General features: G+C 44.9%; 2 protein-coding genes across 5 annotated transcripts; both read left to right on the top strand.

Annotated features, from left to right (window-relative positions):
- Positions 1-22,894: 22,894 nt before the first annotated feature.
- On the top strand, positions 22,895-156,755 carry reck (reversion-inducing-cysteine-rich protein with kazal motifs). 3 transcript variants are annotated; one of them, XM_078398740.1, is made up of 26 exons: positions 22,895-22,945; positions 29,395-29,538; positions 40,429-40,508; positions 41,799-41,903; positions 50,585-50,656; positions 51,959-52,044; positions 59,993-60,051; positions 75,552-75,626; positions 75,854-75,890; positions 84,932-85,017; positions 89,011-89,055; positions 91,629-91,662; positions 93,919-94,116; positions 99,654-99,921; positions 105,412-105,591; positions 113,230-113,439; positions 115,427-115,566; positions 118,713-118,853; positions 124,876-125,064; positions 129,770-129,892; positions 135,536-135,707; positions 137,529-137,724; positions 139,047-139,254; positions 139,963-140,036; positions 142,701-142,856; positions 155,783-156,755. In XM_078398740.1, exons 6-26 carry the CDS (start codon positions 51,972-51,974, stop codon positions 155,987-155,989), a joined length of 2,871 nt encoding a protein of 956 aa, XP_078254866.1. In that variant the 5' UTR covers positions 22,895-22,945; positions 29,395-29,538; positions 40,429-40,508; positions 41,799-41,903; positions 50,585-50,656; positions 51,959-51,971; the 3' UTR covers positions 155,990-156,755. The 3 variants fall into 3 exon arrangements, with proteins under 3 accessions (XP_078254866.1, XP_078254864.1, XP_078254867.1); XM_078398738.1 differs by lacking the exon at positions 29,395-29,538 and having other exon boundaries at positions 22,912-22,945; XM_078398741.1 differs by lacking the exons at positions 22,895-22,945; positions 29,395-29,538; positions 40,429-40,508; ... (1 more) ...; positions 50,585-50,656; positions 51,959-52,044 and adding an exon at positions 90,941-90,980 and having other exon boundaries at positions 60,018-60,051.
- Positions 156,756-166,395: 9,640 nt separating this feature from the next.
- Positions 166,396-211,871, top strand: LOC144592960 (activin receptor type-1-like). Of its 2 annotated transcripts, none has more exons than XM_078398337.1 (10): positions 166,396-166,624; positions 178,147-178,226; positions 180,297-180,551; positions 188,888-189,099; positions 195,170-195,269; positions 197,670-197,816; positions 201,647-201,922; positions 202,008-202,205; positions 204,975-205,105; positions 209,666-211,871. In XM_078398337.1, the coding sequence occupies exons 2-10, from the start codon at positions 178,160-178,162 to the stop codon at positions 209,798-209,800; spliced, it is 1,521 nt and encodes a 506-aa protein (XP_078254463.1). In that variant the 5' UTR covers positions 166,396-166,624; positions 178,147-178,159; the 3' UTR covers positions 209,801-211,871. The 2 variants fall into 2 exon arrangements, with proteins under 2 accessions (XP_078254463.1, XP_078254464.1); XM_078398338.1 differs by having other exon boundaries at positions 166,396-166,630.
- The last annotated feature ends 25,471 nt before the right edge of the window (positions 211,872-237,342 follow it).

Raw genomic sequence — 237,342 nt, 5'->3', positions numbered from 1 at the left:
TCTAAACTCGTCCTGTCCTATCCATATATCTGTCTAACTATTTCTTCAACATTGAGATAGTCCCGGCCTCAACTACCTCCTCTGGCAGCTTGTTCCATACACCCACCACCCTTTGTGTGAAAAAGTTACCCCTCAGATTCCTATTAAATCTTTTCCCCTTCACTTTAAATCTCTGTCCTCTGGTCCTCGATGCTCTTACTCTGGGTATGAGACTCTGTGCATCTCTACCTGATCTATTCCTCTCATGATTGTATACACCTCTATAAGATCATCCCTCATCCTCCTGCGCTCCAAGGAATAGAGTCCCTCTTGCTATAGTTTAGACCCTCTAGTTCTGGCAACATCCTCCTAAATCCCCTTTGTACCCTTTCCAGCTTGACAACATCTTTCCTATAACCTGGTGCCCAGAACTGAACACAATATTGTAAATGTGACGTCACCAACATCTTGTACAACTGCAGCATCACGTCCCAACTTCTACACTCAATCCTCTGACTGATGAAGGCCAATGTGCCGAAAGCCTTCTTGACCACCCGATCTACCTGCGACTTCACCTTCCAGGCACCTGCACTCCTAGATCCAAAACCTAGGTACATGTGACAATGTCAATAATTTTAATCTACCAAATATTACAACAGGATCCCCGGGACCACTTGCTTTCCATTTACCACAATCAACCCAATTCTGGAGAAGGGTCCTGACCTGAAACGTCACCTCTCCATGTTCTCCAGAGATGCTGCCTGACCCGCTGAGTTACTCCAGCACTCTGTGAAACGTCACCTATCCATGTTCTCCACAGATGCTGCCTGACCCGCTCTGAGTTACTCCAGCACTCTGTGCCTCCGCATCCGAATTCCACCAAACATGAAGACTATGATAACCTGAAGCATAGAAGGCCATCACATCACATCCCTCTTAAACTCCCCCAATCCAACTACCTCCCATCCCCCTTACTCCCCCAAGCTGGCTGCCTCCCACCCCCCTTACTCCCTCAAGCTAGCTCCTCCCATCCCTTACTCCCCCAAGCAAGCTACCTCCCACCCCCCTTACTCCCCCAAGCTGGCTACTTCCCATCCCTTACTCCCCCAAGAAAGCTACCTCCCACCCCCCTTACTCCCTCAAGCTAGCTCCTCCCACCCCCCTTACTCCCGCAAGCTAGCTAACTCCCATCCCTTACTCTCGACCAAGCTAGCTACCTCCCCTTCCCCCTTACTCCCCCAAGCTAGCTACCTCCCATCCCCCTTACTCCCCCAAGCTAGCTACCCCCCATCCCCCTTACTCCCCCAAGCTAGCTACCCCCCATCCCTTACTCCCCCATGCTGGCTACTTCCTATCCTTTACTCCCCCAAGCTAGATACCTCCCATCCCTTACTCCCCCATGCTAGCTACTTCCTATCCCTTACTCCCCCAAGCTAGCTACCCCCCCATCCCCCTTACTCCCCCAATCTGGATACCTCCCATCCCTTACTCCCCCAAGCTAGCTACCTCCCATCCCTTACTCCCCCAAGCTAGCTACCTCCCATCCCTTACTCCCCCAAGCTAGCTACCCCCTATCCCTTACTCCCCCAAGCTAGCAACCTCCCATCCCTTACTCCCCCAAGCTAGATACACTCCCATCCCCCTTACTCCCCCAAGCTAGCTACCTCCCATCCCTTACTCCCCCAAGCTAGCTACCTCCCATCCCCCTTACTCCCCCAAGCTAGATACCTCCCATCCCCCTTACTCCCCCAAGCTAGATACACTCCCATCCCCCTTACTCCTCCAAGCTAGCTACCTCCCATCCCTTACTCCCCCAAGCTAGCCACCCCCCATCCCTTACTCCCCCAAGCTAGCCACCCCCCATCCCTTACTCCCCCAAGCTAGCTACCTCCCATCCCTTACTCCCCCAAGCTAGCTACCTCCCATCCCCCTTGCTCCCCACAAGCTGGCTACCTCGATGTGGGGGGAGTCCAGAACCAGGGGTCACAGTTTAAGAATAAGGGGTTGGCCATTTAGGACTGAGATGAAGAAAAAAAATTTCACCCATAGAGTTGAGAATCTGCGGAATTCTCCACCACAGAAGGCAGTGGAGGCCAATTCACTGAATGTTTTCAAGAGAGAGTTAGATTTAGCTCTTAGGGCTAACGGAATCAAGGGATATAGGGAGAAAGCTGGAACTGGGTACTGATTTTAGTTGATCAGCCATGATCATTTTGAATGGCGGTGCTGGCTTGAGGGGCAGAATGGCCTACTCCTGCACCTATTTTCTATGTTTCTATCACAGTTTGCTTTGGGAAATATTGCCTATCCACGATCCCCTGGGATGCTGCCTGACCCGCTGAGTTATTCCGGCAATTTTAGATTAGTTTAGAGATACAGCGCGGAAACAGGCCCTTCGGCCCACCGGGTCCGTGCCGACCAGCGATCCCCGCACATTAACACTATTCTACACACACTAGGAACAATTTTTACATTTACCAAGCCAATTAACCTACATACCTGCACGTCTTTGGATTGTGGGAGGAAACCAAAGATCTCGGAGAACGTACAAACTCCGTACAGACGGCACCCGTAGGTCTCCGGCGCTGCATTCGCTGTAAGGCAGCAACTCTACCGCTGCGCCACCATAGCGGAGTCAGGGGGTATGGGGAGAGGACAGGAACGGGGTACTGATTGTGGATGACCAGCCGTGATCACATTGAATGGCGGTGCTGGCTCGAAGGGCCGAATGGCCTCCTCCTGCACCTATTGTCTATTGACTGCTTGGGAAATCAAATTCCTTGTATGTTGCAAAACATACTTGGCTAATGAAGTATAATAATAATAATAATAATAATACATTTTATTTATATAGCGCTTTTCATATACTCAAAGACGCTTTACAGAGATTTTGAGAACATAGGGAAATGAATAAATAGATAAATAAGTAAATAAATAAATGAACAGAGAAAGGAGACAGAAGTATGAGTGTGTCACTGTTCTTTTGTGTTATTGCTTGCAAATTGTGCAAGACTCTACTTACACAAAGAGTAATATCATCAACAGCTGCTCAGCTATTTAAGTCTGAAGAAGGGTCTCGACCCGAAACGGCACCCATTCCTTTTCTCCAGAGTTATTGTCTGACCCGCTGAGTTGCTCCAGCTTTTTGCGTCTTACATATTCTGCTCTCCTGCAGCAAGTAAGACTTTCATTGTCCTATCAGGGACACATGACCATGAAACACTCTTGACTCTTGACTCCACGCAAGCTGTTTAATAAGGCAGCTCACCAGCACCATCTTGTGGACCATGAAGATAAGACACAGAGTGCTGGAGTAATTCAGCGGGTCAGGCAGCATCTCAAATGCGCTTTATTTGTCACACATACAACTGCACAGTGCCATTCGTTAGTGTATATATTACACATGCAAGCGCCACCATTTTGGGCACCATGCGTCAACCAATCTGCTCTCCCGGTGGCTGAGCACTTCAACTCCCCCTCCCACTCCCAGTCTGACCTTTCTGTCATGGGCCTCCTCCAGTGCCATAGTGAGGCCCACCGGAAATTGGAGGAACTGCATCTCATATTTCGCTTGGGCAGTTTGCAGCCCAGCGGTATGAACATCGACTTCTCCAACTTTAGATAGTCCCTCTGTCCCTCTCTTCCCCCTCCCCCTTCCCAGTTCCCCCTCTATCTTCCTGTCTCCACCTATATCCTTCCTTTGTCCCGCCCCCCTGACATCAGTCTGAAGAAGGGTCTCGACCCGAAACGTCACCCATTCCTTCTCTCCTGAGATGCTGCCTGACCTGCTGAGTTACTCCAGCATTTTGTGAAATAAATTATTCAAAGTCCGATCGGCCCGCATACTCCATGTACTGGAGCAGTTCCCGTGACCTGACGTCCCTCTCAAGTCAAGTTTATTTGTCACATGCACATACACAATGTGCAGTGAAATGAAAGTGGCAATGCCTGCGGGTTGTGCAAAAAAAATAATTACAGTTACAGCATATAAATAAAGTTAATAAGTTACTATAGTGTAGACAAAAATTTAGTCTCTAGAGTTATAAAAGTTGACAGTCCTGATGGCCTGTGGGAAGAAACTCCGTCTCATCCTCTCTGTTTTCACAGCGTGACAGCGGAGGCGTTTGCCTGACCGTAGCAGCTGGAACAGTCCGTTACTGGGGTGGCAGGGGTCCCCCATAATCTTGCTTGCTCTGGATCTGCACCTCCTGATGTATAGGTCCTGCAGGGGGACGAGTGTAGTTCCCATGGTGCGTTCTGCCGAACGCACTACTCTCTGCAGGGCCATCCTGTCCTGGGCAGAGCTGTTCCCAAACCAGACTGTGATGTTGCCGGACAGGATGCTCTCTACAGCCCCAGAGTAGAAGCAATGAAGGATCCTCAGAGACACTCTGAATTTCCTCAGCTGTCTAAGGTGGTAAAGGCGCTGCTTTGCCTTACCCACCAGTGCGGCAATGTGTGTTGCCCATGTCAGATCCTCTGTGATGTGCACTCCCAAGTATTTAAAACTGCTCACCCTATCCACAGTAGACCCATTTATCTCCAGTGGCGTGTACGTCCTTGGATGTTTAGCCCTTCTAAAGTCCACAATCAGCTCCTTTGTTTTAGTGACATTCAAGAGGAGGCTATTGTCCTGACACCAGAGTGCCAAATCAGCCACCTCCTCCCGGTATGCCTTCTCATCGTTGTTGGAGATCCGGCCCACCACCACAGTGTCATCAGCAAACTTGATGATGGAGTTTGAGCTGAACCTGGCCCCACAGTCATGTGTGTACAGGGAGTACAGTAGGGGGCTAAGGACGCAGCCCTGGGGGATCCTATGTTCAGGGTGAGGGAGCTAGATGTGTGTTCCCCCATCCTGACCACTTGGGGCCTGGCGGTGAGAAAGTCCAGGACCCAGGCACACAGAGGGGTGCTAAGCCCCAGTTCCAGCATCTTCTCAACCAGTCTGCTGGAGACTATTGTGTTGAATGCTGAACTCCTTGCCCGGCCACCAAAAGGCACTGAATGCACTACCCCGGTTCACCCTCCTAGAGAAAAGAAATAGGTAACATTTCGGGGTCAGAACTCTTCTTCAGACTGAACAGGGTGTGGTTTGGGGTCATTAAGGACATTTGCATTAGGTCTGCCGGCATCTGAACGCTGTGAGTGGAGGCCAAGTGAGTGGAGATTTTAAAGGTGGAGATAGATTCTTGATTAATACGGGTAGGGGTGGCCAACTATCACACTCCCAAACACGGGACAAGGTGACGTCACTGCCCCGCGCCTCACCCAGCCAGCGCCCACGTGCCCCCGCTCCACCAATGGCGGCCGCCTGGGCCGGGAGGTGGGTTTGCTACGCAACCTCCGTTAGGCGAACACACTCGGCCCCACTCCCCGAACACATTCCATTAGCCTACACCAGTGGTTCCCAACCTGTGGGTCGCGACCCCAAACGGGGTCGCGACACCAATGCCATGGGGTCGTTAAATGATTTTGAGCTGATATGAATATTATATAAAACACGGTGAAATGCATATTAAGATAGTTATATAAATTCATACTATGAAACTAAATGTAACAGTTCCCTAAGTCACTCAACACAACATGTTGTCACTCAAGCCAGTATTGAACATGTTTGGTTTCTGTTTTGTCTTGGTCGCGCCACCGCTGTCGCTCCTCCCACTTACCTAGTGTTGTACGCGCGCTTGCAGTGACACGTAGTTAGTTTTGTTCGAGTGATTCTTAACCCTTTAAAAATGAGTGTAAGAAAGAGAAAGTACAGTGATGATTTCTTGAAATGGGGATTCACTGACATAGTTAATGCAGGTGTGGAAAGACCACAGTGTGTAGTATGTTTGGAAGTTCTTGCTCATGAGTCTATGAAACCAGCTAAACTTCAAAGACATCTCGAAACTAAGCACCCTGATTTGAAAGATAAAAGTATTGACTTTTTTAAAGCAAAAGTTGTTGGTGTCAAAAGCCGCCGGCTTGATAGCAGTGGATTATTTCAAAACAAAAATGTAGCCGCCATTGAAGCTTCATACACGGTTGCATTAAGAATAGCACGTGCTAAAAAGCCACACACAATAGCTGAGAATCTTATTTTTCCATGCACCAAAGATATTGTACGTCTCATGATCGGTCCTGAAGCGGTAAATAAATTATCGCTTCTATCCGTGTCAAACAATACGGTAAAACGAAGGATAACAGATATGTCCGAGGATATTTTATGCCAAATTATTCAAGAATTAAAAGAAACTCCAACTGGGCTGTTCAGCATACAGCTTGATGAAACTACTGATGTGACAAACTTTGCACAACTTCTTGTGTATGTTCGTTATTATAAAAATGAAAAAATTAAAGAAGAATTCTTGTGTTGTAAGCCTCTGCAAACTTCAACTACTGCTGCTGATATTTTTGATTTAATTGATGATTTCTTTAATGAACATTCAATTGAATGGAAGAAATTATGCGGAGTTTGTACTGACGGGGCACCTGCAATGCTCGGCTGTAAGTCTGGCTTCCAATCGTTGGTTAAAAAAGTGACTCCAGAAGTAATTGGGACTCACTGCATGATTCATCGACAAGTATTAGCTACCAAGACGTTACCTGAACCATTGAAAGAAGTGCTTAACCGAGTGATTAAAGCAGTAAATGTCGTTAAATCAAGGCCACTTGCAACACGGCTCTTCAAAGTTTTATGTGAGGATTTGGGATCAACGCATGAAGCACTATTGTTTCACACAGAGGTAAGATGGCTCTCGAAAGGAAAGGCGTTGAAGAGATTTTTTGAATTAAGAGGAGAGCTTCAAATATTTCTCGATTCTCAAAATGCAAGCGAATATGAATCATTGTTGACGGATGAATTTACGTTGTGCAAATTGGCATACCTGGTCGACATTTTTGAGATATTTAATAGTGTTAATACAGGATTACAGGGTAAGGAAAGTACGATAATATCTTTGTCTGAAAACATATCGTCTTTCAAAATGAAATTGGAACTCTGGATCACCAAAATTAACCATAAGAAATTATACATGTTCCCAACACTTGTCCAATTTGTTGAAGAAGCGGCAAATGAAATTAACATCGATGACTTATATAGCTTGATACAAGAGCATTTGGAAATTCTTACTGTTCGATTAAGAAGTTATTTTCCTGATGAATGTTGCAAATCTTTCTCCCTTACAATCAACCCATTCAATGCCAATGTATCTAATATCCCTGAAGCAGCAGAAGAAGAGTTCATCGACTTAAAAAACAATTTTGAAGCTAAATCATGGTTTGGTGAATTGCAACTACAAGAATTTTGGGCAAAAAGTTTCCAAAAATTCCCAGTAATATCAGAAATCGCGATAAGGAATTTATTGCCCTTCCCAACAACTTACTTATGTGAAGCAGCATTCTCCCAACTTCTCATCCTTAAAAACAAATACCGAAATAAATTAAATCTGGAAGACGACTTGAGGTGTGCCATATCGACAACGGAGCCCAGGATAGAATTGCTAGCTAAAAAACTGCAATACCAGCCGTCTCATTAAAGTCAGTTCATAAACATATTTTACATAACGGTGGAAATTTGTGTGTTCGAACAATTTTGAATTGATTTGCAATTAATTAATGTTTGTAGGAGCTTTGGAATTTTTTATGAATAAATAATCTATAATTCAATAATCGCAATATATGGCAGTTTGTTGTACAAAAACCGAATGTATATATAAGATATTTTAAGGGTTGGGGTCGCTTCATGATTGCTTGTTCTAAAATGGGTCGCTATATTTGAAAGGTTGGGAACCACTGGCCTACACTGTCCCAGCCGACAGCAGCCCGCGGGCCTAATACGGGACAAGGGCGGTCCCGTACGGGACAAACAAATTTAGCCCAAAATACGGGATGTCCCGGCTAATACGGGACAGTTGGCAACCCTAAGGACAGGTGTCGGGGGTTATGGGGAGAAGGCATGAGAATGGGGTTAGGCGGGAGAGATAGATTAGACATGATTGAATGGCGGAGTAGACTTGATGGGCCGAATGGCCTAATTCTACTCCTATCCCTTGTGATCAGGTCAGAGCACATGGTCCCTGGTGGGGTGGGGGGGTGAACGGAGCTTCCGGGTTGAGTTCCTTCCTACACACGTGAGAGTAATATGTGTTTTTACCTCACAGGTGAGATGAGGAGTGAGGTGTGAAGTGAGTACCTGCCCTGCAATGACGATGACAGTCCGACTGTTTCCCCGGTGTATCCGGCACCTCAGTGCATCTCTGCTCACCCTGCCAGCTCTGCCAGCGCGGTGTCCCAATAGACAATAGTTGCAGGAGGAGGTCAATCGGCCCTTCGAGCCAGCACCACCATTCAATGTGATCATGGCTGATCATTCTCAATCAGTACCCCGTTCCTGCCTTCTCCCCATACCCCCTGACTCCGCCATCCTTAAGAGCTCTATCTAGCTCTCTCTTGAATGCATTCAGAGAATTGGCCTCCACTGCCTTCTGAGGCAGAGAATTCCACAGATTCACAACTCTCTGACTGAAAACGTTTTTCCTCAACTCCGTTCTAAATCGCCTACCCCTTATTCTTAAACTGTGGCCCCTGGTTCTGGACTCCCCCAACATTGGGTATGGGTAGAAGGCAGGAACGGGGTACTGATTGAGAATGATCAGCCATGATCACATTGAATGGTGGTGCTGGCTCGAAGGGCCGAATGGCCTCCTCCTGCACCTATTGTCTATTGAATGAGGATTCTTGACCTACTACGTTGAAGGCGATGGTTCAATATAGCAGCAAGACTGCGCCACCCAATGGAGGTGGGAAGCATTGCAGCATGTTCCCAAGGATTTCTGAGCATTGCACTCATGGTTGGGTGACTTTTTAGTTTAGTTTAGTTTAGAGATACAGCACAGAAACAGGCCCTTCGGCCCACCGGGTCCGCACCAACCAGCGATCCCTGCACACTAACACTATCCTACACCCACTAGGGACAGTTTTTACATTTACCCAGCCAATTAACCTACAAACCTGTACGTCTTTGGAGTGTGGGAGGAAACCGATGATCTCGGAGAAAACCCCACGCAGGTCATGGGGAGAACGTACAAACTCCGTACAGACAGCACCAGTAGTCGGACCCGGGTCTCCAGCGCTGCATTCGCTGTAAGGCAGCAACTCTACCGCTGCACCACCGTGACTGCCCTACAAGGCAATGGACCAAGACCTGGGAAGAGGAATGACCTCAAGATCATTTTGGACCAGCATGAAGTCTCCTTTCTCTATTTCCACACCTGTAAGACAAGGCAAGTATTTTGGGAACTTAATGTCTCAGTTAAAAGAGAGCAACTCTTACTATGCTCAGTATACTGCATGGATTACTTGACCACGGCTCCGGGGCTTTGGAGATGGTGGTAGCAAAAACGTAGCAAAAACTTACAGCCTCTGAGTCACGCAAATCGAGAGAAAAAGGCTTTCCGATGCATACCATCTTGTCATCGCTGAACCGGAAGGCAGTAAATCAAAACAGTAAAAGTAACCGCAGGGCAGATTATCTGAAAGTAATTGTCAGGAAAATGCTGGGGTCCATTATTGAGGAAGTGGCAACCGAGCTGTAAAGATCATTATGTAATTAGACACGTTCAACATAAGAAACAAAATCTTGTTTGACAGATCTAATCGTTTTTGGACTGAGGCAAAACTGGCAGGAGATAATGCAGAGCTATTTGATGCAAAACATCTGGTTGTCCAAGCAGCAACTGATAAGGTGGCACTGGATAGTTAGTTATAAAATAGGATTCACAGAATTAGGGAGCATTATACTAGCATGGGTTAGAGAGCAGAGGACAGTAAGCATGCAAATAAATGTGTTGTTGGCAGGCAGTCAGGATGTTACTTATGAAAAGCTGCTTATCCTGGGGCTTAGCTATCTACAAATTAGTTCTTGATAAATATACAGTGCATTCAGAAAGTATTCAGACCCCTTCACTTTTTCCACATTTTGTTACGTTACAGCCTTATTTTAAAATGGATTTAATTTTTTTTTTATCATCAATCGACCTACAATACCCTATAGTAAAAAAAGCGAAAACAGGTGGTTAGAAATATTTGCAAAGTAATTAAAAAGAAATAACTGAAATATCACATTTATATAAGTATTCAGACCCTTTACAGTGCTTTGTTGAGGCACCTTTGGCAGCGATTGCAGCCTCAAGTCTTCTTGGGTATGACGCTACAAGCTTGGCACACCTGTGTTTGGGTAGTTTCTCCCATTCTTCTCTGCAGATCCTCTCAAGCCTTGTCAGGTTGGATGGGGAGCGTCGACTCACAGCTATTTTCAGGTCCCTCCAGAGATGTTCGATCGGGTTCAAGTCCGGGCTCTGCCTGGGCCACTCAAGGACATTCACAGACTTGTCATGAAGCCACTCTTGCTTTGTCTTGGCTGTGTGCTTAGGGTTGTTGTCCTAGACAATAGACAATAGACAGTAGGTACAGGAGTAGGCCATTCAGCCCTTCGAGCCAGCACCGCCATTCAATGCGATCATGGCTGATCACTCTCAATCAGTACCCCGTTCCTGCCTTCTCCCCATACCCCCTCACTCCGCTATCCTTAAGAGCTCTATCCAGCTCTCTCTTGAAAGCATCCAACGAACTGGCCTCCACTGCCTTCTGAGGCAGAGAATTCCACACCTTCACCACTCTCTGACTGAAAAAGTACTTCCTCATTTATTCACAAAATGCTGGAGTAACTCAGCAGGTCAGGCAGCATCTCGGGAGTGAAGGAATGGGTGACGTTTCGGGTCGAGACCATTTCCGTTCTAAATGGAGGTCCTGTTGGAAGGTGAACCTCCGCCCCAGTCTGAGGTCCAGAATGCTCTGGAGCAGGTTTTCACCAAGGATCTCTCTGTACTCTCATTCATCTTTCCCCCAATCCTGACTTGTCTCCCAGTTCCTGCTGCTGAAAAACATCCCCACAGCATGATGCTGCCACCACCATGCTTCACCGTAGGTCTGGTATTGGCCGGGTGATGAGCGGTGCCTGGTTTCCTCCAGACGTGACGCTTGGCATTCAGGCCAAAGAGTTCAATCTTGGTTTCATCAGACCAGAGAGTCTTGTTTCTCATGGTCTAAGAGTCCTTTAGGGTGCCTTTTGGCGAACTCCATACTGAGGAGTGGCTTCCGTCTGGCCACTCTACCATAAAGGCCTAATCAAAGTCAAAGTCAAAGTCAAAGTCAACTTTATTGTCAATTTCCAGTTAGTTTACACAGACAGAAAATCGAAATACCGTTTCCCACAATCCCGAGGAATAAAGTGCATTAAATTAAGTTAAAATTAAAAAGGCACAGCAAACAACAATCAATATAAAATATAGTCACTTCAATGAAAAAAAGATGAAGATGAATATATTACAATAAAAAAATAATGAACAGTAGTGCAAAGCCTGTCCATAGCAGCGTTAAAAATAGGTGGAGTGCTGCAGATATGGCTTTTCGCCAACCTGCTACGACTATGACAGTCGCCTAAAAATCGGCTAAGTGGGACAGGCCCTTAAGCTACCCAAGTGGAACATGAGGAGCTGTTCCTCCAGTTTACATTTGGCTTCATTCTGGCAATGGAGGGGGTCTAGGACAGATCAGCCAGAATGGGAATAGGAAAGGGAGTTAGAATGGTCAGCAATTGGGAGATCCAGCAGGCCTTGGTGGACCAAGTGCAAGTGTTCAACAACACCATCGCCGAGTCAATGCTGAGTTTTGTCAATGCCAAATTCAGAGCACCAAGTGCAATAAATGAGGTCAGAGAAGGTGCATGTGAATCTCTGTGTCACCTGGAAGGCTGATAGAGTCTCTGGATCGATGTGAAGGAGGATGTGTTGGGGCAGGTGTTAAATCTCCTGTGGTTGCTGGGGAAAGTATTTGAGAGGTGGCGGTTTTGGGTAGGAAAGGATGTGTGAACCAAGGAGTTCCAGAGGGAGCGACTCAGCATAAAGTGGAAGATGTGACAGGCGGTAAAATCACGTTGAAGGTGGCAGAAATGTTGGAAAATCACGTTGAAGCTGGCGGGGTGAGAGGTAAGGACCAAGGGAACTCTATCATTTGTTCCATCTGGGGGGGGGGGGGGGGGGAGGGGGAAGGGCTGAACTATCAGATATAGAGGAGACGTGGGTGAGGGATCCATCTGTATCAGTATGAGGGAAACCTCATTTACTCAAGAAAGAGGACATCTTTGAAGCCTCATCTTGGGAGCAGATGTGGTGGGGACGGAGAAAATTAAGAAGAGGGGACGGCTTCTTTGTAAGCAGATGGCTGGGAGGAGATCAAGTCAAGTCAATTTTAATTGTATAGCACATTTAAAAACAACCCACGTTGACCAAAGTGCTGTACATCAGTTCAGGTACTAAGAAACGAACATACAATGGCACACAAACATAACAGCACATACATCAACAGTTCACAGCGCCCCCTCAGAGGGCCTCAAACGCTAGGGAGTAGAAATAGGTTTTGAGCCTGGACTTAAAGGAGTCGATGGAGGGGGCAGTTCTGATGGGGAGAGGGATGCTGTTCCACAGTCTCGGAGTTGCAACCGCAAAAGCGCGGTCACCCCTAAGCTTAAGCCTAGACCGCGGGATAGTTAGTAGCCCCAAGTCGGCCGACCTGAGGGACCTGGAGATAGAGTGGTGGGTTAGAAGATTTTTGATATAGAGGGGGGGCAAGCCCATTTAGGGCTTTGTATGTCAAGGTGCAGTCAAGATAACTGTGGGAATCAGTAAGTTTATAGTAGATGTTGGTTGACAGTCTGTCTCCGTTGATGGAGACAAAGAGATCAAGACAGGAGAGAGGTGTTGGATTAAAGTCCAAGTAAAAATGGGGGCTGGGTGGAAGTTAGTGGTAAAGTTCATGAAATCAATGGGTTCTCCACAATTGCAGGTGGCATCCCCAATGCAGTTGTCAATGTAGTAGAGAAACGGTTGGGGATGGTGCCCCATCTGAATGCGCACCCATTTCGCCATTTCCACTTTGCTCTGTTTCTTTCCACCTATATTGTTTCCTCTGGCTTCACATTTCATGCCTCCTCACTCCTTATCTCACTACTTTTTGTTTTTTTCTTCTCTTGGCTTTGTTCAACCATTTGCAAATCATAACACCCATGATCTGTCACTTGCCAGACTTCGACCCGCCCTGACCTCTCTTCCAGTTTTCTAGTACAATCAATCCCAAAGTACAATCAGTCTGGTGCAATCCACTTTCTCCAGAAATGTTGCCTGACCTGCTGAGTTACTCTGGCACTGTGTGCCTGTTTTTCCTTGTGTTTCCATCTTACATTTGCTTCATGACCGAATGTGATCCATGATGCAAACTATTGTATGCACCAAAGAGTCAATGTTAGTAAGACCAGAGTCAAGCATCACTGTGTCATTGCTTTGTCAATATTTTTCAGTCTTTCTGCACAATGCCTCCATTGCTCAGAAGGCTGAGGAAAATTGTCATGTTTTCAATGACTGTCACCAATTTCCATAGATGCACCATAGAAAGCTTCCTATCTGGATGCATCAAGCTTATAATAATAATAATAATAATAATAATAATAAACATTTATTTTATATAGCGCTTTTCCAAGTGCTCAAAGACGCTTTACAAAACAGTCATGACATAAAAACAAACAGACGAACTGTCCTGACGGAGAAGCGGTGAACAAACAGCGCCAGCGTCCTCTCACGTCAGGGTCCGGCAGTAGACAATAAAGACACAAGACACACAATTACAATTTTAACACAAACAGCCATCACAGTGATTGCTCCAGGCACACCCTCACTGTGATGCAAGGCAAAGAAAAGTCTTATCTCCTCCTCATTCTTCTCCTGTGGTGCCACGAGGCGATCGAGGCTCCCGACTTTTGAAGCCCCCACCGGGCGATGGAAAGTCCCAGGGCCGAGCCGAGCCGAGCCGAGCAGGCCGATGAAGGTCCTGAGCCCCCACCGGGCGATGGAAGGTGCCGCGGCCAGGCCACGCAGGGCGATGAAGGGCCTGTGAGCGGGTCGATCAAACCTCGCGCTCCGGAGCGGTCGAAGCTGCAACGGCTGGAGCTCCCGAAAGCCGGTCGCCAGCCAGGGACCTGCGAACTCCAGATGTTGCGGTCTGCAGGGCCCACGGCCGAAGCCTCCGAGATGGTAAGTCCAGGCCCTGCGACCGGAGTCTTCAAGGTCGATCCCAGCTGGAGGCCGCCGACTCCACGGTGTTAGGCCGTAGCGCAAACGGAGATACGACACAGTAAAGGTCACATCTCCGTTGAGGAGGAGATTGGAAAAAAAGGTTTCCACCACCCCCCACATAAACAGAGTTAAAAATAGATCAAAACGTACATTTAACGATGACAATAGACAACAAAAAAAAAAAGACAGAGAGACTGCCGGTGAGCCGCAGCTGCAGAACGCAGCCACGCCCCCAACTTTGGTAACTGCACTGTTCAAAACCACAAGAAATCGTGAATGCATGTGAGTGCTTGTAAAACTTGCAGAACAATGTTTATCACTGTATCTCGGTACACATGACATTAATAAATCCAACTATGTTTCTTTACTTATTGATACAACCCTCGGCACTCATGCGCATTCAGTTAATGTTTAACTAAACCTTGTCGTCGTTCGAGAGCACACCAGTTAATCTCCAATTCCTTCGATCTCCAGACTCCCACACGAGCCCCCCACCCCCTCCTGGGTCGGCCCAGATCACGTGAGAGTTCGAGCTCGACAATCGAAGGTTCGAGAGACCAGTGGCCTGGCCCAAGATGGCTCCACACATTGTACATATAAACTGAACGGTAGACTACTTGCACATATGGACACAAACGTGAGGTATACAAGATTCTCCGAGAACAGAGTAGGATGTTCTTCTGCGCTTAGGTTTCAAGAGCTAAGGGTACTGTCACAACATAAAAGGTAGTCCATTTAAGACTGAAATGAGGAGAAATTCCTAAACTTAATGCAATCCACCGGGTGGCGCCACTAGCACTGGCTGCCTCGCCAACAGTCTGTCTGTCCTTTCTACTGTCTTTATTATTTTAAGTATGTGTTAAAAGTACACAGTTTAAAAATAAGGGGTAGGCCATTTAGAACGGAGATGAGGAAAAACTTTTTCAGTCAGAGAATTGTGAATCTGTGGAATTCTCTGCCTCAGAAGACAGTGGAGGCCAATTCTCTGAATGCATTCAAGAGAGAGCTAGACAATAGACAATAGACAATAGGTGCAGGAGTAGGCCATTCAGCCCTTCGAGCCAGCACCGCCATTCAATGCGATCATGGCTGATCACTCTCAATCAGTACCCTGTTCCTGCCTTCTCCCCATACCCCCTCACTCCGCTATCCTTAAGAGCTCTATCCAGCTCTCTCTTGAAAGCATCCAACGAACTGGCCTCCACTGCCTTCTGAGGCAGAGAATTCCACACCTTCACCACTCTCTGACTGAAAAAGTTCTTCCTCATCTCCGATGAGCTCTTAAGGATAGCGGAGTCAGGGGGTATGGGGAGAAGGCAGGAACGGGGTGCTGATTGAGAATGATCAGCCATGATCACTCTGAATGGTGTGCTGGCTAGAAGGGCCGAAGGGCCTCCTCCTGCACCTATTGTCTATAAATCTTGGTGAATCATTGGAATTCTATACAATGGAAGTCTGTGAATACTTAGTTACTGACTGCATTTAAAACAGAGATCAATAGATTTCCGAATACAATATTAAATGACTCAAAGAGTATAAGGATAGGGCGGGAGGATGGTGTTTGAGGGAAAACATCCATGATCCTGTTCAAAGATACATTTCCACCGACTCTCATCCAGGAGAGAGAGAACTCCGACTCGCTGCTGCACCGTATACTGATGAGCGAACTGTAAACCGACATCACCTGGTCCTTCTGACCTTTTGCTCCATGGGCCACTCCTGCTCCTACTTCCTATGCCCTTGGACTTAAGTTAAGTTTGATGTCTATTATTGTCACGTGTACCGAGATACAGTGAAAAGCTATGTTTTACATGCTATCTAAACCGTTCAGATAATACTATACAATCAGGTCAAACTCAAGTAAAACAGGTAGAGCAATGGGAAAGGGACAAGGTGCAGAATATAGTTCTTAGCATTGCAGCACACCAGTTCCATACACATGGTGTATGATTATGTTCCGAGGCAATGGTGGGGACTCTGGACTGCGTGATGGACTGGTCTACATCTACAACTCTCTGCAAATTCTTGCAGTCTTGGGCAAAGCTGTTCCCAAACCAAGCTGTGATGCAACCTGACAGTATGCTTTCTATGGTTAATCTGTAGAAGTTTGTTAGAATGATGGGAAATATGGTCAATTTCCTCAATATCTAAAGGATGTAATGCCGTTGGTGTGCCTTCTTGGTTGTAGTGTCAAGGTGCTTGGTCCACCGCAGTTCGTTGGTAATAATAGCACCAAGGAACTTGAAGAACAACCATTTCCACAGGCACATACATCAGTTATTTGGACGAACGGTGGCGCAGCGGTAGAGTTGCTGCCTTACCATGCCAGAGACCCCTGCTCGATCCTGATTATGGCTGCTCGCTATACGGTTTTCTCCGGGTGCTCCGATTTCCTCCTACACTCCAAAGACAGACAGGTTTGTAGGTTAATTGGCTTTGGTAAAATTGTAGATAGTCCCTAGTGTGTGTAGTATAGTTTTAATGTGCGGGGATCGCTGGTCAGCACAGACTCGGTGGGCCGAAGGAACTGTTTCCGCTGTATCTCGAAACTAAAAATTGTAGAAGTGTGGCAAGGAACTGCAGATGTTGGTTTAAACCGAAGATAAACACAAAATGCTGGAGTAACTCAGCGGGACAGGCAGCATCTCTAGAGAGAAGGAATGGGTGACGTTTCGGGTCGAGACTGAAGTCTGAAGGGTCTCGACTCTTCACCCATTCCTTCTCTCCAGAGCTGCTGCCTGTCCTGCTGTGTTACTCCAGCATTTTGTGTTTATCTAAAAGTTATAGATAGTCAATGAGTCTTAGGTTGCATATTTTATCCTGAATTCGTCCGTGGTGAGAGCCCCCCCAACTGTACCTTATGCCTCAAAAGTCGGTTGCTCCGAGATCCTGAGCAAGACTCTTTGGAGCCGGAATGCAGGACTCACCCTAGAGAGAGGGAAATAAATAAAATGGTCGCAGAGAGAGGGCGACGGCCCAATAATCACGTGAGCGAGCGATTGGCAGACGTTTTTTTGCTTGGCATAGGCCAAGAGAACCACCTCCATCCCCAGTCCTAGCAAAGCCAGGCATGTCAACCGTCTCCGAAGAAGACCCAGGAATGGCTCCACACAGACCAAATACAACTGACCAGACATGGGACATCCCTGGCCTACCCCCCTCCCGAAGTGAATGAGTGCTGCCAACGAACCGTTCGCCTTTACGAGACACTCTGCTGTGGCGTAGAAAAGTTGGAACCTGGCCACAAAATGCAGTCCAAATCCAAAAAAAAAGGCAGTGCCCTGAAAAGGTAGTCATGATCTACCCTGTCAAATGCCTTCTCCTGATTAAGGGATAGAAAAGCAACTGACTGACCAGCCCCCTGGGACAGATGGATAAGGTCCCTAACCAGGTAGGCCGAAGGAACTGTTTCCGCTGTTGTTGGAATGTTGTTGGTGCATGTTATCTTGAATAGACCGGCCCGGGACTGTGTTGGACTGGTCCGGGTGCATCAATTGGGACAGCACGGAACCCAGGCGATTTGCCATTCCCCGTGAAAAGACTTTATACTCTTTGCTGAGGAGACCAGGCGCCAGTTCTCCAGAGTGGCAGATGTTTTGTTTTAGTATTTGAAAAAACATTAAAAAATTTATTACAGTATTACTATGACACACATAGAAGCAAACCTGTGCAAGATCTGATTCTCAACACAAATTAGGGACCATAAATTTGGTTTGTGTTTCTCTTTTTCTGCTTTTCTGCTTTCTACTGCACAACCGCCAACAGCTGGGCTATCTGGTGCAGGTTTCGCTCGCGTGGGTACTGGTTGCAAAAGAGTTATTTAGATTTTAATGTGGGCAAGTTTGGTGAGATGATCCATGTCCAAGTGTTGAGCTGTGACTTGAAGAGTGACAAGGTTGGTGCACATCTGGTAATTACCACCAAGAGCCAACAACAACCTTCTTAGTTATTTAAAATAACAAATTGGAGGAACAGCATCTCATATTTTGCTTGGGCAGCTTACAGCCCAGTGGTATGAATATTGATTTCCCTCACTTCCGGTACCCCCGGCATTCCCTTTTTCTCTATCCCTCCCCCACCACCAGCTCTCGTTTTCACCCAACTGGTTGCAAGAAGGTTATTTAGATTTTTATGTGGGCAAGTTTGGTGAGATGATCCATGTCCAAGTTGTCGAGCTGTGACTTGAAGAGTGACAAGGTTGGTGCACATCTGGTGGTGTTGGGAAGGATGTTCCACTCTCTGGGATAGTCCATGGATATCGTGACTGTAAAAAATCTAAATCTAAAAAAAAAAATTCCCTTCATCCCTAACCAGTCTGACGAAGGGTCTCGACCCGAAACGTCGCCCGCTCCTTCTCTCCAGAGATGCTGCCGACCCGTTGAGTAACCCCGGCTTTTTTTGTGTCTGTCTTCGTTCGGTTTAAACCGGCATCCGCAGTTCCATCCTGCACATTACTTTATGACCATCTTCTGCAGGAAAGTTGGCTGAAATACCGAGTAGTTGCTCTGGCCTTCCATCACAGTGAGGAGGTGACTGGAGGAGATTCACTGTGATGGATGTTTCTTTTTTTTGTTTTGTGTTGGTTTGTGATTGTGTGTGTTATTGTTTATTTTTAGTGCTCTATTGCTGGACTGTGGGTGACCTTTCATTTCACTGCACATCTTGTACATGTCGTGGTACATATAGGTACCAACAATATAGGTTGGATAAGGGAAGAGGTCCTGAAAGGAGAATTTAGGGGGCTAGGAAGAGAGTTTAAAAAAAAGGACTTCCAAAGCAATAATCTCAGGCTTACTGCCTGTGCCACGCGATAGTGAGAATAGGAATGGAGTGAGGTGGAGGATAAATACATGGCTGAGGAACTGGTGCAGGGAGCAGGGTTTCAAGTTTCTGGATCATTGGGACCTTTTCTGAGGGAAGTATGACCTGTACAAAAAGGACGGGTTGCATCTGAACCTGAGGGGAACCAATATCCTGGCGGGGAGATTTGCTAAAATAATTGCGGAGACTTTAAACTAGTACGGTTGGGGGGAGGGACTCAAACACAGATAGCTAACAGGCAGTGTGTGAGGCAGAAGGCAGAAAAGGGAAACACTCAGACCCAATATGTAGGAGAGAAAGAAGGGAAAAGAAATAAACTGAGAATAAGAAATGATGGGTCCCTTAAATGTGTATATTTTAATGCTAGGAGCATTGTAAGAAAGGTGGATGAGCTTAGAGCCTGGATTGACATCTGGAAGTATGATGTTGTGGCGATCAGTGAAACATGGTTGCAGGAGGGTTGCGATTGGCAATTAAATATTCCAGGATTTCATTGTTTCAGATGTGATAGAATCGGAGGGGCAAGAGGTGGGGGTGTTGCATTGCTTGTCAGGGAGGATATCACAGCAGTGCTTTGGCAGGACAGACTAGAAGGCTCGATTAGGGAGGCTGTTTGGGTGGAACTCAGAAATGAGAAAGGTTTAGCAACACGGCACGGTAGCGCAGCGGTAGAGTTGCTGCTTTACAGCGAATGCAGCGCCGGAGACTCAGGTTCGATCCTGACTACGGGTGTTGCACTGTAAGGAGTTTGTACGTTCTCCCCGTGACCTGCGTGGGTTTTCTCCGAGATCTTCGGTTTCCTCCCACACTCCAAAGACGTACAGGTATCATATCATCATATCATATATATACAGCCGGAAACAGGCCTTTTCGGCCCTCCAAGTCCGTGCCGCCCAGTGATCCCCGTACATTAACACTATCCTACACCCACTAGGGACAATTTTTACATTTACCCAGTCAATTAACCTACATACCTGTACTGTACGTCTTTGGAGTGTGGGAGGAAACCGAAGATCTCGGAGAAAACCCACGCAGGTCACGGGGTTAATTGGCTGGGTAAATGTAAAAATTGTCCCTAGTGGGTGTAGGATAGTGTTAATGTACGGGGATCGCTGGGCGGCACGGACTTGGTGGGCCGAAAAGGCCTGTTTCCGGCTGTATATATATGATATGATATGATGATAACACTTATAGGGGTGTATTATAGACCGCCAAATAGGGAACGAGAATTGGAAGAGCAAATATGTAAGGAGATAGCAGATATTAGTAGTAAGCACAGAGTAGTGATTGTGGGTGATTTCAATTTTCCGTATATAGACTGGGAATCACATTCTGTTAAAGGGCTGGATGGTTTGGAGTTTGTAAAATGTGTGCAGGATAGTTTTTTGCAGCAATACGTAGAGGTGCCTACCAGAGAAGGGGCAGTGTTGGACCTCCTGTTAGGAAATGAGATGGGTCAGGTGACGGAGGTATGTGTTGAGGAGCACTTTGGGTCTAGTGATCACAATGCCATTAGTTTCAATATCATTATGGAGAAGGTCAAATCTGGACCAAGGGTTGAGATTTTGGATTGGAGAAAGGCTAATTTTGAGGAGATGAGAAAGGATTTAAAAGGAGTGAAATGGAAATTTTTGTTTTATGAAAAGGATATAATAGAGAAATGGTGGATATTTAAAGGTGAAATTTTGAGAGTACAGTCTTTATGTCCCTGTTCGGTGGAAAGGAAAGAATAATAATTTGAAAGAGCCGTGGTTTTCCAGGGAAATTGGACACTTGGTTCGGAAAAAGAGGGATCTGTGTTGGGTCCACTGTTGTTTGTCATTTACATTAATGATCTGGATGATGGTGTGGCAAATTGGATTAGTAAATATGCAGATGATACTAAGATAGGTGGTGTAGTTGATAGTGAGGTAGATTTTCAAAGTCTACAGAGAGACTTGGGCCTTTTGGAAGGGTGGGCTGAAAGATGGCAGATGGAGTTTAATGCTGATAAGTGTGAGGTGCTGCATTTTGGTAGGACAAATCAAAATAGGACGTACAGGGTAAATGGTAGGGAATTGAGGAATGCAGTGGAACAGAGGGATCTGGGAATAACTGTGCATTGTTCCCTGAAGGTGGAATCTCATGTGGATAGGGTAGTGAAGAAGGCGTTTGGTATGCTTGCCTTTATAAATCAGAGCATCGAGTATAGAAGTTGGGATGTAATGTTAAAATTGTACAGGGCATTGGTGAGGCCAAATCTGGAGTATGGTGTGCAGTTCTGGTCGCCAAATTATAGGAAGGATGTCGACAAAATGGAGAGGGTACAGAGGAGATTTACTAGAATGTTGCCTGGGTTTCAGCACTTAAGCTACAGAGAGAGGTTGAACAGGTTGGGTCTTTATTCTTTGGAGCGTAGAAGGTTGAGGGGGGACTTGATAGAGGTTTTTAAAATTTTGAGAGGGACGGACAGAGTTGACGTGGGTAGGCTTTTCCCTTTGAGAGTGGGGAAGATTCCAACAAGGGGACATAGCTACCGAATTGAGGGACAAAAGTTTAGGGGTAACATGAGGGGGAACCTCTTTACTCAGAGGGTTGTGGCTGTATGGAATGGGCTTCCGGTGGAAGTGGTGGAGGCTGGCTCGATTTTATTATTTAAGAGTAAATTGGATAGGTATATGGATGGGAGGGGATTAGAGGGTTATGGTCTGAGTGCAGGTAGATGAGACTAGGTCAGGGAGAGTGGTCGGCGTGGACTGGTAGGGCCGGACAGGCCTGTTTCCGTGCTGTAGTAGTTATATGGTTATATGTATGTGTATGTGACAAATAAACTTGACTTGGCATTTGCAGCGGCGCGCGTCGTGCGTGTTCTTCGCTCGCTTGCGCGCGCGCGCGAGTGAGTGAGTGGTTGCGGACCAAAGATACTAGAGGAACAAGAGGAACCACTCCGTTGAAATCGCCCACACTGAAAAGCGTAACGTCCGCCATTTTAGTAGGCAAGTTCTGCAAGTTTCTGCCTACTAAAATGGCGCCGTGACATACTACGGTTTTTTAGGGTCGAGTGGTCTATCTTGTTCCTCTAGTATCTTTGCTGCGGACGTTCGCTATGCCTCTCGCAAGTGTAATCAGTGTTTTGTGGAAACAGTAAGCGCGATGAGACCATACGAAAATACAGAATTATATCATCCATCAATTCACAGATTTTGTGTTATTTTTCGTTTTAAAAAAAGAATCTGCAAGTTTCTGCCTACTAAAATGGCGCCGTGACGTACCGCGGTTTTTTTGAGGGTCGAGTGGTCTATCTTGTTCCTCTAGTATCTTTGTTGCGGACGTTGGTCGCGCGCGTGAACGGGCGGCGGGCGTTGGTCGCGCGCGTGAACGGGCGGACGTTGGTCGCGCGCACGTTGGTCGCGCGCACGTTGGTCGCGCGCACGTTGGTCGCGCGCACGTTGGTCGCGCGCACGTTGGTCGCGCGCACGTTGGTCGCGCGCACGTTGGTCGCGCGCACGTTGGTCGCGCGCGCGTGAACGGGCGGACGTTGGTCGCGCGCGTGAACGGGCGGACGTTGGTCGCGCGCGTGAACGGGCGGACGTTGGTCGCGCGCGTGAACGGGCGGACGTTGGTCGCGCGCGTGAACAGGCGGCGGGCGTTGGTCGCGCGCGTGAACAGGCGGCGGGCGTTGGTCGCGCGCGTGAACAGGCGGCGGGCGTTGGTCGCGCGCGTGAACAGGCGGCGGGCGTTGGTCGCGCGCGTGAACGGGCGGACGTTGGTCGCGCGTGTGAACGTGCGGCGGGCGTGCGCGTGAACGGGCGGTCGTTGGTCGCGCGCGTGAACGGGCGAGTAGCGGACAGACGTTGGTCGCGCGCGCGGACTTTGCTCGCCGCCCACAGTTTGTGCTGGAGCCGGAGAGCAGGAGAAGGAGGGGGTGGGGGGGGGGGGGAACAATCTATATCCGCTGTGGGGAACGGAGCGGAGCGGAGCGGCTGGCGGCACCGGTAAGGGCAGCGGGGCAGCCAGCGGCAACACACTCACTGTCCGCCCTTCACTCAGTCTCAGGGAAACTGCCGGGACAGCCCCGGGACCGGAGTTGAGCTCCGCGGGGAGGCGAGAGAGTGGAGAAGATCCTGCCTCTCTTCCCCTCCTCCCGGCCTCTCCTCACCTCTGTGGGGGAAGCTGCCCCCACCCCCACTCTACCCCCGGTGTGTGTGTGTGTGTGTGTGTCCTCTACCCCCGGTGTGTCTTCCCCCACTACCCCTTGTGCGTCCTCCACCCCTCTAGCCCCGGTGTCCCCCCCTCTACCCCTGGTGTGTCTCCCCCCCCCACTACCCCTTGTGTGTGTCCCCCCCCACTACCCCTTGTGTGTGTCCCCCCCCACTACCCCTTGTGTGTCCCCCCCCCTCTACCCCCGGTATGTCTTATCCCCCCGGTGTGTCTCCCCCCCCCCCCACCACCGGTGTGTCCTCTCCCCCCCCCCCCCACTACCCCTTGCCCTGTGTGTCCTCCACCCCCTCAACCCCTGGTGTGTCTTCCCCTACCCTACCCCAGTGTGTTCACCCCCGGTTTGTCCACCCCCTCTCCTCTACCCCCGGTGTGTTTTCCCCCCACCCCGGTGTGTCTCTCTCCCCCACCCCCGGTGTGTCTCTCTCCCCCACCCCAGTGTGTCTCTCTCCTCTACCCCTGGTGTGTCTGTCCCTGCCCTCTACTCCTGGTGTGTGTCCCCCCACCCAGTTACCCCGGTGCATGATCGGTAGAACTGCTGCCGCCAGAGTTCCGGGTTTGATCCTGACTTTAGGTGCTGTCTATGTAATGTTTGCACCATCTCCCTGTGACTGCGTGGGTTTCCTTAGGGAGCTCCGGTTTCCTCTCGCATCCCAAAGATGTGTGCGTTTATAGGTAAATGTTTCTCGGTAAATTACCCCTTGTGTGTAAGGAGTAGATGCGAAAGTGGGATAACATTGAATCGGCTTGAATGTGTGATGGATGGTTGGTGTGGTCTCGGTGGGCTGAAGAGCTTGTTTTCATGTACTATCTCTAAAAGAAGCTAGTTCGCTTCACATCCGTCGGAGGGAAATTGTTGCAATCCATTATTAAAAGATGAAAATGGGAATTTTGAAAAAAAATGAAGGTAATTAGACAAAGTTGACATGAGTTGTGAAAGGAAAATCATGTTTGACCAATTTATTGGAGTTCTTTGAAGAAGTGACATTTGCATGAAGAAAGGGAGTCCAATGGACATACACTACTTGGATCTATAGAGAACATGGAACAGTACAGCACAGGAAGGTGGTGATTAAAGTTAAATCACTAACAGCCAACAGCAAACAGTTGTCATAAACTGATATATTTTTTGTTGGCCTTAATTTTTACGATGTATACACAGATGCTAAGTTTTCTGATAGCAAGTTGGAAAGTAAGATGTGAAGGGGGTTGAATCCTGATGTGATAATAGGGATATCGATAGGTGAGTGAAAAAACAAGTATATTATTTGCAGAAGATTGTTATACAGATAAAGCAAGTAATGTGAAGCATCAACAGAATGGTCTCTTGCTGAGTGAATTGAAAACTGAAGTAGAGAGATTATGCTTCATTTGGAAAGGACATTGATAAGAACATATCTTCCACGTGCAGCAGCAGTCTCAATTAAGAAAGCATGTTAATGTTTTGAAAGTTCAGAAATGTTTACTGAATTAATAGAAGACACAGGAGACTGCATATGCTGAAATCATGATGTAGGTGCTGGAAGAACTCAGCGGGTCAGGCAGCATCTGTGGAAGAAAATGGGTTGGTGACATTTCGGGTCAGGAACCTTCTTAGACTGAAACTGCTGAGTTCCTCTAGAACTTTTATTTTACTGTGTTGATATCTGGAACAGCTGTGTTGTCACATGAGAAAAAGGTTGAAAAAGCTAAATTTGAATGTATGTGAGTTTGGCAGAGTGATTTAAACACATGCCCTGATGAATTTTGATGGGATTGATGTGAGTTGGATGCTTCTTCTGACAGGGTAATCCAGAACTAGAGGTCACTGTTTAAAAATGGGGATTGGCGTTTAAGACAGAGATGAGGCAGTATTATTTTAGTGTCATGAGCTTTTGAAAGTCCATAAAGGGCAGTATGATGTGAAATCTGCTTATTTTTCAGGCAGAACTCTGTATGTTCTTGTTTAGTAAACTGGTGAAAGATTTTGGTGGCAGGTATATGGAGTTGAAATTATAGTCAGATCAACTAAGATGTTTGTGTTCCCCGGAAAGCAATACAGCATGGAAACAGGGTATCAACCACCATCTACACCAATCCTACATTAATCACATTCTCCCGACATTCTCTCAACTTCCCTATTAGATTCTACCATTCACCTACACCGGGGGCAATTTGCAATGGGCTATTAACTTACTGACCTGCACATCTTTGGGATGTTGGAAGAAACCCATGCAGTTCCAAGAAGAATGTACAAACTCCACATGGTAGTGCCCAAGGTCAGGGTTGAACCTGGGTCTCCAGCAGTGTGAGGCAGCAGCTCGACTAGCTGTGATACTGTGCTGCCTTGTTATTGCATGGCAAAACAGGCTTGAAGGGCTGAGTGGCCAATTCCTGATGACAAGTTGTATGCTTGTTTCAGTAATCACACATTGTGTTTAAAGCATTTTAAGCTGGAAGCTGGAAGCTGAATAAAGAAAAACTGTATAGGAACTGTATGCGGTCCTACAAAGTAAATAATTTTGTAATGAGTTGCTCCGACTTGGTGTTTGTATTCCTTTTATGAAGAGGTTCACTGAAAGTTTTTGTAAAGCTATTGGCTCTAAGTGCTTATAGGTTTTGATGCAAATAAAAATAATTCTCTCATGATGTAAGATTGGCTAGGGATGAGACAGTTTTATTTTTGAAGTATTCAAGTTGATTATTGTTTGCCAAGTGTCCTCTTATCTGAGTTGATAATGCTTTCATGATTTTGCCTGATCATAGCCAGAATCTGTTTATTCACCCTGAATGTGGGAATGGTTAGAAACAGATTTGACATGAAATATTTGTGCTGCAATTTGCATTTGCCAGAGGACGCAAAGCCAACCAGAGTAAAGTGATTAGCTAGTACTTCGTGATCTGAACACTTGCAACGTACGTTTTTTAAGCTTTAAAGTCCCCCAATGTGCTGCAACAAAAATAGTTGATACTAAGGTAAAGATGGAGGATTGGCCCGGCATTTACCCAAGGAATGTCTTCGTAGTCTTTCTGGCCGTTCAGTCTATGGATTTGCATATTATGGTTTTGAAATATGCAATATTTGAAATCCCTTTTGCACTGAGGTATTGTGTTTCGTAGACCCTCTTCAGAACGGAGATGAGGAAGAACTTTTTCAGTCAGAGAGTGGTGAAGGTGTGGAATTCTCTGTCTCAGAAGGCAGTGGAGGCCAGTTCGTTGGATGCTTTCAAGAGAGAGCTGGATAGAGCTCTTAAGGATAGCGGAGTGAGGGGGTATGGGGAGAAGGCAGGAACGGGGTACTGATTGAGAGTGATCAGCCATGATCGTGCTGGCTCGAAGGGCTGAATGGCCTACTCCTGCACCTATTGTCTATTGTCTATTGTCTTCAAGGCTTGTCTGATTTATGTAGATTAGTGTGCTTAGAGTTTAAATATGAGATCTGGCAGAAGTTATTGCATGAATTGATGCAACGCCTCTAATATCCCTGAACATTTCAGAGGTACTTGTGCCTACAAGACCATGCCCACAGAACTCTTGGGTGGCTGGTAGACCCTGTTCCTAGGTTCCCAGTCTGTCAAAGCTGTCAAGGATTTCCATTGCTCCTGAATATTTGGCATTCAGAAAGATCCCAATTATTGATTTAAAGAGTAATTTTAAAATTATAGGAACAATTAATTAAAACACTTCTAGATGTTTTAAAATAATTAAGAACATTATAAAACACTACAGTAAAAGTAATGTAACCTGCCCAAAGTCTTGCAGTTCAATTAATCACAATTGAAACTGATGGGGATTACTGGCTCATGCAATCTGTCCTCATAATTTAACTCTGAGCCCTGGTAAATTTGTTCTGTTCCTCCGCTGAGGCTAATATTTTGTTTATTGGGTTTAATGCCCAAGGCAAAATGAAATAGTCCAGAAGTCTCTGTACTACTGAAGTGTACGTCCTCTTGTCTATTATTGAGTCCTCATGAGATGGCGGTTAACCTTCCAGTCACATTTTGTCTGCTGTGCATTGATGTAGAAATTTGTGGAATTGGCATTTTCCTTTTTTCTACTTGTCCCTGTTTTCTTCACACTATTAAGCACCGTGGTTTGAACTTTCTTGGTTAATTACTCATTCACTATTCCAAATGACAGTTGATTAATTGATTGCTCTCTCATATAGATATAGATATTTTTGTAGTTAGGAATGGGAAGAATTTAGCAGTTATTCGTTATTGTTTATTTTAAGGTGGAAAATTGGCGGGGGAACAAAATAACTGCTCCAGTTTAATCCTTAATAAATCTTGGGATTTTGAATGGGTGCTTTGTTTGGATTCTGAATGTCTGCTCAAGTTATCTGTTTAATTCCTGTTGTGGGCTTGAAAGTGTAGTCTTCTGGCTCAAATCTGAGATAGTTATGGCTGAACTAAGCTAGTTTAATCACATTTTTCCCTCTCTTTGGTAAAGCAGGGTCCTTGTGGAAAGCCCATGGCAATTAAGACAAATGATAGTCCGAGTTCTTTACATTCAGTCTGAATAATCACACGTAATACTGGATGAGCACATCAGATTTATTCCACAGTGGGGTTCTTCCCGTGAGGATCTCCAGACACAATACTAATGTCTGAAAAGATCTCAACTCAGGAGAGGGGAAGAACAACTTTTCCACGATTGTTTACTTTTTTATACAGAAAGGAAAAAGGGGCGTAACAGATAAAATTAAGTACCAATTACAATTCTAATACAATTTCCATGGTTACAGAGAAAACAAAATCATTAATACAGGTCACATGCTCAGAAACCAAACCATTAATATAAGTCACATGCTTTCGGGGAAACGCATCAATTTACCTAGAGTGGATTCGAAACTTTTCCTACTTTCACATGCACCCATATAAGGAGTTGTTATTAAGAAATAAACTTTCTTTATCTCTATACACGAGCAATCTCGCAGCTGCATGACCTTGCTTTACTGTTTTAATGCACAGCACTCACACAGTCAGACAGAGGAGTGGGGGAGTAAGAACAAGAGCCCCTACACTTCTGTATAAGAAGATAACTGCAGATGCTGATACAAATCGAAGGTTTTTATTCACAAAATGCTGGAGTAACTCAGCAGGTCAGGCAGCATCTCGGGAGAGAAGGAATGGCCCCTACACTTCTGTATACTCCTAAAGGGACAAACACATTCCATTCCCAAGGATAACATTTCTGCCACAAGCATCCATCTTACTGCTTTCCACTGAAAATAAGCATTCATTTTATATTAGCTAAAACAACAAAAGAAACCATCTCAACTACAACAAAATATCAATATCTCTAATTGACTATATCAGCTAATAGCATAGATTCTCAATATCAGCCATTAAAAATGATCTTTTGAGTTCAACAATGTTGCAAATCAGGACAATTACCCAAATCACAGAGCCTCTAATGTCAAGCTGGTGATGCAAGTTTATCTTTTCATCTGAGCACCACCTTTGGAAAATGAAGAAATCTCTTGGTGGATCTTGCAGCCCATTGATGCTATCAATGATTGTGAGGGAGAGACTTGGGACACTGGAACAGAGATATGCAGTTTGTCACATGGTGCCATGCAGGCGTTAAACAAGTGCAGATTACCTGGTGACACTCTCCACCCTCCCGCCACAGTCCTGCAAGTTTCTAAGTTTTTAGAATAAGTACTTATTTTGTTGCTCTTAGATGACCAGGTTTGACCAACTGAATTTTGGCAGAGCTTTCCAAATCCAAACTACCTCGTGTGTTAATAAGTTTTCCCCCTCGTATTGGATTTTTTTCTAGATAGTTTCTCCGACAACTATTTTTATCGGAGGTCGGAAAAATCTGATAATGTGCATAGAACAGTACAGGTTTTAAACGGTTTACTAAATCATGACCAAACAGCACCGTTGCAACAACATAAATGCATGCATTGCAAATTATATTATAAACAGTGTTGCCTGAAATTACTGAAGGTTTAATATAAAATGTTGCAAACTCTTGTTCTCTAATAGTATCACAATGCTGTATATTGCATGATTAAATCATCCTCGCTCACCCTACAGCTGGTCAATTAATCTTGTTAGCAGTTTCGCTTGCAAGTTACCCTTTTAACTCTAAAGATTAGTATAGAGATACATCGTGGAAGCAGACCCTCAGCCCACCGAGTTCGCACCGACCAACAACCCCTGCACACTAACGCTATCCTACACATACTAGGGACAATTTGCAAATTAACCTCCAAACCTGTGCGCCTTTCCAGTGTGGGAGGAAACAGGAGATCGCAGAGAAAACCCACGCCAGTCACGGGTAGAATGTACAAACAGCACCTAAAGTCAGGATGGAACCCGGGCCTTCGACGCTGTAAGGCAGCAACTCTACCCCTGCGCCAACATGCCGCCACTAGGTAGGTGCCAAATAAAGTTCCCATTAACATGGAAAATCAGAACCTTTAAAGCCGTGTTGATGGTGGGCAGTAATTACCAAAAGTAAAAAATTAGGCTAATTGCCTTCAGGAAGTTGTTTTCTGCTTCTTGTGGGGAAAAATGAAAGAAGACTTGAATTTATTCTGCTTTTATTGACTTTCATGGGCTCAAAATACCTTGTAACCAATGATGTGTAGCCACAGTTCTGTCGTTAGACTTTACACTTTAGAAATATAGCGCGGAAACAGGCCCTTCGGCCCACTGGGCCCAGCCGACCCCAGCAATCACACCGTACAGTAGCACTATCCGACACACTAGGGACAATTCACAATTGTATCACAGCCAATTGTCCTACAAGCCTGAATGCCTTTGGAGTGTGGGAGGAAACCGGAGCACCTGGAGAGGGACCCGCACGATCACGAAGAACATGGGGCTCCGTACAGACAGCACCCGTCACCTGGATTGAACCTGGGTCTCTGGCAGTGTTGGGCAGCAGATCCAACACTGAAAACACAGTGGCCATGTGCACATAACAAGCTTTTGCAAACAGTAATCTAATACTGACAATATATACCAAGTCTTCAGTTAAGTGGGAAATGTTTAAAGGCCATTAGGAAACTTTCTTCCTGTGGATGATGTTGCAGTATCTTTTACCTCCACCTGAGTACGTAGGCAAGACTTTGGCTTACGTCATCCATAGTGCTCACTGCTGACAATGCAGCAATCACACAATGATGCACAGAAATGTCCAGTTGAATTATCTACTCTAACCTTAAGCAAAAGTGACTAACACTGAGCCCAGCTGAAAGTAAATTATATGTTTTCTATACATTGCTTATTTTCTAACTCTGGAAGTCTTTAAATAGAAGTGGCGTGCCAACCACTCCACCTCTTATTCTACCTTGAATTGAATGGAATGTTTTATTGTCACATGTGACAAGCCACAGTGAAATTCTTTTGCTTGCATACCTTGCCAAGGTATGCAAATAGTCCCCCATAAAGGGCGCTTACAGAGTTACAAATTCCACCCCCCCCCAACCCCTGTGCCGGTTCCCCCTTTGGTCCCCATTGTCCATTCTTCCTCCCCTCCCCCACCCCCGCCCCCCTCACGGCGGTCCCCCCTGGCCAGGTCCCCGCTGCTCTTCCCCCTCCCTCACGGCGGTCCCCCCATGCCGGGTCCTCCTTTGTTTCTTCCCTCCCTTAGCAGTGGCGTCCTCACTTCCACGTGGTCTGTCCTCGTCGGTCTGTCGGCACCCCCACACTACCACACCGACCACTCCACTGTCGCTACTGTGTCCTCTCTGGTTGCCTCCGTGGGCTCTGTCGACAATAGACAATAGGTGCAGGAGGAGGCCATTCGGCCCTTCGAGCCAGCACCGCCATTCAATGTGATCCTGGCTGATCATTCTCAATCAGTACCCCATTCCTGCCTTCTCCCCATACCCCCTGACTCCGCTATAATAGACAACTCGCGGTGCGCGTGCTCTGACCTAGGTCGTGGTCTCTGCCGGCCGCAGGCTCCGACCCGTGGAGACTCCGACCTCCGCCGGCCGCATGGGCTCCGGCCTTGCCGACCCACGGGGAGTCTGGTCTCGCTGCCTTCGTCAGCCGCGTGGGCTACAGCCTCGGCTACTTCGCGGCCCGCCAGGCGACGTCTGATTCGTAGCAATATGTCTCTTACAACACTTTAACCCATAACTCCAACCACTTTGTCCTCTCTGAGCAATTTTATAATCCAGTTATAAAAATCACAAATTGTTTACTTTTGAGTCAGCAGTCCAAAACTTGCTAATGTTTCCATTTATTATGGGGGCTAGTGGAATCAAGGGATGTGGGGAGAAGTTGGGCACAGGTTACTGATTGTGGATGATCAGCCATGATCACAATGAATGGCGGTGCTGGCTCGAAGAGCCGAATGGCCTCCTCCTGCACCTATTTTCTATGTTTCCATTATAACATATGCAAACTCCTCATGTACAGAGCACAACATTGAGTCATTTTTGTTATTTTGCCATGGCTTGTTGCTTTGATGACATTGTCACTCATCACAGGTCTCGACCGAAAGTTTGGCTTTTAAATAAACAATTTAGGATTTCTTTCCAATTTATAGTCTCCTTTAAAGGGTTAGCTCTAACACACGTGCCCACGTCGCCTTGGAGTGAAAATTTCAGTCAACCTTTTAGTCAGCTTTTTGGTTCGCAGTGGGTTATATTCTTGCTGCAGACTTCTGACTACCCCTCCATTCTTCGTCCTCTGCTTTTGACCCTTCAGCCAATTTGAACAGTTTTTCCATTTGCTCCTTACAAATCATTCATGATCAAATCTCTCGATCTTGTGTTTCACACAGAACTATTCCATCTTCTGTTTCTTCAGATAGAAAGTCTTTCATCTCTGTAATCAATGGTTTCATATCTATCAACGCTTGTTTGAAGATCTTTGAAGATAAGTCATATGCTTTCTGCCTTCTTGAGTCCTGTCACAAATGCATCAGAAATAGGAGCTGTGATGTGACCCCATATGCTTGCGTCTTCATTCGGTAAGCTCATGGCTGATTTTTACTTCAATGCCTCTTTTCCACAAGAATCTCACATCACTTGATATTTTAACATCTTAAAAATACCTTCTTGAATATACTCTGACTGAGCTTCAGCGCTCTTGTGTGGAGAATTTTAAAGACTCTGAGTGAAGAAACCTGATTATTTCAGTCCTGAATGTCTGACCTTAATTTGATTCTCTGATCCCTAGTTCTAAAAACCCAGCCAGGGAAAATATTATCCCTGCATCTATCCTGTTGAACTTAAATGAATTTTGCATGTTTCAATTAGACTATTTTCATTTTCGTGAGCCTGCTTGATCTCTGTAAGGAAGACCATTGTTTGTGGAATCATCTCGCAGTTGCTTCATTGCCTCCATTGCAAATATGTTGTTCTTCAGGCTGGGATAGTCCAGATGATTTTTGCTAAGGATCTTTATAATTGGGCTGAGGCATCTCTACTCGTAGTTGTAGCTTCTTGTCAGGTACCTTCTTCGTTCATTAATGTTCATTTTCATTGATTAGTGTGCATGGACACCCAGATCACACTGAGCATCAATATTTTTCATTGACTTGCTGTTTAAAGCAGATGATACATCTCTTCTTTCAATCATTTTCCCATGTTAAATTCCATTGGCCAGGTTCTTATTCATCTAACCTTTTCATGTCCCTCTGAAACCTCTCAGCATTTGTCTCTTAGCCTAAGTAGCCTTGTGTTGTATTAACAATAGGTTTTGATACATCACGCTTGAACACCTCTTCCAATTATAGATTTATAGAGTCATACAGTGTGGAAACAGGCCCTTCGGCTCAACTTGCCCAGACAGACCAACATGTCCCATCTACACTAGTCCCACTTGCCTGTATTTGGCCTAAACCTGTCCTATCCATGTACCTGTCTAGTTGTTTTTCTTAAACGTTGCGATAGTCCCCGCTGCAACAACCTCCTCCGGTAGCTTGTTCCATATACCTACTAACCTTTGTGTGAAAAAGTCACCCCTCGGATTCCTATAATTTTTTTCCCCTTTCTCCTTAAGCCTATGCCCTCTGGTTCTATATTTCCTCTACTCTGGGCAAGAGACTCTGTGCGTTTACCTGATCTATCCCTCTCATGATTTAATGCACCTCTAAGATCACCCCTCATCCTCCTGCGCTCCAGGGAATAGAGTCCCAGCCTGCTCAACCTCTCCCTATAACACAGACCCTCGAGTCCCGGCAACATCCTTGTAAATCTTTTCTGCACACTTTCCAACTTGATATCGTCTTTCCAATAACGTGGTGCCCAGAACAGAACACAATACTCTAAATGCGGCCTCACCAATGTCTTGTATAACTGCAACATGACCTCCTAACTTCTGCACTCAATACTCGAGTGATGGTCAATGAGCCAAAAGCCTTTTTGACCATTTATATGTGACGCCACCTTCAACAAACTACCTACCTGCATTCCTAGATCCCTCTGCTATACAACCCTTTCCAGACCCCTGCCGTTCACTGTGTGCGTCCTACCCACTTTAGACTTTTCGCACTTCACATTTGTCTGCATTACACTCCATGACCCATTCCACAGGCCACCTGGCCAATCGATCAAGGTCCAGCTGCAATTTTTGACAACCATCTTCACTTATCTGCAATACCACCCACTTTTGTAACATCAACAAACTTGCTAATCTTGCCATGTACGTTCTCATCCAAATCCCAAATTATTGATCTAGATTCTTTGATGTGATTGAACAGCTGGAGCCCTAATATAGATCCTAGTGACATCTCAACAAGTTGCAGAAGCAGTGGAGCTTGGAAGTTGGCAGTCAGTGCATTCACTGCATCTGGTGCTGACACTTGCACAACTCTAGAATGTGGATCATCATGTCCTGGGATGTCTGGCAATTCGGTCCCATTATTTTCTCCAGAATGACTAATTTATGACCCTCATTATTTTATGGTCTACAAATAATTTCTCCTGTTTGTTTGTAAGGATTGAAATTAATTAGATAATTATTTTTACATATCTTTAAAAGCTTTTGTAGTGTTTTTATTCCTCGCTAGACTTCCTTCATATTCTATTTATCAGTGTCAGAACTTTCCAATAAATTTTGGAATGCCCCCAATCCTTAGGCCTACTGCTTTTTTGGCAACATTATAATTATTTTCCTTTGATCTAATATTGTCTTTATCTTGATAAGCAAAGTTGAACCATTTTCCTGCTGTTCTTTTGCCTTAAAGAAATTTATTTTCCTTGTACTACTTCAAAAATGCTAGCCGTTGTTTATTGTCATGCCATTTAGTTATGTTTTGCAAAGTACCATAGCCAATTCATGGCTCATGCTTTGATTTTGTTTTGCTTAATTCAGATATGTCTTTGGTTTCAGGTTGTGCTGAATCATTGTCTTTTGCTATAAAGTTCTATAATATTATGATCACTTTTTCCTCAAGTACCTCCATTTGCAACTAACTTTAAATAGACTTTCCCCTTTGGTCCCTGTACAAATTATTTTAGAAGACCAGAAGGTAGACACAAAATGCTGGAGTAACTCAGCGGGTCAGGCAGTATCTCCGGAGAGAAGGAATGGGTGACGTTTCGGGTCGAGGCCCATCTTCAGACTTTTTTTCCTACACATTTTAGAAGACCATCTCAGATATCATTCGGCAATTTATCCCCCAACTGTAATTTATCCCCCAATTTATTACTGCCGGTTTGCTAGTTTAAGATTTAAGCCTACGATGTTTACTATACTGCCCTTGTATTTGTGGATACCTTTCCTTTCTTGATCTACCATGACAATTTGCTAATCCATACCAGCAGCATTTCTGCCTCTTGTTGATTTATTTAAAAGCTTTTCCCAGGATGATTCTACTTACTTTTCTGGTCTAAGATTCTTCTGTTGTTTGATATCAGGGCAATCCTTGCCCCCTTTTCCATTTATTTCTTCTAAAAGATAAGTATCCCAAGATATTTAATTTTCAAGTTCCTCTGCAGAAGCAAAGTGACGACCTTGGTCTTGGCACCAGCAGACGACAGAACCTTGGATACGCATTCTACTGTCTGCATGGGATGGCATCCACCCCCCTAACTTTACTGTCCTCTACTTCCAGTCCAAGCCATTTCACTCCTTAACTAGAGTAGTTACTCATACCATGATACTATGGTCAATTTGGTCAACCACCTTTTGGTCACTGTTCCCACTCACACAGGTTATAAAAACCTTGTGCCTGTGAACCAGAACCAGGGGACACAGTCTTAGAATAAAGGGGAGGCCATTTAAAACTGAGGTGAGAAGAAACATTTTCACCCAGAGAGTTGTGAATTTGTGGAATTCTCTGCCACAGAGGGCAGTGGAGGTCAATTCGCTGGATGAATTTAAAAGCGAGTTAGATAGAGCACTACGTACGGGCTAGTGGAATCAAGGGATATGGGGAGAAGGCAGGCACAGGTTACTGATTGTAGATGATCAGCCATGATCACAATGAATGGCGGTGCTGGCTCGAAGGGCCAAATGGCCTCCTCCTGCACCTATTTTCTATGTTTCTAAGTGCTAAGGCTTCTGTAGGACTTTCTTAATCTCCATTCCTTTCTCAGTCATTGTCATTAATGCCTCTCTTGATTAACCCTTTCTACAATATTTAAAGTAAGGTGTGTTGCTACCTCCTGTAATAAAGTATAGAGGTATTACTGGTACATCTCAGCTCAAGGGCTTAAATCAAAGTTCCATGTGCTGAAGCTACTTGTATGTTGTGGTTACCACTGGACCCCAATGCCTTTCATCAACTCCCACATACTGCCAATCTTGAAATTGAAGACTAACCTTTCTTCCCTTTTTGGTATCATAATTAATTTTAAAAAATCAAATCGAAACAAAAACCCTCTTTTCCGCCCTCCCAACTGCAAAATGCTATTTAAACAAGGTATTTTACTGTCACGTGTACCAGTTCAGGTACAGTGATATTCGTATTACCATTCAGCCATACTAAAAAAAAAACAACAAGACTCACAACCACATAAAGGTCAACATGACCATCCACCACAGTGGATTCCACATGCCTTACTGTGATGGAAGGCAATAAAGTCTAATTTTCTTCCCTCGTTTTTCTTCCGCGGTCGGGGCAGTCGAACCATCCGTTGGGGCGATCGAAGCTCCCGCGTTAGGGTGGTCATTTATCCTTTTTTTTCATTTAGAGATACAGCGCGGAAACAGGCCCTTCGGCCCACCGAGTCCACGCCGCCCAGCGATCCCCGCACATTAACACTATCCTACACACACTAGGGACAATTTTTACATTTACCCAGTCAATTAACCTACATACCTGTACGTCTTTGGTCGAAGCTGCTGCAGCTTGGTGCTCCCAAAGTCGGCCTCTAACCAGAGACCGTGAGCTCCATGATCTCCTGCGGTTGGAGCAAAGGGATCGCCAGCTCCACGATGTTAAAGTCCCGCAGGCTCCCTCGGTTGGAGCAACCGAAATCGGTCTCCAGCAGAGGCCTCCAGCTCCTCGATGTTAGGCCACAGTGCGGACGAAGATACGATACGGAAAAAAATCGCATCTCCGTCGGGGTAAGAGATTTTAAAAAAGTTTCCCGCCAACTTCCCCCCCCCCACCATCCCCTACATAAAACAAGCTAAAGAACACTAAAAACACACATCAGTCTGAAGACGGGTCTCGACCCGAAACGTCACCCATTCCCTCCTAGATGCTGCCTGACCTGCTGAGTTACTCCAGCATTTTGTGATACCTTCGATTTGTACCAGCATTTGCAGTTATTTTCCTACATTAAAAACATACCAAAGAATCACCACAGAAGGAAGGGACAGACAGACTGTTGGCGAGGCAGCCATTGCTGGCACCACCCGGGACAATTTGCATTCATACCAAGCCTATTCAGCCATGATCGCATTGAATGGCGGTGCTGGCTCGAAGGGCTGAATGGCCTACTCCTGCACCTATTGTCTATTGTCTATTAACCCACAAACCTGTACATCTTTGGAGAGTGGGAGGAAACCGAAGATCTTAGCGAAAACCCACGCAATTATGATCTATGAGAAAACACACTGGCCAATTCTGCAGAGAAAGCTTCCACAAACATTGATATAATGACCAGGTAATTTGTTTTAACTGTGTTGATTGAAGGATAAAAATTATGCAGGGCACTGAGAAGTCTGTTTCCATTTGCCCCTTAGTGTGTATATTCCCCTTTCTGCATAGATTTTGGTGCCAGTTGAAAACAAACAAAGCTACCATCTAAAATAAAATCATAAAGAAAAAATATAGACATGCTTTAGGTGCAGAGTGCAGGTCAGGGTCAGCATGTTGTACAAATCATTATGTATTGCGAAATAATTTGTTTCATACCCCCTTTCATGGGAAAGAGTTGAACGTCCATGCCCAATTACGTATCAGGTGTGAGAGGCCATCTGAACCATTGCTTCTTGCTTGATCTTTGTAGCTGGTTTGATACTGCCTTTTCTCTTTCAACTTGGAAATTATTTTGTTTGTAATAGTGCTTTCCTTTTGATTTCAAATTACTGAAATGACCTCAAATATTGCACGTTCTTTTTTCCTTCTGCCAAACTCTCAATTAGATGTCGAGTTAGTTTTCTCTTACAGTATCTGGAATTCTCTTGTTTTACTTGATTTGCATTTAATTCTTCCTTACTTTTATCCACTTGTTCCCTTTTAATCCCTAGCCACCAGTCTGCCTCATAAACAGTGCTGCACGAATGTGCTGATAAGTCACAGTGGCGCAGCAATAGTGTTGCTGCCTTACAACACCAGAGGCCAGGGTTCGATCCTAACTGCGGCTGCTGTATGTACGGAGTTTGTACGTTCTCCCTGTGAATGCATGAGTTTTCTCCGGGTGCTCCGGTTTCCTCCCAAGTTCCAAAGACGTGCAGGTTTGTAGGTTAATTGGCTTCTGTAAATTGTCCCTGGTGTGTAGTATAGAATTAGTGTACGGGTGTTCGCTGTTTGGCACAGACTCGATGTGCCGATGCGCCTTTTTCCATGTTGTATCTCTAAAATAATTGAAGACTAACCTTCTTTCCCCTTTTGGTATCATAATTAATTAAAAAAATCAAAACTAAGCAGGACCCCTCCCTCCCAAGTGCAAAAATGCTGCATGAGTTTTCTCTGGGTGCCCCGGTTTCCTCCCAAGTTCCAAAGACGTGCAGGTTTGTAGGTTAATTGGCTTTGTGTAAATTGTCCCTGGTGTGTAGTATAGAATTAGTGAATGGGTGATCGCAGTTTGACACAGACTCGACGGGCGGATGGGCATGCTGTCCCTCTAAAATTAAAAAAAACTAAACACTAGAGTCAGGGATTTGAAGAAACATGCCTATTTTGTAGATTTGTGGAAATTTGTCGATCAGAAAGTTGCATTTTTATCTATCCCAACCAAACGTGGACTTTGGCATTGTTTACCTCCTGGCTGTTGGTTTGCAATCTTTTAAGTGCTGGCTCTTCAAGTGTTCTTGGAATGCTCATTAAATACGGTGAAGGCCTGCTGGATCCACTTACACCCTGAGGCAGTGAGGTCTCGGCTCCCCACCACTCGTTGAGTGAAATCACATGGGGATGTGTGTAAATAAAGTAGAGCAGGAGGCTAAGCATGCTGCCTTGATGTGTGCATGTGTTCATGGTCAGAGAATAGGATGTGTTGTTACCAATTTGCAGTATCTGAGGTCTGACGATGATGTCTGGATCCAGTTGCGAAGCGAGGTATGGAGGCCCAGGTCTTTGAGCTGGTGATGAGTTTGAGGGGACAATAGTGTTGAATGCTTTTTATTCACAAAATGCTGGAGTAACTCAGCAGGTCAGGCAGCATCTCAGGAGAGAAGGAATGGGCGACGTTTCGGGTCGAGACCCTTCTTCAGACTCGACCCGAAACGTCGCCCAGTCTGAAGAAGGGTCTCGACCCGAAACGTCGCCCAGTCTGAAGAAGGGTCTCGACCCGAAACGTCAGCCATTCCTTCTCTCCTGAGATGCTGCCTGACCTGCTGAGTTACTCCAGCATTTTGTGTTTAAATACCTTAGATTTGTACCAGCATCTGCAGTTATTTTCTTACATAGTGTTGAATGCTGATCTGTAGTTAATGAATAGCAGCCTGATGTATGCACTCCTGCTATCCAAATGATCCAGAGGGTAGAGCCAGAGAGATGAAGAAGGGTCTCGGCCAGAAACGTCACCCATTCCTTCGATCCAGAGATGCTGCATGTCCCGCTGAGTTACTCCAACAATTTTTGTCTATATCTAGGGAGATGAGTAGGAAGGCACTGCAGATGCTGGTTTAAACTGAAGATAGACACAAAAAGCTGGAGTAACTCAGTGGGTCAGACAGCATCTTTGGAGAAAAGGAATAGGAAAATGAACCTGCTAAGTTACTTCAGTTTTTTGTCTATACAGGGAGATGATTTCTACGATTGACCTGTTGTGGCAAATTGAAGTGGATCGAGGTAATTTCTGAGGCAAGAGTGGGTGGGTTGACAGCGCCATAACTAACCCCTCGATGCATTTCACTTACTGGAAGTAGTTATGTCAGAAAAGTATCAGTTGTATAGATTTGTGCAATATAAAGATTTCAAAATCAGATATTAAAAATTGATTAAATGCGTTCTGTGGGTTGCGGGATCCACAGGATACTATTGTTTTTGAAGAGAAAGCTTGTCCTCCCTCTGAAATTGCCCCCTGTAGTTGTACTTGAATCAAGTTTAATTATTTTTTGTTAAATCAGAGAGACCTCGAGATTAGGTCCACAATTCCTCTGCCCAAGCAATGTAGCAAAACACAAGAAGTTGCCTTGTGGCTTTGAAATGGAAATTAATATCCAGAATATTCCTCTACCAAAATATGCAGATGCTGATTGATCTTTCTCTGCATTGAGTGCTAAAGATTTGTTTTTTCCTTAACTAATGTTATTGTTGAAGAGCAACTTTGCCTTTCTTGAACTATTTTTCAATGTAAATTTGCATTAAACACAGTAGGTTTACCACTTTCTCTGTCAGTTTTTCCTTTTTTAAAAAAATTGTATTTTTGAAAATGTCTCCAATCAAGCGTTGTAACCATTGTTGAAGCTGTTGTGAATGATTTACTGTTAGTGTTCCTGACTATTGATTATTGTGAAGAAGTAACTTGGTTTACTGTCAATTTCAAGACCACTGAATGTCCTTGCTTCATTCGAACACGAGTATTAGGCGCTCGCTGCAATGCAAAAGATAATTCAACATAAATCCAATCTTTAATTCAAAATTTAAGTATTTTCAACTCTTAATTATTTTGAATATTTCTGGCATAGTATATCTAAATGCAGGATTAAATACATTTCTGATCTACTTTTTCTTCCTTCAGGTGAAAAAATTAAACTACGTTCAGATGGAATGATTTATCTAGACTTTTGTGAAATTTCCAACATGAAAACAAGTTAATGGGTAAGTTTTTGGTTATTTCTGAAAATGGATATAATTTTTACTCCCTGCGTGGACATTTAGTGGCAAACAAAACCGCAGTCTAAAATTGCATGAAGAATTTAGCTGGATGAACTTTAAACCTTTTGTGTATGTGATTTTCTACTGGGTACTCCATTGGAACTTCTGAGATTTGGTTTACATGTAGCTGTTAATAACATGCTAATATTTTTTGAAGCCAATTGTAAATCATTAGAAGATAAAATAACAGTTCACATTATTACACCTGTTTGCATTGCAGACATTCATAAATGCCTGCCAGGGTTGTGAGATGGCCAAAAGGAAATGTTTGTGATTGCAGAAAAATTCTGGAGTGGTGCTAGAGCAAACATGCAAACATAAAGGGGTACAGCCTTAATTTGTAATGGAGCGGAGGCAGGTAGATGTCATACGATAGACTTGCACTGGTACATGGATGTGTGGCTGTCAACGTGTGGTGGAGGCAAGGATAAGAATCTTGGACAATTTGATGAGCCTTCGTGTGACAATGGAGCTTGATGTGAACTGGATTGTGCAAAACAACTTGGGCATTGAGGAAACTAGTCAAGGGGCAGAGATTGAATCTGTGCAGCTAGCTACTACACTGGTGTCATATTTGGTTATTAACCTATCTGAAAGTTTTAACGCTTTGCTTAGGTGTAATATCTCAAAAGGCTTGTGTAAGTTAGAAGAATGGAACAATAACTGACGCTTTCCCCCTCTCTCCCTCACCCTAGTTCTCTGACTAGTTTTACTGTCCTGGTTAATTTTACTGTTTGTATGGCTCGCTGTCACCTTCCCGTTAGCAAACAATTAACCATTCTACATTTGCTTGATCACCATCTGCTTTGATCTGTCATTTTCACACCTTACATTCTCTTTGTACCCTTCCATATCTCCAGTTTCCCCCTCACCTGACTCTCAGTATGAAGAAGGGTCTTGACCCCGAAACGTCACCCGTTCCTTCTCTCCAGAGATGCTGTCCTTCCTGCTGAGTTGCTCTAGCATTTTGTGTCTATCTTCAAAGAAATCATCCTGCTGAGTTTTAAATCTCTGAGTGATTGATTGCCAAGTAAAATTGAAAGTTGCTTAAAATTGTTTGTTTTTTATTTTGAGTATGAAATATCATAGAACAAAAAGGACTTCACACCACAGTGAAATAACAAATGTAAGAAGGATACAGTATGAAAGATTGCGATTTATGATGGAGAGTGAGAGTGGAAATAAGGGGAAGAAAAGTCTTTTACAAGCTCTTTTTTTTTTCCTGCATTACAGAGCAAGAGGGTAAATGGAATCCTCCAACTACCTTCTACTACCATTGTTGGTAAATATAGAGGATATTTATGCCTTGGCTGAAAAGGAGGAATTGAGCTAATTCAGGTTGGTATCAGTTCATTTAATTTAAATCCATTTATACAAACTTTGTTTATTAAACTTCTTTGTTTATTAACGTTTCCCATGTTTCATTGAATCTAAAATCACAGACCTGATGGGTAATAGGAATCCCTCATGGTTAGTTTAAATCTCATATGAGTGATATATTAGCGTTAAAATTAAGCTACATTAGTGGACATTGGCCTAGTTTTCAAACCATTTACCGCAATACTTTTTAAACAAAAATAGCTGGCACCAAAACTTAATTAATCCAGATTGAAAATAAACTCTGCATTCTTGAGTGAATGAATTGATCAAACAGCATATATCGGCGAAACCAAGCGCAGGCTCGGCGATCGCTTCGCTGAACACCTGCGCTCGGTCCGCATTAATGCCACTGATCTCCCGGTGGCCCAGCACTTCAACTCCCCCTCCCATTCCCAGTCTGACCTCTCTGTCATGGGCCTCCTCCAGTGCCATAGTGAGGCCCGCCGGAAATTGGAGGAGCAGCACCTCATATTTCGCCTGGGCAGTTTGCGGCCCGGTGGTATGAACGTTGACTTCTCCAACTTCAGATAGCTCCTCTGTCCCTCCCTTCCCCTCCTCCTTCCCAGATCTCCCTCTATCTTCCTGTCTCCACCTATATCCTTCCTTTGTCCCACCCCCGACATCAGTCTGAAGAAGGGTCTCGACCCGAAACGTCACCCATTCCTTCTCTCCCGAGATGCTGCCTGACCTGCTGAGTTACTCCAGCATTTTGTGAATAAATCGATTTGTACCAGCATCTGCAGTTATTTTCTTATACTACTGGTTGCTCCACTGCGATTTCTCTTCGAGGTATGTCCACTTTGAAGAAGTTCTCCTCCTCTCTTCGACGAGAGTTCAGTAACATGCTCTCTCGCTGCTCCCCCTCTGTGATTTCTCCTGCCCTCCTACTCTACGACCACATCTTGACCCAGACTCGCTACCACAGCCACATCTGCTTCCTTGGGACTTGCCTGCGCCTCCATCTTCTGCCTCGTGGTTTCCAGCTCCGTTTCCAGACCTCCCAATTCGGACCCAACCCGGACTACCGTCTCCAACAGACCATCTGCCACTTCTCTGAACAGTTTTCTTTCCGTGCCCTGCGTTGTACCCTGGCTGGGATGCGCCGGCACCAGCAGGCCCTCTCTCTGACTCTCCCACAGCTCCGGGCCTCATTCACCCACACCTGCAACGGGCCCCAACTATACGTCATCCTACGCCGGATCCACGCCCTCAACACTCGATTCTTCACCTACCTGGACTCCACGAAGGCTCGCAAACTCACCTGCCTCCAGACGGATGCCTCCACCGACACTCCTCGGCAGCGACTCGACCGCCCGCAGGCCCGCAACTCGACTACTGCTCCACACTGCCGGCCGGCACACCACGAGGCAGAGGCCCGCGGCGCCATTACTGCCACCAGGTGCAGTACCGCTCCTCACCACCTCCCCGGGGCCGCCGACTGCCGAGGCCTACCTGAGGCCATCACCACCCACCGCCTCCCCGGGGCCGCCGACGCCGACCACCGCATCCCCTGGGCCGTTGCCGCCGACGCCGACCACCGCCTCCCCGGGGCCGCTGCCGCCGACGCCGACCTCCACCGCCTCCCCGGGGCCGCTGCCGCCGACGCCGACCTCCACCGCCTCCCCGGGGCCGCTGCCGCCGACGCCGACCACCGCCTCCCCGGGGCCGCTGCCGCCGACCTCCACCGCCTCCCCGGGGCCGCTGCCGCCGACGCCGACCCCCACCGCCTCCCCGGGGCCGCCGACGCCGACCTCCACCGCCTCCCCGGGGCCGCTGCTGCCGACGCCGACCTCCACCGCCTCCCCGGGGCCGCTGATTGCCGAGGCTCACCTGAGGCTGCCGCCGCCGACCTCCACCGCCTCCCCGGGGCCGTTGCCGCCGACGAGCGAGGCCTCTGCACCGCCGCTGCCGCCCACGACCTTCCCGACCCCCTCACCGCCGCCCACGCCCTCCCCGGCCATCCGCTGACCGAGCCGACCGTCACTCACCCGGACTCCAGGTCCCCGCGGGCCTCCCCCAGCGACCGTGCTGACCCGCGCCGCTCCACCGCCCAGCAGCAGGTCACAGCCGTCGCTGTACCCGGCCCCCGGGACCAACAACAGGCTGCAGCTCCACCCGGCCCACACACACCGCGCTGGGCCCACAGCCCCCACCAGGCAGAGCCCCTCAGCACTGCTGGGTCCTACTGCCCACCCCCTACTACAGGTAACTGCAGCAGGGGTTCCACTGGGTCTCCCCCTTCCCCCTCCAGCCAGGCGACCCCCAGTACTCCCCACATCGGTCCTCATGCCCCCCTCTGCCCAGCTAACCCACCACCCCCCCACCATACATCCCCTCCACCTGCCCCCCTGCCTCCATCCGACCCCAACCCCCACCATTGCCGGGTGTTCACCATCCCCCCTGACCTCCCCCTTTCAGACACCGAACGGTCTGTCCTCAGCAGAGGCCTTACCTTTGTTCCCCTCCGCCCCCACATCAACGAGTTCCGCGTCCGCCATGACGTGGAGCTCTTCTTCCGCCGCCTCCGCCTCCGAGCCTTTTACCATGGTAAGGAGTCCCGACCCCGCACTGATGACCCCTTCTCCCGTCTCCAACGGACCCCCTCCACTTTTACCCCCCAGTATGGCCTACTACCCCCACTAGAACTTTTTATTTCAAACTGCCGGCGTGACATCGGCCGCCTCAAATTTTCCACCCCCCTGACTAACTCTAACCTCTCCCCTCCTGAACGTGCAGCCCTCAACTCACTCCGCAACAACCCGGACTTAATAATTAAACCCGCTGACAAGGGAGGGGCTGTGGTAGTCTGGCGTGCTGACCTCTACCGCACCGAGGCCAGACGACAACTATCAGACACCTCTTCCTACCTATCCCTGGACCATGACCCCACCGATGAACACCAGACCTTCATCAGCAGCACCATCACCGACCTCACCAACTCCGGCGAACTACCCCTCAGTGCCTCCAATCTCATAGTTCCCCAGCCCCGCACGGCCCGATTCTACCTCCTACCCAAAATCCACAAACACAATTGTCCCGGCAGACCCATTGTCTCTGCCTGCTCATGCCCCACCGAACTTATCTCTACCTACCTCGACTCCATCCTATCCCCCCTGGTCAAATCCCTCCCCACCTACATCCAAGACACCTCACACGCTCTCCATGTCCTGGATAACTTCCGGTTCCCAGGCCCCCACTCCCTCATTTTCACCATGGATGTCCAGTCACTCTACACTTTCATCCCCCACAAGGATGGTCTCGAAGCCCTCCGTTTCTTCCTCGACCGTAGAACCAGCCAATCCCCATCGACCAACACTCTCCTCCGCCTAGCAGAGCTGGTTCTTACCCTCAACAACTTCTCCTTTGACTCCTCCCACTTCCTCCAAACCAGAGGCGTAGCTATGGGCACTCGCATGGGCCCTAGCTACGCCTGCCTCTTTGTCGGGTACGTCGAACAATCCCTGTTCCAGACGTACACTGGCCCCATCCCCGAACTCTACCTCCGCTACATCGACGACTGCATTGGTGCTACCTCTTGCACCCATGCAGAACTCACTGACTTTATACACTTCACCTCCAATTTCCATCCTGCCCTTAAATATACCTGGACTATCTCTGACATCTCCCTCCCGTTTCTGGACCTCACCATCTCCATCACAGGAGAAAAATTAGTGACGGACATTTATTACAAGCCCACCGACTCGCACAGCTATCTGGACTACACTTCTTCCCACCCGGTCCCCTGCAAAAAGTCTATCCCCTACTCCCAATTCCTCCGTCTACGCCGCATCTGTGCCCGGGATGAGGTGTTTCAGACTAGGGCTTCCGAGATGTCCTCGTTTTTCAGAAAACGGGGCTTCCCCTCCTCCATTATAGATGAGGCTCTCACTAGGGTCTCTTCTACATCCCGCAGCTCCGCTCTTGCTCCCCATCCCCCCACTCGCAACAAGGACAGGATCCCCCTCGTTCTCACCTTCCACCCCACCAGCCAGCGGATCCAACATATCATCCACCAACATTTCCGTCACCTACAACAGGACCCCACCACTGGCCATATCTTCCCATCCCCTCCCCTCTCTGCATTCCGCAGAGACCGTTCCCTCCGCAACTCCCTGGTCCACTCGTCCCTTCCTACCCAAACCACCCTAACCCCGGGCACTTTCCCTTGCAACCGCACGAGATGCAACACCTGTCCCTTTACCTCCCCCCTCAACTCCATCAAAGGACCCAAACATTCTTTCCAGGTGAGACAGAGGTTCACCTGCACCTCCTCCAACCTCATCTATTGCATCCGCTGCTCTAGATGTCAACTCATCTATATCGGCGAAACCAAGCGCAGGCTCGGCGATCGCTTCGCTGAACACCTGCGCTCGGTCCGCATTAACGCCACTGATCTCCCGGTGGCCCAGCACTTCAACTCCCCCTCCCATTCCCAGTCTGACCTCTCTGTCATGGGCCTCCTCCAGTGCCATAGTGAGGCCCGCCGGAAATTGGAGGAGCAGCACCTCATATTTCGCCTGGGCAGTTTGCGGCCCGGTGGTATGAACGTTGACTTCTCCAACTTCAGATAGCTCCTCTGTCCCTCCCTTCCCCTCCTCCTTCCCAGATCTCCCTCTATCTTCCTGTCTCCACCTATATCCTTCCTTTGTCCCACCCCCGACATCAGTCTGAAGAAGGGTCTCGACCCGAAACGTCACCCATTCCTTCTCTCCCGAGATGCTGCCTGACCTGCTGAGTTACTCCAGCATTTTGTGAATAAATTATAAACCAATATTTTGTAAATAATAGTCAACATCAATAGCACTTCAGCCTAATTATTTGAGTACCCAGGACAGTTGAGTGTCTCTTAGTTCTCTGACGACTCTGCCATCGTCGACCTCATCACGGGCGACGAGGACAGGGCGTACAGGGAACTCATCAAGGAGTTTGTGGACTGGTGCCAGCGGAACTGCCTCCGGATCAACGCGGGGAAAACCAGGGAGATGGTGGTAGATTTCCGCAGGCACAGCCAGGTCCCCCCCGACACCGGTGAACATCCAGGGAACGGACGTCGGGAGGGTGGATTCTTATAAGTACCTGGGTGTCTACCTCAACAATAAACTGGACTGGACTGAAAACACCGATGCGCTATACAGAAAGGGCCTGAGCAGACTTTATCTGCTAAGGAGACTCAGGTCCTTTGGAGTGCAGGGGGCACTCCTAAGGACCTTCTACAACACAGTGGTTGCATCGGCCATTTTCTATGGGGTGGTCTGCTGAAGCAGCAGCATCTCAGCGGCGGAGGAGAAGAGACTCGACAAGCTGGTCAGGAAGGCCGGCTCTGTCCTGGGTTGCCCCCTCGACTCAGTGCAGGTGGTGGGAGAGAGGAGGATGATGGCAAAGCTAACATCGCTGCTGGACAACGACTCCCACCCCATGCAGGACACTGTCACTGCACTGAGTAGCTCCTTCAGTGACAGACTCCTTCACCCCAAGTGCGTGAAGGAGAGATATAGGAGGTCCTTCCTTCCCGCTGCTGTGAGACTGCACAACAGCACTGCTCCCAGCAGACGAGTCAACAATAACAGCTAAGAACACACGGAAACAAATGACAATTTATATATCTTTTATTTATAATGAATGATCTCTTGCTATCCACTTTGCTGTTGTAACACTGTAAATTTCCCCGGTGCAGGATGAATAAAGGAATATATATTATATATTATATATATATTACAATTAATTGTGCAGTAATAATGTAACTTCATGATGTCCACTGTGCTGTACATTATATACGGCCCCCGTTTTATCAATCCCTATGAAGTCACAGCTCGGCCTCCTACACTCCAGGAAAACCAGCCTCTGTTTATCTAATCTCTCCTTATAACTCAAGCCCAGGCAACATTCCTGTAAATATGTTCTGTATCCTTTCTGGCTTAACGCATCCTAAAGCGTGGCAACCATAACTGCACACGGTACTCCAAGTGTGGCCTAACTTACAATTCGGACAACTGTAACATGATATCCCCACTTCCGCACTCACGTCCCTGGCTGATGAAGGCAAGCATAGCGTATTCATTCATTCTTAGCCAATCTAGCTATCCGCGCCGCCATTTTCGGGGAACAATGCACCTGTATCTCAAGCTCCTATTGTTCATTGACACTCCCTCAGGCCCTGTCTTTTACTTTGTATTTCCTGTCCTGATTTAACCTCTCATTTCTCTTTGCACTTGTTGAAGTGAAATTCCATTCCATTCCCTTACCCACTTAACCTGGAAACAGTTGCAACCTTAGACAACCTTCTTCGCTGTCTAACGTACCAGTTTTTATGTCATATGCAAACAGATGCCAATTATAGAAGACTAACATGACAATTGCCAAAGTGCTTGCTGGGATAAAAGTAAAAGGTCTTACAAACGTCATACCCCACTTCTAACCCTTTCCAGCTGTCTCGTGATAACGGATCCCACTTCACCGAATCAGTTATAAAGGAAATGTGCAAGGAGCTGCAGATCAACCAGCACTTTCAGTTCACCTCCCACCCCCTGTCAGCAGAACTATTAGTACGATGCAACGGAATGCAAAAAGATAACCTTGCCAAGCCTTGCAACGAAACCCGGGATGAAATGGGTTGAAGTATTACCACCAGCGCTAATGGTAATGCGCTCTTCCAGCAATTACATGCCCATGAGGTCCTCATGGGCCGACCTCAGCATTTGCCTTTCACAACACCCTTTCCACTAAACAAATTCGTAAGATGGAGGAAAATATGCAATGCTCTAGCCAAATGTGTTTCTAGTTTTCACTCTCATATCAAGGAAGCACAGGTCAATACTGTAGCAGAGAAGTGTCAAAATCTGGAGCCCAGCAACTATGTGTATGTAAAGACTTTTAAAACAAAGACCAACGTGGATTCATACGTCACACTGCAAGAAGGCAACAGCCCAAGAAAACCAGGGCTCAGACGTCCACTCGATTTGAAAAGCAAAGGGATTTTGGGACTTTGTATTTTCTGGATTTTGTTAGTACCGATTAAGGCTAAACGACATGTCAACACATTTTCTGTACATGTGTTATACCTATACAGAAACCTTCATTGTCCTCTGGATTCCCAAAGTGAATTCCCAAAGCCTATAATGGAACTTATTTTGTTTGTGGACTAGCTCTGACTGTCCCATATATTTACCACTCCCCACATCTTCCTGGCACAGATGTGAGCATCAGATCCAGAGTGCTTGGGGCCATTACTGAGGTACAGCACTACTTTGTGATCCTTTTTCCCAGTCATGGGATGGCCATGTTGGTCAAAGGGGCGAGACAAATGGCATCAGCCTTAGAAAAAGTTGCCAACGACACGGCAGAAGCACTAGAACAAATGACGGTAGAGATGGTTGCCATCCGAACCATTGCCCTGCAAAATCCAATGGGCCTAGATTTTTAATCTTGGTTGCAAAGGGAGGTTCCTGTGCCGTGATTGGTGCTGAATGTTGCACCTATATCCCGGACGGCTGCGGAAATATAACTAACCTAACAGAACACATTCGGAAGGAAGCAGCCAAATTACACCAGGACCCTTCCAATAGCCATTGGTAACTATGGGGGTGGGCTACCAGTTGGATGGGAAACATAGGAAATAATCTGGAACAAGGGCTCATCATGGTGGTCATGGTGATATGTGCCCTGTATGTGACATGAACCCTAATAAAATGCCATCGTGCCCGCCCTGGGGCAGTAGCTGCACCCACGGCCACAATGGTGGTACAAAATACTCACTCCGAAGATGGAAATGAAAGAGACTATTTAAAAAAAAACTCTTGTCAGTTGGCTGTTGATTGTTGTTCTGAGAAGGGCAAAAAGGAGGGAGTGTAGAAGAATAACATGACGATCGCCAAAGTGTTTGCTGGGATACGATGCAAAAGCTGTACATTTGTTTACTTCAGCAGTGAACACACGGCTGGCACTAGTCATCTGGGCAGTTAATCACAGGTTCTCTTTTCCAAGATATTACTAAAGTAGTGTAGATGGAGTCAATGGAAGGGAGGTTGGTTTGTGTGATGGTCTGGGCTGCGTCCACAATTCTCTGCATTCTCTGCGGTCCCCAAATCATGCTGTGATGCATCCCCATAAAATGCTTTCTATGGCGCATCTGTAGACGTTGGTGAACGTTATTCGCCTAATTTCCTAAGTCTTCTCAGGAAGTAGAGGCGTAGGTGTGCTTTCTTGGCCATTGCTTCGATATGGCTAGTGCAGGACAAGTTGCTGGTGAGATTTACTCCTAAGAACTCGCCTACCTTAGGTTGCAATGTTGCTGGAAATCAAGTCCCCAGCTCACTTTAATGCAGTTCCTCACTATCTTCCATTATTATTTTTCCCCGTCTAATTTCCGTTGATCAATAATTTGTTCTCTACTGCCTTTCCTGCTGTCACTGCTGCATCGTAAAGGATCCAGTGCAATTACTTGTTTCATAGTTATTCTACCAGATTTATTCAGTTATAGTTTTGGACATACCTGTAATATCTCCCAATCTTTAGTGCATATCACTATTTGTCTGATTGGTTTCCATTCTGACTATCTTAATATAAACTTGTTTTGCCTTCCTTTTTAAATGATCTGATGAAACGTTCCCAGACTGAAGTGGTCATTCTTTTTCTCTTTACAGATGCTGCCTGACCTGCTGAGACGTTCCAACAATTTCTGTTATTACATTAGAGCTCTACCACGTTACTCTCTGGTGAGTTGGATACCAAGTAGGAGGTTGGATGTGTCTGCAAATGGACTTGTTAGTAATAATAAATTAAATAGAATCTATATTTCTAACTTACCTTTGCAAAATGATATTAATAATATAAAGCTGTTCTTACGTTTTGTGACTGTTTGCCTCTCTCTCTTCCTACATAATCCAATGGTGTTTGATTCTGCAAATTTCATGATTTAGTGAAAGACAATTCTATTGATTTGAGCAAAACAATTTCATGAAGTACAGCATGGAAGCAGATCCGGTCGCCCACTGAGCCTCAGAACCATCAACCACCCTTTTTTCACTAATCCTATATTCATCCCATTTTTTAATTCCCACCACATTCTCTTTGACTTCCCTAGATTCTACCATTCATCTACACTAGCGCCATTTTATAGTGGCCAGTCAAGTTACTTAGTTGAATGTCTTTGGGATGTGGGCCAAAACCAGAGCACCTGGAAAAAAGCCTAAGCAGTCACAGGAAGTGCATGCAACTCTACACGGACAAGCTCCTAGGTTAGGATTGCACCTGGGTCTCTGAGGCTGCGTAACAATAGCTCTAGTAATGGTGTAATAGCAGCATTAAACTGATGGGGGGGGGGGGGGGGGGGGAGGAGGAAGGAGGGAGTACATTATTTTCCACAATTAGGACTGGGATCAGCTTTGTGTGAAAGGCCATGAGAGTCTGAAATTAACCAGCATGTCTTTGGGGTGTGGGAGGAAAGCACAGCACCCAGAGGAAACCCATGCAGTCACAGGGAGTACACACTTCTCAAAGCTGACAGAATCCTAGGTTAGGATTGAACCTGGGTCTCTGGTGCTGTGTGACAATGGCTCTACTCGTGGAGTAGGAATAGCAGCATTAGAGTGGTAGGATACATCATTTTCCTCAGTATTGGCTGGGATCAGCTTTGTGTTAAAGGCCGGTAAGTCTATGTTCAACAAGTCTGCCTCAGCTTCAAGCTGCAAAATGACTGCTACTTGTCAATTTATAAATTTTCCCGAGAAGCAGAAACCAAATGCTAACTTGTGCTGAATTGTAATTTTGTTTACATAATGCAATGAAAATTTCTGAAAGAAACATGTCACATTAATCAGGCCTGTGTTGCAGCAGATTCTTACAAGTCTCAAATACGCCAATCTTGCCCTTGTAAGGCCACGTATTATCACATTTATGGTATGATAATGTGTGTTAAGTCCCTGAGACTCGTGCACTATTTAAAACTAAAAACTTCATTTTTGAGGAAATCGTCTGGAATGGATCATCACTGATTAAATTGTATCCTTGTTTTGCAGTAGCTTTGTCCTCATGGCCTACAGCAGCAGCCTAGCAGTTTTGTTACTATTTTTAGTGCTGATCATCTTCAGATGTGGAGCTGAAGGTATGTTATTTTGTGCAGAGCATTTCAACTTTGATTCATTTCTCTTTATTCACATTTTCCACAAATGCACTGGAAGTAAAATAAGTAATCGATTGGCTGATTTTGAAAAGTCCTGCAGATTGCAGGCCCACTGGGTTATCTTGTCATTACCGTTGATCTTTAAACTCTTGGAGGTATTTATTCACAAAATGCTGGAGTAACTCAGCAGGTCAGGCAGCATCTCAGGAGAGAAGGAATGGGGAGAGAAGGAATGGGTGACGTTTCATGTCGAGACCCTTCTTCAGACTTTTAAATACCTTCGATTTGTACCAGCATCTGCAGTTATTTTCTTATACTATTTAAACTCTTGGAGGACATTTGCATCGAATTGCATCAGGTATTTTTTGAACCAGTTGAACTTTATTGAGAAAAAGGCAAATTTTAGCAGTGGTAGATTTGCATATGGTGCAATGGAAAGGCAAGAGTAATCAAAGGGGAGAGGTTTCAATTTGGTTAAAATTGTAACAAGATATAGTTGAGGGCTGTACATCAACTTCAGTAAGACCTTTGACAAGTTCCCACATGGGAGACTTGTCCAACAGGTCAGAGTGATGGGATCCACGAAATGTTGGCAAATGGATTGGGAATTGACTTGCGTGAGGTTATTCACTTTGGAAGTAAGAATAGAAAGGCAGATTATTATCGGAATGGTGTCAAGTTAGGAAGAGGGGATGTTCAACGAGATCTGGGTGTCCTAGTGCATCAGTCACTGAAAGGAAGCATGCAGGTACAGCAGGCAGTGAAGAAAGCCAATGGAATGTTGGCCTTCGTAACAAGAGGAGTTGAGTATAGGAGCAAAGAGGTCCTTCTACAGTTGTACCGGGCCCTGGTGAGACCGCACCTGGAGTACTGTGTGCAGTTTTGGTCTCCAAATTTGAGGAAGGATATTCTTGCTATTGAGGGCGTGCAACGTAGGTTCACTAGGTTAATTCCCGGAATGGCGGGACTGTCGTATGTTGAAAGGCTGGAGCAATTAGGCTTCTATACACCGGAATTTAGAAGGATGAGGGGGGATCTTATTGAAACATATAAGATAATTAGGGGATTGGACACATTAGAGGCAGGAAACATGTTCCCAATGTTGGGGGAGTCCAGAACAAGGGGCCACAGTTTAAGAATAAGGGGTAGGCCATTTAGAACGGAGATGAGGAAGAACTTTTTCAGCAGAGAGTGGTGAAGGTGTTGAATTCTCTGCCTCAGAAGGCAGTGGAGGCCAGTTCGTTGGATGCTTTCAAGAGAGAGCTGGATAGAGCTCTTAAGGATAGCGGAGTGAGGGGGTATGGGGAGAAGGCAGGAACGGGGTACTGATTGAGAGTGATCAGCCATGATCGCATTGAATGGCGGTGCTGGCTCGAAGGGCTGAATGGCCTACTCCTGCACCTATTGTCTATTGTCTATAACCCTTGTTATGCATTCGCAATTTGGATGGGAATGTAGGAGACATGGAGAATAAGTGTCGGCATGACATGAACATTTGTGCTGTTGATAGAAGGGTAGTCTCAAGGTATGCATTGACATATAGGAAAAAAAGGCATACAAGATACAAGCTTCAGTTAGGACAAAAAATATAAGAGCAGAGATGTTTTGGCGTAATGACATAAATTATTGATTAGGTTGCATCTTGTGTACAGTGTGGTGTTTTGGAGGACTGTGGATCACAGAGGGTGTTTGCACTGGAAAGGGAAGACTTTTACCAACCTGTGAGTGATTGAAATCTGGAACACACTTACTGTGAGGGTGAAGGAGGCAGAGATTCACATAACATTTAGATATTTAGAAAGGTATGTGAATTGACAAGGCAGAAGAATGGGTGCCAAGTGCAAAAAAATTAGGATTAAGATAGATGTGTACTTGATTGTTGGCATGAACAAACATTGTGGGCTGCAGGACCTGTTTTGGGGCAATCTGACTTTGACTCTGAATCTAGTTAGATGCTGGATATCAACCTATGTATTGCCTGTCCATTTTGGGTTTGGACTTTATTGATGTATGTCTCTTTCTAACCTTTTGGCATTTGCTCAACTGTTCATAATTGGATTTGTCTCCATTCTGAAGAAAATAAATATTTTCTTTGCTTTTGTAATGCTGTTGATGTTAGCATATTCTCCAAAGTGCTTGACTGTATTTTTGACGTCTGACCAATTATCTCACTTGTTGTATAAAACCCATATTGATGTTTGTTGTGCCCACATTGTCTAAATTCTGATCTGCAAATGGCATTCTGTAACGTTGATATTATGTAATTAGTTATCCCTACTGGACATCTTAGCTGTCTTTGGAACTGCTGGTTACTTTATTTCCCATTATGTGAATTTCAGCACTCTTTTTATCAGCCATACACATCTTGTGCTCTTGTATATCTGGATCAAAACATTGTCCTGAATTGCTTTATCCCAAAAATTACTTGGTTTGATGCGACTAATTAATCCAAAGACTTGAGCACCAAAGTTTGGATGGCAAGTGGCGATAGCATTGTACTTGCGGCGGCTATCTTTCGGATAAGATGTTAAACCAAGCCACCATTTGAGGTTGAATCACTATCTTAAAGCAGAGTAGGGGGCGATGTCCTCAATGCCTTAACTCATTCAGTGTTACCAGAACAGATTATCAGAAAATCTCATAATTGCATTACCATGTGTGGGAGCTTGCCTTGTGCTACATTTCCAATGTTATAACAACTATACTTTTTGGTTGTAAAGCGTTATACGATGTGAAAGGGATGTGAACATTTAATTATTTTTCTCCATCAGTGGCATCTTCAACAAAAATTGCTATCAGTAATATTTCTCCACTTTAACCACCTGTTTAATATCATGTTTTGAATGGATTTCCTCTGGGTCATTGTTGGCAAATTGGAAGCCTCCCTTCTCAGAACAACATTCTGGATTGTTGCTGAATGAGAGAGCTAGATAGAGAGAGCTAGATAGAGCTCTTAAGGATAGCGGAGTCAGGGGGTATGGGGAGAAGGCAGGAACGGGGTACTGATTGAGAATGATCAGCCATGATCACATTGAATGGCGGTGCTGGCTCGAAGGGCCGAATGGCCTCCTCCTGCACCTATTGTCTATTGTCTATTGAATGCTGTCAATCCCTACGGTGATGCTTGTATTAGGAGTTAGAAATCCTGATGTCAAATTCAACCAAGAACTGCATATTTTATCTATTTTTAAGACTCTTCCCTTATGTGACGTGACCTGGGTGTCATGGTGCACCAGTCATTGAAAGCAAGCGTGCAGGTGCAGCAGGCAGTGAAGAAAGCGAATGGTATGTTAGCATTCATAGCAAGAGGATTTGAGTATAGGAGCAGGGAGGTTCTGCTGCAGTTGTACAGGGCCTTGGTGAGACCGCACCTGGAGTATTGTGTACAGTTTTGGTCTCCTAATCTGAGGAAAGACATTCTAGCCTTAGAGGGAGTACAGAGAAGGTTCACCAGATTGATCCCTAGGATGGCAGGACTTTCATATGAAGAAAGACTGGATAAACTGGGCTTATACTCACTGGAATTTAGAAGACTGAGGGGGGATCTTATTGAAACATATAAAATTCTTAAGTGGTTGGAGAGGCTAGATGCGGGAAGATTGTACCTGATGTTGGGGAAGTCCAGAACCAGGGGTCACAGCTTAAGGATAAGGGGGAAGTCTTTTAGGACCGAGATGAGAAAACATTTCTTCACACAGAGAGTAGTGAGTCTGTGGAATTCTCTGCTGCAGAATGTAGTTGAGGCCAGTTCATTGGCTATATTTAAGAGGGAGTTAGATGTGGCCCTTATGGCTAAAGGGGTCAGGGGGTATGGAGAGAAGGCAGGTACAGGTTACTGAGCTGGATGATCAGCCATGATCATATTGAATGGCGGTGCAGGCTCGAAGGGCCGAATGGCCTACTCCTGCACCTATTTTCTATGTTTCTATGTATTGTTACTCATCTGCCTTTCTGCCCCTGCAATATTTCTGCAAAAACTAAAATTCATGCTTACATAACCGCAATGCTCTAAGCATTATTGTTTGTGTTCATCCTCTGGCGATACCATCTTATGAAGAAAGTCATGATCCATTCCCTCGCCCTAATAAAGTTTTTCCAATTATCCTTGCTGTTAGAAATTTCCACTCCAGGGTCTTGAGAGCATCAGCCAAATATTTAAATCACAGCTTAGCTCCATTCTTTCTGAATTCTCGTTCCTAGCCCTATTTCTTCGAGTCCTCTCTGTTGTTTGATTCCAACCAAGAATGACCTCTAGCACTGTTTTGTTGAACCACCTGTCACTGGAATATTGGTCATTCTCTGTTTATCTACTGAAGATTAATCTTTTAATCACTGCGTCATTCTTTTGTAGAATTCTGCTTTTGAAGCCACTTGGCTTTTTGGCTGCCTCTGCCAATCTTAAAGCTTCAAAGCGGCACAACTGTAGAGTGTGTAGGAAGGAACTGCAGATGCTGGTTTAAACCAAAGATAGACACAAAAAGCTGGAGTAACTCAGCAGGACAGGCAGGATCTCTGGAGAGAAGGAATGGATGACGTTTCCGTTGAAGACCCTTCTTCAGACTGTGGAGTTGCTGCCTTACAGCTTCTCGGGTGCTGTCTGGACAGAGTTTGTACGTTTTCCCTGTGACCGCATGAGTTTTCTCCGGGTGCTTTGGTTTCCTCCCACTCTCCAAAGGTAGCAGGTTTGTGGGTTAATTGCCTTCTGTAAATAGTCCTTGGAGTGCAGGATAGAACTGGTGTGCATGGGTGATCGTGGTTGGTGCAGACTCAGTGGGCCGAAGGGCTATTTCAAAACTGTATTTCTAAACTAACTTAGTTTTAACTATACCTTTATTTCTCCCAAGGAGTTTTGTTTGTTTTGTTCAGAACATTTTTTTCTTGGAAAAACTGGCAATTAGTTTGTATGAGGAATTTTATAAAAAAATGAATATGTTGGCCTCCAGTCCATTTTTGATTTGAAAGTATCTATAGTTAACTATGGTGCATTTGGTTAAGGATTAAAGTCTGTTTCATTGCTAAGATCCTCTTGTCTGCCTGCATGATTGACATAATTCTTACCATTACGAACTAGTGTAGTCAAGATTCTTTTAGGAGATATACTAGTAGTCAAGCTGGTAGGGGCCAAAGGTGAAACTTTAAAGGCTCAGTTATTGTTAACAATGGGAACCTCTGGCAATTCTGGGCTCCAATGCAGTAACTTTATATATTGCCTTACTGCTTAAAATTGGTGAGTCCGAAAGTATTTCACAGAGAGGCATTGCACAATAGACACTAAACCTGGAGATGAGAGTGGGGAAAATGTCTGATGACCCAGCTGCGACTTATTGGAAATATTTTAATATTGAGGTGGAGAAATTATGTTTGGAAAGTGATTTTTTATTAAAAAGAGTACCTGCCGTAACATCTCTGGTTTCACAACTATAAAGATAATTAATAATCAACAAGAAGAAATTATTTTGGACGAGACAAAAGGTCCAAATGGTTAACATCATTGGCATTGAAGGTGACCATTTAAGGGCGACACAATGGCGCAGCGGTAGACTTGCTACCTCACAGTGCCAGAGACCTGGGTTCAATCCCTACTATGGGTGCTGTCTATACAGTTTGTACGTTCCACTTGTGACCATGTGGGCTTTGTCTGGGTGCTCCGGTTTCCTACCACATTCCAAAGACATGCAGCTTTGTAGGTTAATTAGCTTGTGGAAGTTGTCCCAAGTGTGTAGGATAGAACTAGTGTATGATTGATCATTGGTCAGCATGGACACGGTGGGCCGAAGGCTTGTTTCAGTGCTGTACCTCTAAACTAATCTAAACTCAAGTATTTTCACAGTGTACACTTGCATGTAAGATTGCTATTAAATATATTGAATAGCATTTTTTTCCAAGCATGGAAAATAATCCAACCAATTATTAATGACCCTCAGTCTGAAGAAGGGTCTCGACCCGAAACGTCGCCCATTCCTTCTCTCCTGAGATGCTGCCTGACCTGCTGAGTTACTCCAGCATTTTGTGAATAAATACCTTCGATTTGTACCAGCATCTGCAGTTATTTTCTTATATTAATGACCCTTTGCTCTTTTAAAGTCATTGCAGTTTATTTTGCAAAATTGTTGATTTATTTTGGAACGAAAGTTGCTTACGGAGGGTCATCTGCCTGAAACATGAACTTTTCATTCTCTAAAAAAATATATTTTCACTATTCTGTATGTTTCAATGAGGTCTCCACTCATTCTTCTAAACTCCAGCGAGGACAGGCCCAGTGCCAACAAACACTCACCGTAGGTTAACCTCATTCCTGGGATCATTCCTGTAAACCTCCTCTGGACCCTCTCCAGAGCCAGCACATCCTTCCTCAGATATGGGGCCCAAAATTGCTCACAATATTCCAAATGTGGCCTGACCAGCGCCTTATAGAGCCTCAGCATTACATCCCTGTTTTTGTTTACAAGCCCTTTTGAAATAAATGCTAGCATTGAGTTTGCTTTCTTTACTACCGATTCGGCTTGCAGATTAACTTTTTGGGAATCCTGCACCAGCACTCCCAAGTCCCTTTGCACCTCTGATTTCTGGATTCTCACCCCATTTAGAAAACACTCCACTTGACTAGACAAATCTAATGCCAATGACTTCCAAGAAGCTTGACACTATCTGAGGCACAGCAGGCCATTTGATTAACATTCTATTAACCACCTCATTCCTTCCACCACTGGTGTACATTGGCTGCAATGCGTAGCACTTTCAAATAATGCACCTCAGTAGCATGCCCAAGCTATAAGCTCTACCATCTAGAAGGACAACTACCTGCAGCTCTATATTCTACACTCTGAATATTTTCCTTCCCCCCCCCCATCTGTTGTAGTTGAATTGGGGTCGATTGTAATTATGTATAATATTGATTTGATTGGATGCCATGCAAAACAAAGCTTTTCACTGTACCTTGTTACATGTGAATAATAATAATAAACCTAAAGTTATGCATCAACTTCACTTGGAACTATATTGGCGATTCTTCATTGCTGGGCCTAACACCTGAAAATCCCCTAAACAACAGCACTGTGTGTGTTACTTCACACAGGCTGTCTCCGTTTAAAGAGGCAGTTCACCACCACATTTAGAGGTGGGCAATAAATGCTGACCTTGCCAGCAATGCCAGATCTCAAACTAAAACTAAACAATACCATCTGGCGTACATTTCTCACCATTTGCTGTGAATTTTTCCTATTCCATGCACCATTCTACATTGAAGTAATTTTATTAAAATTGTGTGAAGGATGAAGACTGATTTGATTTTGAACCTTTAAGGTCAGCAATGTATTTTTCTTGCTTACAGTTTTTTGCCTATCTAATTTGACTGGTGTTCAACAGTAAAAGTACCAATTACAGGAACATCCGTGATGGAATATCTGAGGTGCAGGAATCCGAGTTAAAGCAAATTCTCCCAAGCATTTAAAATATATATTTTCAAGATTGTAATAATAATATGTTTAGTACTACTCATTACAAATGGATACAATGTATGTTCCATTATTTTAATATTGGGGAGTGTTAGGGTGAACAGAATTTGATGAAAAGAGAGAATTCAGTGTAATATAAGAAAATAACTGCAGATGCTGGTACAAATCGAAGGTATTTATTCACAAAATGCTGGAGTAACTCAGCAGGTCAGGCAGCATCTCGGGAGAGAAGGAATGGGTGATGTTTCGGGTCGAGACCCTTCTTCAGACTGAGCAGTGTGCAGTGCACAATTATAAGCAGTGTGATACAATGGGTTGCTAGAGAAATCAGATGTTTCTAACGTGGAAAAAAACAATAATTGACAGTTCTTGAGAATGGAGGCCTTGCACGACTTGGGTTCTACCTGTACTTCCATTATAGCTTGGAGAAGATTTAACAAAACCTAACATTTAATATTCTATCTTTAATTCTGCAGAAGCATCATGTTGTTACCAAGCAAGAGAATATCCAGTTTGCAGAGATGTCTGTGATCAGGTATGACCTTTAATGACTTTTAAATAAATGTTTTTTAATTAATGAAAGTTAAAATAAAGTATGAATGAGTATCTACTATTTTTCTCTTTAGTTTCTCTAATTTCCTCCCTGTGCTCTTTCTTTAACTGTTATATCAGCCTTAATATCTCACCCTTCAGACTTGAATGTAAATTAATAGAATATTATGCTTCCTTAAGTAGTTGTGGCAAAAGCTACCAGGGATTGTTGCTTCACAGCTCTGCATGAAGGTGCATAGCATGCTACTTTGACTTTTGGTTTTTCTTAACTCTACATATATTTCACTGCCAGTTGTACAACCAATCCGATGGTTGTACAACCGTCAGTCCAATAAGCCCATTAACAATCTCAGTCATAAGAGGCTGACATCAGAAGATCCTTCAAACCAATTATTTGTGTGTACCTCGTGAGTTTCGGATAGTAAGGCGGTATACAGCAGTGTCTTATTTTCTGGAGCGTGATCTGGACATCTGATTTTTTGTTTATTATCAATAGTCAATAGTCAATTTATTTGTCACACACACATAAATGTGCAGTGAAATGAAAGATTACCCACAGTCCAACAATAAGACCAATAAAAATAAGCAATAAAAATATGCAATAACACACAATCATAAGCCAACACAAAACAAAAAGAAACATCCATCACAGTGAGTCTCCTCCAGTCGCTTTCTCACTGTGATGGAAAGCCAGAATGTCTTTTCTCTTCCCCTGCCGTCTTCTCCCGCGGTCGGGGCTCCCGACATTGAAGCTCCCACCGGGCAGAGAAAATCCCGCACCATCCCGCGGACGGTGAAAGGTCCGCGGTGGGCCGACCCAAGCCCTGCGATTCGGGGCGGGCAAAGACGCTACCGCTGCCGGAGCTCCGGATGTCGGCCCTCACCCAGGGGCCTGCGGGCTGCTGATGCCCACGCTGCCCGCGGCCGAAGAAGCCTCCGGAGACGAGTCGCAGCCGCTCCCGCAGACCACCACAGCCTCCGAAGGCAGCCAGCTCCGCAGATGGTGAGTCCGGTCCGCGGGCTCTGCGAACCAGAGCCCAGGTGGTCCCAGGTGGAGGCCGCCAGCTCCAGGGGTTTGGCCGATGGTAGGCCGCAGCGGGAATGGAGATACCACCCAGAAACAAAGGTCGCGTCTCCATTCGGAAGAGACAATTTTACAGTTCCCCCCCACATAACACACAACCACAAAACACTACATTATAGCTAGACACTACAATTAAGACAAAAAACACAAAAGACAACCGGACTGCAGGCAAGCCGCAGCTGCTAGGGCAACCCATTCTAATGGGTAAAGGGCATGGCTTAGTGCAGAGTTCTCCATTATTATGGGTCCAAGGATTATTTTAGTCAGTTGTAAGTTTGTCTGCTCAGGTTCTTTTGCAGAACATTCACAGGCACACTTGGGACTTATTTAATAAGCCCTACATTTGTTTATATTTAAATGCTTTCTAAAATTATGCCAGTACAAAGGATGATGTTTTGAAATTAAATGAATTCCAGATGTTTTGACAATTCCATGTGAGGCACTGTGGCATTTGGTTGTTGCAAAACAATGATGTCGGTAACTTAGTGCATGGACAAAGTGAGTTTTTCATCCTGTTTTATGGGTCCCTGACCCCTCACTTCCTGCCAATTTTAGTTTTCTGGTCTTCATATTTCAGCATACTTGACTTTGTGGGCTATTAGGTTGTTCAGCTTGAGCTTTCATTAACTTTTATGGTTATGTCTGTTCTGACACCTGGTTTCATAATCTGGGTTCAGCATCTGATAACGAAGCAGATACAGTTGAAGAAACGACATAATAATTAGGAAGCATATTAATTAATGTCTAATGTTTGGACAGTAAATTTAGATCTGTTGTCTAAGTAAATATCTAGACTATTTTCTTGATCATGAGCATTTTAATTTTATTAAATCTTAAATTACCATCTGTTTACGATATCTTTACCTTTACTTTGCATTTACACCATATAAATTAACAGCTCTCACTCTCGCACTTTAAAGGTGACTAGACCAAGTGGACCCGTTGGGCTCAACCCTCTCCTGCATTGGTGCAGCCCTCTCCCCCTCCCCCTCTCTCCACCCCTCTCCCTTCCCCTCTCTCCACCCCTCTCCCTTCCCCTCTCTCCACCCCTCTCCCTTCCCCTCTCTCCACCCCTCCCCTTCCCCTCTCTCCCCCCCCTCTCTCCACCCTCCCCCTTCCCCTCTCTCCACCCCTCCCCTTCCCCTCCCTCCCCACTCCATTCCCTTATCCTCCCTACATAGGAGATAGATTTAAACTTTAAAATGTGAATAACGTTAAAAATATAACACCGATTTCAATGAAACTTCTTCCATTAGCACCAAAGGGACGACGGTGAGTAAGGTGGGCCTAAAATTGTTACGCGATCGTGTATCATTTTGGCTGTAGTTCAGGAACAAACAAATGAGAGTTTTAGTATATAGATGTATTCACTGCAATCTTTTAATCGGCCTAAGAATGAAGGGGTAATCTGCAAAAGTATTGTAACTTTTCTTTTATCTTTTAAGTTTGATTTTTGACACTGGCAGGATTTTGAAATCTTTGCTCTCATGTTTCATCTGGATATGTTTGTTTTAAAACTCAGCCTGAATTTGACCTTACTTTGATGTAACAATACAATACAGGAACAGGCCCTTTGGTCCACACTGCCTGTCCCCACCATGAAGCTAATGAAAACACAGCTGCTTACACATGACCATATAAACTCTAATCACCTGGCCAGGCATATTTCACCATACAAGAACTAGTATTGCACCTACCTTGGTTGAATTAAATGATAATGTATCATAAAACCTTCCGTGTACACCTAACAAATTCTGACCTATCTAAGCCACTGGCACTAAGGAAGTCCCAATGGTAAGAACTGGAAGGCACATTATTATCTGAATGGTGTCAAGTTAGGAAAAGGGTAAGTACAAAGAGATCTGGGTGTCCTTGTTCATCAGTCACTGAAAGTAAGCATGCAGGTACAGCAGGCAGTGAAGAAAGCTAATGGCATGTTGACCTTCATGACAAGAGGAGTTGAGGATAGGAGCAAAGAGGTCCTTCTGCAGTTGTACAGGGCCCTAGTGAGACCACATCTGTGGTCGGCTGTTTAGATTCAACCTTTCATATTCTGGCAAAGTTATTTGAATTTGAATCTCACATGTTTCTAATCCAACAATAGAGGTTCTGCGGTCGACACAAAATGCCGGAGTAACTCAGCGGGCGGGACAGGCAGCATCTCTGGAGACAAGAAATGGGTGACGTTTCAGGTCGAGACCCTTCTCCAGACTGATGTCGGGGGAGGGTGCCAGACATAGATAGAATGTAGTCGGAGACAGTAAGACGTGGGAGAACTGGGAAGGGGGAGGGGATGGGGAGGGAAAGCAAGGGCTGTAGAGGATCTGTATGGTTCTGTTAGATTAATTACAGTGCCCATCTGTTGATTAGAGGCAGTAGAGTTCTGGCTTCTCATAACCTCCGCCCAAGCTGAACCTGGCCCATTGTGTGTGGTTGTAGTCAATGTCCTCATGCAGGGCAGAGGAGATGCAAATAGTCAGAATAAAACCACCCAGGCCTTTATGATAATTTAATTTTGATCATTTTGAAATAGTTATAATACTTGCTCAGGGTTTGATATCTAAGATGAGCGACATATCTGTTACACCTCAAATGCTTTCAACTATTTACAAAGATCAAGTCTGGAATGTTTTTGGAATTCATCCACTTGCCTGGACGAATGCAGTGCCACCAGCTGCAAATTCTTCCAATTCAACCTATTGCCTGTCCTTTAGGGGGCCTAATTAGTGGAACGTGAGGACAGATGCAATGTCCTCTGTCACTCTGTAAGCTTCAGATTTTGTGTTTGGAAGTGCAACTGCGGAAGCCTGAGACTGAAGTTTCGTCATTCAGTTCAAAAAGTTAACTCCAGCTCAGCAAGAATTACTGCAGTATTTTTTGAGAGTGTAGCGGCCAGCTTCTCGTCTATCAATTAGCTCCCAAGCTGCCGCTTGCATAGACCGGGTGAGCGATAAGCGTAATGACTCCAACAAATAATAACAGAGATCCTCCTCGACATTTGATAATTAGTCTTCTTTATTTGAAGGTGCAATAAACATATTGGCATATCTCTTGTCATCGACTGGTTATTAATTTGCTAGGTAAAATTCCATATCTTACCACAGTCTATGCGATCGATCGATACTGGTTGCCAGATATAACTTCGACACAGTTAATATTAATCTTCTTGTTAATAAAACAGGCGATTACATCTTGGCTAACATAGAAGTCTGAACATTGACTTCTCCAACTTTAGATAGTTCCTCTGTCCCTCTCTTCCCCTCCCCCTTCCCAGATCTCCCTCTATCTTCCTGTCTCCACCTATATCCTTCCTTTGTCCCGCCCCCCTGACATCAGTCTGAAGAAGGATCTCGACCCGAAACGTCACCCATTTCTTCTCTCCCGAGATGCTGCCTGACCTGCTGAGTTACTCCAGCATTTTGTGAATAAATACCTTCGATTTGTACCAGCATCTGCAGTTATTTTCTTATATCCATCGAAATCTTCGACCACCTGCTGCATCCATTTCTCTTGCGCATCCTGGTATTCTGGTGCTAACTGTAGCTCTCTCAGTGTTCCATAGATGCTGTAGATTTCGTCTTTGAGGTGGTTAAGTTGATACAGATTGAGCTCCACCTCTGCCCTCTTTCCTAATTTTATTAGCCCTTTGATGTTTTCCATGGTCTCCACAGCCATCTTATATTTACGTTTCTTCGGCTTCTCATTGTTGTCATAAGCCACATCTCTGCCAATTTGAGTAAGCTTAATGGCCCTTTTTCCACTTTAGGCCGTGTTCCACTATCGCCACCTTGTGTCTAACATTGGATTTAATTTCAGACATTCTGTGGTTTGTAACACAAGCCAGATGTGCTTTCTATTTTCCTTATCACTTGTATATTTTTTAAACAAGACTTGGTAACCAGGGACTCCCAATGTCATTGCTACGCTGTCCGTATTCCAAGCTCTTGATCATTCGAAAACGGCCTTTGTTTTCTCATACAGAAAAAACAAATTACAGCAAACTACGATTTCTGCTGTTTGTTCCCACAGTCTCTTTCCAAGAGCTAATTCTCTTCAAATAACTCAGATATAATGACAGATATAATGCTTCAACTTTTGGAAATAAATCTCTCCCAGGTCAGTAAACTTTTGTAGCCTTTGTCTCTTGTGAAGATAGGCTTTCTGAACTTTCTAAAGAGTAAATTCCAATAAATCGTTCCAGCTTAGGCAGATTTCACGATGAATCACTCCAGTTTACATAAGATCTTACACTTCGTCTCTTGCGAAGGCAAGTTCTCTGAACTTTCCGAAGGAGTGGATTCAAGCTGATCGCTTCAGCTAAGAAGGAATTTTACACGATGTAGCGGCCAGCTTCTCGTCTATCAATTAGCTCCCAAGCTGCCACTTGCATAGACCGGGTGAGTGATAAGCGTAATGACTCGAACAAATAATAACAGAGATCCTCCTCGACATTTGATAATTAGTCTTCTTTATTTGAAGGTGCAATAAACATATTGGCATATCTCTTGTCATCGACTAGTTATTAATTTGCTAGGTAAAATTCCATATCTTACCACAGTCTATGCGATCGATACTGGTTGCCAGATATAACTTCGACACAGTTAATATTAATCTTCTTGTTAATAAAACAGGCGATTACATCTTGGCTCATATCTATTGGCGGAGCCTCTGGCTGACCCTCTGTCAGCACCTCCTTGGCTCACACACACTCTCTCCGCCAGCACGTACCCAACAGCCCCACACTCTAGCTCTGCCCAGCCCTTACGTAAACATTGCATTAACTCTATAGTGTCCAGACTACAGCAGGATACAAGGTGATAATATTAATAAGCAAAAATAACTAATAACTGCAAAATGGCTCCTACACACCGGCCCCTAATTATTATAAGTGTATAGCGCAACAATTACAAATACAAAAAAAGGAGGAGCCAAAGAAAAAAAAACTCCATACATAATCAAAGCATGAACTATACATTGCCATCTAATCTATTACAATAGTTAATCAACAAAATCATCAGTCCATGTTTCAGCTTCCAGTTGCAGACATATCTTGGTTATCGGTCCCTCCAAGATATTGTTCTTGGTCTGCAGCCGCACGTGCCCAAGTGCGTCCGGTATGGTCTCCAATATTTTGCTTATCCGTCAGGAGTTTTCAGTCTCCTTCTTTTCCAGTTTCAGAAACGGTCTGTCGTTAGTCCTCCGGCTTCATCTGCGGGATTTTCCAGTCTCAGATATGAAACAGTGCCGTAACCACTTTCACTTGCGTCTGAGAAGTGGTGTAGCTGTACATTTCTGATTGGACCAAAATTGGTAGGCTTCATGCACCTCAAAATCCGCAATCTTATCAAGATCCGTCAGCCATCCTGTCCACTTCTGATGGAAAGTTTGGGGTATATCGTCATCCCAACCAAGCTTCTTGCAGAGTTCCTGCATAATCAACTTAGCAGGCAGAGTAAATGGTGCCTGAAATTCTAGAGGATGGTAAATAGAGCCAACTACTGACAGGATGCCACGTCTGTTGCATGGTTGTTCCTGTACAGCAATTTTGAACTTGAACCTATCGGTTTCCACGCACCAGTACAATCCTAGTGCTCTCTCCATCGGCAGATTGTCCTGATCCAAGTCCAACTCCTTGATCTCTTTAGCCCTACTTGCTTGAGGAATGGATGCTAGTACAGCACGGCTATTACTGATCCACTTTGATAGCGTAAATCCTCCCATTTGGCAGATGTCAGTCAGGTCTTTTACCATCCAGACTGCTTCTAGTTCTGAAGGCATGGACTTCAAACAGTCATCCACATGGAAGTTGTTCTTCACCGTGTCTACCACCTCTTCCGAAAAGTGTGCTCCGTTGTCCTCAGCAGTTTTTCTCAATGCAAAGTTTGCACAACTTGGTGACGACACGGCTCCGAAAAAATGTACCTTCATGCGGTATTCCACAAGATCTTGCTGCACATCACCATCAGGCCACCACAGAAATCGCAGATAGTCAACATGCTTTTCCGATACCTTGACCTGATGAAACATTGCTTTAATATCCGCCATCAAAGCAACCGGCTCTTGCCTGAATCTGATGAGAACTCCAATGAGTGAGTTAGTTAGGTCTGGACCTTGTAGCAGCTGGCAGTTAAGTGATGTCCCCTTAAAGACTGCCGCACAGTCAAAGACCACTCTTATGGTTCCTTTCTTCGAATGATACACCCCGTGATGAGTGATGTACCAGAGTTTCCCATCATTACGGTTCAACTGGTCCATTGGTTCCCTTTCAGCATAATCACTATTGATCATTCACGTGAGAAAAGATGTGTATTCACTGCAAAACCTTTCATCCTTATTAAACTTGCATTTCAAGCTCTGGATACGCTGCTCTGCAATGCACCGATTGTTAGGCATGATGGTATTCTCCTGCTTGAAAGGTAAGTCCAGACAATAATGTCCATCTGTCATCCTTGCCGAACAATTCATAATATCCATGAACTTTACCTCTTCTCTTGACATTTCTTCCTTGTCCTTGTTGGATTCTTCATTGAAGTCATGGTTGTATTGTTTGACCAGAAGTTCTTCCAGATTAACAACAGATATTCGATTAACAACCGGTGTAGGAAAGCCTTTTCCAGTGCTATTGTCATGGCCCTCTCGAATTAGACCACAAATAACCCATCCCAACAAGGTTTTCATGCCGAATTGTCCATCTTCTTTGCAGTGGACCACTTCCCAAGGTTTGACTACCTTGGAAGCATTAGCTCCGATGAGTAAGTCAATACCAGAGTCTATTTCAGTTATCTTGATATTCTTCAAATAAGGCCATTGCTCCAGGTCTTACTGTCTAGGAATACTTAACCGTGAAACAGGAATGGTCTTACTGGTAAGCATGTCTGGTAGTTGCACAAAATCATTGCAGTCCAGACCAGATATTTCCAAACCAGAGATAACACTACTGGTTATAGACTTCTCTTGATTCATGGTATGCAGGGTAAACTTCTTCCTTTGTCCTGAGACCTTCAGCCTTCTTACCAGGCTTTCAGTGCAGAAAGTAACTGAACTTCCACCATCCAAGAAAGTTTACGTTTGCAACACTGTGCTCCCATTGTAGCTCTTCACTTGCACTGGTACGATCGAGAAGATGCTTCACCAGCCCTGATATGTCCACACATCGGAGAAAGAGGAGTGGCCTCACCCTGGTCTCACCTTCTCCTTGGCTGGATGCTCAGGTTTCCCTGCTTTGTCCTTCTGTTTAAAATGAAGTATCTCAGGATGCTCTCCTTTGCAGACGGCACAAGTCAAACGCTTCTTGCAATTTCTGCTCATGACCTTTCAAACATCCAAAACAAATTCTATTCTCTTTTATAAATTCTCTTCTCTCCTTTAGTTCCTTCTGTTTGATCTGCCGACACTTCTCCAGTGTGTGACCCCTCATGTTGCAGAACAGACATGGATCTTGCTGCTTGCCGATAGGTGATTCAGCTTTCTCTCCTTTAGTTGTCAGGTTCCCTTGGGCCTGTTCTTCCATGGGATCGGCAGCCATAGCAAAATTACTTTTGGTCATCCTCGGCTTCTCTCTTGACTTACCGAAGGTAGGATGTTTAGCAGCTGCTGGTGTTTTGGCCTCATCGATATTCCCATAAAGTGGATCCGTCAGTATCTCCACTTGTACCTTTATGAAGTTTCCCAAGTCCGGAAATGTAGGCGAACGTTTCTCGGTTCTTTGGATTTCATATGACCAATCTCTCCACCTTTCTCTGAGCTTGTAAGGCAGCTTTCGAAGAATGGTCATCATATTGGAGTGAACGTTCATTTCATCCATGTATTTAAGCTGCTGCATTGCATTACAACAACCTTTGAGGAATAATGAGAACGCGTGTAAAGCATTTATATCACCTGCCTTGATGATTGGCCAGGCCAATGCTTTGGATATATAAGTAGCGGCAATCTTCTGCTCATGGCCAAAATGTTCTTTAAGCAATCTACTTGCCTCCTTATAGCTCTGATCGGGATGCAAATGTTGACAGCTACGAACTAAATCTCTGGCTAGTCCTCTCGTATATTGTTCCAGAAAATGATAACGATCACTTTCATCGTCGGCCTTCCTTTCTACTTCTCCCTCAAATGCCTTGACAAAGGGTTGATATTGCAAGGGATCACCATCATACACAGGAATGTCTCTTGCCGGTAGGGTAGAAGAAAGATTTTGTTTAGCCAGAAGTTCGGTCGCTAAACCTTGCTTTCGTAATAGCTCACATAAGTAACGTTGGTCTCCATCATGACGTTCTGGGGATTTAGTGCGAGCACGTCCCTGCTCATCCCTCGGTTCATGAAACCCTGTCTTCCTTCCTTGATGAGGATGTGGGGTAAAGTGTGCTGTACCACTAGCTTTTACCAATGGTCTCCAGGTTGTTTGTTTCGGTCTAACAACCTGTGGCTTCCATTCTGGCCAGGGTTCAGTCGCGGATGGTTTCCGTCCAACTGACAATTGTCTTTGGACGACTCCTCGTCCTGAACAAGAACTCGTCCTATCGGATACTATCGAGCTGCTTCTTGATCTTGGAGTGCTAAGTACACTGAGTTTTGTCTTGGCTGCTGCCATTTTAGACTCCAGCTCCAATCGTTCTTTCTCTCTTTTCAATTGATCACTCCTCTTCTTGTAATCTAATCATCTTCTCTTCTGTTCTTCTTCTCTCAGTTTGTTCTTCTTCTTTCAGTTGTCTTCTCTTCCGTTCTTTTTCTCCTCTCTTCTATTCTTCTTCGTCTTTCCTTTGTTTTTCCTCCATTTGGCCTTCTAGCTTCTCAATCTCGTGCTTCTGTGCCATGAACGCAGCTTGTTCAGCAAGAACAGCCAGTTCCACCTCAGCCTCCTTACGAACAGAAAGCGTCGGAGATGCATGAGATTTGATGCTCAACTTAGAGGTCGAAATATTTGAAGCACTATCTCCAGGTTTGATGGAGTCTGCATCATCGCCATCCTCGCATAAGGCGCCCTCAACATTGGAGGGTGCGTCCTCATGACCTTCATTGCTTAGCCATTCAACAACATCTTGGGTAAATCCATCGAAATCTTCGACCACCTGCTGCATCCATTTCTCTTGCGCATCCTGGTATTCTGGTGCTAACTGTAGCTCTCTCAGTGTTCCATAGATGCTGTAGATTTCGTCTTTGAGGTGGTTAAGTTGATACAGATTGAGCTCCACCTCTGCCCTCTTTCCTAATTTTATTAGCCCTTTGATGTTTTCCATGGTCTCCACAGCCATCTTATATTTACGTTTCTTCGGCTTCTCATTGTTGTCATAAGCCACATCTCTGCCAATTTGAGTAAGCTTAATGGCCCTTTTTCCACTTTAGGCCGTGTTCCACTATCGCCACCTTGTGCCTGAACATTGGATTTAATTTCAGACATTCTGTGGTTTGTAACATAAGCCAGATGTGCTTTCTATTTTCCTTATCACTTGTATATTTTTTAAACAAGACTTGGTAACCAGGGACTCCCAATGTCATTGCTACGCTGTCCGTATTCCAAGCTCTTGATCATTCGAAAACGGCCTTTGTTTTCTCATACAGAAAAAACAAATTACAGCAAACTACGATTTCTGCTGTTTGTTCCCACAGTCTCTTTCCAAGAGCTAATTCTCTTCAAATAACTCAGATATAATGACAGATATAATGCTTCAACTTTTGGAAATAAATCTCTCCCAGGTCAGTAAACTTTTGTAGCCTTTGTCTCTTGTGAAGATAGGCTTTCTGAACTTTCTAAAGAGTAAATTCCAATAAATCGTTCCAGCTTAGGCAGATTTCACGATGAATCACTCCAGTTTACATAAGATCTTACACTTCGTCTCTTGCGAAGGCAAGTTCTCTGAACTTTCCGAAGGAGTGGATTCAAGCTGATCGCTTCAGCTAAGAAGGAATTTTACACGATGTAGCGGCCAGCTTCTCGTCTATCAATTAGCTCCCAAGCTGCCGCTTGCATAGACCGGGTGAGTGATAAGCGTAATGACTCGAACAAATAATAACAGAGATCCTCCTCGACATTTGATAATTAGTCTTCTTTATTTGAAGATGCAATAAACATATTGGCATATCTCTTGTCATCGACTAGTTATTAATTTGCTAGGTAAAATTCCATATCTTACCACAGTCTATGCGATCGATACTGGTTGCTAGATATAACTTCGACACAGTTAATATTAATCTTCTTGTTAATAAAATAGGCGATTACATCTTGGCTCATATCTATTGGCGGAGCCTCTGGCTGACCCTCTGTCAGCACCTCCTTGGCTCACACACACACTCTCCGCCAGCACGTACCCAACAGCCCCGCACTCTAGCTCCGCCCAGCCCCTACGTAAACATTGCATTAACTCTATAGTGTCCAGACTACAGCAGGATACAAGGTGATAATATTAATAAGCAAAAATAACCTTCAGTCAATTTCTGGGGGCAACCTATGGCCACGGTGGGGCAGAGGTAGAGTTGCAGCCTCACTGCGCCGGAGACTCAGGTTCGATCCTGACTACAGGTGCTGTCTGTATGGAGTTTGTACGTTCTCCCCATGACCGCGTGGGTTTTCTCCGAGATCTTCGGTTTCCTCTCAAGGTCCAAAGACGTGCAGCTATATAGGTTAATTGGCTTGGTGTATGTGTAAAGTGTCCCGGATGTGTGTATGATAGTGTTATTGCGCGGGGATCGCTGGTCGGCGCGGACTCGGTGGGCCGAAGGGCCTGTTTCCACACTGTATCTCTAAACTAAAAAAAAAATGAAACCTATGGCCATTATGCCATCTGTAAAACCAATGGCCTTCCACGGAATATGTTTTTAATCTTTAAACTTTGGTCTGTTGATTTCCATGCTCTGTATTTGGAGCCCTAACTCATCTAAGAACTGTATATCTTGCTCTCTTGTGCATCCCCAACAAACATTGCCCTGTTTATTGGGTGACAGTTACTCTTGTTTAAGTTTTATGTTAGTGTTATGGTAATAAACTCAGTTACTAGATGTACAGACAGAATTCTTGACCATCGATCCAGAGCTGCGAGATTTAATCTCTCTAGGGACTTAAATTCCAGATTTAATTATATGAATTTGGGGAAAAAAGAAAATACTTTTGCCGTTTTTCACTTTGCCAAATAAACGGAGAAATCGAATCGAAAAAAAGAAAGAAAAATAAAGAAAATAAACGATGTATAGACTTGTAATGAACACTAGGGTCCTGATAGAGGTCGCTAGGGGTTCCGCGAGAAATTTCCCCCCCCCCCCCGTGCCCTGGAAGTCTCCCCGAAAATGTGGCACCTCGGTTGGGCAAGGCAGTCAATCTCGACCTCATCGGGATTTCCACGGCTGATCGGTAGGTTAAATTTCCAACCTGCGGCTGGGGCTCTGGAACTCCAGCGCAGCTGGAGCCAGCACATGTATCCCCATAGCCGACTTCCTTGGCCGGCTGGATAAACCAACAAAGCTCTGGAACCAATAGACAATAGGTGCAGGAGTAGGCCATTCGGCCCTTCGAGCCAGCACAACCATTCAATTTGATAATGGCTGATCATTCTCAATCAGTACCCCGTTCCTGCCTTCTCCCCATACCCCCTAACTCCGCCATCCTTAAGAGCTTTATCTAGCTCTCTCTTGAATGCATTCAGAGAATTGGCCTCCACTGCCTTTGAGGCAGAGAATTCCACAGATTTACAACTCTCTGACTGAGAAAGTTTTTCCTCATCTCCGTTCTAAATGGCCTACCCCTTATTCTTAAACTGTGGCCCCTGGTTCTGGACTCCCCCAACATTGGGAACATGTTTCCTGCCTCTAACGTGTCCAACCCCTTAATAATCTTATACGTTTCGATAAGATCCCCTTTCATCCTTCTAAATTCCAGTGTATACAAGCCTAGTCGCTCCAGTCTTTCAACATACGACAGTCCCGCCATTCCGGGAATTAACCTAGTAAACCTATGCTGCACGCCCTCAATAGCAAGAATAACCTTCCTCAAATTTGGAGACCAAAACTGCACACAGTACTCCAGGTGCGGTCTCACTAGGGTCCTGTACAACTGCAGAAGGACCTCTTTGCTCCTATACTTAACTCCTCTTGTTATGAAGGCCAACATTCCATTGACATTCTTCACTGCCTGTTGTACCTGCATGCTTCCTTTCAGTGACTGATGCACTAGGACACCCAGATCTTGTTGTACGTCCCCTTTTCCTAACTTAACACCATTCAGATAATAATCTGCCTTCCTATTCTTACCAGCAAAGTGGATAACCTCACACTTGGGATGATTGCACAATGTTTAATTCTGTTTCACATCTCTGCAAATTAGGTTGTTCAAACATGGGTTCATGAGGAACTGCACACATTGGAATCTTGCGTAGAATCTTGCTGGAGTAACTCAGCAGGTCGTGCAGCAAGTCTCGATGACAGGGATAGGCCTGAAGAAAGGCCTATGTCCTCCAGAGAGACGCTGCCTGACCTGCTGGGTTACTCCATCATTTTGTGATAAAACACGAGTTGATAAATGTCAAATAACATCCAAGCCACACATGACCATCTCTTAGAAGAACAAAGAGGCATCCATGTTCTTTACAGCATGAGCAAGGCAAATTTACCACCATTAACATTATGTTGGCTTGGTTTCTGGTCAAACTAGACTGCCCGCTCAAATACCTTGACGAAAGGAGCAGACCAAAGGTTTGGTGTCCCATGGAAGCGGCTCACTTCTTGACATCCCAAAGTTTTTCCACTGTCTACAAAGCACAGGTCAGGAGCATGATGGGATGAGTACAGCTGCAACAGCAGTCACGAAGTATGACACCATCCAGAGTGCAGCACCATGTTCAATTGGAGGACCATCTATCACCTTAGATGTTCCTTCCCTCCATTGACCGTAGATAATAACTATTGTGTATCATTGACAAACTGCTTTGCAGTCACTTGTCTAAGCTAATGTGCCAGTAGCTTTCAAACCTAAGACTTCTAGCACCAAGAAAGGAAAGAGCATGAGGTACATAGGGAAACCACTACCAGCATAATTCCTTCACACTGCCCACCATTTTATCTTGAAAATATATTGTTCTTCCTTTATTGTCATTGTTTTGAATCTTGCAACTCTTTCATTGGAGGAACTGCAAGGTTTTGAGAAGATGGCTAACAATCACTTGACAATTAGCAACGAGCAATTCCTTACACTCATGTTGAGCTCAAGCCTCCAAAAATGAATGAAAGTAGTTGACACTTAAACAACTCTGCTGGAATATTGCTCAGATTCATAATTTCTTTAAGTTGTGGGGCCGAATGAAATTAAAACCCCCAATTATATTGGTTTTGATAAAAAGGGCAGAGAGAACAAGAGTAAAAGTTATCACTGAGGGATAGCCGTTGAGATTTGGTAATCTGATAATGGAGAAGATATTGAGGACAAAGAACAAGGGAGCAGTATGATAATCAGAAAATGTGAAACTCGTGCTATAATTTCAATGTTGCCTATGTTTCTACCTTGGTTTGGGTTAAACTCTGAAACTTGATGGAAAGCACACATGTTCATTACAGATTACAGGCTATTTTCTCAGGCAAATATGGCAACAGAAAAATATATACATTGCTTTGATGACCCGGTGACTGTTTCCCTGCCTGGAAATATTCGGTATTTCTCAAGATCAATCTGCCAAAGGGGTACAGAAAAAAACACCAAATTGCAAACCTCCCAATTAGCTAGGATTGGCTTTCTAATTGCCATATTAATGAAAACAGGTAATCCATTAACATTACATGGATTGCCAATTTAAAAATGATAGAGTTTTAGTAAAGGTTTAAGGTGAGGGGGGGGAAGATTTAATAGGACTGTTTGGGGCAACTTTTTCCACACAGAGGGTGGTGATCTGAATGAGCTGCCAGAGGAGGTAATGTGTAGGAAAGAACTGCAGATGCTGGTTTAAATCGAAGGTAGATCCGTCTGAAGAAGGATCTCGACCCAAAACGTCACCCATTCGTTTGATTGCGTTTGAAAGGGATGGTCCCAGTCGTATTAGATCTAAACTAATGTTTTTCTATTGGGAAATGCTTCTGTATTTATCCTATATATGCCATAAAGAGACCTTAATACTCTTTAAGAGACCCACCACCTTGATCTCAAACTGCACCATATTAGCATATCCCACATTGATTTTACTATCCTCATGTCCTTCGACTTGATGATTACAGATGAAAAGTAGTTGTTTGCTACCTCCCCTACATTTTCTGACCCCCAAGCACACATTCCCTCTTGCCTTCACCCTTGTTACCCACGTGTTGTTAATATGCTTATAAAAAGCCTTTGGATCCACTTTAAAATAAAAGTGAAAGATCTGATGCTGTAACTTTGATGGTCTGTCTGCCTGATCTTGCATGCTTAATTTTGTATTAATTTTGTTTGTCACCAGCTTACATCTACAAAAAGTGAGGCTCAGTTGAAGTATCTCCTGCAGCGATTGCCTGACTACTGTCCCGAGTCTGTGGTAAGAAGAATGTGGATCCATTGAAGTTAACATGTAATTGCTCGTTTACTAGCTGCATATTATTGTTCGTACTGGAACGTTGTATCAGTTGAGTCATTTCTGGTTATATCATTATGAAAATTGAACCCTAGCCATTTGTTTCTAAAAATCCAACTATTTAAAGAATAAGTGATTAAAATAATTTTGAAGGCTATTTACTATTTACTATTTTTCAACTTTTTTTGCAGCTTGATTTCTGGGTTTGCATCAATGCATCTTTGCCTGGTAAGTGTCTGGTGATTGTAACTGACAGGCATGTGAAATTTCCGTGGATTTCCGCGTTTTTAAATCCATTTTCCGCTCTTTTTGCGTGATTTCCGTGTGTTTCACTTTGCCAAAATAAACAGAGAAATCGGATCGAGAAAGAGAAAGAAAAAAAAAAAGAAAATAAACGATGTATAAACTTGTAATGAACACTAGGGTTCCGCTGGAGGTCGCTGGGGGTTCCGCGAGAAACCCCCACACCCTGGAAGTCTCCCCGCAAATGTGGCACCTAGGCTGGGCAAGGCAGTCAATCTCAACCTCATCGGGACTTCCACAACCGATCGGTGGGTTGAATTTGCAACCTGCGGCCGGGGCTCTGGAACTACAGCCCAGCTGGAGCCAGCATATCTATCCCCATAGCTGACTTCCTTGGCCGGCTGGATAAACCAGCAAAGCTCTGGAACCAAGAGTGCCAGAAAATCAGTGGTGGAACTGTAATAAGTAAATATTAAATTTAAGTGCAAGATTATATAACTAAATTAATTAAAATAATAAAAATGTTATTAGTATACGGTGACATTTACTAATAATATTTTAATTTTTTTAATTAATTTTGTAATGTCTGTTTTTACTTTGATATGCACTAAAAGAGGCTTGAAACTGGTAATTTTGTGTGTAAATTTTCAAAAACTTTCCAATTTTTGAAAAATTTACACAAATGCTCGGCTCTTTTCCTTTTTTTTTTACCTCACTCACATGCCTGAATTGAGAAAAATGTGTTAGTGGGAATATAGGTAAAAGGACCATAACTTGAAACGAGTATGTCAAATGATTCAATGGTTCTTTTATTATCATTTGTTCCAAGGTACAGTGAAAATCGATTTTTGCACACTGATCAGTAAGATTCTTGCCATACATAAGTACCACATCTGATTAAGAACCTCATGCATAGAAACAGCCCACTGAGTCCATATACAAAAGTCGCCAGATTTTGGGGCCATTTTCAACATCCCAGCTGCAGTTGGCCAAGAAGGCCCATTGCAGCCGTCGCTTCCATACTCCACTCAGATCGCCAGCAAACCATTATCCCTCTCTCGCCTGGTGTCCTGCAGCCGACCTTGAGGGCGCATAAGGTAAGACCACAGGGAGTCCTTGCCAGTCCAGTGTCCTTCGCCGTCTCCCTCCACCTTCCGGTTCCTGGTCTTCTGGGGCGAGCAGGGTGTGGGCCTCGGACGAGACTCAACACTCCATGTGCGGCGGTCAAACCAGGCGAGCCGTCGGGTGTCTGTGTCGTGTTCTGAAGTTGTGGGGTCTAGCGCAATCTGTTATATGTTCATGATATTTACTAATACGAAACGTCAGCTACAGATTGAATGCTTTTGAATTTTTGCGAACCAAAATCAGGAGTGGAGAAAGAGACCAAAGGGCCTGTTCTCGTGCTGTTCTCTGTTCTACAATCTCCACTGTGCCTAATTTTTATTTTTGGCTTTTTAAAAGTTGCTTCAAAAGTCCTATGATTCCTCATGGCATACAAAAAATAATTTTCCAGTCAAATTTGATCCGTGTTTGTTCACCAGATGTTAAATACAGATTCCTCATTATATCCTTGGATTTCCCATACCCCAGAAATCTCTGCATTTAATACACGGTGACTGAGTCCCCCCACCCTTACATCAAAAATCCCCAAATATTTGCAATTATCTTGATAAAGACATTTCTTATTACCTCAATTCTGAATGGCCAACCCTTTATTTTGAGACTGGACAGCCGACTGGAGAGGAACATCTCCCCATCAACCACTTTAACAATATTGCATGCTTCATTATTCCTCTAGTGGTTCAGATTGAAGTTGGAATTAGACAAAAGACAATAGGTGCAGGAGGAGGCCATTCGGCCCTTTGAGCCAGCACCACCATTCAATGTGATCATGGCTGATCATTCTCAATCAGTACCTCGTTCCTGCCTTCTCCCCATACCCCCTGACACACCGCTATCCTTATGAGCTCTATCTAGCTCTCTCTTGAATGCATTCAGAGAATTGGCCTCCACTGCCTTCTGAGGCAGAGAATTCCACAGATTTACAACTCTCTAACTGTAAAAGTTTTTCCTCATCTCCGTTCTAAATTGTTACTTCCTCCTATGCTAACCATACCCCTGAATTCCCTGGGTATTTGTGGCCTCTTGCTTCTTCTCTCACGTCCATCATTCAAATGTTACATCACAATCATTGTCCGTCCTAAAAAGCGCGCAGGCTTCCGGCGACAATCAGTGGGAGCCTCACTTGTACTGTAGACGATGGTGGTAGCAGAATTAGCTCAGGACACTTCCAGTTTCTAGTCCCGCGACATGGGCGCTTCTGCTGTGGGGCCGGCCTCTTGCTGAGATCCTTTTTCTTCCCCCTCTTTCTCTCATCGAGATCAAGTAATTGCCTACCCTGCAAGCTTCCATTATGTTCATTGTTTGTACTCTGAAGATGGGTCTCTACCATCCAAATATTTGTGGTAATTCACCCCATCTGCCATCAAGTTGATGCACATTTATAAACCAGTATTCCCATCTGCAGGGGGAAAGGCATTGGTTGTACTTTGCCAGATTGGTAGCATTTTCACTGCCTTTTGATCTCCATGGTCTTTACATGTAGAACTTGGTTCCAGACAGTTCTCTTTGTTTTGTTTTTCTTGTCTTTTAAAAAAAATCTATCCAGTGACTTTGAAGTTGATTACTTGCTCCGTGAGCGGGGCCACTGACTACACTGATCCTCAGCGGCTTCCTGACTCAAGCAGGTTGGGGGTCGTTTTGTTGACTCAGCTGGATTCGGCTGTGCCCTGACCACTTCCAGGCTGGGGGCATCGATGCTGCTGGCTCCAACTGTTTCCCTCTGATTGACTCTTGAAACCAGGGACCTGAATACGGACACCGCTGGGTCTTGCTGCCTTTCCCCATATGATAACCATGCCACGTCCATTCCTCACTCCGACACCACCCCGTATATCCCCTCTGCCCTCCTCAGAGCCTAGGTCTCACGCCAGCCCCAACCGATGGCTTTTGCCCATTGACCTGGTCGGCACGGCGACGCAGCGGTAGAATTGCTGCCTTACAGCGAATGCAACGCCGGAGACCAATGTTCGATCTTGACTGCGGATGCTGTCTGTGCGGAGTTTGCACGTTCTCACCGTCACCAGCGTGGGTTTTCTCCGAGGTCTTCGGTTTCCTCCCACACTCCAAAGATGTACAGATTTGTAGATAAATTGGCTTGGTATAAATATAAAATTGTCCCTAGTGGGTGTAGGATAGTGTTAATGTGCGGGGATCGCTGGTTGGCGTGGACCCGGTGTGCCGAAGGGCTTGTTTCTGCGCTGAATCTCTAAACTAAACAAAACCTCCCATATTTATCTTGACTACACCTCCTACCATCGTGTTTCTTGCAAGGAAGCCATCTCTACTCTCCATTGGTAGACACACAATGCTGGAGTAACTCAGCGAGACAGGCAGCATCTCTGGAGAGACACACAATGCTGGAGTAACTCAGCGGGACAGGCAGCAACTCTGGAGAGACACACAATGCTGGAGTAACTCAGCGGGACAGGCAGCAACTCTGGAGAGACACACAATGCTGGAGTAACTCAGCGGGACAGGCAGCAACTCTGGAGAGACACACAATGCTGGAGTAACTCAGCGGCACAGGCAGCATCTGCAGTTCCTTCCCACACATTTTGTCTACTCTCATTGCTTTGACTTTGCCACATCTGCTCCCAAGATGAGGCTCTCTCTACTCTGGGACATTCAAAATACCCTCTTCAGAAACATATTTTTCTGCCCTGCTGTGGTGGAGGGGTCCCTCGCCTATGGTCCACTGTTGCCCGCAGTTCAGCTCTAGCTTTCCCTGCCCACAGATGACACAAGGATAGAGTTCCCAGGTCCTTGCCTTTCACCATGGTCGTCTCCACATTCAATACATTATTCTCTGACATTTCCACCCGCTGCAACGTGATCCCATCAGTCGTCACACTTTCCCGTACCCACTCCTTTCAGCCTTCTGCAGAGACCACTCCATCCGCAAGTCCTTGGTTCACTCATCCCTCCCTACCTAAACTGCACCCCCACCCTCTGCTTCCAGCTACTTTCCCCAGCAACCGCAGGAGATGTACGTCAGTCCCTGTAGCTCCTCCCTCACCTCCGTCTAGGGACCCTAACAATCCTTCACGGTGCGATAGAATTCACATGCACGTCCTCTAACCTCATCTACTGGATTTTGTAATCCTGATGTGGCCTCCTTTGTGTTAGCAAGACCAAGTTTAGACCATGTGACTGTTTTGCTGAGCACTTGCGCTCTGTCCACCAAGGCCAGCAGGATCTCCTGGTTTCTAACACTTTTCATCCTACAATATGAATAAATAAATTCCTCAATTTCAAGTAACCTTCCCCATCTCCCACCCCCCCCCCCCTTTCCTGCACACCCTCACCCCTGTGTGCACCCATTTCTCCCACTATTCCACCCTCCGTCACCTACTTCCTCTTCCACCTATATCCCTCTCACTGGCTGTACATTTCTATCCTCTTTCACTCCTCTTGTCTCCTTTTCTAACACCTTTTTGTCTCCTTTTGTCACACTTTTGTGTCCTGTTCATCCCAAGATTAGTAGAAATTGTACGAGTGCTTAAAATTTGCATTTACTGTTCCATATTCCCATTCTAATATGCTAGTTTATTTGCATGCCTGCACAGAAGAAAGACATATCTTATTTCGGGCTTCCTTCAAACTTCAACTTGCATATGGAGCTAAGTGAGAACATATTTTGCTTTGGTGATTGGATAGTTTCTCAGTTGGGTTTTGACCAAAAAGCACATCAAAGGATGATCAAACGCTCTGTCATTCATCTTGGCATTAAACGTTGGTGTATCTTTGATCTTATACAAAGCATTAAAACAGGTGTAGAAAATATATTAACTAAAATATCTCATTGGAATGTGATGAAATCACAAGGTGCCAGAATTGTGCTACACTTCAAATTCTACAATAAAGTAATCAGTTGGCCATTTACAGAAGCCAGGCTGCCACCACATTAAAATTAAGATGCTGAGTGAGATGTCAAATAAACAACGGGCTTGTGCTTTAGTCAACAACCAGATGGACTGCGGTTAACAGTGATATATTGAAAGTCTATCCAGATAAACAGAAGGGGATGCATGGTGCTGGGGTTTTTTTGCGTCAGTGTTTAGTTACAATAGGCCAGGGATATGGTCAGGAAAAGACCCTGACCCAAAACACAAACTTCAGATAACCCGTTAAGCCAAATCCACAGATTTAGCAGATTGCCACACCTCTCATACATTTCTAACTTGCAAAAATTCTAACTACAAAAACTAAAATGTAAATACTAATGACTAAAACAAATTGATTGTTTAAATAACAATTACAGTTTCTTCAAACTTATCATTGCCTCCTACAGCTATTCCTTTCCATTTAAGTGCATGGAGAATCACAAAATGCAGGTTCCATTGGTAGATTCTCCAGCACAAGTGAGCAGCTGGCTGTGAAAACACAGCGTGACCAGTAAAGTAAGGACTTCCACTTGGAACTGCCGGCTTTATGGGCAGCACAGTGGTACAGCTGGTAGAGTTGCAGCGTCAGAGACTTGGGTTCAATCCTGACTGCGGGTGCTGTCTATGTGGAGTTTGCATGTCCTTCCTGTCACTGTGTGGCTTTCCTCCCACGTTCCAAAGACGTGCATTTGTGTAAATTGCCCCGAGGATGCAGGGAGTGAATGCGAAGGTGGATAACTTAGAACTAGTGTGAAGGGTGATCGATGGTTGGCGAGAACTCGGTGGGTCAAAGAGCATGTTTCCATGCTGTATCTTGCAATCAATCAATGACATTGCAAAATCTGAGCCGTTTAATCCACGGTCCAGAAACGGATCATTCAGCAAAACCAATGACTTTTATGCTCTTTTGAAGCCTTCTGCTTTCTGACAGTAAGAATTCACTGATATTCCTTGTAAATGCATCTATGCTGTTTGCTCGTTTGGTTCCTAGTGTATAACAATAACTAATAATCTTAATGTCAGATTTAAGGTTTTTTTTCTTGCATTCCCAACTAGATCTATGGTTTTTAAGTTTTGGTCTTCTCTACAAAGGAAATATTTTCTCCATGCTTACTACTTTTGAAAGTTACCTTTAAGGCTTCCCGCAAATCAACGTACAGGCTTCTCTTTTGTTTCTAGAGATGAGCTCTTTCGGCTTATTAGTTCTGGTATCATCCTTGAGAACCTGCTTTTCAGTTTCGGACCTCCTGGTAATAAAAATAGAAAATGCTGGAAATACTCAGCAGGGCAGGTAGAATCGAGAAACGAGGAACAATCAACTTTTTAATGCCATATTGCTTTCCTGTGCTAAGCCTATATCAATAAGTCTGTCATTCAAGGTTAATCTCAGAACTTTGCATCTCATGAGAGTGGCTGTCTTCACAGCAAAAATGAGCTGTCTGAGGAACTCGGTGGTCAACTTTGTGACCAAGTTAGCAGATGATACGAAGATAAATGGAAGGGCAGGTAGTGTGGAGAAAGCAGGGACACTGCAGAAGGTCGTGAGAGTGGGCTGAGAAGTGGCAGATGGAATACAGGGCAGCAAAGTGGAGTCATACATTTTGGTGGTAGCCATAAAGGCGTAGACGATTTTCTAAATGGGATGAGAATACAGAAATCGGCAGTGCAAAGGGACTTGGGACAGGATTCCCAAAATGTTAATTCACAAGTCAAATAGCTAGATAGGAAGGCAAATACAATTATTTCGAAAGGAATATAAAAACAGGGATGTAATGCTGAGGCTTTATAAGGCACTGGTCAGACCGTATTTGGAGTATTGTGAGCCGTTTTGGGTCCCATATCTGAGGAACGCGCGTTTGACAGCACTGGGCCTGCACTCGCTGGAGTATAGAGGATGAGGGGGGATCTTATTGAAACTTACCAAATAGTGAAATGCCTGAATAGACTGAATGTGGAGTGGATGTTTCCACTAGTGGGAGAGTCGATGACCAGAGGCCATAGGCTCAGAATAAAAGGACTTATCTTTAGAAAGATGAGGAGGAATTTATTTAGTTAGAGGGTGGTGAATCTGTGGAATTAATTGCCACAGACGGTTGCGGAGCCCAAGTCAATGGATATTTTAATAGACAATATAGACAATAGGTGCAGGAGGAGGCCATTCGGCCCTTCGAGCAAGCACCGCCATTCAATGTGATCATGGCTGATCATTCTCAATCAGTACCCCGTTCCTGCCTTCTCCCCATACCCCCTGACTCCGCTATCCTTAAGAGCTCTATCCAGCTTGAATGCATTCAGAGAATTAGCCTCCACTACCTTCTGAGGCAGAGAATTCCACAGATTTACAACTCTCTGACTGAAAAAGTTTTTCCTCATCTCAGTTCTAAATGGCCGACCCCTTATTCTTAAACAGTGGCCCCTTGTTCTGGACTCCCCCAACATTGGGAACATGTTTCCTGCCTCTAACGTGTCCAACCCCTTAATAATCTTATACGTTTCAATAAGATCTCCTCTTTAAGGCGGAGATTGACAGATACTTGATTAGTATGGATGTCAGGGGTTACAGGGAGAAGGCAGGAGATTGTGATTGAGAGGGAAAGATACATCAGCCATGATTGAATGACTGTGTAGACTTGATGGGCCAAATGGCTTAATTCTGCTCCTATAACTTATGAACTCGGCAGGTCAGGCAGCATCCGTAGAGGCAAAAGGGTAGTCTGTGTTTTGTATCGAGATCTTACTCCATTTGGCTGTCTTTGCATATGTTGAATGAAGTTGTTCTGAGAATTTTTCATCTTTGTTGCCGATGGCTTTTCCAATCACGACAAATTGAATTTGACCTGGTCTTGGACCTCTCTGTGTTCACGAAGGCCATTCTTGTTTTTTTTTTAAAGCAGTGTTTGTCTGGCGCAGCTGCAAAGTTATGGACTAATAATTGTGAGACCTGGACTAGAGATCTCAGATCAAATATACCAGGACAGCTGTGGAATTTAAATTCTGTAAATGATCTGGAATAGAAAAAAGATGACAGTCTAGGTGATGTTGCAATGAATTTGAATTCTTCTGAATACTCATCTGCATCATGAATGTCCTTCAGGCAAGGACATTCGCTATCCTTTCCTGGTCTGCCCTAAATGTGACTGAATTGCACCATATTTGGTTGACTTTTAAATGCTCTTTGAATGGCCCAATGAGGCACAAAGTTCAAGGGCAATTAGTAATAGAGATTAAATGCTGGCCCAGCCAGAAATGGTGAGATCCCAGCAAAAAAAATGTTCTATTTATGCTCGGAGGACATGTGAAAATCTTAGAATTGAAAAACATAATTGTGATTCAGATGCAACGTCTTTATGGATTATTTATAAGTATATTCCTGTTATGGAAATCGCAGTGTTCACAAGTATGGCATATGCAGCATAAAACCTTAAGATGACCATTCGGTTTATCACCAAAATACAAGTTAGTAAGACTTGTGTTGGGAGAAACTATCTTTTTGATATTTTGGGTAACATAAGTAGACCGTCATTCTTTTTCTGTAACCAGACGTTTGCAGGATTGCATTTACAATTTTGTAAATATTTTTGGCACTAAGGCCAAGTTGCATGAGTTTAACGGCGGTGTTTCTAAATCTTTGTTGCTTTCCAGTTCGGACACTATTTTGCTCTCCAGCCTCATAGCTGCTAGAATGTTCTGTGGCAGCAAATGCGAATCATTTCAGATTTAGCGATAATTTGTAATCCTGCTAGGGTAATAAGACATTAATGACATTGTGCTGCCCCACTGTGACATCTACAATTAGGAAATGTGAGAGGAAAATTAAACTTATTCAAGTTTCCCCATTTCAGAGGTCAAAATACAGCATTTCATTGCTTATATTTACAAACAGACTCTCCGTTCAATTATGTTATTTAAAAATCAATTGTTTCTCTTTGTCTATTTATGAAACTCTTTGTTGGATTAGTTAGCAGTTTTGCTCCATCCAAGAACTCATCACATCCAAATGTTCCTGTGTTCAATTTGTAGGAGCACCAAAAAAGACGGAAGGCTGGGTTGGCCTGGGATGTTGTGAACTGGCCATTTCCTTGGACTGTCGACGTGCTTGTAAACAGGTAATGCACCTGAGCTATGTATAGCTTCCGGTCAGTATTTTTTAAAAAGTCCCAAATGTTGTTATGAATTGGGATGGAAGCGGTTGCATTTATTGATAACAACAAAAAAGATATCGTTCCCTGAGAATGTTCATAGATATAATTAATATAAAACAGCAGAATAGAGTAATCTGAAGTAGTGCAAAAAAATATACGAACGTACACTAACCAAGTAACTGAATGAGGTAGATAAGAGTAAAAGTATGTAGCAGCACTGCCTGGAAAAGGGTGTGAAAGAGAAACTTTGCTCGAGAGTCTGATTGCAGTGGGGAAGAAACTGTTCTTAAGTCTAGACATCTGGTCTTGAGTAGAGAAAAAATGAATGGCCAGGGTCCAGGAAAATTCTCGTGGGCATGCCAAATCTTCTCAGATGCCTAAGGAAGTAAGCATGCTGATGCATTTTCTTGATCACCGCACCACATCAGTTTGAAGGGACCAGCGTAGGTTGTTGGTGATGTGGATGCTGAGGAACTTGAAATTGTTGACCATCGCTCCAACAGCTCTGTGGTGAGGATAGAGTTGTGTTCATCCCCCTGCCCTGCATCTGTGGTCAACAACCAACTCTTTCGTCCAGCTGACAATCTAATCTTTTTCCTGTACTTCATCTCGTCATTGTTTATTTGGCAGGTAATAGTGAACTTAAAGATTGAACTGGCATTGTACTTGTCAGAGTATACAGTATAGCACTAGGGTCAGGGTAGAAGACATGTCATGACTAACTCTGACTGACTGAGGTCTGCCGGTCAGGATGTCCAGAAGCTAGTTGCAGATGGAAGCCCCAAGGCCATCAGCCAGGACTTTAGAGATAAGCTTATATCTCTGTATTAATACTAGCTATATTAATGATGTTGAAGACTGAGTTTTGAAAACCAAACGCAGGCTCGGCGATCGCTTCGCTCAACACCTGCGCTCGGTCCGCGTTGGCCAATCTGATCTCCCGGTGGCCGAGCACTTCAACTCCCCCTCACATTCCCAGTCTGACCTTTCTGTAATGGGCATCCTCCAGTGCCACAGTGAGGCCCACCGGAAATTGGAGGAACAGCACCTCATATTGCAGCCCAGTGGTATGAAAATCGACTTCCCCAACTTTAGATAGTTCCTCTGTCCCTCTCTTCCCCTCCCCCTTCCCAGATCTCCCACTGTCTTCCTGTCTCCACCTATATCCTTCCTTTGTCCCACCCCCTGACATCAGTCTGAAGAAGGGTCTCGACCCGAAACGTCACCCATTCCTTCTCTCCTGAGATGCTGGCTGACCTGCTGAGTTACTCCAGCATTTTGTGAATTGAAGACTGAGTTTAATCAGTGAATTTCATCTTGACTTGGGCGTTCTTATTATCATGTTGTTCCAGAGATGAATGTAGTACAAGAGGTTGTCCTCCATAGACATATTTTTCCTGCATGTAAATTGCAAATTGTCCTGGAAACTGGTGCAAATGTAGACATTACCAATCTTTCAACATGAATTCACTTTCATGGATCTGGTAAATAGGATTATTCGGTAAAGTTGAACTATGAAACTGGTGAGACTGGCATGAATATCTATCTCCATCATTGGATACCTTTGGAAAGAAGCTCTCCCAGCCATAGAAGGTTTTGCTTATTTTGGTATGCCTGATTTCCCATCCACACCCTCCTGGAGTGGCTTCACAATCTATTGCTTATAAATCTACTTTCCCTTTCCCAGTGACTTGTTCGATTCACTGGTAAGAATAAATAGAAAATATTCTCCTTGCTTTTTTGCTGCTGTCACTTCTTCTGACCAATCTGTGCCAGTGTTAGCTGTTGGAGAATAGTGTAATTCCATGGCGAAAAGTGCATCTCCACCAAACAAAGTCAAATATTGAAGGCGCATGTGGTTGAAACAATGACCATCGCCACTTTGCATTGGGATGAAGCTGTTCCTGAAACTGGATGTTACAGTTTTCAGACTCCTATATCGTCTTCCAGATGGCAAGAGTGAAACGAGAGTGTGGTCAGGATAGTGTGGGTCTCTGATGTTGCTGGCTGCCTTTTGGATGTAATGACTCCTGTAAATCCCTTCGGTGGAGAGGTCAGAACTCGCGATGGTCTGGACAGTGTTCACGCCCAGGAATTTGAAGCTTTTGACTCTCTTCACCATCGTTCGTTTGATGTAGACAGGTTTGTGGGTCCTCATCCTCTTTCTTCCAAAGTCCACAATCAGTTCCCTGTTCGTACCGACGTTGAGAGACAGGTTGTTGCGCTGATACCATTTGGTCAGTCGATCAATCTAATTTCTGTTCTCTGACGCAACATCATCTGTAACTTGTCCAATAACGGTGGTGTCGTCGGCGAAGTTGAAGACGGAGTTTGCACTGTGTCTGGCTACACAGTCGTGAGTAGAGCTGGGGGGGTGAGCACGCAGCCTTGAGGTGCTCCCGTACTCCTGTACTGTGCAGAGGCATGAGAACCAGAAAGCAGCAACTTGCCTGCTCTACCACCCACTGGGATTGTGGCTGACCTTTTATTGCTTACCAACCCCATAACTCTTGATTCCCTTAATGTTCAGGCATAAATTGTACCAGTCATACATTGGAGATGGCCATAATTGGCAAGAGGGATTTCTACATCTTGAATCTGCTCTGAGTTCCATGGGACAACAGTCTAGCTTTGGCCATCATTTCATGGATTATGCGTGGGCATCTCCAGTGTTGATGATGAAGAGCACTGCATTATTTCTACCTGATCTGCTCCTATTTGTGATCTTGCAGTTTGGTAACAGACCTCCTTGCATGCAGCATCAAGAATCTGTGATCTGGTTTACTGATTTCTGAGGTGAACTGAGCAAGAAGAAATGGAAAATATTGATTTCCCAGAATAGCTAGAAGCTTGTTTGGTCAGGAAGCAAAGCTGCTACAGAATGCTTAGGATTTAAATGGCATTTCTTGAATTCTACGCTTCTAGCAAAACACTTTGTGGGATGTCTCAAATACCCATCTTGCCACCTCGGAGTTTCTCTTTTTGACCATTTGCCATGGGATTGGCAGTGGAGGCCAATTCTCTGAATGCATTCAAGAGAGAGCTAGATGGAGCTCTTAAGGATAGCGGAGTCAGGGGGTATGGGGAGAAGGCAGGAACGGGGTACTGATGAACCTTTCCTGTAAGATGCAGTGAGTTGTGAATTCCTCTTCTGAACTCTACTTGTCTAATTAGGAACCATTCTTTCACAGCTTTGATTGGTTTCCAGGCCTTTCATCCCAATTGGGACCAGTTCGTGGAATTCTTGCTGTAGAGACCAGACTGCAATTCTCCATCCTTGCCTTTGGTTGCTTGGCATAATGTGACCAGATGGTCAGGCAAATAACGGTTGCAAGAAGCAGTATTTGATCAAAAGAGATTACCAGCAAAGGGGTAGCCTCTTAATTTAGTGAACAAACACTTGTGGATTTGATTTGTGGGTATGAAAGGGCTTAGTGTTTTGGCATTCATTCCCTAATCTTGTGACTCTCCTCCTTAAAATTCATCTCTGGCCAATGATTTAAATGCCAACAGAGTGAAATCTTTGTTGAAAAACAAGTTTGGATAAAATATTTAATTCCTCTCTGCAAACTGTAGGGGTTTAATTTTGTTACACTAACTGTAGTTACAAAGCTGTTAGAATTTCAAATACTAAACTGAAATACCATTCATTGCGTAGCACATATCAAACGATTTAAATTAATTCCATACAGTGAAATTAAAGAGATGCCTGTCTAATACCAGAGACCTTTTATTCTGTGGGAACAACCATTGAATTAATCATGTTTAAAATAGAGAAAGTTTTGTATTTTCATGTTGACTTCCATGACTTTGGGACATTTCAGAGATTTTTAGCCTTCAAGTACGTTTTGAACTGTTGTTGCTACTGTCGTACAGCAATTGCCGCATGTCAATATGTTATGGGGACTATTACAATTTAAGTTTTTTTTTCTATAATATGCATTAATTTGTTTTTAGGCTTCTTCAAAGGATGATCTTAAGGATTGCAGAAAAGAATTTGAGGTGTGTATAATAAAATATGAATACATATATTGCACAATATTAAAATTTAGCAGTCACTACATAGGTTTCCCAGAAATCCTGGCAGTAAAAGGGAGAACAACAGATCTGTGGTGTTTCTACAACTTGTAAACCAGAAGGAAAAGGACCGTTCATCCTTGGCCCTCTAGGAAGCCGCGTTTTTCCAATCACGAGCATTCTCCCCCCTCCCAACATGATGCCGCTGGAGTGTGGCAACACTCTGTGTTCTTCTCACAGAAGGACCCACGACCAACAGATGCAATCACCTTACTCTTCCAAATCTCTCTTTTGTGCTTGAATTTGAACTGATTGTATATATGTATGGTATATCCGATCTGTTTGGACAGCATGCTTTTCACTGTACCTCAGTACATGTGACAATAATAAATTTAAACTTAACGGTTGCCTGATTATGTCATTCCTTTTCCAACCACTGGCCTCCCATATCATCTTTACTCCCTTCTTATCCCATCCAGTTTCGGTCTCACGTTTCCAGCCTCAGATGGTTGCCAGGACCATAATGAATAGTTATTCCATCCACCAACTGGCATGTCTGTCAATTTGAGATTCTGTGTTAAATTCAACCCTGGTTTTTCAAATTTGATCCCTCTCCATCCTTCCCATGTGTGTATAAATGTCAAGACATTTTTAAATAGCCTGCATATTTTGATCTACAATTTCTATGATTGTGGTTATTTGCAGGCAAAGTTGCAGAACCAGTGTAAATTCTGGTTGCACTCCTCATTCACCATTTGTTTTGCAGTAGATCTCACCATCTAAAATTTAGTCCCGGTATCCAAGTCATTTGTGTGTGCATTGTACTCCGCATAGGGATTTGTTTATTATTTTGCTCAATGCAGGACACGTGGCCCCTTTCACCTTATTCTAATCAGTTCTCACATGCGGTTTTCTCCTTATAATGCAGTTGCAATTTATTGCAATCTAACATTATATTTCCTAATCGATAAACCAGTTTTCAGGCGTCTACTGAATAATAAAAAAACTGCCTAATAATAAAAGCAACCATTGCAATCACACTGTTATTGGGTTGTTAATCGGTTGTTTTGCTTTCGTCAGTAATGTATTATCATCATTGTGACCTTTTAAGGAGAGAGGAACAGGAAGGCTTAAGGTAACAGTTATTCTTAGCATGTAGTATGATATGAGGAGTTAGAAAATTGTTCCAATGATAAAGGTCCCCTTTTTCAGCATATATTTTCTGTAGGTATATTAAAATGGTCTTTGTGTAGGAAAGAACTGAAGATGCTGGTTTAAATCAAAGGTCGACACAAAATGCTGGAGTAACTCAGCATCTCTGGAGAGAAGGAATGGGTGACGTTTCGGGTCGAGACTGAAGAAGAAGGGTCTCTGAAAATGATCTTTGACGGTTGAATAGTAATTAAAGATGATCACACTTGAGGGTAGAATTTTCTCATGAATAATTACTAGAATTTTCTGTAACGTTGATATTCTATTTTAGTATGTTTTTCTGTTCATTGTTGAAGATTTAGAGTCAGTAACTTCAGAATTGAGAAAGGAAGTGAAATTAATGTTATTGAGAGACATGAACAACAGGCAGATTCACAATTTCATCTCCTATTTCAGGATTCTGATGCGAATGGTATGCATGCTTACTCTGCTTAGTGGGTTACCATTACTCTCAAATGAAATGTAAACTTAATCTGTATGGTTGTCTTTATCCTTTAATTATATATACGTTAATCTTTTAAACAATGTAACTTATTGAGAATAAGTGTAAACCATTGAATCTGGTGAAATAGTTTTGGCATGTTAACTGTTTAAATTATCAATCATTGGGACAATTGCATGTTTTTACATTGATTTAAACTGGCTATATTTTTTATAGGTCTTGCTGTGACTGCTTCAAGATTTCCTCTTTCTCTGAGGTCTTTAATCTCTACATTTTCCCTAAACTGCAGTCCTGTCTGTATCTGCCTACTATAATTTCTGCTTTGTTCTTACTACCTAAACATCTTTTGATATCATTTCCATGTTCTGCACCAAAGACATCTAAAATTTTGGTTCTTGCATAGTTGTGCCCAGACCATACCGTTTGTCTGATTTTGTGTATATTACATTTTCTTAAAACATTATAACTGAATATCAAAATCATGGGAACTTTATTTATTTGTACATTTTGGGTGTGGATTTTATGTAACATTAAAAACTGGCTTTATGCATGAAAATATGGTAATATAATGTTTATTATGCAAATAATATTTTTGATTTCGCACATTTAAAGTGTGTGTGATTATTTGGCCACTGAGGGAGCAAATGCAGTTCTTGGCTGAAGACTAAAGTATCATTGGAACACTTTAATTTGGGGGTTTATGTAGAGAGGGATGGGTAACAGATGATAACATTATTCCAAAGCCTCACTGGAAATATAATTGCTAATGTTATGGCAAGCAGTCACTTTGAAGGAGGTTGTGGTAGAATGTTTTTGTGGGACAGTTGTGATTTAAAATAGATTTTTTTCAAATTCTTGCTTTTATAATTACTAATGTATCCTTTGTATTTTGTTTGTGTTTCAGACTGCATTTTTCAGCTGTGTGAACAGAAATGAGAGTAAGGTTCTTTTTCCTAAAAAAAACCATGATGCTAATGAAATAATTATTTAATTCTGTACATGATGTAATTTACATTGAAATGATACAAATTGAGATAATTCATTGTACAACATGTAAATGCCTACGGTAAATGAAACCTTTTGTTGCCAAATCTAAGTCGAAAATAATAACGTCATAAAAGGCGGTGTCCTTGACAATATTGAAAACATAGCAGTGAAATGCTTCCATGATCTCATTTCCCTCATCCATTTCCAACTTCCCCCATCTCACAGACAGAACAAGGATAAAGTTCCCCTGGTCCATGCATTCACCCCACCAGTCTCATCATCCAACATATAACTCTCTGACATTTCTGCCGGCTTCGACGTGATCCCACCACGAGTCATATCTTTCCATTCCCACCCCTTTCTGCTTTCTGTCAGTAGACTACCTCCCTCAATCCTTTCAGTGACCCCAGCAGGCCTTCCAGGTGAGACATGTACCTCCTCTAACCTCATCTATTGGGTTTGGTGCTCCTGGAGGCATCCTTTACATCGGCAAGATGTAGCATAGACTAGGCGACCGTTTCACCGAGCACTTGCGCTCGATCTGCCACGGCCTATGGATCAACCGGTTGATAACCATTTTAACTCCCCTTCCCATTCAAATGCCGAGCATTCTGACCCGTGCAGCCTCCGTTGCCAGAATGGGACCACACACAAACTGGAGGAACAGCACCTCATATTCCACTTGTGCACCTTACAACCTAACAGCATGAACATTGAATTCTCCAATCTTATCTTGCCCCACTTTCCCCATCTCCCAACCACCGATATCCCTTCCTCTGCCTTCACATTTCACTCCTCATCTCTCCTTGTCTTGCACTCTTTTGCCCTTTTTCACCTGGCCTTTGCCCCCTCATCTGCCTGTCAATAACCCCGTCACCTATCACTTGCCAGGCTTTGCCATGCCCCCACCTCTTGTCCAGCTTTCCCTCCCCTGCTACAATCAGCCTGTAGAGGGTTCCTGACCCGAGACGTCGCCACAGACGTCCTCCAGAGATGCTGAGTTACTCCAGTAACTTGAGTTTTTTATTTTTGTTAACGAGCATCTGCAGTTCCTTGTATCTCTAAATATCCTCGCCTCCTTCGCAGAAGTGTGTAAGAGCACGAGTCTTTTATTACACTTTTGGAAATTGAAAACACTTCATGGCGCCATGGAAAATTGCTCTCTGTGCACGTGACAATAAACTAAACTTAAACTCAAACAAACACCAGAGATTACTAGGGACGACCCAATTAATTGGCCCAATTTAATCTTCTGTTTTTTGGCATGCAACTGCCGCAATCCCCTCTCAAGCCAGCATCTTCAGGGTTGAGGCTCATGTAGTGGGCACACAAAACAAACACACTGCTTCGAACTGTCATAGCAAAAGGTTTCTCTGATTTAAAAAAAAATTATTATGAACATTGTCGATGTTTTCTTGATGGAAAAAAAAGTAACATCTCTGCTGACTCATCGGCCATGACTGCTCAAAATGGGGAAGGAGAATTCTAGATGTTCACTGAGCATCTTGCGTCTCAATGCTCGGCGCATTTAGGCCAAGTGCAAACAGTTAGAAGAGCGCACCACATCCCCAGCCTAACCACTCACCTACTCTGTCCACCATCCTTGCCCCACCAACAGATTTGAACCAGCAAGTCATTGTTGACCCAGAAGTATTGTCCTAAGAAAGATGGGGAGTACATCATGATGAAACATATAAGATTATCGAAACATATAACATATAAGATTATTAAGGGGTTGGACACGTTAGAGGCAGGAAACATGTTCCCAATGTTGGAGGAGTCCAGAACCAGGGGCCACAGTTTAAGAATAAGGGGTAGGCCATTTAGAACGGAGATGAGGAAAAACATTTTCAGTCAGAGAGTTGTAAATCTGTGGAATTCACTGCCTCAGAAGGCAGTGGAGGCCAAGTCTCTGAATGCATTCAAGAGAGAGCTAGATAGAGCTCTTAGGGATAGAGCAGTTAGGGGGGTATGGGGAGAAGGCAGGAACGGGGTACTGATTGAGAATGATCAGCCATGATCAAATTTAATGGTGGTGCTGGTTCGAAGGGCCGAATGCCCTACTCCTGCACCTATTGTCCATTGAAATGACAGTGGCATTGCAGTGTTTGCATGGAGAGGAATTGTTCTGGATGAGATGAACAAATAAGGATATTGAGATTTATAAGAAGATGCAAGTGTTAAAATCTGTTCTTGTAATGTTACAGTGGGATCGTTATGCTGTAGCTATGCAGGTCGGCATACAAACTGTAGAGAATACTGCCACGCTATTTTCCGCACAGATTCTTCTCCCACGCAGTCGCAGATTAAAGCTGTGGAAAACTATTGTGCCTCCATCAGTCCACAACTTATTCAATGTGTTGACAATTACACTCGCTCATATCCAATGAAAAATCCTGTTGATAGTAAGTATTAATCCTTAAAATTATATCATGTCGCCGTTGATTATGTTCGGATTGTTGTGAAGTGTGTGGAGGGCTATGCGTAAGAGGGTGTGAGATTGGAGTAGCTAAGGGGTTTTCCAGGTGAATTTGAGGTCAGGGTAGAAGTTAGTGGTGGAGTTAATAAAGTCCATGCGTTCTGCACGGGTGCTTCTCTTTCCCCCTCCCCCAGACACAAGGACAGAGTTCCCCTGATCCTGACCTTCACCCCACCAGCCTCCACATCCAACACTTCATCCTCTAACATTTCCGTCACCTCCAACATGATCCCCCCCCCCCACCCCAATTAATCACATCTTCCCGTCTCCACCCCTTTCCACCTTCCACAGAGACCACTCTCTCCGCGGGCCCTTGGTTCATTCACCCTTTCTCACCCAAACCATCTCCTCTCCAGGTACTTTTCCCTGCGACTGCAGGAGAAGCAACACCAGCCCTGATATCTCCTCCTTCAACTCCATCCAGGGACCGCGACAGTCCTTCCTGGTGACACATGGCCTTCTTCCATTACAAGTTGGTTAACCAGTTCCACAGTTTGAAATTCTTGGGCTCACACCATCCCTAGCCAAGACTTGGCCGATCAGGGAATCACTGTGCCTGAGGCCATCTGTTGCCAGCCCTGATTGTTTTGGTCTTGCTTCCAGTTCTCCCCCACTACAATCAGTCTGAAGAAGGGTCCCGACCCAAAACAACACATACATTTTCTCTAGAAATGCTGCCTAACCCACTGAGTTACTCTGGCATGTTGTGTCTATCTCTGGTATAAACCAGCATCTGCAGTTCCTTCTTATTACTCGAAAGAGTAGGCTAGGACTAGGGTCCCGGTGAGTGGGAAAGGACTATGGCAAATATTACTTGGTGAACCAGAGGCTGAGCCAACAGGATTTCGAAATAACAGATGGTAGCTTCACTGTAATCTGGAATGTGCCCATCTGAACATGGTCTATATTAATTCCAAGCATCCTACAAATGCGATCTTCTTAGTACTTAAATTTTATGCGTGTTCCTAAATGAAAGTTAAATATTCTTCATTGCCACTGATCGCTAGTTTGTCTGTGGTGTTGAGGAAGTTTCAGAGGTTTTATTTATTTCCTATGACCTTCATCGAAAGCCTAAATACCGCTCCAAGTGCCAGTAGTCACGCATTAATGGTGCTTTGGGGGTATTTGTTGTGGGAGGCCTTCTGTCCCCCTTGGGTATCTGGTATCTGATTTTCTATGAGATGGAACCTCTGGAATTATCGACCACCTATGAAACGGTATTAACTACCTGGAGAAATTATTGGTAGTTTTTGAAAAGCACTTCTTTGAGTTCCCCTGGGACAAGTGTAGCAAGTCCTAAATTAGAGAGTCATACATACAATTAATTGCTTACATGCTACACTGCTGCAGGTACATTCCTGTCTACGTGAGGCATTAAACCAGAGCCTCGTTGCCTGATCAGATTAATGTTTCTGCTGAGGGGAGAAAGAACTAGAAAGTTCAAAATGAGTCCAGTCAAAGTCAATCTTTGCTTCAGTAGTTGAGGCAGGGACGATTGCCATGTTAAAGAAACATTTGGACAGGAATATGAATAGCACAGATTTAGAGGGATACTAGTAAAGGGTGCACCTTTGGGCCCAAACCTCGTCGGGTTCCCAATGTGACGTGGGAAAATCGAGTTTTTTCTTTAAAATAAATGGGGTTTTTTTTGCATTGGTCTATCACCCTCCTCTCTCCCAATCCCCCCCACACCCCCTTACCCCCCTTACCCAATCTATTCCCCCTCAACCCCCCTTAAAATTCCCCCAAAACTCTTCTGCATTGGTCCAGCACCCTCCCCTCGCCCACACGTCCCTTCCCCGGGGTACTGGGGCTGTGCGGGACGCCATCGGTTGAAGCATGCGTTGGAGGAGATAGTGGGGAACGATGAGACGATAGGGAAGACGACCATCTTCCTCCTGCTTGGAGTCTTCCCCCGGGGCCGGGGGCGGGCGATGGGGAAGAGGAAAGGGGAGAGGGAGCCACTCACCCCGGCCCCAGGCGGCCATCGTGGTGGCCAGCAGCAGAAGAGTGGCCTGCCGGTGGCCATCTTCTTTCACCCTCTCCCTGACGCTGCGCTGCACCACGGGAGGAAGGTCTGCGCTGCACCAAGGGAGGAAGGTCAACCCTCCACCAACTGCACATACGCGAAACCGGCAGCCATCTTACCGTTATGATGCATCATGAACACGGAAGTATTGGATCAACGAGCCCCAACTGCGCAGGCACGTTGGGTTCCCATTGTGAAGCCGAACACGCGGACCCGTTGGGTTCCCATTGTGACGTCGCTACACGGCTGATGGCAGGGCAGGTGGAGAAGGGATTTTTGAAGTTTAAAAGGGTGATTTTAAAAGTTTAAAAAGTGAAAAACGTTTAAAATATAACAACCATTTGAACCGCAGGACAATGGTGATGAAGGTGCCAAAATGGTTGTGCAATCGTGTACCATTTTGGCTGTACTTCGGGACATACTAAAATGCAAATAAAAACAAGATGTGAGTTTCAGTAGACCTGTTGGGCCCATTCCTCGTAGAGGGGGGACCGGGAAGGGGAGAGGGTGTCACTGATCTGGGCCCCGTGGCACCAGCGCTGCAGCCAGAGCGAGCCGTGGACCCAAAGCCTCTCCTGTAGCCCCCCACTCAATCCCCTTTATCCCCCCCCTCCCCCCACTGACCCACTCCATCCCCCCATCTGCACTCTCCCCTTCCCCACACTCCCACCCCCCCACACCCACTCTCCCTTCCCCCCGCCCCAACTCCCCCGCACCCCCACTCTCCCCTCCCCCCACCCCCACTCTCCCCTCCCCTCACTCCAACTCGGCCCCCATGCCCACTCCCCTCCATGGACCCGTTGGCGGTAAAAGCCAGTGCCCCTGCCTGCAGCGCTGATTGCCGGCGAGCGGCGGCGGCTGGGGCAGGGCGGGCAGCGCGGCGGCAGGATGCGCACATAAGATGGAGGAGGAGGAGGAGAAGGAAAGCGGCTGCCATTTTTGTGGGGTCGTGGACGACGCTGTCAGTTGAAACGGCCGTCGTCGACGACGCCATCGGTTGAAGCGGCCGCTGGAGGAGACGCGGGAGGAGATGCTGCTCGCTGGGGGTTGTATTCCGGTGATGGTGCCCGGGTGGGAGCGGGGACTCGACGATGCCATCGGTTGAAGCAGGCGTTCAAGGAGACGGAGGGGAACGATCAGTCGACGGGGTGGACGACCATCTCCCTCCTGCTCGGAGTCTCCCCCGGGGCCGGGTGCGGACGAGGGGGGAGAGGAAAGGGGAGAGGGAGCCACTGACCCTGGGCGGCCTGCCAGCGGCCATCGTGTTTGGGGGAGTGGGGAGGGAAGCGCAATTAAAGTCGTACGTGACCCATTGTGACGTCATACGCTGACTACCTCTAAGAAGTCGGATTGAAAGGTAATTTTTAAACTTTAAAATCTCTCTAACTTTAAAAATATAAGACCAATTTAAATAAAACTTTTCATTAACAGTCGTCAGAACAATGGTGATTAAGGTGGTGCTAAAATTGTGGCGCTATCGTTTACTGTTTTGGCTGTAGGTCCACATGTCCACAACGAAATCTCAGAGAAATATATATATATATATATATATATATATATATATGTATATATTTAGGCCGAATGCAGGTAGGTGTAACTAGTGTGGATGCGACTCGTTGCTCGGTGTGGGCTAGTTGGGCCGAAGGGCCTGTTTCCACACGATTTGGCTATAATTGATCAAATTTAGTCTTTCCTGGTGAGTGCCATCAGTTGTCTTTTGGGAGATGCAGTTTGCGGGCGTGGGGGGAGAGGAAAGGGGAGTTTGTTGTCAATAGGTAATTTTTTTAGGGTGGGTGTTGTAAAGCTGTTTGTGTCAAGAGGCAATAGGTTGTGTCATTGAACTGTTGCTGCCTTTTACTTTGATCCAGTAATTTTGTTATTGTATTATATCAGTTCCAAGCACTGCTGGGCTATGCATCTTATGCCAAGAGTTGCTTTGCCCTTTGCTTTCACTGTTTAAAATGTTTTCAGATGTGGAACAGAATGTGAGAGCTGAATTTTTTTTTTATCTTCCCACTTACATTTTTTTGTGGTAAGTTAACCTTCTAAACAGTTCAAGTTCTTCATCATACCAAAGATAGCTTCAAGTTTTGGTTTGCAATGAAAAATTCATCGAAAGGATTACATTCTCCTAAAGATTGATAACTTTGTCCGTTAATATCTACACCGTTTCTCACTGAGTGAGCAGCTGAGATGAGCAGCAGACAGGTAGATTAAAACAAACCTGCCATTAGCCTCCTGGAGTTATTGCTCCTTGCGTATAAAAGGAAGGCAGGAAGAAGCGGAGTGGCTTGTTGGGAGCAGCCATGAGTTGCGGTGCAAGGGCTTTGTTGCGGTGCAAGCAAATGCTGAGGCTTTGGCCCATGAAGCTGAGCGGAAGGAGATGGCAAGGTCAGGTAAAAGTCTTTTTTTTTTGTGCAACTGTTCCTTTGTCTGACTGCAGTAAAGATGGCACCTAGAGCATCGGTATATTGTCCCTGCAGGAGTTGGGCAGTCCAGTGTTCCTGAGGATTAGCATGTCCAGCTGCAGTTCCTGATTGACCAAGTGAGGGAACTGGAGCTGCAGCTGGACGACTTCAAGACCATCCGGAAACTGAGAGCCCCATAGATAGGAATTACAGTGAGGTGGTCGCATCTACGATATTGACAGAAACTAGATTGGTGACCACCAGGAGAGGGAGTGGGCAAAGAGTGCGCAATCCGAGTGGCCATTCCCCTCCCAAACAAGTATATACTTTTGGGTCCAAGTGCTTTGTTGTGGAGAGCAGTGTGGCAATCAGGTATGTGGCAGCAGGCGAGGGCAAGATCAGACACAGCTATAGTAACAGGAGACTCATTAGTCAGGGGAAAAGACATTGCCACTTTCATTTCATGTGTATGTGACAAATAAACTTGACTTAACTTGATACTCTTGGGATGTATACAGGGCTTCCCTGTTAACAAGAATAATCTCTTCATGACCACCTAGGGGCAATGTGTGGAGGTAACTACTTGAGAAGTGCAACAACATTCATTAAACTACATAAGCAATCAACAGTCATGAATCCCCATTATGATTGCTGGTTCTTAGAGCTCCTTCAAGAGTCAAAAGTGTTTAATTGCCATACCTACTGACAACGGGACCATTACATTCTTATTTGCAGCAGTATAACAGACCTGTAAACATAAAACTAAAAGATAAGATATATAATATACAAAGAGCCAAAATTCAATGCATTGATAACCAATATTAATGACCCAATACTAGTGCAAAACAGCCGTAAGTCCTGAGTGCAACCAAAGGTTGCCCATAATTCTTGGGTTAAATTATGGTGGCACTTTCATGTACTGAATGCAATGTGACCTTTACTAATTCAACAATCTAACATGAATGGCAGTCCCAATAAAGAGCAACATAAAACTAAATGATTATGGTTGAATTTCCAACTGTTTAGGTTTGTATTGCTGTGACAGAGCAGAAGACCCTGCTTGTCAGACGACATGTCGAAAGGTGCTGATGACAAAATCCACTGATCAGGAAATCGTTGATGGGCTTATTGAAGGCTGCAAGAAAATGCCTCTGCCTCAGGATCCGCTGTGGCAGTGCTTTCTAGAAAGTTCTGGATCAAGTAATCCGGACAACAGCACAAATGGATTGCCTGCGACAGCCGTCGATGGTGCAAAATTGCATTGTTGTTCTAAAGCAAATACTTCCATCTGCAGGTAATTTTTTCTCTCTAAATTTAACTTTTTAAACAATTACATGGCGGAAAATATATACTGCACATAGAACAATTGCCCAGTTCCTATTATTAATTTGGATTTGGTGGGACAAGTCAGATTTGCTGAGATAGCACAGCATGATATCGATGCCCCCGGGGAACCGCGCAGGCCCGGTCCATCCGCCGAACTACCGTGGCATCGACTGGAACGCGCCCCGGTAGGCCCGACTCGCCCCACAGGTCTCCCAGGGAACTGTGGAGAAGCTGGGTGGCGAGGCCTGCCTGGGCCGAAGGAGCCTCAGCGGAGGCGACGATGGGAACCTCGGCGGCAGCAGCGGGTGCCCCGGTGGCAACAGGAGCCTCAACGGCAACGGGAGCCTCGACGGCAACGGGAGCCTCGACGGCAACGGGAGCCTCGGCGACAACGGGAGACTCGGCGGCGGATGGAACCTTGTTTTAATGCAATATAGAGTCAGAATTGATGTCAACAACATTCTCCTGTGAGACCCTCAAAAGATTGTCAAGGATTCTTTGACAAAGAGCATGTTTAAACCTGGGAATGGGTTTGCTTTGTGGCAGTTTTAACTAAAGGGTTGGTTTGGGGGAGCAGAAGGTGGTGCAACATTTCATCGGCCAATAGTGCAATTAATATTTATCATAGATCCTTTTAATAGAAGGGTTAGCTTGGCCCTAACTCCGGAGATACTGCCGAAGACCTAGCCATGTGATGGGACATTTATTATTGACTTGCATCTTGATTAAATTGACACTTGAGAAATCATCGAACCTCCTAATGAGGAGGTTGAATATAATTTGAGTACTGTTTATAAACCCTGGAAACGGATGCCTCTCGTATTCTTATTATTTCTGCTGCCAGAATTGCTTTTAAGTTTTCTTCCCTACTCTTCCCTATTCAGATGTAAGCTCAGGAATACCAAATTCTTTGGAATGTTCATTTTAAAAATCTCCATGCCAAGTCAAGCTGAAATTAACTTTAGTGTTTTCATTCCTGGGTAACCATTCATGCATTTCAATTACATTTTAGCTTCTAAATCTATGCTGCAAAGCTCAATGTAAAATACTTATTTATCATATCATATCATATATATACAGCCGGAAACAGGCCTTTTCGGCCCACCAAGTCCGTGCCGCCCAGCGATCCCCGTACATTAACACTATCCTACACCCACTAGGGACAATTTTTACATTTACCCAGCCAATTAACCTACATACCTGTACGTCTTTGGAGTGTGGGAGGAAACCGAAGATCTCGGAGAAAACCCACGCAGGTCACGGGGAGAACGTACAAACTCCTTACAGTGCAGCACCCGTAGTCAGGATCGAACCTGAGTCTCCGGCGCTGCATTCGCTGTAAAGCAGCAACCCATTCCCTTGAGGGTTTTTAAAGAAAGCATACTAGCTTTCACAGATTGTTAACTAGTTACTCAGATACTACCTGCTCAGTCCTTTCTTTGCACTTGATGAAAATTCAGTTGGCCAATACCTAGAATTGTTCAGATTTACGTATTTTTGTGCCTTTTGTGGGATTGATAATTTTGCTTTGACCTTTGTATTTAATAACTTTTTGAGAGCCATCTAACCATATTGTAAAAGGTTCTGTTTACCCTGTGCCTGAGGTTTTAATGGTCAATGGTGATTCGTGTTGCTGTGCATGAACTCTCTTGGTGAACTTTGATATTTGAGTGGAAGGATTCGTGTAGCACATCTAATATTTTTGCCCCTCTTAAGAAATTGGTTATTTTGTCAAACTCAATGTTTCTTTATATTTTCAGTGACTCCATCAGTACTGTTCTCTTGATTAATTTCATGACCTTGACTTCAAGAAGGGCTGCTGGGAAAATGCTGGGAACTAAGTGAGCTTAACATCTGTAGTTGGAAAGTTTCTAGAGACTATTTTGAGGGATAGGATATACTGGCGTTTGGATGGACAAGGGCTGATTCTGGATAGTCAGCATGGTTTTGTACGTGGGAGGTCGTGTCTCGCAAATCTGAGTTCTTTGAAGACATGACCAAAAAGGTTGATGAAGGCAGAGCTGGGGAAGTTGACCAGTTGATCAGCACCTGTGAGGGTGGTGGGGGGTTGGGGGGCATGAGGAGATGAATTATCTACATTTTGGGGGGAGACTGCATTCAAACTAAGCGTCGAAAGGGAAGGAAGCTGGTATAAAGAGGGGAGGAGGAGATCGGGGCCAGTGAGTGCTCGGTGGACCAAGAAGGAATGATGGACGATGCCTAGACGGGGCAAGGTGGGAGTTGAGAAACGGGCAGGTGGGCGAGAGGTGTAGGCGTACAAAAAACGGGCAAATGGAATCCGGAGAGGATGAGATAAAGGTGGGGCCAGTTGCCGGAGGGTTTAATGCAAAACCAAAGGCTACCAGTGTTGGATATGTAAGGAAGGTGATTATGGGAACCACTGGGGAAAGGGTGAAGAGCAACTGGGAGCAGATAGGGGAGGTGATGAAATGGGTATTTAGAGGGGGGCTGGGGAGTGGGGAATTGGAGGACAGGAGGTGGACTGGAAGGAAAAATGTGTTGGGGGAAAAACAGGAGGTATGTTTTTCTTAGTATTGGTAAATTCAATGTTAACATCATTGAGCTGCGGGCAACCCAGGTGGAATATGGATGCAGAGAAGACCCCACATTGGGAACATTAAATGTAGTAGACAAGGTTGGAGGAGATGAATGGGAATCTTTGCCTGACCTGGGGGCTATTAAGGTCTCTGGGTGGTAGTGATTGAGGTGGTGCAAGAATTAGTGTTGCACCTCGTGCTGAAAGGAGAAAGTACCAGGTGTCATGGAGGTGGGTTTGGGGGGGATGTGGACCAGGGAGTTGGGAAGAAATGGTGCATGTGGAAGGTGGAATTGGGTGGACTTAGACAGCATTTCCAGTTGAGGCAGAGATTAATGTGCATCTCCTAGTTCTGTCGACTTTCTATTCACATACTTCACCCACTGGATCACCTCCTTCTGGTTCCATCTGTCCCTTTACCTCTCTCCCATACGTTCCCATTATCACCTCCTCAACAGATTCCAGCATAGGTAGCCTAGTTTGTGTTCCTGCTCATCACCTTCCAAAAGCTTCCCCCACCTTCACTCTCCCCACACCTCATCCCCTCAACCTGGGCCGTTGTCCCTTTCTTTTGTCTGCTTCCAACTCCACCCCTCCCGTTCCCCTTGTTTACTCCATTAACCCATCACCCCTCCTCAGACCATCTTTCATCTACTCGTCCCTGTCTTATCCCATCCTCTTTACAGTGTCTCTCTCCCCTCTCCACACTCAGTTCTGATGCAGGGTCTCCACACAAAATTTTGACAAGTGCAGCCCAACTCGCTGAGTTCCGTCCGCAGTTTGGTTTTTGATCTGAAGTCTCTGGTGTCGCGGTGAAACCAAACTGAAAGTAAGCCTAAAAATCTAACTAGATTGGTGGATAAAATGAATGGAGTGACAAAGACAATCCAACTTATTGCTTGATTGTGATGCACCCAGCCCTCATCCCAACCACTCTGGGTTTGTTATTGTCACATGCACCAAGTTACAATGAAAAGCTTTGCTTTGCATGCTGTCCAAGCCGATCAGATAATACCATACATCAATACAATCCAGTCAAACTCAAGTACAATAGATAGAGCAAAGGGGCAGAAGGTACAGAGTGCCGAATATACACCAATCAGCCAAAACATTATGACCACTGACAAGTGCAGTGAATAACATTGATTATCTTGTTACAATGGCACCTGTCAAGGGGTGGGATATATTAGACAGCAAGTGAACAGTCAGCTCTTGAAGTTGTGTTGGATGCAGGAGGAATGGGCAGGAGTAAAGACCTGAGTGACTTTGACAAGGGCCAAATTGTTCTGGCCAGACGACTGGGTCAGAGCATCTCTGAAACGGCAAGGCATGTGGGGTGCTCCCGGTCAGCAGTGGTGAGTACCGATCGACAGTGGTCCGAGGAGGGACAAACCACAAACTGGCGAATGCGCGAGGGCAACGAAGGCTATCCCGTCTGGTCTGAACCGACTGTGGGAAGACGACAAGCTGGAGGAGGGAGTGTGATGCTCTGGGCAATGTTCTGCTGGGAAACCCTGAGTCCGGCCATTCATATGGACGTCAATTTGATGCGTGTCACCTGCCTTAACATCGTTGCAGACCAGGTACACCCTTTCATGGCAATGGTATTCCCTGATGGCAGCGGCCTCTTTCAGCAGGATAATGCGCCCTGCCACACTGCACACATTGTTGGGGAATGGTTTTGAGGAACACGATGAACTGTTCACGGTGTTGCCCTGGGCTCCAAATTCTCCAGATCACAATCTGATTGAGCATCTGTGGGATGTGCTGGATCGACAAGCCCGATCCACGGCGGCTCCACCTCGCAACTTACAGGACTTGAAGGATCTGCTGCTAATGTTTTGGTGCCAGATACCACAGGACACCTTCAGGGGTCTTGTAGAGTTCATGCCTCGGCGGGTCGGCGCTGTTTTGGGGGCACAGATTAGGCAGGTGGTCATAATGTTTTGGCTGAACGGTGTAGTTCTCAATGTTGTTGCGCATAAGTTCCATAGACAAAGTCCCATGTACACGACGGGGTGGTGGTGAATCGGACATTACCCAAGCTTTTTGGAAGGACCGTTTTTAGATTTAGATTTTTTAGGCAAAACAGGCCCTTCGACCCATCGAGTCCGTGCCGCCCAGCGATCCCCGCAGATTAACACTATCCTACACACACTAGGGACAATTTTTACATTTACCCAGTCAATTAACCTATATACCTGTACGTCTTTGGAGTGTGGGAGGAAACCGAAGATCTCGGAGAAAACCCACGCAGGTCGTCCTCGGCCTCATAACAGAAGGAGAGATGAAGCTTTTCCTGAGTCTAGTGGTGTGCACTTCCAAGCATGTATACCTTCTGCTGGACGGGAGCAGGGAGAAGAAGGGATAACCGGGGCGGGACAAGTGTTTGATTAGGTTGGCTGTGTTTCAAGGCAGCGTGAAGTGTGGATGGAGTCAATGGTGGGAAGTTTGGTCTGTGTGATGGCACTGGACCGCGTCTACTATGCAATTTATTGTGGTCTTCGGAAGAGCTGTTCCCCAAACCAAACCACGATGCAACCTGGCAGTATGCTTTTTATGGTGCACCTGTAGAGGTTGGTAAGAGTCCTTGGAGATGTGCTGAATTTCCTCATCCACATTCTTCGAAGATGTTAGGAATTTTTAAAAACTGAGTTTAATTGAAGGAAGAAAAAAAAAGCAAGTTGTTCAGTCCCTGGAGTTGTTCAAACAAGCGTCAGAAAACCATAACGGATGTCACAATTCGCAATTATCCTTCTATAGTTAGAGAGGGCAATTAACACATACTGGGATTATTTTGAGTTTTACGAATTAATTTGATAGAGGTGGTTTATGTGTTTAGAATAATTGCGTACTGATCTTGACACTTTCCTCTCTGAAATGCTTTTCATAATTTGGCAGGGATCTGTGCATTAAGTTGTACAGCACCAGATGGGGGAGCTCAACTCACTGGCAGGAATTCGATAGAATCTGTGAATATAACCGTCTGGAAGCTGCCATGTTTACATGCCTGGCCGATGTTAGAGAGCCTTGCCAACTGGGTTGCCAAAATCTCAAATACTGCACCAATTTTAATAACAGGTAAAGCTCCCATTTAATTTTTTTTTTTAAAGCACCAAATATTAACATTACTAGCACTTATGTGAGAATGTATAATGTAAGTTGTCGACCACATTGGCAAAAATGTGAGTTTCTTTCATTGTCGGGGTTTCTAGAATGCCAGAAAGAGTGGTAGAAGCAGGTTCTATCATTTATTGGCAATATTTTTCAAAATCCATTTAAAACTCCTCACCACCCAATGATGACCCCTTTTCCCGTCTCCAACAGTCCTCCTCCTCTTGGACTCCCTCAGACGACCGCCTACCCTCTTTAGACCTTTATATTTCTAACTGCCGACGGAATAGTAGTCATCTTAATGTCTCTCCCGAGATACTGCCTGACCCGCTGAGTTACTCCAGCATTTTGTGCCTACCTTCGTCTTAACTTTTCCAAACTTCTTACCTACTCCAACCTCACACCCTCCAAACATGCAGCCCTCCGCTCACTTTGCAACAATCCCGACATCATCTAACCTGCCGACAAGGGAGGGGCCGTGGAAGTCTGGCGAGCTGCTGTCTGCCAGGCTGAGGCTAGGTGCCAGCACTTTGACATCTTCTCCTACTTACCCCTGGACCATGACCTCAAGATGAGCAGCAGGCCTTTTAAAACAAGTCTGAAGAAGGGTCCCGACCCAATATGTCACTCATCCTTTTTCTCCAGAGGTGCTGCCTGACCCGCTGAGTTACTCCAGCACTTTGTTTATATCTAAAATATTTCATTCTTGTCTTCAGACAATAGGTATGCACTGCTAACTCTGAGTTTGTCAGTTAACCCCTTGCTAATCATCTGTGATATGTCCCAATTCACCTGGGCTTTGCATTGCAACAAGTTGCTTAAATGAAATATAAAATCATACGATCATGAAATATAAAATCATAAGATCATAAGTGATAGGAGTAGAATTAGGCCATTCAGCCCATCAAGTCTACTCCGCCATTCAATCATGGTTAATCTATCTCTCCCTTCTAACCCCATTCTCTTATCTTCTCCCCATAACCTCTCAAACCCGTACTAATCAAGAATCTATCTCTGCCTTAAATATATCCACTGACTTTGCCTCCACAGCCTTCTGCGGCAAAGAATTCCACAGATTCACCACCCTTTGACGGAAGCAATTTCTCCTCATCTCCTTCCTAAAAGAACGTTCTTTAATTTTGAGGCTATGACTAGTCCTAGATTCCCCCGCTGGTGGAAACATCCTCTCCACATCCACTCTATCGAAGCCTTTCACTATTCTGTACGTTTTAATGAGGTCCCCCCTCATTTTTCTAAACTCCAGTGAATGTAGGTCCTGTGCCGTCAAAGGCTCATCATATGTTAACCTACTCATTCCAGGGATCATTTTTGTAAACCCCCTCTGGATCCTCTTCAGAGCCAGCACATCCCTCCTCAGATATGGTGCCCACAATTGCTCACAATATTCCAAATACGGCCTGACCAGCACCTTATAGAGAGACTCAGCACTACATCCCCCCCCCCCCCTATTTTTGTATATAAGCCCTCTCGAAAATAAATACTAGCATTGCTTTTGCTTTCTTTACCACTGATTTGACTTGCAGATTAACCTTTTGGGAATCCTGTACCAGGCCTCCCAAGTCCTTTTGTACCTCCGATTTCTGGATTCTCTCCCCATTTAAAAAATAATCTACGCCTTTATTCCTACTACCAAAATGCATGACTCCATATTTTGCTCCACTATATTCCATCTGCCACTTCTCTGCCCACTCTCCCAACCAATCCAAGTCCTTCTGCAGAGTCCCTGCTTTCTCTACACTACCTGCCCCTCCACCTATTTTCGTATCACCCGCAAATTTGGCCACAAAGCCTTCAATCCCCTCATCCAAGTCATTAATATACAATGTGAGGAGTAGAGGCCCCAGCATGAGTGGGAGGATACTGGGGCAGGGCCTGACCAACCTTTGATTCATGATGTTACCTTTTCAACCAACTTCTCAATTTATGGTCTCCCACACTGTTCCTGGAAAGTTCAGTGCACATGTCAAGAATACGATCTCCCTTCAAACGAATTGTACTAACTTCAACCCTGATTCTGGTAAAACTTGTAAACACAACTTCAGCTTGTTTTCCATTAAAAAAAATCTCATTCATAAAACTATTTGAAATTAGTTCCCTCGTAAATTGGGGACAGAATATTAGCTCAAGTTCCCATGCTGATTCGTAGCTGGTGACTGTGGATCCGTTTGCTGATGTCGGGTGATAACTGGATTAATTTTATTCAAATAATCAGTCATCAGGAGATGTAGAATCAGTATGGATAGAAATGAGGAATTGTAAGGGTAAAAAGACCCTAATGGTAGTTATCTACAGGCCCCCAAACAATAGCCTCGACATAGGGTGCAAGTTGAATGAGGAGCTAGAATTGGCATGTATTAGCAAATGTAATGCTACGGTGGTTATGGGAGATTTCAACATGCAGGTAGACTGGGAAAATCAGGTTGATAATGGACCCCAGGAAAGAGAGTTTGTGGAGTGTCTCCGAGATGGATTCTTAGAACAACTTGTACTGGAGCCTACTAGGGAGAAGGCAATTCTGGATTTAGTGTTGTGTAATGAACCTGATCTGATAAGGGGACTCGAGGTAAAAGAGCCATTGGGATGCAGTGATAGACAATAGACAATAGGTGCAGGAGTAGGCCATTTGGCCCTTCGAGCCAGCACCGCCATTCAATGTGATCATGGCTGATCATTCTCAATCAGTACCCCGTTCCTGCTTTCTCCCCATACCCCCTGACTCCGCTATCCTTAAGAGCTCTATCTAGCTCTCTCTTGAATGTATTCAGAGAATTGGCCTCCACTGCCCTCTGAGGCAGAGAATTCCACAGATTCACAACTCTCTGACTAAAAAGGTTTTTCCTCATCTCTGTTCTAAATGGCCTACCCCTTATTCTTAAACTGTGGCCCCTGGTTCTGGACTCCCCCAACATTGGGAACATGTTTCCTGCCTCTAACATGTCCAACCCCTTAATAATCTTATACGTTTCGATAAGATCCCCTCTCATCCTTCTAAATTCCAGTGTATACAAACCTAGTCGCTCCAGTCTATCAACATATGACAGTCCCGCCATTCCGGGAATTAACCTAGTAAACCTACGCTGCACGCCCTCAATAGCAAGAATATCCTTCCTCAAATTTGGAGACCAAAACTGCACACAGTACTCCAGGTGCGGTCTCACTAGGGCCCTGTACAACTGCAGAACCTACGTGCAGCGTAGGTTCACTAGGTTAATTCCTGGAATGGCGGGACTGTCGTATGTTGAAAGGCTGGAGCAACTAGGCTTGTATACACTGGAATTTAGAAGGATGAGGGGGGATCTTATTGAAACATATAAGATAATTAGGGGATTGGACACATTAGAGGCAGGAAACATGTTCCCAATGTTGGGGGAGTCCAGAACAAGGGGCCACAGTTTAAGAATAAGGGGTAGGCCATTTAGAACGGAGATGAGGAAGAACTTTTTCAGTCGGAGAGTGGTGAAGGTGTGGAATTCTCTGCCTCAGAAGGCAGTGGAGGCCAGTCCGTTGGATGCTTTCACGAGAGAGCTGGATAGAGCTCTTAAGGATAGCGGAGTGAGGGGTTATGGGGAGAAGGCAGGAACGGGGTACTGATTGAGAGTGATCAGCCATGATCGCATTGAATGGCGGTGCTGGCTCGAAGGGCTGAATGGCCTACTCCTGCACCTATTGTCCATTGTCTATTGACCTCTTTGCTCCTATACTCAACTCCTCTTGTTATGAAGGCCAACATTCCATTGGCTTTCTTCACTGCCTGCTGTACCTGCATGCTTCCTTTCAGTGACTGATGCACTAAGACACCCAGATCACGTTGTACGTCCCCTTTTCCTAACTTGACACCATTGAAATAATAATCTGCCTTCCTATTCTTACCACCAAAGTGGATAACCTCACACTTATCCACATTAAACTGCATCTGCCATGCATCTGCCCACTCACACAACCTGTCCAAGTCACCCTGCAACCTCATAGCATCTTCCTCACAGTTCACACTGCCACCTAGCTTTGTATCATCGGCAAATTTGCTAATGATACTTTTAATCCCTTCATCCAAGTCATTGATGTATATTGTAAATAGCTGCGGTCCCAACACCGAGCCTTGCGGTACCCCACTAGTCACTGCCTGCCATTCTGAAAGGGACCCATTTATCCCCACTCTTTGCTTTCTGTCTGTCAACCAACTTTCTATCCATGTCAGTACCCTACCTTCAATACCATGTGCTCTAATTTTGCCCACCAATCTCCTATGTGGGACCTTGTCGAAGGCTTTCTGAAAGTCGAGGTACACCACATCCACCGGCTCTCCCCTGTCAATTTTCCTAGTTACATCACAATATGATAAGTTTTACTCTACAAATTGAGAGGGAGAAGGGAAAATCAGAAGTGTCAGTATTACAGTATAGCAAAGGGGATTACAGAGGCATGAGGCAGGAGCTAGCCAGAATTGACTGGAAGGAGGCCCTAGCAGTGAAGACGGTGGAACAGCAATGGCAGGTATTCCTGGGAATAATGCAGAAGTTGCAGGATCAATTTATCCCAAAGAGGAGGAAAGATTCCAAGAGGAGTAAGAGGCACCCGTGGCTGACAAGGGAAGTCAAGGACAGCATAAAAATAAAAGAACAGAAGTACAACAAAGCAAAGAAGAGTGGGAAGCTAGAGGATTGGGACTCTTTTAAAGAGCAACAGTAGATGACTAAGAAGGCAATACGGGGAGAAAAGATGAGGTACGAGGGTAAACTAGCCAATAATATAAAGGAGGATAGTAAAAGCTTTTTTAGGTATGTAAAGAGGAAAAAAATTGTCAAGGCAAATGTGGGTCCCTTGAAGACAGAAGCGGGGGAATTTATTATGGGGAACAAGGAAATGGCAGACGAGTTGAACCGGTACTTTGGATCTGTCTTCACTAAGGAAGATACAAGCAATCTCCCAGATGTTCTAGAGACCAGAGATCCTAGGATGACGGAGGAACTGAAGGAAATCCACATTAGGCAGGAAATGGTGTTGGGTGGATTGATGGGACTGAAGGCTGATAAATCCCCAGGGCCTGATGGTCTGCATCCCAGAGTAATTAAGGAGGTGGCGCTAGAAATTGTGGACGCATTGGTGATCATTTTCCAATGTTCTATAGATTCAGGATCAGTTCCTGTGGATTGGAGGGTAACTAATGTTGTCCCCCTTTTTAAGAAAGGAAGGAGAGAGAGAAAGGGGAAATTAAAGACCAGTTAGTCTGACATCAGTGGTGTGGAAGATGCTGGAGTCAATTATAAAAGACGAAATTGCGGAGCATTTGGATAGTAGTAACAGGATTGTTCCGAGTTAGCATGGATTTACGAAGGGGAAATCATGCTTGACTAATCTTCTGGAATTCTTTGAGGATGTAACTAGGCAAATGGACAGGGGAGAGCCGGTGGATGTGGTGTACCTTGACTTTCAGAAAGCCTTTGACAAGGTCCCACATAGGAGATTAGTGGGCAAAATTAGAGCACATGGTATTGGAGGTAGGGTACTGACATGGATAGAAAATTGGTTGACAGACAGAAAGCAAAGAGTGGGGATAAATGGGTCCCTTTCAGAATGGCAGGCAGTAACTAGTGGGGTACCTCAAGGCTCGGTGCTGGGACCGCAGCTATTTACAATATACATTATTGACTTGGATGAAGGGATTAAAAGTACCATTAGCAAATTTGCAGATGATACAAAGCTGGGTGGTAGTGTAAACTGTGAGGAAGATGCTATGAGGTTGCAGGGGTGACTTGGACAGGTTGAGTGGGCGGATGCATGGCAGATGCAGTTTAATGTGGATAAGTGTGAGGTTATCCACTTTGGTGGTAAGAATAGGAAGGCAGAGTATTATCTGAATGGTGTCAAGTTAGGAACAGGGGACGTACAACGAGATCTGGGTGTCCTAGTGCATCAGTCACTGAAAGGAAGCATGCAGGTACAGCAGGCAGTGAAGAAAGCCAATGGAATGTTGGCCTTCATAACAAGAGGAGTTGAGTATAGGAGCAAAGAGGTCCTTCTGCAGTTGTACAGGGCCCTAGTGAGACCGCACCTGGAGTACTGTGTGCAGTTTTGGTCTCCAAATTTGAGGAAGGATATTCTTGCCATTGAGGGCGTGCAGCGTAGGTTTACTAGGTTAATTCCCGGAATGGCGGGACTCTCATATGTTGAAAGACTGGAGCGACTAGGCTTGTATACACTGGAATTTAGAAGGATGAGAGGAGATCTTATCGAAACGTATAAGATTATTAAGGGGTTGGACACATTAGAGGCAGGAAACATGTTCCCAATGTTGGGGGAGTCCAGAACAAGGGGCCACAGTTTAAGAATAAGGGGTAGGCAATTTAGAACTGAGATGAGGAAAAACTTTTTCAGTCGGAGAGTTGTGAATCTGTGGAATTCTCTGCCTCAGAAGGCAGTGGAGGCCAATTCTTTGAATGCATTCAAGAGAGAGCTAGATAGAGCTCTTCAGGATAGCAGAGTCAGGGGGGATGGGGAGAAGGCAGGAACGGGGTACTGATTGAGAATGATCAGCCATGATCACATTGAATGGCGGTGCTGGCTCGAATTCCAGCCCCCGGAATTGTCCCGCCCCCTCCCCTGACATCAGTCAGAAGAAGGGTCTCGACCCGAAACGTCACCCATTCCTTCTCTCCCGAGATGCTGCCTGACCCGCTGAGTTACTCCAGCATTTTGTGTCTTCATGGGTAGGTTAGTTGAACTATAATTTGCAAATTGAGGAGGTATGTGGTAGAATCTGGGAGGATTAAATGATGGTGGTGTGGGGAGAATAAAATGAGATGATTGTAGGACTTTGTGTAAATGGGTGTCAGATGGTTGATGTGGTCTCTGTGGGTTAAAGCGCCTGTTTCCATGCGACGTGACTCCAATATCAGCAAAGGTGACAAAACAGTTCTGATTGGCGTTGATACGTTCAACAGCAAAGAACAGCAAAGAAGCAAATCAATCAAACAATTATCACCAACACTGATAATTTAATGTTCTGTGTGAACAACAAGTGAATTTTGTTATACGAAAGATAGATGAAGAGCTTTTATTCCGTCGCCTCTGCCTCTATAGAGCTTTTCTTCCATCGCCTCCGCTTCCATGCTGCCTTCTCTGGGGGAAAAGCCTGAGGAAGGGTCCCGACCTGAAACGTCACCCATCCTTTTTCTCCAGAAATGCTGCCTGACAATACAATACAATACAATATATCTTTATTGTCATTGTACCCAGGGCTACAACGAGATTGGGAATGCGCCTCCCATACGATGCAATGATTTAAGTAATTTAGACAACAGCAACCCAACGAAACAATTGTAATAGTTTTAGACTGGGTAAAGTGCAAGTTGATCTATGCGTTGTGACCATCCGGCTCAGCAGGACCGGTTCATAGCAGCTATGGCCCTGGGGATGAAGCTGTTCCTGAGTCTGGAGGTGCGGCGTAGAAGGCCGTGTATCGTCTGCCCGATGGAAGGAGTTCGATCGCTGAGTAACCCGCTGAGTTACTCCAGCACATCGTGTCCATCTTTGGTGTAAACCAGCGTCCGCAGTTCTTTGTTAGTACAAGTGAATTTTGTTGTTCAGACCCACAGAATTGTTCCGAAGTTGCAATATCCAGTCAGACCAAGGAGCCAAGAATGACATCAAGCTTTGGGAGAAAGGAACCATCAAGATGCCATTCATGAATATACCTGTCCAAGATATTAACACCTGTCAGCCGGAAATGTGGAAAGCTATTGCCTGTTCGTTGCAAATCAAGCCATGCTATAGCAAGTCTGGAGGAAGCATCTGCAAGTAAGTTTAGTCCCATTGGCTTTGTGACGCAATATTTGTTGGTAAAATCTGTATTGTTTTTGTGAACATTTAATCTCACGGTGCCTTGTAAATAGATTCTATAGTGCCATTGTGTTGCAGCAAATTATTTTAATCAAGAGTCAAATTAATAGCCAAAAGTAACTTCAGATTAATCCTACCTCCCAGCTATAGATCCATGAGACCATGTACACTGAGAGCAGGAGGAGTTCACTCTACCACTCAAACATGCTCTGTCAATCAGTAAGATTGTGGCTGATCTGATAGTAACACATCATTCTTTCATATTCATGGTAGCCTTTGACCACCTTGCTTATCAAGAGAAAAGGTAGATCAATCTCCCATGGGCCGAATGGAACAGCAGAGCCATTACAGTTTGTCACCAGCGCCGTGGCAGGAGCTGCCAGAACCAGGTTGTGGACAACGACCAACTGCCTTAGGGACTCCGACTCCGGATTTTTCTTGAGGTTTATTCCTGGAGCCTTTTCCGTGACTGGATATGGCCACAAGGCAGTGGAGGTTTCAGATCAGAGTTGTCTCTCTCCTAGATAGACTGCCTTCCCAGGCTGACGAGCCTCATCTGCCCGAGACTCGTGGGGGCGGGATCGTCTACTTTCCCGTCTGTAGGACCCACCTGCCCACTGCGGCCTTCATCCATCCGCCTTCCCAGCCGTTGAGATGCCCCACTAAAGTCAGCCATCATCCTCCCTCCGCCTGTTCCACCGTTGGGGTCTTGGTCGGATCGCTCTTTGTCAGGGACCTCGACCTTACCGCCATGGGTGACCCCACCAGGAGCGTGGCTCCAGACTGCATCGCTCTCAGGATCTCAGGACCACACAAGCTTCTCCACCACCACAAGGTGACAATCCGCGGAGAAGAAAGACCTACCATGCTGCTTCAAATCATGCAGTCGGATCCCAGATCCCAGATCCCTGTGCATCTCCCGCCATTTGGACACTTTTTTATTTTTCCTACTGAAATGGACAATTTCATATTTCATGTGCCTGTTCTTTGCCCACACCGTCACCATCTATATATCCCTCTTGTGCTTCTTTATCTCTTAAACGCCACTTACGTTCCTACTTTTCTTCACGTCATTAGCAGAATTGGGAAGAAGATAGACGAGATAAATTATTTTATGCAACATATCTGATGGGGTAAAATTTTGGCAACCATCTTTGGTAAACTGTAAACGGGATGATCCAGTCAGTGAGTGAATGGGAGTGGTTAGAGAGTGGGGACGGACAAAAGTATGTAGACATGGACAAGACAACAGACAATAGGTGCAGGAGGAGACCATTCGGCCCTTCGAGCCAGCACCGCCATTCACTGTGATTATGGCTGATCATCCACAATCAGTACCCCATTCCTGCCTTCTCCCCATATCCCTTGACCTCCGCTATCTTTAAGAGCTCTATCTAACTCTCTTGAAAGCATCCTGAGAATTGGCCTCCACTGCCTTCTGAGGCAGAGAATTCAAAGAGTATGAAAGAATTACAAAATGGAGAGCAGGAATACATGATCAGTCTGGGTGTGTACTGCATGGCAAGACAAAAAAGGGGAAAAACACAAGCTAAGCTCTCAGATAGATGAATGACACAGAGAAATAAAGTTACCTGAAGCATGTAGAGTTTTGTATTTAAATCTGAGAATGGGGCAAAAGCATTCTGCCACCTTTATGTTTGCATTCCTCAATTTACAATTTCGCTGGGCGGCTATTGACGCAGCTTCAGTTGATGACTGGCATTGCCCCATCCCGCACCCTGTCATGGGTTCCTACATTAGTGAGAGGAGACGCAGGAGCTCTTTATCATTCCAGGGTTTAAACTAGAATTACTCATGATTCCTTTAGGTTGATAATTGATCTGGTGTACAATCCCTTTGGGGCTCAGTTTTCTCTATGCAGGAGAGTTATGACATCAAGCTGCATCTGACTATTTGTTTGACAAAACCTCTGTTTCAATTATAGGTCTGACTGTATAGAAATTCTGACGAATTGTGGAGATCACAGTAAATTTCCCGCAGGACAAACTGCTGAAACCATCTGCAATCAATTATCGCCAAATAACGATGACCTCAAGAATTGCATCCCACTTAAAAATTACCTTGGTATGTTTGCTGCACAATAGTTCAATGGCTAGGCTTATTTTCTTTTTTTTTGAAAAGCCAGTGTTAAGAAGTGAAGAAACTACTTGGATTTAACGCGAAGGTAGACAAAATGCTGGTGTAACTCAGCGAGTGGGGGGAGAGGGGAGGGGAGGGGACAGTGGGGGAGGAGGGGGTGCTGCACCAATGCAGGAGAGGTTTGGGCCCAATGGGTCCACTTGGTCTAGTATTCATTAAAGACCAATCCCAAAGTCATGATCATACCTGTTGATAAGGATGGTGATGTTGTGGTTAGCAAACTGTCCTCCATCTCAGAGGCCAGTCATCAGCTTTGCCATACCTATTTAAATCTCCTTGGACAATTACTCCCATCATTGAACCCTGAGCAATTGGATCTATCAAAGGCATTGGTTTAGACTGCTCTTGGCCTATGTAACACATTTCTTTTTACCGTTGTTATTCTTTTTGTCTCGTCCCATCTCATCTACATTTGTGTCACTTTTTATGCCCTCAACCACATTAAAAGTTTCCTGATCCTAATTAACTCTTCTTTACCATTGGTGTCTACTCTCTCTCATAGCTTCATGCTATTCAAGCTTGGTCTGAAGATTCTGTATTACTATCTTTAATCAAGGTTGATCCAGTCTCCTTCAGTCTCACTTTCCATATATAATGTTTGCTGCTAGTTTTCACACTGCTTTCATTTTCCCACGGTGAACTCTGACTCTTGCTACCTTTTCTTCACACCTCCATTTCAGCTGGTTGGTTGCAACCGTTCCATTCTCTGCTTCCCCTTCTTTGGAATGACAATCCATTCTCTTCTGTTTTCCATCCTGTTGTTTGCATTCTCTTCTTCCAGCCAGAACAAGTATGGGATTCTTCGTGTTGTCTCCTTCCATGCTTACATCCACATTAATTTCCACCACAACCATTGTTGTCACTGTTCACATCTTTTCTACCACTTTCAGCCTTCTGAAGGAACCAGTTCCTCCATGATTTGCCAGTGCCTCTTACTTTCTCTGTGGAATCTGTGGAATTCTCTGCCTCAGAAGACTGGAGGCCAATTCTCTGAATGCATTCAAGAGAGAGCTAGCTAGAGCTCTTAAGGATGGCAGAGTCAGGGGGTATGGGGAGAAGGCAGGAACGGGGTACTGATTGAGAATGATCAGCCATGATCACATTGAATGGTGGTGCTGGCTCGAAGGGCCGAATGGCCTCCTCCTGCACCTATTGTCTATACATCAACTCTTATCACTCTCCCATCATGCAATCACAGGAGTTGCAGCGACTGTCTTTTTTTACATCTTGGCCCTAATTTTCAAGTCAAGTCAAGTTTATTTGTCACATACACATACACGACGTGCAGTGAAATGAAAGTGGCAATGCCTGCGGATTGTGCAAAAAAATAAAAAATACAATTACAGCATATAAATTAAAATTAATACAGAAAAGAAAATTTAGTCCCTGGAGTTATAATAGTTAACAGTCCTGATGGCCTGTGGGAAGAAACTCCGTCTCATCCTCACCGTTTTCACAGCGTGACAGCGGAGGCGTTTGCCTGACCGTAGCTGCTGGAACAGTCCGTTACTGGTGTGGCAGGGGTCCCTCATAATGTTGCTGGCTCTTGATCTGCACCTCCTGATGTATAGGTCCTGCAGGGGGGCGAGTGTAGTTCCCATGGTGTGTTCTGCCGAACGCACTACTCTCTGCAGGGCCTTCCTGTCCTGGGCAGAGCTGTTCCCAAACCAGACTGTGATGTTGCCGGACAGGATGCTCTCTACAGCCCCAGAGTAGAAGCACTGAAGGATCCTCAGAGACACTCTGATTTCCTCAGCTGTCTAAGGTGGTAAAGGTGCTGCCTTGCCTTACTCACCAGTACGGCAATGTGTGTTGTCCATGTCAGACCACTTGTGCATAGAGCAATGTCAGACTAATATTCACTGTCATTATCCAGTGAAGTTCCCTGCCAAGTGTTATTGGCTGGGAGGATGAACTCTGCTGAATTTCTTAATGACTTCAGCAGGAGAGCAGTAATTTGGGATTATTGCAGACTCCCATGATCTCATCAAAAAAATTATGAATTCGGTCTGAGGATTCAGAAGGAATATCGTCCCATTAGTTTTACTAGTAGCAACTCTGAGAGACTAGCCTGCTAATATAAAAAATGTTATTACCTTTTAACTTGTTCCTCCTGGTGCTGAATCAAGCTGGGCTGAATGGAAATGCTTCAACAGACTGAGAGCTGGTACTGGTCGCTGTAAAGGCATTCTCAAGAAGTGGGGTTATATGAAGACTGAAGACGTTATCTGCATATGTGGCACTGAACCACAAACTATGGAGCACCTATTGAGATGTCCACTATTGGAGCACGGATGCAAAGCTGAGGAACTCACAGAGAACAATGACATTGCTCAGAGTTGTGTTCAGTTTTGGCTGAAACACAATATCTAGCATGTTGTGGACACGACAAGAAGAAGAACTTGTTCAAGACTTTAAAAACATCTTGTGTTTTAATAATGATTTTATTTTTTGGTATTTAAAGAAACATTTTTTACACATCTGAGAAGCATTCAGATGTTTTTAAAAGATTTAAATTTCTGACCTATTGACCTGTTTCAATCTAGGGGCATGTTTAAACAGGCTTGACATGTTAACGGTGGGGTTAATTTTGATCAATTTGTGTGATCGCCCAGGGTATTTCCGTGTAAGTGCAATTAGTTGCTGATCACAAAATTCTCAAGTCATTAATGTTTGTCAAGTTATAAACAGTGATGATTTTTTTTACCAGTTTGTTCAGCAGTAATGAAGTTGGCTAACAGTTGTGTCCAGAACATAACTTTATATAGATTGACATATTAATTCCAAATTTTTTCAATGACGTACTTTAAAAAATACATTTTTGGTTTATAAGGCTTGGGAACATCCTGTAATCATAATTATGTTTTAATTGCAGAACTCTGTGCTATCATGACTCCATTTGTTTGTCCCTTGCAAAAACAAAACATGCTCGATGCACAAGTATGGTTTTAATTGGTTTGGTTGATTTTGATTGTGTGTAAACATCTTGGATACTTCTAAAATGTAATTGTGTGGAAAGAAGAAACTCTCAGAAGGTTTTTCTCAGACATTCTCCATTCTGTTTTTGACAGCTCCAAGTCCATTCCTCAGTACTGCTGCAGAGGTGATACATCCATGCAATCCAAATGCCTGTCCCAACAACTATGTGTGTGAAGTAAATCGAAAGGGTTGCCAACCTGGACAAGATTGTCTTCCCTACCTGTGCGTCCCAGGTGTGTATTGGCAGTTACACGTTTAAAATGGTTCCTTCTTGTCTTGGGTTTCTGTTACACTTCTGAAAAATGACTCCTGTGAAAGGGGTATTTTATTTCCATGTGGATTACATGTGGATTTTAGTATTAATTCATTCTCCACTGCAAATCTCCTTCATGTCTTCCTATTCCGTGTTTTGTGGCTGTCTTGATGTCCTAGCTCACAGGTGTCAAACACAAGGCCCACGGGCCGAATGCGGCCCGCCACGTCATTTTATGTGGCCCGCGAGAGCTTAATTGTCATTGGTCCTATATCTTTTAAGTTACAGACATTTTTAACTTTCAAACTTTCATTTCTCAACACATTTTTCCAAGTTGCTGTGCGTCTGACGGCAAGGCCTCTCCTCACTCGCACACACAAGATGGACGCCGTTAGTGGAGCCGCCCGCCCGCAATCACCGCCTCCCCTCTCCTCACTCCCCTCACTCTCCCACACCCGGGGGACACTCTCGAGCAGGAGGGAGATGGGCGGACTGATGGTCCTCATCCTTCCCTTCCGTCCCTTCAACCCATGCACGGCGTCCTCGAGTCCCCCCTTCCACCGATGGCGGCGTCGACGAGGACCGCTGCCACCGACGGCCCGTCGCGACTTCAGACTGCGCGCCTCCCGCAGCGCCTCTCTCCTCTCTCCCCCCGCTTCTCTCCCCTCCCAGTGCTCCCAGACCGGCCCCGCCCGCCTCGAGTAGTCCCACCTCCGCTGCCCGACTCCAGTAGTCCGGGGCTCCCTACTCCATGCACGCTCGGGAAGTGCCTTTCGCCGCCAACGGCTCCACGGAGGGGAGGGGACGTGGGGGCCGAGTGAGGGGATGGAAGGGTGGGGGTAGGAGGGGGGGGAGAGAATGGGATTATGGGGGGGGGGTGAGGAGAGAGTAGGGGGAGAGTGGGACTGGAGAGGGGGACAGCGGGGGTCGTTGGGGGAAGAGAGAGCGGGGGTGTTTGGGGAAGAGAGTGGGGGTGGGGGGAAGAGGACAGTGGGGGTCAGGGGGGGTGGGAGGAGCAGAGAGTGGAGTTGGGAGGGGGAAGAGAGTGGGGTGGGGGGAAGAGGGCAGTGGGGGTCAGGGGGGGTGGGAGGAGCAGAGAGTGGAGTTGGGAGGGAGAGGAGCTGGGGGTGGGGGGGAAGGGGACAGTGGGGGTCAGGGAAGAGTGGGGCGGAAGGGGACAGTGAGAGTGAAAGGGGGAGAAGGGGGTGGGGGAGGAGAGAGGGGTGGGGGAGGAGAGAGGGGGTGGGGGAGGAGAGAGGGGGTGGGGAGGAGGGAGGGAGAGGAGAGGGGGTGGGGGGTGGCGGGAAGAGAGAGTGGGGGTGGGAGGGAAGGGGGGTTGTGAGGGTCAGGGAAAAGGGGGGAGTGGGGGAGGGAGGGAAAGGTGGGTGATGGGGAAGGGGACAGTGAGAGTGAAAGTGGGGGGAGGGTGGGGGGAGGAGAGAGGGAGTGTGGGGGGAAGGGGGGTGGTGGTGGGGGGAAGAGAGTGGGGGGTAGGGGGGAAGGGGGACAGTGGGGGTGGGGAGGAGGGGGACTGAGAATGCAGGTGGGGCGAGTGGGTGGAGGGGAGGGTAGGGGTGGGAAGGGGTGAGGAGAGAGTGGGGCTGGGGAGGAGAGAGTGGGGCGTGAGAGTGGGGCTGGCGAGGAGAGAATGGGGGGAGGGGGAGGAGAGTGGTGGAATGGGGGGTGGAGGAGAGTGCGAGTGGGGGTGGGAGGGAGAGTGCTACTGGGGAGGAGGGTGGGGTGGGGAGGAGGGAAGAGTGCAGGTGGGGAGGAAGGGTGGGGGGAAGGGGACAGCAGGGGTGGGGGGGAGGGGGTGTTGGTGAGGGATGAGATAGTGGGGGTTGGGGAGAAGGGGGACAGTGGGGGTCAGGGAAGATGGGAGAGTGGGGGGTAGGGAGAGGAGGGATAAGGGGGATTGAGTCAGGCTGCTACACCAATACAGGAGAGGCTTTGGGTCCAAGGCTCCTCGGTCACACCCTCTCCCCTTCCCTGTGCCGCCTTTAGTTGCGCTCCCCCTCCCCTGGAGGAGCACGGCACCACAGTGAAGGAGAAAGAAGATGGCCGCTGGCAGGACGGTGTCAGAGGCTCCCTCTCCCCTTTCCCTTCCTCACCCACCTATCCACCTCCCCTCCTCTTCCCCCCCCCCCCCCCCCCATTGAGATTCTTTTTTTTTTTTAAGAGACAATTTATTTTAAAGAAAAAACGCGATTTCCCCAGGTCGCAATGGAAACCCTACGAGGAACTTGTCAATGTGCTTACATATATTTTTACATTTATGTTAATGCATGTACAATATTTGTTCATTTCAATAAATAATAATCAAATGCAGACAGTTATTTAACAATATGTTAAAGATTAGTTACATTTATACAGTCTTACAGTTACAACCGGCCCTTTGAGGGCAACCATAATGCTGATGTGGCCCGAGGTGAAAATGAGTTTGACACCCCTGTCCTAGCTGCTCATTTTGAAAATTGTGATCTGTGCAATGACTACTTGTTCAGTCTTTCGGACAGGTCGTAAAATTAGAGGGAATCTGCTGGAGGAAATACATATTTTTAATACATATGACTATCCTATATCGTCCTGAAACAACAGAGTTCAGAAGTTTAAATTTTACAACCTAAAAATTTGATAATCTTATTAAGTTTATGAAGATTGACAGAATTAATTAAAATTAAATTTATTAACAATGATAATGGGTATATGTGGAGACATGAGATAGCAGATGCTCTAATTTATAGCTAAAACAAACTGAGGAGGAACTGTGCACGTCAAACAGCATCTGAGATGCTGCCTGAACTGCTGAGTTACTCCAGCATTTTGTCATACCTTCGATTTGTACCAGCATCTGCAGTTATTTTCCTATCAACTTTTTAGGTCGAGACTCTGCGTCAGGATTGATAAGATCTCGTGTAGTAAAATATATAATTCCCAAATTTGGGCAAATTCAGAACAAATTATTTTGCGCAGTGTGATGAGTAACTGAAGAACATTAACATAAATTGTAGAAAGTCATTCAAGTGAAAGCTGATTGTGGTTTAGAATTCGTATCAAGTCCCTTACTGAAGAACATGTGTTTCTCATTAGGATTGCCTGAAATTGGGATGAAAAGTTTAATTTGTTCAAGATTTCAGCTAATCGCAATTTCTTGATTTGATTTGACTTTTCGTTTAGTTTATGTCAGTTTTAAGATTTAATAACAGTGTAGTGGCAACTTCAGTCCTTACAATAAAGTCCTCTCCACTTGCCACCACTTCACGGAGGCTGGAGCGATCGATCTTCACGCAAACCAACAACAGAGAGATCTTAAAGATGTTTCACTTTAATTAGTCGTTTATTGTGGTAGTATAATACAAACAGATTTGTATTTATCCAAGCTTTTCTCTCGTCATAGGTCTGAGGAACTATATCCTCGCCAAGCACCTCCGTGTCTGACCCTTCCCATCTCTGCATTCCCAGATATACATAATTCTGGCTCCTCCAGTCCATTATGCCCATACATGTATTCATCTCATGACAACCCCCGTGTCCAAAAATAATACAGTAAGATACAAAATAATATAATATGCTAAACAGCCAGTACAAACACAAATGGCTCCTACAAACAGCTTATCATGACCTGCATTTTTCTTGGCTATTAAGTCTCAGATCAGGAAGTCATTTTGCTGCTTTATATAACTTTGGTTAGGTCGCCCCATGAGTGGAAGGATATGGAAGCTTTGAAAAGGTTGCATAAGAGGTCACCGGAATGCTGTCTGGAATAGAGGGTGTTAGCTACAAGGAGAAGTTGGACACACTTGGATTGTTTTCTCTGGAGTGTTTGAAGTTGAGGGGAGACGATAGAAGTATGTAAAATTATGAGAGGCATAGATAGGGTGGACAGTCAGAACCTTGTTTAGAGGGTGGGTATGTCAAAGACCAGAGGGCATGAGGTGAGAGGATGAAGTTTAACGAAGATGTGCAGGGCAATTTTTTTTGGACAAAATGGTGTCTGGAATGAATGGCCAGGTTGGTGATGGAGCATGATGTTTAGCCCATATATTGTGGGCTGAAGGGCCTGTTCCTTTGCTGTATTGTTTGGTTCTGTGGTGATAATGAATTTGGAAGACAGGAGTGACTGGATATTATTTGAATGGGCTTCCAGAAGACTTTTGATTCCTACCAAAAGTCAAGGCGCGTGAAATTGGAGGCAAGCTTTTGATGTGACTTTCCAATTAGTAATGAACTACCACTCACTGTAGGTAATGGCACATGGATATGCAGGGAATTGACGGATATGTGTAGGCAGATGAGATTAGTTTATTTTGGTATCATTTTCATCACATTGTGGCTATGATGGTGTCCCTTGGTGTCCTTTGTTCAGCCATTCAACAGATTTTTCAGTGACATATGAAGACAATAGCTTAATGCTGTCACAAAATAGAAACGTAGAAACATAGAAAATAGGTGAGGAGGAGGCCATTCGGCCCTTCGAGCCAGCACTGCCCTTCATCGTGATCATGGCTGATCATCCACAATCAGTAACCCATGCCTGCCTTCTCCCCATATCCTTGATTCCACTAGCCCACAGAGCTCTATCTAACTCTCTTTTAAATTCATCCGGTGAATTGGCCTCCACTGCTTCTGTGGCAGAGAATTCCACAAATTCACAACTCTCTGGTGAAAAAGTTTTTTCTCATTTCAGTTTTAAATGGCCTCCCCTTTATTTCTTAGACTGTGACCCCTGGTTCTGGACTCCCCCAACATTGGGAACATTTTTCCTGCATCTAGCTTGTCCAGTCCTTTTATAATGTTATATGTTTCTATAAGATCCCCACTTATTCTAAGTTCCAGTGATTCAAGCCCAGTCTTTCCAATCTTTCCTCATGACAGTCCGCCATTTTGGGGATTAACCTCGTGAACCTACGCTGCGCTCCCTCAATAGCAAAGATGTCCTTCCTCAAATTTGGAGACCAAAACTGCACACAATACTCCAGATGTGGTCTCACCAGGGCTCTGTACAACTGCAGAATGACCTCTTTACTCCTATACTCAAATCCTCTTGTTATGAAGGCCACATGCCATTAGTTTTCACTGCCTGCTCTACCTGCATGTTTACTTTTAGTGACTGGTGTACAAGGACATCCAGGTCTCGTTACACTTCCCTTTTTCCTAATCTGACACCATTGAGATAATAATCTACCTCCTTATTCTTGCCGCTAAAGTGGACAACCCCAAATTATCTACATTTTACTGCATCTGCCATGCATCTGCCCACTCACTCAACCTGTCCAAGGCACTCTGCAACCTCCTAGCATCCTCTTCGCAGTTCACACTGCCACGCAGCTTTGTGTCATCTGCAAATTTGCTAGTGTTACTTTTAATTCCATAATCTAAATCATTAATCTATATTGTAAACAGTTGCGGCCCCAGCACCGAGCCTTGCGGCACTCCACTCGCCACTGCCTGCCATTCTGACAGGGACCCGTTTATTCCTACTCTTTGTTTCCTGTCTGCCAACCAATTCTCTATCCATGTCAATACCCAACCCCCAATACCATGTGCTCTAATTTTGCCCACTAATCTCCTGTGTGGCACCTTATCAAAGGCTTTCTGAAAGTCCAGATACACTACATCCACTGGCTCTCCTTCATCCATTTTACCTGTGTAGATAAAGAAAAACATAATTGAATCTGAGGCAGATGCTGTGGTGCAAGATTATCTTTAGATTATGAAGGATGGATAAAATGGTAAGAAGTTAAGATCTCTCAATAGTAAAGATTTGGTGGCCCTGAGCTTGCATATAAAAACAAATTTGAAGCAAAGCGAAGTTCTAGTGGAATTTAATGAGACTGGCAGCATCTGGGGAGGGGAATGTTTAGTTTAGTTAGAATTTAAGCCACTGATTTCAATGACCTTTCAAATAGCTTCAAATAAGTTCTCATTTGAAATGTCGTTTATTTTAATGATTGCTATTTATTACCTTCTGTAAAATAAATAGATGCTTTGCTTTCTTAAAGGATGCAAGCTGGGAGAAGCTTCCGATTTCCTCGTGCGGCAAGGCACCCTGATTCAGCTGCCTGTGATAAGCGGGGAAATGGGCTGTTACAGAGTGTGCACTTGTGAACCAAGTGGACGGCTGGAAAATTGTTTGGAGATGCCCTGCATTGATGTGCAAAAGTCCTGCATAGTTGGGGGTCAGAGGAAAGGTGCGTTTTAAAAAAAAGCATTATTTAATATTGTTTAAAATGTATATTAAACAATATCCCTTATGATAATGAAATTTCATATTAGTCTCCCAGAGATTAGCAAATAGCTCTTGGCCGGAGACTGGCTAAGCTTAAGACCTCCAGGCAAGCCGGACTTGTGAATGTTCTTGTTGCTTTACGACTTGGTTTGCGAACAGGCCGAATCAATATTTCTAATGCCTATAAAGTAGCAGAGCATGTTTTGTGTGACCTTTGACCGCTCAATTTGACCTTTAACTCTGTGTTCATGGCATTTAAGCAAGGTTTTTATCAGTTAACCATCTGCTGGAATGATTTTGCTGCAATCAATTTATTAAAAGAGTATTAAGCAAAGTTTCACAATTTCCATGTGTTCCAACAAGACTCCACCTCATTCCCACCCCCCCCCCCCCCCCCCCCCCCCCTTTGAAAATGTCAGTAGGATAGCTCCTTCCAGACTCCCTGGTCTTTTCTTCCATCCCGACCAACTACTCTTTGTCAAATGCTACTTTCCCAAGCAACCACAGGTTCCCATCATTCAGGATTCAATCATCCTCTCAGGTGGCACAGCAATCCACTTGCACTTCCAATTTAATGTACTGTAATTGTTATCTCCTTTGCATTGGAGAAACATAGAACTGTAGAGCAAGGAACAGGCCCTTTGGCCAACAAACTCTGTGCAGAACATGAATGGATAAGTTTATTGGCCAAGTATGTGCATATACAAGGAATGTATATGATGCCAAGATCAACTAATTTCATCTGCCTGTACATGATCCATATCTCTCCATTCCCTGTCCAGACACCCACTGTGTAAAACAAAATCTTGCCCCATATGTCATCTTTAAACTTTGCCACTCTCAACTTAAAGCCATTTCCACCCTTGGGAAAGAGGTTCTGACTGTCTGCCCTATCTATGCCTCTCATAATTTTATATGTTTCTATCAGATCTCCCCTCAATCGCTGGTGTTCCTCAACTCCCAACAATCTCATTGTCTTCTGCAAACTTACTAACTCACCTATCTTGCTTTCAAATTGTACATATCACAAACATCAGAGGTCCCAGCACAGATCCCTGCCAAACTCCACTGGTCACGGACCTCCAGCCAGAATTATGCCCTTCCACCACAACCCCTCTGTCTTCTATGAGCGAACCATATGACCATGAATCCCGTTGCATCTTAATCTTCTGGATTAGTTTTCCATTGGGAACTTTATCAAATGCCTTACAACATCCACTGCTCTACCCTCTTGATCACCTTTATCATCTCCTCCAAAAATAAAGTCGATACACTTCATAATGCATGAGCAGCCGTATACAAGCCATGACGACTGTCCTTAATTAGCCAAACTTACAATTGGCGGTTGCTTTGCAGAGTACCTTTGGTTTGGTTAATTCTCCATCCCTCTCTCCCTCTGACTCATTTATCTGTGGCCTCTGTACTGTTGCGACTAGGCCGAACATTAGCACGAGGAACAACACCTCAATCATCTGCAGCTTTTAGGATATGATTTTGAATTCTCTAACTTTTATCTTTCATCCTCTTTCATTCTGTCAGAATCGCACAGAGCCTGCCATTTACATGTAATTTATCTAAGATTTTGCCCCATTTGGTTGTTTTCTAGAGATATTGCCTATGTTCTGCTTATTCCTACCCCTTCTCTGCAACTGAAAACTTAACTTTTTCTCTCCTTTTCCAGATCTAATGAAGAATCTCGGACTTGAAATGTTAACTGTTTCTTCTTCACAGATGCTGCCTAACTTGTTGAGTGTTTCCATTGTTTTCTGATTTCATGTAACAAAGTTTATTTGTTCAGTGCCAATGAATAGAGATTGATTTAATTGGAAATGAGATCTTGTGACACTGGAGCGATTAATGAAACCAATGCCAAGCAAAAGAAAACTGCTAATTTATAAATTTCTCTTGTGAAAGAAAACTGCTAATTTATAAATTTCTCGTGAAATTCTCAGTGAATTTCTGCGCTGAGCACAATAGTGTTTGCAAGTAATGCAAGTATACACTGGAATTTAGAAGGATGAGAGGGGATCATATCGAAACGTATAAGATTATTAAGGGGTTGGACACGTTAGAGGCAAGAAACATGTTCCCAATGTTGGGGGAGTCCAGAACAAGGGGCCACAGTTTAAGAATAAGGGGTAGGCAATTTAGAACTGAGATGAGGAAAAACTTTTTCAGTCAGAGAGTTGTGAATCTGTGGAATTCTCTGCCTCAGAAGGCAGTGGATGCCAATTCTCTGAATGCATTCAAGAGAGAGCTAGATAGAGCTCTTAAGGATAGCGGAGTCAGGGGGTTTGGGGAGAAGGCACGAACAAGGTACTGATTGAGAATGATCAGCCATGATCACATTGAATGGCGGTGCTGGCTCGAAGGGCCGAATGGCCTCCTCCTGCACCTATTGTCTATTGTCTAATGCAAGTTTATTCCATTATCTTGGGGATCCTTGTGAGTAAAGTCCAGATGAGTGGTGAAATACATTGAAATTTATTATGGGGAACAAGGAAATGGCAGATGAATTGAACCGGTACTTTGAATCTGTCTTCACTAAGGAAGATACAAACAATCTCCCAGATGTTCTAGTGGCCAGAGATCCTAGGGTGACGGAGGAACTGAAGGAAATCCACATTAGGCAGGAAATGGTGTTGGTAGACTGATGGGACTGAAGGCTGATAATTCCCCAGGGCCTGATGGTCTGCATCCCAGGGGACTTAAGGAGGTGGCTCTAGAAATCTTGGACGCATTGGTGATCATTTTCCAATGTTCTATAGATTCAGGATCAGTTCCTGTGGATTGGAGGGTAGCTAATGTTGTCCCACTTTTTAAGGAAGGAGTGAGAGAGAAAACAGGAACTTATAGACCAGTTAGTCTGACATCAGTGGTGGGGAAGATGCTGGAGTCAATTATAAAAGACGAAATTCCGAAGCATTTGGGTAGCAGTAACAGGATCATTGCGAGTCAGCATGGATTTACGAAGGGCAAATCATGCTTGACTAATCTTCTGGAATTTTTTGAGAATGTAACTCGGAAAATGGACAGGGGAGAGCCGGTGGATGTAGTGTACCTTAACTTTTAGAAAGACTTCGACATAGGAGATTAGTGGGCAAAATTAGAGCACATGGTATTGGAGGTAGGGTACTGACATGGATAGAAAATTGGTTGGCAGACAGAAAGCAAAGAGTGAGGATAAATGGGTCCCTTTCAGAATGGCCGACAGTGACTAGTGGGGTACCGCAAGGCTCGGTGCTGGGACCGCAGCTATTTACAATATACATTAATGACTTGGATGAAGGGATTAAGAATAACATTAGCAAATTTGCAGATGACACAAAGCTGGGTGGCAGTGTGAACTGTGAGGAAGATGCTATGAGGTTGCGGGGTGACTTGGACAGGTTGCGTGAGTGGGCGGATGCATGGCAGATGCAGTTTAATGTGGATAAGTGTGAGGTTATCCACTTTGGTGGTAAGAATAGGAAGGCAGATTATTATCTGAATGGTGTCAAGTTAGGAAAAGGGGACGTAAAACGAGATCTGGGTGTCCTCGTGCATCAGTTGCTGAAAGGAAGCATGCAGGTACAGCAGGCAGTGAAGAAAGCCAATGGAATGTTGGCCTTCATAACAAGAGGAGTTGAGTAGAGAAGCAAAGAGGTCCTTCTGCAGTTGTACAGGGCCCTGGTAAGACCGCACCTGGAGTACTGTGTGCAGTTTTGGTTTCCAAATTTGAGGAAGGATATTCTTGCTATTGAGGGCGTGCAGCATAGGTTTGCTAGGTTAATTCCCGGAATGGCGGGACTGTCGTATGTTGAAAGACTGGAGTGACTAGGCTTGTATACACTGGAATTTAGAAGAATGAGAGGGGATCTTATTGAAACATATAAGATTATTAAGGGGTTGGACACGTTAGAGGCAGGAAACATGTTCCCAATGTTGGGGGAGTCCAGAACCAGGGGCCACAGTTTAAGAATAAGAGGTAGGCCATTTAGAACGGAGATGAGGAAAAACATTTTCAGTCAGAGTGTTGTAAATCTGTGGAATTCTCTGCCTCAGAAGGCAGTGGAGGCCAATTCTATGAATGCTTTCAAGAGAGAGCTAGATAGAGCTCTTAAGGATAGCGTAGTCAGGGGGTATGGGGAGAAGGCAGGAACGGGGTACTGATTGAGACTGATCAGCCATGATCACATTGAATGGTGGTGCTGGCTCGAACGGCCGAATGGCCTACTCCTGCACCTATTGTCTATTGTCTATTGAAAGATTAATATGTTTGAGTACATCCCAAACTCTTTGCAGGTAGACATAAAATGCTGGAGTAACTCAGCGGGTCAGGCAGCATCTCGGGAGAGAAGGAATGGGTGATGTTTCGGGTCGAGACCCTTCTTCAGACTGAAGATTTCTCTTACTGGATAGACGGGACCTTGTACATGATAGGGGATAATGGGATGTTGAAAGGCCATCATCCTTAATTGTTAAGTCTGCTTTTCTCTCCACAGATACTACCTGACATGACAAATATTGCCAACATTTTCTGTTTTTGTATTATTTCAAATTTCCTGTTGCTGCAAACCTGCTTTTTGATTACTGTCTGCATAAGAAACCACCTGGGTCCTTGTTCGTTGAAACATCGTCTTTCTTGAACTTCTGTTTAATCCTGCTTTTGTTTCTTTCTCCCATAGGTCATGGGACATCTTTTAGAGTGGACTGCAACACTTGCTCATGTTTTGCTGGGGTGCTGATCTGTTCAAATCGTCAGTGTTTGAGTGAATTCAGTTCTCAGATGGATCGGCGTACGTTCACAGGTCAGAATTCAATAGGCATATAATGCATTCTGACAATGAAGACCATAAAACAACTTCTTAATTACCCTTAAGGGTATTTCTTGGGAAATTGCTTTGTTCTAATAATTACTCTTCTTGTGATTAATGGATGAAACAGCCACCTGATGCCAGCATGTTGCAGAATCGTGTGCACTCAAGCCAGAGCACAGGAAGCAGATATGGGTCCAGGCTGTAACAACGAAAATTACATTTCCTACCTTGTTCTTTTTCCCAGTGTCTGTAATTTTCTGTCGTCTTCAAATTATCCATTTATAAAAGACAACTTGACGACTTAATCATGCAAACCTCAATCAGTGTGGATTGGCAACTGCATTGCCTCCTCACTATCAACTCAGCTGCACCTCGGGTCTGCGTGCTTAGCCCTTTTTCTCATCTTTTTACATTCATGGCTGTGTGGCTGGGCACCGCTCCAGTGCCATCGAATCATTTGCCGATGACACAGTGGTTGGTTGAATCACGATGGTGATGAGTCAGCGTACGGGAGAGGGAGAGGGAGAGGGAGGGAGGGAGAGAGAGGGGGAGAGAGGGGGAGAGGGAGAGCGCTCACCCGGTTCAATAGCGGTGCACAACATTTCCACACTCAATATCAACAAAGAAATATATACTACCGATTTTCCAGCACCCTTGATTCCCGAGCCTTCCGGATTATCCGTTTTGCCGGACCAACAGAGGTCACATAAGAATAATTCACCAATACACCTCTGACCCACTAACTATAGTCCCTCCCATGTCTCTAAAGCACCGTACTGTTGTACAAATATTAAGTTAAATGATTAAATTAAAAAGGTTTATTAATTACTGTACTCGCAAACAATTTTGCAATAGCACCGCTTCCAGAGTGGCAAATTTGAGATTGTCACTGGAAGTGGCAGCTCGGCTGCTGCTCTGCTATTGCTGGCGCTGCCTGCACCCCACACACAGCGGCTCCGTGTGGTGGGCATGGGTGATGCAGGCTGCCTGCCTGGGCGTGGCAGCACCTTCAGCCAAGCCTCGCTCGGCGTGGTAGCACCCGTCGTGCAAGGACAATCTGAACACTTATCAGCGCTCACCCAAAATGGTTTTGTCTAGGTTCGACTGCAAGCCTCCTTCAGTCTAAATGAACGAATTCCACCACACCGACAGAGCAAGTCTTACCCGATGCACAGGAAAGCAAAAGGCGGGATTTTTTTTTTAAGTACACGCATGCAAGGTCACCTCTTTCCTTTCTCGCCTCCGTATTGGTCCAAACTCAAGTATATTTAAAAAAATCAAAGGCAGTTCTTGCGCTAATTGGTCGCAATTTAGAACACTCACTCTCCTCTGCAATAATGTTAAACTGTACGTGTTAACAGTTATGACCAGTTGACAAACACGACATCAACCGCCATGACATTTGCTTGTACATGCCGTCCAATGATCCAGTATGGCGGTTGTGGGAATTTCAAGTCCTCTCGTAATCCTGTCCGATTAAAGGAGGTGCAGGACCATCAGTCTCCAGAAAAGCGGTCACGTACCTGTACTTGGAAGTTAAAATGGATTTGGCATGTCACTGAAAACTTTGACAGAAGCACAGGAAAGTAAGTGCAGGAATAGGCCATTCGGCCCTTCGAGCCAGCACCGCCATCTGTACCCCGTTCCTGCTTTTTCCCCGTATCCCTTGATTCCTTTCGCCCTTAGAGTTAAATCTAACTCTCTTGAAAACATCCAGTGAATTGGCTTCCACTGCCTTCTGTGGCAGAGAATTCCACAGATTCACAACTCTCTGGGTGAATTTTTTTTTCTCATCTCAGTCCTAAATGGCCAACCCCTTATTCTTAAATTGTGACCCCTGGTTCTGGACTCCCCCAACATGGGAAACATTTTCCCTGTCCAATCCTTTAACAATTTTATATGTTTCAATAAGATCTCCTCCCATCCTTCTAAATTCCGGTGTATACAAGCCCAGTCAACCCATTCTTTCATCATATGTCAATCCCTCCATCCCCGGAATTAACCTGGTGAACCTATGCTGCACTCCCTCAATAGCAATAAGCTTCCTCAAATTAGGAGACCAAAACTGCACACAATACTCCAAGTACAGTCTCAAAACTCAAAACTCAAAACCTCTCGCAATGAAGGCCAACATGCCATTAGCTTTCTTCACTGCCTCCTGTACCTGCATGCTTACTCTCAGTGACTGATATACAAGCACACCCAGGTCTCGTTGCACCTCCCCTTTTCCTAATCTGACACCATTCAGATAATCTGCCTTCCTGTTCTAGCCACCAAAGTGGATAACCTCACATTTATCCACAGTAAACTGTATCTGCCTCCTTACCCAACCTATCCAAGTCACCCTGCAGCCTCATAGCACCCTCATCGCAGCTCACACTAATTCCCTCGTCTAAATCGTTAATATATATTGTAAATAACTGGGGTCCCCGCACCAAGTCTTACGGCACCCCACTAGTCACTGCCTGCCATTCTGAAAAGGACCCATTAATTTGTACTCTTTACTTTCTGTCTGCCAGGCAGTTCTCTATCCATGTCAATACCCAACCCTAATACCATGTGCTCTAATTTAGCCCACTAATCTCTTGTGTAGGACCTTGTCAAAGGCTTTTTGAAAGTCCAGATACAGAAATCGTGGATGCATTGGTGATCATTTTCCAATGTTCTCTCGACTCTGGATCAGTTCCTGTGGACTGGAGGGTAGCCAATATAACTCCACTTTTTAAGAAAGGAGGGAGAGAGAAAACGGGGAATTATAAACCAGTTGGCCTTACATCGGTAATGGGGAAGATGCTGGAGTCGATTATTAAAGATGTAATTGCAGCGCATTTGGTAAGCAGTGACAGGATCGGTCAAAGTCAGCATGGATATATGATGGGAAAATCATACCGGACCAATCTTCTGGAATTTTTTGAGGATGTAACAAGTCGAATGGATAAGGGAGAGCCAGTGGATGCACTGGCTCTCCCTTATCCATTCGACTTGTTACATCCTCAAAAAATTCCAGAAGATTGGTCCGGTATGATTTTCCCATCATATATCCATGCTGACTTTGACCGATCCTGTCACTGCTTACCAAATGCGCTGCAATTACTTGTGGATGCACTGGCTCTCCCTTATCCATTCGACTTGTTACATCCTCAAAAAATTCCAGAAGATTGGTCCGGTATGATTTTCCCATCATATATCCATGCTGACTTTGACCGATCCTGTCACTGCTTACCAAATGCGCTGCAATTACTTCTTTAATAATCGACTCCAGCATCTTCCCCATTACCGATGTAAGGCCAACTGGTTTATAATTCCCCGTTTTCTCTCTCCCTCCTTTCTTAAAAAGTGGAGTTATATTGGCTACCCTCCAGTCCACAGGAACTGATCCAGAGTCGAGAGAACATTGGAAAATGATCACCAATGCATCCACGATTTCTGTATCGTGGCCTGGTACAGCAATATCAATGCACATAAACATAAGAAGATGAGAGAGGGGTGCATTATGGACCACCTCTTGCACTACCATGGAACTGTTTTTTTTTTAATTGCATTTTGCTTCAATGGCATTTTTTTTACAGTCTTTTTTTCTTTTTACTGTTATGTAAAATTTTGTGTAACTTGTGTATAATTTCTGTTTTTGTGTGTTTGACTGAGTCTATGTGTCAGTGATGCTGCATCAAGTAAGATTTTAATTGTACTTATACCTCTTCATACTTGTGCATGTGACAATAAATTCGACTTAGAAACTTGACTTTACAAAATCTACTGCAGCATCATAACCTGTTTATAAAACAAAATCTCATCAATTTCAACCAGCATTCAATGACATTTAGTTACCAGTCTAATTGTTAAAAGAAGTAATTTTATCTTCTCTCCTCTATCACACATTTTTAATACCTCTGATTCTTCCATTAACTTTCAAAGCTTAAAGAACTAGACCAAGTGGACCCGTTGGGCCCAAACCTCTCCTGCATTGGTGCAGCACCCTCTCACCTCCCTTCTCCCCCCCTCCCTCCTTCCACCCCCCTCCACTCCCCTTCCTCACTCCCTCCGCCCCCTCCCCCTCCCCCCCCCCACTCCATCCCCCTCAACCCCCCTTATCCTCTCCCTCCCTCCCACCCCTCACTCCTCTCCCCTCCATCCCTCGGAGATAGATTTAAACTTTAAAATGTGAATAACTTAAAAAATATAACACCGATTTCAATGAAACTTCTTCCATTAGCACCAAAGGGACGACGGTGAGTAAGGTGGGCCTAAAATTGTTGCGTTATCGTGTACCGTTTTGGCTGTAGTTCAGGAACAAACAAACAAACAAACGAGAGTTTTAGTATGTAGATAATAATAGCAGTTTCTCTAGTCTTGCCAAATAGAACCATAAAATGGACATTGACCACATTATGCCTGCAAGTAATTTGGTTTCATTCACCCACCTCTGCACCCCACAATTTCTACGTTCCACAATTATTCTCTTCCTCCACTCTTCCTTGTCTAATTTCACTGGTATTGGCAGTACCCTTTTATGAAGTCACAAGCATAATGCTCATCTTGTATCTCTTCCACGGAAATATGTTGCTCTTTTACTCCTAGCTAACCCCATCCTATCTGGATCTGTTTCGCTATGCTTTGTGCTTTGACATCCTCCTTTATAATTGGCTATTATTTTCTCACAGACTTGCTTTGAACATTTTGCAGTCTGCATTCACACTGATTTTCTACTGAATTACAACTGACAATTATCATAATTTTCTCTTGTTTCATGATCCAGGAACTCCCCAACTTGTGACTTATGTACACTCGCACTATTGTAACCAATTCTTTAAGCCCACGTGACATCCACGTTGGAGCTACTCTGTGGTCTCCGTGCCGGATAGTACAATTACACGTACGCAGTAGCACTTCTGTTCCCGACTTACCTGACATTCCACTTCAGCAAGGGTCCATGGAACGTGACCTTTACCTAAGTCGGGGAGCGTCCATATATTTCTCTTTACCCGTCCAGGAGGTGCTTGCTTTTCTCTCCATCTTCTACCTGACGCGTGGATATGTCCGATCTGTACCTGTCCTTCTCTTCAAAATTGCTTGTTTACTGCGTGCCTCGTGATCTCGGATAGTTACTATTCAAAGGTTTAGGTAAGCATGGCTGAAAACTGGGTGACAAATTCTTTATCCAGGAACACAAGAATACCCTCCCACTCCCAGTCTGACCTTTCTGTCGTGGGTCTCCTCCAGTGCCATAGTGAGGTCCACTGGAAATTGGAGGAACAGCACCTAATTTTTCGCTTGGGCAGCTGGCAGGCCAGTGGTATGAACATTGACTTCTCCAACTTTAGATAGTTCCTCTGTCCCTCTCTTCCTCTTCCCCTTCCCCTCCCCCTTCCCAGTTCTCCCTCTAACTTCCTGTCTCCACCTATATCCTTCCTCTGTCCCGCCCCCTGACATCAGTCTGAAGAAGGGTCTCGACCCGAAACGTCACCTATTCCTTCTCTCCTGAGATGCTGCCTGACCTGATGAGGTACTCCAGCATTTTGTGAATAAATACCTTCGATTTGTAAAGAATACCAATGCGCTGAAACAACTTGTGTTATTCATAAAGATTGTATACTGAGTATTTCCAAGTAAGTTATCTATGAATGTCTTTTGTAGGTCTTCCCTGTAATTGTGCTGACCAGTTTGTGCCAGTTTGTGCCCACAATGGACGCACGTATCCAAGTGCTTGCATTACACGATGTGTTGGACTGAAGGATAATCAGTTTGAATTTGGATCCTGTGCATCGAAAGACCCATGCATCTCTCATCAATGTTCCAAAAGTCAAAGGTACCAACATTTTATATGGAAAGGTGTATGTTCAAATTTATCTCGCCCTTAATTGAATATGATATTGGATCCTGACAGCCAGCGATTGGTATGTGTTTTTCAATTTGCATTATCAGCCCTTAGGGCATTATAAGGCAGTAAGGCACAGCAGCAAATTGTGGCCATTCGGTCCATCGAACTCTGTTATTCGATCATGGCAGATCTATTTTTCCCTCATATCGTCATTCTCCTGGTTCTCCCCATAACTTGACGCCCTTATTAATCAAGAACTTGTCAATCTCAATCTTAAAAATACCCAATGACTTGGCCTCCATTGCTGTCCATGGCAATGAATTCCACAGAGTCCCCACCCTCTGACTAAAGAAATTCCTTCTCATCTCCATTCTGAAGATAGGTCCTTTCATTCTGAGGCTATGCCCTCTGGTCCTAGACCAGAAACATCCTCTCCACATCCACTTTATCTAGGCCTTTAATTATTTGGTAGGTTTCAATGAGATCCCCCCTCATCCTTCTAAACTTCAGTGAGTACAGGCCTAGAGCCACCAAACGTTACTTATACCTGGGATAAATCTCAGAAACCTCCTCTGGGACCCTCTCTAATGCCAGCACTTTCTTCCTCAGATCTGTGACAACCTGTGCACATTTCTGCACATGTACAGCCAATTAACTAACCTCCCTGTACCCACTGAATTGCCACCAGTTTTGTTTTTTAATAATTTTCAGTCATCCAGTTTTCCTACTTGTTGGTCCTAACATGCTCTACTTTTCTGAGCAGTTGCCATCACTTATTGTGGTTGTACTGATGGTTTTATTTATTATTTTTCAATAATCTGTAATGTGACCTTCACTTGTGACATGATAACAATATTACCCAATTGTCGTGAATCCACAAGTTTCTGCAGCAATGAATAGATGAAAGCCCTAGATAAGAGCATGATGATGTACATTTACAGTGTCTCAGGTCTTCAGTGTGGGGGCCAGGAGTGTTCAATGACTTAAACAGAATAAAAGTCTTCTCTCTTTCTTTGCTTCTCAGACAATTGGAGCAGTTTGACACTCCCAGCATCCCGTCTCTTGTGCAATTTCAACCTGCAGTTTATTTTTCACAATGTAAAGGAAAGTGCTTAACAAAGTGATTTTTTTTTAAGTTGGTACAGTTGCTTGTTCAGTTCTTTGGAAGATCCTTCAGCATTTCAGCAATAAATAGATGAAAGGGGAATGTTCACTGTTTTAAGTGCTAAAAACAGAGGGAATGTTGCAGTCATTTTCTAATTCAAGCTGCCAATTAATATCTGACTTCAGAATCTGTAGTGGTGATTTTGGTTGAGAGATTATTATTGGCCAGTTGGTGAGAATATTTCCCTACTTTGACCTGTGGATTTTTTTGTATACCTGACAGACCTGGCGTGACCATGGTTTGACATTTGAAAGCCAGTATCTGCAAACGTTCAGTGCTATTTCAGCACTGCACTACGATGACACCCTGGATTATGTGTTTGATACAGAAATAGTGATTCAATCCTTGATCTTTTGATTTGGGATTGAGGGTCCAACTCTTCAGATTGAATTGAATGTTCTGATAATTTAAACTGTCTGTCTATTATTACTTCCTTTCTCCTGAAGAATGAACAGTCACTCCAGTCTTTAAAAACCTATGAAAAAGGTACAAGCAAAATATCTGCTGGGATAATAAATGCAGTCTAAATTACAATTATCAAAGCTATGTTTAAATTTGTATTAACGTGCATATGAAATTGTCCATTTTTAATCATTTGTCATGAAATTTAAAACATTGTCTACTTTGATAACTTTTTTTTGAAGGTGTATTCCGAAACCTAAAGTCTGTCTCACCAGCATTGATTTGCTTGAATGTGACCAGTATGAGTGTATCTCGAGATCAGTGAATTGTGAGCTGCTTCCCATTGAACCGGTTTGTGATACTGAAAATGTCGAACACTCCAATCGGTGTGCCCTGTACCAAAGTTCCAAAACTTGGTCCTACTTGGGCCCATGCCAGGTATGGATAAATACACCTAACACTCTAAAAAATGTCGAATAGGCTTGCACCGTTCATGGCACTGTCTATTTGAAATATTTTTCTCATGTTTCCAACTGAGACTGAGGGTTTAGAGCGGTTGTTAGTAATGCACTGCATCTGAATGCTGGAAGGAAACTTCATTTTTAAATTTGTTTGGCTCGCCCGTCTCTAACAGTTCCCTATGGATTTCATTCCCAGTTTCCTCCCCCATTCCATCCACCTGCTCACTCATTCCTCACATTCCCCTACTTTAGGGAGATTTGCCTCCAGCTTTCCTCAATTGTTTTCTGTCAAACATGTTTCAACTCTGTTTATTGTAAATTTGGTTGATATTGTTTCAATCACAGATGGTTGCATTTGTTTATCTTCTGCTTCCTCAGCAACTCTCTCCCTAGTATGTTTCCCTGTTCGTGCAATTCAAGGACCTCTCCCTGGTTTTCCAAAAAAATGTAGTTCTAATTATTTACAGACATAAACATTTTATGACATTGAATTCTTCAGTCTAATCTGCTTTGTTGTTCAGACCTTGTCTGATCCCAGCAAATTCTGCCAAGTCCATTTCCACTACACGCTCTGAACGCGATGATCTTGCGATCACCTGAGTTTAGTTTAGAGAAACAGTGTGGAAACAGGCCCTTTGGCCCACCGAGTCCACGCCGGCCAGCGATCCCCATACCCTACACACACTAGGGACAATTTACCATTTTACCAAGCCAATTAGCCTACAAACCTGTACATCTTTAGAGTGTGGGAGGAAACCGGAGCACCTGGAAAAAACCCACCCAGGTCATGGGGAGAAGGTAGAGACATGCGCGCATAGTCAAGATCAAATACGAGTCTCTGAAACTGTAAGGCAGCAACTCTACCGCTGTGCCACCATGCTGGCCAATGTGCTGGTATAATTTTGTGTACCCTTTTTTCATTATTTGAAGTCTGAAGAAGGGTCTCGACCCGAAACGTCACCCATTCCTTCTCTCCTAAGAGGCTGCCTGACCCGCTGAGTTACTCCAACATTTTGTGTCTACCTTCGATTTAAAACCAGCATCTGCAGTTTTTTTCCTACCCTACTCCTGTCGTCTTATGACATTATTTCCAACACCCAGCAACTGGTCCAGTAAAATCCTCACTAAGAGTAAACATAGATGTTTCACCAAGATGGAGTGCCTTTCATTACTAATAGGAATTGTTCAGCAATTGTTTGTTAATTCAATAATATTATTGATTATAGGTTTAGGAGGAAACCTAAATGTTCACATTAAAACAGATCATGCAATATCACTTGGTTTGTGCTTTTTCTGAAGGATATGTGTAAACAGCAGCCAGTTTGTGGTCATAATGGTGAGACCTACGATAATGTGTGTGCTGCCTACTCTGACCGTGTGGCAGTGGACTACATTGGACCTTGCCAAGCTGTGAGCATTCGTCCCGAATATAATTCTCATCCCGAGTGCACCAGTGTCATATGTTCACCGCTGCCCAGCAATGGATGCAAGCCTGTTACTCCACCTGGTAAGAGGAAACATTCTTCATCTGATTTTCTTTTTTTTAATAGACAATAGACAATAGGTGCAGGAGGAGGCCATTCGGCCCTTCGAGCCAGCACCGCCATTCAATGTGATCATGGCTGATCATGGCTGATCATTCTCCTGCCTTCTCCCCATACCCCCTGACTCCGCTATCCTTAAGAGCTCTATCCAGCTCTCTCTTGAATGCATTCAGAGAATTGGCCTCCACTGCCTTCTGAGGCAGAGAATTCCACAGATTTACAACTCTCTGGGTGAAAAAGTTTCCTGCCTCTAACGTGTCCAACCCCTTAATAATCTTATACGTTTCGATAAGATCCTTTTCAATACTTTTCAATCTACTGAATGATTTTCTTTTTCTCAAATTCCTAATACCTGTGCCTGTTTTATTTTTCGAGACAAAGCCTGGTCAAAAGGATTCTATTCAAGTGTAATGCACAGAGGGATATTGTGTAAGGAAGATCGCATGCTGAAACTAAAACTAGGGATGATTGTTTTCCTTTCTCGGTTATTTCCTCCCTACTTTATTCAGGCGATTCATAAAACTTGGGTATGAATTTATAAAAGTGAATTACTTTGATTCACTTCAATAAGCACTTAAACTATTTACTGTCAAAGCTTAAACATGAGGCTGAGGGGGAAAATATACTGCTTGCATAAAAGTGGTTGAAAGGTGTAATGTTTATTCATGTAGGAGCCTGCTGTCCATTGTGTGCTGGGATGCTGCGAGTTTTATGGAGCAGAGATCAGTTGGACATCCTTGCCAAGGTAATTCCCAGATATAGAGTTAAAACAAATGGTTTTAGTCTAATTTGGAATTTAACTAGATAATGTGTTAACCTTTAATACAATTGATTTTAAACATTACTGTCAAAGGCAAAACATTTTTTTTTCCAATAACTGAGACAGAGAACCGTTTAACTCGATCGTAGTTAAAAACCAAAATGCTGGAGGAACTCAGCAGGTCAGGCCACACCTGTGAAAGAAATGGACGGTTGATGCTTTGGGTGGGGACCTTGTTTTCAGACTGGTGGAATGGGGGAGGAGAAAGGTGAAAAAGACAGGTGGGAGTGGGACAAAGTCTGGCAAGTGATGGGGTTTTTTTTTTACAGGTGAGGAAGATGTGGGTGGCAGACGGGTGGAGTCGGTGACAAAAGCTTCAAGTGAAATGGAGAAAATAGTAGGTCAGACAAGGAGTGAAAGGTGAAGACGGAGGGTTGGAGGGGGCGAAAGGGAGGATATAAAGGGAAATATGGAATTCGGAATGGGAAATAAGTGCAAGGAGGGTGGAAGGAAAGCAGGGCCTCGACCCGAAATGTCACCCATTCCTTCTCTCCAGAGATGCTGCCTGATCCGCTGAGTTATTCCAGCATTTTTTGTGTCTACCTAGGGATTACAAGATGTTGGGAGATGAAGGGAGAAATGCATGCACTCTAGGGTCGGGGAAAGAGAGGGGATGTAGTGGGTTATTACCTGAAATTTTAGAAATTAGAATGTTCACACCATCGATTGTAGGTTACACAAGTGAAATATGAGGTGCAATTTACATGTTGTCTCACTGGTAACATCGAAGGCCAGGGTTGGGAAGGGACTTAAGATGGTTTGCAACTAGGAGCCCCTGCGGTCTTGGAGGTCAGAGCGCAAGTGGCCAACAAAATGCTTGCCTAGCCTATGCTTGGTCTTTCCAACATGAAGGAGGCAACATCAGGAAGACTGAATGAAATAAATGAGGTGCACATGAATGTCTGTTTCACCTGCAAGGGCTACTTAGGTCCCTGGGTAGATTTGCGAGAGGAGGTGTCAGGACAGGTGTTACATCTCCTGCATTTAAAAGGGAACGTGCCTTTGGAGGGCAAAGGTTGGGTGGGAAAGTGTGAGCGAAGCAAGGAGTTGCGGAGAGAGTGGGCTCTGCGGAAAGCAGATAGGGGTGGAGGTGGAAGATGGTGGTGGGATCACGTTGAACCCAGCCCCTCCAGAGGGACCACGCTGAGCAGATTCAGAGGGGGTGAGATTGCCGTGGGTCTCGCAGCACTCCGGTCGAAGAGAGGAGGGATACTTCTACAAAGTAGGCATTGTTTGAGGAGATTTTGCAGTCAAGGTAAAGGAATATCTCAAGAAATTCTACAGGTAGATTAAAGGTAAAAGGGTGGCTGGGGCAAATAGAAGTCCTTTGGAAAACCAGCATGGCCGTCTTCGTCTGAAACCACAAGAGATAGAGGAGATATTGAATTAATACGAATCGTCAGTTTTAGTCAGAGAAGATCATGGAATCTAAGGAATTGAGATAGGAAATGTGATGTCCTAGATCACATACAAATTCACAAAATGTAGGTATTGGCAGTTTAAAAGTGAGTTGAGGTGAATAAATTGCCTGGGCCTGACCACGTCCATCCTTAGACCTTCTGGGAAGCTATGAATCAAATCGTAGAAGGACTTGCTGCGATATTTGCATCATCTTCAGTCACAGGTGAAGTTCTGAAAGACTAGAGGGTGTACCATTAATTAGAAAGAGCATCAAGGACAAGCCAGGGAACTACAGTGAGGCTGAAGGAGGGGGGGGGGATTCATTGGAATAAGATCTAGCAGGATTTAGATAGACGCAGGCTGATTTGCGATAGTCAATACTGGTTTGCGCATAGGAAATTGTGACATAAACCTGAGAGATGTTTTGAAGAGGTCACCATGAAGGTTAACAAGGGCATGGGAGTGGGTGTTGTCTATATGGACTTTAGCAAGACCTTTCACAAGGTCTCTACTTGGTCGGCTTGTCTGGAAGGTTGGATCAAATAGAATCCCAGGCCAGGTAGCCAATTAGATTCAAAGTTGGCTTGGAGGAAGAAGTCAAAGGGTGGTCGTTGAGGGTTTTTTCTGATTGGCGGCTTGTGATCAGTGGTATGCCACAAGGGTTGGTGCTAGGTCCTCTGCTGCTTGCCATCCAAACTGTTAATATGATAAGCAATGTAGTTAACAATGTTAGTAAATTTGCTGATGACAGCAAAATTGGTGTAGCAGATAGAATGGATATTGAAGTTTGCAAGTTATCTACCATTAGATCAGTAGGAAGGTGGGCCAAGGAATGGCAAATACAATGTAACTCTTAAACGTGAGGTGTTGTGCTGTGGTTTGTCGAACCAAGGCAGGACTTGCACAATAAATGGCAGAGCCCAGGAAAGTGTTGTAAGATGTTACACAGTAGTGTAATAGATTTACCAGTGGGTCCCGATGTGTTTAAAAGGATTGTTGGAAACAGTACCCATCGAAGTAGATATTGAACCATTGAGATTTCTGAACAGCCAGATTGCGGTTTATCAAAGTTGTTCTGTACAAGGAGGGAGTAAATATGATTGATAACCACAGGTTAATTGGAAAATTAATTTATTATCCATCACTGGAATGATGGATTGGTCTCACTCAGCATTTTTGTTCTTGTAGCTAAATGCAGGAAGACCATTTTCTGTACACGACATCCTTTACACTTTACGACTCCACGTATCCGTACCTCAGTGTGATGTTTTTGGATATCTAAGTATAGAATCAGACCTTGTGGTTCTCATCATTCCAGTCGATCAAGACCCAACAACGCTGCAGGTATGCTTCAAATATATATTTGCTTTTAACTTTACATGAGTGCAGAGAAATGCATAGCCAAACATTTTCAGGTAAAACCAAATGTACCTTCTGGAGAGGGGATAAGTGGAAATGATCTGGGTGGAAAAAAATACCCTTGGTTATGTTGGCTACTTTCCCAAGACTGCATAAAGTGTAGGTGGAGATAATAGGGTGGATGGAGGTGGCTCTCTTTGATGGGCTACGTCCACAACACTGCCATTTCTAGCAGTCCTGTGCCGAGTTGTTGCCAAACATAATAATAATAATAATAATGCATTACATTTATATAGCGCTTTTCAAACACTCAAAGACGCTTTACAGGGATTTCTAGAACATAGAGAAGTGAATAAATAGATAAATAAGTAAACGAACAGAGAAAGGAGACAGAAGATGAGGTGACGGTCAGTGGTTGAAGGCAGTACTGAAGAGGTGAGACTTCAGTGATGTTTTGAATGTGGTGAGTGAGGAGGAGTCTCTGACGGTTTGGGGTAGTGAGTTCCATAGGGTGGGAGCAGCGATGGAGAAAGCCCTGTCCCCCCAGGATCTGAGTTTGGTCCGGATGGGGGGGGACAGGAGATTGGCAGCAGCAGAGCGGAGGGTGCAGGTGGGAGTGTGCCTGTGGAGGAGGTCAGTCAGGTAGGATGGGGCCAGGTTATGGAGGGGTTTGTAGGTCATGAGGAGGATTTTGTATTGGATTCTCTGGGGGATGGGGAGCCAGTGGAGTTTGTAAAGGACGGGGGTGATATGGTCACGGATCGGGGAGTGGGTGAGTAGACGGGCAGCGGAGTTTTGAATGTATTGAAGTTTACTGATGATTTTTGAGAGTGAGCCATAGAGGAGGCTGTTGCAGTAGTCCAGACGGGAGGTGATGAAGGCGTGGATGAGGGTTTCTGCAGCTGTGAAGGAGAGGGATGGACGGAGACGGGCAATGTTTTTGAGGTGGAAGAAAGCTGTCTTTGTGATGTGTTTGATGTGTTTGTCGAAGGAGAGGGTTTGATCAAAGATGATTCCAAGATTCCGGATGTGAGGGGAGGTGGATACTGGGAGACCATCAATATTGAGGATGAAGTTTTGGGTGGGTTTGGTGAGCGTTTTTGGACCAATGATGATGATTTCAGATTTGTTGCAGTTGAGTTTGAGGAAATTTGATTGAAGCCAAGATTTTATTTCAGAGATGCAGTTTGTCAGTGTAGAGTGTGTGGTGGTGGAGATTGACTTGGTGGAGATGAGGAGCTGGATATCATCGGCGAAGCAGTGGAAGTTGAGACCATGACGGCGGATTAATTGACCAAGGGGGAACAGGTAGAGAGAGGATGAAGAGGAGGGGGCCAAGGACTGAGCCTTGAACATAGAAACATAGAAACATAGAAAATAGGTGCTGGAGTAGGAGTAGGCCATTCGGCCCTTCGAGCCTGCACTGCCATTCAATATGATTATGGCTGATCATCCAACTCAGTATCCTGTACCTGCCTTCTCTCCATTCCCCCTGATCCCTTTAGCCATAAGGGCCACATCTAACTCCCTCTTAAATATAGCCAATGAACTGGCCTCAACTAACTTCTGTGGCAGAGAATTCCACAGATTCACCACTCTCTGTGTGAAAAAAAATTCTCATCTCGGTCCTAAAAGACTTCCCCCCTTATCCTTAAACTGTGACCCCTTGTTCTGGACTTCCCCAACATCGGGAACAATCTTCCTGCATCTAGCCTGTCCAACCCTTAAGAATTTTGTAAGTTTCTATAAGATCCCCCCTCAATCTTCTAAATTCCAGCGAGTACAAGCCGAGTCTATCCAGTCTTTCTTCATATGAAAGTCCTGCCATCCCAGGAATCAATCTGGTGAACCTTCTCTGGTGAACCAAGTTATGATGAATCCCAATAGGACGCATTCCATGGTGCATCCATGGAGGTTCGTGAGAATTGGTGGAGACATGCCCAACTTCCTTTGCCTCCTGAGGAAGTAGTGGTGTTTGTATGCTTCGGCAAAAACAAAATGAAGTGCTGCTGGAACTCAGCGGGTCAGGTGTCATCTGTGGAGGGGAATGAATGGTGAGTTATTCCAGTACTTTGTTGCTGAAAATTCCAGCATCTGCAATGTCTTTTGTCTCTATGGGCGTGCTTTCCGCCGTAGCTTCAGTGGCTGGTCCAGGATAAATTATTGGTACATATTTTCACCTAAGAATTTGAAGCTCTCGACCATCTCCCCTTCAGCACCACTCATGCTGACAAGTGGGGCGTGTGCTCCACCTTGCATTATGAAGTCAATAACGAGCTTCCTCAGATTGCTGACATTGAGCGAGAGGTTGTTGTCGACACCATGTTACTAAGCTCGAGCTGTCTATTGCCTTGCTGTACTTTATTTCATCATTGTGGTGAGATCTGACCCACTACCATGCTGTCTTTTGCAGACTTGCAAATAGAGTTAGAGCACAATTTGGCTGCACGGTCTTGAGTATACAGGAGGTATCGTGAGGGGCTGAGAATGCTTATGGAGAATCTCAGCAGGTCAGGCAGCATCTCGGGAGAGAAGGAATGGGTGACGTTTCGGGTCGAGACCCTATATCAGACTGAAGAAGGGTCTCGACCCGAAACGTCACCCATTCCTTCTCTCCTGAGATGCTGCCTGACCTGCTGAGTTACTCCACCATTTTGTGAAATAAATACCTTCGATTTGTACCAGCATCTGCAGTTATTTTTTTACAATGCTTATGGAGAATGTTTTGTTGACCACCAGATTCAAGAACAGCTTCTGCCCCACTGTTATCAGATCACTGAATGATCTTCCCATAAATGAGGGTGTGATCCCAATTTTCTAACCTACTTCTTTGCAGACCTTGCTTTTTTTAAAATCTACACTTACTCCTTAACTAACGCTTTAATGTTGCATCAATATACTCTGCACTACTCTGCAATATTCTCCTTGCACTACCTGCCAAACTCATGCAAGGCTTAATTGTATTTATTTATAGTGTGATTTGACTGGATAGCATGCAAACAAAGCTTTTGCACTGTCTCAGTACATGTATCAATAATAACCCAGTACCAATACCAAATGTTAGCGATGTGACAAAGAGGAAGTCAGGGGGGAAATGGAAAGGGAGTTTTTGTAAATGTGGGAGGCATACTGCTGGACATGAAGGTTCTGCCACTAAACATAGAGCTGGGCTCTTCAGTGTAATCTAGATGTTGGAGAGGGTTTGACCAGAGACTATACGTGCCAGCACCGCTATTCAATGTCCATTCAATGGTCCTGCTGAGCCGGATGATCACAATTCACAGTGATCCGGCACAGATCTACTTGCACTTTATTCTGTCTTAAAACTGTTACAATTTGTTTCGTTGGGTTGTTGTTGTTTAAATTAATACTGACTAGCTAATTAAATTATTGCATCGTATGGGAGGCACATTCCCAATCTCGTTGTAACCCTGTACAATGACAATAAAGATATATTGTATTGTATTGTATTGATCACGGCTGATCATCCACAATCAGTACCCCGTTCCTGCCTCATGGAGGGATTTCAAAAATGGTTTTGATAAAGGATAGGGAGCAATTGAAAGTAGGTCGTCTTGCGTTTGAGGCAGCAGAAGTTATGTAACGCCCTCCAGGCGCTGTAGCCAGTGCAATGTGCTGTTGTCGATGGCCGTGAGGTCTACCCCTCCACCAGGGGGACGGAGGACAGCGCAGTCGAAAATGACGTGCTGCGCTGTTTGCTGGTCTGCTCCACACACGCAGGCTGCCGATGGACGCAACCCCCAACGATGCATGTTGGCGTTGAACCAGAAGCAGATGAAAGTAGGTAAGGAGTGTGCAGATTTAAAACAAAGGTTCAGACCTCGGGGTATATCTGAGTGGAACTCAAAAGACTTGTGAGAAATGTTGTATCTGGAAGTTATGACGTGAAGGGAGAAAGCCTCACGATACTGAAGAAGATGATTTAGATGAGCTTGGTCATGGATGGGATGCGAGGTCATGTGATCAGTTTAAAATAGATCAGCACACTCATGCTCACTTGCCTTCTGGATCAAGAGGCAAGAACCTTTGGAGGAGGAACTTTTTTGCCCAGAAAGTTGTGAATCTGTGGGATTCTCTGCCTCAGCAGGCAGTGGAGGCCAATTCTCCGGATGCTTTCAAGAGGGAATTAGATAGAGCTCTTAAAGATGGCGGAGTCCAGGGAGATGGGGAGAAGGCAGGAACGGGGTACTGATTGTGGATGATCAGCCAGTATCACGGTGAATGGTGGTGCTGGTGCGAAGGGCTGAATGGCCTCCTGCACCTATTGTCCATTGTCTATTGTAAATCTGAGAGGAACCATAGAAGCATGCAAACAAAGCTTTTTACTGTATCTCGGTACACGTGACAGGAACAAACTAATACCAATAGAAGGGTGTTGAAGTTAGAGAGAGTGCCATTTTATTATTTATTCCATTGCAACATGGATGGCGTATGTTTCTGAAAGAAAGAAATGCATATTCTACCAAGCAGTTCCTGGAAAATCACGCAGGAAAGTTGCTGAGAGAAGAAAGACAGCAGTGGGGTTCGTCATTGTTTTGCGCATTAGGTTTTAAGTAGAGTCTATCGTGGTATCCAGTGATGCTGAGTCTGAACTGGATTGGGAGTAAAGACAGTTAAGGCTGAAACTCTTTGAAAATTTAGAAAATAGACGATAGACAATAGGTGCAGGAGTAGGCCATTCGGCCCTTCGAGCTAGCACCGCCATTCACTGTGATCATGGCTGATCATTCACAATCAGTACCCCGTTCCTGCCCTCTCCCCAAAAGGCTGCATCGATCGTGTAATGGTAGGAAATTTTAATTGTAAGAACCTTGAACTGGATGAAAGCCCACAGGTTTGACTTCAGGACTTTCTCAGTGACATACTGCTCCTCAGCAGAGGGAGGCAAGGTGAACCACTGGCTCGGTTGGAGTAACTGTGCAGAGCAGCTGAGTGACCTTAAAATTATGCTAACATTGAGGAATTAAAATTTCACTTGAACTTTTCACAAAGTTGTCAGACCGACATTTTCAGAAGGATAGGATTGGTTCTCTGTAGCTCTTTCCAAGTGATTGCTGTTAAAACGTAGAGGTCTAATTGGACCCGCCTGACAACATTTGCGCTCAGACAGTTGAGTGCATCAAACTATTCGTAAAGTTCAATAAATTCCATGGCAATTTTCTCTTGATTGCTGGGCAATAAATATTGCCATGTGAACCAATAATGAAATAACTATAAACTGAAAATATTTAAGGGACCCCATTTGGTGTGTGTGGATTCCTTAGAGGGCTGGAGGATAGAAGATTCCGGTTGATGTCCTCCCTTATTGAATTGGAGCTTACACCGATCAGCCAAAACAATATGACCATTGACAGGCAAAGTGAATAACATTGATTATCGTGTTACAATGGCACCTGTCAAGGGGTGGGATATATTAGGCAGCAAGTGAACAGTCAGATCTTGAAGTTGATGTGTTGGATGCGGGAGAAATGGGCAGGAGTAAAGACCTGAGCGACTTTGACAAGGGCCAAATTGTTATGGCCAGACGACTGGGTCAGAGCATCTCTGAAACGGCAAGGCATGTGGGGTGCTCCCGGTCAGCAGTGGTGAGTACCGACCGACAGTGGTCAAACCACAAACCGGCGACAGACAGGGTGTTGGGCGCCCAAGGCTCATTGATGCGCGAGGGCAACGAAGGCTATCCCGTCTGGTCCGAACCGACAGAAGGTCGACTGTGGCACAAGTCACAGAAATTTTTAATGGTGGTGACGGGAGGAATGTGTCACAATACACAGTGCATCGCACCCTGCTGCGTATGGGGCTGCACACGGAGGACCAACAGCATATTAGGCAGGTGGGCATAATGTTTTGGCTCATCAGGTCATAATGTTTTGGCTGATCGGTGTATTTCTACTTCTGCACCGTGCGATGGTCAAGCAATCTGACACTTGGAGAATCTTACAGAATACTGTAGAATGAATAAGGTGTAGCTGAGTAGCATTGCCAGACATGTGGATTTGGATAATATTTGCAGAAGGCAGCAGGTAGGTGGAAACATGGATCGATCGTGTGAGAACCTCAGGGGCAACAGCAGCAGCAGCAAGAAAAGTCACTCAAGTAATTCCGTGGCTACAACTGAACGAGTAGGAATGGAACCAACCAGGTAGTTCAAGGTAGTTCAGCTTAGTTTGTTGTCACGTATACCGAGGTACAGTGAAAAGCTTTTGTGGAGTGCTAACCAGTCAGCGGAAAGACAATACATGACGTAGAAAATAAAAAGTGGGGTGAAATTAGCTACCCTCCTGTCCACAGGAACTGATCCAGAGTCTATGGAACATTACAAAACGATCACCAATGCATCCACGATTTCTAGGCCCACCTCCTTGAATAATCTGGGATGCAGACCATCGGGCCCTGGATATTTATCTGCCTATTTCGACGCTATGCCCCACTGGTTCCAGACACTTCAGCCAAGGGATCATCAGTTTAGCCTCCTCACTGTGAATCTCCATGTGAATTTTGTAATTTGATCTGAGAACACCTCACATTCTTCTAAAGTCTTATTGTACATCTAGTCTACTTAATCCTTCCTCATAGAAAATGGCCACCCCAGTAATCACTCTGGCCAGCCTATACTGCCGGCTGTCTATCGCGTATAATGAAAGCCGAACCATCATGGGGAATGGGGGATGCTGATTCAGAAAGTTTTCAGGAAATCAAAAGCATTTGGGGCAGTTCCTTGCACAGCTCAAAGCTGCTGCCTCACAGCCCCAGCGACCTGGATGTGATTCTGACCTTGGGCGCTGTCTTTGTGGACTTTGCACATTCTTCCTGTGACCACATGGATTTCCTCAGTGCTTCAGCTTCCTCACACATCCCGAAGGCATTTGGATTTGTATGCTAATTGGCTTCTGTAAAATTGCCCCTCATGTGCAAGGAGTGGATGAGAAAGTGGGATAGCATAGAGCTAGTGTGAAAGGGTGATCAATGGTCAGCGTTGACTCAGTAGGCTGAAGGGCTTGTTTCCATGCTCTAACTCCAAGCTAAACAAAAATGAAGCTATGGAACAAGTGAAATAAAATGTAATATTCTACAGTACTTATCAGTAGGTTGGGATTCGGCATTACCCAACAGGCAAGAGAAAAGACATAAGCTCTCCCTCTGTTTCCAGATAACCTAGCTTATATTGTATTTCCTTCATTTGGAAAATGACCGCATCAATAAGCAATGTTCAAAGTAAAATGTCGCCAGGCCCATTTAATTGAAGCATGAATAAAGGACAATAAGAGGAGGAGGAGAGGGTGCTGCACCAATGCAGGAGAGGTTGGGTCCACTTGGTCCAGTATTTACTAAATACAGAGGACATCTCGGATGTCCGAGAGTGGAAAGTCTCACCTTGTAAGCAGATGCAGCAGAGATGGAAATAAGGGGTGGAGTCATTGCAAGAGGCAGGGGGGAGGGGAGGTTTGAGAGGTGGGCAGAGGGCAGAAAGCAAATGGTGAGGGTAAAGGGTGGTTTGCCAAAAGATGTCAGGAAAGATGTCTTTTGTATTTCACTTTGTCAGTGATGGGAGCAGTTGAGTCAACTGCAGAGTGACATTGATTCCACAAGAATGTTTTTAAATCACAACCTTTAACGGTTGTTGCATTTGGAGTGTGAGGAGACTTGGCCCAGCCAATTAGACAGAAAAGTAGCGGTACAGGAGCAATGCTGGGATTAAAAGGCACCTTGAACTTTGATTGCTCAAGGAAGCCTGGTGTAAGGATCTGAGGGCTATTGGGACACTGTGACACCATGTGCAAAGAACCTCTATATTTTGGAAGTGAGACAAAAGTAGTTATGCTTAATGGTGAAGCCAAGTTATCTGCAATGGGAAATGTTAAAAAAATAACTGTAAAATCTTAACCTTCTCATCTCTAGTGAAACAGACTTAATTATAGTCATGAAAATCATTCATTGAAACTGATGGATCCTCATTTTAGTTTTAGTTTACGAGATACAGTGTGGAAACAGGCCCTTTGGCCCATTGAGTCCATACCGACCAGTGATCCCCGCATACTAATGCTATCCTATGCATACTATCCTGCTATCCTATCCTATACTAATGCTATTTACAGTTATACCAAGCCAATTAGCATACAAACTTGTACATCCTTGGCGTGTTGGAGGAGACCCACATAGGTCACAGGGAGAACGTACAAACTTCGGACAGACTGCACCCATAGTCAGGATCCAACCCGGATCTCTGGCGCTGTAAGAAAGTGACTCTACCGCTACACCATCCTGACACCCACTCGTCTTCAGTCTTTGCAACATTCTGCACTTTGGTCTCTGCCTTGATGTCACCTCTTTTCCATCAAGTTTATACAATTGTCTCGCTGTGATTACAGCGCAATGTGCATTGTGTCGGTTGGATCCATTGATGTCCTTTATACCTCAACATTGTCATTTCCAGACCCCCAGTAGGTCTGTCCTTAGACACAAAAATGCTGAAGTAACTCAGCAGGTCAGGGAGTTACTCCAGCACTTTGTCTATTTTTGTAAACCAGCATCTGCATTTCCTTGTGTCTCCAGGTCCTTCCTTAGCTTCCTCCTCTTAAGTGCATCTTTACAGTTCAGTGACAACTGAAAGTATGGCGTTTATAATGTTTAGTTTGTCTGTATTGCACTGACTGCAGTTCTATATCATTCTTCTTTCACTGGAATGATCCTACGCTATCACTATAAGAAAATAACTGCAGATGCTGGTACAAATCGAAGGTATTTATTCACAAAATGCTGGAGTAACTCAGCAGGTCAGGCAGCATCTCGGGAGAGAAGGAATGGGCGACGTTTCGGGTCGAGACCCTTCTTCAGACTGAAGTCTGCTTGACTTGCATCTCGTATTGAAAGAGTCTTAATGACCCTGTCTCAACACTCTATACACTCTACATCTGTGTCTTTAGTTATCTAAATCGCTAGCTCTCTTTGAACAGTTTCAAGCTAAACTACACCGTTGACGTCATTAGTTGAACCCTATGACTGAACCCCTCCAGGCCTATGCCCCACATGCAAGGTTTGCGACATGCATGTTTATAACTCTACATTCACGTTATTACATTTTTTTCATCCTATATCCAAGTTGCTCACATCTCTGCATTAGTTGCATTTCACAGTAAGCCTCATCCATCCATCCCCCTGGTTATAGAAACATAGAAAATAGGTGCAGGAGGAGGCCATTTGGCCCTTCGAGCCAGCACCACCATTCAGTGTGATCAGTAACCTGTGCCTGCCTTGTCCCCATATCCCTTGATTCCACTAGCTCCTAGAGCTCTATCTAACTCTTTTAAATTTATCCAGTGAATTGACCTCCACTGCCCTCTGTGGCAGAGAATTCCACAAATTCACAACTCTCTGGTGGAAAAAGTTCCTTCTCACCTCAGGTTTAAATGGCCTCCCCTTTATTCTTAGACTGTGGCCCCTGGTTCTGGACTCCCTCAACATTGGGAACATTTTCCCTGCATCTAGCTTGTCCAGTCCTTTTATAATTATATACGTCTCTATAAGATCCCCTCTCATCCTTCTAAACTCCAATGAATACAAGCCTAGTCTTTCCAATCTTTCCTCATATGACAATCCCTCCATCCCAGGGATTAACCTCGTGAACCTACGTTGCACTGCCCCAAGAGCGAGGACGTCCTTCCTCAAATTAGGAGACCAAAACTGCACACAGTACTCCAGGTGTGGTCTCACTTTCTGTGTGGGTTTCCTGCACTTTCTTGAAAGTATCAAATTTAAGATCCTTGTTCTGTTTTTTTTTAGCTTCTGGCCAAGCTTTCCAATTTATTACCCAGTTCTTTCAAACAAGGCCTCTTCTGCCTCCCTCTCACTCCCTGTACAATAATACTAATAATACTAGTAACAGAGCTTTCAGTTAACTACCTTCATTCCTTAGCAGCTCCACCTCCTTCCCTATTTGGAAGAAGTTTTCTTGCTGATGTTTGGAAGGGTGTAGATTTCGGTTACACTCCATAAAGACTTGTGAACATAATTTAGGCTAACACTGATTAGAGTTCAACTATGTTTGTGCTTCATATGACATAAATAGAATCCCAATTCCAGGTCCCTCCTGTGGTAGGAAAAAGGCATGCTAATTATGGGTTTAAGTCCCGTTGCAGAACACCTAATAATGGATGACATATTTTGGGTGAAAGAGCTGTCAGACTTGCCATCGTTCCAGTGAAACTTTAAACCAAGCCCTTATTTTCCTTAGCTTTGTCAAATATTTATCTCTCCACCAACTTAAGCATTATCTCATTGTTGCTTGTGGGATTTTACTTTGTGCATTTGGCTGCCACACTGGCTGCAACAGTGAGTATATTTCAAAGAAATTCATTGAAGTTATTAAAGTTGGGATGTAAATGTGGAATATTTATTTGTGATGCATCTTGGAAATTTATTTGAATTAAAGATACAAAAAAAATAGAGATTGTCTTTGCAACAAACAAAATCTGACTCTTCTGAATGCGATCATTTAACCCAGGTGATATTGTCACAGAATAAATTGTTTATTATGTATAGACAATAGGTGCAGGAGTAGGCCATTCGGCCCTTCGAGCCAGCACCACCATTCAATGTGATCATGACTGATCATTCTCAATCAGTACCCCGTTCCTGCCTTCTCCCCATACCCCCTGTCCAACCCCTTAATGATCTTTTATGTTTCGATAAGATCCCCTCTCATCCTTCTAAATTCCAGTGTATACAAGCCTAGTCGGTCCAGTCTTTCAACATATGACAGTCCTGCCATTCCAGTAATTAACCTGGTAAACCTACGCTGCACACCCTCAATAGCAAGAATATCCTTCCTCAAATTTGGAGACCAAAACTGCACACAGTACTCCAGGTGCGGTCTCACTAGGGCCCTGTACAACTGTAGAAGGACCTCTTTGCTCCTATACTCAACTCCTCTTGTTATGAAGGCCAACATTCCATTGGCTTTCTTCACTGCCTGCTGTACCTGCATGCTTCCTTTCAGTGACTGATGCACTAGGACACCCAGATCTCGTTGTATGTCCCCTTTTCCTAACTTGACACCATTCAGATAATAATCTGCCTTCCTATTCTTACCACCAAAGTGGATAACCTCACACTTATCCACATTAAACTGCATCTGCCATGCATCCGCCCACTCACACAACCTGTCCAAGTCACCCTGCAACCTCATAGCATCTTCCTCACAGTTCACACTACCACCCAGCTTTGAATCATCTGCAAATTTGCTAATGGTACTTTTAATCCCTTCATCCAAGTCATTAATGTATATTGTAAATAGCTGCGGTCCCAGCACCGAGCCTTGTGGTACCCCACTTGTCACTGCCTGCCATTCTGAAAGGGACCCATTTATCCCCACTCTTTGCTTTCTTTTTGCCAACTGCTAGCTAGCTGCTAGCTAGGTTTGCTAGTGCTACAAGCGTGGCTTTAAACTAAGTAGTGGGGGGGAGGGGTTGACAAATTGGGAATATGGAAATGGAGTTAAAGGGGAAGCGAATACAGATGAAACTGTAAAGGACTCTCGTATGAATGGGAAGGGAAGTTCTAGAAGGGATATGAGAGTAAGGTCAGGGCCAATTGTGACCGGTGTGAGAGGGGAGGTAAATACCGAAGTTAAAGTATTGTATTTAAATGCGCGAAGTATAAGAAATAAAGTGGATGAGCTTGAGGCTCAGTTAGACATTGGCAAGTATGATGTTGTGGGAATCACTGAGACATGGCTACAAGAGGACCAGGGCTGGGAGCTGAATATTCAGGGGTACACAACGTACAGAAAAAACAGGCAGGTGGGGAGAGGGGGCGGGGTAGCTCTGTTGGTAAGGAATGATATTCACTCCCTTGCAAGGAGTGACATAGAATCAGGAGATGTAGAATCAGTATGGATAGAGATGAGGAATTGTAAGGGTAAAAAGACCCTAATGGGAGTCATCTACAGGCCCCCAAACAGTAGCCTCGACATAGGGTGCAAGTTGAATCAGGAGCTAAAATTGGCATGTCACAAATGTAATGCTACGGTGGTCATGGGAGATTTCAACATGCAGGTAGACTGGGAAAATCAGGTTGGTAATGGACCCCAGGAAAGAGAGTTTGTGGAGTGCCTCCGAGATGGATTCTTAGAACAGCTTGTACTGGAGCCTACCAGGGAGAAGGCAATTCTGGATTTAGTGTTATGTAATGAACCTGACCTGATAAGGGGACTCGAGGTAAATGAGCCATTAGGAGGCAGTGACCACAATATGATAAGTTTTACTCTACAAATGGAGAGGGAGAAGGGAAAATCGGAGGTGTCAGTATTACAGTATAGCAAAGGGGATTACAGAGGCATGAGGCATGAGGCAGGAGTTGGCCAAAATTGACTGGAAGGAGGCCCTAGCAGGGAAGACTGTGGAACAGCAATGGCAGGTATTCCTGGGAATAATGCAGAAGTTACAGGATCAATTTATCCCAAAGAGGAGGAAAGATTCTAAGGGGAGTAAGAGGCACCCGTGGCTGACAAGGGAAGTCAAGGACAACATAAAAATAAAAGGGAGGAAGTATAACATAGCAAAGAAGAGTGGGAAGCCAGAGGATTGGGACTCTTTTAAAGAGCAACAGAAGATAACTAAAAAGGCAATACGGGGAGAAAAGATGAGGTACGAGGGTAAACTATTTTGCCCACTAATCTCCTATTTGGGACCTTGTCAAAGGCTTTCTGAAAGTCGAGGTACACCACATCCACCGGCTTCTCCCCTGTCAATTTTCCTAGTTACATCCTCAAAAAATTCCATTCTATTTTATTGTGATCCTAACTGTTCCATAAGATCTACTTGAACATTCTTAAACTTTTACCTTTGACAATGCTTGAAGTATTCATAACCAACATATGTTTTAATTTGCAGATTGAAGCTTGCAATAGAGAGGCTGAAAAGATCGACTCCCTGATACAATCTGCGAGTCCAGCTTTAATGGCCCATGTTCCTCTGTCAGCACTCACTACCTCACAGGTTCAAGTATCTTCAAGGGATTCAAGTGGCTTCGCAACGACAATCCTTTCCACAACTGCACTTTTGCTCAACCTAATTTTTGCTTTATCAGGGTTCTTGTGATTCCAATTGATATTGCGTGTTTTTAACCAGAACGTGGTTGCATTTAATTTGCCATTGAACTAAGTTGGAAGGTTTACCTAACGATTGAACTACAAATCCCAACATAGTAACGACAGAGGGCAAAGACAAGCCAGCAGGCTATATAAAGCTTAAACATCGGTATGTTTTTAAATAGAAGTAAAAATCCTGAATATATCTTTATACAAGCCTTTTATTGAAGGGATGTCTATTTTATTTTAAAGGAATGCAGTTTGATTTGATAGTTAAAAGTTTTAGTGTCTTTATATTTTAGAAGTTTGAAAGAAAATGGATTTTAATGTACAACAAATTACAAGTCTAGTGTGGGTCTAGACAAGTCAAGCCTTTGCTACTTGGCCTAAAACAAGCAAACAAATGAATTCACAATCTTTTCTAATGTATGGGTTCGACCAACATTGAATTAATTCAGGCTTATTTCAGCAGTTCTATAAAGCATGTTTGAACATCAATGGAAATAGTTGCAAACCTACAATTACATGCAATCTGCAGACCAGGAACTGACCATTTGGTGTGTGTCGTGTTTAAACTTCACATGAACCTCCATCTATCCTGCCTGATTTGCATCTATTCTTTGCATAAACACGTTAAACACGTCATTGAAATCTATTTCGGCCACTGCTGTGAACTCCCGAAGCCTGATTTCTTTCAAAGCAGCAAAACCTCTGCACAGGTAGACACAAAATGCTGGAGTAACTCAGCGGGTCAGGCAGCATCTCTGGAGAGAAGGAATGGGTGACGTTTTGGGTCTCGAAACGTCACCCATTCCTTCTCTCCAGAGTTGCTGCCTGACCCGCTGAGTTACTCCAGCATTTTGTGTCTACCTTCGATTTAAACCAGCATCTGCAGTTTTTTTCCCTAAAACCTTTGCTCATTGTTAATTCAAGTTAACCTGCTGCTTTCCAATCTCTGTCAACGGATTGCCTTTACCTGCTGCCTTTGTTATAGTTTCCTTGCTATTTGGTTAGTTTTAATATCCTTTTTTGGCCTAATCTTATTGTTCTGAAGTAGTTAAAAAAATTATTTTACCAAATTGCTAAGGCTGTAATTCTTTTAGCTAGCATTCCTCCTGTGTCATACTTATAACTATAATAAAACTCCAATAACGCATTGCCCCATTGTTTAGAAGTTCAAATGGTTCAGCATTGTTTTCCCGAGCTCCATTCAAATTTATGTGTTTTTCGCGCTTCCTTTAAACTAACAAATATCACTGGAAAATTCCTTGTTCTTAAAAAAGAAAGTGAATTATGGTGTGTTACCATAATTATCCTATAGCTTATAATCTTCGCTCAGTCTGCCTTAACCAACCTGATCGCCCGGTGGCTCAGCACTTCAACTCCCCCTCCCACTCCCAGTCTGACCTTTGTCATGGGCCTCCTCCAGTGTCATAGTGAGGCCCACCGCAAATTGGAGGAACAGCACCTCATATTTCACTTGGGCAGCTTACAGCCCAGCGGTATGAACATTGACTTCTCCAACTTTAGATAGCTCCTCTGTCCCTCTCTTTCCCCTCCCCCCTCCCAGTTCTCCCACTGTCTTCCTGTCTCCACCTATATCCTTCCTTTGTCCCGCCCCCTCCCCTAACATCAGTCTGAAGAAGGGTCTCGACCCGAAACGTCACCCATTCCTTCTCTCCAGAGATGCTGCCTGGCCCGCTGAGTTACTCCAGCATTTTGGATACCTTCGATTTGTACCAGCATCTGCAGTTACGTTCCTGCACTATAGCTTATAATGATGCCCAGTAATCAAAAATCTGCCAGTTTGACATCTCAAGTCTTGAGGGTGACAGCTTATTGGAGTTTTATTTTTCTTTCATCATCTTGCTTTATTAGTTTAGACTACTGATTTATCCATCCAATTAGCAGCTGTTTTAAAGTGAGCTCTTTCCTTCATCACAATTTTTCTTCCCATTTAAGATTCATGCTCACACAGTCATCAAACATTCCTTTAAATCTTTACTTTGCAACAAATGAAAACTCAATGAATAATGATCCTGTATCCAACGGTGCTTCTACACAGTTTCGACAAATCTTGATATCTGAATATCAAATATGGGGTTTTAGTAATCTGGTATATACTGCGGAAAAGCTTTTAAAAAAGGAACCTTTAAAAAGAAAGCAGGTAAATATTTGAAAGCAAAATAAATGCCAGCCAGCAGGGGAAGTGCAGATAAACAAGTTTAAATGTAATAGAACTGGAGCAGATTTGGGTTATGTAACTTTTTTTTGATTGACAGAATTTTTAAAAGTCTTTAGATCTTACTCCTCAGTTTTGATGAGCAAGAAAATGAAAAATTGTGGCTTGAGTGGAAATATATTTTGGGATAATGGAAAGTAGAAGTTCAATTAAAACGGGACCCGTTCAGGACAAATTAATAATTTTCAGCTGTTAAAGCATTAATGGAACGAGAATTTTAGCATCACTCTAAATATTATTTGTTTCAGTGGTTAATTGCATTGATTAAATCATTCACCGACACATGCTCTGTGTAAGAGGTTAAGTGTTTTCAACACAACCTGTTGATGCTTAGCCACACCTTGCTCATTTTATGCCCACTTTAAATTAATGTAGTTCTCCCATATATATGTTTATTATCATTGTATTAAAATGTTTACATCCTAAGTCAGTATTATGGAAAAGGTATTTTTGAAGGAAATGGTAGCACTTTCATTTTAAAGAGCATGAACAATTTTACTAATAATGGGTTTACATTTAGTGCATGGTGGTCATCGTGACTTGATCCCTGAAATACAAAACTCAGCATGATATGGAATTGAATACTACAGATGACCATTTTGTAACTTGCATTCAATTTGGACAACATCCTTACAGCATGGATTGAATTTCTTTGTTTAGAACAGCCATTTCTGTGACTTGGTGCAGTATCAACAAGACAAGATACACCGCAGGTTCTCGGTAACTATTGTGCCTCCCACTCACTACGGCCTCAGTTCCCACACTCACCCTTCACTCATGGACAGTCCAGTTCTCACTCTCCCTTCCTGTCCGTGGGTCCCATGCATCTTTAACACAGGTGGCGCAGCGGTAGAGTTGCTGCCTTACAGCGAATGCAGCGCCGGAGACCCGGGTTCCATCCTGACTACAGTCGCTGTCTGTACGGAGTTTGTACGTTCTCCCCGTGACCTGCGTGGTTTTTCTCCGAGATCTACGGTTTCCTCCCACACTCCAAAGACGTACAGGTTTGTAGATCAATTGGCTTGGTATCAATGTAAATTGTCCCTAGTGTGTGCAGGATGGCATTAATGTGCGGGGTCGGCACGGACCCGGTGGGCCAAAGGGCCTGTTTCAGCACTGTATCTCTGAACATCAGGGTCTACGGCCCTGCACACCCTTTATTACTCCACTACCCCAGTTCCCACATTCCCTTCCAGACATCAGAGCCACGATTCCCACACTCCGTTCCCACTCACCAGGGCCAGACTTCCCACCTTGCATTTCCATCATAGGGGCCACAGGTCACCAAACTTACCTGGACTGTTACCCACACTTCCTTCCAACTCCTCTGGCCAATGCTCCCTTTCAATTTAACTGGAAAACTCATTTTTTATTCTGTTTAGTATCTTAAAATTGGTTAAAAAGTTTCCTGGTAATTACATCCAATAGTCCAGCAAATCTGCCAATCTGACATCCCAGTCTTGTGCATACCAGATTTTACTGTACACGAGAAACTAACGACCATTGCAGTTTACAATCATTGTGTGTGAACATCCCTTAAGGGCATTCATGTGAAATGTCTTTTGGAACTATATAAATATTTTACCCAATTAGTCCCGTTACAAAGCAAATGACGGACTCTTTTAAACTGTCAACATTATTTTCTATCGATATCAGAACCAAAACATTTTGTAATAAATGCCAAGACCTGTGACATGAATTCAATCCATCTGAATGTTTTGTACTAAATCAAGTTTTCTTCTTTGAAATCGTAGCTAGCTGCTTTTTTAAACGATTTGTTCATGCTCCTTTAAGTGATACCAAAAAAACGAAACCATAGAACTAGAATTTGATAAAATATGAAATACATTTTCTGCAAATATTTCAAATGAAATGTATCGAAATTTACGAAGACAAGCAATGAAGGAGAGTTTTGCACAATTATTCACCAGTGTTGCCTTTTTAAAGTTTAATTGATATTTGTACATGGCAGAAAATGTATTTTTACATTAAATCGTTGGGTTATCTATTTTCAGCTAAAGGGGAAGGAATGTGGGGGTGTGGAAAATATTGAATATTTTAAATATCCTATTTATATGAATAACAATTTTAGTAAGTAACCTTCCTTCCCTTTGAGAGGTACAATCTTTTACTTGAGTCTGGGAGTTAAATTGTATGAAAATAATTGATGTCCTTTTAAGGCCATGATACGTGCATATCGATAACAGCACACAAATGCAAGATCTAACAATTTTCCAGATTCTTACTTTGTTTTAAATAAGCTTTGCCAATTTTATCAAAAAGTATTCTCTTATTTGAATAACAGAATTGCTCTCTATTTTTTTGTCAATGTATTAAAAAGAGAGCCATTTTTACTGTTTGACAATCATTTAAATGTATAAAATAAGCTGAAATTTATTATTTTAATTATCCTTGAAAGATTAAAAAATGAAGTGTTTAATTCATGGGGTGGAGCTGAAATATTTATAGTGTATATGCTATTTAATTTTTCTATGAAGGTTTTGATATACAACTTTATGAAGTGCCATATTAAAGTATTAATGCATGATAACTGATGGACCATTTTCAAATTAAATCATTTCTAAAATGTGTGACATTCTATTGTCAAGCTGAATGTTGTGTGCCATCTTTACCTCTATTTTTGCTCTTTATTTTTGTACTTGGTGCACACATAAGCCTATCTTTTATATGAAGTCAATTTTATATCTTCAATATTATGTCATAGGTGCCTTCCAGAAGATTTTGTTTTACAATGGAGGATGTGCAAAAATCTGATTTTTGTCCATTTTTAGATTTTGTGATCTTGCAGGCACTTAATGTAGACAATTTACCACAGTACAAGGACCAATTCTCCTTGGGGGGGGGGGGGGGGGGGGGGATACCAGTATTTATGTTATACATGTTAATTCTATTAAAGAAGTATTTTAAATAATTGAAATAGTTTTCTTTTGCTGTTGATTCTTAATGGTTATTTACAATACTTGTGTACCTCCTCTATCCACATCTGAGTGTCACTTTATTAATTGTTACAGGTAATATGGGAATTCTCATGGACATGACATTTCCATGTATTCTTTATTGCAGTGTAGGCACCTAGCTGTGTCTGTTTGTCCCAATCAAGTGGTTAGACTCTGAAAGACCTGAATAATCAAATTCCATGTCCCTCAAAATCAGGGAGCAGATGAGAGTAAAAGATACTGAAGTGCACCGTAACTATTAACCAATCATTTTTTTCAAAAACATTCGTGAACTGTAACCACTCTTCCAACGTTTGTTTACAAATTGTACCACTTCTATAAAGTACCAGCTACCCCAGTGACTTGTGCAGGAGTCCTGGCCTTGCAGTCATTCTATATTTCAAAAATATTCTTTATAGGCAGGTACATGAAGGTACATGCCTTTTCTCTGCATTCATTGTTCCATCCAGTCAATATGTTCTCTTACAATGTGTCAATGCTGCTTGTGTTTTCAAGTTGGCCAATGTATCTGTGAAGCTTTTGAGAAGCTGATCACAGGGCCAGCCCCTCAAGACTGTGGACTATAGTTCTTCTCCACAAGCCTCTGCATTGGCTGCACTGAGCTTCAGTGCATCTCAGCACATGCTCTTGCACATTGGACAGTTGGAGGCATCCACCTCCTTGCACTTACCGAGACAGGTTTGACAATAGACAATAGGTGCAGGAGGAGGCCATTCGGCCCTTCGAGCCAGCACCGCCATTCACTGTGATCATGGCTGATCATTCTCAATCAGTACCCCGTTCCTGCCTTCTCCCCATACCCCCTGACTCCGCTATCCTTAAGAGCTCTATCTAGCTCGCTCTTGAATGCATTCAGAGAATTGGCCTCCACTGCCTTCTGAGGCAGAGAATTCCACACATTCACAACTCTCTGACTGAAAAAGTTTTTCCTCATCTCCGTTCTAAATGGCCTACCCCTTATTCTTGAACTGTGGCCTCTGGTTCTGGACTCCCCCAACATTGGGAACATGTTTCCTGCCTCTAGCGTGTCCAACCCCTTAATAATCTTATAAGTTTCGATAAGATCCCCTCTCATCCTTCTAAATTCCAGTGTATACAAGCCTAGTCGCTCCACATATGACAGTCCCGCCATTTCGGGAATTAACCTAGTAAACCTACGCTGCACGCCCTCAATAGCAAGAATATCCTTCCTCAAATTTGGAGACCAAAACTGCACACAGTACTCCAGGTACGGTCTCACTAGGGCCCTGTACGACTTGGTTTCTATGTGTTGGAGTTTGGATGGCAACTTGATTGGCATGTCCTTGAGGGGTATCAATAAGTGGAAGGGAATGTGGAAAAATCTAAAACTAAGTGCCCCAGTTGACAAACAAGAGGTCATCCTTTGAGGCGATTTTGTTTTTCCTTTTGGAGCCCGAGTCTTCAGAATTCTCTTCCTCAGTGCATTGTGAAAAGCAGTCTTTGAATATTTTAAGGGAAAGAGTAGATCGATACTTGACAAGCAAAATGGTGGAAGGTTACTGCAGAAAGACTGGATTGCTAGTTGAGGTCACGATGAGAGCAGACAAAATCATGCTAAAAGGTGGGCGTGTTGAAGGAGCTTACTCCTGCTCCTCATTTGTACTCTTGTGTTTTTCCATATCTGGCTTGATCATCGCACAGATGCTCTCTGACCTGAATATTTCCACCATTTTCTCTTTTTATTCCATCAGCGAAATGCTATTCCCCAGAAATATATGCTGCTGCAATCATGTGGGCCCTTATTCCTATTTATTTGATCGCAGGATATGATCATTGCTTACAATGCTGCATTTACAATCCCAATTGACAAGCTCCAGATTTAGAAAACATCTTGAAAGCCAGGGCACAGAAGATGAAAAAAGCTATTGAAGTGCACCATAAATATTAGTATAAGAAAATAACTGCAGATGCTGGTACAAATCGAAGGTGTTTATTCACTAAATGCTGGAGTAACTCAGCAGGTCAGGCAGCATCTCGGGAGAGAAGGAATGGGTAACGTTTCGGGTCGAGACCCTTCTTCAGACTGATGTCAGGGGGGCGGGACAAAGGAAGGATATAGGTGGAGACAGGAAGATAGAGGGAGATCTGGGAAGGAGGAGGGGAAGAGAGGGACAGAGGAACTATCTAAAGTTGGAGAAGTCGATGTTCATCCAAAATGGCGGCGCTGCCATAGCAGCTGCGGCTTACCTGCGGTCCATTTGTCTTTGTGTTTTTGTTGTTTTTTTGTCTTAATTGTAGTTGTGATGTGGTGTTTTTGTGTTTGTGTACTATGTGTGTATGTGGGGGGGAGGGGGGGAACTATAAAATTGTAAATAGGTGTCCCTTCCGAACGGAGACCCGACCTTTGTTTTCTGGGCCGTGTCTCCGTTCCTGCTGCGGCCTACCATCGGCCCAACTCCTGGAACTGGCTGCCTCCAGGGCTCTGGTTCGCAGAGCCCGCGGATCGGACTTACCATCACCGGAGCCGGCCGTCCTCGGAGGCTGCGGGAGCGGCTGCGACTTGCCTTAGGCTCGGGCCGCGTGGATGCCGACATCGGGAGCTCCGACAGCGGCAGCGTGTTCGCCCGTCCCGGATCGCGGGGCGGGTCACGGACATTTCACCATCCGGCGCGGCCTAAAATATGCCGCGGGATTTTTCTCGGCTGGGCGGAGGCTTCAATGTCGGGAGCCACGACCGTCCCGACGTACAGCAACAGCGGCAGCGTGTTCGCCCGCCCCGGATCGGACTTATCATCGGCGGAGCCGGCCGTCTTCCGAGGCTGCGGGAGCGGCTGCGACTCGCCTTAGGCTCGGCCCGCTGCGGACCGTCCGGCGCGGCCTGCAACCACAACAACCTGACTGCGGGAGAGGACGGCAGGAAAAGGGAAAAGACATTGTGGCCTTCCATCACAGTGAGGAGAGGACTGGAGGAGACTCACTGTGATGGATGTTTCTTTGATGGATGTTTCTTTTTTTGTGTGTTTTTGGGGTTGTGTAATTTTAATGCCTATTTAATGCTTTTATTATTGGACTGTGGGTGACTGAATTTCGTCCAATATTGGATGACAAATAAAGCTATCTTGAATCTTGAATACCGCTGGGCTGCAAGCTGCCCAGGCGAAATATGAGGTGCTATTCCTCCAATTTCCGTTGGGCCTCACTATGGCACTGGGGGAGGCCCATGACAGAAAGGTCAGACTGGGAATGGGAGGGGGAGTTGAAGTGCTCGGCCACCGGGAGATTAGTTTGGCCAATGCGGACCGAGCGCAGGTGTTGAGCGAAGCATCGTTTCATGCCAGACACAGATGAAAACCTTAAATTCCCCCAACAGAAGCAGTTTTATCAACCATGTTGTTGAATCTGGTGCCACAGAGGCAAAGCTATCTGTAATTCCCTGAACAACATTAATAAACCAGGCGTTCTTCCATGACAGTAGAATAGGTTCACAGTTACCATTGCTGAAGTGTGTGAGGAAGTGATCAGGAAAACCAAGATGCTGAGAAAATGGTTTTAACTTTTCTGGGTCAAGATACTTCCATCTTTTTAGATTTTTTTTAGATTTAGAGATACAGGCCCTTCGGCCCACCAGGTCCGCGCTGCCCAGCGATCCCTGCACATTTACACTATCCTACACCCACTAGGGACAATTTGTACATTTGCCCAGCCAATTAACCTACAAACCTGTACGTCTTCAGAGTGAGGGAGGAAACCGAAGATCTCGGAGAAAACCCACGCAGGTTACGGGGAGAACGTACAAACTCCGTACAGACGACGCCCGTAGTCAGGATCGAACCTGAGTCTCCGGCGCTGCATTCGCTGTAAGGCAGCAACTCCACCGCTGCGCCACCGTGCCGCCCTAGTTCCTCTATGTCCTATGCCAGCTGCCATTCTTACTAGTTCCGGCTGCCGAGAAGCAGCAACTGGCTGTGGATGAAGAGGAAGGACTCCAACTGGGCTGCAAAATGACCAGCAAGAGGGGTAAATACGGAGGGGGAGCGCACTTGGGACGCCAGGTGTCGCTGTTGAGCACTCTGGAGGTGTCGTGGGCCCAGCAAAAACACACCGAGGAAGGAAGGTGCCCACTTGATGACCCCAATGAAGTCTTTACCCATACCCCCACTTTACCCATATTAAGAAGGTGCCAATTATAGTAGGGATTGTAATATCAAGTCCTATAAGCTCAACCTTCTCTACTAATTGCACCATTTCTTTCGCCGGAATACTTTCATCATCACTAATCTCAGTTGCCAGGACGACAACGTCTTGCCCTTGCAATCCATGCAAATAATTACCTACCATGATCCCTTTTCATTTCTACCAACTGCATCATGTTCTCAGCTTTTCAACTGAAAGCAACTTCTTGATTCATGCTGCAGCCTAATCCACAGACAAATGGCAATCCCACCAATATTCAGGCATGTGAATTTTCCACGGAATTCCGCGTTTTAAAAATCCTTTTTTGCATGATCTCTGCGTTTTTCACTTTGCCGAATAAGTGGAGCATTCGGATCGAAAAAAATTATAATAAACGATGTATAGACTTGTAATGAACACTTTCTGCTAGAGGTCGCTAGGGGTTCCGCGTGTAGGAGCGGTGGCTGGTGCGCAGGCGCAGGGTGGGAAGCCCGCATCCTGCGTCGCACGATCATCGACCACGCTGCGGAGTGACGCAGCGTGCATGCGTGCACGCCTTTTGCGGGCGGCGTGACGCAACGTGCGCGGTGACGCTCCTCGGCGCGGCGACGGGCGGAATGACGCAGCGTGCGTGCCCTGTCTGAATGAATGTCTGGATGGATGAATGAATGAATGAATAAGTGTATTGGCATATACAAGGAATGTGCCTTGAATATTGACCTCTATCTTCAAGCAAACCTTGTATCCCCTCTCTCTCCATCGCTCTCCCACCCAAGTTGTACCACCTTCAATGTGACGCTCGGTGCGGAAGGAGTGCGCGGTGATGCTCCTCGGCGCGGCGATGGCAACGGCGTGACGCAGCGTGTAACGCTCCTCGTCGCGGCGACCGGCGGACGGAGTGACGCAACGTGCGCGGTGACGGTCGGAGTGACGCAGCGTGGCGCGGTGACGCTGCTCGGCGCGGCGACGGACGGAGTGACGCAGCGTGCGCGATGACGCTACTCGGCGCGGCGACGGACGGAATGACGCAATGACGAAGCGTGCGCGGAGACGATCCTCGGTGCTGCGGCGGCGGACGGAATGACGCAGCGTGCGCGGTGACGCTGCTCGGCGGCGGCGGCAGCGGCAGCGGGGCTAAAGTTTGGGCTGATCCGGAGAGAAAGGATCGAGCGGCGGATCCCCGGCGCTGGGCCCCGCCGCCGCCACAGCAGACACCGCCACACCGCCACAAGGTTGGCGCAAAGCGGAATGAAACGCACCGAGCGCACGGTCTGGTAACGGGACGGACACGGTAAATGTGAGCGGGCGGCGGGCGAGGGCGGGGCGGGCGGGCGGTGGGGGAGGGAGGGAGGGAGAGAGACCTGGCCCTGGGTGGGTGGGTGGGGGCAAGATGGTGGGGGAGGAGAAGGACCGGATGGGACAGTCTAGGGAGGAGGGATGGGGGGGGGGGGGATGGGGAGAGAGAGAGAGAGAGAGGAAGGATGGATGGGGAGGGTAGAGGGGAGAGAAAGGATGGGTGGAGGGGAGTCTGGGGAAGGAGATCGTGTAGAGGGAATGGGTTGGGGTGGGGAGACTGGGGACAGGGAATTAGATGGGGGACGAGAGAGAGAGAGAGAGAGGGTTCAGACCAGGGAGTGGGAAAGAGAGGATGGGAGAGCCGGGGGGGGGGGGGGGGGGGAAGAGAGGATCAGTTGAGACGGGAGAGTCTGGAGTGAAAAAGAGGGAGGTGGGGGAGTATAATCCCATCTCCCTCTTCCCTTCTCCCACCCTCTAGCCAGGGAGACTGGGTAGGCGATGGAGAGAGACGGGAGCGGAGGGAGGTACACAGGCGGGTGGGGAGAGGAGGGTAGAAAGAGGCAGGGGAGATTGGGGAGAGGGAGTTGAGTGGAGACTGGAGAGGGAAAGAGATGGGGAGTGGTGGAGAGTGGAGGGAGAAGAGAGGTTGTGTGAGGGAGAAATGTGAGGTGGAAGAGATAGGGGGAGACTGATGATTGGAAAAAGAAATGGCAGGGGGGATGGGTGAAGGGAGCGAGAGCAACAGGGTGAAGGGAGAGAGATGGGGGTAGGAATGGAGAGAATGTCACCTGTTCATTCCCACTACAGAAGCTGCCTGACCTGCTGCATATAAGATTATTAAGGGGTTGGACACGTTAGAGGCAGGAAACATGTTCCCAATGTTGGGGGAGTCCAGAACCAGGGGCCACAGTTTAAGAATAAGGGGTAGTCCATTTAGAACTGAGATGAAGAAAAACCTTTTCACTCAGAGAGTTGTGAATCTGTGGAATTCTCTGCCTCAGAAGGCAGTGGAGGCCAATTCTCTGAATGCATTCAAGAGAGAGCTAGATAGAGCTCTTAAGGATAGAGGAGTCAGGGGGTATGGGGAGAAGGCAGGAGCAGGGTACTGATTGAAAATGATCAGCCATGATCACATTGAATGGCGGTGCTGGCTCGAAGGGCCGAATGGCCTACTCCTTGCTATTGAGGGCGTGCAGCGTAAGTTCACTAGGTTAATTCCCGGAATGGCGGGACTGTCGTATGTTGAAAGGCTGGAGCAATTAGGCTTGTATACACTGGAATTTAGAAGGATGAGGGGGGGTCTTATTGAAACATATAAGATAATTAGGGGATTGGACACATTAGAGGCAGGAAACATGTTCCCAATGTTGGGGGAGTCCAGAACAAGGGGCCACAGTTTAAGAATAAGGGGTAGGCCATTTGGAACGGATATGAGGAAGAACTTTTTCAGTCAGAGAGTGGTGAAGGTGTGGAATTCTCTGGCTCAGAAGGCAGTGGAGGCCAGTTCGTTGGATGCTTTCAAGAGAGAGCTGGATAGTGCTCTTAAGGATAACGGAGTGAGTGGGTATGGGGAGAAGGCAAGAACGGGGTACTGATTGAGAGTGATCAGCCATGATTGCAATGAATGGCGGTGCTGGCTCGAAGGGCTGAATGGCCTACTCCTGCACCTATTGTCTATTGTCCTGCACCTATTGTCTGTCTATTGTTACTCCAACAGTTATTTTTGCTGAGGTTTTCAGCATTTGCAATCTCTTGTGCCCCGAGGGTAGTGTGTGAATGTGTTCTTCCGCAGATGTTGCCTGACTTGGTTTTTCTGGCATTCCAGATTTTCAACATCCACAGTACTTTAGATTTGTTTTTTGTGGGATTGTGTATGTTGTGTGCTTTTAATAAAATCGAGTAATGGTGATAAATTATATGTCCAAGGTTTGAAAGCAATGCTTATATATATATATATATATATATATATATATATATATATATATTTAAAGCAATCCTGAGAGTAGCAGAATCTGGTTTAGTATTTTAAAAAGAAAGATATTTTTACCTGAACTTAGAAATGTGAAAACATCTGAAGAAGGGCGTCAATTATTGGGACTAGCTTCTGAAAGACAAGAACAGGGCAGCCTAGATGGGGCGCAGAGATGTCCGGGCAAGAAGAACCAGATTTGAGCAGAAGATAGACACAAAACGTTGGAGTACCTCAGCTGGACAAGGGGCCACAGTTTAAGAATAAGGGTTCGGCCATTTAGAACTGAGATGAGGGAAAACTTTTTCAGTCAGAGAGTTGTGAATCTGTGGAATTCTCTGCCTCAGAAGGCAGTGGAGGCCAATTCTCTGAATGCTTTCAAAAGAGAGCTAGATTGAGAGCTAGATAGCGGAGTCAGGGGGCATGGGGAGAAGGCAGGAACGGGGTATTGATTGAGAATGATCAGCCATGATCACATTGAATGGCGGTGCTGGCTCGAAAGGCCGAATGGCCGCCTCCTGCACCTATTGTCTATTGGACAAAAGGAATAGGTGTCGTTTCAGGTCGAGACCCTTCTTGAGTCTGAAGACCTGGGTCTCGACCTGAAATGTCACCTATCCCTTTTCTCCAGAGATGCTGTCCGACCCACTGAGTTACTCCAACCTTTTGTGCGTATCTTCGGTTTAAACCAGCATCTGCAGTCCCTTCTTGCACATTGGAGGAGAAGGCTGCAGGCGAACACTACTTCTCGCACTTCCATCCATATGCAGCACTTACTCGAGGTCATTAAAGCAGTGATATCATGTGGTACTTGATGTGACATTACCTACAGAATTTTTACTGTGCGCTGTGGGAACCATGCACTAAGAATGGTGCAGGTCTGAGGTTGCTCATCATTTATAGACAATAGGTGCAGGAGGAGGCCATTCGGCCCTTCGAGCCAGCACCACCATTCAATGTGATCATGGCTGATCATTCTCAATCAGTACCCCGTTCCTGCCTTCTCCCCATACCCCCTGACTCCGCTATCCTTAAGAGCTCTATCCAGCTCTCTGTTGAATGCATTTCAGAGAATTGGCCTCCACTGCCTTCTGAGGCAGAGAATTCCACAGATTTACAACTCTCTGACTGAAAAAGTTTTTCCTCATCTCCGTTCTAAATGGCCTACCCCTTATTCTTAAACTGTGGCCCCTGGTTCTGGACTCCCCCAACATTGGGAACATGTTTCCTGCCTCTAACGTGTCCAACCCCTTAATAATCTTATATGTTTACAAGTAAGCAGACCAATAATATGCAAGCTTCTGAGGTGAATGATTTAACCCACCGATGCCCTAAAATGTCCTGGAAGGACCCCAATCCATTCTCCCAATTCCAGTCCCCATATTTGATTCACTTTTTTAAAACAATTTAACATACTGCATTCACAATATATCGTTTCCTCTACATCGTAGACACATGTTCTAAATGTAGATAGATGCTCTAAAAAGGGGTGGCTTGTGACAATGAGCTTTAGGTTGCCTGCCACTTTAATTCTTCATTGAACGCTGGTCCACTTGCCTCTCCACTGTTACAAGAACCAATTCAAGCTCGATGTTCATACCACTGGGCTGCAAACTGCCCAGGCGAAATATGAGGTGCTGTTCCTCCAATTTCCGGTGGGCCTCACTATGGCACTGGAGGAGGCCCATGACAGAAAGGTCAGACTGGAAATGGGAGGGGGAGTTGAAGTGCTCGGCCACCGGGAGATCAGTTTGGTTAATGCGGACCTTGCGCAGGTGTTCAGCGAAGCGAACGCCAAGTCTGCGCTTGGTTTCGCCGATGTAAATAAGTTGACATCTAGAGCAGCGGATGCAATAGATGAGGTTGGAGGAGGTGCAGGTGAACCTTTGTTTCACCTGGAAAGACTGTTTGGGTCCTTGGATGGAGTTGAGGGGGGAGGTAAAGGGACAGGTGTTGCATCTCGTGCGGTTGCAGGGGAAAGTGCCTGGGGCTGGGGTGGTTTGGGTAGGAAGGGACGAGTGGACCAGGGAGTTACGGAGGGAACGGTCTCTGCGGAACGCAGAGAGGGGAGGGGATGGGAAGATATGGCCAGTGGTGGGGTCCCGTTGTAGGTGACGGAAATGTTGGCGGATGATTTGTTGGATCCGATGGCTGGTGGGGTGGAAGGTGAGAACGAGGGGGATTCTGTCCTTGTTGCAAGTGGGGGGAGGGGAGCAAGAGCGGAGCTGCGGGATGTAGATGAGACCCTAGTGAGAGCCTCATCTATAATGGAGGAGGGGAATATACACTGGAATTTAGAAGGATGAGAGGCGATCTTATCGACATGTATAAGATTATTAAGGGGTTGGACACGTTAGAGGAAACATGTTCCCAATGTTGGGGGAGTCCAGAACAAGGGGCCACAGTTTAAGAATAAGGGGTAGGCCATTTAGAACGGAGATGAGGAAAAACTTTTTCAGTCAGAGAGTTGTGAATCTGTTGAATTCTCTGCCTCAGAAGGCAGTGGAGGCCAATTCTCTGAATGCATTCATGAGAGAGCTAGATAGAGCTCTTAAGGATAGCGGAGTCGGGGTATGGGGAGAAGGCAGGAACGGGGTACTGATTGAGAATGATCAGCCATGATCACATTGAATGGTGGTGCTGGCTCGAAGGGCCGAATGGCTTCCTCCTGCACCTATTGTCTATTGTCTATTGGTGGGTTAAATCATTCACCTCAGAAGCTTGCATATTATTGGTCTGCTTATTTGTAATGGCACGTTGTTTTGAATCCAGTGTATTGATCTCCATCAATATATAACGTTTATAGAATGGATTTTGGTCATAATGGGCTGAGGTGTCCGTTTGTGTTGGTGGGCGGTGCGCAGTGCAGGGGATAGGCAGCGCTGGGGAGAGAGCGGGCACTAAAGCACCCTCGACCGTTACATTGGGCGCGGGCGTGCAGCGGTTGCCGCAGAGTAAGGTTCCCCCCCCCCCCCCCGGGGAGTTGGATCCACAGCCGCCTGCCTCGGCAACAAGTGGCTCCGTCGCACGAGGCTCCCATTGCTCTTCCCTCCGGGTTATCCAATGAGCTATCATATCATATCATATCATATCATATCATATCATATCATATCATATCATCATATATATACAGCCGGAAACAGGCCTTTTCGGCCCACCAAGTCCGTGCCGCCCAGCGATCCCCGTACTTCCATGGAGTAGACAGAGCAAGCTGCATTACAATAGACAATAGGTGCAGGAGGAGGCCATTCGGCCCTTCGAGCCAGCAACGCCATTCACCGTGATCATGGCTGACCATCCGCAACCAATACCCCGTTCCTGCCTTCTCCCCATACCCCTTGACTCCGCTATCATTAAGAGCTCTATCTAACTCCCTCTTGAAAGCATCCAGAGAATGCCTCCACTGCCTTCTGAGGCAGAGAGTTCCACAGATTCACAACTCTCTGGGTGAAAAAGCTTTTCCTCGTCTCCGTTCTAAATGGCCTCCCCCTTATTGGGGAACTGTGGCTTCCCGGCTTGTGAATTCCCCCCAGTTTAATCCACTCCCAGCCGCTGCTTTGCTTCCCACCCTGAGTTAAGAGCCAGATAGAGCTCTTAAGGATAGCGGAGTCAGGGGGTACGGGGAGAAGGCAGGAACAGGGTACTGATTGAGAATGATCAGCCATGATCACATTGAATGGTGGTGCTGGCTTGAAGGGCCGAATGGCGTACTCCTGCACCTATTGTCTATTAAACATTAATTTTTACCCCCCCTCCCCACATCCGGCTACAGCAGACAGTCGGCAGTATCGGACACCATCCGTCCCCTGTCCACCCCCATGTTTCGTTACTGCGAGGCCTTACTTAGTGGGAAAGTATATTTTTTAATGAATATGGGCAAAGCTGCACAAAGACCATTGAGTATGAAATTGGCAGCAACATGGCTGGACAAGCTCAATGGCAACAGACACGCCAGAGTCTGGCTGGCTTCTGTTAGTGCAGGGCAAGTGCCTGATTTTGGCACGCCAAGATGGTTAGTCAGTTTGTGCTAATTTAAAAAGTATGTGACCGCTGTCTGATTTTTATTCTGCCATCTACCATGCCATGAACTCCCTGATTAGCTCATCCATTCCCACCCCTCCCCAGGTACTTTCCCCTGCAACCGCAGGAGTTCAGTTCAGTTTATTGTCACGTGTACTTGGGTGTGGTGAAAAGCTTTTAGATTTGGATTTAGATTTAGAGATACAGCGCGGAAACAGGCCCTTCGGCCCACCGAGTCCGCGACGCCCAGCGATCCCCGCACATTAACACCGTCCTATACCCACTAGGGACAATTTTCTTTACATTTTACCCAGTCAATTAACCTACATACCTGTACGGCTTTGGAGTGTGGGAGGAAACCGAAGATCTCGGAGAAAACACATGCAGGTCTCGGGGAGAACGTACAAACTCCGTACAGACGGCGCCCGTAGTCAGGATCGAACCTGAGTCTCGGGCGCTGCATTCGCTGTAAGGCGGCAACTCTACCGCTGCGCCACCGTGCCGCCCTTTTGCTGCGTGCTAACCAGCCAGCGGAAAGACTATACATGATTACAATCAAGCCATTCACAGTGTACAGATGCATGATAATGGAATAATGTTTAGTGCAAGATAAAGCCAGTAAAGTCTAATCAAAGATAGTCTGGGGTTCTCCACTGAGGAAGATAGTAGTTCAGGTCTGTTCTCAGGTTGCGGTAGGATGGTTCAGTTGCCTGATAACAGCTGGGAAGAAACTCCCTGAATCTGGAGGTGTGCGTTTTCACACTTCTGTATCTCTTGCCCAAGGGAGATGAGGGAGTGGTCTGGGTGCGACTCATCCTTGATTATGCTGCTGGCCTTGCCGAGGTGTAAATGGAGTCAATGCAAGGGAGGTTGGTTTACGTGATGGTCTGGGCTGCGTCCACAATTTGCTGCAATTTCTTTCTGTCTTGGATGGAGCTGTTCCCAAACCAAGCTGTGATGCATCCTGATAAAATGCTTTCACACGACCCAATAGTTCCTCCCTTGACTCCGTCCAAGGACCCCGACAGTTCTTTCAGGTGAGGCAGGGGTTCACTTGCACCTCCTCCAACCTCGTCTACTGTGTCTGCTGTTCTAGGCATGGACTCCTATATATCGGCGAGACCAAGCGCTGACTGGGCGATCGTTTCGCTGAACACCTCCGCTCAGTCCACCTGGGTTGCTAAACACTTTAACTTCACCTCCCATTCCCATACTGACCTTTCTGTCCTGGGCCTCCACTATCAGAGTGAGGCCCAGCGCAAATTGGAGGAACAGCACCTCGTATTTTGCTTGGGCAGCTTACACCCCAGTGGTATGAATATTGACTTCTCTAACTTTAAGTAATCCTTTGCTTGCCCTCTCTCCACCCTCCCCCACCCTAGTTCTCCTAGTTTCACTGTCCTGATTAATTTTACTGTTTGTATGCCTCGTTGTCACCTTCCCATCAGCCCACAATGAAGCATTGTACATTTCCTTGATCACCGTCTGCTTTGATCTGTCCTTTTCACACCTTGCACCCTCTTTGTACCCTTCTATATCTCAAGTTTCCCTCTCCCCTGACTCTCAGTCAGAAGAAGGGTTTCGACCTGAAATGTCAGATGCACAGGTAATCCAGCATTTTGTGTCTACTGAAAGAGTGAGATCAAGTGAAAAGAATCAGACGATTTGTGAAGGAGGTTCTTTGTTTGAACCATGTTTTGGGATATTTGCAAACTGATTTGCAGCAGAAAGATGGGGCTCCAAGTCTGTCTATTAGAATGTCTACTGATGCTGTACTTAAGGACACCGGTAGCAGGCAGAAGCATAGAAACATAGAAAATAGGTGCAGGAGGAGGCCATTCGGCCCTTCGAGCCAGCACCGCCATTCATTGTGATCATGGCTGATCGTCCCCAATCAATAACCCGTGCCTGCCTTCTCCCCATATCCTTTGATTCCACTAGCCCCTAGAGCTCCATCTAACTCTCTTAAATCCATCCAGTGATTTGGCCTCCACTGCCTTCTGTGGCAGAGAATTCCACAAATTCACAACTCTGGGTGAAAAGTTTTTTTCGCACCCCTCAGATGTAATGGTGAGAACATTTGTGCTGAACATGGATGAACGGTAATGCCATGACTAATATACTAACTAACACATGTTAGTTAAAAACCTTGTTTGAGTACAGTTATCTTTTTGATTAAAAGTTAATATCGGAATTTAAATATGAACAATTTGTTGGCCAGGCCCTCCTGGTTAATTCCTTACAACCCCCTTCTACTTTGGTTCATTGTTTCCAGTCAATTTGCTAATTGAGACCTGAACAGCTTGTCTTTGAACTTTTTTAATTGTTTTCAAAGTAGAAGCTAAAAATGTAGATAAATGGTTACTAATAAGTTATATAACCCTGCATTGTTTTTCAGGAAATGTCTGTATTTTTGAAGTATTTTTACCAATAATGAATGCTCTTGAATAGCAGAAAGGATCTGACTAATTCCACTTTTCGTTTGTTTTGGAACTTAAGCTACAATAAAAATCAAATGTCTGGAATTTTTTGTGACTAGCTCTGGAAGTTCTTCCTTCTCAACTATGTATCCAAGGTTACTTCCTCAAAAAAAAGCTTGACATTTTCATTGATAGGAGTTCAGAACTTACTGCAAAATACACAGAGTGGTCGATTAGAAATTAAGTTTGTGTGTTAAATATGATGCGTGTGATGTTAATGCCCAATGAACCCCTCAAAAAAAATCAGTGCCGCTGGCTAAAAATGTAGAAGTAGCATTGTGGTTGTACACAAAACTATGCCTGCACTCATAGGATGCCAGTAACGCAGTACCCAGAGACTGCAGATGTTCCTCGGATGCAGTGACCTCCCGTGCAGTGGTGCGGCTAATTGTGAGACATGGCAGAAATTTGCTGCTGCTTGCAAAGATCTGTGGCAAGGAGATGGAGTCAATGTGACTTTGACCCCCACGGGGAAAGCCGTCTGGAAAGTATTCCCACAACACGTCATGTGCCTCTGCCAGAGCATTAGAAAAGCGGAATTGGAAATGCGTCCAGCTTGGATCCAGCTAGGGTGTGATGTCCCTGAACACAGAAGGACACGCCATGCTCCAAGGCCCCGAGCTCACTCTGTGCAGCCAATTATTGCTGCACTAATCCATGTGCTAATGGGAAGCTGCCAGCGATGTACGCATTGAGACACCTGTGGTACGAGTATCTTAGCTGCCCAAAGCTCAAACTGAATTCTCCCTGTTGGCTTAAGCATTCTCTTCAACAGTTCAACAGAGCTTTATTTGTCATTCGGTACCAAGGTACCGAACGAAACTACATAGCAGTCACACACAAAAAAGAACACAAGACACATGACCCCAACACAAACGTCCATCACAGTGACTCCAAACACCCCCTCACTGTGATGGAGGCAACAAAACTTCCACTCTCTTCCCCACGCCCACGGACAGACAGCTCGTCCCCGACCGACCCGCACAGTCCCCGCAAGGGGATGGAAGTCCCCGCGGCCGAGTCGCACCGGGCGCTGAGACGTCTCGCGGCCGAACCGGGCGATGGAAGGCCCCGCGACCGAGCCGTGCGCAGCTAAGTCCCGCGGCCGAGCCGCACCGGGCGATGTTAGGCCCCGCGGCCGAGCCGCACCGGGCGATGTTAGGCCCCGCGGCCGAGCCGCACCGGGCGATGGAAGGCCCCGCGGCCAAGCCGCACCGGGCGATGTTAAGTCCAGCGGCCGAGCCGCACCAGCGATGAAAAGTCCCGCGGCCGGGCCGAGCCGCGCCGTGCGATGTTAGGCCCCGCGGCCCGGGCACTGTTAAGTCCAACGGCCAGGCCGCACCAGCGATGTTAAGCCCCGCGGCCGAGCCGCACCGGGCACTGTTAAGTCCAGCGGCCGAGCCGCACCAGCAATGTTAGGCCCCGCGGCCAAGTCGCACCGGGCACTGTTAAGTCCAGCAGCCGAGCCGCACCAGCGATGTTAGGCCCCGCGGCCGAGCCGCACCGGGCGATGTTAAGTCCAGCGGCCGAGCCGCGCCGGGCGATGTTAAGTCCAGCGGCCGAGCCGCACCGGGCGATGGAAGGCCCCGCGGCCGAGCCGCACCCCGCGCCGTGAGGAAGAGACCTAAAAGAGAAAGGTTTCCCCCACCCCCCCACGCACATACACAACCAAAAAAAAACAAAAACCATCCCAACACCGACACACAACAAAAAAAAAAGGAAAAAAGACGAACAGACTGCTAGCGAGCCGCAGCCGTTAGGCGCCGCCACTTCCGCTTGTCACCCAGGAAAGTGGTTGAGGAGCATGTCGCTACTGAAGCTGCCCAGTCAAGTCTCCAGATCTTAAAGTTTCCTTTTAACTAGATGTAAAAATATCAGAATAGCACAAAGTGCACTCAATCATACTGTGAACAGTTCAATGATATCTGGAGCATCCGCTGCTCTAGATGTCAACTTATTTGCATCGGCGAAACCAAACGCAGGCTCGGCGATCGCTTCGCTCAACACCTGCGCTCAGTCCGCATTAACCAATCTGATCTCCCGGTGGCTGAGCACTTCAACTCCCCCTCCCACTCTGACCTTTCTGTCATAGGCCTCCTCCAGTGCCATAGTGAGTCCCATCAGAAATTGGAGGAACAGCACCTCATATTTCGCCTGGGCAGCTTGCAGCCCAGTGGTATGAACATTGACTTCTCCAACTTTAGATAGTTCCTCTGTCCCTCTCTTCCCCTCCCCCTTCCCAGTTCTCCCACTGTCTTCCTGCCTCCACCTATATTCTTCCTTTGTCCCGCCCCCCCTGACATCAGTCTGAAGAAGGGTCTCGACCCGAAACGTCGCCCATTCCTTCTCTCCTGAGATGCTGCCTGACCTGCTGAGTTACTCCAGCATTTTGTGAATGATATCAATGATAGTTGTGGGTAAGATCGTGAATTTAAAGTTAATAGCAGTGCCCGACTAGTCATTTGATGTGCAACTGATGTCAGGACAACCAGGACAGTTCACGGTGGCGCAGCGGTAGAGTTGCTGCCTTTACAGCGAATGCAACGCCGGAGACTCAGGTTCGATCCTGACTACGGGTGCTGTCTGTACGGAGTTTGTACGTTCTCCCCGTGACCTGCGTAGGTTTTCCCCGAGATCTTCGGTTTCCTCCCACACTCCAAAGAGTTTCCTCCACTCTTTGCTTTCTGTCTGTACAAACGGCGCCCGTAGTCAGGGTCGAACCTGAGTCTCCGGCGCTGCATTCGCTGTAAGGCAGCAACTCTTCCGCTGCGCCACCGTGCACACGAGTAATGGTGTCTGAACAGCTTATTTAGCCATGAAGTGTCTAGACAAATGGGAAGGAAATGCTGAGCTTATTTAAAATTGGGTAAACTGAACAGACAACTAACTGTGTGCCATTAGCAAAATTTGGAAATGTGGCACCAAAGCAGCACAGCAAATGATGAATGGGTCACAGCTTAGAGGACACTACAGAGAATGGAAAGAAAATGTTGTACTAAGATGGAAGCATTAGAAGAATAAGAAATAACAACTGTCCTTGTTTTGCAGTAATCTTTTCCTGATGGCCCAATGTGGTATTCTTGTTCTGCTACTTCTGGCCCCAAAGGCCTTTCGATGTGGAGCTGAAGGCAAGTTGAATACCTGGAAACATAACTAAATAACCTCAGCTTCCAGTTTTATTCATTTGTGAATTTGTTAAATGTGTAAGCATTGTTAAAATTATTTTTAGTTTTTAATGATTAAATTAATTGTTAATTATTTTACACTACAGATAAATTTAGTGCACTGAGCACATGTTAACTAATAGCACACTAATATTGATATAAATGGATATTTGATGACTGGTGGGCTGTATGAATAGCCTTTACGTGTATTGCTGACTCGATTTCTTCATCAAATATTTAGCTCTATTTTCAGTTACTGATTTCTTTGAGTTTAATATGCCCTATGTCCTCACAGTTCTTCATTTTCTTTTCAATAATGCACTTTATGGAATATTTTATTTGGTGGTGATAAAGCGTACGTGTTAGATGGTGAGCAAGTGAGAAAAACGGCAACAAAAAGTCTATCGGAATGAGAGGAAAGTAAAAGGAGTAAAGCAGCTTGGATGTGCTTGCGTTCTTTAGTACTGAGGGAAGAAATTATTGATGATAATATCCAATTCTCCATTGCCCGAAGGGGATACAGAGTCAACCATGTATTATGAAACGGAGAGCAGATTAAATATCATGACGGGTCTTTCCTCTGAAGGAAAGCCCCTGACCTGATGCTTCACCTGTCCATGTTCACCTGAGATGCTGCCTGACCCACTGAACTACTTCAGCAATCTGTGTTGTCTTCCACAATAAATGTGGACCCAGTTTTGCAACTATATCTTTGTGCGGCACGGTGGCGCAGCGGTAGAGTTGCTACCTTACAGCGAATGCAGCGCCGGAGACTCAGGTTCGATCCTGACTACGGGCGCAGTCTGTACGGAGTTTGTACGTTCTCCCCGTGACCTGCGTGGGTTTTCTCCGAGATCTTTGGTTTCCTCCCACACTCCAAAGACGTACAGGTATGTAGGTTAATTGACTGGGTAATATGTTAAAAAAAATAATAATTGTCCCTAGTGTGTGTAGGATAGTGTTAGTGTGCGGGGATCGCTGGGCGGCGCGGACTCGGTGGGCCGAAGGGCCTGTTTCCGCGCTGTATCTCTAAATCTAAAAAAAAATCTATATCGAAATATTCAGGATCACCATTTTCTGCTGTTCTCCATCTAATTAAAAATATTGTATTCATTTTTACAACCTGGTAGGATTTAACCCTCTGACCACACAGTTGCTGGTCAGATGTCTTATTTACTGTGCCTTTCTACCCAATGTATGATCCGGTTTTGTATTTTTCAAATTTGATTAAATTTATTAAAGCATAGCAAAATGCAAATTCTTCTGAGGCCCTAATCTGAAATTGATAATCAATGATACTTGGGCTCCGATCCGTTTGATGGCTGTGACAGAACTAACAAAAATGTCATTGTTTAGTGTCGAGATACAGTGTGGAAACAGGCCCTTTGACCCACCGAATCCACGCTGTCCAGCCTAGACCAGTTCTATGTTATTTAACTTTTGCATCATACGTACCTACCGGGGTCAATTTACAGAAGCTAATTGCAAACCTCACATCTTTGGAATGTGGGAGGAAACCGGAGCACCCAAAGAAAAACCAGGTGGTCACAGGGAGTACGTACAAAACTGGAGCCATGATTGAACCCTTGTCCCTGGTGCTGTGACGCACAGCTCTACCTGTGTCATTGAGCTTTCGCAGTGCTTGTTGAGAAGACAAAGGGTTTTCACCTTTTTTTTTTTTTTTAATCATTCTAAGTATATCATATCAAAATCATTTGTGCGTGATCTGTAACTCTGCAAGCTATCTGTTTGTGTTTCTCAAAATATTGCTGGTTTTGGATCAAGTTGATTCATCCCACCAATTGGGTCAGTTACATTTGTTTTCCGTTGTAACGATGTTGTTTAGCTGGGTTTACATTGGCACGAAGGGGTATAAAAACATCGTCTTTATAGTCCCCAAGTTTGGAAGATTGCCAACTACAGTAAGTGCAAATAACATATGCTTTTAGCTTTGTTGTTAAATTTGGTTAAATGATTTTAATATTTAGTTTTAAAGTTGCTTCTAATTACATAAATTTTAATTTTTTTGTGCAGATAAAGACAATCCAAGTCGGTTTCAATGTGTCTGTGAGGGGAATTCATGTGGAAGGCCGGTATGCTATGGGCAACCATGCTTTGCTTCAGTTATACAAAATGGAGAGATTCCTGTATACAGGAAAGGTTGCTTCAATGGTGAAGATCAGAGTGGGCTGATGTGCAAGACTCCGCCCTCTGAAAATCAAGTAGTGCAGTGTTGCAATGGGGACCTGTGCAATAGGAATATTACTGCAATGCCACTTCTTTCTCAGGGTAAGAATTTTGATTTATTTATTTTTCGTTACAAGAAGTGTAAATGTCACTGTTTGCCTGACTGCATGCCCTTACTCCAGACAAAAACTAGATTAATGGTTAACTTACCAAGCTAGTTGGAAACCTGGTTATAGCTCTTGCACTCTCTCATTTAGAGATTTTTTTTAGATTTAGAGATACAGCGTAGAAACAGGCCCTTCGGCCCACCGCCCAGCGATCCCCGCACACTAACACTATCCTACACCCACTAGGGACAATTTTTACATTTGCCCAGCCAATTAACCTACGTACCTGTACGTCTTTGGAGTGTGGGAGGAAACCGAAGATCTCGGAGAAAACCCACGCAGGTCACGGGGAGAACGTACAAACTCCGTACAGACGGCGCCCGTAGTCAGGATCGAACCTGAGTCTCCGGCGCTGCATTCGCTGCAAGGCAGCAACTCTACCGCTGCGCCACTGTGCCGCACAGTGATTCTGTGCCATACATTTTAAATCATTTAAAGTAAAACTTGCTCTATTCTCTAGAAAACTGTAATTGCTTCTTTAACAATAGTGTTGGTTGATGATATGAAACTAATATATTTTGCAGTCTGAAGTTCAGAATTAGTTTTTTGTAATATGACTTACAGTGCCATCTTTAGATATGTTTCCTGCAATTGCCCCATATCTGATCTTTTTATAAGGGCAAATGTCATAGTCACAGAGTAACACAGTGTGGAAACAGGCCCTTCAGCCCAACTCTCCCACACCGGCCAACAATGTCCCAGCTACACTAGTCCCACCCGCCTGCGCTTGGTCCATATCCCTCCAAACCTGTCCTATCCATGTACCTGTCTAACTGTTTCTTAAATGATGGGATAGTCCCAGCCTCAACCACCTCCTCTGGCAGCTTGTTCCATACACCCACCACCCTTTGTGTGAAAAAGTTACCCCTCGGATTCCAATTAAATCTTTTCCCTTTCACCTTGAACCTTTATTCTCTGGTCCTCAATTCCCCGACTCTGGGCAAAAGACTCTGTGCATCTACCCGATCTATTCCTCTCATGATTTTGTACACCTCTATAAGATCTCCCCTCGTCCTCCTGCGCTCCATGGAATAGAGACCCAGCCTCCAACTTGCATGATGGGAAGGATTGGAACTGAATATAATAGTTTAAAACTCCCTGAACTATTACTAAAGAAATCAGTACTTTCCACAATATTGTTCAAGATCATAATAATACTCAGTATTTTGAAACATTTAAAGTCTGGTTTTGTACTTTGAAGTTCATTTCCCACTGAACATCTGTAATATTAAATGTTTTATTAAATGAGCGATACGTCTCAAGCCACTTGCTTTCAATTTCCATGAAATTTTAACATACTTGAAATATGGCAAAATGGTGGCAGATTTGGAACCAAAGAAGTCAAAAATGTCAATCAAGGCCTGTTTTTTAAATCAGGATGTCATGCATCGACCGAGTGGTCAGAGTGGACAGGGAATTATCTTGCTTTCCCAGGACAGCTTGTTTTGGATTCATCACTCATCAGACTGAATACCACTCCCTTATTGTGCTCATTGTCCTTACTTAGCAGTTGGTTCATTTTCCTACATTAACATGGCAATAAATAAAAGTTACCATTGGAAGATTTATTTTACAGCTTAAAAGGTCAGGTCAGGTATAGCTCCTGTATCTGTCATTGACTTTTAATGTTCATTAAAAACTAATTTATAAGCAATCATTTGACACTGTTTGCCTTTGACTTGAATTGCAAAAGAGCCAAGAAAGCATGAATTTTCAGGTTTATAATAATGTTCTTCCCAATTTAAGTTTTTTTTACATATATGTTTAAGTATCACTTGTATCAAAAAGTAACAATAGCTCTCATTAGAATAAAGAAAATATATTCTTCAATATGGCTCTTGTCTTGGTCCAGCTTTGAAACCACTTCAACTCTTAAAGAAAATTGGCCAATCTTAATTTTAGGGAATGGAACATGAGCAACTACTGGTCATACAGTGCCCTTCATAATGTTTGGGACAAAGACCCATCATTTATTTATTTGCCTCTGTACTCCACAATTTGAGATTTGTAATTGAAAAAAAATCACATGTGGTTAAAGTGCACATTGTCAGATTTTATTAAAGGCCATTTTTATACATTTTGGTTTCACCATGTAGAAATTACAGCTGTGTTTATACATAGTCCCCCCATTTCAGGGCACCATAATGTTTGGGACACATGGCTTCATAGGTGTTTTTAATTGCTCAGGAGTGTTTAAATGCCTCCTTAATGCAGGTATAAGAGAGCTCTCAGCACCCAGTCTTTCCTCCAGTCTTTCCATCACCATTGGAAACTTTTATTGCTGTTTATCAACATGAGGACCAAAGTTGTGCCAATGAAAGTCAAAGAAGCCATTATGAGACTGAGAAACAAGAATAAAACTGTTGGAGACATCAGCCAAACCTTAGGCTTACCAAAATCAACTGTTTGGAACATCATTAAGAAGGAAGAGAGCAGTGGTGAGCTTACTAATCACAAAGGGATTGGCAGGCCAAGGAAGACCTCCACAGCTGATGACAGAAGAATCCTCTGGAGGAGCCAGCGCTGCCCTCGCAGCTGCGGCTTGCCTGCAGTCCGTTTGTCTTTTGTGTTTTATGTTGTTTTTGTCAGAATTGTAGTTTAAATATGGTGTAGTGTTTGTATGTTATGTGTGGTGGGGGGGAACTGTAAAATTCTCTCTCCTGAGCGGAGACGCGACCTTTGTTTTCTGTGTCGTGTCTCCGTTCCTGCTGCGGCCTACCATCGGCCATGCACCTGAAGCTGGAGGGCTCCGGCTGGGACCACCTGGGCTCTGGTTCGCAGAGCCCGCGGCCCGGACTCACCACCTGCGGCGCTGGCTGCCTTCGAATGCTGCGGGAGCGGCTGCGACTCGTCTCCGGAGGCTTCGGCGCGGGCCGCATGGACGTCGGAAGCCCGCAGGTCCCTGGGTGGGGGCCGACATCAGGAACTCCAGCAGTGTGTTCGTGCCTCGAATTGCGGGGCTTGGGTCGGCCCGCCGCGGACCTTTCACCATCCGGCGCGGCCTGAAACAGGCCGCGGGATTTTCTCTGCCCGGTGGGGGCTTCAATGTCGGGAGCCACGACCGCCCCGACGTGGCAACTCCAACAGCCTGACCGCGGGCGAAGACGGCAGGGGAAGAGAAAATATATTCTGGCCTTCCATCACAGTGAGGAGGTGACTGGAGGAGACTCACTGTGATGGATGTTTCTTTTGTTTGGTCTTAGTTTATGATTGTATGTGTTATTGCATTTTTATTGATTATTCTTATTGTTGAACTGCGGGTAATTTTTCCATTCCACTACACATTTATGTGTATGTGACAAATAAATGACTATTGACTATTGATTGATCTATAATAAAGAAAAATCCCCAAACACCTGTCCGTCAGATCAGAAACACTCTTCAGGAGTCAGGTGTGGATTTGTCAATGACTGCTGTCCACAGAAGACTTCATGAACAGAAATACAGAGGCTGCACTGCAAGATGCAAACCACTGGTTAGCCGCAAAAATAGAATGGCCAGGTTACAGTTTGCCAAGAAGTACTTAAAAGAGCAACCACAGTTCTGGAAAAAGGTCTTGCGGACAGATGTGACAAAGATTAACACATTAGAGTGATGGTAAGAGCAAAGTATGGAAGAGAGAAGGAACTGGCCAAGATCCAAAGCACACCCCCTCATCTGTGAAACACGGTGGTGGGGGTGTTATGGTCTGGGCATGTATGGCTGCTGAAGGTACTGGCTCACTTATCTTCATTGATGATACAACTGCTGATGGTAGTAGCATAATGAATTCTGAAGTATATCGACACATCCTATCTGCTCAAGTTCAAACAAATACCTCAAAACTCATTGGCCGGCGGTTCATACTACAGCAAGACAATGATCCCAAACATACTGCGAAAGCAACAAAGGAGTTTTTCAAAGCTAAAAAATGGTCAGTTCTTGAGTGGCCAAGTCAATCGCCCGATCTGAACCCAATTGAGCATGCCTTTTATATGCTGAAGTGAAAACTGAAGGGGACTAGACCCCAAAATAAGCATAAGCTAAAGATGACTGCAATACAGGCCTGGCAGAGCATCACCAGAGAAGACACCCAGCAACTGGTGGTCCATGAATCACAGACTTCAACCAGTCATTGCATTCAAAGGATATGCAATAAAATACTAAACATGACGACTTTCATTTACATGACATTGCTCTGTCCCAAACATTATGGTGCCCTGAAATGGGGGGACTATGTATAAACACTGCTGTAATTTCTCCATGGTGAAACCAAAATGTATAAAAATGGCTGTTATTAAAATCTAACAATGTGCACTTTAACCACATGTGATTTTTTTCTATTACAAATCTCAAATTGTGGAGTACAGAGGCAAATGAATAAATGATGGGTCTTTGTCCCAATCATTATGGAAGGCACTGCATAGACTCACTGCTCTCCTGACAAGGACTATGTACCTCTAAGCTTTATCAGTAGTAGTTTAGATTAAAATGGGCCCACAAAGTATGGTATTATCTAGACTACACATCTTCCCACCCTGCTAACCTGTAAAGACTCTATCCCCTATTCCCAATTCCTCCGTCTACGCCGCATCTGCGCCCAGGATGAGGTGTTCCACACCAGGGCATCGGAGATGTGCTCATTCTTTAGGAAACGGGGGTTCCCCTCTTCCATTGTAGATGAGGCTCTCACTCGGGTCTCCTCGACATCCCGCAGCTCCGCTCTTGCTCCCCCTTCCCCCATTCGTAACAAGGACAGAGTCCCCTTCGTCCTCACCTTCCACCCCATCAGCCATTGCATACAGCATATAATCCTCCAACATTTTCGCCACCTCCAACGGGATCCCACTACTGGCCACATCTTCCCAACTCCACCCCTTTCTGCTTTCCGCAGAGACCGTTCCCTCTGAAACTCCCTGGTCAACTCGTCCCTTCCCACCCAAACCACCCCCACCCCAGGTACTTTCCCCCTGCAACTGCAGGAGATGCAACACCTGTCCCTTTACCTCCCCCCTCGACTCCATCCAAGGACCCAAACAGTCATTCCAGGTGAGACAGACGTTCACCTGCATCTCCAACCTTATCTACTGTATCCGCTGTTCCAGGTGTCAACTTCTCTACATCGACGAGACCAAGCGCAGGTTCAGCGATCGTTCCGCTGAACACCTCCACTAAGTCCATCTTAACTGACCTGATTTCCTGCTTGCTCAACACTTCAACTCCCCCTCCCATTCCCAATCTGACCTTTCTGTCCTGGGCCTCCTCCATTGTCAGAGTGAGGCCCAGCGCAAATTGGAGGAACAGCACCTCGTGTTTCGCTTGGGTAGTTTACACCCCAGTGGTATGAACATTGACTTCTCCAACTTCAAATAACCTTTGCTTTCCCTCTCTATCCCCTCCCTCTTCCCAGTTCTCCCACCAGTCTTACTGTCTCCGACTATCTTTGTCCCGCCCAGTCCCCTGACATCAGTCTGAAGAAAGGTCTCGACCTGAAACGTCACCCATTCCTTCTCTCCAGAGATACTACCTGTCCTGCTGAGTTACTCCAGCATTTTGTGTCTACCTTCATATTATTTGGCTTACAAGGCTTAATCATCAAGCTATGTTTATGTGAGTTCCAATAATCATAACAATATTATATTTAATACATCACCAAACACCTAAATTAACTATGGTACTACTGCATGTCATAACTGTATCTTTAAATTTAAAATCCTTACTTAATTGTATTTAATGTCTGGCATATATTTCTGAAGCTAAGCTTAAAATGACACAAAAACGCTTTAATTTGGATGTACCCCAGCAAATACTTAAGATGTTGGAAATCTGAAATAAAATGAAAAACAGTTGGAAGTAAGCAAGTCAGGTAATAATTGTGAAGAAAGAAACAAGAGTTTAGAACAATGACCTTTCCACAGAACTGGTATCCTATTGTGTCGGAAGAAACTGCAACTGCTGGTTTGTACTGAAGGTGGACACAAAATGCTGGAATAACTCAGTGGGTCGGGCTGTATCTTTGGACAAAAGGAGAAAGTGATGTTTTGGGTCGGAACCCTCCTTCAGACTGAAAGATAGAGGTGGGGGGGGGGGGGGGGGGGGGGGAGTAGTGCAGGAGTCACTTGGAGTTAGAGAAATCAATATGAGATGCTGTTCCTCCAATTTGTATGTGGCCTCATTCTGACAATGGTGGAGGCCCAGGACAGAAAGGTCAGTGCGGGAGTGGGAGGGGGAGTTAAAATGATTGAAAACCGGGTGATGGTGTTGGCCGAGGCAGACTGAGCTGAGCGTAGGTGTAACCAGAATCTTAAATGTTATTCGCTTCCAATGGAACGTTTCAGCATTATTGAAGCATTATTTTTGCTACGGTTATACTGTCTTGAACTTTCATTGGGATTGACAAGTTTTTAACGTTGTCAAAAATTGCAAAACACAGCCCAGTCCATCACGGATGCTGGCCTTCCCACCTTGCTGGGTGCCTTTTTCGAAAGGGCACCCTGGTCACACTCTCATTTCACTTCTGCCATCGTGAAGAAAGTATAAGAGCCTGAAAACGGTAACATCCAGGTTCAGGAGCAACTTTCCAACAAGACTCCGGCTACTGAACATGACAAACTCCAACTTAAACACCAACCTACAAACTACCTTGATTGCACTAGGACCCTTGTCTTGTTTTTTCTTTGCCCTATATTGTTGTTTTTTTAATATATTGACTCCACTGATTGTTATGATTACATATCTGTTGTGCTGCTGCAAGTAAGAATTTCATTGTTCAGTTTTGGGACATACCAGACCAAGTGGACCCGTTGGGGCCAAACCTCTCCTGCATTGGTGCAGCACCCCCTCCTCCCCTCCTCCCCCCTCCCCTCCTCCTCCCCCCTCCCCTCCTCCTCCCCTCCTCCCCGGTCTATATGAATAAGCTGAAGAACGGGGCAAAGCGTAAGGAATCAAAGCACAAAAACAGGCCCTCTAGTCACAATGTCCACGCTGACCATCGAATACTCACTTATTCATCCATTCAACCTACATTAGTTTTGGAGATATTGGTAATAACTAACTGGAACTCATGCATATGGCAGTTCGAGGAATTGAAATTCACCCTTGCAGAATTCACAAAGAAAAAGGCTTGCGGGTCGTTCTGCAATAGCATGATGATTGCATTCCTATGAAACCTAGAATATTACATTATAAAAACAATTATGACAATGGAGAAAAGGTAGTTAACGGCTAGAGAGTTTCAAAGTTATTTTTCTTGGCAGGAATTTAAGTAATAAATGTCCTTTTTATTAACTATGCACTTATGTTTGTTACTGTAAGCTTAAAGTACCACGCTGCTTCAGCAAGGCCACTAGCCAAGTCAAGGACGAGTTTCACCTCCATCTTCACCCCTCCTTCCATCAGTGGTACAGAAGTGTAAAAGTGCACACCTCCAGATTCAGGGACAGCTTCTTTCCAGCTGCTTTCAGGCAACTGAACCATCCTATCACCTACCCAGAGAGTAGTCCTGACCCTCCATCTACATTTGGAGACCCTTGGACTATCTTTTATTGGACTTTACCGGACTTTATCGTGCACTAAACGTTATTCCCTTGTCCTGTATCTGTACACCCTGGGTGATTTGATTACAATCATGTATAGTCTTTTCACTGACTGGATAGCACGTAACAAAAAAAGCTTTTCACTATATCTCTTGTACACAAAACGATAATAATCTAAAAACTAAACAGTGTTTGTGGCTTAAGCAATGCGTACTGCAGGAAATTCAAATGAAAGCAGGTAATTCAAATGAAAAAGCATGTAAACCACATTGATTTGCCAGTTGTTTTAATATGTGTATATATTCCATAGTAGATATGGTGACAAGCAACCAATGTAATTCCCTATTCCACATCCTGTTTCCTCATCCTTGTTCTTTGTTTTCATGCATTGAAGTTATTTTTCTCTTTGACTCGACCACTGTCTACTCCCTAGCGTTTGCGGCTCATTGAGGAGGCGCTGTGAACTGTTTGCGTGCTACTGTATGTTTCATTTTTTTCCTTAGTACCTAATCAGATGTACAGCACTTTGGTCAACGTGGGATGTTTTTAAATGTGCTATACAAATAAAATTGACTTGACTTGACTTGACTGTAGGAAGCTGCTGTTAATATACAGCTAAAACATAAAACTGCACTGAAAACAACATGGCACGCAGGTGTTATTTCTGAGCAAGTAACTTGCTTTCCTAAAAAGCTCCAAAGCCACCTGTAAACTTTGAGAATGAGCTGGATTCACTTTTTTGTTTGTTTTGTTTCAGCGCCAAAAGGAGAACCAATCGAGTACAGTGTGGAGATGTTGATAATTGTTGTTGTTAGTACGGTCATCGTGCTGATAGTGTTGTCACTCGTTGCTGTCCTGATTTGTCGCAAAATTCACCAGAATAGGATGCAAAGATTACACGCCCGTGATGCCGAAAATGGAGCAATTGATGGCCTTATAGCTTCCAATGTGGGAGATAGCACGCTTGCGGTAATTGATTTTTACAATTATTAATTATTCTCTAAAGTCATTGTTGTGCAAATATGAGTACACATTGCAGATGTTGGATGGTCTTGATTACATGGTGCATATTTCTTAAGAAAAATTTGGACGTCTTCACTGTGAACACAATAGACAATAGGTGCAGGAGGAGGCCATTCAGCCCTTCGAGCCAGCACCGAATGTTTAAGTGGTTAAGTGGAGGTGATGTATCAAATGTTACCATACATTTCAAAGACTATAAAAAAAAAAAGATTAATTATACTTTTGGTAAAAGAACATTGGTTTAATTCTGTTTGCATTGATCAAATTTGCATTGCAGCTCAATAGAACACCCCTGCTGTGGAGAAATTTCAGTTTGTAGTTGAATTACCTTAATGGTGGGACTAAATTTTATACCAGAGAAATAAAATTATCTCTTCGGTTATGTTAAAAAATGGACAAGCACAATTTACAATTAGAACATTTCTTTAGAACACCTGCCTCTTAAGTGAAAAGAAAATAACAATAGACAATAGGTGCAGGAGGAGGCCATTCGGCCCTTCGAGCCAGCACCGCCATTCAATGTGATCATGGCTGATCATTCTCAATCAGTACCCCGTTCCTGCTTTCTCCCCATACCCCCTGACTCCGCTATCCTTAAGAGCTCTATCTAGCACTCTCTTGAATGTATTCAGTGAATTGGCCCCCACTGCCCTCTGAGGCAGAGAATTCCACAGATTCACAACTCTCTGACTGAAAAAGTTTTTCCTCATCTCTGTTCTAAATGGCCTACCCCTTATTCTTAAACTGTGGCCCCTGGTTCTGGACTCCCCCAACATTGGGAACATGTTTCCTGCCTCTAACATGTCCAAACCCTTAATAATCTTATACGTTTCGATAAGATCCCCTCTCATCCTTCTAAATTCCAGTGTATACAAGCCTAGTCGCTCCAGTATTTCAACATATAACTGCAGATGCTGGTACAAATCGAAGGCATTTATTCACAAAATGCTGGAGTAACTCAGCAGGTCAGGCAGCATCTCAGGAGAGAAGGAATGGGTGACGTTTTGGGTCGAGACCCTTCTTCAGTCTCCCCACACCCCCTGACTCCGCTATCTTTAAGAGCTCTATCTAGCTCTCTCTTGAATGCATTCAGAGAATAGACAATAGGTGCTGGAGTAGGCCATTCGGCCCTTGCACTAATGTTCTTTTCCTTCCTTCACCACGTATAAGAAACGTATAAGATTATTAAGGGATTGGACATGTTAGAGGCAGGAAACATGTTCCCAATGTTGGGGGAGTCCAGAACAAGGGGCCACAGTTTAAGAATAAGGGGTAAACCATTTAGAACTGAGATGAGGAAAAACTTTTTCAGTCAGAGTTGTGAATCTGTGGAATTCTTTGCCTCAGAAGGCAGTGGAGGCCAATTCTCTGAATGCATTCAAGAGAGAACTAGATAGAGCTCTTAAGGATAGTGGAGTCAGGGGGTATGGGGAGAAGGCAGGAACGGGGTACTGATTGAGAATGATCAGCCATGATCACATTGAATGGTGGTGCTGGCTCGAAGGGCCGAATGGCCTCCTCCTGCACCTATTGTCTATTGTCTATCTTTGTGGCCAAAATCACTGCTCTGTACCTGACTATCTCTACATGCTCCAATGAAATGTTAAACAATATCTCTCCAAGACAAGCTGTCTTTATATCTTGTTTCTCTGCTTCAGCACCTAATGTCTTGATTCTCACAGCAATCTTGCCAAGCAATGAGACCACTTGATCTTTTTCCGCTGATTTCTTCTTTTTGCACTGCAACTTATGGCCACTGGCAGTGTGTGGGATTTACTCCTCAGACTACGGCTGGTAAAATCACACCTATTCACCCGAACCGAAGCCACATAGTTGATGGTCTTCCTGCACAGTCCCCTGCTTGCAGTGCCAATTGTTGGGAGAGATTTGTGTGTTTAACCTGCTCCCAGAATCTGGTGTCACTTTGGGCACAGTCGCCCTCTTAATTATGACTCCGACAACGAACGAAGAACATCGTGTACATGAGTGGCGAGCTTCCAGAACAAGTCGGTTTATAAAGGCCTTGATGGTACTTATTCGAAAGCACGCAAAGTGCTTCACTTCACTTCGAAACACTTGCATCATTTTATGCTTTTTGCCTTTCAATGGTCACATGCAAATTTTCCAATTTTGCAATAATTCCACCCACTCTTTGCCCTCTCTTTTATCTCTGCTGGTGTTTCTCTGTCTGACAGCTGACACTTCCTCCGTTGCTTAAGAAACCATTTCTCCATTGGCTTTGTTAATGGTTGTTAAGAGGCGTCTTCTTGCGATCGATGATTGTATTGTCCTCAGCCTGGTCTACGAACTTCCTCTGTTTATCTTTGCTCCACCTAGCTCTGCCCTGCATTCTAAACACTTGCCTAATCTAAACGCTGCCTCTTCTAACAGGACATTTATGTTCCTGTCGCGACACTGGCCTCAATTCCGATTATGCCTCTGCAGTGTGCAAGGCCCTTGGGTTAACCATACTGCAAACCTGCCCAATTTTCTTTTCATTTCCAAAAAAATTCCCACATCACAATTGTTACTGACTCCCAACTGCAATCTCTGTAAATTTGATTTTTGACTTCCAGTGTATTGATTGAAAAAAATCAAGCTGTTAGCATTGGGGAATAAACAGGAAAGTAAGTAGGGTTTTTGAGTAATACAAGTCCGTGAAAAGCCGAACACCGAGAATAGATTGCAAATTCAGTTTTAAATTTGAGTTTGTGTAGCAGCTGTGTCGATTTTGCCAACTAAAATGTTCCTACATTATCCGAGAAAATGTCGGATATGGGGAGATGGCTTCAATGGCCTTCAAGGGCGGCACGGTAGCGCAGCGGTAGAGTTGCTGCTTTACAGCGAATGCAGCGCCGGAGACTCAGGTTCGATCCTGACTACGGGTGCTGCACTGTAAGGAGTTTGTACGTTCTCCCCGTGACCTGCGTGGGTTTACTCCGAGATCTTCGGTTTCCTCCCACACTCCAAAGACGTACAGGTATGTAGGTTAATTGGCTGGGTAAATGTAAAAATTGTCCCTAGTGAGTGTAGGATAATGTTAATGTACGGGGATCACTGGGCGGCACGGACTTGGAGGGCCGAAAAGGCCTGTTTCCGGCTGTATGTATATGATATGATATGATGATGATAACTTTTAACTCCCAAGTTCATCAGGTGAAAAATATTTTACCTTAGTGTCAGGCAGGAAGGTCTATGGGCCTCTGAATGAATAAATAACCAGACATTGCAGTGCCACTGCGATGCTGTACAACTCAGGAGACCAGGTTTTGCACGCTGGTGTGTTGTCGTTTCTCTGACAACTTTGTGCAGGATTAATAAACAATAGGTGCAGGAGGAGGCCATTCAGCCCTTCGAGCCAGCACCGCCATTCACCGTGATCATGGCTGATCATCCACAATCAGTACCCCGTTCCTGCCTTCTCCCCATATTCCTTGACTCCGCTATCATTAAGAACTCTATCTAACTCTCTTGAAAGCATCCAGAGAATTGGCCTCCACTGTCTTCTGCGGCAGAGAATTCCACAGCTTCACAATTCTCTGAGTGAAAAGGTTTTTCCTCATCTCCGTTCTAAATGGCCTACCCCTTATTCTTAAACTGTGGCCCCTGGTTCGGGACTCCCCCAACATCGGGAACATGTTTCCTGCATTTAGCGTGTCCAATCCCTTAATAATTTTATATGTTTCAATAAGATCCCCTCTCATCCTTCTAAATTCCAGAGTATACAAACCCAGTCGCTCCAGTCTTTCAACATACGACAGTCCCGCCATTCTGGGAATTAACCTTGTGAATCTACGCTGCACTCCCTCAATAGCAAGAATGTCTTTCCTCAAATTTGGAGACCAAAACCGCACACAGTACTCCAGGTGAGGTCTCACTAGGGCCCTGTACAACTGCAGAAGGACCTCTTTGCTCCTATACTCAACTCCTCTTGTTATGAAGGCCAACATTCCATTGGCTTTCTTCACTGCCTGCTGTACCTCTTGGAGATACCTCTTGGTATATTTTAAGTAATTTTTTTAAAGTCTAAATAGGATTTCATTTGAAAAATGATGTGTTAAAGTATGATTACGAATTCTGCAATCTTTTAATTGCCGAGGTCTTATGTGCTATTTAGTTTTTCTCACAATTACAACTGGCACTTTACACCTGCTAAATACTTATGTTATTAATACCATGTCTTCGTAATTAAAATAACACATCTGATTCTAGTCTTTGCTTTAATTGAAATTTAATTATGAGCTTTTCACACCTTGCACAAAACTATTCCTGCAATATCAGCAGGTTAGGATGTTAGTTTTGATGGTGTTAAATAACTCCACCTATGGTTCCTTGAAAATCGTCTGATGATAAAGGAATTAGAATGGAGGCAATAGAATTTTTCAGCCTTCACAAGTGATACAGCCAGTCGGCTTCACATTACTGCCTACTTTTAACGATTGGGTTGCAGAAAGATGGTAGGTGAACAAATGGGTTTTCAGAAAGAGAACAAATTGGGGGAAATTTTAGCATAATAAGCAAAGCAGGTGAAGTGGGGGAGAGAGAGAAATGTACAGAACAAAGGGGGAAAGGTAGTGAAGAACCAATCCCTTACTGCGTGGCGTATAAGTCAGACCCTTGATCCTATGCCTGACTAAAACTTAAGGGCTGGTTCGATTCTCCGGATGCTGGCTCAGGGTACTACTGACAATAGACAATAGGTGCATTCGGCCCTTCGAGCCAGCACCACCATTGGCCGTAATCATGGCTGATCATCCACAATCTGTACCTCGTTCCTGCCTTCTCCCCATATCCTCTGACTCCGCTATCATTAGGAGCTCTATCTAACTCTCTCTTGAAAGCATCCAGAGAATTGGCCTCCACTGCCTTCTGAGGCAGAGAGTTTCCACAGATTCACAACTCTGAGTGAAAAAGTTTGGCAAAATTCCCCATCAGAACGGGTGGTAACTGTTTCAATGCAGAATCTGCAACCCCAGATCTATTTGGATCCAGACACAATCTAAGCTTCAATAGTATTCTTCACATAATTCTGAAATTTACTTTGAATTGATTGCCAACACTAGGCTTGTATACACTGGAATTTAGAAGGATAAGAGGGGATCTTATCGAAACGTATAAGATTATTAAGGGGTTGGACACGTTAGAGGCAGGAAACATGTTCCCAATGTTGAGGGAGTCCAGAACCAGGGACCACAGTTTAAGAATAAGGGGTAGGCCATTTAGAACGGAGATGAGGAAAAACTTTTTCAGTCAGAGAGTTGTAAATCTGTGGAATTCTCTGCCTCAGAAGGCAGTGGAGGCCAATTCTCTGAATGCATTCAAGAGAGAACTAGATAGAGCTCTTAAGGATAGCGGAGTCAGGGGGTATGGGGAGAAGGCAGGAACGGGGTACTGATTGAGAATGATCAGCCATGATCACATTGAATGGTGGTGCAGGCTCGAAGGGCCGAATGGCCCACTCCTGCACCTATTGTCTATTAAAAGAAAGAGTAGCAGTCAAATCTAGACCTTCTTAATCACACTATTTTCCACCGTTCATGTTCTTCTTTCCTCGGCTTCTGTCTTGTCTTTCATAACGTTACCTTATGCAAGCAAAAGCATTCTAAGTATATAAATTAGTAGTGAGTGCAGCCAAGCTATGTGGTAATTAGCCACTTTTGATTTGACAATGGATATCTATGTTCATGTAAAGGTTATGTATAATTCCCCTAAAATGGGGAGAATATTTATAACAAAAGATAGCAACAATGTGAGGGCAGAAATCTGAGATTTGTTGGATTGGTGGAGGTGACGTAAACGAGGAGCGAGCTCAAAGTGAGGTTGGAATATTAAAATGCAAACTACATCTTAAAGATTATAGTGGAATGGCATTATTCAGAACATGCATATTGCTATTCAGTATTTAACAATGCAGTTAATCTGTGGTTAACTTGGGCCTAACTTTTCATTTCTCAGACGCTCTAATTTTACCTGTATAATAGTTTGTATATTAATGTTTAATATTCTCCATCCTTAGGATTTGCTTGACCACTCTTGTACATCAGGTAGTGGATCGGGGTTGCCATTTCTGGTTCAACGCACGGTTGCCAGGCAGATTACCTTGATGGAATGTGTGGGTACGTAAGATAACTCAAAATGTCAGCCACATTTGATCAAAGCTATCAAATAACCATTTCAGTTTGTTTATTAGGATTCGCCGTCATCAAAATAGCTGGGTGCATTTTTCATTTGGAGAGTACCAGCGATGTGCCTCCCCTTTGTCCGATTGATTTGGTTGTCAATTTTAACAACTTGGGCATTTGACGAGTCAAGTATTTTAGTTTAGTTCAGTTTAGAGATACAGCACGGAAACAGGCCTTTCGGCCCACCGGGTCCGCGCCGCCCAGCGATCCCCGTACATTAACACTATCCCCAGGGACAATTTTTACATTTGCCCAGCCAATTAACCTACAAACCGGTACATCTTTGTAGGGTGGGAGGAACCCGGAGAAAACCCACTCAGGTCACGGGGAGAACGTACAAACTCCATACAGACAGCACCCGTAGTCGGGATTGAACCTGGGTCTCCGGCGCTGCATTCGCTGTAAGGCAGCAACTCTACCGCTGCGCCACCGTGACCGCCTATTTACTTAAGCCATTGCTTCTGAACTGGGTTGTGTAAGCATGAAGCCTGAAGGAATAGTGAGAAAATAATTTAAAATTTAGCAACATTTAGAGAAAATTAATTAGGTTTAAAAATCCAGGACTGGATGAAATAAACATTTCTTTAAAAAATACATTGATAATTTGTCCTTCATATTTTAGTTGTGAGGGTTTAAAATTTACAGTTTAGATTAAATGATTGCAACTTTACTCAACTTGTACTCAAGTTGTACGAAACTTGTACTCAGGCCAGGCACACGGCTTGAATGTTTGCATAAATGTTTGATTTTAGTTTAGTATATATATGCCAGCTTCCAAGAGATGCTTTGGCTGTGGAAGCATCCAAAAAAGATTGTGTTGGAAAGGTAATGTAAGAAAATAACTGCAGATGCTGGTACAAATCGAAGGTATTTATTCACAAAATGCTGGAGTAACTCAGCGGGTCAAGCAGCATCTCAGGAGAGAAGGAATGGGTGACGTTTCGGGTCGAGACCTACATAAACAGCTTTTGGCATGTTGTTCATTGGAAAATCAAATCTTGCAATGCAGACAGTTGACGAAAAGTGCCAGGCTTCATTGCTCCAGCATGGGTCTTGTGGGCAGAAGCAGTGAACTGCAAATGTTTTCTCAAAAGATTAATAAAGCTAGAAGTGTAAATATTTTAACAACCTACTTACTTAGGAATTAAAACCAAAGTCTGAAAATGAATAAAGGCGTTGTTTAAATCTTTTCCTCCGTGCCCACATAGCATGTATCCTGGCAGGGCTTGGCTATCGGCAAACACAGCAAAAACAGGTAAAAAGGCTTCAGTACATCATCGACATGGACTACACCAGTTATCCAATGGTGTGCTGGTGATCTGCAAAGTATTTCCTGGAACGTTGCTTAATGTAACACAGGAAAAATGTTCCCAATGTTGGGGGGAGTCCAGAACCAGGGGCCACAGTCTACGAATAAAGGGGAGGCCATTTAAAACTGAGGTGAGAAGGAACCTTTTCACCCAGAGAGTTGTGAATTTGTGGAATTCTCTGCCACAGAGGGCAGTGGAGGCCAATTCACTGGATGGATTTAAAAGAGAGTTAAATAGAGTTCTAGGGGCTAGCGGAATCAAGGGATATGGGGAGAAGGCAGGCACGGGTTACTGATTGTGGATGATCAGCCATGATCACAATGCTGGCTCGAAGGGCCAAATCGCCTCCTCCTGCACCTATTTTTCTATGTTTCTACATTTTATAACCACTACTGTCAATCCTCTGCTATATGATGCAGCAAATGAAAGTTCAGTCTAGTGAGATCAGACTCGATTTCAGTACAATCCCCGATTAAGTACAGAATGCATGGAAAGAGCCCACTGAGACTGTATGCAAGAGTCGTCGGGTTTTGGCGCCATTTTCAAAGTCCCAACTGCAGCTGGCCAGAAAGGCCCGTTGCAGCCGTCGCCATGGACCAGATCATCCGGCAAACTCGTCCCCCTCTCCTCGCCGAGCCACTCTCAGCCTTCGTGCCCCAGGAGGGCACGGACGCCAAGACCCTGGTCCTCCTGACTGACCCTTTGTTCTCACGCCCATCGCCAGCTGCCTCTACCCTTCTCTCCGATTGCCAGTCCTTGGGGCACAATGCTCCCACTCAAGGCGGGTTCTGTGATTCGTGGCGGGCGGGCGGGCGAGCCATGCCCGGTGCTGGAGCGTGGGTGCGGCCCGTGTGGTGTGATTAATCCATCCGAAGGTTGTGAGGGATCGGGGTGTCGGGATTGAAAGTGGTTCCCATCAATTCTTTTCGTTCAGATTCCACTTTAATTGAGCTTAGATTTCTAGAATCAGTGAACAAAATTAAAAGTTTTTTTAACCCTGTCTTCCTCCACCCTTCTGAAACAGGAAAGGGGCGTTATGGAGAAGTTTGGAGAGGCCAGTGGCAAGGTGAAAGCGTTGCTGTAAAAATCTTCTCATCTCGAGATGAGAAATCCTGGTTTAGAGAGACTGAAATTTATAATACGGTTCTTCTTCGCCATGAGAACATATTGGGTGAGAAATAATTTACATCCACCATTATAAATTCAAAGTATTTGCTTTATGTTATTGTACCTTGCAAAATACTGTAAAACATGTTGGTTAGCAAGTACAATTGAAATGGCGAAGCCATTTTGTATAATTCAGGTAAAAAATATGTCTACATACCCACTCACTACCTTGTAAAACAGTGCTTTAAAATCGGTTTTCTTTACTAAAAATCTGGAAGTTTTGGGTAGACTGATGGGACTGAAGGCTGATAAATCCCCAGGGCCTGATGGTCTGCATCCCAGGGTACTTAAGGAGGTGGCTCTAGAAATAGTGGAAGCATTGGAGATCATTTTTCAATGTTCTATAGATTCAGGATCAGTTCCTGTGGATTGTAGGATAGCAAATGTTATCCCACTTTTTAAGAAAGGAGGGAGAGAGAAAACGGGTAATTAGTCTGACATCAGTGGTGGGGAAGATGCTGGAGTCAATTATAAAAGACGAAATTGCTGAGCATTTGGATAGCGGTAACAGGATCGTTCCGAGTCAGCATGGATTTACGAAGGGGAAATCATGCTTGACAAATCTACTGGAATTTTTTGAGGATGTAACTAGGAAAATTGACAGGGGAGAGTCGGTGGATGTGGTGTACCTCGACTTTCAGAAAGCCTTCGACAAGGTCCCACATAGGAGATTAGTGGGCAAAATTAGAGCACATGGTATTGGGGGTAGGGTACTGACATGGATAGAAAATTGGTTGACAGACAGAAAGCAAAGAGTGGGGATAAATGGGTCCCTTTCGGAATGGCAGGCATTGACCAGTGGGGTACCGCAAGGTTCGGTGCTGGGACCCCAGCTATTTACGATATACATTAATGACTTAGATGAAGGAATTAAAAGTACCATTAGCAAATTTGCAGATGATACTAAGCTGGGGGGTAGTGTGAATTGTGAGGAAGATGCAATAAGGCTGCAGGGTGACTTGGACAGGTTGTGTGAGTGGGCGGATACATGGCAGATGCAGTTTAATGTAGATAAGTGTGAGGTTATTCACTTTGGAAGTAAGAATAGAAAGGCAGATTATTATCTGAATGGTGTCAAGTTAGGAAGAGGGGATGTTCAACGAGATCTGGGTGTCCTAGTGCACCAGTCACTGAAAGGAAGCATGCAGGTACAACAGGCAGTGAAGAAAGCCAATGGAATGTTGGCCTTCATAACAAGAGGAGTTGAGTATAGGAGCAAAGAGGTCCTTCTACAGTTGTACCGGGCCCTGGTGAGACCGCACCTGGAGTACTGTGTGCAGTTTTGGTCTCCAAATTTGAGGAAGGATATTCTTGCTATTGAGGGCATGCAGCGTAGGTTTACCAGGTTAATTCCCGGAATGGCGGGACTGTCATACGTTGAAAGACTGGAGCGGCTAGGCTTGTATCCACTGGAATTTAGAAGGATGAGGGGGGATCTTATTGAAACATATAAGATAATTAGGGGGTTGGACACGTTAGAGGCAGGAAACATGTTCCCAATGTTGGGGGAGTCCAGAACAAGGGGCCACCGTTTAAGAATAAGGGGTAGGCCATTTAGAACGGAGATGAGGAAGAACTTTTTCAGTCAGAGAGTGGTGAAGGTGTGGAATTCTCTGCCTCAGAAGGCAGTGGAGGCCAGTTCGTTGGATGCTTTCAAGAGAGAGCTGGATAGAGCTCTTAAGGATAGCGGAGTGAGGGGGTATGGGGAGAAGGCAGGAACGGGGTACTGATTGAGAGTGATCAGCCATGATCGCATTGAATGGCGGTGCTGGCTCGAAGGGCTGAATGGCCTACTCCTGCACCTATTGTCTATTGTCTAAATGGCATATCTGGATAAAACTTGCAGCATGTGGAAATTTCTGAATTGGGTAAGTGCCCCCGTGTAAGTTAGACATTTAAGCTATGTTAAAAATCATCACAAAATAGTAGAAATCAAAGGGTTTCTCATTCACAAAAACACTGAATTGACAAAAAGGAGAAGATAATTCTGCAACTTCAGAGACCGATGCCAGTTATCACTAGGTATTTATTTCACAAAATGTTGGAGTAACTCAGCAGGTCAGGCAGCATCTCAGGAGAGAAGGAATGGTTGACGTTTCGGGTCGAGACCCTTCTTCAGACTGAGGTCAGGTGGGCGGGACAAAGGAAGGATATAGGTGGAGACAGGAAGATAGAGGGAGAACTGGGAAGGTGGAGGGGACGAGAGGGACAGAGGAACTATCTAAAGTTGGAGAAGTCAATGTTCATACTGCTGGGCTGCAAGCTGCCAAGCGAAATATGAGGTGCTGTTCCTCCAATTTCCGTTGGGCCTCACTATGGCACTGGAGGAGGCCCATGACAGAAAGGTCAGACTGGGAGTGGGAGGGGTAGTTGAAGTGCTCAGCCACAGGGAGATCACGTTCGTTGAGGCGGACTGAGCGAAGGTGTTGAGCAAAACAATCGCCAAGCCTGCGTTTGGTTTCGCCGATGTAAATAAGTTGACATCTAGAGCAGCGGATACAATAGATGAGGTTGGAGGAATAGTGAGGCCCACCAGAAATTGGAGGAACAGCACCTCGTATTTTGCTTGGGCAGCTTGGAGCAACTGTAAATATCGATATAAGACCTGCTGGATATGATATTCACACAACCGTGAGCTCGCCTTGTCTATATTCCATGCACAAATCGGGAGAAATTTCGCTGTACACCCTTCCCTACCATACCATCAAACCACCCAATATTGTAGAGTTTCTGTTTAGTTTTATTGTCACATGTACCTTGGTACGGTGAAAAGCTCTTTTGTTGTGTGTTAGTGAAAAGATTATACATGATTACAATCAAGCCATTTACGGCGTATCTGCTCAAATGCAAATGACATCCGACCACAATGGATTTTGTTTGTCACAGTAATGCTTCCAATGCAGATAAATTCATTGATTTCTTGGTTCTTGGTCCTCCAAAATATTCCAAAAGGAATTTAAACTAATGTTTTTGCTATTGAGGGCATGCAGCGTAGGTTTACCAGGTTAATTCCCGGAATGGCGGGACTGTCATACGTTGAAAGACTGGAGCGGCTAGGCTTGTACACACTGGAATTTAGAAGGATGAGAGGGGATCTTATCGAAACATATAAGATTATTAAGGGGTTGGACACGTTAGAGGCAGGAAACATGTTCCCAATGTTGGGGAGTCCAGAACCAGGGGCCACAGTTTAAGAATAAGGGGTAGGCCATTTAGAACTGAGATGAGGAAAAACTTTTTCAGTCAGAGAGTTGTGAATCTGTGGAATTCACCTCCTCAGAAGGCAGTGGAGGCCAATTCTCTGAATGCATTCAAGAGAGAGCTAGATAGAGCTCTTAAGGATAGCGGAGTCAGGGTGTATGGGGAGAAGGCAGGAACAGGGTACTGATTGAGAATGATCAGCCATGATCACATTGAATGGTTGTGCTGGCTCGAAGGGCCGAATGGCCTACTCCTGCACCTATTGTCTATTGTTTTCAGAATTATGGTTTAAGTTAGGATGGTCGTTTCAAAAATGGTAGACAATATTTAAAAGGTAGGTGTAAGAAATGGTGGGAAGCTAAGAAATAATTGGGAATGATGAGATTGTATTGGAAAGGTTCAATTAATCATCACACTCTAACTAAGGAGGGATGGGAAGATTTTTTTAAAGGAATAAAATGTGGCTGTGTGGTAATTTAGCAGCAGGTGGGGTTGGTACAGCAGCCTCAGGTATTTTCCAGGAGTCCATCTACTTTTTATATCTGTAGATTGTCTCTTTATGCTTGAATTTCTTTCTTTGGATCTTGTTTAACGTCCTTATTATTGATTTTAGCCCTTTTGATTCTCTTTAAGGTTTCATTGCTTCAGATATGACCTCCAGGAATTCTAGCACCCAGCTGTGGCTTATCACTCATTATCATGAAAATGGTTCACTCTACGACTATTTACAACGTAACACCGTGGATACTGTAGTCTGTCTGAATTTTGCCTTATCTATAGCCAACGGCCTGGTGCACCTCCACAACGAAATTTTTGGAACTGAGGGGAAGCCTGCAATTGCTCACAGAGATTTGAAAAGCAAAAATATCTTAGTAAAAAAGAACTTGCATTGTTGCATTGCTGATCTAGGTGAGTTCATTAAGGTCCAACATTGTCAATTCCTTTGAAGGACTCTAAATGGCAGTGACTGTGTTAATAATGTCTCTCTTTGTAGGGTTGGCCGTGATGCATTCACAGACGAACAATCAATTAGACGTCGGAAATAATCCTAAAGTGGGCACGAAACGTTATATGGCACCGGAGGTACTGGAGGAGTCGATTCAGGTTGACTGCTTTGATGCCTACAAGCGTGTGGATATCTGGGCGTTCGGACTGGTCTTGTGGGAAGTGACTAGAAGAACCTTCAGCAATGGTAAGCATGACGATCCCACCTCTCTTTCGATTATTAGTCATCGCAATCAAATTGAACAGGGCGGCACGGTGGCGCAGCGGTAGAGTTGCTGCCTTACAGCGAATGCAGCGCCGGAGAATCAGGTTCGATCCTGACTACGGGTGCTGTCTGTATGGAGTTTGTACGTTCTCCCCATGACCTGCGTGGGTTTTCTCCGAGATCTTCGGTTTCCTCCCACATATTGAATGGCGGTGCACGCTCGAAGGGCAGAATGGCCTACTCCTGCACCTATTTTCTATGTTTCTATAACTTTAAGGTGAGACTAGACCAAGTGGACCCGTTGGTCCCAAACTCCTCCTGTCACCACTCCACCCCCCTTATCCTCCCTCCTCCCCCCCCCCTCCCTCCACCTCCCTCCCCCCCCCCCCCTCCCCCACTCCCTAGGAGATAGATTTAAACTTTAAAATGTGAATAACTTTAAAAATATAATGCCGATTTCAATGAAGCTTCTTCCATTAGCACCAAAGGGACAACAAAGGGGTGAGTAAGGTGGGCCTAAAATTGTCACGCTATCGTGTACCGTTCTGGCTGTAGTTCAGGAACAAACAAACAAACAAACGAGAGTTTTAGTGTATAGATTGGAAAGTTTAAAGGAGATGTGTGGTAAAGTTCTTTTACGCACAGTGTGGCAGGTGCCTGTAACCTGCTTCCAGCGGAGGTGGTGGTGTAAGCTGATAGAAAAGCAACATTTAAGAAGCACGAAGGCAGGCAGGGAATGAAGGGATATCGATGATGTGAAGGGATGTTAGATTAGTGTAATGTGGCATGGTTTGGATGGACATGGTGACTGAAGCTATACTGTCATTCTTCTGGTCAGCCTGAGTAAAAACGTTTGCTAAAATCTGATCTACACGTACAATAGACAATAGGTGCAGGAGGAGGCCATTCGGCCCTTCGAGCCAGCACCGCCATTCAATGTGATCATGGCTGATCATTCTCAATCAGTACCCCGTTCCTGCCCTCTCCCCATACCCCCTGACTCCGCTATCCTTAAGAGCTCTATCTAGCTCTCTCTTGAATGCATTCAGATAATTGGCCTCCACTGCCTTCTGAGGCAGAGAATTCCACAGATTCACAACTCTCTGACTGAAAAGGTTTTTCCTCATCTCAGTTCTAAATGGCCTACCCCTTATTCTTAAACTGTGGCCCCTTGTTCTGGACTCCCCCAACATTGGGAACATGTTTCCTGCCTCTAACGTGTCCAACCCCTTAATCTTATATGTTTCGATAAGATCCCCTCTCATCCTTCAGAAAACTAGGTTGATACAGCTGTGCTGTGCATGTGGAAAGCCTTCGTGAACGGATGTTACATCTATGTGTTTGCACACATATAGCACTTTCTGCATACTTTTGGGTTGTCCCAGTGTCTTTTGCAATGCGTTATTTTTGAAGTGTAAACACTATTGCAGCAGAGAAAGTAATCAGTTTGTCTGTTGGGAGCTACCTGAAAAACTCTGGAAAATAACAATGACGAGATGAGCTATTTTAGCAATGTTGGTTGAGCAATAAATATTGGCTGGGAAAGAAGAGAGGTAAAAGTACTCCATCAATTAGGTGTAGGAATCTTGAAGCCCTGTCCTTTTGATCGTTCTTATGCATTTTGTTTGAAGTCAGTAACCGAAATGCAAATGTCATTACACCCCAATATCAAAGCTCTATTGTAGCCTCGATGAGATGAGCTATGTCATTTAAGCGTGCAAATCAGCGTGGGATTATCTGCTTCGGTGGGATTATCTAGATCGGCTACTCAATAGTTGAAACCACTGTTGTTTTGGGGCACAATTATGGACATGTATCCCTGACCAAGGCCCAGGGATTCTCAGGCCCAGGCATTATAGACCCTTCGACCCTTCGAGCCTGTACGCACCGCCATTCAAGGTGATCATGGCTGATCATTCTCAATCAGTACCCGTTCCTGCCTTCTCCCCATACCCTCTGACTCCGCTATCCTTAAGAGCTCTATCTAGCTCTCTCTTGAATGCATTCAGATAATTGGCCTCCACTGCCTTCTGAGGCAGAGAATTCCACAGATTCACAACTCTCTGACTGAAAAGGTTTTTCCTTATCTCAGTTCTAAATGGCCTACCCCTTATTCTTAAACTGTGGCCCCTTGTTCTGGACTTCCCCCAACATTGGGAACATGTTTCCTGCCTCTAACGTGTCCAACCCCTTAATAATCTTATATGTTTCGATAAGATCGCCTCTCATCCTTCTAAATTCCAGTGTATACAAACCTAGTCGCTCCAGTCTTTCAACATACGACAGTCGCGCCATTCCAGGAATTAACCTAGTAAACCTACGCTGCACGCCCTCAATAGCATTCAAACAATCAACTTAATTGTGACACGGTGGCACAGCGGTAGAGTTGCTGCCTTGCAGCGCTAGAGTCCCGGGTTCTATCCTGGTCATTGGTGCTTGTCTGTACGGTGTTTGTACGTTCTCGTGATCTGCATGGGTTTTCTCCAGGATCTTGCGTTTTCAAAGACTCGCAGGTTGTAGGTTGCTTGGCTTGTGAATTGCCCCTAGTGTGTGTCGGATAGTGTTGGTGTGCAGGGTTCGCTGGTCGGTCGGTCGGTCGGTGCTGACTCGGTGGCCCACAGGTCCTGTTCCCATGCTGTGTCGCGAAACGAAACTAAAATCCTTTGTAGATTGTCAGGTTTATTTTGGATAATCTTGCATTGTGAAATCTAAATTTAATTTGCTTCAGAGTTCAACTTCTTTCTTTTGCAGGGATTGCAGAGGAATATAAACCCCCATTTTATGATCTGGTGCCGAATGACCCTAGCTTTGAAGATATGCGGAAAATTGTGTGTGTGGAACAGCAAAGACCAAATATTCCGAACAGATGGTTCTCTGACCCTGTGAGTTCAATACTCTTTGTTTTGAATAATGATTCAATTCACCATTTTGTTTCAGGGGATTTCATCATATTCTATTTGCTAAGTATTGCAATCATATACACCAATCAAGCAAAACATTATGACCACTGACAGGCGAAGTGAATAACATTGATTATCTTGTTACAATGGCACCTGTCAAGGGGTGGGATATATTAGGCAGCAAGTGAACAGTCAGTTCTTGAAGTTGATGTGTTGGATGCAGGAGAAATGGGCAGGAGTAAAGACCTGAGCGACTTCGACAAGGGTCAAATTGTTATGGCCAGACGACTGGGTCAGAGCATCTCTGAAACGGCAAGGCTTGTGGGGTGCTCCCAGTCAGCGGTGGTGAGTACCGACCGACAGTGGTCCGAGGAGGGACAAACCACAAACCGGCAACAGACAGGGTGTTGGGCGCCCAAGGCTCATCGATGCGCGAGGGCAACGAAGGCTATCCCATCTGGTCCGAACCGACTGTTGGAAGACGACAAGCTGGAGGAGGGAGTGTGATGCTCTGGGCAATGTTCTGCTGGGAAACCCTGAGTCCGGCCATTCATGCGGACGTCAATTTGACACGTGTCACCTACCTAAACATCGTTGCAGACCAGGTACACCCCTTCATGGCAATGATATTCCCTGATGGCAGCGGCCTCTTTCAGCAGGATAATGCGCCCTGCCACACTGCACACATTGTTGGGGAATGGTTTGAGGAACACGATGAACTGTTCACGGTGTTGCCCTGGGCTCCAAATTCTCCAGATCACAATCCGATTGACCATCTGTGGGATGTGCTGGATCGACAAGCCCGATTCACGGCGGCTCCACCTCACAACTTACAGGACTTGAAGGATCTGCTGCTAATGTTTTGGTGCCAAATACCACAGGACACTTTCAGGGGTCTTGTAGAGTCCATGCCTCTGCGGGTCGGCGCTGTTTTGGCTGCACACAGAGGACCAGCAGCATATTAGGCAGGCGGTCATAATGTTTTTGCTGATCGCTGTACATGTACTTAAGTTTTTCTATTCCCACTCATTCTCACAATCTGTTCTTTTCCATTGTACGCTTTTGTATCTTCATCCATTGAATGTCACTGAAAGCCAAATGTCACTTCTTTCCAACTCTTCCAAGCTGCCTGACAGTATTGTCAGTTTCTGCTGCTAACCCAAAGAATCAATCCTGTGTCTAAACATCACAGGTGCAAGTGCATAAAAAGCACATGGAGCCTGGCATCCTGGAAACTATTTGGATTGAACCAAACAAGAGCAGTTCTAAAGGATTTGGCTGCCAGTGATTTCTAAATATTTAATTGGTCTGCAGATGAAACCACAAAAAATGTTAGACGGCGGAGTTAAAACAGCCAATATGACCATCTTACGTATTTTGGATTAACGCCATCAATTATGTAGTAAAAATGTAAGAGATCCCAGACAATGTAGGCCTTTCAAGAGTGTTCCACCAGTCAGATATTTTCTTTCTGCTGTCCTCTGATTCCCTTCAAATTGAAAGAGATATCATTTGTATTTTGATTATCCCAACCATTTAGACAATAGACAATAGGTGCAGGAGGAGGCCATTCGGCCCTTCGAGCCAGCACTGCCATTCAATGTGATCATGGCTGATCATTCTCAATCAGTACCCCGTTCCTGCCTTCTCCCCATACCCCCTGACTCTGCTATCCTTAAGAGCTCTATCTAGCTCTCTCTTGAATGCATTCAGAGAATTGGCCTCCACTGCCTTCTGAGGCAGAGAATTCCACAGATTCACAACTCTCTGACTGAAAAGGTTTTTCCTCATCTCAGTTCTAAATGGCCTCAGTTCTTAAACTGTGGCCCCTTGTTCTGGACTCCCCCAACATTGGGAACATGTTTCCTGCCTCTATCGTGTCCAACCCCTTAATAATCTTATACATTTCGATAAGATCTCCTCTCATCCTTCTAAATTCCAGTGTATACAAGCCTAGTCGCTCCAGTCTTTCAACATATGACAGTCCCGCCATTCCGGGAATTAACCTAGTAAACCTACGCCGCACGCCCTCAATAGCAAGAATATCCTTCCTCAAATTTGGAGACCAAAACTGCACACAGTACTCCAGGTGCGGTCTCACTAGGGCCCTGTACAACTGCAGAAGGACCTCTTTGCTCCTATACTCAACTCCTCTTGTTATGAAGGCCAACATTCTATTGGCTTTCTTCACTGCCTGCTGTACCTGCATGCTTCCCTTCAGTGACTGAGATTTTGGCACCCTGAGATTTATAACTGTTTAAATGAAGAGATTTTTGATCACAGTCCTAAATTTCTTGCCTTTCCCCACTTAAAATACTTTTTTATTGGTGTTCCTCATTGTACCATGTGGCAAGAAATGTTTTACATCTCTCAGATGCCCTTCAGACCTGATATCCTTTCCTAGTTGGAACATTCCTGCTCTTTGGGCTCACATGTGAATGTTTTGCCCGTTCTGTTTTGTTCTTTCATTTATTTCAAGCATTTTTCTTTTTTGTCCTTTAATGATTCCACAAACGATAAATTCCTCCTTTAATGATTCCGCCAACAATAAGTTCAAAATGTATCAATAGACAATAGACAATAGACGATAGGTGCAGGAGTAGGCCATTCAGCCCTTCGAGCCAGCACCGCCATTCAATGCGATCATGGCTGATCACTCTCAATCAGTACCCCGTTCCTGCCTTCTCCCCATACCCCCTCACTCCGCTATCCTTAAGAGCTCTATCCAGCTCTCTCTTGAAAGCATCTTGTGCTATCGTGTGGATCATTTGGAATTGGAAATAACCAAAAATCAGAAAATTGGCAAGAGAAGAATTGATGACCTAGACCAGAGGCAAGACTTAAATAAGTATGGTTTGAGGTGGTGAGTGTGAGCAGGGGTAAATAAAATCTCTAGCATCAGTGTGGTTGAGGGAAGGACATGCAAGGGGCTCTACTAATGTTGGAAGAGCAGATGGTACACGCAGACATTCATAGAAACATAGAAAACAGGTACAGGAGGAGGCCATTTGGCCCTTCGAGCCAGCACCGCCATTCATTGTGATCATGGCTGATCATCCACAATCAGTAACCCGTGCCTGCCTTCTCCCCATATCCCTTGATTCCACTAGCCCCCAGAGCTCTATCCAACTCTCTTTTAAATCCATCCAGTGAATTGGCCTCCACTGCCTTCTGTGATAGAGAATTCCACAAATTCACAACTCTCTGGGTGAAAAAGTTGCTTCTCACCTCAGTTTTAAATGGCCTCCCCTTTATTCTTAGACTGTGGCCCATGGTTCTGGGCTCCCCCAACATTGGGAACATTTTTCCTGCAGCTAGCTTGTCCAGTCCTTTTATAATTCTATACGTCTCTATAAGATCCCCTCTCATCCTTCTAAACTCCAGTCAATACAAGCCCAGTCTTTCCAATCTTTCCTCATATGACAGTCCCTCCATCCCAGGGATCAACCTCAGGCTAACAAAATCGGGCAGTCTTGCAGCAGGGATTTTGACATGTAAGTGTTGAGTGAGCAGGTGCTGACAAGGTCACTGGTGATTACTGAGCAAGGCGAGGAAAGCAGGGTATTGTGGTACTAACAGCGAGGGTGGAACTTGGGAACCATCCATTGAAGCAGTTATATCGTCACTAAGCCAGCCTGTTAGTGACTGTTTCAGTAGTAGAGCACATTTGTTACGAGCTAAGATCGGTGATGTTCAAATGGAAGTAATTTTATTGGTGGCGAACACTTGCTTGGATGCTCAGCTTCCGACTGAGATGCTGGGGAAATGCACCGTCTGTCTATGCTAAAGGGAGCAGACGGAAGGAAAAACTTTGGGACTGCTTGATTTAGCTGATGATTCACAAACAGTTACGGCTGGAGTCGAGTTGATGAAATGCTAAAGGATTGTGTCAGAGAACTGGAGCCAAGAAATCAGGAAAAAACACTACGTAAGAGAAAGCCAGGGGTGTACTGAGAGTGAGTTGTAGATTAGATTAAAGCATAGTTTGGATAGTCGGCCTGATCTGATGAGCTGACATGCAGTATGGATAGAAATTATTTGGAAACTGGTGGAAATTAGCCTGTCCGTTTTGCCTTTGCTGAAGAAATGGGAGCATTTTGTATCAAATGAGGTCTTGCACCTAATCTTTGCCAATATCACGATCACCGCGACTGAACAGAGCTAAAAATAGATGTAATAAAATAAACAATAGGTGCAGGAGGAGGCCATTCGGCCCTTCGAGCCAGCACCGCTTTTAACATTGGAATGGAAAGAAGAAACGCATGTTATTCCCATCTGCATAGCTTTTCTGGGGTTCCACTTGCCTTAATCAACTCTCCTGACTTCTTCCAAGTACTGAAGCTTGTGCCAAGCGCACACGCTGACGTTAGTATCTGTGACGCTGAGGTGACTTGGAAGTGTAAATTAAGATGCCCAGCACCACTGGGGCACGAGTCTTTTTGCAACTTCACAAGAGCATTGGTGTTCCAATGTGCAGAACAGGGAGACTGGATTTGAACTGAAAGCCTGCCTGCATTGTAACATTACCCATTTCTCTTTCAGACCCTGTCTGCTCTAGCCAAGCTGATGAAAGAATGCTGGTACCAAAATCCTTCTGCCCGGCTCACAGCATTACGTATCAAAAAGACTTTAGGGAAAATAAGCAATTCGTTAGAGAAAGTGAAAATGGACTGCTGAGGGGGGGAATTGACAGTCGACATTCATCACTGTCACCAAATGTACGAGATCTACCAGGGGCAGATCTCAAACTGTCCATTGTTCTGTTTTTACAGTTAAACATATGGCAGTGTCGGTGTCAGCTTGGGCACCATGGTTTTTTTGGCAGGTGAATCATTGTGTTGAACCAGGCCAATCACTCAACCATGGCTGTTCCTCTTGATGCAAGTAAAGTCAGAGAGTGGTCGCATATTCACTGGCCGCACTCTCATTTGAATTCTATTTGGAAGGGGATTTTTTGCACTAAATTTTTCTTTTTGCATTGCTGTACAATTATCAAGCAGGCTGCAATAGCCCTGACCTGTGTATTTATATTCAGTCTGTAAAATAGCATGCAGGTTTTCATTATGAATAGGCAAGACACAATGGCTTTGTTACAGGAAATACATGAACCATCTAATGGTTGTTGGATTATAATGTAAAACTACAGTGGTCCTTGTGTTTTAATGTGAAAGGAAGACAGATACACCAGCTAATAGTGGTGGTGCCTTGACCCTGGAGATGGTTGTTTAAGGTTAAGTTACAGAACACTTTCCACAGTGGTATGTGTATCATTTTAAAACTAATGTTTATGCAGATTGTGTGGTTTACCTTTGGTGCTGTATCCAAAATTTAAATTTATTTTTTATATTTTCATCATAGGAAGTAACATTGTCTTTTGAATTACAGTGGAATTTGTTCTAGTTCTCTCTTTTGTCTGGAAACACGCAGAGAGAGACTAGATTGGCCTCTGATTTTTTTTTTCTTTTCTCGTTAACTACAATTGAGAAGATTATGAATCGTCTTTATGTTAAGTGCTCAAATTATTTATCTTAATCATGGTCAAAACACTCCTGTAATTAGTCTTCCTGGAATAAAAATGGCCGTGTCAAGTAAAGGAAATTATTAATTTCCATCTTGTGCAAAGTGGCAAACACTAATAAGGATATTGTACAGGAAAGGTCGAAAATCTTCAAGCTAAATGGTGTTGGAAGATCAGGAAAGTAAACGCAGTTACTTAAAGGAAAAATGACAGTGATAGAACACTAATATGGTTTTTAATGTAAATGTATGCAGCCTGCTGTGTTGCCTTTTTGTTGTTGTGTATTTTAATTTGTGCATCGAGTCTCGCAAAGCACTCAACGTATCTGTAGTTTTAAGAGAAAGGGCTTTACTGGGTTATTTTATGTTAAAGCATTTGCATTAGGATAGAGCTTCATTTTATTTGGGACATTTGAAGTGCTTTACCATTTAGACAATAGGTGCAGGAGGAGGCCATTCGGCCCTTCGAGCCAGCACCGCCATTCAATGTGATCATGGCTGATCATTCTCAATCAGTACCCCGTTCCTGCCTTCTCCCCATACCCCCTGACTCCGCTATCCTTAAGAGCTCTATCCAGCTCTCTCTTGAATGCAATTTGGTGAATTGAGCAACAGATATCATTATTGCACTGTAATATCACCACTTAAGTGCGTTTGTTTTCAAAAAGCAATAATCGCATTTTAAAACCGAATATTCCTGCAATTTTGTGCACAGAGCATCATTGTCCATAGCTGCAGCCTAAATTAATGGCCCACACTGTTGCTTACAGTTTCCATTTAAAAAGTCACTTCTAAACAAAACAGTTAAGAGCAATATTAACTACTCTGTCACATTTCTTTAGTGCTGCATTATAAGATGCAACGACTTCAGTTCGAGTTTCAGTGTTCAGACATAGAAACATTATTTAAGCCTTAATTCTTAGGACTGGTGCAATTTTTTGTTAACTTTAAAAATACACCAATCTCAAAAGTTTTTTTCATTTAACTCAGAAATCATTAATAAAAATATGTCCTGTGTGTTATTCATTGTAGTCTTTGCTTACATTATTCGGCATTGATTTATTAACAGGATGCTGGAAGAGCACATTTTGGAATAATAAATGTATCATCATTAAAAGCCATTCTCCAATACTGTGAAATGTACAATTTCAAAGCTATTATTTACATTGGATAAAATATAATTTGTTCTCTGGCGCAAACATTAGATTACTTGTATGTTATTAACCAGCATAGTTTGCCTCGTGACACATTCCAAATAATCAATCAAGTGCCTGCTTTTTGGAGTAGTTTCACATAAAAGACTGCTGTGTAAATAGATGAAAGATGCTCCTACATCCAGGGACATGTCATCATCGAGGGAAACATTGACCAATGAAACAATATTGTGGTTATAGGAGCTGGTCTGATGTTGGATACACTGCAGTAGCTGCCTCTCCTTTTAGATTTCCCAAGAGAGTTCCACCTTCTACAAAGCAGACAGTCCACTTGTCTCGATGAGTATAGATTCAACAACTCATAGGTCAAAGCAACGTGCTTACGTTGGCACCAATCAACCATCTGCACCCTGGCTCCAGCGAGCAGCAGTTTTTAAAGAAATGTTGCATCAAATCCTAAAAGCTCACCACCAAGAATAAGGTGAATCCAATCCCCTCAGAATTTCCTTTCATTGTGACTCATTATCCTTAACATGGAAATATCTCACTGTTTTCTTTGTGTCAGTAGGTCAAAATCCAAGAGCTCCCCGCTGAATGGTCTTGTGGAAGCACCTTCACCTTACTGCAGTAGCTCACCGCCTTCTCAAATTCAATTAGGGTCGGGCCATAAATGTGGTCTTTGCCAGCAACAACCACCTCAGGAACAAATATAGAGGGAGCGATTACACACAAGGACAGTAGCGGCCCATTAGATCAGCCGTGTGGCTCAAAAGTTGACTCCTGGAAAATTATTTGACCACCTTGAGACATCAGATCCAAGTCTGATCAAACTTGGCACCATGTGTACTTAACAGTATGAGGAAGGTTCACTATCAATCAGAAGAGTGAGTGCTGTCCAAAGATACTAGAGGAGCAAGATGAACCACTCCGTTGAAATCGCCTATACTGAAGTGTAGTGCGCAAAAGAGCGTAACGTCCGCCATTTTAGTAGGCAAAACCCGCCGTTCGTTATGCCTCTCGCAGTGTAATCAGTGTTTTGGGGGAAAGTATATGTGATGATACCATAAAAATGCAGAATATATCTCATCTATCAATTCACAGATGTTTGTTATTTTTCTTTTTAAATGTTTCTGCAAGTTTCTGCCTACTAAAATGGCGCCGTGACATACTACGGATTTTTAGGGTCGAGTGGTCTATCTTGCTCTGCTCTATTATCTTTGGTGCTGCCTAATCCTTTTCATTTTCGACCAATTATAAAGATTTAACCAATGCATCATTGGAGAATTGACTGGATGCACATTAGCATCGACAGATGTCCTAGCTTAGCCATCAGTTATTTTAATTGAATCGGACCCAATGAATAGCAGGGCCTATGTTAGTGATGGACCGCATCTCCATTCACTCGTATGGATTTAAATGACTGATGGAGTTTGAAGCAAAGGGGCTCCATAAGTAAATCTTCCTCTGAACCATTTGACTAGGTGATAGTACCCTTATAGACAATAGGTGCAGGAGTAGGCCATTCGTCCCTTCAAGCCAGCACCGCCATTCAATTTGATCATGGCTGATCATTCTCAATCAGTACACCATTCCTGCCTTCTCCCCATACCCCCTGACTCCGCTATCCTTAAGAGCTCTATCCAGCTCTCTCTTGAATGCATTCAGAGAATTGGCCTCCACTGCCTTCTGAGGCAGAGAATTCCACAGATTCACAACTCTGCCTGAAAAAGTTTTTCCTCATCTCCGTATTAAATGGCCTACCCCTTATTCTTAATCTGTGGCCCCTGGTTCTGGACTCCCCCAACATTGGGAACATGTTTCCTGCCTCTAACGTGTCCAACCCCTGAAATGATCATCCATTCCTGACTGTTGGAACAGATGTTAAACGAAAGCCCCATCTATCCTCCAAAGTGGATGGAAATATTCAGAGAGGTTCTCCCGGTGATCCTGGATGACATTTCTGCACCGATGCAGGAGCGGTGTTTGACTTTGACCAGAAAGCCAGCAGTAGTTGGTCATGAATAGTTGTCATTCAAGCTATACCAACTAAATATAACCGAAATACGAGTCTTGCTAATGACTTCATAAGGGCAGGGAATGATTTTAAATGGATCAATTAACAGTCTTACATTTTTGAAAGTTACACGTTTACTGTGGGAAAAAATGTCAGTGCCGTCAGAAGGAAGTAAACATAAAAACAGGCCTTCAGCCCAGTACGGCCTACTCCTGCACCTATTGCCTATTGTTGGACAGATACCCAAATATAATACTACCATACACTGTTACCTGGCCTGTAGCCATCTACCTTAGTGATTCAAATGCTTGTTTAGGAACTGATTTAATTAGTCTCTCCCTCTGTTACCCCCTCAGACAGTGCATCCCAGAGTACAACCACACTCCAATTCCTCCTCTGATCCTCTAAGGCTCTTGCCTTTTAGATACTCTAGATTTAGATACCTCGACCATGGGGAACATTCTACCTTTCTCTATACCTAAATCAGGTTCTTCCTTATCAACACAAGGAAAAGAAACCAAGCCTCGGTCTCTTCTCATAACGGAAACACTCCATCTTGGGTAACATCCTGATTGAATATGCTCTGCATCGCTCCAATGCAATCACATGCCTCCTACAATGTGGAGCCTGGAGCTACACATCGTACACAGCTGTTGTTTCATCAATATTTATTAAAGTTGTGCTATAAATTTCCAGCTTTATGCATTTTAAGCCCCAGCTAATGATGGCAATCTTCCATATGCTTTCTTCACCAACCTTATCTACCTGTGCTATCTTCTTCAATGTCCTTGAACGTGTACACCAAGATCCCCCTGTTCCTTTGTAGCCCCTCGGATCCCACTATTCATTGTGTGTGACCAAGCCTTATTAGTCCTCCGCAATGCTTCACACTTAACCAGGATTACATCCTATCTCCTGTCGTTCTGCCGTTTTTACCAACTCATCAATAATGTCCTTTTGCATGAGACGACCCTTCACACTGTGAACGCCACAAATCTTAAATGCAATCTGAATTTGCTAGCCATACTTCCTAATTCCAATCCAGATCGTTAATGCATATTACCACACAGTTCCTTGTGGCCACGGATTTTAATCACCAAAACAAACCTGAAGTGTTGGCCCTCGTACTCCTATAACCGATCCGATCTTGGATCCAACTTGCCTTAGATCTCGCTCCAACCATTTGGACCTCCTGTCTCCTGTGGATTTTGTTTCCAAAACCTTACTCTCGTGGAGAGTACATCGACTGCATAGCCCCCAACAATACGCTTCCATCAAATTCAATAGAGTTATTCAGACAAAAATTTCCCATTTAAAAAATCCATGTTATCTTTGAATAATCCGTCTTTATGTATAAATTAATAGTTTCCCTCAGAATTTCTTCTGGTAACTTCCCTACTGCCGATGATAGATGTAGTGGTTCGTAATTGTCTGGTTTATCTCTGCTGTTCAGTTTGTGCAGAGCTGTTCAACGTCATTTTCAATTCTATATTAATCGCATGTCAAACTCATCCTTCTGAGATGATTGTAATCCGTTCAGTGCTCTCAGTGAAATGGCTCTCCTGTTCATTTTACTCCTCTGACAACCGCAGAAGCTTGTTAGATTCTCTCCACCGAGGCTGCTTTCCAAAATAAATGCTTGTTTCAGTGTCTCATATACACCAGGGGGATTTCTGTCCATCGTTCTGCTAATGAAGGAGTTGATGACAAACTTGCAATTTGTTTTGAGGTTGGAAGGGCAGATCACTCGTTCCATCCCACCCAAACCACCCCTCCCCAGCAACTGCAGGAGATGCAACACCTGTCCCTTTACAATACAATACAATACAATATATCTTTATTGCCATTGTACAGGGGTACAACGAGATTGGGAATGCGCCTCCCATACGAAGCAATAATTTAATTAGCTAGTCAGTATTAATTTAAACAACCCAATGACGCAAATTGTAACAGTTTTAAAACAGAATAAAGTGCAAGTAGATCTGTGCCGGTTCACTGTGTGATGTGACCATCCGGCTCAGCAGGACCGGTTCATAGCAGCTATGGCCCTGGGGATGAAGCTGTTCCTGAGTCTGGAGGTGCGGGCGTAGAAGGCCTTGTATCGTCTGCCCGATGGTAGAAGTTCGAACAGACTGTTGCAGGGGTGTGAAGAGTCTTTGTGGATGCTGGTGGCTTTTCTGAGGCATCGTGTGTTGTAGATGCCCTCCAAGGCTGGTAGCTGTGTTCCGATGGTCCTCTGAGCTCTATGGACTACCCGCTGAAGAACTCTCCTCTCTGCCTCCGTGCAGCTGAGGTACCACACAGGGATGCCATGTGTTAGGATGCTTTCTATGGTGCAGCGGTAGAAGGTCGTCAGCAGCTGTTGGGGTAGACCAGACTTCTTCAGTGTTCTTAGGTAGAACAGTCAACTCCATCCAAGGACCCAAACAGTCTTTCCACGTGAGGCAGAGGTTCACCTGCACCTCCTCCAACCTCATCTATTGTATCCGCTGTTAACTGTGTGTTTGTGTTGTCATTTGTGAGCGGAGCACCAAGGCACCTTCCTTGTATATGCACATACTTGGCCAATAAACTCATTCATTCATTCATTCAGATGTCAACTTCTCTCCATCGGCGAGACCAAGCGCAGGCTTGGCGATCGTTTCGCTCAACACCTCCGCTCAGTCCGTCTCAACCAACCCGATCTCCCGGTGGCTCAGCACTTCAACTCCCCCTCCTATTCCCAATCTGACCTTTCTGTCCTGGGCCTCCTCCATTGTCAGAGTGAGGCCCAGCGCAAATTGAAGGAACAGCATCTCATATTTCGCTTGGGCAGTTTATACCCCAGCGGTATGAACATTGACTTCTCTAACTTCAGATAGTCCCTGCTTTCCCCTCTCTATCCCCTCCCCCTTCCCAGTTCTCCCACTAGTCTTCCTGTCTCCGACTACATCCTATCTTTGTCCCGCCCCTTCCCCTGACATCAGTCTGAAGAAGGGTCTCGACCCGAAAAGTCACCCATTCCTTTTCTCCCAAGATGCTGCCTGACCCGCTGAGTTACTCCAGCATTTTGTGTCTACCTTTGATTTAAACCAGCATCTACAGTTTTTTTTTCTACTCTTTCAAGAATCATTCTTTCTTCCCGACTGTTATCAGGCAACTGAACCATCCTACCACATTCTGATAGCAGTGCTGAACAACTATCTACCTCACTAGTACTATCCTTGTTTGGACTTTACTTCGCACTAAACGTTATTCCCTTATCATGTATCTATACACTGTAAATGCCTCGATTGTAACCATGTATTGTCTTTCCGCTGGCTGGTTAGCACGCAACAAAAGCTTTTCACTGTACCTCGGTACACGTGACAATGAACTAAACGATGCAGGATGTGTGTACATTTACAGGCACATTTATCAAAACTGCAAATGTTAAGTGAATTAACAGTAGGAAAGAAATCTGCAGATATTATTATTTATTTATTTTCAATCTATTTATTTTTCGGTCAATGCAATACAACAGATTGGCCATACAATTGTGAAAGTTATATAGTGCAAAATCATTGTATCAAAAATAAAACAATATAATCACACATGATATTCTCTGACAAAAAAAAGGTGTGGGCAGAAGCCAAAGCTTATTGTGCCGACCCTTAATACTTAACAAAACATTACCCTAACTAGCAAAAATAGCAGTGAAACAAAACAATAAAACATAATATAATCAAAAAACACAACCTCATAAGTCAGAAGCAGACAAACAAAACATAGAAAGAAACACAAATATATTCAAGATCCATCATTTCTGTAATTTCTCAGTGCTGATCACATATTTTGTGTCTTTCAAATATAATGTTTTTGAACATTTTCTTGAATTTACACATATTACTACACTCTTTTAATTCATTGTTAATCCATTAATTGACCCCTTTAACAGTCACACATTTATTTTTCACATTTGCCCTTACCCTCATTTCTTCAAACATATAATTTCCCCTGAGTGGATGCCTGCTCTCCCTCACTGAAAACAAACCTCGGATACGGTCAGGAAGTGTTCTCATCAAAGCAGCAGGGCAAAGTGCTCCAAAGTACTCTCTGGCACACACGACTGCATGGAAGCACTGAGTAGGGCCTGAAAATGGGCCTCAACACCAAGTACAGCAGGCAGTGAAAAAAAGCCAATGGAATGCTGGCCTTCATAACAAGGGGAGTTGAGTATAGGAGCAAAGAGGTCCTTCTGCAGTTGTACAGGGCCCTAGTGAGACCGCACCTGGAGTACTGTGTGCAGTTTTGGTCTCCAAATTTGAGGAAGGATATTCTTGCTATTGAGGGCGTGCAGCGTAGGTTTACTAGGTTAATTCCCGGAATGGCGGGACTGTCATATGTTGAAAGACTGGAGCGAGTAGGCTTGTATACACTGGAATTTAGAAGGATTAGAGGAGATCTTATCGAAACATATAAGATTATTAAGGGGTTGGACACGTTAGAGGCAGGAAATATGTTTCCAATGTTGGGGGAGTCAAGGGGCCACAAGGGCCCTTCGAGCCAGCACCGCCATTCAATGTGATCATGGCTGATCATTCTCAATCAGTACCCTGTTCCTGCCTTCTCCCCATACCCCCTGACTCCGCTATCCTTAAGAGCTCTATCTAGCTCTCTCTTGAATGCATTCAGAGAATTGGCCTCCACTGCCTTCTGAGGCAGAGAATTCCACAGATTCACAACTCTCTGACGGAAAAAGTTTTTCCTCATCTCCGTTCTAAATGGCCTACCCCTTATTCTTAAACTGTGGCCCCTTATTCTGGACTCCCCCAACATTGGGAACATGTTTCCTGCCTCTAACGAGTCCAACCCCTTAATAATCTTATACGTTTCGATAAGATCCGCTCTCATCCTTCTAAATTCCAGTGTATACAAGCCTAGCTGCTCCAGTCTTTCAACATACGACAGTCCCGCCATTCCGGGAATTAACCTAGTGAACCCACGCTGCACGCACTCGAAACGTCACCCATTCCTTCTCTCCAGAGATGCTGCTCGGCCCGGGAGGGGGGAGAGGTGGGGTGGGGGAGGGGGGGGGAGAGGGGAGGTGGAGGGGGAAGAGGTGGGGTGGGGGGGGAGGAGGGAGGGAGGGGAGGAGGTGAGGAGGGAGGGGGAGAAGGGGATTTGGGAAGGGGTGGGAGAGGGGAGGGGAAGGGGGGAGGAGAGGGTTCTGCACCAATGCAGGAGAGGTTTGGGCCCAACGGGTTCACCTGGTCTAGTAATAGAATAAATTAACATTCACACTGCAATCTTAATGGCTATAATTATTCCAGAATAGATCAATGTGGACACCACTGAATAAAATGGATTTACATAAAATATTAATGGATTTATCTTGTAACCAAACATACCAACCAGCAAGTTGCTGATACACCAGCCACAAAATGGATATGCTTTTCAAAATATAACAAGATAAATGTTCCCAAGTGTAAATGAATTAACAACCACAATATTTATCTGATACTCTTAACAGAAGTGTAGTTAAATATACCGTGTTTTCCACAGTGCAACTGGAAACACTTATCACATTATCAATGGATATATTTGTCTTTGTATAAATGGATATATCAAATCAGTTCCATTGAAGTATTTTAAATATTCATGTATAGTTTTTCCAAGTTGCTATTAATTTAATAAATAGAGTATCAAGTTTCCTACCACTTTGTTTAAAATACTTCCAAACTTCTTAGGCCCCCCCTCAGTCATGGCTGACCATGGGTGATGCATGCTAGTTGTTGGCTGCTTGCTCCACACCTCGGCTAGAGCAGCGTTGCTTGTGGCTGAAGAGACCAATGCGGGAGTGACAGTCTCTGTCGCAAAGGTCATATTTGTGTGTGGTCTCTGGTCTATATGCAAGTAAATGAAAGCTTCTACCTGCATTCTAGGTCTATGAGTGGTCTCTCTCAGAGGGGGGAGAGGGGGGGGAGAGGAGAGGTGGGGGTTGGGTTGCCAACTTTCTAACTCCCAAATACGGGACAAGGTGAACTCACCGCCCCGTGACCCACACGACCTCACCCAGCCAGCGGCCACGTGCTCCCGCTCCACCCATGGCGGCCGCCCGGGCCGGGAGGCGGGTTGCTGCGCAACCTCCGTTAGGCGAACACACTCGGCCCCGAACACACTTCGTTAGCCTGCACTGTCCGGGCCTACAGCGGCCCCCGGGCCTACAGTGTCCGGGCCGACAGTATCCGGGCCTACAGTGTCCGGGCCTACAGTGTCCGGGCCTACAGTGTCCGGGCCTACAGTTTCCGGGCCTACAGTTTCCGGGCCTACAGTGTCCGGGCTACAGTGTCCGGGCCTACAGTGCCCCCCTGGCCTAATACAGGACAAGGGCAGTTCCGTACGGGACAAACAAATTTAGCCCAAAATACGGGATGTCCTGGCTAATACGGAACAGTTGGCAACCCTGCGTGGGGGAGGGGGTGAGGGTGCGGGGGGAGGGGGAGGGGGGGGGGGGGGGGGGTCCCTTATAGCTGTATTCCCGTGTCACAGGTTTGAGTCACCGGGCCAAACCTGAGACCATCAGCGTCACTGTGCGGTACAAACTGGGCTGCCGGGAGGAGGCTGTGGATAGCCAGCGTCTGACTGAGTGGCCGGGGCAAGCCCGTGATGGCAGCGCCTCTTCCTGCTCGTAGATCGTGAGGGACTGCAGCCGCACAAAGACAGATCCACCAGGAGAAACCTGGGACCGACCGCCAGCGCCTCTTCGTGAGGTCAAGTCAAGTCAAGTCAAGTCAATTTTATTTGTATAGCACATTTAAAAACAACCCACGTTGACCAAAGTGCTGTACATCTGATTAGGTACTAAGGAAAAAAATGAAACATACAGTAGCACATAAACAGTTCACAGCGCCTCCTCAATGAGCCTCAAACGCTAGGGAGTAGAAATAGGTTTTGAGCCTGGACTTAAAGGAGTCGATGGAGGGGGCAGTTCTGATGGGGAGAGGAATGCTGTTCCACAGTCTAGGAGCTGCAACTGCAAAAGCGCGGTCACCCCTGAGCTTAAGCCTAGACCGCGGGATAGTGAGTAGCCCCAAGTCGGCCGACCTGAGGGACCTGGAGTTAGAGAGGGGGGTTAGAAGATTTTTGATGTAGGGGGGGGATGTCCATTTAGGGCTTTATACGTGAATAGGAGGAGCTTGAAGTTGATTCTGTACCGTACAGGGAGCCAGTGGAGAGGGGCCAGAATCGGGGTGATGTGGTCCCTTTTACAGGTACCCGTCAGGAGTCTCGCTGCGGCGTTTTGGACCAGTTGCAGGCGGGACAGAGAAGATTGGCTGATCCCAGTGTATAGGGAGTTGCAGTAGTCTAGGCGGGAGGAAATGAAAGCGTGAATGATTTTTTCTGTGTCGTCGAATTGGAGGAAAGGTTTGATTTTAGCTATGGTTCGAAGTTGGAAGAAGCTGGCTTTTACCACAGCGTTGACTTGCTTATCAAATTTTAATGCAGAGTCAAATATCATGCCGAGGTTTTTGACATGCGGTTTGACTAGGCAGGATAGGCTTCCAAGACTGCCTGTTATCGATTTGATGGAGTCGGGGGGGGCCGAATAGGATGACCTCAGACTTGCTCTCATTTAATTGAAGGAAGTTCTGTGCCATCCAACATTTTATGTCCTCAAGGCAGTGTGAGAGGCTGTTTAAATTTGACTGGTTGTTGGGTTTCAGGTGAGGGTGAGCTGCAGGGAGAAGCTTGATCTCATCACGCCTCCTTCCCTCGAGGCCAGGCCAGTGCTAACGCACATTTTTTAAACATTTCAAAATATACTTTATTCGAGAAATAAATGTATACAACATGTTCCTTACAAAACTCTGTCCGACGTTCTCATATACATTCAATACATACATTCAATACACCAATGATACAAAATTACCCCCCACCCTTGCCCCTCAATTTAGAACTCAAATGAGGAAAAACTTTTTCACTCAGAGAGTTGTAAATCTGTGGAATTCTCTGCCTCAGAAGGCAGTGGAGGCCAATTCTCTGAATGCATTCAAGAGAGAGCTAGATAGAGCTCTTAAGGATAGCGGAGTCAGGGGGTATGGGGAGAAGGCAGGAACGGGGTACTGATTGAGAATGGTCAGCCATGATCACATTGAATGGTGGTGCTGGCTCGAAAGGCCGAATGGCCTCCTCCTGCACCTATTGTCTATTGTCTCATGTGGCCCACTTGCGTGGAATCCTTTCCGTTATTTTGAGGGGCGTCTCCACCACACCCTGCTGCCTGGTGTCCAGCAGCGGAAGGACCCTAGACCAAAGATAATAGAGCAGAGCAAGATAGACCACTCGACCCTAAAAACCGTAGTGTGTCACGGCGCCATTTTAGTAGGCCGAATTGATAGATGAGATATATTCTGCATCTTAATGGTATCATCACGCATACTGTTGCCCCAAAACACTGATTACACTGCGAGAGGCAGAGCGAACGGCGGGTTTTGTCGACTAAAATGGCAGACGATACGCTCCTTTGCGTGCTACACTTCAGTGTAGGCGATTTTGACGGAGTGGTTCATCTTGCTCCTCTAGTATCTTTGCCCTAGGCTGTGGCCCTCCCCCACAGGGCCTTGGCATTGACTGCACCAAGCTTCAGTGCACATGAACGCCCCCATGAGGTACTGTGCTCCACTCACCCCCGAAAATAAAACATATCTCTGGAGCTCGCCCGACTGAGAGTGCCGGTTTGGTCACTTTTGTGTTCTTGTTCTATGCCTGCGTAAAACTTCAAGAGTCTTCAAGCTACAACAGAAGTTTTTATCACATTAACTCAATGCTGGCAGCAAGACAACTAACAATGGCTGCAACCACACTCACACACTGTGCACGGACAGAGATAACCATCCCTTTGTCCTGTGCAGCGCCACCTGCTGCACGGGAGGAGCAACGGGTCCTCCCACCCCACACGGAACCACCAAACATCACAGTCACTGCCCAGCCTGGCAGCACAAACTCTGTAGGAGAAATATGGGTGTCGTTGGAATGTGAAAAATGCCGCACAGACCTGTCAAAGTATAACTAGATATATGATGCAAAAGGTGAATGCAAATCACCAACTTGCAATTGAATTGGGTACTCCCCACTTCAATAGACAATAGACAATAGACAATAGGTGCAGGAGTAGGCCATTCAGCCCTTCGAGCCAGCACCGCCATTCAATGCGATCATGGCTGATCACTCAATCAGTACCCCGTTCCTGTCTTCTCCCCATAACCCCTCACTCCACTATCCTTAAGAGCTCTATCCAGCTCTCTCTTGAAAGCATCCAACGAACTGGCCTCCACTGCCTTCTGAGGCAGAGAATTCCACACCTTCACCACTCTCTGACTGAAAAAGTTCTTCCTCATCTCCGTTCTAAATGGCCTACCCCTTATTCTTAAACTGTGGCCCCTTGTTCTGGACTCCCCCAACATTGGGAACATGTTTCCTGCCTCTAATGTGTCCAATCCCCTAATTATCTTATATGTTTCAATAAGATCCCCCCTCATCCTTCTAAATTCCAGTGTATACAAGCCCAATCGCTCCAGCCTTTCAACATACGACAGTCCCGCCATTCCGGGAATTAACCTAGTGAACCTACGCTGCACGCCCTCCATAACAATAATATCCTTCCTCAAATTTGGAGACCAAAACTGCACACAGTACTCCAGGTGCGGTCTCACCAGGGCCCGGTACAACTGTAGAAGGACCTCTTTGCTCCTATACTCAACTCCTCTTGTTACGAAGGCCAACATTCCATTGGCTTTCTTCACTGCCTGCTGTACCTGCATGCTTCCTTTCATTGACTGATGCACTAGGACACCCAGATCTCGTTGAACTCCCCCTCCTCCTAACTTGACACCATTCAGATAATAATCTGCCTTTCTATTCTTACTTCCAAAGTGAATAACCTCACACTTATCTACATTAAACTGCATCTGCCATGTATCCGCCCACTCACACAACCTGTCCAAGTCTCCCTGCAGCCTTATTGCATCTTCCTCACAATTCACACTACCCACCAGCTTAGTATCATCTGCAAATTTGCTAATGGTACTTTTAATCCCTTCGTCTCAGTCATTAATGTATATCGTAAATAGCTGGGGTCCCAGCACTGAACCTTGCGGTACCCCACTGGTCACTGCCTGCCATTCCGAAAGGGACCCATTTATCCCCACTCTTTGCTTTCTGTCTGTCAACCAATTTTCTATCCATGTCAGTACCCTACCCCCAATACCATGTGCCCTAATTTTGCCCACTAATCTCCTATGTGGGACCTTGTCGAAGGCTTTCTGAAAGTCGAGGTACACCACATCCACTGACTCTCCCCTGTCAATTTTCCTAGTTACATCCTCAAAAAATTCCAGTAGATTTGTCAAGCATGATTTCCCCTTCGTAAATCCATGCTGACTCGGAATGATCCTGTTACTGCTATCCAAATGTTCAGCAATTTCGTCTTTTATAATTGACTCCAGCATCTTCCCCACCACTGATGTCAGACTAACCGGTCTATAATTACCTGTTTTCTCTCTCCCTCCTTTCTTAAAAAGTGGGATAACATTTGCTATCCTCCAATCCACAGGAACTGATCCTGAATCTATAGAACATTGAAAAATGATCTCCAATGCTTCCACTATTTCTAGAGCCACCTCCTTAAGTACCCTGGGATGCAGACCATCAGGCCCTGGGGATTTATCAGCCTTCAGTCCCATCAGTCGACCCAAAACCATTTCCTGCCTAATGTGGATTTCCTTCAGTTCCTCCATCACCCTAGGTTCTCCGGCCCCTAGAACATTTGGGAGATTGTGTGTATCTTCCTCAGTGAAGACAGATCCAAAGTAACGGTTTAACTCGTCTGCCATTTCTTTGTTCCCCATAATAAATTCCCCTGCTTCTGTCTTCAAGGGACCCACATTTGCCTTGACTATTTTTTTCCTCTTCACGTACCTAAAAAAACTTTTGCTATCCTCCTTTATATTATTGGCTAGTTTACCCTCGTACCTCATCTTTTCTCCCCGTATTGCCTTTTTAGTTAACTTTTGTTGCTCTTTAAAAGAGTCCCAATCCTCTGTCTTCCCACTCTTCTTTGCTATGTTATACTTCCTCTCCTTAATTTTTATGCTGTCCCTGACTTCCCTTGTCAGCCACAGGTGTCTCTTACTCCCCTTAGAGTCTTTCCACCTCTTTGGAATAAATTGATCCTGCAACCTCTGCATTATTCCCAGGAATACCTGCCATTGCTGTTCTACCGTCTTCCCTGCTAGGGCCTCCTTCCAGTCAATTTTGGCCAGCTCCTGCCTCATGCCTCTGTAATCCCCTTTGCTATACTGTAATACCGACACTTCCGATTTTCCCTTCTGCCTTTCCATTTGCAGAGTAAAACTTATCATGTTGTGATCACTGCCTCCTAATGGCTCTTTTACCTCTAGTCCCCTTATCAGATCAGGATCATTACACAACACTAAATCCAGAATTGCCTTCTCCCTGGTAGGCTCCAGTACAAGCTGTTCTAAGAATCCATCTCGAAGGCACTCTACAAACTCTCTTTCCTGGGGTCCATTTCCAACCTGATTTTCCCAGTCTACCTGCATGTTGAAATCTCCCATAACCACCGTAGCATTACATTTTTGACATGCCAATTTTATCTCCTGATTCAACTTGCACCCTATGTCGAGGCTACTGTTTGGGGGCCTATAGATAACTCCCATTAGGGTCTTTTTACCCTTACAATTTCTCATTTCTATCCATACTGATTCAACATCTCCTGATTCTATGTCACCCCTTGCAAGGGAATGAATATCATTCCTTACCATCAGAGCAACCCCACCCCCTCTGCCCACCTGTCTGTCTTTTCTATACGTTGTGTACCCCTGAATATTCAGTTCCCAGCCCTGGTCCTCTTGTAGCCATGTCTCAGTGATCCCTACAACATCATACTTGCCCATGACTAACTGAGCCTCAAGCTCATCCACTTTATTTTTTATACTACGCGCATTTAAGTACAACACTTTAACTTCTGTATTTACCTCCCCTCTCACATCGGTCACAATTGGCCCCGCCCTTAATTTCTTTTCCCCTCTAGAACTTCTGTTCCCATTCTTCCGAGAGTCTTTTGCAATATCTCCTGTATTCCCTTTTACCTCATCTTCATATTCACAATTTGTTAACCCCTCCCCCCCACTACAAATGCAGGGCATGGCTGCATCAATCAGGGGCTTGGCTGCGTTCTGCAGCTGCGGCTCACCGGCAGTCTCTCTGTCTTTTTGTTTTTGTCTATTGTTATCGTTTAAATGTACGTTTTGATCTATTTTTAACTCTGTATATGTGGGGGGGGGTGGGGGAAACCTTTTTTTCGAATCTCCTCCTTAACGGAGATGCGACCTTTACCGTGTTGTGTCTCCGTTCGAGCTACGGCCTAACACCGTGGAGTCGGCGGCCTCCAGCTGGGATCGACCTTGAAGACTCCGGTCGCAGGGCCTGGACTTACCATCTCGAAGGCTTCGGCCGTGGGCCCTGCAGACCGCAATATCTGGAGTTCGCAGGTCCCTGGCTGGCGACCGGCTTTCGGGAGCTCCAGCCGTAACAGCCTCGACCGCCCTGAAGCGCGAGGTTCGATCGACCCGCTCGCAGGACCTTCATCGCCCTGCGTGGCTCGGCCGCGGCACTTTCCATCTCCCGGCGGGGGCTTCAAAAGTCGGGAGCCTCGATCGCCTCGAGGCAGCAGTTTGACTACCTGACCACGGGAGAAGAATGAGGAGGAGATAAGACTTTTCTTTGCCTTCCATCACAGTGAGGGTGTGCCTGGAGCAATCACTGTGAGGGTTGTTTGTGTTAAATTGTAATTGTGTGTCTTGTGTTCATTATGGTTTACTGCCGGACCCTGACGTGAGAGGATGCTGGCGCTGTTTGTTCGCTGCTTCTCAGTCAGGACAAATCTTTTGTTTGTTTGTTTGTTTTAATGTCTTGTTTGCCTGTAAAGTGTCTTTGAGTATCTTGAAAAGCGCTATATAAATTAAATGTATTATTATTATTATTATTATTATTATTATTATTAATTCGGATGCCTGCCCTGGAAGACACCTACAGCTCCCGTTGCCTGCAGGAAGGCATCCAGCATCCTAACGGATCCCATCTCACCCCGCCCATCAATTGCTCGCCCTTCCCCCCTTCAGCTCCATCAAAGCGCACAGCACAAGACTAACAAACAGCTTCGACCCTAAGGCCTTCACCACCCTGAACTCTGCACTGAAAGCACAATATTTATACTGTACAATACCTACCTCTGTGCAATGCTGACATATTCATTTATAATATTTATTTTTATAATACTATTCTGTGCAATATCTTACATTCTGACACGGTGCAATATCTTATATTCTGATAAGGGTGCGTACGTTAGGCACAATGTGTGTGCATGTGTGAACCTGTGTGTGCATGTGAGTGTATGAACAGTTTTTATTTTCCTCACTCTTTCACTGTTATTTTATTATTATTTTTTATCGTGTACATTTTGAGCTCTGCTCGGGCAGTGCGCCTGAATTTCGTTGTATGCACTGCTACCGTAACAACAAAGTAAAGTAAAGTTTTCCACCCAAAGTATATGCCTGCCGCAATGTGAATCAATACATGCACAGCAATATAAACTGGCATAATTACTCAGAAGAATACGTACAGCATTATTAATGTATGCATAATGAAAACAGCAACAATTCTATATTTTCACTGAATATATTAGCTAAATTGTGAAAGGCATATTTGTACCATACCATTACTGTCAGAAATAGAACTTTACAAGATACGAAGATCAATCATAGTGTTGCTGGGTATATTTAACAGAAAGTATATTTAGATATACTGTATCTGCAATGTAATGCAGATAAATTCTGTAGTGTAACTGACTAAGTGTTTCCTAATGTAACTTAATAGATGAACCGCAACATAAATGGGCTGAAATATAACAGATGGATATTACATAAGTTTGTAGGAACAGAAAAAGCCAATCAATAGACAATAGACAATAGGTGCAGGAGGAGGCCATTCGGCCCTTCAAGCCAGCACCACCATTCAATGTGATCATGGCTGACCATTCTCAATCAGTACCCCGTTCCTGCCTTCTCCCCATACCCCCTGACTCCGGTATCCTTAAGAGCTCTATCTAGCTCTCTCTTGAATGCATTCAGAGAATTGACCTCCACTGCCTTCTGAGGCAGAGAATTCCACAGATTCACAACTCTCTGACGGAAAAAGTTTTTCCTCATCTCAGTTCTAAATGGCCTACCCCTTATTCTTAAACTGCGGCCCCTTGTTCTGGACTCCCCCAACATTGGGATCATGTTTCCTGCCTCTAACGTGTCCAACCCCTTAATAATCTTATACGTTTCGATAAGATCTCCTCTCATCCTTCTAATCTTATATGTTTCAATAAGATCCCCTCTCATCCTAAATTCCAGAGTATACAAGCCCAGTCTCTCCAGTCTTGCCATGAGTATTGGGGCTTTGACATCACGCAGACGTTTCCTCTCTTCTGTCCATCCCCTGGACTGCAGTGCATCCTCCAGAAGGCTCAAACTCTGGGAAGAGAGACTAGAGAAATCTCCAGAAGACATTCACATGGCAATCAGTCCCTCTGAGAAACTCCCACCAGATTCCGACCAAGCGTGGATAACCTGGCACCGTGTCAACAGACTGCGGACAGGCGTGGGGAGGATCAAATCGAACATGCTGAAGTGGGGATACACTGAAGATGCGGCAGACTGCGAGTGTGGACGGGGCCTCCAGACTATGGAGCATCTCCTGAGCTGTGACACGCTGCACGACACACGCACTGTAAAGGATCTCACAGAGGCCAACGACGTGGCACTAACATTTGCTCACTATTGGCAAACAGTCGTGTGATGACACGCATAAATAAACAGTGTAAGAAAATAACTGCAGATGCTGGTACAAATCAAAGGTATTTATTTCACAAAATGCTGGCGTAACTCAGCAGGTCAGGCAGCATCTCAGGAGAGAAGGAATGGGTGACGTTTCGGGTCGAGACTCTTCTTCAGACTGATGTCAGGGGGGCGGGACAAAGGAAGGATATAGGTGGAGACAGGAAGATAGAGGGAGAACTGGGAAGGAGGAGGGGAAGAGAGGGACAGAGGAACTATCTAAAGTTGGAGAAGTCAATGTTCATACCACTGGGCTGCAAGCTGCCCAAGCGAAATATGAGGTGCTGTTCCTCCAATTTCCGGTGGGCCTCACTATGGCACTGGAGGAGGCCCATGACAGAAATTTTAGACTGAGAGTGGGAGGGGGAGTTGAAGTGCTCAGCCACCGGGAGATCAGGTTGGTTAAGGCGGAGTGAGCGAAGGTGTTGAGCGAAACGATCGCCGAGCCTGCGTTTGGTTTCGCCGATGTAGAGAAGTTGACATCTGGAGCAGCGGATGAAATAGATGAGGTTGGAGGAGGTGCAGGTGAACCTCTGTCTCACCTGGAAAGGCTGTTTGGGTCCTTGGATGAAATTGAGGGGGGAGGTAAAGGGACAGGTGTTGCATCTCCTGCGGTTGCAGGGGAAAGTGCCCGGGGATGGGGTGGTTTGGGTAAGAAGGGACGAGTGGACCAGGGTGTTACGGAGGGAACGGTCTCTGCAGAATGCAGAAAGGGGAGGGGATGGGAAGATGTGGCCAGTGGTGGGGTCCCATGGAGGTGACGTAAATGTTGGAGGTTGATTTGTTGGATACGCTGGCTGGTGGGGTGGAAGGTGAGAACGAGGGGGACTGTCCTTAATAAATAAACAAATGAGTATTGGGGCAAGGTGCCATAATCCATGGGTATTGAGAATGGATGTGGTTGTCAATGGACGTATGGTAAATGACCATTTTGAAGGGTGAAAAGATAAATAGTATAGCCCGGTTGTGGTCAACACAGGATGATGTTTAGGACTGTGATAAAAGCTGTCTAATAGACCAGAAAACTGTTTGGTTAAATACCTTAACACAATATAAATAGCTCAGTTCCAAAGACATTTCACGGTATAAACAATGGCAGCAATACACGATGGAGTATCGGCAGCCTTGGCCTTAGCTGAATGTGTGAGCTACAGTGTAAATAATGACTGTAATAACTGTAAGCTGTAACTACTCTAAACTGTACATTACTCCTTTCCCTCCCCTGTCTCTCGCCTTTTATTCATACTACTCCGCTCCCCGTCACTCAATTTCCTACCAGGAAATAACCGGCAGTGTATGTTATTCTCATTCCCGTACAATTATTTTTCAAGTCCCCTCCACCCGCTAAATACCTGTCCCAGGTTTCCCCCTATTCTCATCGACAAGTTTCCCCTCCCACTCCCTTCACTAAGTTGGAACCGACAGCCATTGGACTGTGTATTGTGACACATTCCACCCGTGACCACTATTAAAATTTTCTGGGACTTGTGCCACAGTCGACCTTCTGTCGTTCGGACCAGACGGGATAGCCTTCGTTGCCCTCGCGCATCGATGAGCCTTGGGCGCCCAACACCCTGCCTGTCGCCGGTTTGTGGTTTTTCCCTCCTTGGACCACTGTCGGTCGGTACTCACCACTGCTGACCGGGAGCACCCCACAAGCCTTGCCGCTTCAGAGATGCTCTGACCCAGTCGTCTTTGAGCCAGCACTGCCATTCATTGTGATCATGGCTGATCATCCACAATCAGTAACCCGTGCCTGCCTTCTCCCCATATCCCTTGATTCCGCTAGCCCCTAGAGCTCTATCTAACTCTCTTTTAAATTCATCCAGTGAATTGGCCTCCACTGCCTCCTGTGGCAGAGAATTCCATAAATTCACAACTCTCTGGGTGAAAAAGTTCCATCTCAGTTTTAAATGGCCTCCCCTTTATTCTAAGACTGTGGCCCCTGGTTCTGGACTCGCCCAACATTGGGAACATTTTTCCTGCATCGAGCTTGTCCAGTCCTTTTATACATTTATATGTCTCTAAAAGATCCCCTCTCATCCTTCTAAACTCCTATCTATCTTCAAACTATTTGAATATTCATCAATGAAGGGATGTTGGTGAAACTACATCCACAGTGCAGTTCCATTTTAGTCTACGTGCTTAAGGAAGTAACCAGAACCAGGGGCCACAGTTTAAGAATAAAGAGGTAGGCCATTTAGAACGGAGACGAGGAAAAACATTTTCACTGAGAGAGTTGTGAATCCGTGGAACTCTCTGCCTCAGAAGGCAGTGGAGGCCAATTCTCTGGATGCTTTCAAGAGAGAGTTAGATGGAGCCCTTAAGGATAGCGGAGTCAGGGGGTATGGGGAGAGGGCAGGAACGGGGTACTGATTGTGGACGATCAGCCGTGATCACATTGAATGGCGGTGCTGGCTCGAAGGGCCGAATGGCCTCCTCCTGCACCGATTGTCTATTGTAACACATATGTAACTGTTTAACATTGCTATATAATATAAGAAAATAACTGCAGATGCTGGTACAAATCGATTTATTCACAAAATGCTGGAGTAACTCAGCAGGTCAGGCCTGACCTGCTGAGTTACTCCAGCATTTTGTGTGTAACATTGCTTCACCATTTGCTTCATCTTTAATTCGCAGATGCTGACATTGCACAGTGAGAAAATCTTACAGATTTGAGTCATTTTCTTTGAGACACAATGAATGTTTACTGACTAATTCGAAGTGCCAAGTGTCAGTCTGGGATTTTCCTTGCACATTATGATATGCAGCACAAATCCATACATTTGTCTATGGCAGTGTATTTTTTAATACAAACTACCCATTTTCGGGAGATATTTACTGATTGTATTAATATTTGCAACCAACGTTTTGAATGGCTTCCAAAAGAGTGTTTAATTGTCATGTGTACCAACAATGCAACAATGACATTCTTACGTGCAGCAGCATTATGGACCTTTAAAGACATTACTCATAGGTAACATACACCAATCAGCCAAAACATTATGACCACTGACAGGCGAAGTGAATAACATTGATTATCTTGTTACAATGGCACCTGTCAAGGGGTGGGATATATTAGGCAGCAAGTGAACAGTCAGTTCTTGATGTTGATGTGTTGGATGCAGGAGAAATGGGCAGGAGTAAGGACCTGAGCAACTTTGACAAGGGGCCAAATTGTTATGGCCAGACGACTGGGTCAGAGCATCTCTGAAACGGCAAGGCTTGTGGGGTGCTCCCGGTCAGCAGTGGTGAGTACCGACCGACAGTGGTCCGAGGAAGGACAAACCACAAACCGGCGACAGGCAGGGTGTTGGGCGCCCAAGGCTCATCGATGCGCGAGGGCAAAGAAGGCTATCCTGTCTGGTCCGAACCGACAGAAGGTCGACTGTGGCACAAGTCGCAGAAAATTTTAATGGTGGTCACGGGAGGAATGTGTCACAACACACAGTGTGCATCACACCCTGCTGCGTATGGGGCTGCACACGGAGGGCCAACAGCATGTTAGGCAGGTGGTCATAATGTTTTGGCTCATCATGTCATAATGTTTTGGCTGATCGGTGTATAATAAACAAAAATCAATAAATGAATAAACCCAATACTTGAGCAGAAAAGCCCGAAGTTCTCAGTGAAACCAAAGACAGTCTAAAGAAGTGCAGAGTTGGGGTTAGTATTGTGTCGTGTTCAAGAGCCTGAAGGTTCCCGTGAAGAGGCTATGTGTGGACCTTTGATGACGTTGGCTGCCTTTTTGAGGCAGTGCCTCCTATAGAACCCATCGATGGTGGGGGAGATCACAGTACCTTTGATAGATCGGGCGATCTTCACAATTTTTTTTAAATCTCCTTCGTTCCCGGGCATGTGAGTTGCCAACTGGTTGGTGATGCAACCAGTCCATGTGCTCTCTACCGTACAACTGCAGACTTCAAGAGAGTATTTGCCAACGTACTGAATCTCCTCAATATTCAAAGGAAATGGAGGTGCTGATAGGTTTTGGTTAATAATGTAAATAGTCATATTCATTGGCGTACCAGAAAACCACTCAATTGCACATATTGATATCTTTTGGCACAGCACATCACTGGCAACTGTCTCCCGGCCATTCAATAGACAATAGGTGCAGGAGGAGGCCATTCGGCCCTTCGAGCCAGCACCGCCATTCAATGTGATCATGGCTGATCATTCAGGACATTTTCTACCGGCGGTGCCTGTGGAAGGCAGGCAGCGTCATCTAGGAGGGGGAGGGGGACGAGAGGCTGCTGCACCAATGCAGAAGAGGTTTGTCCCCAAGGGGCCACTTGGTCTAGTATTATATAATATCAAATTATATCATTGCCAGACCTAGGCAATTCGTATCATTTGTATTATGATAACCAGACTTCTGAAGGACGAAAACCAATAGCACAATTATCCGCTCAGTCCGTCTCAACCAACCTGATCTCCCGGTGGCTCAGCACTTCAAATCCCCCTCCCATTCCCAATCTGACCTTTCTGTCCTGGGCCTCCTCCATTGTCAGAGTGAGGCCCAGAGCAAATTGGAGGAACAGCACCTCGTATTTCGTTTGGGCAGTTTACACTCCAGCGGTATGAACATTGACTTCTCCAACTTCAGATAGTCCCTGTTTTCCCTCTCCATCCCCTCCCCCTTCCCAGTACTCCCACCACTCTTCCTATCTCCGTCTACATCCTACCTTTGTCCCGCCCCCTCCCCCTCCCCTGACATCAGTCTGACGAAGGGTCTCGACCGGAAACGTCACCCATCCGGAGATGCTGCCTGACCCGTTGAGTTACTCCAGCATTTTGTGTCCGCCTTCGATTTAAACCAGCACCTGCAGGGGTTTTTTTCCTACTCTTCCAGTACAATTTTTATAATCACCAAAACACTGATTGATCTGGCATATTCTGCAACAAGGAATTAGAATCGCTGATCTGGGACAGCAAACTGAAGGTGAGGAGTGAAAGGTAGTGGAAGTGGTGTTGCCTTTTCCAACATTCATACCTTGTTTACAAAGTAACCAGCGACATTCAGCTCTGTGAATAGAGGTCTTCCTCTCCACTCTATGACTAACATTAAATACTGTACTGTTGGCACTTTGTGCAGTCAAAGCTGGGGGCTGAGACTCAAAACCAGACACCCATTCCAGACCTTTCAGGAAGCCAGGCGGCAACATGTGAATGCATCTTTATAAAATATCCTAGTGAACTGAACGTACATTCACTTGCCAGCTTTTTACTATCACCACTATGTAGGATTACCCCTTGACTTCTTTATCATAATCATCATCATAATCATACTTCATTAGCCAAGTATGTTTTGCAACATTCGAGGAATTTCATTTGCCATACAGTCATACAGTCATTCCAATAAAAAGCAACAGGACACACCAAATACTTTTTAACATAAACATCCACCACAGTGACTCCTCCACATCCCTCACTGTGATGGAAGGCGAGATGTGTGATGTGTGCATTTTTGGTCTCCAAACTTGAGGAAGGATGTTCTTGCTATTGAGGGAGTGCAGCGTAGGTTCACGAGGCAGTGGAGTCCAATTCTCAGACGGCAGTGGAGGCCAATTCTCTGAATGCATTCAAGAGAGAGCTAGATAGAGCTCTTAAGGATAGCGGAGTCAGGGGGTATGGGGAGAAGGCAGGAACGGGGTACTGATAATGATCAGCCCGACTTGCCCATGTCAATCAATGTGCTCCATCTACACTCGTCCCACCTGCCTGTATTTAGCTATATCCTTCTAAACCCATCCTATCCATGAGGAAAGATGAAATAGGAAGCCAGATATCTGCTGCTCCCTGTCAATTTTTGGGCCTCCTGATCCCTATTGGAATTTAGTTTAACATTAGAAAGAAAAACAATAAAGTAATATAAATATATTACAGATTTATCAATGTTTTTTAAACTTAATTAATCTGAGTAATTTGCGGCGGTGCAGTGAAGCAGTAGTAGAGTTGCTGCCTTACAGCGCCGGAGACCCGGGTTCGATCCTGACCACGGTTGCTGTCTGTACAGAGTTTGTACGTTCTCCATGTGACTGTGTGGGTTTTCTCCGGATGTTCTGATTTCCTTCCACACTCCAAAGACGTACAGGTTTGTAGGTTAATTGGCTTCAATAAAAATTGTAAATTGTCCCTAGTGTGTAGGAGAGTGTACGGGGTGATCACTGGTCGGTCGGCATGGTCTCGGTTGGCTGAAGGCCTTTTTCTGTGCTGTATATCTAAAGTCAAAAGTAAAGTAACTGTATTTATTCATAATTCATTTACAATCCACATTTTAGCATTTATTTTTTATTTATTAGGGAGAGATGGTTGTTCTGACAAAGCCGACATTTACTGCTCTTTGCTTTCTATTTTGTTTAACTTTGGCACAACTGATTAGCTTGCTGGGCCACTTCACGCAGTCGTCAAGAACACAGACATGGGCCAAATTTAAAGGGCATTTGTAAACCAGTTGGATTTATATTACAAAATTTACATATTATTTTGTTGCACTGAATTTAAATTACTATATACAAATGGAATTTGATATGACTTCAGCTCGGGGTTATTTCTAGTTCTCTGGATGTAATCACCATTCTACCATACCTAACGACTGTTTGCCTTTGCACAATCAGACTTCTGGAAACAGTCGGATTTTTTTCAATCCAGGAATAAGGGTTGCTAATCTTATACCTACAGAGCACTGCATTTATTTCCTTAACAGAGAAAAGAAAGAAATATTTATGTTCATGCAATATCCTCTCCCATACCTCTATCTCTATCTCCAGGTCCCTCAGGTCGGCCGATTTGGGGCTACTCACTATCCCGCGGTCTAGGCTTAAGCTCAGGGGTGACTGCGCTTTTGCGGTTGCAGCTTTGAGACTGTGGACAGCATCCCTCTCCCTATCAGAACTGCCCCCTCCATCGACTCCTTTAAGTCCAGGCTCAAAACCTATTTCTACTCCCTAGCGTTTGAGGCCCTCTGAAGGGGTGCTGTGAACTGTTTATGTATGTGCTGTTATGCTTGTGTGCCATTTTATGTTCGTTTCTTAGTACCTGAACTGATGTACAGCACTTTGGTCAACGTGGGTTGTTTTTAAATGTGCTATACAAATAAAATTGACTTGACTTGACTTGACATTGAATGGCGGTGCTGGCTCAAAGGGCCGAATGGCCTACTCCTGCACCTATTGTCTATTGTCTATTGTTAATTCCCGGAATGGCGGGACTGTCGTATGTTGAAAGACTGGAGCGACTGGGCTGGTATACTCTGGAATTTAGAAGGATGAGAGGGGATCTTATTGAAACATATAAGATTATTAAGGGATTGGACACGCTAGAGGCAGGAAACATGTTCCTGATGTTGGGGGAATCCCGAACCTGGGGCCACAGTTTAACTCCAAAGACGTACAGGTATGTAGGTTAATTGGCTGGGTAAATGTAAAAATTGTCCCTAGTGGGTGTAGGATAGTGTTAATGTACGGGGATCGCTGGGCGGCACGGACTTGGAGGGCCGAAAAGGCCTGTTTCCGGCTGTATATATATGATATGATATGATAATAAGGGGTAGGCCATTTAGAACAGAGATGAGGAAAATCTTTTTCACTCAGTGTTGTGAAGCTGGGGAGTTCTCTGCCTCAGAAGGCAGTGGAGGCCAATTTCTTGGATTCTTTCAAAAGAGAGTTAGATAGAGCTCTTAATGATAGTGGAGTCATGGGATATGGGGAGAAGGCAGGAACGGGGTACTGATTGTGCACGATCAGCCATGATCACGGTGAATGGCGGTGCTGGCTCGAAGGGCTGAATGGCCTACTCCTGCACCTATTGTCTACTGTCTATTGTCGTCCATTGCCAGAGTGAGGCCATACACTAACTGGGAGCGGGGCCGAGTGTGTTCGCCTAACGGAGGTTGCGCAACAACCCGCCTCCCGGCCCGGGGCGGCCGCCATTGGTGGAGCGGGAGCACGTGGCCGCTGGCTGGGTGAGGTCACGTGGGGCGAGGGGCGGTGACATCACCTTTTGTCCCTTATTTGGGAGTTAGAAAGTTGGCACCCCTACCTATCCATGTCCTTCAGAGTTGGTACCTGACCAATTTGGGTACCAATCAGCAATGTGTATGTTTTTTTTGTAAACCAGCATCTGCAGTTTCTTGTGTCTCCAAATCTTGGTTCATCAGTCCGCATTGAACTCCAAGTCAGGAGTGTCACAATTGATCAGTGAGATAAAGATAGAAGAGTTGCAAATTGTGAAATCAGAAGGAATATAGGTGAATGAGAAAGGCAGAGGGGGAAGGCGAGAATGGTTGTGGATTCAGTGGGAAATATGAAATTTGAGGTGGGAGAAGTGGTGGTGGGGGTGGGGGGGGGGGGGTGAAGGAGAAGGGTGGCAGCTTGTATGTAGGTTAGTTATCTAATATTGAAGATTTCAAAGTAGACATATTTCGGTCTGAAGAAGGGTCTCGACCTGAAACGTCACCCATTCCTTCTCTCCTGAGATGCTGCCTGACCTGCTGAGTTACTCCAGCATTTTGTGAAATAAATACCTTTGAAGATTTCAAATATTCATAACATTAGGTTCTAAGCATGTGCTGCAACCATTGAGCGGGCACTGGATCCATCTGTG

This window comes from Rhinoraja longicauda, chromosome 4 (genome assembly GCF_053455715.1).
Source record: "Rhinoraja longicauda isolate Sanriku21f chromosome 4, sRhiLon1.1, whole genome shotgun sequence".
NCBI classification, from domain to species: Eukaryota; Metazoa; Chordata; class Chondrichthyes; order Rajiformes; family Arhynchobatidae; genus Rhinoraja; species Rhinoraja longicauda.
Note: the sequence above shows the minus strand (reverse complement) of the source record. Positions and strands in the feature narration are given on the sequence as shown.

What these genes read in the sequence shown, in the direction of transcription:
- reck (XM_078398740.1), top strand. Translation starts at nt 51,972, where the DNA reads ATGGCCTACAGCAGCAGCCTAGCAGTTTTGTTACTATTTTTAGTGCTG. An exon ending in TCTGGAGGAAGCATCTGCAA is followed by an intron (nt 113,440 to 115,426) that starts GTAAGTTTAGTC and finishes TTTCAATTATAG; the next exon opens with GTCTGACTGTATAGAAATTC. An exon ending in CCCACTTAAAAATTACCTTG is followed by an intron (nt 115,567 to 118,712) that starts GTATGTTTGCTG and finishes TGTTTTTGACAG; the next exon opens with CTCCAAGTCCATTCCTCAGT.
- LOC144592960 (XM_078398337.1), top strand. Translation starts at nt 178,160, where the DNA reads ATGGCCCAATGTGGTATTCTTGTTCTGCTACTTCTGGCCCCAAAGGCC. An exon ending in TACCTTGATGGAATGTGTGG is followed by an intron (nt 195,270 to 197,669) that starts GTACGTAAGATA and finishes CTTCTGAAACAG; the next exon opens with GAAAGGGGCGTTATGGAGAA. An exon ending in TCGCCATGAGAACATATTGG is followed by an intron (nt 197,817 to 201,646) that starts GTGAGAAATAAT and finishes ATTCTCTTTAAG; the next exon opens with GTTTCATTGCTTCAGATATG.